The sequence below is a fragment of the Oryctolagus cuniculus genome, chromosome 10 (assembly GCF_964237555.1).
Source record: "Oryctolagus cuniculus chromosome 10, mOryCun1.1, whole genome shotgun sequence".
Classification (NCBI taxonomy): domain Eukaryota; kingdom Metazoa; phylum Chordata; class Mammalia; order Lagomorpha; family Leporidae; genus Oryctolagus; species Oryctolagus cuniculus.
The window spans coordinates 54,273,881-54,559,258 of record NC_091441.1 but is presented as its reverse complement, the minus strand read 5'-3'; the positions used below and the strand labels follow the sequence as shown (position 1 = coordinate 54,559,258).

Here is a 285,378-nt window from a genome sequence, read left to right as displayed (position 1 = left end):
CAGTAAAATCTCCTGGCTTAGGATCAGCACAGCTTCAGCCATTGCGGCTGGTTGAGGAGTGAACCAGCAGATGGAAGACCTCGCTCTCTCTCTGCCTCTCCTTCTCTCTCTGTGTAATTCTGACTTTCAAATAAATAAATAAATCTTAAAAAAAAAAAAAACACTGTTTGGAGCCATTTTAAACAGTCAAATCATGAAACACAAAAATGCACAATACCTGACACAGTGGGTGGAGACCTTGAGGTGGGCAGAGCAGAGTGTGTTCCTCCCCTCAGCAAGAACCCTGGTGCTGGCTGACGCTGACTTCCTGCTGCCCTGAGAGCCGTGGCCCACAGGGCTGTGAGTGCTGGCCCTGCAACACACCTCAGCAGGGCGCAGACCTGCGGGTACAGAGCTGGTGAACGGCGAGCTCCAGCTGTACGGGTTCAGGGGTCCCTGAAGGAGCTTGCCTATGTGGGGTGTTTAGGGAGGAGGCCTGCCTCGTGCTATTGCATCAGTTCCTGCACACACCTGCGCCGAGGGCGGGGGCTCATGGCACCCCTGGTGAGGAAACCAGAAATCGGAAAGTGAAATGCACCCTGCTGCTCCCGGTGCCTTTTCCTTCCTGCTGTGCTGTGCTGGCTGAGACCCACGACAGGACGTGTGCCCCGCATGGCTGACATCATGTTTGCACACCGTCTGCCAAGCCATCTTCTTCCTCATGCTCTCTGTGGGATGTAGCCAGATGAGAGGCCCCGTGACAGCAAGCATTCAGGAGCTAGTGTGCCTGGATTGGAATCCTGGCTTTGCTGCTCTCTAGCTGTGGGACGTGGGGCAATTTATAAATAAAGTCAAACCTTCCTGACCCTCGGTTTCCTTATTTGTGAAATAAAGACGGTAATAACACGAGCACGTGGGGCTGACGCGAGAGTTCAGTGAATGAACTCATGGCTAATGCTGCGCCGGGCGCCCGGCACCCCACGGCAGCTCTGTGTGCTTCCCGGTGATGGTCATTTAGTGTGATGGCCGCTCAGGAAATGCATGCTGAGCCCATCAGCGATGACTCCAAATAAACGAGGGAAATGGTTGTAATTGCACAGCCCAGAGCCAAGAAGGGATTTTGTAATTTTCCAGTCCCTTTGATCCGTTTGGGCTGCCCGGCTCGGGCCCGGGAAAATCTGCTTGGGAGCTTTATTGCTGCAGTTTCGACGGTCAGCAGTCGGCAGATCAGGCAGACCTTTGTCAAGGCCGTGGCGTTTTGATGAGTGGACAGCCAATCAGATGAGCAAGTATCAGTGGGCACCTGCGGGGCTTCATAGTCCCTGCCTTGCACGTGTGGAACTTGGAGAACTACAGATGCAGGCAGGAGGTGTCCCGAAGGCAGTGTGACTCATCACAGCAAGAGCAGAGTCCCGCCCCGCCCCGCCCCGCCGCCCTCCTTGGTAGCTGCTCAACTCTACTTAAAGCTGCTGTTGTCGCTTCCTTCCGCTACCTGATAGGAGGCAGCTGGGTGTGGCCCAAAGTCGGGGGCCTGGAGAGACTGGTTAATCTTTGGGGCAGGTGCTTCACTTAGGAACGAGACAATAGGGCCACAGACTATGAAGGCAAGTTGGGCCGTTCCTGCCGGGGTCCCTCCAAAAGCTTGTGGAAAATGGTATTAAAAGATAACTTGGCTGGCACCGCGGCCAATCCTCCACCTAGCGGTGCCGGCACACCGGGTTCTAGTCCTGCTCGGGGCGCCAGATTCTGTCCCAGTTGCCCCTCTTCCAGGCCAGCTCTCTGCTGTGGCCCGGGAAGGCAGTGGAGGATGGCCCAAGTGCTTGGGCCCTGCACCCCATGGGAGACCAGGAGAAGCACCTGGCTCCTGCCTTCGGATCAGCGTGGTGCACTGGCCGCAGCACGCCAGCCGTGGCGGCTATTGGAGGGTGAACCAACGGAAGGAAGACCTTTCTCTCTGTTCTCTCTGTCTGTCTCTCTATCCACTCTGCCTGTCAACCAAAAAAAAAAAAGTTTACCTGGGTACAAAATCCCACAGCGCCTGCCCCTGGGCTGCTCTTGATACAAGATTTCCATTTTCTTGAGAGCAAAGGGCACCTTTCCCAGGAGCGAGTGTTCTGTGATGTGTTTTAAGGGAACTTTTTGTCATGCATGACTTTTTCTACCACATGCACTTTTTATCAGTGAACAAGCAATTCTTCGGTGTCCCTGTTGATTTCACCCATGGCAGCGACACACTGCTAAATAGATTCGAGTCAGAGGATCCATCCGACTGTGTGAGCTTATAGGCGACATCTGTTTAAATTTGAAAATAAATAACACGCACGCGCAGACCAGAGATTGTTGCTTTGAGCAAGATTCAAATTAGTCTGCTGTTGCAGAGGTTCCTCGTGGGGTTTCTTTTTTATTTCATCTAGAGATAAACATTTAGGTGGAGAAAATGATAAAGGCTGCTTTCTTTCTCTCTCTAAGCGCATCGGCAAGTTACTTAGGTCCCTTTCATAGCATAGGGCTCGGGCATCTCCCTGGAGAATTGTCAAGTGACTTTTATCTGGGGCTGCTTTGAAGGGACCTAGCTAGGATGAAATCAACAGCAGACAAGAACTTCAAAAGTGATGCGTTGCTTTGGAGATCGCTGTATTGGTGGATGATGGGTTAGCAGAGTCTTGAATTTAAACTGGAAGGGACGGAGGCAGAGTTGTCTTCAGCCAGGTCTTCGTGCAGGTCCAGTGCGGAGCTGCGAGGGCTGCCGGGCTGAGCCCTGGGTGAGCCCTGGGTGAAACCCACCTGCCAGCGCCAGCATGTGCTCGGCTGAGGTTCTCACGGTGTGAAGCCCCGGAAGGGGTGGGGGTGGGGTGGTCCTGGTCACATTCCCTAGACCTTTACCTAATGAGGCCCTCCGTGGGGGCATCTGTCCTGTCTGGCCGTCATTCTGAGACTCCCTCTCTGCAGAAAGGCAGGCTTTGGACATACAGACTAAGATGTTGCTTGTGTTGGCTCTGCTCATGATTCCAGCTGCCTGCTAAGGTGGACCCTGGGAGGCAGCAGCGATGGCTCAAGTAGTGGTTTGTCTGCCACCCACCTGGGAGACCTGAATTGGGCTCCTGGCTTTGGAGACCGGGAAGACTTCTCAGAGGAGGTGTTCTAGGCTGCTGGAGGAAAAGCCGCCAGCGCACGAGGAGTGGATGGGAAAGAGTTCCAGGCAATGTGGTGTCAGTGTGTCCTAGGGCTGTATGATGGGAAGGCCCCATTGGGGCTGAGGAGTTTGAGCAGGGGCTGTGGCCACCAGGCTGTCTGTGCCCTGGGAGCTTTTTAAAAGCGTTTGTGTTTTCTCAGAGTGGCAAACGACAAGCAGCAGGTGCTACCAGCCCCTGACTGAGGCTATCCGAGAAAAATTGTGTGTGTCCCGAACACGTACAGACCGTCTTCTGTCCCCACTCCCTAAGCAGTACAGGATGGTGATGACTTCATAAGCGCTTACGTGGCACTGCGTATGATGAGTGATCCCGCCAGGATCTGAAGCGAACAGGAGGACATGTGCAGTTACCTGCAGTGCTGCACTGCTTTGTTCAAGGGACAGGGGGTGGCTCTGGACCCCCATGGAGATCGAGGGACCACTGCTGGGGTCTGAGGCCTGGAGCCGGGGAGCGATGGCGGCAGGCTGGTGGAGGATGCAGCTCTGTTCAGAAATGGACAGGACGATGCTCAGTGCTGGGCTGAGGGTGCCTGTGGGTGTGTGGCGAGAGGAAGGGGTGGCGGTGGTTCAGAAAGAAAAACACTCCGGGGCTTGTGACTTGAGGGGGCTGAGCTGCCCATGGGGATGCCACAGGGAGATCTGGGAAGGCACTTGGGCAGGGCGGAGCCTGAGGCAGGTTGGAGAGACAGGTGTAAGCATCGTCTGTACACAGATGATGTTCGGAGCCGAGGGTGGCGATGAGCTCACCCCGGGAGGCTACAGGGAGATGATGGATCTGCACCTGGAGGGTCTCCTCTATTGAGTGTGTGTCAAGGGGCACCCAGCAGCAAAAGCAGAGATGGGGTGGCCAGGATGTTGGGGTGGGGCCAGGGAAGCTGGGGGGGCACTCTGGGCCTGTGGGAAGGAGTGCTGCTGGGATGGAGCAGGCTTGGCCCAGGGAGTGCATCCCCGGGCTGGTGAGCAGGGCTAGGGCGACACCAGCTCTTGGCTGTGTGGTGGTGAACAAGGAGGTGGGTGGCTTCCCATTCTGACGGGACTATAGGAGGCTTGACGAAGGGAGGGGTCCCTTGTGGAGGAGCGTGCGTGTCTCCCAGCTCCCCTTTGCTAAGTACTCGCCTTCATTCTTATTTGCTTCCTGTAACAAGATTTAATAGCCAGAGCTTGTAGGACTCCCAAAACCTGACACCCCTGGTGCCATGCGCTGGCCAATCACTGGCCCGTGGGAGGTGCAGGAAGGGAGGAGTTTACTGTGCAGGGGCAGAGCAAGGGGCGGGGCAGCTCTGGCTGGGTTCCCAGGCTCCCCCGGGCTGGGCTGGAGGTTCCCTGTTGGGGCTGAGAGGTGTGTGTGCAGGTCCCTGCCTGGTCTGTGACACACGTGCCCTCCCAGTGGTGTTCTGGGACTTTTGATGAAGGCATTGTAGGGGGGGTAGTCACTTCTTGCCTGGGGCCTACCTAGGGTTCCTGGAAAAGAAACCCCTCTAGACAAGGGGACATCAAGATGGTCTTTCCAGGGGGAGATAAGTGACCTGTGAGTCTGGGGTGCAGGGACCCTATGAGGCTAGCTGCACCTCGAGGCCCCCAGTTCAGTGAGCAAATCTTAGTAAGAGGTTGATTTGCAATCGGGGAAGAAAGGCAAAGAAACTTTGAGCTGAGTGTGGGAGGCTGGGGCCCTGGGATCTCATGGCAGGTGGCATCTGCCTGCGGAGCACAGTGTAGGGGCTGAGTTTCCAGTTGAAAAATGTTATCATAAGCAATGTGTGTGACAATCCTATAAGGTCATTCCTGCTATCCCCATCCTGCTGTTGGGGAAACTGAGACCCAGAGAGAGATTCTCGAGTTCATTTGAAATCCCAGGCTGCGCTGGTTCTAGGCCTGTGGTTCCTGACCACTGAGCCGTGCTCCCCATGGTGGTCTCTTGTCACTGTCCTTTGTAAGGAAGTGGAATCCCTTTGGAAACTGGGGATACACCCCCAAAGCCCCTTTCCTCTGGAGTCTCTTAGGGCTCTTTTATCTATGCTTGCCTGGTGTCAGCGACTGCGTTCGCGGTGGAAGGTAGATGGAGTCGGCGTGCTCTGGGGCCTGCAGAGCTGAGCTGTCCCGGGCAGGTGCAGTGTCTGTGGCTGGTGCCGCCTCAGGTCGGTGCAGGCCTGAGCGCTGCACACCTGGCCCAGATGGAGCTCCCCCAGGCACCCTGCCTGGATCCTGGCACAGGGCGGTGCCCAGGCAGTGAGCTGTGTTCTCTGGTGTTTCTTCAGAAGCAGCTGGGCCTGTGTTGCCACTTGGCACCAGCAGGAAGGAGCTTCTCCACCCCTCTACCCCCTACTTTATGCCTAATTAAGGGCCAGGAAAAGAGGCGTTTCTACATTGCCGTGCCTCTGCAAGTCGCACTGAGCTGGGTGCAAACCAGCACCACAGCTCACTTTCTGGGTCATTTTAAAAAAACTTGTGGCAAAATCTATCTACATGTTGCCATCACTTAGCCATTTCAAAGTGTGCTGTTTGGTAGTGTTCCGCACATTCATGTTGTTCAGCCAGTCTCCAGAACATTTCCCTTGCAAACCTGAAACCCTGTGCCCCCTCAGAGCCCCTGACAGTTGCTGTCCAGTTGCTTTCTGTGTCTGCGTGAACGTGGCTCCTCTGCGTGTCTCATACACGTGGACTCATGCAGTCCCTCCTTCTGTGGCTGCTGGGTTCCCCTCACTCGGTGTGATCCGGCCTCTGTGTGCTAGCATGTGTCATCCTGGCTTCCTTACAGAGGCCGGGTGACAGTCCCTTGCACACCTGCACCGTGTCAAGGGACGGACGGACAGATTGCTTCCCCCTTTTCAGCTGTTGTGAATCATGCCGCTGTGAACGTGGGTGGGTGCCACGCTAAAGCTCTTGCTCTTGCCCCATTTGTCTAGAAGCCCTCGCTCAGTCAGTGGCTGGTTCCGGAGGGGAAGGGGAGGCTGCCTTCAGGGCAGTGATTGCTCCAGCACACAGGTTGCCTGAAAAGTCACATTTCAAGAGGAAGCAGCGATTTTGTCTGTTGGGAAGAAGTAATTCTAGGGAAAGGGGTGTGTGTGTGTGTGTGTGTGAGAACAGGTGCATGCAGGCAACTGTAAGAAAGGACTTAATCACAATAGGCCATCTTATCAACCTTTTATTCTATTTTTCACCTTTCTGCCTCTGCTGTTAACAATGTTGCCTACTGATTCCTCAATACCACCCAGAGTACCCTACCAGTGTCTGTGTGCAATGTCTTTGTATAGTATAAATGCGTCATTTTCTTTAAGTGATGTGCTTTTTTCCTCCCATAGCGGAAAAGAATACTTGCTTGAAACATTTAGAAAAAAGTGAAATTCAAGTTACCCATGCACCTGCCACCCAGAGATGGCCGTTGTAGGATGTGTATACGCGCTGGAGGGGCAGGTTCTGTCAGTTATGATGGTGTGCATTCAGCTTTTATCAAATGAAAAAACAAACTGCACGCTGCATTCTGTGAGCTTCCTGTACTCACAGATGCTTCTTCCCTTGTCCTCAGTCGTCTCCTGCGCTGGCTGGGCTGGGCGTGATTTCTCCACTAATGTTGGAACAGAGCAGGAGCAGGTGGCACCTCTCCCATGTCATATTAAACGTCAGGGACCCGAAGCCAGCACTGAAGGACTGAATCAAGACAAGGGGCAGCTCGAATAGGAACCAGCTCTCTCCCTCACTGCCTTGTACTGGACTCACTTGATAAAACTAAGCTTAGATCATTATCAGCGGAAATTATTTCCCCTCATCTCCTGGGAGGATGTTTGAATATTTTCATGTTTGCTTAATGGTTATTCCAACCCTGTGTCTTTTTTTTTTTTAATTAAGACAGATGCTAGCTTCCCAGGCTCCTTTGAGAGCCCCTCTGGATCTGTCCTCCACACAGCAGGACTTTAGCATAGCCCGGGACACGCTGCAGGCACTGGGCCTTGTGCTGTCCACGCCTCCCCACGGGACATGATCGGACTCTGCAGGGGCCAGCGCGCGGCCAGTGCTTTCAAAAGCTGTTTGGAAATGTAGGCTCTGTTTTATTTATCAGATGCCTCTTTCTGCAGTTGGCTGAGCTCATTCCACGTATGCCTCAAGGGGTTCACTGTGCCATCCATATGGAAATCATCGTGGGGGGTTCTGTTGATTACGGTTTGCCCAGTGTTAATTTGGTGCTAACTATTCTGGGGGTGTGGGGGTGGTGAGTGTTTTGTTCAGACATTTGTTGTACACCTTGATATGAGAGTTAGCCCTGGACCTGGGTATTCTAAGTCACTTAGGAGAGCCAGACCAGACAATTCATGACAACAGAGGAGGCAGGGCTGCAGAGAGCGATGCCCAGGGGAACAGGGGGTGGTCTTCCTGTGGGGAGGGGTGAGGTGGGAAGCGACTGTTCCTAACCAGGGCTCCCCCTAGCCCACAGGTATGCCCTTGGGGACCTCAGCAGGCACCTCTGCCTCTCTGAAGAAAGGGCATATGTTTGGGGGCATTGAAAGAGACTGGGGCATACAGGAACTTGTGCCCAACCCCGTGGTACTGGGATGATAGCCCCCAGGGTGACACCAGCAGCTGTGGGGGCAAGGCTAGACTGGGGGGCTCCTGGGACTACCTGTGTCCCTGTCACAGCACAGGCCTCTAAAGGGAACCCCAACCCTGGGGCAGTTGATGGGAATGCAGAGGAAAACAGGCATGGAGTTGGTACCCTCGCGTTCATGGCAGCATCATTCATATAACCAGAAGGTAGACACAGCCTCAGGATCCACCGGGGGTGTTAAGCACAGTGCGCTGTGTCCAACAGTGGACACTGCTCGGCTTTAGAAAGCAAGGGAATGCCGACGCCTGCCGTGCCGGGCCTTGAAAGCGCGCTGGGTGACATAAGCGTCACAGAAGGACAACTGCCTTGTGACTCACTTCCCTGAGGTCCCTGGAGAAGTTGGTGGGGATGGAAAGCGGGGAGCAGTGCCAGGGCCCAGGGGAGGAGAGCCCAGCGTCACAGCTTCATGGGGACGGAGCTTCTGCCTGGATGATGGGAAAGTTCTAGATGAGTAGCGATGGTTGCGCAACGCTGTGAATGAGCCCAGTGCTACTACGCTGTCTACTTTGCAGAATGGTTAAAATGGTAAAATCAGGTGTGTGCTTTATAACCATAAAGAAAAGTTCAATGAAAACCAAAAAGCAGGACCTGCAGCAAAGCTGCATCCCGGGCTGGAGCTGACATGCAGCCTGGGCCAAGACCCCCTCCACTTCCCGTACCAGGAGGTTCCTCGCTGTGCGCCCGAGGGCTCCGCACACGGAATCCTCCAGGCGTCAGCACGGCGTGGTCTCCCTCCACCAGGCCTGGGCAGCTCGAGGCTCACCTACTGGTAAAGCCCCACAAAGTGCCACGTCTGACATGTTCCAGAGAAGCTTCTTGTCTGTCGGGGACCCACGTTACTGCTCGCGGGAGTGGGGCCTGCGGATATTAGACGCACGCACAGCTGGTGCTAGCCTGGCCCAGGTTCCCGAAATCCGTGGCTTTGCAGCACGAGTCCATCCTTGCCAGTTTGGCGGAGCTCTTTATCCCCTTGGTAAAGTGAGGTTTTTCCTGGGAAGACAGACACACTTTGAAGACACCTGAAGCCAAAGAGGCTTCTTTCAAAGGCGCAGAGAGGTCCAGCCTCACTGCTTTTGAACCTGGAGAACTCATCAGAATTTGAAAGGCTGGGGGACAGGTGGCCTGCTGCCTGAGTGAGTCCTCAAGGGTTTGAAGTGACTCGTGACTTGTCCAGGCTCCTCGACTCCTCTGGTCATTCTCCTAATTGGAGCCAGCCACCCTGTGGGGTCACTGGCAAACTTTGGGTAGGTGCCTGGTGCCTGGTGCCTGGCCTTGGTCTTGGGCCCTGGGCTGGCCCAGCATGGGTAGACAGTTGAAGAGCAGCAGGGAGAGGCAGCTGGCCAAGTGGCAGGGTAGCATGGCCCATCAGGCACCTGTCCCTCCAGCTCCCCCTGGAAGAGAGCCCCCTCCCCTGGTCCCTGAGGGACCTGCCAGCTCCAGAGGGAAAAGGGATAGAATGCTCTCCTTTTAGGCGTGGGAGAGCTCAACTTGCTGAGCATGGAAGTCGTTGTCTTCACCTCCTGGCCGAGGCCTTGGGCAGTCACACGGCCCTCCGGAAGCACAGTTTTGCTGTCTGCAAGGTGGAAATCGGAACACAGCCCCATCACGAGAGTGTCATGCAGATTCTCCACCGCTACTCCTGTAAAGCCCTTGGCAACCTGGTGCGAGTGGTTCCCTGGAGGAAGAATAACCCCGTGATGAAGGCCGGCCCGCTTTGGGCCTGTTCCCATGTCCTGATGTGTCCTTTCCGAGAGCCTCTGTGCTGTGGGAAGGGGGTGCTGGCCTCGCACAGAACCAAAGGCCCTTGCCCACGCCTGCTCCTGACCCCTGGAGGTTTGGCGTGCAGGGTTGCTCCTGGGCTCCAAGATCAAGCACCCCAGGGGTCTCCCACAGCCTGCTAGGCGTTGGGTCCATTCGTGCCCTGATCCTGTTGATGGGTTTAACAGCAGGTGCCAGACTGCTGGGCTTTTATGAACCCAGGAAAAAGGGTTCTGGATGGTTATGAGGCCTTCAGTCTGAGCGGGTTTGGCGGGCCCAGGTCTACAGGGTGAACCTTGTATGTGCCCACACTTGACAGCGACCGTCTTAGAGGACATCGTGGAAGTCCAGGAGCAGGACTCCCCTAGCCTGAGCAGGGAGTGAGGACCAGGGAGGGGCTTCTCCACCTGGGAGAGAGCAGGACAAGATTACCTCCTCTGGTGCAGCTGGGCTGCTGACCAGGTGAGGTTTGCCTTTGTCCTGAACACGTGACCTGTACGTCGGGGCTGCGTTTGTGATCTCCAGGGTCTGTGGCGCTGATGTCCAGGAAGCCGCCTCTCACGGGTCCCTCTGTGTCCCCAGCCTGGCCAGGCTGCTGTCTCCTTGCTCCTGTAATACCTGGGACTCATCCATCAGTATACCGTCCAGTTTTATAATTCTCTCTCCGTGTGTCACCACCCTCGCTGTTCATCCTCAGCCACTCAGCACCTGGAGGTTGGTGCTTAATAAGTGATGGCAGGCAGGCCAGCGCTGTAGTGCAGGTTAATCCTCTGCCTGTGGTGCCAGCATCCCATATGGGTGCCGGTTCAAGTCCCGGCTGCTCCTTTTCTGATCTAGCTCTCTGCTATGGCCTGGGAAAGCAGTAGGAGATGGTTCAAGTGCTTGGGCCCCTGCACCTGCATGGGAGACCTGGAAGAAGCTCCTGACTCCTGGCTTTGGATCGGCTGAGCTTCAGCCATTGCGGCCATTTGGGGAGTGAACCAGAGGATGGAAGACCTTTCTGTCTGCTCTCTGTAACTCTCAAATAAATGAGATTTTTTTAAAAAAGTGATGGCAGTGGACAAGGGCACGGACGTATGAATGGTGGGTCATAATTCTGATGGTGCAGGGTGTGCCTTGAACCTTCCCAGGGCAGGCACTTTCCTTACCAACCCTGCGTGGCTTTCTCAGTGCTCGATTTCTTGGTGAAGCTTTACAGGCTGCGTTCTGCTGGCTGCTTTTTTTTTTTTTTTCTTTCTCCTGATCAACCAAAGTTTCTCTTCAAGCTTCTTAGGAATCCACCCATTTTTCAGAGAGGGACTGCATCTCTACTTGGTTTCAGCTTTCAGCTTTTTCCCGGATCCCTGCCACCCACTGAAATCCCAAGCCACCGAGGCCTGGCCTTGGGAGACGGAGCCCAAGGTTCTGGGCGCCCACCTCCTGCACCCTCACCGGAACGCCTATGCCTTGTGAGTTGTCAGTGCTGTGCGCTGGAGCAGTGGCGTCTGATCTCATGGGGCCGTATGCTGTGCTATAGGGAGGAGACGGGATTGGACACGCAGCTGCACATACACACCTTGTGTCTGGTGATGGGAGTTTCACAGAATGCCCGGGAGGTCCAGGCATGTCCTGGAACTACCTTTAGGATCATGTCCTGAAGAATGACAGCGTTACGTGCCCTCAGAAAGCAGATCGTAGGCAAGTGCATTCATTGCTTTCTGAAAATCTTGACAACCATGTACCCCACACTCAGCCTAGCTGTTAAGAGTGCGTTCTCTGTCTTGGTAACCACAAGAAAGTCGCACCAAAGCCTGGGCATCAAGGAGAGAGGCCTCTGTGGAGGAGGCCAGGGCCGGTGGAGTCAGCACTGCATCTGGGTGAATATTCATGCGGCTTCACTCCTGCCGCCAGTCCTCTTCCCTGAGCAGTGAGGTAGTCAGAACTGCGGTTGCTGATTACGTATATGGCGCAGCAGGTGCGCTAATCATGTATCTTCAAAGGGCTCCAAGTGAGCCGTTAAATTAAAGTCCCTCTGCAGACGCTGACGGAAGCACCCGGCATGGCGCATTGTGGGTGATGGAAGGTGATAGCGGGCTTGCCTTCAGAAAGCAATGATTTGCAAGGGTGTCTGAGACCAGAGGGCAGGGAAGATGGGGGTTCCGAGAACGGAAGCTGCAGAGCTCCAGGCGCTGGGACGTGCGCAGGAAGGGTTCCATCTTGCTCTGGATAGGGGACAGGGATCTGGGGGATAGAATGGTGGGCTTGTCAGTTGGTGCTCCGTGATGCAGTGTTTGAGGCAAAGTAGAAGGATTGAGAACCCATGTGGGGGATGCGCTGGCCCTGCCGCTTTGCGGGTTTGCCCACGTCCACTGCCTTCTGTTCCACCGTTGCCTGCCTCTGGGCCCCAGGAGCAGCCACCCATCGGCCCCGTTTATCTCACCTTCGAAAGGAAAGGGAACAGCTCTGAAATGAGCTCATCTGAGCCCTGCTGCTCATCCTCCCACGTCAGCCCTGGCCCAGGCAGGCTCCAGAGCTCCAGTGAGAGGCGGCTGGACCCCCTCGGCTGCCTGCAGCTCTGCAGAGCCCGATGGGGGCCTCGGCGCTTCCGAGAGGGGTTGATTGGATTTTTTTTGGATTGTATTTTTTTTCCAAGATGTATTTTTCTACATGTATAGATTTTAGATAGTGTGTAAATATTTTCACAGCCTTATTGGGATAGAACTCACATACCGTTCATTTAAAGCGTACTGTTCTGTGGTTTTTAGTAGATTCACAGAGTTGTGCAACCATCACCACGACCTAATTTTAGAGCGTTTTCGTCACCCCAGCAAGCAGCCCTGTGGCCATCAGCAGTCGCTCCCCGTTCCTCCCTCTGCCCACAGCAACCACTAATCTCTTTCCTGTCTGCGTGGATGCGCCTGTGCTAGGCGTTTCACGGACGTGGAATCCCAGCCTGGGTGGTCCCCCATGCTCTGTGCCTGGCCTCTGGCTTAGGGTAGCATGTTCAAGGTTTGGGTTATAGCATGCTCAGCTGATGGACACTGTGGTTTGCATGTTCTATATTCAACATCCATGTGTAAGTTTTTGTGTGAATGAGTGTTTGCATTTCTCAGATTATATCTTGGGGTAGAATTGGTTGGAGGGGATAACCATTTATCATTTTAAGCATAATTTGTAGATATGTATGTTTTATTTATACATGTAAAACTTTACATACTGTCTTTAAAACTACAATGAAATAGAAACTCAGTGGTTTTTTAAATTATTTATTTGAAAGGCAGAGTTTCAGAGAGAGAAGGAGGGACAGAGAGAGGTCTTCCATTCACTGGTTCACTCCCCAAATGGCCACAATGACTGGACTGGGCCAGGCTGAAGCCAGGAGCTTCTTCTGGGTCTCCCGTGTGGGTGCAGAGGCCCAAGCACCTGGGCCATCTTTCGCTGCTTTGCCAGGCACACCAACAGGGAGTTGTATCGGAAGTGGAGCAGCTATCCAGATGCTGGCCACTGCAGGCCGTGGCTTTAACCCGCCATGCCACAGCACCAGCCCCTCCGTAGTATTCTACAGCAAGGCTTAACACACTGGTGACCTTTGCATTAATCACCTAATTAACTGTGCATTAATTAACTCATGCTGCCAGAGTAAGTGGAGTTTGTGCAATTAAGCTTCCCCGGCCACATCTATTAAATTGAACTGAGGCCTCCCTGCTGCTCATCTCCGTCCCTTGGGGGTTATGTCCCTGCTCTACAACTAGGGCCAGAAGAAACCAGGTAGATGCCGAGATCGTTCTTGAACCACAGTTTCTGCTTTCAGATTTATCTGTGCGTCACAGCGGCCTCAGGGCAAAGCTTCACGGGCAGCTCTAACACTGAGCAGCGATCGCACACTCACGTTTGTAAAACCTGATTGCGCTCCTCTGGTTTCCGTTTTGAGGTTTGGTGAGAGGTCTGGTGTGGGGGGAGGCATTCTGCTGCATCGCTGTCCTGCAGGGGTCCCGACTTTGGTGTTTGGCCTCATTCCTGATGGGGCCTGGGCTGCTGCTGGCTGGCCAAGGAAGAGAAACGTTAAGCTGCCTCACCAGAGTTTTCACAATGCACTTTGGCCCCCTCTGGGGCTGGCTGTAGCTGAGGAGCTGTTAACGCTTTACTTAAGGATTTATTGAACACCTGCTGTGTACTGGGTGATGGGCTAGTTAAAGAAGGGTAGATGGCCGGCGCCGCTGCTCACTAGGCTAATCCTCCACCTTGCGGCGCCAGCACACTGGGTGCTAGTCCCAGTCGGGGCACCGGATCCTGTCCTGGTTGCCCCTCTTCCAGGCCAGCTCTCTGCTGTGGCCAGGCAGTGCAGTGGAGGATGGCCCAAGTGCTTGGGCCCTGCACCCCATGGGAGACCAGGAGAAGTACCTGGCTCCTGCCTTCAGATCAGCGCGGTGCTCCGGGTGCAGCGCGCCGGCCGCGGCGGCCATTGGAGGGTGAACCAACGGCAAAGGAAGACCTTTCTCTCTATCTCTCTCTCACTCTGCCTGTCAAAAAAAAAAAAAAAAAGGGTAGACAGAGTTACCCATCTTTACAGGCCCTGCAGCCAGGTTGGAGATAAGTACATATAAAACAACAAGAATAAAGCCAACCAGTCTGGGAGTACTTAGATGTGAATATTTGCAAATGTGGTAAAGAGACCGAGTGTTAGGGGAATTCAGACAACGTCAGGGACAGCTTCACAGAGGAGGCAGCACCTGTACCATCTCCTGGGAGGAAGGCAGCATTGGGGTGGATAAAAGGAAGGGAGAAGGAAATACTGAATTTTCTTCTGAACTGAAGTTTTGTCAAGGGACTGGTGTTACGGTCCAGATGGCAACACCCACATTGGAACGCTGGTTCTAGTCCCAGCTGCTCCATTTCTGATCCAGCTCCCTGCTGCTGTGTCCAGGAAAGCAGTGGAGGAGGCCTGGGTGCTTAGTTTCTGCGATTCCTGTTGGAGACCCAGATGGAGTTCCTGGGACCTGGCTGCCGCCTGGCTCACTCCTGGCTGTTGCAAGCATTTGGAGAGTGAACCAGTTGACTGAAGATTCATATTCTCTCTCTCTGTCACTGCTTTTCAGATAAATACTTAGTGAAATGTCCTCACCCTTGGGGCATCCCTCAGCCCCATAACAGTTAGAATGAGGCCAGTGAGGCCAGTGATTCCACTGCACCCAGTCTCCATTCAGCTTTTTTTTTTTTTGACAGGCAGAGTGGACAGTGAGTGAGAGAGACAAAGAGAAAGGTCTTCCTTTGCCATTGGTTCACCCTCCAATGGCCGCCGCGGCCAGCACACTGTGCTGATTGGAAGCCAAGAGCCAGGTGCTTATCCTGGTCTCCCATGGGGTGCAGGGCCCAAGCACTTGGGCCATCCTCCACTGCACTCCCTGGCCACAGCAGAGAGCTGGCCTGGAAGAGGGGCACCGGGACAGAATCCGGCGCCCCGACCGGGACTAGAACCCGGTGTGCCGGCGCCACAAGGCGGAGGATTAGCCTAGTGAGCCACGGCGCCCGCTCCATTCAGCTTTCAATAAAGGGAGTAAACATGGCAACCAAGAAGAAACAGGCATTTTAAAAACACTTCCAGAAAGGCTTCTGAGACCATTCCAGCCCCTTGATAGGAAACCAGAGGGCGGCATCGACGTCTGTCTCCATAAGCTGCTCTGAGCATGAGCCATGGTGAATCTGAAAACCTCCCAGCAAACAAGCATTTATGAAACCTCATCAATCCTGACTTTGCTGTAAATAATTGCATGCTGTTTGCAAGCTGTCGAAATCCATCCTGCTGAGGGCTGTTTAGAACAGAGAAAGGTCAGTTGGAGAAGGAGTGAGGGGCTTGCAGGAGGGTGATGCTGCTGTCCTTACTGGGAGGCAGCCTCGGGAAGGTCCCGTAAATACCCCCAGGGATGTGCGCGGCCGACTCCTGCTGGCTCTAATTAAATGAGCTCCCGACGACATCTTGGCTTGCCAGCCCGTGGGGAAGGCAGAGGGGTTCCTGCCAGGCATGGGGCGGCTTCCTCCTGTACCCCTTGTCTTTGTGCTGCAAACCAAACAGACTTGGGAGTAGTGGGGGGGCGAGTCTTCATTTTGCTTTCCAGGGAAAAATAAATGTGAAGTTGCAGGTCTTTAGCATGGAAAGGCGTTCCCAGGCACAGTCACCGGAGCTCAGGCCCTTGACATGTTGGGGTGTTCAGGAACAGGTTCCATCTTCAGTGGAGAGCAGGATTAGCGTTCCTTGTGGTGCAGCAGTTAGAGTACTGCCTGGGCCGCCTGCATCCCCATATTGGATTGCCTGGTTCCACTCCCACGTTTGCTCCTGATTCCAGCTTTCTGCTCATGTGCGCCCTGGGAGGCAGCAGGTGTTGGCGCAGGTAAGGCTCCCTGCCACCCACATTAAGAGATCTGGATGGAGTTCCAGGCTCCTGGCTTCTGCCCGGCCTTGCTGTGGCCATTGTACACATCTCAGGGTTGAACCAGTGGATGGGAGTTCTCTCTTAAATAAAAATAAAAAATAAATAAAGACAAAAAACTGACTCCCTGAGGCAGCTGCAGATGATTCGGTGCTGGGTTCCCCCAGACGGTGGACTCGGATGTTCAGACCTTCCGAAGTCTGGGGAGTAGGTCCTGCTTAGTCGTGGCTGGGGGAAGTAGCTCGGGGCCAGTGGCTCTGCATTCTTGCTTTCCTGCACAGCCCTGCAGGTGCATGCGGCCAGTTTGTCTGCAGCTCTCCCTGGAGTCAACCTTCCCGGGGTGGGGCTTAGCTTCAGGGACATCTCCTGTGCCCCACACACCTGGTGCTGGGCCCTGGGCCCTGGGCAGGGCTTCATGTAGGAAGCCTGATCCATCTCTTCTCCATCTTCCCTGACGACACCCCTCAGACCTCCTGCCAGGCAGAATCTGGGCTCTCCCTTGAGCTCACGGGTGCTCTCCTCACCTCCTGCTTATATTCCACACCTGCTCTGGTCTGGCCCAGGTGCTGGGTTCCCAGCCAGCCTCCCCACCTGGCTCAGGGAACCCCCTCTGAAAAAAGTGCCTGCATTCAGTTCCTTGAATCCTCATGCACGCTAGAACATCCATGAGCTGACCCCAGAGTCCTTGGGCTTGTGTTAGATCCACAGGGCTCTCCCCTCTCCGGGATGAAGCTGGCCATGTTATTTGGAGTGGGCTTTCCTTGCCAGTGTCCTCGTCCCACCCTGTCCTAACCCAGCCTCTACTTGTCATCACCCCCTCTCGTCCACTCTGGGCATCCAGTGTGTTCTGTAGTAAGATCAGTGCCATCTATCCTGGCCCATCAAACCTTTTTAGGACCCTGATTTTTTTCTGCTCATATCCCTACTCTCAGCTCCAGCTGTTCACATTTGATCACTGTGCACCCTGCGGCTGCAGGGCGGGGGCCCTCCCTCCAGGAAGCAGCCCAAGTGTGAATTAGAATTCAGCACTGGCTGTCGGCCAGTGGCCCTGGGCTGCCCCCTGGATTTTCTGAGACCCCAAGGATGTCCTGGGAGACGGAGACAGGGCCTTCCCGGTGGCTGGGTGTGTTGTGTCGGCTGCTGTTTCCTGATCTCCCCCAGTCCCATTGTCAGAGGAGTTTGAGCTTGTTCCCTGAAGGAGTCGTTGTGGCTTGTCACCTGACGTGATGGGAAGGGAGCTTCATAAGGTTAGCGGGGTGAACTGGGGGCTTTGTGGGCGTGAACGGTGGCTGGTTACTAAGCCTGGCCATCAGTCTGTCTCAACAGCCTTACACACCAAGATGACCTCACAGCTGGGTTTTCCAGGACTTGGCACATCTGGGGAGAACCCTTGAAACAGAAGGAAATTTGGATGAGCCAAGTTTCTTTGTATTCTCTGCAGACATTTAGAGAGTAGGTTTCTTGACCCGCCTATAACAATGTAGAAACAAATCTTATTTGAACAGGCTTGGCAACTCTTGGTGTATTGATTTTAACTTGATTTTTTGAAAACATAGCTGGATTGCATATCACTTTTGTAGCATTTTAAAATATTTTTTTAAGATTTATTTGAGAGGCAGAGTTACAGAGAGGCAGAGGCAGAGAGAGAAGTCTTCCATCTGCTGGTTCACTCCCCAGATGGTTCCAGTGGTTGGAGCTGAGCTGATCCAAAGCCAGGAGCCAGGAGCTTCTTCTGGCTCTCCCATGGGCTGCAGGGACCCAAGGACTTGGGCCATCTTCTACTGCTTTCCCAGGCCACAGCAGAGAGCTGGATCAGAGTGGAGCAGCCAGGACTCAAACCAGTGCCCATGTGGGATGCTGGCACTGCAGGTGGCGTCTTTACCCGCTATGCCACAGTGCCGCCCCTTTCGCATGCTTTTTAAAAGCTAATCTGGTTATCTCTTATTTTCTTAAAGATAATCTTGTTTTTTTGTCAAGTATGAGGGAACCTTTTATCTGCCAAGGGCTATTTGCATTTTTGTAACATCACTGGGGGAGGGGTCGTACAAAATTTTCAACTGAAAAATTAGCCTGCTATTCGATTTATTGAATATCAAGTCCTGCCTGCCATTGCCTTGGCAGGGCCAGACCAAACGCCTGAGGTGGCCGTTGGCCCAGACCCTCCCCGCCCCTGTTGTTAGGAGGAAAAGTCCCCTGGCTCCCTGGGGGAATGGGATTGCTTTGGTCTGTGTTCTCATAGGGCCCAGGCTTTAGGCAGGAAGCTGGGGTGGGGGACGGGGCCCCTTGCAAGAAGCAAGTGGGCTGTGCCCTCTGCTTCTTACCAGGTCTGCCATATGATCCGCAGGCCACGTTGCTTGTGTGTCCCCGTACAGTCAGACTCTTCAGCCCTGCTCCGGGATTTCGCCCACAGCCGGGAAGCAGCTGTTGCCCGGTGAGCGAGGAAGACCTGTGCTCACTCCGTCAGCACCTTCGCTGGGGGACAGAGCTCTCCATGGGGGAAGAAAGCTCAGCGCGCATCTCGGGAGCACCTTCTCACGCTGAGGCCAGGGCCACGCCGCCTGCAGACTCCCGGCTGACACGTCGTCTGGGAGCACCTGCGTGCTGGTGCAGAATGAGTTTGGCTCATTCTGAGCGCACTGGCTTGGCTCATGCTGAAGGGAGCCTCTGGGATCTTGGCTTTCAGGCTTGCCAGCTCGTGCACGGAGTGATCATGATGTATTTGCTGCATATCTAGAGGAAGCTCGGGCTGCAGGGACTCCAACAACTCAACACCCAGCTAACCCAGGGAATAACTGGGATGTTGGAGGTGGTTTTGCTTTAAGAAGTCTAGTAGTTGAGAACCAGTCTTTCCACAAAAGGTGGCGTCGTTGTTGGGTTTGTACCCGGTTCTTCCTTCCCTTTAAATAGTAGGCTTCCCTAGTGAGGCTGCTACAAATGGCAGATGTGTACCCTGCTTTTTAGAATCATTGTGGTTTGGGGCTTTTTTTGTTTGTTGTTTTTATATGAGCTGAACACTATTCCCAGTGCAAAAGAATCTCTGTGTGGGGTAGGGATACAAGGACCAAGGGACAGAGGCTTATAAGATCTTGTGACTTCTTTTTTTAAAAAGATGTATGTATTTTATTTGAAAGGCAGTTATAGAGAGGCAGAGAGAAAGAGAGGTCTTCCATCCGCTGGTTCATTCCCCAGATGGTTGCAATGAGTGGAGCTGAGCTGATCCAAAGCCAGGAGCCAGGATTTTCTTCATGGTCTCCCACGTGGGTACAGGGGCCCAAGGACTTGGACCATCTTCTACTGCTTTCCCAGGCCATAGCAGAGAGCTGGATCGGAAGCAAAGTAGCTGGGACTTGAACCAGTGACTATATGGGATGCCGGCAGCTTTACCCGCTAAGCCACAGAGCTGGTCCCAAGAGATCTTGTGACTTGTTACAAGGAATTTGCCAGCTGCCGAAAAGACCTGGTCTTTCCTTCCTTCCTTCCTTTCTCCTTATTTGAAAGGCAGAATGATAGAGGAGAGCGTACATGCACTGGTTCACTCCCCAAATGACTGTAACAGTCAGGGCTGGTCCAGGCCAAAGCTAGGAGCCTGGAACTCCATTCAGGTCTCCTACATGGGTGGCAAGGACCCAGGTACTTGAGCCACCCTCTGCTGCTTTCCCAAGTGCATTAGCAGAGAGCTGGATAAATAGGAAGTGGAGCAGCTGGGACCTGAACAGGTACAGAGTACAAGATGGTGGCTGCTTAACCTGCTGTACCGCAGTGCCGGCCCTGGCCAGCTCTGCTTCCTAGGGTGTGAGCCACAGCCTTCTCTTGTGGGTGCTGCTCAGGCACCTACGGGTGCTGAAGTCAGCAGAGCAGGCTGGCAAGTGGAGGCTGCCCGAGCGCGTGAAGCTGAAGTGGGACTTCTCGTGACCTTGGGGTGCCGAGGGGTTGGGAAGCGTCTGAGGCCAACCCCGGGACTGTGCTGGCTGTCTGGGAACTCGTATTAACCACATTGTGAGTTCATCCTCAGCCTTGTTCACATCCCCACTGTTGGCTAAGCGTGGTCCGCCCGAGAGCAGTTCAGTCTGTCATGGTTCTGTTGCATTGAGGGAGTGAGGGTTGGTCTGTGGGCCAGAGCACGTCCATGATGAGTGTGTGGGTGTCTTGTGATTATCTTATTTTTATGATTGGAGGTTTTGGTCAGAACAGCTGTCTAAACCGATGTGAAGTCATCATGACCTCAGCTCGGCTGTCCCGTGGGTAACTGTGTTAACGATGCCCTCTCTTCCTGCACGCCTGTGAGTAGGTAACTGCCATTCAGCCGTCCAACTTGCAGCCAAGAAAGGAAATTCTCTTTTGTAAAAAAGGATTTGAAAGGCAGGATGACACAGAGACAGAGATATTCCACCCTTTGGTTCTCTTCCCAAATGCCCACAAGAGCCAGGGCTGGGCTAGGCTGAAGCCCAGAACTCCATCCGGGTCTCCATGACCTAAGCCCTTGAGCCATCACCTGCTGCCTCCCAGGGTGCACATTAGCAGGAAGCTGAGTCGGAAGTGCCGAGTAGCAGGGACTCCAACCAGGTACTCTGATATGGAGCGCAGTCATCCCAGGTGGTGGCTTAACCCATCGTACCACGACACCTGCCCTGGGAAAAGGGTTCCCTACCTGTGGAAACCTAGAGCCGTATACAAGTTACTTTTGGGGAATAGAGAGATGGTTGGCTTTGGTGTCACCCAGGCGCCTCCTTCCTGCTGTCAAAGCTTGTGTTTTGCTCCCGGAGAAAACAGGAGTCATTCTTTGCTCGTCTGGTACTGCACGTAGGTCATGTGTTTCTATTACATACGTTACCCACCTGCTTATACTTGAAACCTTGTCCTTCCCTAGCCTCAGTTCTCCAAATGAGCCCCGCTCCACCCACCCCCAGTTCCTTTGCTTGTTGAACCAAATAAGGTCCTCATGTAAGAGGGGAGGAGATGGCTTCCTATTTGGGGTGGTTTTGATCATTTCCATGCCAGTTTGCTGATGCTGGAGGGAAGTCACTGGGGTGTCAGGAGTAGGGTCTCACCAACTTTAAACCTGGGCGGAGACTTAGCTGTCCTGCTCACTGGAGTCCCCTGGGAACTTCTAAAAACCCCTCCCCTAGCCACTCCCAGACTCTGGAGACGGCCCAGGCTTCAGTGCCCTCACGTTATGCCCAGGAAACAGACTGTGGCCAGGACTTACCTTTCTTTTTTTTTTTTTCTTTTTCTTTTTTTTTTTTTTTAAGATTTATTTATTTGAAAGACAGAATTACAGAGAGAGGTAGAGATAGAGAGAGGTCTTCCATCCGCTGGTTCACTCCCAAGTTGGCCACATCAGCTGGAGCTGGGCCGATCCGAAGCCAGGAGCTTCCTCCAGGTCTCCCACGCGGGTGCAGGGGCCCAAGGACTTGGACCATCTTCTGTTTTCCCAGGCCATAGCAGAGAGCTGGATCAGAAGAGGAACAGCCGGGACTAGAACCAGAACCAGCCACTGCTCCACAGCACCGGCCCCAGGGCTCACCTTTCACACGGCAGGCTCGTCCTGTCTTTTGGTCCAGCGCTGTCCTGTGTGGTGCTCACTGCCTCTTCATCCACCAGTCCAAGCTGCTACTGTTGGTGTCTCCACTGAGGGACTGGCTTTGATTGGCTTGCCCTGCTGGACCCCAGCGTGATCCTGTCCTCCTCATTGGCCAGCAGGGGCAGCAGCAAGCCCCCTGTCCTGCCCCTAGATCAGAACTCGTCTGAAACACCCTACTTACTGGTCTAAGGAGAGGAGGAACTTCCTCCAGGAGAGTCGACCCTGAATATTGGGAATGTTAGCTGGGAGGACTTTCCAGAGGGGCACGCCGGGGAGCCTGCTTCCCCTGGGCCGTTAGTTCCTGCCCTACAAGTGGGGCTGGTGACCTCTTGGTTGCTTAAAAGACACCTGAGAAGTGCTGGTCCCGAGATGGTTTTCCCCTGGTGACCAGCCGCTGGCCCTTACTTGATAGGTGGATAAATTCGTTCTAAGACTGCCCATCTGCGTCCTTGTTGCCATGGATTATGACTGCCTTGCTCAGCCAGTCTTGTCTTCAAAGGATATTATCCCAGAGTGAGTCTGGGTCCTTTGGGGAGACTGGCCTACACGTGGGCATTCCGTGTGAACCACATCAGCTCCAAAATGTGGCCAGTGAGAGGGCCTAGCTCTTCACTGTCAGACGAGGTGGGGGCCCAAGTGCAGGCTGGATCTGCTGGCCAGGCAGAAACAATCGCCTTTGGTGATGTCAGCCCGTAATTCTTTTGTTTTGAGCTCTGCCAGTCTCTTACTGAATGTCTGCTTGGGTAATAAGCTGTTTGGGCCGAGGCTAAGTGTTCTTTGTCATTTAAAACGTGCAAAGACCTCTGCTCCTTTGCTCTGCCCCCACACTGATGAATTTGCTTAGTAACGGGCTTAGTTTATGAGGCAAATTGCAGGGTGGAAGAGCTCGGTTAAGGTTGGCCGCTGTCCCTTAGCCCTGTCCTCCCGTTGCAGAAGGCAAGAGGGAAGATGTCGCTCCCTGGGAGGGTCTAAAAGGCGGTGGTGTGGTCAGAGACGCACACCACTGAGTCGCACAGCAGGTCACATGACTCTTGTCTGGCAGCGACCCGGCCCTGTCTGGTGGGAAAGGCGGCGTGCGCCTGCGTTCTGTGGCCCGCGGGAAGGTCTCCTTACGGTGGCAGTGGCAGTGCTTCCCACGCCCCGCCTGTCCATCTTGGAGAATGCACTGCTTGGTTCCACTCATGAGAGAAGGGAGGCGCACCTGCTGCACCAAGGGAACATGGTGGGAGGAGGAGGGATCTGGCCCAGGGGTTGAGATGCTACCTGGGAAGTCCACATTGCTGAGTTCGAGTCCCAGCTCCACTCCTGACTCCGGCTTCCTGCTAATGCAGACCCTGGGTGGCAGAGGTGATGGCTCAAGTGGTTGGGTTCGTGCCGCCCTTGTGGGAGACCTGGGTTGAGCCTTGACTCTTGCAGGTATTTAGGGAGTGAACCAGAGGATGAGAGCTTATTCTGTCTCTCCAATAAAAATCTAAAGGACATGTGGACATTAGGGTTTTGGATTTTCCTCCTTTTGGAGAATCCTGACCTGTGGTGCCCCTGTGTGTGTGTGTGTGTGTGTGTGTATGTGTGTACGTGTAACTTGGGCTGCTGTAACATTCTCTGTGTGTGTGTGTAACCTGAGCTGCCGTTAACACTTGTCTCTGTGTGTGCAACTCTGTGTGTGTCTGTAACTTGAGCCGCTGTGACACGTGTGCGTGCGTGTGTCTAACTTGGGCTGCTGTGACACCTGTGTCTGTGTGTGTGTCTGTATCTTGGGCTGCTGTAACACATCCCCATAGACTGGGTGGCTTATAAACACTCGAAGCCCGAGATCCAGGCGCCAGCATGGTCAGGGGCTGGCTTTCAGTTCAACTACTGACTCTCTTTGTATCCTTACATGGCTGGAGAGCTTTCTGGACTTTTTTTTGACAGAGTGGACCGTGAGAGAGAGAGAGAGAGAGACACACAGAGAGAAAGGTCTTCCTTTGCAGTTGGTTCACCCTCCAATGGCCATCGCGGCTGGCATGCTGCGGCCGGCGCACCACCCTGATCCGAAGCCAGGAGCCAGGTGCTTCTCCTGGTCTCCCATGTTGGTGCAGGGCCCAAGGACCTGGGCCATCCTCCACTGTACTCCTGGGCAGTAGCAGAGAGCTGGACTGGAAGAGGGGCAACCAGGACAGAATCTGGCGCCCGACCGGGACTAGAACCCGGTGTGCCAGCGCCACAGGCGGAGGATTAGCCTATTAAGCCGCGGCGCCGGCCTTTGGGGTCCTTTTTCTAAGGAGTTGGAGGATCCCTGAGGCCCCACCCTGGTGACCTCATCAGCTGCCGAAGACACCCCTGATACCATCATAGTGTGGGGTGGGGACACATGTGCCCCAGGATAGTGGATCTGCATAGCAGTAGGCAGAGTGGATGTGGCCAGTTACAGGGTTAAAGGGCTTGATTGAGGCTGGTCGCCTGCCCATGGCCATTGAGTCCATGATGTGTGTGACTCTACGTTTGTTCAACTCCAGAGGAGAAAACCCGGTGGGCTGACTTTTAAAAAAGCAAATTCTTATCATCGTATAGAAAGATCTGCCTCTATTTGGGTTTTTTTCTGCATAAGTACCTGTCTTTCCCTGTACGGGAAGAGCTGCATCAGCTTCTCAATGAGGGAGTTGTCAGGTGTGTGCTTTTGTGAATGGTCCCTTTTTTCCCAGGGCAGATACCCTGGCCTGAATGTGGCTGGGGCTGTAGAATCCCGGGCTGCCCGGCGAGGACTCCCATGCCTGCCGTGGGGTGCGGCTGAAGGGCTCTCCACAGAGGGGGTGAGGGCTCCTTGCTGGAATTCCTTGATGTTCCTCATTGTCCCGCTGGAGCCACAGCTGCCTGGGCTTTGTGTTTCCCCAAGACAAGGGGTGGGATGCAGTCCTGCTGGTTGAGCAGGTGGATGTGGGACACGTTGAGGAGATGGACCTGCCTGGGCCTTGCAGGGGCCTCAGGTTGTGTCTGCCTGTGCTGCCCACGGAGCCCTCCATGGCTTCCCTGGGGGCAGCGGCGGGGGGTGGGGTGGGGTGTCCTCAGGTGCTGTGGTCACCTGATTACACATTCAGTAAACCATCACCTGTCTACTTCCTGTTCACCTGAAAATGCTGTTCTACCAAGGAAGGCTCCCAGTGTGAGAATTTGGGGAGGTTGCCAGCATCTGAAACCTAAACATTTATTTCTGCCTGTGGATATGTTATCTCCAATAACATTGTAGTGTGCGTATCTAAAGCGAGCTCATTTTTGATTTGGAAGTTCCGAATGTTACCTGGAAATAAAGAGAGCAGGTATGTTTAAATCATGACTTTCTGGTGGGCAGAGAGGCGTGGCTAATGACAAGGGCAGTGCCGGGAGGCTGGGGGGGCACTAAGGTGACAGGCGGCCAGTGCACCCGTGGGACTTCCTGGGGCGTGCTGATGCAGCCTGGCTTACACAGGCAGAGTGAGTTATTTAGAAGTGGATGTAGGTGCAGAAGGAGGAACAGGTGTCTCAGGTGGGCCGAGGCCCAAGGCATTGGTGTGACCCTGCTGGAGCTGGGACGGTCAGCCTGATCCCAGGCTGTTGGACTGGGACACAGGCCAGGGTGCAGCTCTGGTGGAGGAAGCTGGAGCATCAATCAAAGCTCAGAAGCTGCCACTCTTTACGAACGGCCTGTGCCGAGGACTTTGCATCTGGCCGTTTGTTACTCTCACTTTCCCACTTCATAGATGAGGAAGCGGAGGCTCAAAGGTTGAGGGACTGTGTGAGATCCCAGGGATTGAAATCCAGACCCGGCTAATCCCTGCACCCAGGCCTGCTCCCTTACAGCATCACGCTGCCCCGTGGGTGGGGCCCCTGACGTGGAGAGCCGCGGAGGGTGACCGCGTGGCCAACTGGACACCTACCCCAGTCCCAGCCTGGGACCCCGTGCGCCCAGCTCCTGGAGAGACTGGGCCGGCAGCTCACTCGGGCTGAGTCCTTGGAGTTACAGGGCTGCCCAGGGGAGTCCTGTTGACTGAGGAACTGGCCACAAGGAAAAGGAGGAGTGACTGTACCTCTCTCGGGTCAGTGTCTCCGGCCAGCTCCAGGCAGCACAGCGGAGGTGGAAATGCAGTAGACTCTAGGGAATGGCCAGCACTTCGTGCGCACGGTGGTGGTGGGGGAGGCACTGTGGGTGGCTTGGTGTTGCCTCTGGAAAGTCCAAGAGCACTGGACAGTTTCGTAGACAATGAGAAGGAGATGTGAGAGGTGTTTTTCAAAAGGATTTGAATATCAAAGATTAAGAAAGGCTCTTGGAATAATTGATGGAGCCCTTGAATAGTTTGCAAAAATGAGCCTTCTGATTGTCTTATAGAAGGAAAGCATGGAGCAAAAGATGTCAGGGTAACTGGCCAGGAAGAGTACACACACAGAGAAAAGGACCGTTTTCTTCTTTGTTCTTTAGAACAAATTAGGTCATAGTCATAATTACATGCTCTTAACTGGAATTTTGTCAAATGCAATAGAAAATCGACTTATATTTGTATTTTTAGCCCTATTTTTTTTCTTAAAGTAAAAACCTGTCAAACTTTTTCCATTTGCCCCACCGTGCCAAATCACATACTGTGAAACCACGGTCCTCGTTCAAATGAATTTGTTTGAAGTCCCCGACCCCAGCCTGCTCTCTTGTCTCAGCTGTTCTTAGTTGAGCAGGACCTGTTCCAATTTCAGCAAACGGGAGGGGTCGTAGCTGGTGGCTTGCGACCTTCAGCAGCTGGAAACTGCCACTGTGGGGTGCAATCATGCTGAGTATTATCCCCCAGTCTCTGAGAAATGCTCCCCACGGGGTGATCAGGGTGATTTCTTCTTTTTTTTAAAGGAAGATATATTTATTTGTTTGAAAGGCAGAGTTACCGAGAGACAGGGATCTTCATCCACTGGATCACTCCCCAAATGGCCATAATGGCCAGAGCTCAGTCAGTCCAAAACCAGAACCCTGCAACCCATGCAGGGGCCGAGGGTCTTGGGTCATCTTCTACTGCTCTCCCATCAGCGAGAGCTGGACTGGAAGTGGAGCTGCCGGGATTCCAACCAGTGCCCATATGAGAAGCCAGTGTTGCAGGTGGAGGCTTAACCTGTTGCACCACAACTCGGGCTCCAATTTTTTCTTTACCCCTCGTTGCCTTTGAAGTCCTGGCCTCTTGGAGACTGTGACACGTTTAGTACACCAGTGCTTATGTTCCCTGGTTCAGACCACGGATGTTTGCATGCTGAATGGTATCGTCTGATGCTTCAGAAACCCTCCACACAGGGCCGCCTTCTGCAGGCACCTTGGGGAAATTGCAGCATAAAAGGGTGGGTCCCTCTGTGCATCACAGCAGAGAGGCCCCGGTGGACAGCGGGAAAGCGCAGCCAGGTGGGCGGGCCGGGTGTCTGCCGTGCAGGCAGCATGGGTCTGAGCCGTCCCTTCTCGTGGCACTGGACTGTTGGGAGGCCAGCTGCGGCCTCACGGAACTGATCCCTTGCTGTCCTCTCTCTGCAGCCGTCGCCTCATCTCCCAGCGATCGTCCTTGGAGACCCTGGAGGATATCGAGGAGAACGCCCCTCTCCGGAGGTAACGTGCCCAGGCTTCCTCGTGTGTCTGCAGTGCGCGGTACAAGAGGGGTTCTGCGGGAGAAAGTCTTGGCCCACAGAATGAAACTTTTATCAAGTTTTAAAGATTTATTTATGTTGTATTTGAAAGGCAGATTGACAGGGAGAGACAGAGAGGAGCTGTCCCCATTGATTCACTCCCCGAATGGCCACAACCGTTGGGTTTGGGCCTGGCCAAAGCCAGGAGCCAGGAACTCCATTCTGTACCTCCCACACGGGTGGCAGGGTGCCGCCACCTGCTGCCTCTCAACAGCCTGGGATGAGCCAGGCAGCAGCAGGAAGCTGAAGGTGCAACAGAGGTGCTGGGACTGACTGGCATTCTGCTATGGGCTGCGGGCAGCGCCTGAGCCTGCTGCACCACCGCACCCAGCCAGCGTTCAGTTTCTGAAATGACCGTCTGAGGCCCGGGGACTGTGGAACTCGCCCCTAGTGCAGAATCCCAAGCCCGAAGACCAGGGGAGCTCCACAACGACCGTATCCCACTCGTGCACCAGCACAGCCCGGTTTGCCATTCCATTTGCAAAGCTGCCGCTTAATGGAGACACAACCCAGCCTTTCCCCGCAAAGGCCCTGGGCTTCGTGTTCCCAGGAGGGCCAGTAGGACCCCCTAGGAGCTGACCACAGCCCCGCTGCTGGGTGCTGCTGAGTACCTGCGTCTCCCTCGGGGTCTGTGGTGCGTGTGAGGCGTCTTTTGGGGTGGCAGCAGTTGCTGAGCTGTGCTGTGCCTCTGGCTGGGAGCTCCCACAGACTTGCAGCAGCTTCTCCTTGAACCTGCACCTGTACCCCACATGCTTTGGCTGCTGGCCAGGACTCAGGACTCTGTCTCTTTCCTGCCAGGCCAACTCCCGGAGACTAGAATTCAATCCTAGGCTCCCACATAGATGGCAGGAACCCAAGTACCTGCCTTCCCAGCATGTGCTGCCCCATGTGTCTTTCTGTATATATTTGTATTCACATGTATGTGTGTGTATTAAAAGTAACAGGAACGGAACCAGCACTGTGGCACAGCGGTTAAGCTGCTCCCTGAGGCACCAGCATCCCATATGGGCGCCACTTCAAGTCCCAGCTGCTCCACTTCCCATCCAGCTCTCTGTTATGGCCTGGGAAAAACAGTGGAAGATGGCCCAAGTCCTTGGGCCCCTGCACCCACGTGGGAGACCTGGAAGAACTCCTGGCTCCTGGCCTTGGATCAGCCCAGTTCCAGCCTTTGCAGCCATTTGGGGAGTGAACCAGTGGATGGAAGACCTCTCTGTCTCTCTCGCTTTTACTCTAGGTCTAGCTCTTTCTTCTCCTTTATCTGTACCTCTGCTTTTCAAATAAATAAAAATAAATCTTTATTTTAAAATAGGTGAATGAGGAAGCTGGCACCTAGCCCAGCCACCTGCAGGGTGTGGAGGGCGGGCAGCAGTCCTGCGTCTGAGAGCTGTACGGTCACACTCTGACCAGGGCCCCCTCCCCTGTCACAGACAGCAAAGCTCCAGAGGAGAGCACAAAGCTCCTGGCATTTCAAGAGGCCCCTGGAAGCCACTGTCGGGGCAGCCGGCGACTTGGGGGGTAGGCAAAACAGTGCAGCTCCATCCTCAGGATTCCGGACAAAGGTGTCTTGTGCCCTGATGTGGCCAGGGGGAGCTCCGAGGAGGGACCTGGGTGCTGGGTCCTGGCCAGTGCCTGTCAGCTGCGCTCCCTCTTCTGAGAACCTGCCCCGCCTATACAAATGGCTTCACTGCCTCCCCTGCGACATCATGCTCCCTTTACTTGCAGATTGCACACCCATCTGGGCAAATAGAAGATTTTGAAAAGGAGTCAGAAGTCAAGGGAATCTGGCAGCTTTAGAAGTCTTTATTCCCACAAATGGATGTTAGGTTGCAAAAAGTTCTCTTAGGGCCGGTGCCGCGGCTCACTAGGCTAATCCTCCCCCTGTGGCGCTGGCACCCCGGGTTCTAGTCCCGGTTGGGGCACTGGAATCTGTCCTGGTTGCTCCTCTTCCAGTCCAGCTCTCTGCTGTGACCCGGGAGTGCAGTGGCTTGGGCCCTGCACCCGCATGGGAGACCAGGAGGAAGCACCTGGCTTCTGGCTTTGGATCGGCACAGTGTACCACCTGTGGGGGGTGAACCAACAGAAGGAAGACCTTTCTCTCTGTCTCTCTCTCTCTCACTAACTCTGCCTGTCAAAAAAAAAAAAAAAAAAAAAGTTCTTTTATTTACTCAGACATGTTCTGGCTCCCAGGAAATTCGTGTGTGATGTAGGAGAAGAGACATCCGTTCAGCCCTCGGGGATGTGAGTTCTTGGCCTTGGACGTTGACTCACATCGCTGGGACCTTGGTTTTCCCATCTGTGAAATGGGAGGGATCGCTGAGGTCCTCTTCAGTCTGTGAAACAAAGGCACCTAACGACACTGAAGTGTTTCGGGAACTGTGGGGGCGAAGCTTGTTAGCCCGACATGCTTGGCAGCTCAGCACACGGAAGAAATGGCTCCCAGGCATCCATTAAACCTTTCCCATAATTAAGTGTATCCTGTAATCAGTGCCAACATGAAAGAGCTAATCTTTCATTACATTGGTTTTTAATTTAATTCTATCCTAATTTAATTTTTGCATCACTTACAATATATGTTTTAAATGGGTGTTTACACCTGATGCAGGCAGCTTTGAAATTAATTTGCTGTTTGCTTAACCTGCGCAAACCTGAGTGCCGAGTGCTACAGTCGCCTTGGCAATTGTTGCTAATGCCACACTCTAGCAGTTCTCCTTTCTTAGAGTCCCTGGTGGTTTGCTTGAATGCTTACAAAAGGCAAAATGACAAACAGCTTGCTGAGCGAGGGCCAACGCGGTGAGCGCCGGGTGTGGCTGTAGGACGAAGGCCCTTGGGTGAGCTGTGCACATCAGTTGGCTTTTTGTTCCCTGTATTCTCCCAGAGTGCCAAGTGAGGACTTTGTGCCTGCCTGGAGGGGTGCCTGGAACCCAAGAAAGAAGGATTTCTCCGCTAGCCATGGAGAAATACCTCATTCTGTCTGTGGCGGATGACGTCATCGGCACCTGCTCTGATTTGCCAGACGGGTCTGGGCTGGTGGGTGCTGGGGGCTGCGGCTGTGACAGACGTTCCTGCCACGCCTCCTTCCCCTGCTGCTGTGGGAGCCGTCTGTGGCCTTTCCACAGTCGCTGGAAGGCCAGGGAGTGGGGTGCTGCTCTTCCTGCAGGCACGGGAGGCTCAGGGCCGTCCTCGCTCTGTGCTGGCATTGGAGCCAGCTTCCTGGGGGGCGGGAGAAGGTGCCAGAGTTTGCCGAGGTGGGAGGATCTGTGAGACGCCTGTGCCCACTCGGTGTCTGGCTTGTGGCCTGACTGGCCAGCCCCAGAAGCTCTGCTGTTGCTGGGGGCAGGTATGGTAACCATCTGAGGACACTCTGGAACCCTTGGGCCATCCAGAACCCTCTGGAGATGCACAGAGGTCCTCGTCTCTCCAGTGACCCTATGTTCCTCGAACCGTCTAGGTGAGAGACAGTTGGAAACCTTGGATGGCCTGCAGACCCTGGCAGTAGATGGGAGGCAGTTTGGAGGTCTGAGTCTGCATCCAGAGGGTGACCCCAAGAAGACAGAGTGAGGTTCTGTTCCCCTGAACCAGTGAAGTCTAGGTTTAGAAGCCTGGGGCAGGGACGGGCTTGGAAGGCACCAGCTCTCTCTTTGCCTCTGAAACCCACAGGAAGCATCTGCCCGGGGCCCCGAAGCAGGGCTCTGCAGGTCTCTAAGAGGAGAGTCTTCCTCAGAAGCCAAGAATTCAGGGGCAGGCGTGTGGCCTAGTGGTTAAGCCGCTGGTTAAGACCTCTGGGTTCCACCTCTGTGCCTGACTTCAAGTCCTGCTAAGGCACACTCTGGGAGGCAGCTGGGTTCCTGCTACCCATGTAGGAGACCCGGATCAAGTTCCTGGCTCTTGGCTTTGACCCGCCCTCGCCCCCTCAGATCTCCTCTAGCAGACTGGAGCATGTTCTCTTTCTGCCTCTCAGATAATAAACAAAGCCAAGCGCTCAGGTCCTTTAGTAAGTACTGCAGTTCTAATAACACTAGAGGCGAGTAGTAACAGCATACGCATACTTTGTCCGAAGAGTCTGCTGCTGCAGATGGCACGTGAAACCTGCATTTGTGCGCGTGTGCAGAAGGGCATGCATTTAAACGTGTCACTTGACAGTTCATAAACGCTCACGGCAGCAGCAGGGAAGGCTGGGAAATCTTAGCAATGGCAACAGGTCCAGGTCTGTAGTGAATCTGAGGGTGGAGGCTGGGAGGACGTGGTTTCCATTGGAGCTTCTGGATCCAGTGTATTGGGTAATGGCCAGTGGGGCTATCCTCCACTGCACCCGTGGCCTGTGGAGCCCCCTCTTCCCAGAGAAGGCCCCCAGATGCTTACCTCACACCTGCCTGCCCCTTGGCGACGACTCCTTGCTGGTTCCTCCTGTTGTTCCTTCTCCCGACTCTCAAAGTGCAGAGGAGACGAGTTCCGTGACATCCCAGTGCGGGCCTCGCTGTGGGCTCTGGGAGGAGGCTGGGTGCTGCTGCTCCACCACTGCCCCTCTGAAACACGCCCGCAGCCCAGGGCGGCGAGGCTCAAAGTCAGAAAGGCCTGCTGGTCGTGGAAACCGCAGTCGGAAGCTCACAGCTCCCCTGCCCAAGAAAAGGCCGACCTTGTTGCTTGGGATTCTTGCTTTGCTGGTGGTGCTGCGGTTTTGTGACTTCAAATCTGGCGGCGGCCTTGGAAAATACTGTACACAGACGGGCTCTCTCCCACCTTAGGCTTGCTCTGACAAACCCGTAGTGCAAGCCCAGGCGGTATATTCCAGAAAAAGAATCTCTCAAATCCAAGTCCCTTTAGTTCAACAAAGCCACAATCTGTCTGAAAATAGCAACTAGCTAGGTCTCTGATGCACGCTCTGATTCCATCTGTGACTTCCCAGGCGCACTCCAGTGGAGAGACGGGGCAGCGCTCCGGGGGGCCGAGGCCAAGATCCTGCTCCGCAGGAAGAGTGACTCAGGGTTGTTGGCAAAGTGCGACTCTCCCGTGGTTCCTCCACTCCGCTCTGCAGCCTTTGCATCTACAGTTTCCCCTTGCCTTTCCCTGGGCTGACCCAGGAGGAGCCTTCTCGAGACGACAAGAAAGAATCATGTCGTGGGAATCTGTGTCGGCTGTGTTACTGTGGCTGAGGACAAGAGTTGTCATTGGCTGGCTTTCCACAGACTCCTGTAAAATAGTATTGAGGAAGTTGTCTGTCGGTGTTTTTTAATTTGTTTTTTATTTTTAAAGGTTTATTTTTATTCATTTGAAAGGCAGAGCTGGAGGAGGGGGAGAGACAGAGAGGTCTTGTTTCAGCTGGTTCACTCCCCAAATGGCCACAACAGCCTGGGATGAACCAGGCCAAAGCCAGAAGCCAGGAGCTGCTTCTAGGTCTCCCATGTGGGTGCAGGGGCCCAAGCACTTGGGTCATCCTCCATTGCCTTCTGAGGCACATTAGCAGAGAGCTGGATCAGAATTAGAGCAGCCCAGATTCAACACAGAGCCCATAGGAGATGCTGGTCTCGCAGACTATCCCACCACGCCTGCCCCTGGGGTGTGTGCGTGCTTTAAAGCTTCCTTGCGTCCATCTGCATCGTCTTCATGACCCCAGGTGACTTCTGCCTGCCGTGGGGTGTCGCAAACCATTCGTCCAGTCTTTCCTTCCTGTCTTTCTGTGGAGAAGCCTGCGCTGTCCAGCGAGTGGCTGACCGGGCTTTTGCATCAATTTTTGTTTTTCAGATGTCGAACTCTCTCAGGTTCGCCCAGACCAAAGAATTTTAAGAAGATTCATTTTATCAAGAACATGCGGCAGCACGATACCAGGAATGGCAGGTACCGCACGAACACCACCGTGGCCGTGAGGGCGGGGAAGGGTCAGTGGCCCAGACCTGGCGTGTCTGGACCCATGCTGCTGGGATGAACAGGAGGTCGCAGCACCCCCTCCACACTCCACAGATTCCTGGGCCTGCCACCTCTGGGGGACGTGTTTCCTCCAGCTCCCTGGTGGTTCTTGTAAGCGGTCTGTTGATTAAAAATTGTGGTGTTTAGGAAATGTACATGACCGCGACGTCAAGTCTCTCTTGCCAGTGCAAATAGATTCCTTACTGGCACACGTGTGAAAATGGCCTGCTGGGCACGGAGCTCCAAGGGTGCTGTGCCACCCTCAGGGCCAGCTCCTCCCTGTGGCCTCAGGGCGTGACTCAGAGGCAACTGTCAGAGCGGAGGTGGGTCTTGCTTCAAAGACCACAGTGCTTGAGCTCCTTCTGATTTGTTGGAGACCACAGGGCCTTAGGGACGCTCTGTAATCCACACCAGGACAATTGCCAGGCGCTCAGTTAGACCTTGAGGACCCAGCTTTGCCATAACTTGGTACAAGACGCACTGTGTCACCGGCTCCACAGCACTGACGGGCATGGTTTCCCAAGGCTGCTTTTCTTGAAGCACGTGTCTATGTTTAAAGCCATATGAGGATGAGGAATGCCATTTTATAATGATTCTGGTGGTTTCAGAATAGTAAAATTGAGCTCTCCAAATAAATCTTTGTATGTGAAGTACACACCTTTTAGTTACCATCCACCCAACTGTTAATTATTAAATAGAATACTCTGAATTTTTCTTTTTTGTATTTACTTCCTCTCACTGTCACAATTTTCGTGCCTTTTTCCTCTAACCACTGTTTTTTGTTTTTTTTTTTTTCCTTTTCCTTTGAGGCTTTTACTCACTAAACACAAACCTTACTTTTGCCATTTTTAGTATTGTTATTTGTCATGGTGTACATTGGTGTTTTTGTTACAATCTCTTTGACTGCAGAAGAAATATAGACAGCTTTTAATTTATTTTTTATTTTTATTTTTTGACAGGCAGAGTGGACAGTGAGAGAGAGAAAGGTCTTCCTTTGCCATTGGTTCACCCTCCAATGGCCGGCGCGGCCAGCCGGCGCACCACGCTGATCTGAAGGCAGGAGCCAGGTGCTTATCCTGGTCTCCCAAGGGGTGCAGGGCCCAAGGACTTGGGCCATCCTCCGCTACACTCCCTGGCCACAGCAGAGAGCTGGCCTGGAAGAGGGGCCACCAGGACAGAATCCGGCGCCCCAACCGGGACTAGAACCCGGTGTGCCGGCGCTGCAAGGCGGAGGATTAGCCTATTGAGCCATGGCGCCGGCTGACAGCTTTTAATTTATAAATACTCGTAAAATCCATGGCAAAGTCAAAGGATTGGGCCACATTAGCCGTGTCCCACCCGGCTGTTGCCAAGTGTCCAGGACATGGAGTCCCCAGATCCCGGCCTGGCGTGTGTTGGCCTTGAGAGGGTGTGGTTAGTGAAAGCTTTGGATTACAAAGATTTCTAAGGTGCATTACAAAGCTGCCTTCCCCAGCACCCCCTTGAGCCAGGAGGAACTTAAAGAGTAGGGCAAGGGGTTTTGTGGGGGTGGGGATGGGGTAGCCTTCAGGGGAGCCAGGGATGCTTATCTTCTCTGGGGGGTCTGAGAAGTAGCATCAGGGGTAGGAAAGAGCCATGACGACCACCGTGAGAACAGGGGACTACTGGCGAAGACGCTGGCGAGGTGGGAGCTGCTTTTCCTGTGCATACAGAAGGTGGGAGGACTGGGGGTGGGGGGTGCACCTTCCTCCTTCAGGCTCATTAGCAAGGGTAGGGGGTCCTCAGCCAGATGAAGGAGCGAACCCTGGGGGAAGCCTGGACTGGAATCTGATTTCCGAGGTGGCAGAAGGCCACTGCGGTGGAGCTGATGCATGAGGGGGTGACTCAGCCTTTCCGTGGAGGCAGGCAACAGAGTGGGGTCTCCCCGGGGTGGGGGTGGGGGGCTCAGCGTTGGGATGAGCTCTGTCGCCGGCAGCAGTGGGTAGGAGAGGTCCTGGCCATACTCTCGGAGGAGCAGTGCCACGGCTGGGGTCTCTGATCACCCACCTTGGGCGCACGGGGACGCATTCAGTAGTGAGCCATGGAGCCACGAGCCTCCAGCTTGCCTGCCTGTGTGGGGGGCAGCCCAGCTCTGAGCAGAAGGCTGGAGGTGTTCAGTAAAGAACTTGAAGGTTGGATGGGAAAGTGGAGTCCCCAAGGACAGGGGATGAGCTGCCTCTCCTTGCAGAGACTGAACAGGAGCCTGGGACGCAGCGTGTGGCACTTCTGTTAAGTACTAAGGCCCAGGCTGTCTCGGTCACTGCTCCAGCCCCGGCTTCTGCCCAGCTCCCGAGCCTCCCTATGGCCTCCAACCAGCCCAGCCCAGCCCAGCCCAGCCCAGCCTTTACACCTACAGGCTGAACCTTTGCTCTTTCTGGCCCTGAAGACGCTGGTACGGAGGTTCCTCTGTCCCCAGGCATACTGGCCATGTGATAGAGGCCCTCGTGTGCAGGAGGGGCAGGGCCCCCTGTCTCAGCCAGAGCGCAGCTCATGAAACAAGCAGTGAGTCTCTCACCAAGCTCAGCATCTGATCTAACCAAGAGTTTCAAGTGTGGTTTTTAATTAGATGGAGGAGATGAGATACATTGAGAACCAGAGACAATAAAGTCTGGTGGAGAGAAAGGCTAAGTTGACCTCATGATCGTTAATATTGGGGCAGCTGCTTCGAAATACCTCACCTGTAAGGAATTGCTTCCCTCCCCAGCATTAGGCGAATCCTTACCTAACGGGTGTGCACGATGGAAACCAGCCCCCACCCCCAGCAGCTCTTGTGGTGTGATAGGGATGAATGTTCAGCAGAACCGTGCCCGCGCAGATCTCAGACCAGGGCCAATGGCGATGGGCGCCTCAGCCCCACTGTTAGAACTGGAGCCCTGCTGGTGTCTGGTCTGCACACAGGTGCGGGGCACTGTGAGGGCAGTTGCCAGGGGGTGCTGCCTAGACAGAGCCTGCAGGACACCTGGGGCTCCAGGGGACCTTTGGAGAGATGTCAGATTGGACGTTGTAGTTGGAGGAGGAAGCAGTGTTTCCCTGAACTTCAGAACAAGATCTCAGGAAGCTCAGACCCAGGACTGGGTTCTTGTGGCTGGGCCCTATTACCAAAAGAGAGGGCAACATTATGGGATGATCATGGAAGATGTTTGTTGAGCCCTTACTGGGTGCCAGGCTCAAGGTACTTAATGCTTTGTTTCATTAACTCAAAACTCAATAGGTGTTTGTTTATAAGTGGGTTTGCCTTCAAGGGTGGAACAGATTTAGAAATACAGATAATCCTTGGAGCAACTTATGAGGAAGATGTTACTGTCTTGTGATAGGTGGGAAAGTAGTCCCCAGAGATGTCCCCGCAGCTGACACAGTGAGGCGATCGAGGTTGTTGATGAGCTGACCTGGAAACGGGAGGATGATCCCGGGTTAGGGACTGGAGTGGCCTGGCCATTGCTGGCTGTGAGGATGAGGAATGGGGCCACAAGCCAGAGACTGCAGGCAACCCCTGGAAGTGGGAGGCACCAGGAAGCCACTTGGTCCCCAGAGCCTCCGTCAGGAACCAGCTCTGCTGACATCCCGTGTTTTGCTCCATTTCAAAGTCCTGACCTCCAGAATTACAAGTGTGTGCTATTTTAAGCCGCCAACTCTGGTTATTTGTTACCCGGATCATAGCATATGAAAATAGTCATTATCCTCATTTACAGGGAGGAAACTGGAGCTCGTAGCCAGAAAGAGGGAGGTGGAGTCCCAGTCCTGGTGTCCCACGGGAGCGGTGGGAGATGAGAATCCACCCACTGTCAGGAAATTCTCCGCTGCAATTTTTAAATTTTGATTTTTAAAAATCTTTAGCTAAAGGCCAGGACTAATTAAATAATAAGGACTAAATAAAGTGGTTTGGGAAGACCTGTAAGAGGCTGAAATCTGGAGTGAACGAAAGACACTTGCAACAGTGGGAGCCTGTGTCGTTTCCTGCCAGCTCTCACGGAACACGGGCAGAGCCTTAAAAAGTAAAGCACAAGATGACCCAGCGACCCAGCAATTCATTGCTAGGTTTACACTGGACAGATTGAAAAAGCAGCGTCCAAACAGATGTGCGTGCGCCCACACAGCGTCACTCACAGTAGCCAAGAGATAGGAACAACCAAGTGTCCACCAGCAGATGAATGGATAAATAGCATTCAGTCTTGGAAGGGAGTGGAGGTCATGAGCCTGGAAAACATGCCGAGTGAAATAAGCCAGACACAAAAGGTCAAATCTTGTCTGACTTTATTCATTATAAAACAATCAGATTAGGTAAAGATGTAAAGACAGAAAGCAGATTCGAGGTCACTGGGGGTTAGGAGGGGAGGGAGTTATTGCTTAATGGGTATAGAGTTTCTGTTTGGAGTAATGGAAGATTTTTGGAAGTAGATGGTGATGATGGTTGCACAACAGAGTGTGTGTCCTTAGTGACACTGAAGTTGTATACTTACAAACTCCTCCGTGGCACATTTTACATTAGATGTGTTTCACTAAAATAATGGATCAGATGCCAGTGATAGCTGTGGAGTGTATTTCTTTTTAAAGATTTTTATTTATTTATTTGACAGAGTTACAGACAGTGAGAGAGAGAGACAGAGAAAGGAAAGGTCTTCCTTCCATTGGTTCACTCCCCAAATGGCCACAACGGCCAGAGCTACGCCGATCAGAAGCCAGCAGCCAGGTGCTTCCTCCTGGTCTCCCATGCGGGTGCAGGGCCCAAGCACTTGGGCCATCCTCCACTGCACTCCCGGGCCACAGCAGAGAGCTGGACTGGAAGAGGAGCAACCAGGACTAGAACCCGGTGCCCATATGGTATGCCGGTGCCGCATGCGGAGGATTAACCAAGTGCACCACGGCACTGGCCCCAGCTATGGAGCTTTTAAAACCAGATCCAGAAGAGGGAGGGGAAGGGCGGTGGCCTTGCTGGGGCTGGTGGTTCCGGGGGAGCAGACTTCAGCTGCTGGCTGTGTGGCCTTCCCCGAGTGGGACTGTGCAGTGTGGAGTCTCCAGCAGGGCAGTGGCGCAGCAGGTGCTCAGTGCGTGTGTGCTCAGTACTTTTCAGTGGGTTTTAGTCTTTAGGGCTAGGTCCCAGAGAATGCGGGGGTTCTAGAAATGCAAAGCTAGGTTTGAGTTCCCAGGGAGAGTGAAGGAAGTTTTGAGTAGTGCCCGGCAGATGTTGCCGTGAGGAAGTGGGGTCTGCACTGGGAAGAGAGGGTCGATTCCACTCGGGATAGACGGGCAGACCCACGGCTGATGGCTGGCAGAGTTCTGGAGCAGAGGGCTCAGCGCTTTAGAAAACCGTGCCAGGTTGTTTGCAGTGAACGCGAGTTCACGGGGGAAGAGGCATGCTAGACTAACTTCATTTCCTTGTAATGGAATAACTAGGTTAGGACATTAGGGGACAGCTGGAGCTGTTACCTTTCTTGATTTCTGCATAATATGGGGCTTCCCCTCATCCCAGCGTGTCCCAGTGGATAGGACGGTGGGCAGAGGTGTGGGGGGAGTTGGAGGGGTCAGCTGGTGGCTGAAATTCCTTAGGCGCCATCTGCAGCCTGAGCGGGGTTTGGGTAGAGCATGGTGCCTCTGCTGCGTGGACCCTCCCAGCCTTGTCGTCAGTGGCATGTAAGACCAAAAGCATGCAGTTCCTCCATCAGCTGGAGGTGGGAGGCCCAGCTCCCCAACGTCAAACTTAGTGGGAACAGCGCAACCCGGGTGTGTGAGCCGTGACAGTGTAAGGTGGACTTCAGAAGTTCGTGGGAAAACTGCCTTGGCGCTTACACGGCAGGGTCGCACCTAGGCCACCAACATGAGGTGACGACAGAGCGAGCTCCTTTACCTTGCCTGAGAGGTCACCGGCAGAAGCCTATCGCTCCCACCCAGAGTGGGTCTGGATTTCTGTTGGGCCGCCCCATGGCTGTGCACCTTCCAGCAGGGATGGGGTGCATCCAGCCAGAAGGTGCCCGATAAAGCAGTCCCTTAACTGCTGCCACCAGGCCTGTGTCCAGCCCTTCAGTGCCTGCTCCTCCCACCTGCTCCGCATGGGGCTGTTGGGCTGCGTCGGTGGAAAAGTGGCCACAGGTTGCAGGTCCTGCTTCAAGGAGCTTGGGACTGGATGGGGAAGTGGCTGATAAGCTGGCTAACAAGTAAGGAAACAGGAGAAGTGCTGTGGAGACAGACTGAGCAGCTGAGGGGTGAGGGGCCACAGGAAGGGCTCTAGGGGCTGGCAGAAGGCAGGAGGACCGGCAGCAGTGGAGGCCTCGGCACTGAGGCTGAGACAGACAGGTGCATTTGAGGCACCGTGGGAAAGCCCGCGAGGAGGAGCCAGTGAGCCCTGAGACTTGGGGCCGCCGGGTCTTTGGGAGCAAGGTGGGAGCCACAGAGGGTGCTGGGCAGAGAGTGGGACGATCTGCTTGCCAGGCAGGAGTAAGAGCAAGCAGCGGTGGGGTTTTGGGTAATTTTGTTCCTGTGGATAGAAGGTGAGTGTGTATCATCTCCTAAAAGTGAATTTGTTTTGTTGTGAGGTTGGGAAACCCGTCAAGGCTTTTGAGAAACTGTTGCAGTGTGGGAGTGAGCATTTTGTGCAGGAAGGGAGGTGGCCGGCAGCCCCTCGCCCAGGCACTGGCACGGGGCCCTAGAGCGGCCTGTGCTAGGGGCAGCTGGCAAGCGGGAGCTGCTGCTTACCGGATAGGATCCAGTCATCATTGGCTGTCCTGTGCGTCTTCGCTGAGAGCCCCGCTATGTGCTGGGCACAGGAGCACACACCAAAGTGAAGAGCAGCTCAGTCCCTGGGCAAGAGAAAGCCCTGGAAAACGCTAGATGATGTTTGCAGGCCCTCCCAGGAGCCAGACCAGCTGCTGCCACCCGAGGGCTCCTGGTGGATGGAGACAGTGGGACCATCACGGTGCAAGGTAGGACTTGTGAGCCTGAGACTGACGATGGCAGGTGCCTCCATGAGCTTTGCATCCAGTGACCATGGTGGTTCTGTCGGGGAAAGGACCTTGCCCATGGAGCTTGCAGTTGTGAGACCCAGAAGTACCTGTCTTTGGGAGGGACAGGAGGCAAGAGCCCTGGGTCACGTGGTCTTGGGATGCCTGCCTTGGGCCCTGTGAGCAGGTGGAGAAGTGTCCTTGGCCGTGAGCAGACTGAGGTGTCCAGTCCCCAGGGGAGAACTTGTCAGCAAGATTGAAAAGGATCTGAGGTGGGCGTGGACCAAGACCTGAGCCTGGAGACCTCTCTCAGTCGAGAACCCAACTGGGCAGGAAGACCTAACAGACGCGGAGGACTGAGGCTTTTCAAGGGAGATGATAGAAGAGTTGCAACGAAATCAAGCTGTAGCCTTGCCTTTGTGAGCCAGACATCTTTGGAGGGAAAGGGAGGACCTTGTTTGTGGTCTCATCAGCTTTGGGAGGGCCAGTCTGAAGGGTGAGCAGCTGGAGGAAGAGACACGTTCCAGAATATACGGCAGCTAGTGACCGGCGCCCAGCCAGCCTTCTGTTCTCCCTCCATGCGACAAGCGTGTCCAGTCCAATGGAGGTCAAGGGTCTTCCCAGGGGAACCGTGAACGTCAGCCCCTTCCCAAGCCAGCCTTCCCCCTCTCAGAGCTTCCGTTTGTCCGTGAAAAGCGCGGAGCCCGCTTCCTCCCACGCGCAGCAGGGGCCTCTGTAGCCATTGTCTCCGTCACCAGTGTTTAGCACCGATTTTCAGGAAGGTGTCCATCCTGGGGGCGGAAGCCCCCCCATCTGATGCTGCAGTGATCCTCAGAGCTGCCCACAAGTGTGCTGACTCATCGCCTGTGCTGAATACGAGAGGGGCTGGGTGCTGAGAGCACAGGTGCCCGCGGGGTCCTGGCCGGCCATGGCAGGGTGCTGGGTCAGGATCGAGTTACTCACCTCTGAGAAGCCCCCTTCAGGATGGGTTAGCTCTTCTTGCTCTGGGCTCAGTAGCACCCTCTGCTTCCCCTCAGAGAACCTACACCCCTGTGTAACCTTATCTCCCACCCAACCCTAAGCGGGGTGAGGACAGAGTCTGACTTGTGTCTCTCCCCAAGCCCTCATGCGCTGTCTGCCATGAAGCGAGGGCTCAAAAGTACTCGCAAGAGGGAGAGAGGGAGCCGGAGGCGCAGACCACACAGGCACAGCTCCTTAGCTGCCAGAGAGAGCCTGGCCTGTAGGAATGACAGTGGTTGAGCGGCCGTGGAGGTGGTGGTGGCAGTCATGGTAAGAAGAAGACACCCCCATGATGGTAACGTCGGCAAACCTCTCGGCATAGTGGCTTGGATGCGTCACCCGACCTGGTCTGTGCCAGCCCTGAACCCCCCAGCCCCTGGCTTCTGTGCCCTTGCAGTGGCACACAGCTCTGCGTTGGCCCATGCTTCCTTCTTGGACTTGCACTGCTTCTCCAGGGCTCGACCCACTTACCAGGCGCTGGTCCCAGCCTGCTGTAGCCCCTCCTCGGGCCCCCTGTTCCAGCACCGCCTTCGTCCTCCCAGCTCCCTGCACTGGCGACTTCTTCAGTGCTGTCTCTGTCCCACCCCGGGCCAGCAGGGAGCAGATTGCTCTGGGAAGAATGTCCTTGGAAGCCCCCCAGCTTGCTTTGCCCTTATCCCCAGATGAGGCACACCCCGCAGTGAGGAAACGCATGCCCCCAGCGGCTCGGCAGGCTTTCAGAAGACTTCCCAGAACGTCTTGTTGTTGCCACTGTAGTTTGCATTCAGCTCTCATTATGTGACTGCCAGCCCTTCTGAGGGCGGGGCGGGGGGAGGGAGCAAGTCCCCATTCTTCCACTGTAAAGAAGGCCCTTGACTGGGGAAGGCGAGGAGCTGGGAAGAGGACGGGTTTCCCAGATCTTGCCACGTTCGTCTGTTTCCTGACATTGCCTTCACCGTCCCGTGCACTGTATGTGTTGTGTGGGCATATGGAGCACCTGCTGAGCAGGTGATGGGTGGCACAGAGCCAGCCGTCTGCATTTCCCAGGGCTGCCATAGAGTGTACTACAAATCGGGTGTTAAAACAGCCCAGAGGGGCTCTCCCTTCAGCTCTGGAAGGCCGCGGAGCGGCGCTGTGTGCCCTCGGGAAGCTCTCAAGACCGTCTCCGGCCTCTCCTGGTCTCGGTGGTCCGTCGGCCACCTGAGGCTGCATCGCCCCAGTCTGCTGCCACATGGCCTTCTCCCCCTCCTGGTCATGTGGGTGTCTCCAGATCTCTCTTTAGGAGGACACTGGTCACAGGATGGAGGACTGCCCTAACTCAGCCTGCCCTCAACCTAACTCAGTTACGTCTGCAAAGGCCATGCTCTCAAATTAAGTCCACCTTCACAGGTACTGGGGCTTAGTGCTTCAGCTTGTCTTCTGGGGGGACACAGCAGCTTTTGGAAGTGTGCTCTTCTTGGAAACGCACGGGATGAGCTACAGATTTGGGGAAATATACTTCTGTGCCTGTGCCTGGAGCCTGCCATGAACCCCTGGGCTGTGGGGCCCCTGGGTGGGCTTCACACATCACTGTACTCGCCCCTCCCCCATTGCTGTGGGTGTGGCTTTCTTTCCTTTGCCTTCTGCAGTTGGCTGCTGTTTTCACAGCATCCTTAGGAGACAGTTTCCGCTATAAGGGGATAATGCACCTGGAAGAGATTGGACCTTATAGCCAACAGAGGCTCCCCGGGGGGTCTGAAAAAACACAGGAGCTTGTGGCAAAAGAGGAAATATTTGAGGACCCTGGATGGTGCAAGTTGTCGCCAAGGCCGGGCGGGAAGGGGGCGAAGGCAGATCCCAGAAAGGTCCTTGGCAAGCTGTCAGCCATGAGGGTCCTTGCGTCCCCTGACTCTTCAGAACCTTCTAGCACTTCCCCAGCAAAGCATCGCTGTGTGGTCTGGAGCCTCATGAGCCCTCCTACCAGAAGCACCTTCCTGAGAGCACCGAGCCAAAGCCACAGAGAATAAAGCGAGGCCAGCCCCCAGTGTGCCTGGTGCCTCCTGGACCCTATGGAAAAGGTGATGTCTCCGGAGGCGGCCTTGCCCGTGTGGGCGGCAGCCCCCTACCCCCACCCCCTGCATATGTGTGTCGGCAGTGTGGCCTTTAGCTCCTCAAAGGCCCCGGGCCCCACGGCGAATTCCTCATTTGAAGTCCTGATCTTTTCTGTGACGCTTTCTGGCCATCTCAACTCGGAGCCGTATGTTACGTGTCACGGATGGGGAAACCTATGTGGGCTCTAGGCGTGCCGTTTGGACAGAAAGGAAGGCGGCTGCAGCGGCTGGATGCGAAGATGTGGAAGCAGCCAGTTTCCAAAGCCTGCTGGAAATGCAGTTTGCCTGTCTGACGTCAATCTTGACGCCAGCAGCGTCTGATTGAATTCTCGCACGAGTACCAGAGGCATGCGAAGGTGGCAGCCAGCTCTGAATCTCTTCTTGGGCATCTCCAGTTGAATGCGTGTTTCTCCGCTGCTGAGCAAAGCTGCAGATTCACGGGACTCTTGCCCGCTGTGGTCACGGAGGACCTGTTGGAATCACGCTGCTGCAGTAGGAAGCCCCGGGGAGAGAGTGCGCACCACCCGTTCACGCCTGCTGCCCGGCTCAGCACTGCCCTTCCTCCAGGTGCTAGAACTCCTGCGGGAGGCACGTAGGACGTGTTCTTAGGAGCCCTGTTGGCAAACCTGCCGTGGATCTGCCGTGCAGGCCTCTGCCGTGGATGCCCCCTGAGTGTCCATGAAGGCGCTGGAATCCAGCAGCCGGAGCCACAGGCCCGGAGACTGGCCTTCCTCTCTGCTTCTGTTTGAGACCGGCCCGGCTGGCATTGTTGGCAGTGAGTCCGTGTCCAGAGCCGCCAGCCCTGACCCAAGCGACAGAGTAACTCTTTTCTGAATGAGAGGTGTGTTGTCAGCCTCTCGCGGACTTCACGGGGAGGGCCACCCAGAGTGGGCACTCGTTGAATAGAACAGTGCAGCCCTTTTGCTAACGGTCGTCTTGTGGTCGAATGATTGGAAAGAAGACCTGGGTCGTGTGTGGGCACTGAATCTCTCTTATTTTCTTGTGCTATTAAAAACGCCCAGACACACTCGGCGTGTGGGTAGAAGGACCTACGGGCAGAAAGGAATGAAGAGAATGCAGTAGCACTCAGCCTGTTGGGTTTGTTGACAGCACTTGTGCCTCCATCGCAGGAGTCGCCGGCGGTGGCTGCCAGGAGGAAAGGGGAGTTCCAGGCTTCCCCCAGCAGGCGGCAGGGAGTGGCAGTGGCATGGGCACAGCCTCCCTGCGGTAGCTAAGGCAGCTTGACGTCAGCCCTGCTGTGACCCAGCACCCTGGGGCCTCTCCTGGTGTCGGGCTGCAGGCCAGGCTGGAGAGCCACCTGGAGCAGCCAGGGGCAGGCAGACATGTTGGTGTCTGAGAAGCCCACGGGAGCAGGCCTTTCTAGCAAGTCTTCGAGAAGAGCCCTTGAGTTTAGAGCCCCGATCTGCCACACCTGCTGGTGCCTTGCTCTGGGCACTGATGGGCTCGGGCTTCGTCAGAACGTCTGGCTCCTGCCTGATCCGTAGGACGTGGTAGCCGTCATTCTGCCTGCTTGAGTAGGTTGCTGTGAGCATCACGCTGTTACAAGCTCTCTTGTGGGCAGCATGTGTGAGAGACCAAGGGGGCCGGCCGGGACTAGTGGGCTGTGGTCAGGACACACCTAACCATTAGCCTTGATGGCCCACTCTGAACAAGACACCCCTGTGATTGCTGCAGAGACCAGGGTTGAGGTCTGTGGCATCTGCCTCTGCCTGTTGCATCGCAGAGCCAGGCCAGGCATGTGCTGTGGGCCTTCCACTGTCCCGGCAGTTCAGCCTTTCATGTCTTAGCAGGCCTGGGTATTTAGCACAAAGGCCTGGAGAGGTCAAGTTCAAGGTCCTTGCTGGCCAAACTTAACCCACAAAGCTGGCCTGCAATAAAGACAGGTCGTAATGTTTATTGCCTGTGTTATTTCTAGGCTCTGTTCCAAGGGTTTTCCCAATGTGAATCATTGATTCTCACGATATTCCAGTAAGATCAATACTAATTGCATCCCATTTTTTTTAGTTGGGGGACACTGAGGCTCGAGAGAGTTGCTAAGCTGTCTGAGGTCAGAGTTGGTGTTGCTTCCATCCCATCCCGCTCACCATTGTGGAATTAGCCAGCTGCAGCCTTCCCCTCCCCATGGCTTGCACTCAAGGGCCTCCTGGTGGCCCAGACCGCATGACCCTGACATCTAATGGGCATTTTTGAAGGGGCTGTATGTGCTAAGCCCTAGAAAAGGAGGCAGGCAGAGGGCTAGCAGCACTGATCACGTCAGTGCACTCCTGGGATGGGGGGCTGCACCAGCCAGGGAACCCATAGCTCAGTGAAGGGAGAGCTAAGTTTTGAAGAAGAACTAGGAGTCACCAGTGCTCCGAGGTGAGGCATAGCAGGCAGAGAAGAAATAGCATGCAGAGAACACAGGTCTGAAGAAGCAGGAGTTTTATCAGAAGTGAGGGTCAGCATTTTGCATGGATGAATGATAGGCTACAGGAGGAAATCATGTGGTGGGCCTGTTGAGACTGCAGAGACAAAGGGCTGGGATCACAGGGCCGGCTTTGCTGAGCCAGAGAGCCAGACTGTCCCAGGGCTGCAGGTGGGTTACTCTGGGGATCCTAAGACAAGGCCAAAACCCCCAAGCCTTGGCACATCTGGGAGCATGCTTTTCTCTGGCTTCATTGCAACAATTGTTAAGGGAAAGATCACAAAAGTAAGTAAATTCTGTACATGCTCTGTGCCGACCAAGAGCTAAAGAGAATGCTTTCTTTTTTTCTTTTTTTATTTGAAAGACAGAGAGTGAGGGAGCAACAAATCTTCCATCCACTGTTTCACTCCCTCAGTGGTTGCAACAGCCAGGGCTGGGTCATGTGGAAGCCAGGAACCAGGAGCTTTTTCAAGGTTTGCCATGTGGGTACAGGGCCCCAAGGACCTGGGCCATCTTCTGATTTCCCAGGCCATAGCAGAGAGCTGGATCAGAAGTGGAGTAGCCGGGACTGGAACCAGTGCCCATATGGGATGCCGGCACTGCAGGCTGCAGCTTTACCCACTATACCACAGCGCTGGCCCCAGAGAGAATGCTTTCTAATCTCTTTATTCATTTTCCCAATTTCTCATCAGTAGTTGCCTTTGACAAAAGTAATTTTCACATGCCAGAATAAGTACTTTTGAAGGATTTTTAGTTTTGTTTTTCATGTTTTTAAGGTGGCTTTGATTGCATAAGAGCATCATGTAGACTCATCTCCAGTTGTATCTTTGTAGCAGTGGGGGGGGGGGCGATTACGTAATTGTTCCCTTCCTCTATTCTCAGAACCTAACGTGTTGCCAGTGCATAGAAAACCTAATGATCACAACAGCACTGGGGGGCGGGGGGTGGAGTGCAGGGGCTCACGGTTTCTGGCACTGGGGCTGTGGAGTTTACTGCGGAACAGACGTGAGCAGCTCCCACGTAGCATGGCTGTGAGCGGCTCCCACGTAGCATGGCTGTCCGCCCAGCTCCAGCCACCCCAGACTCGGCACCCTCTGCTCCGTCTTGCAGGTGCAGCCGGCAGCCAGCAGCTCTCACCCAAGCAAGGAGCCTGCGTGCTCCTCACAGCCCCTCGCTGAGTCTCCCGCGGTGGTGTCTGGGTGAGGGCAGGCAGCAGCCTTCTGTGCCGAGGCTGCTGCTTGCAAGGAGCGCAGGGTACCATCTGTTAGGGGAGGAGGCGGGAGTGCGCGCCTAGGAACTGCTCTGAATTCCCTGAGTGCTTATTGCTTCAGAGTTGTTGTTGTTGTTTTTTTAATTTGAGTCTGTATTTAGTCTGTTTGTTGTTTGTTCTTTATTTTGTAGAATAGTCCTTATCAGTGGCAGAAGATCCTTGTGTAGTATATTTTCCGTGCTGCCGTATCGCGACAGTACCCAGGTCGGGTATGTATCTGCATGCTTTGGAGTTCTCTGGGTGAGAAGTTCATGTGCAGTGTGGCTTCCCTCGCCATCGTCAAGAACGTGCCTTGCTTTGACGCTGCAAGCTCAGTTCCTGTGAATTTGAAAGAAAAGATGTTCCTTTCTCTTTGCAGCCAGAAAGCTTCCTTGTGACTGTGTGTGTGAGAGGTGTGCCTGTGTACCCACCACATTGCCTGTCCTCCCTCTCTAAATGCACATTTGTCACCTTGTCCCGTGCTGTGAAGCCAGAGCCGCATGGGGCCAGGCCAAGAAAGGTAGGCCAGGAAAGAAATGAGACCGAAACTTGGGGCTGTGCTGCCGCCTGGTGTGGGGTCAGACACTGGCCAGCTAGCGGAGGCTGTGCCATAGGACAGTCCTCCAAGCACAGTGGGACACAGAACAGGCCTATGCAATTAGCACAGGCCAGAGGAGCCCTCCTCTGGTTCAACAAGCCCTGCCCCTCCTCCTCCAAAATAAAGTAACTGAGGGTCCGTCCTTGCAAAGCCTGTCCTTCTCTTCATCATCCCTCAATCCTGCTTTCCTGTCCTCCATCGCGTCTGGACGCTGGTGCCCTCTTCCCTGTTCCTTTGCATCCAGTGTCTGTGTGCAGGGTGCCACTGGGGTCGGGGATGGGCAGTCCACCATACAGGATGTGGGAGCATCGCTGGCGCTGCCTCTGATCTCGCTCGCTGTAAGCTGGCACTACCGTCTGGTCATTGCGACAACCTAAGACTATGCACACGTGACTGCTGCGTGTGGCCTGTCACTGATGCATCTGTCACCAGCCGTCTCCATGGGCCTGACCCAGCTGCTGCCGACCCTGACCCTGACCTTCCCATTCCCCCCGTCTATGTGTCCGACTTCGGGCCTGTTGAGTTCGCTGTGGCCCTCAGTTGCATGCTGCATGGTCAGCTGCACGGGACCCCAGGCCACATGCCTGACTCAGTATTGATCAGCTGTGTGCTGGCCAGGGTGAGAACGTGCCTCCTGTGTGCTGAACACACGCTTGGTGCTCCTCCTGTCCCGTACCTGCATCCTTACGACCACCTTGCAGAGTAGGTACTCTCGGAAAAAACAAACAAAACCCCTGCAGACAAACGGCAGGTCCTGTAGCTGGAGGCTCAGGGACCGCTGGAAGGTGGTCAGCGGGCTGCCGGGGAGGATGTCATGGGGACGCCTTCTCTGCGTGCAGGCTCATCCCAAGGGAGCCAGCTTGTAGCTCACAGATCCCGGGTGGGGACCCTGGAGAGCCACTGCATGCATCGAAGTGCACACGGTGGCCCCAGGGCCCAGGGTGTGTGAGTGTAGGTAGCCTGTGTGCATGCTCCAGGGGCCCTGCGGCCGCAGAAGGCCCCTCCCGGCACATCCTCCCCCAGGCCAGCGTGGCTGGGCACCGCAGCCGCACCCTCACTTTGTTGAGCTTCCTTGTCCACCCTCCCTGGTGGTTGCATTCTTTCCTTGGTTGTGCCCCTGGCCCCGTTCATTCCTTTATCAAGGGCTTACCCGGGGGCCAGGTATCAGAAGCACAGGCAGCAAGGGATGAGCCTGGCTCCTCTCCCTCTGAACTTAGCGCTTGGCAGGGGAGACACATTAAAATGATACTCGTGGCTATTACAGCCGGTGGTGGATACTCAGGGGAGTCCCACAGCCTGGTCTCGCTGGCCAAAGACTTGTTCTGTTTTTTTAAAACGATTCGGCTTCTTCTCGCCTGTCTTCCAAGTGTTTTTGACAGTTTCTTCCCCAAAGGATGAGGTTATTTCCAAATTCAGGGGTCTCCTCCTGGGGTCCCTAATTGTGCTATCCCGGGTTATGGATAAAATCGCCATTACTCAGGAGTTGAGGTGTCAGACACTAGCTTGGAGACGGGAGCTGGAACCCCTGCCTGTCTAGCCGGGGCGGGGGGGGGGGGGTCTACCGCTCTGGTAGACCAGCAGGACAAGCATGGTGTGAAGGGGCCTTTATGACACCTGCCTCCCGGGAGTGAGTGGGCGGAGCTGGGTGGGCCCAGCGAGCAAGGACAGCAAGCGAGAGGGGTCAGTGCCGAGAATTTCAGGGGTTAGAGTGTCGGACCTGAGCAAATCGCTCACCTCTGTGCGCCCCCTTGGCTCCTCTGTAGCACGGGGCAGACAGGTTACCACCCAGAGTTGTTCATCTGAAGGCTGTGGTGGTTTCTGCAAAGCCAGTGGAAGCGCCTTTTAACTACCCAGCAAGAGGCCGCCTGAGCCACCTCCGCTGGACTTCCTCACCAGCTGGCGCCAGGAACCTGCACCTGTCTGTGCCCGGTCTCCTTCCTGTTGCTGGGAAGGCCTCTCGTGATGCCGGAAGGGCTGCGTCCTAGAACCACAGTAGGTCCGGCTGTTTTGCCTGGTGGCCTGGAGGGAGCAGTGAAATGAGTGTTCGGGACCACAGGACGTCACCTGTCTTAGTCATGAACCGTCAGACCAGCACCCCTCCTATCTTTACAGAAACCGCAATGCAGGAAAGTTCCTGCGGTGGGGCAAAAAGCATAATGGATCCTTTGTTGGAGCTCGGAAGGGAAGGCGTGAGCCCGTTTCTGCAGCAAACTCCTGAAATGCAGGAGAAGCCAGGAGTACGACTCAAATCATTGTCATCTACAGCAGGACTGAGAAAGCCGTCTTTTTTTTTTTTCCAAAGATTTTATTTATTTATTTTGAAAGTCAGAGTTACACAGAAAGGAGAGAGGTAGAGAGAGAGAGAGGTCTTCTATCCGCTGGTTCACTCCCCAGTAGGGTTCAATGGCCTCAGATGTGCTGATCCAAAGCTAGGAGCCAGGAGCTTCTTCCAGATCTCCCATGTGGGTGCAGGGGCCTAAGGACTTGGACCATCTACTGCTTTCCCAGGCCATGGCAGAGAGCTGGATCGGAAGTGGAGCAGCTGGGACTCGAACCTGCGCCCGTATGGGATGCCGGCACTGCAGGCTGCATCTTTACCCACTACGCCACAGCACCAGCCCTAGCCCTCTGCTTTCTTTTTTTAATTGATGTATTTTTATTTGAAAGAGAATTAGAGAGGTAGAGACAGAGAGAGAGGTCTTCCATCTGCTGGGTCACTCCCCAGATGGCTGCAACAGCTGGAGCTGCGCCGATCCGAAGCCAGGAGCCAGGAGCTTGGAGCTTCTTCCAGGTCTCCCACACAGGTGCAGGGGCCCAAGGACTTGGGCCATCTTCTACTGCTTTCCCAGGCCACAGCAGAGAGCTGGATTGGAAGAGGAGCAGCTGGGACTAGAACGGGCACCCATACGGGATGCTGGCGCTTCAGGCCAGGGTGTTGACCCACTGCGCCACAGCGCAGGCCCCCCTTTGCTTTCTTAGCTTGCTACTGAGTACAATCCATTTTATAAGTAATAGCATGTTGACCATAATTATGATTTTTAAGATTTTTTTTACTAATTATTGGGAAGCAAATGTATTCAGATGATAAAAATATTCATGCTAGCAAAAATATGGTAGGAAATGTACCCATAAATCCTGTACATGCATACCTATTTTAAACTACTTAATTCATGCACATGTTGGCTAATAAATTTGCACTGTGGAAAATTCCTTCAGTTTTACACTGAAAGTCTCTTGCCCCTAGTACCTAAGTCGTAGCATGCTGGGGCCTTGTGGTTCAGCCTCTGCAGTGGAGGCACAGGTGCGTGCCACTCCCCCACAGCCCGCCAGCAAGGCTGGCAGCACTAGAACACAGGACTCTGGTTTCAAGCTCCTGTGTTTCTGTTGCACCTGTGCCCAAGGACCCAGCTACATGGGCCTGAGTAATTTTTTTAAGATATATTTTTATTTATTTGAAAGAGTTACAAAGAGAGATCTTCCATCTGCTGGTGTATTCCCCACATGGCTGCAATGACCAGGGCTGAGTCAGGCTAGAAACCAAAACCAGGAGCTTCATCCATGTTTCCCATGTGGATGATGAGGGCCCGAGCGCTTGGACCATCTGCTGCTTTTCCTAGGCCATTAGCAGGGAGCTGGATGGGAAGTGGAACAGTCGGGACTTGAACCAGCACCCATATGAGTTGCAGGCATCACACACGGCAGCTTTACCTGCTACGCCACAATGCCAGGCACATGGGCCTGCTAATTACAGACGAGCACAACCTCCCCACACCAACGAAGGGATCACTTACAGTTCCAGCTTCATCACAATGAACTGCAACAACAGGAAACTCCCAAGTTCACCGGTGATGTCCCCGACATGGGCGGCGTCTATCAGTTGGCCTTATCTGTCTGGGCTTGTTTCCTGGCCCCAGAGCTGCCTGGCAGCCTCCCAGCTCCGCCTCCTGCATTGCCCAACAGGAATTTATGGACGAGACATGCGCTCACACTCCCACCCATCAGCCTCACACCTGCAGCATTCTTCATCCTGCCCGGGCTCCCCCGACCTGGCTGGCAGGCAGCTCTTGGAGAGTAGAGCCTCTTTCCTTGGCGCTCACTGATGGCCGAGTAACATGGTAATGATGCAAGCTGAGGCCCCGTTCGAGCATCCTCTGTGTGTGTGTGTACTCGATAAACCTTCCCAACAGGCTTGTAGGGGAGGTGCCTGTGTAGTCATGTTATTGAGCTGGCTGGGGCCGAGAGAGGCTTAGCGACCTCCCAGGTGGCAGGAGGTGAGGCGAGTGGGCTGTAGACACGGCCACTACGTGGTCGGGCTCATGGTGGGGGCAGCCCAGCTGCAGAGGTAGTTTCAGAAGCGCTGGTGCTCCCTTGAGAGCCTGGTTGGTTTCCCTTCGTGGTCACCCCTTGGAGGCTGCCCAGTGTGCATCAGGGTGATGGTGCGGCTTAGGAATCTGCACCGGCATGGGTCTTGTATGTCCCAGTGCCACGCAAGGGCCACCTCCTGGAAGCCCCAGTGGCCGAGCTATGGGGTGGTGGCTTTCAGAAGCAGCTTTGCAAGTTGCTGGTTTACCCTGCAGCTGTGACTGCTCCGAGGGCAAACCCCAGACATCTCCGGCTGGAATCTGGAGTGAGAACTAATCTGGGTATGAAGGCACTTCGAAAAGTTTATAGAAAAGTGGAATTAAAAGAGATTTGTTTTGGTGCAAAAGCAATTTTTGAAAACACTTTTGTAACACATTTTCCATGATCTCTCTGAAGACCTTTGACATGTGTGGATTTCATGTTTTCAAAGATTTTTTATTTGAAAGAGTCACAGAGAAGGAGAGGCAGAGAGAAAGAGATCTTCCATCTGCTGATTCACTCCCCAAATGGCTGCAATGGTCAGGACTGGGCAGATCTGAAGCCAGGAGCCCGGAGCTGCTTCTGGGTCTCCCATGTGGGTGCAGGGGAGACCTGCAGGGGTCCAAAGCCTTGGGCCATCTTCTGCTTTCCCAGGCTTATTAGCAGGGAACTGATCAGAAATGGAGCAGCCGGGATTCAAACTGGCATCCATATGGGAGGCCAGTGCAGCAGGCGGCAGCTTTACTTGCTACACCACAGTACCAGCCCCATGTGCGCGGATTTCAGCCTATGCACCAAAGTAAACTTACCTTTCAATTCTGTTTTTCTATACACATGTAGAAGCCAGGTCATGTTTGCCATCTGTAGGAGTATGTGGAGGGGATGAAATTCTTCAGTGTCCATGCAGGGTGGACTGGCTGGCTGTCCACAGAGACGGGAGTGTCCCCAGGTCACCATGCCAGTAGGCTGCCTGCTCCTGTCTCCCTTCTCCCTGCTGCACCCAGGTCACTCCCCACCCCACCCCCCGAGCACAGAGGGACTCGGGAGGGTCTGTCTCGTGTCCCTATAGCATGTGTGAAAGGTGCTGTGCACAGTGCCAGGCTATGGCCATGGAGCAGAAGGCCACAGCAGGCCTCAGCAGCATGCAACTGTCTTACCTGCTCACAGATTGTTGTTCCACGTAGAGGCAGCTGGCGCCCAGCACTTCGCAGAGTCCTCCCCTGGGTCTCTGCTTCCCTCTGTCCTTGGGCCTGCAGCCTGCTCCCTCGGGCTCTGAGGACAGGGTGCGTATGCACTCCCCGCATCCTGAGCTGCCGGCAACAGGACCCTCTAGTGGATGGGGTGGGGCAGTGGCTCGTAGATACGCCACAGTCTCCAGGCAGAGAAAGCAGTGTAGACCCCCAGGAGCTGCACAGGGGCAGGTAATGAGCCAAGGCCGGTGTACAGTGCTCCCAGGGGCTCCCCCATCCCCAGGAAACTGTCCGTGCCCTGGGCCTGCCAGGGGGCCTGACCACTCCCAAGTGATACTTGCACCTGCAGGTTTCACAGGAGCTCTTCACTTGGCCACTCTTGGGAGCAGGAAAGGTGGGTGGTTCCTCCCATTCCTGGGCACTGTGAGCCAGTCTGCGGGCTCTGCCGCCGGGGCCGCTGAGCAGTGCACCTGTGCCCCAGTTGAACTTGGGGAGGCCACTGAAGAGCTCCACCTCCAGGAGTACGCAAGCCCTTGACCCGGCATTGGCTCCAGCAGTGGAGCCTCCCCTCCCCCACACGTTTTCCTTAAGGACAGGACGGTTTCTGATGTTGCTCTATAGGTGTCCAGGCGGATTGCTAAGCCCAGAGAACTCTTGAGTCCCACCAGCCTGCTGAGCTCAGCAACAAGCAGCACCCCTGGGCTGGGCTGGAGCTGGCCCCACCTGCCCTCCTTCAGAACTGAGGCCAGCCCCTCCCAGCTCAGAGCTGTGCTTCCTCTCCTGCTCCCTTTCAAAAATGGGACTGAAACCAGACACTCGGGAGCCCTGTGGCTCCTGAACTCGTCAGAGCCTCCTTGTCCCCCCGGGCTCTTATACTGGGGGCAAAGTTTGGAGGACAGTTCCCTCGCCCAGACCCCAAGTCCTGACCCCAATCCCTGTGTCTCCTGCCCGGAATCTGACCTCTCCCACAGGCAGCTCCATCAGCCCCTTCCCTCCGTTGGTGTCTCTACAGCCCTGGCTTAGCCCTGTCCTCGCCCATACAACTCGTATTTCAGCTGCTTTTCAACCTGGGGGTGTGGGTTGTGTCTTGGTCCCGAGGCAGCTCCGGCCTGTGCACAGGGAGCGCAGTGTTTGCGTGAAAATGATGCTGCTGAGAAAGTGAGTGTCGTTTTCCCCACAAAGGAGGGCTGGGTGGTCAGGTCTGCTCTGGCAAGAGCAGGTGCTGGCTCTCAGGGACCCTCACCCTGGGCTTCTGGTCCTTGTGGCCAACTGCGAAGGAGTGGTGGAGCTGATAGACCGTGGAAGGAAGGCGCTAGCAGGGACGGGCCTTGGGCCCTGCTTCTCCCTGACTGGTTCCATCACAGCCACCAGGAAAGCTGCCAGGCCTACAGTGGCAAAAAGGGTGCAGCCTGCTGCAGGTGCTCAGCCCAGCGAAGTCCCCGTCCTGCGCTGGCCTCCCACTCCGCACGCCTCTCTCAGCTTCACCAGCCCCAGCCCCACACGCTGTGCACCCTCAGAGCTGCTTGCAGCCGCTTCTGCACCCTCAGTGTTGAACCTGAGACCGCCAAGGGCCTCTGGCCCAGGTCACCCCCACACACTCGTACCGTCTTTGCTGGAGGCCCATTGGCGTCCCCTGGTGTCCAGCCCGTTTGCTTACCCAGGCCTCGAGGTTACCTGCTTTGTCTGAACGCCTCTGAATACAAATAACACACGGCCCTATTTTGGCAGATCAGGGGCTTCTCCTTTTGTGTGTTCTGCTTTTGCTTGAAGCGGGGAGCGGGGGGGAGGGGGCGTCTGGATGGAATCCACACAGTCAGAGGAGAGCAGGGCGCTTGGGCCTGTCGCTGGAGCCCCTCTCCCTGTCTGTGTGACCTTACACACACCCAGTATAATCCTTGCTGGCTCTATCTCTAGTCACATGCGTATGTTTGGGATATGTCGGGACTTCTGGGCACGCTTGGATTGAAGACTGGCTGTGGATCGTGCCCACCCCTTTCGCACCACACAGCCGTTGAGTCTGGAGTCCCATAACCATTACCCGGGATGGATTGCATTTTACAGCGCCAACCTACAGACTGAGCTTAAAGAGCACAAGACAGCTCTGAGGACGTGGAAGCCGTTGGCGGGCTCCAGGATGCTGCTGCTCCTGCTTCACGGTGTCCTGAGCTCACTCACTGAGGGATGACTGAAACGCAGGGCACGCCAGGCGATGCGGCTCAAAGGAGCTCCAGGGTCGGGAGCGCTCCTTGGCTTAGACGGCAGACGTCGCCAGGAGGAGCCTGGAGTCTGCCTGGGCCCGTACGCTTCCCTCTGCCGAAGGGCTGCGCGAGGCGTTCTTCGGACACGACTCTACGTGGGACTCCAGCAGATAACATGGCCAACCACAGCCCTGTTCCGGACAGTCGCAGATGGGGACAAGAAACCCATTGCCCCCTCCATCGGCCTTCACGGCCCCATAGGGAAGACTGCAGCCCCTCCCCTTCCTCGCCCATGGGGCCGGCGCTGTCACTGTGCAGGGTAGGAGGTGGGCATCAGGCAGGATCCGCGGTCCTGGCAGGTTCACCGGCCCTGGCTTGCTCGTCTGTGAAACTGGCTCTGATGTCACCCTTGAGGGGGGTGTCAAGCAGAACGTGAGCTGTGACGTGAGAAAGCTCCCTGCACTGCCGGCTGCCGTCGCTCCTCACCACGTGTTAGCTCCAGCTCCGTTTCTGTCCAGACCCAGAGCACTGTGCTACTCTTTCCAGATCTCTCCCATGGCCACTCCCAGTCTGGCTCACGGTGACTGAGCCAGCAGTGTGGTTCCACGGACACAGCAGGCTCATCTTCAGACCTGCTTTTTGGGGGCTTTAATTTGGTTTTCTCAAGGGTACATGCTTATTAAAAGAAATGAAGAAAATATGTAAAAAAAAAAAAAAATGAAAACAACTAAGTAGTCCCCGCCCCAGACAAAACCCCCGTTAGCGTGTTGGCCTGTTTGCTCCCAGTCTGTTTCTGTCTCGGTGCACAGACTTGTGGGTAGCCTGAAGAGGTGCTTGTCCTATGCGATCTTTCTCGCCACATCCCACCTCTCCCAGCGCGCTGGCGGAAGCCGCTTCGGTGGAGAGGAACAGATGTCGCCCATCTCCTTCACCGTGGCTGCAACATCAGACTCTCCTGTGGCTGTAAGCACTGCTCGGGTGAGCCCTGGAAATTATACCGTTTCTGGGAAGAGTCCCGGCCTTAAAGCAGTTCCTCTCCCCCCAAACTGAGCGTTGCCAAGGCCGGCCTGAATCTCTTTTTGCCTTTTATCCACATTACTCACTGCCTTGTCTTCTCCAGTGTGGATTTGTGGTTTGGCTTGGGACCCTTCACACACAGAATGAGTTGCAAGCAACTTTCTCCACTCTCCTAAATAGGCAGACCGCCACCCCAGCCTCAGTAAAGAGCTCACCCAGCAGCTCCAGTGGGGAACACCGCCCCACCCCTTCCTCCTCCACTGCCACCAATGGGGGAGGGGCCGGAGGGGAAACTCTGGGAGCTACAAAGTCATGTGTGGATTTACTTGGAGAAAGAAGACATCGTGCAAAACGGGAACAGCTTAGGGGAAAGGAGCCTGGAGCCCTGAGAAAGAAAAATTGAGAGAGGAAGGTTGAATCATGTGAACTTGACCTTTAAAATGTTGCTGAGAGGGGCCACTGTCAGAAAGTCAAGCCGTCTGCAATGCCAGTATCCCACAGTGGGTGCCAGTTTGAGTCCCGGCTGCTCCACTTGCAGATCCAGCTCCCTGCTGGGAGAGCAGTGGAAGATGGCCCAAGTACTTAGGCCCCTGCCACCCACATGGGAGACCCAGATGGAACTCCTGACTTAAGCCTGGCCCAGTCCTGACTGCTGCAGCCATTTTGGGAGTGAACCAGTGGATGGAAGATGTGTCGCTCCCTCTCTGTCTTTATCTCTGCCTTCAAATAAATAAATCTTTAAAAAGAAAAAGGAGTTACTGAGGGTCAGCCCCAGAACAGCAAACCAAGCCAGGAACTCGACTTCTGTTTCTTGACCCTCTACACTCAGCCCTTATGCTCCTGGGGCCTGGGCTCGCGCTCGTGCCTTGGGGCTGGTTAGGTTACCGGATGGGCTCCACGGGTGCTATGGGAGCTCATCTCTTCATGCACTGTCTAATGGGTAAGAGCCTGCAGGCTAAGCCCTGCGTTGTACCTGTGCACCAGGAAGCTGGCGCCAGCACTCACGTGCCCTTGATTTCCTGAAACCTCCGGCCGTGGGAGGGAGGTCTGTCGGCACGGAGCCCAGGAGAACGTGGAGTAACTGAGCTGGAAGATTCACACGGAGTCGGTTTCTGTGACGCGTGTGGGTGAAGCCCTTTCAGGTGACCTTGGGTGATCAAATGGTGGTCCCCGGGTCAACTCACCACAAGTGAGCAAGAAAATGGCTCCCCTGCAGGACACAAGGTGTCTCTGGGAGTGTGTGTTTACGTTGTCAGCAGCTCCCACGTGGTGTTTGTGTCCTTAGCTTTTGGCATTGAGATGAGGTCATCGCCTGGGTCCACTTCCTGAGTGTCGATCATTTTGTGACACAGAGAACAGCGTCTTCTATTCTTAGCCACGCGGCCCAAGCGCTCCCTGCCTGGCTCCAGGCCCTTCTCGCCTTCCTCCCCACCCACTCTCTCCAGAAGCATCCCTCTTGGTTGTGGAAAATTACACATTCACAAGCAGCGTGCCTTTCCTCACACCAAGCATATTCCCACACGGAGCCCGAGTCGGGATGATCTCATGCCTGACTCATGCCATTATCTGGCTGTTTGGGGAGCTGCTTTTGGACAGAGCTCGTGGTATAAGCTGTGTGTGCCAGGGGTCTGTGGGGGTCGGCTTCTCTGTGACGTGCTGAGTGGAGGGGACAGGACTTGGAGACCACACGCTGCGGTCGACGCCACTTCCCTCCGTTGGCTGCAGACCTTGTGTTGAGCGGGAACTCTGGGTCCGTTGCGCTCCCCTCTGATCCAAGCAAGCAGGCCTGAGGGCGGCCGCCCTGGACCTGTAGGCACAACTGGGGCGTCTGAAGCCAAGAACAATCCTTGTGTCTTTGAGTTCGTGGATCTGTAATCTCTTAATGAAGAGTGGGTCACAGGTGGCATTTCCTTTCTTCATCCAGCCTTTAAGCTTTGTTTTCTGTGCAGTCTCTCTCTCTCTCTCTCCCCGCCTTTTAGAAGGGCCTAGAAATTCTGTTAATATTTAATGGCTTTTGAATTATTTACACATCAAAGTGTTCAGGCTTTTGTTTTCCTTTAAAGAGCTAGTGCCCAGTGAACTCCTGGCTGGCATTCCAACGTCTTCAGCTTCTGGCACACAAGAGAAATGACCGTGGCCGCAAGTCAGGATAGCCCCATCTTGAAATTAGAAAGCCCTGGAAACTAGTTAATTGGATCACACGGTTTTTCCATCGTCTTCCCAGGTGTTAAGTCTTTAAATGTTGTGTCTGGTTCGTGAACCATGCTCCCCCAGGAGAAGGCCGTGGCTTGAACTTGTTATCTAATAGGGAATCTTGTCTTCCCCATCAAGATCAATTCCGTGCATTATGGCTCCGCGAGCCGCTGGCTGGGCCTCTGCCAGCGAGCCACGGAAAGGGAAACCGTAAGTGCCGTTGCCTTTCCAAAGGATGCAGGCAGGAGGAGGCCAGCCCCTGAGGAATAGTGACCCAGGGGATCCCTTTGGGGCGCTAAGATGTCAGGACTAGCCATCTGCTTTGATCAGAAGATTCTATAAGTGCGAAATCACATGCATTTGTGGAAGCCGAAGTCAGACAGGGGTCCAAGAGTTTCCGAGCCTGCAGCCACTGGGTGTTCCGGGAAAGCTGTGTGAATTGTAGCAGTACGCCCTGTGAAGGATGAGTCACAGCCCAAAACAAACGCACCTGGTTTTCTGCACCTGCCTTGAGGGCGTACCTGCTGCCCGGCTCTCTCCCTAAGGGCCCTTTCATCTCTCCTTTGAATCCCTCCCCCACCTCTCCCCAGCCCCTGCCTGATTCCTCTCCATCCACTCCCCCATCCCTGTGGGCCAGCTTCAAACATCCATCTTTGTTTTCAAGGAAAAAAAAAAGCTCTGTGTGCTGGATTTTCAAAATGTACTTGTTGCATGTGGCCTCTGCAGACAGCAGCAAACCCACGTAGAATGAGAAGCGAGCTTTTATGGGTAAAGGAGTGCCCTCTGTGCATTACCCAGAGCAGCGTGAGAGAAGGAGTCAGACCCCATGTGCCGTGTGGTCCACAGTCCGTGCCAGTGGCCCAGACGCAGGGTGTCTGAAAATGAGAGCTTTTCTCACCCAGCGGGCCCGTTCATCTCATGGGACAAGCCGTGGTGCTTCAACTTTAATACACACGACTTAGACCATATCCATTGAAGGTATTTGAATTTGCTTCTCCTCCAGTTTTTCAAGGAGGTGGAATATAAATGAATATTTGAACCCTAGGTAAAAATAATCAGGCATTTTCGTAGAATTGAAAAGTCCAACTTGATGGCACTTTTCATTCCCCTGCTCTGCGGTCCCAGGCTCTCCGGCTCTGTCTCCCTGAGCTGCAGGTGAATGGTTGCCCTGGAGCCCAACAGATGCTTCTGTTTCCATACACCTATTTAATGAGAATCCAGTGATCTTGGGAAGAAAACATTGAGATCATGATTACACTGGGACTTCTGCATAGCTCTTTTTCTCTGCATTTTTTTTGTTTGATTGATTGATCTTGAGAGCCAGAGATAGAGTTCTCATCTGCTGGTTCACTCCCTAGATTCCCACAGTACCTTAAACTAGCTTACACTAGAGCAGTCCAATTGATAGATTTTGAGAGCCAATGCTGGTTTGTTCTACAGTTTCCCACAATAGCTTAAGCTAGAGCATTCCGGAGCCAGGAGCTCAATCCAGGTCAACCACATTGGTGGCAGAGACCCAACTACTTGAGCCATCACCTGCAGTATCCCAATGTCGACCTTATTAGGAGACCAGAATAAGGAGCAGAGCCGGGACTCAAACCCAGGTACGCAGATCTGGGATGTAGGTGTCACAACCACTAAGCAAATGCCCACCCCTGGAGGTTTGGAACTGGATGAGTCTACCACTCAGAATTCCTTTCTAGGGTTGACTCCAACTCTCTAGGCTTCTGAAAGATTGGGACAGGAAAGACCCCAGGTCTCTGGCTAGCGGCTGTGCACTCAGTGTGAGGCCCAAGGACCCGGTTATGTGTAACGTTAGGTGGCACAGTGTGAAGTGGCTGTTCGTGTGGGTCAGACATGTCCACAGAGGAAGTTTCCTGTGGTTCACGTTACTATCAGGAAGTTTTGATGATGCAAATCAGAATGTGGCACTGAGAAAAATCAACCCAGAGAACTATGTCCTGCGCTAGGTAAAAGATGCTTCATTTTTCAGATCCCGAGAGTCTTAGCTACACAGATGGAAAAGACAGGGAAAGAAGCTGACGTTAGAGACGGCCTAAACGAGAGCCGCGGTCCCTTCTGTGGCCCTGTGACCGGGCAGCGTCTGTGTGCATGCTCTGCTCGCTCTCTTTTTTTTTTTTTTTTTTTTAAGATTTATGTATTTGAAAGGCAGAGTTACAGAGAGGGAGAGAAAGATCTTGCATCTGCTGGTTCTCTCCCCAAATGGCCATGTGTCTCCCACGGGTGGCAGGAGCCCAAGCACTTGGGCCATCTTCCACTGCCTCTTCCACTGCCTTCTCAGGAGCATTAGCAGGGAGCTGGAAGGGAAGTGGAGCAGCTGGGGCTTGAACTGGTGCCCGTATGGGATGTCGGCATCCTAAAAGGTGCCACAGTGCCAGCCCCACCGCATGGCAGCTGTGAGCTGGAGAAGGCGTCTTCCAGAAGCTGGGCGAGAAGAGGCGTGGAGAAGTGTGTCCTGCACCACCATGGAGCAGTCGTGTTTCCAAGCAGCTGTGATATTTGTTACCGCCTAGTGAAGGTTTTAGGGTAGGAATGAAGCGGCTCTGAGTGCACCAGCTGTGGTATGCAGAGGAGCGCTTTTCTTCTTTCTCCCAGTCTGAATATGACCCGTTCGTGCCCGCTGCACATGTGAAGGGACAGTCAGAGTCATCCCTCCAGGCCTCACCCGCCTCCCCAGCACCCAGCAGAGGAAGGGCCTGCAGGCTCCCCTGCTGCCCTTTGCTCACCTGCGTGCTCGGGCCCCGCCCACACCATGTCAGCCCCTCCGGGCAGAAAGGCCTGCCACTCTGTGAGTTGTGAAATTTTGTGGCATCTCAGGGCCCAGTTTGCAAAGTGCTGAGTGTGGACCCCAAGGCCATCACTTCCCTCCCCACAGAGAGAGGAACCCCACTGTGCTGGCTCCCTCTGCAGGGTCCTGCCTCCCCCACCCCCTCTCCTTACCACACCTCCTGTGGTCTGTGCCATGAGCTGAGCCTTCTCTGTAAGCGTCCCCAGGACCACAGGCGGGAAACGGCCAGGCCGTGGGAAGAAAACTGGGAGGCCAAATCCAAGTCATTAGATGCATGACCCATGACCGTGGAAAGTTATGAATGAATGATAGCCAACATCCTGACAAGCAGGCCGGCTCAGCCTAGCTATCGTAGCTGTTTACGTTTATGGTCAAAGAAATGAGATAAAATTAGAAATTGAGTTTCTCAGTCATTGGGGCACATGTCGGAGGCTCAGTTGCCACGTGTGCGTCCAGTGGCCCCAGATGGGACAGCACGCATGGAGAACGTGCCCACCAGCAACGGTCCTGGGCGCACTGGGCAGCAGTGGGCTGTGTTCCAGGAGCACTCGAGGGTGCACCTGCCACTCTTCTTTTCAACTGTCCTTTTTAAAATGTTTTTACTTATTTGAAAGACAGAGTGACAGATTTTCCACCCACTGGTTCACTGCTGAATTGACTCAGACAGTCAGGACTGAGCCAAGCTGAAGCCAGCAGCCAGGAACTCCAGTCAGTTCCCCCATGTGGGGATCAGGGGCCCGAGTACTTGAGCCATCTCCTCCTGTCTCCCAGGCACATTAGCAGGAAGCTGGATCGGAAGCACAGTAGCTGAGACTCGGGCCAGCACTCTGATATGGGATGCCCGTGTCCTAAGCAGCAGCTTAGTCTGCCGCACCACAACTCCCACTCGTTTCTTTTTTTGCTCGGCTCGGCCTTAGGTAGCTGGAAAGGAGAACGCTGTGCGTGGGCAGCAGTGGCTGCAGTGAGTCACGTTTAACCCTCCAGAGAGTGGTTCCTGCAGGGAAGGTGCGGTGGAGCCTTGCCCAGCCCTCTTTTTCTGTCCGGTAGTCCCAGGCAGCCCTGGGGCACTTGGAAGATCCACTGGGTCTAGGAATCTATTATTTGCTTGCTTGCTTTCACTTGAGACACAGAAATAGAGCTCCCATTTGCTAGTTCACTCCCCAGCCGGAAGCCAGCAGCTCAGTCCAAGTCTCCTCCTTGGGCAGGGGTGCAGCCACACAGGAGCCATCCCTGCTGCCTTCCGGTGCCACATCAGAAGGAAACTGGAGTCGGGAGGCTGGAGGCATGCGTCGAACCCTGGCACGCCAATGAGGGGTGCCAGTGGCTTACAGGCTAGTCTCCCCATTTCTTAAAATAGAGTTTATATGAACTCACAGAGTACTTTTTAAATTTTTTTTGCTCTGGGTCCATTTTCCATGGGGGAGGTCCCTAGAAGGGAGGCTGTATGGAAAGAGGCCTGGCTGGTTTGGTGCTGTCCACTGAGAGGTGCCCATTCAGCAGCAGGCAGACAGCTGGAAGGGGCCGTGGGAAGCACGTGTATCACCTGCCACCCTTACAGACCTGCACTGGTGATGCAGCCAGGGGCCAGGCTCCCTCTGCTCATGACCACTTCCTTCTGCGCCCTTACATCTTGGACGTGGTACAGACAGGACACGGAGATGGATTGGGACTGTCCCTGCCTGCAGCAGTGCTGGGTCTAGGAGCACTATTTAAAAAGTCTGACTTAAGTCAGAATTAAAGGAAGAGACAGAGCAGAAGAGATTTTTCCATCCACTGGCTCACTCCCCAAATGGCCACGATGGCCAGGGTTGGGCCGGACCACTCTGAAACCAGGAGCCAGGAATTCCATCTGGGTCTCCTACATGGGTGACAGGGGCCCAAGGGCTTGGACCATCTTCTGCTGCCTTCCCAGGTGCATGAGCAAGGAGCTGGATTGGAAGTAGAGCAGCCAGGGTGCGAACCGGTGCCCATGTGGGATGCCAGTGTTGCAGGCATCCGCTTAGCCCATTGCACCACAGCGCCAGCCCTGGGAGCACTCTTAGTGCAGGCTCCCCTTGCTACTCCTTACTTGCCTTGGCCATGTCACCCTGTGAAGGTGTTCCCTGCTGATCCGTTGATTTCAGCCCTAAACAGTGCACTCGGTCACTCTGTCTGGCAAAGTGGAAACGAGGAGGAAATTGTCTGGGAGTTGGGGATCTGAGAACGTGGGCGCTGGCTTGGCTCTGGGAAAGCAGGGAGTCTGTGGAGCTTCAGCGACACTGGAGGTCACCCCAGCTCAGCTTCCACCACCCCCCACCCCCCCTGCTGTGGTCACTGTCCTTGCTTTCTACCTGCCACGGGTATCTTTGTCTCCTTGCCCTGTGCAAGCTTTGCTTTGAAGGAATTTCGCCTTCAGAGTGCCCTGATGCGTCCATCATCTCCATCCTTAATTGCTTCAGGAAGTCTTCTGAGCGTCGCCCTGGGTTGCTCCTGCAGCAGACTGAGTGGCAGAGCACTCGAGCAGGTGGCCTTGTGGCTCTCAACAGTGCCACAGCGCTCAGTGACCTCCCTGAGCCCTGCCCTGCTCTGGTCTGCTGGGTCTCTGCAGCAGCTGGCCTGAGGTCAGCCCTGGGTGTGTAAACTGATGTGATGACTTCAATAGCCTGGACCTCGCAGCCCTCAGGGAGCGTGGTCCCGGTCAGGCACCTGTCCGCGTCCCTCCGTTGCTCAGCTTGTTTTTGGTGCCCTCGTTTGGGTGGCATGCAGCTTCTAGCTGCGTATTTACAATCCTCTGACTTACTGGTCTTGTGCTGTCCTTCGGGGTGAGTGGGATCTGCAGTTACCTTGAGTCATTTGCAGCCTAATCACTGAATAGGGTGGGGGTAGCAGGTGAGAGAAGCACTCATTAAAGTAATCCTGTTGGGGCCGGTGCTGTGGTGTAGCAGGTAAAGCCACCGCCTGCAGTGCCAGCATCCTACATGGGCACCGGTTTGAGTCCCGGCTGCTCCACTTCCGATCTAGCTCTCTGCTATGGCCTGGGAAAACAGCAGAGGATGTCTAAGTCCTTGGGCCCCTGCACCCACGTGGGAGACCCGAAAGAAGCTCCTGGCTTCGGATTGGCCCAATTCTGGCCATTGCAACCGTTTGGAGAGTGAATCAGTGGATGGAAGACCTCTCTCTCTCCCACTCACTCTGCCTCTGCCTCTCTGTAACTCTGTTTGAAGCAGATAAATCTTTTTTTTTTTTTTTTTTTTTTTGGACAGGCAGAATGGACAGTCAGAGAGACAGAGAGAAAGGTCTTCCTTTGCCATTGGTTCACCCTCCAATGGCCGCCGCGGCCGACGCATCGTGCTGATCCGAAGGCAGGAGCCAGGTGCTTCTCCTGGTCTCCCATGGGGTGCAGGGCCCAAGGACTCGGGCCATCCTCCACTGCACTCCCTGGCCACAGCAGAGAGCTGGCCTGGAAGAGGGGCAACCGGGACAGAATCCGGCGCCCCGACCGGGACTAGAACCCGGTGTGCCAGTACCGCAAGGCGGAGGATTAGCCTATTGAGCCGCAGCGCTGGCCATAAATAAATCTTTTAAAAAATAGCAGGATTACTTTACATTATTGAGAGTCAAAGAACCAAAAACCCACCTCTAACTTCCAGCTTGGAAGCCAGGAGGGTTGACGGCTTGCTGTGCCTCTGCGAGACTTTGCTGGCTCTAAAAGGGACTCCAGAGACGTTCTGAGGCTGGCAGCGCAGCAGCCACCCTAGGAGGTGACTTGAAAAAGGCCGCACTTCGTAGTACAGAGGTCCTGGGTATGTGTTTTAAAAATGGTCACTCATCAGCCTGGGATCAGGGAGCCAGTTCCTCCAAGGAAGGCCCAGAGACTGGGACCCTGCTCAGCACACAAAGTCGGGGAGCCCCGGGCCCTCCTCTGTGGTTAGGGGCGGCCTCCTCCTCTCTCTCCCCTCCACTCAGCTCACTCCCTTCTTTTCATCCAATCACTTTGCCTTTAGATTTGATCTGTTCTTGCACCGGCTGTTGGAGAGGACCCTCGATGCAGGCTGCCCAGCAAGGATGCTGTGGGCTGAGGGGATCTACTGAGAAGCACTGTGTCCAGCGCAGAGACGGGAGCTGAACACGGCCTCTCCCCCAGAGTAGCTGCGAGCCCAGATCCCATGATTCCAAAAATCCCATGTCTGGGATCCAATGTCTGGGGCGGGGAGCTGGGCTGCAGTTTGGCCCCCATCCTCCCCTACCTCTGGTGATTGGGATAGGCAGCCGCGTCAGGGAACTCCTGCAAGGGAGGGGAGCTGCGGGCATGCTATGGCACCCGGCTCCTCCGAGGCAGTGTGATGTGCCCGCAGGAAGCCTGGCTACGTAAAGCACAGCAGCCCGCACCCCACGTGACTGTGGCGAGCTGGGCCTCGGGCTCCTCTGCCAAGCAGAGCGACCACGGTAGCACCGGTCCCAGGGGTCAGCCAGGCAGCTTTAAGAACCCAGCAGCTGGAGCTCCAGGGTCGTTTCTGAGAGCTCAGGACCTCGCTGGGCAGGAAGGGATGCCTGACACCCCCTGGCTTCTGAGCCTGGCCTTCTGTCCGCTTGGGTTTCATGTAAGTGTCCGGGGGTGAAACAGGAAGTGCCCAGAGCATCACTGGCAAGGTCAAAGGGCCGCCCCGTCCGCCGGGGCCACCTGCTCGTTGTGTCGGTCCGCGTGTCCTCACTGCAGTACTGCCAAGGAGCTTCTTGGGAAGGTGATGTTTGCTTCTGCTCACGGTTCAGGGTCTCAGTTCAGGGTCTGGCACGTTGTGGTGGGTGCAGAGGAGCAAGCACGTGGCGATCCAGCGAGCAGAGAAAGAGCTTAGGCTGAACTTGAGAACTCAAGCAATAATCAACTTACACATCAACCACCCTCCAAGGACACGCACACCCCCAGTGACCTAAGCACCTCCCACCAGACGCATCTCTCAGATGCCACACTTGGCTCAAGTGTTCACTCTTAATCCATCAGCCATGAACATTAAGGCATCAGAGTTTAAACATCTGTGAGTTTTGGGGAGACACGTCCTGCCGTGCCCATGACAGCCATCTCCATCAGTGTGACTGCGGTGTCTCGCGCTGTGAACATCGTGGCTCCTTGGGGTACACACAAAAGCATTTTTCCTTTGGCCTGTCCTCCCCAGGGACTTGAAGCTGGATGGAGGGAAGCCATCAGCAGGTGCCATGAGCTTGAAAGAGATCATTGGTCTTGAAGGTGTGGAGCTGGGTGCTGATGGGAAGGTAAGGCTGCCTGGCTTCCGGCCCCCAGCCCCCGGCTCTGTGCCGATACCATGTGAGGGGGCCAAGTCTGGAGCAGGTTCCTGGGTGAGGGCTGATGCCTGCCCCAGCTTCCCCCATGTGTGCACGGAAATCCACCAGGCTAGGGATTCCAGAGCAGCAAGGGGGGCGTTCCCAGGGTCTGACGGGTATTTCCGTGCCAGCTGATTGAGCAACACTTGGAAGTCTGGCACCCAGGCCTGCACCGGTGTTGCAGGAGCGGGTGGTGGGGTTGAGCGTCCATTTACCGACGCTATCAGAGAGCAGCTGTCTGGCTGCTGGAAGGTGCTTTGGCTTCCCGTGGTCCGGAAAAGCCGAGAGTCCCTCAGCCCGATGCGTGACCACCAAGCAACAGGGCTGTCACCTTCCTCTCATCACCCATGCAGTGAGCCACTAGGCTGACATCTGAGGTAGGGCAAGGTTGAAAGATGAACTTGACTTTTCTTAGTGCTGGGCCAGGAAGTCCTCATACACCCTCTCCAGGCCTGTTCTGGCAATGATAGAAGCATTTCCTGGTGCACTTGGCTTGCGAATGAGGCTGCTGGGGTGACAGATGACTCTCTTCGCCGCCGCCCCCAGAGCAGCCAGCCAGTCACCCCAGGGTCTAAGCGACGCCATCTCTGATATAGGTGGAGGTCGGAGGTGGGGAAGGCGTTGGAGGCCCCTCCCCCATGCAGGTGTAAGGGAATGCACTGTTCAGTCTTCATTCCCAAGGGCTAAGTATCCTAGGCCCGAGGGGTTGGAGTTGAGCGTTCCCTTGCAGCCTCTGCCAGAGGCCCCACCCTTATCAGAGACTCCGTGGCGTGGCCTGGTGTGTTCAGGAATTCTGCGCTTGGCAGATGATAAAAAGCAGTTCCACGGTGCCTCGCGTGCTGCCCAGCACCCCGGCAGGCTCGATGTAGCACCGCGTCTCAAGCACGTGGTATTTCTGCCACGTCACAGGGAGAGTTGCGTCAAGAGGGACCAATGAAAACAACGCACAGCCTCAGATTAGTTCAGGTTAGCACAGAGAAGAAAAGTAGCTTCATTTTTCAGATCGTGTAGATTTAGAATGGAGAAAGCAGACCTGTCCTTGGGGTGGCGAGCAGGGCTTAGAGTGCCAACCAGCCGTTGCCTGGCAGTAATCCCCATCCTGTTTTTATCTCCGCCTTTTAGACTGTTTCTTATACCCAATTTCTGTTACCCACAAATGCCTTCGGGGCCCGGAGAAATACCATAGACTCCGCCTCCTCCTTCTCCCAGTTCCGTAACCTGAGCCACCGCAGCCTCTCCCTAGGCCGGGCAAGCAGCACCCAGGGGAGCCTCGACACAGGTAACCTCTGCCCTGCTGGTCTGGGTAGCTTGTGGCGGGAAAGTGCCCCGGTTTGCAGCGTGGACTGGGGCTCCCTGTGTGCAGACTGGGGGACAGACAGGTGCACACAGAGAGTGAGCTCCTCCGGCAGGTGACACAGCTTTGAGGGAAGCCCTGATCCTGGGCTGGGCGGGCCCTGCCAGGCCACGGGCGACCGTCTCCCTGGTCAGAGGCCTCAGCGGCCCAGGCCCTGGGTCTCTGCCTGGAGAAGCACCAAGGCCCTGTGCACCATGCAGAGACAGTGGCTGCTCTTCCACTTTCCTCAGCCACTCCTGCTCCTCTCCGTGTTCCCTCAGTGCTATCCCACATTTGCAGAATGCATTCTTGGTTTGTTTGGTTTTTTTAATCATTGGTCCCTGAAGTGAGGAATCAGCTGTGAGACCTTCCTTGGAAAGTCCTATGGAAGTGGGGGAGCCAAGCCAGCTGCTGAAGGAAGACTTGGGCACCTCCAGCAGTGCCACTGCAAGCCTTTGTACAAATTGGCACAAGGGAGAAAGCCGTGGTGCAAAGCCGTGTCTCCTCTCGGGGAAGTCCCCCTGGGGGCTGTAGCAAGCCCTGTCCCCGTGTTCAGCCACCTCTGGTCAGGGACAGCCCCGTGCCTTGTGGCCGCCCTGGTTTGTGCTCACGCAGACCCAAGATCCTGCCCAGAAACCTTTGCACCAAGTAGCGCTTCTCAGATGGCCGGGATGGAGGCTGGAGGCTCATTGATGTGCAAGTTCAACAAAGGAGCGTTTGCAGGCCGCGTTCTGTGTCTGCAAAGTGCTGGCTGCGCGCAGGGTCTCCTGGGTCAGGGAAATGAACTCATCGTTTTCTAAAATGGAAAATATGTCAGAACGGTAAGAATGTGGTGAGCGCTCTTGCGGGGGGACACACCTCAGTGGCACGCAGAGCGCCACTGGTCAGAGCCAGCCACCTGATGTTAGGCTGAGCGCCTCTCCTCATTCTCACCGTGCCTCTCCCAGCCGCCTCTCTTTGGAGGGCCCCGGCCCCTAATTATCGTTTTGCGTATGATCTTCAGGTAGTGACCTGGGAGACTTTATGGACTATGACCCAAATCTCTTGGATGACCCCCAGTGGCCTTGTGGCAAGCACAAGCGAGTTCTGATCTTTCCTTCGTACATGGTGAGTAGCGGCGGGCGGGTGCTGGGTTTGCTTGCGCCTGGGCCACCCTGGAGTAGCTTGGAGCGGGCTTGCTTGTGTCAGTAGGCGGGGGCTGGGGCTGCTTTGGAGACTGGGGGACTTCCTGGCGGAGCTCCCCAGTGTGACTGCTCATGGAAACATGGTTGCCTGCCCTGTGTCCAAAGGCCGGGTAGCCAGTGTTGGTGAAGCCCACTGACTCGGGTCCGGGGACCCTCCCCTGAAGGGCAGTGATGAGCTTATACATCCACAGACCCCGCTGGGGGACCACCAGGCCCATCCCTGGGAGCCCCGAGTTCAAGTCCAGCTCTATCTGGAGCTGGTCACAGGCCTCCACGTGTGCTCCGAGCAAACGTTTGGCACCGGACTTGGGGATGACAGAATTATCTCTTGGGAAAGTAAAAGTAGGACACCGTGGGTGTCCACTGCAGAGCCTTTCCTCGCTGTTTTTATTTCGCGGACTCCTCATGTTTTTCCCTTTGTGTCATTTTGGGCTCCGCTGCTAGCTGACCACCATTCCCCAGCACCGAGGGCTGCCATTTCAGCTGACCACAGAGAGCCCTGTGGACGCTCGGGAGGGGAGCATGGTAGGGGGAACATGGTGGGGGAGGGAGACAGGCAGCGCCACACTTCCTGCCCGGTTGCCCCCATCTGCCCAGCCTGTGCTGTTCTCGGGAGCCCTCCCCTCCCCGGTGGCCGGGTGTGCCAGCCCCTTGTCCTTTCCTCTGCTCTTGTGTCTGCAGACGCCGGACTAGGAACCCACCCGAAGGGCACCCAGGTCCTTTCTTGCAGCTCCCGGCTGCTTGTCAGGGGAACACCAGGCAGGACTCCCCCTTGCTGGTTACTCTCTGCATAGGTCCCCTGGGGATTGGTTCAGAGGTCAGAGGTCAGCCTCACAGGCCACATGGCAGCAGAAGGAATTGCCAGGGGGCAGTGGGGTCCTCCTTCACCACACGTGTCCCCCAGCTCGTAACAGAGCAAAACCACCAGTGTTAATGGGTGCTTTGCCCACTCTGATCTGTTCATTTAGCACATAGTAGGTGTTCAGTAAATGGCCAGGCTCCTTGCTCCTCATGCTGATGTTAAAGAAAGAATAATGGAAAGGTTGTCACTAAGCATTTTTTAAAGATTTATTTTTTGTTTGTTTGAAAGGCAGAGTTAGAGAGGGAGGGGGAGACGAGAGAGAAATCTCTCTGCTGGTTCACTCCCCAGATGGCTATACTGGCTGCAGCTGGTCCAGACCAAAGTCAGGAGCCAGGAGTTTCCTCCAGGTTGGGCAGGGCCCAAGCACGTGGGCCATTCTCTGCTGCTGTCCCATTTGCATTAGCAGAGAGCTAGATTGAAACTGGAGCAGCTGGGAATCGAACTGGCACCCATATGAGATGCCAGTACTGCAGGCAGTGGCTTTACCCACTATGCCACAGCGCCGGCCCTACCACAAATCGATTTTTATGCTTTATTTACTAAGGAACTGAGGAAGGTTTTCATGGTTAACAGGAAATGAGGCCTGAGGCTAGACCTCCTGGCTCAAGGCTCCTTTTGTCTAGCCTGGTCATCTCTGAATCCCACACCCCTCAGAAGTCAGCAGAACTGCTGACCTGGGGGCGGGGCATAAAAATGGTGAATAGATTTCTGGGGAACCGGGGGAACCAGAAGGTGTGTGCTGTTACTTGTGATTGACATGGGTGTGGCTCTTCTGTGGGCGTGCTGTGTGTGGTCATGACATTGTCCTGCCCTTGGACGGGCGTGGTGTCAGATCCAAGTTTCTGTCCCTTGAAGTGAACGCAGGCACCGTGAGCTTTGACTTTTTGGGCCGCAGTGCCTGTGCGTGTGCAGCTGCGCCTGCTTGGACAGCGCGCGCTGTAGCACACTTGCCCAGTCAGCACACGCATCCTGCCCACCTCCTTCCCTGCTCCCAAGGGGATCGCGTCTCCTGTGGCCACCCTAGTCCCCCAGCCCTGCAGCCAGTGTTTCCTGTGGTAGTCTGTTCTAGAGAATGACATGGCTCATGAACCCCATTTCCCCGGCAGCCCTGCGTCTCCTGTTCTGGCCACAGAACGCCGTACTTTGATACAATGTGGGAAATCCACTTTTTCCTGTTAGTGGGTGGTTGACCGTGCACTGCGTGTTGCAGAGAGCCTCAGCCTGCTTCCTGGAGGCCTCCCTCCTGGAAGCAGGTGTGGCTCACAGGGCATTTCTTGCATATTTGCCTTGAAACTTGTGGTCTCGAGGGCCAGGCTTTTCATTTTTGCTCACTTGCTTCATTTTCCTGTGTTGGGTAACAGGTACAGAATTTGTACATTCAGCAAGGCTTGGTTGCAGCCCTACTGTGTGCCGGGCTGGGTGCTTCCTTATTAGGTGGAGAACTAAGCAATCACATTCTCCACTCCCCTTGTCCTTAGAGTAAGGGGGAGGTCAGGCAACAAACAGGGAGCCCTTTAAATCACTGTGGTCCTGGGAAAGTGGCAGGAGGTGTGGGGGGGCGGAGGGGGGTTCTGGGGGAAGGGGGGTTCTAATGGCCGGAGGAACTGGCATTGAAGGTGAGGTTATGGAGTGAGAAGTGGCTCTCTGGAGTGTGAGAGAGGCTGAGTTATGTGTAAAACTGCCTTTCACTCGACACAGGCACACAACAGGCAGGGACAGGGATGGCTCGGGGAGTGGTGACCCTGACAAACCCAGCCCCGGGGTACACGAGCTGCACCGGTAGTTGGTAGTCAGCCTCCAAGAGCTACAGGTTTATTCGAGCCAAGTTGTCAAAGGCCTTCTTTAAAAGGCCCCGGGCACCTATGACCCCCGGGAGGGCGTGGGGAGCTGCACCTGGGACAGAGCCAGCTTGGGTCAGCACATTCCCCGGCCGTTGCTGGCAGGGCGCCAAGCCCCATCCCTGTGAAGCCAGGCTACGTGCCTCGGGAGCAGTCCTGCAGGTCACAGCCTGGCTCTGTTCGCAACCCCAGCCGCTGAGGCCCACTTCCTGGGGTCCTGCTGTCGCCTCCTGTCTGCCTCAAGCCCCCCAGGCAGTCCAGGTTAGGCCCAGCTGGGCCACAGGGCTGACATCGTGGGAGCTGGTGTGCAGTGTGTTGGGGGCGGGGTGGATTGCAGGTTTGAGGTGTCTCGGAGGCCTCTGCTAAGCCACGTAGCCCTGAGAGCGCCGAGCGAATCCTTCCACCCTTCAGATCCCGCTGCAGCCCGGGGACGTGGGATTGCTGCCACCCGTGCACCTGTTAACAATTCCCCGTGTGATGCAGGTGGTACACGTCAGTCCCCTGGGCAAGCTTCCTCTGGCAGTGGCCCAGCTGTTCCGGCTTCTGTCCGGGAACCTCCTGTAAATGGCATCCATGGGCGGGGATTCTTGGTTTTTCTTTGCCCCACTGCTGCTTTTGCACAGTGAGCCTCTGTGAGAGCGGCCAGCAGCCGTATCTGTGAGCCGCTGGGTGTTTGCTGGGTGCTGTTGGATGTCCCCGGTTTATTTCTCTGGTCGGGGCTGGCCCAGGGTGGGGACATTGCAGGTCCTGCTGCCCTGAGTGTTCTCGCCGTTGCTTTGTGGGCATGTGTTTTCCTTTTTCGGGGTAAATTCCTAGAAGTGAGACTTCTAGGTCCTAGAGCCAGAGGTATTAACCAGCCAGACCAGCATCCATGTTTGTTCCAAGTGCAGTGTGAAAAGGCCACTCACTGCTGCCATTCGGACCTGCCGGCCAGCTGGAAACTTCCAGAAGGGCTCCCTTTTAAAACTGACTTCGTTTCCTACTCACCTTTGGCGGTTTTAAGCTGCAGGCCGCACCCACTCCTGACCCATGTGAGATGCTGAACTCAGACAAAATTCCCAGGGTGGGCTCACAAACCACATCACCTCTGCCCCACAAGGCTTGGTCTCCAGGTGTCTAAAAGGTGGCCCTGGAGCCTGGCAGGCAGGAGGCCCCGAGTTGGAGCTGCCACCGCGGCTCCTGATGCGTGCGAGCACCGCTCCGCTGCAGGCTGCTGATGTATCGTCCGAGCCAGGCTACACTCTCCCGCGGCCGTGTTCTCTTCTTTCTTGCTTTCCCCTTTATGGGTGTGGGGAGCAGTTAGGAGAAAATAAGCGAGAGAGCTGAGATAGTGCCAACAGAATCAACGTAACCTGAACGGATTCCTGGGCCAGGAGGAAACTCTCACTGCCAGCATCCTCCATGGCGTCCGCTGCATCCTCCATCCTCGGGAGATCATCTCAGGGACTGATCTGCATGATAAAGCACCTGCTCTTTCATTTGCTTTAATATCAAAAGCTAAGTCCTCAGAGAGAAAGGCCACCTCCCACCCGTGCTTCGCCCCAGAGTCCTGGGACTGTGGCTTAGAACTGAATTTCCAGGACGCTGTGAGATGCTGGCAGCGGGAAGTAGATGACTCACCATAGGGAGGGGACTGAGCTGTGCCCGCAGTGGGTTAGACAGGTGGATCTTAGACTAACATACGTACCTCTGTCTTAGAACATGCGTGTGTATATACACACATGTCTGAAAGGCTTGGGCACTCACCTGCCCACAGGGTGGGTTTGTCACCACAGCTTGCACCCCTGGCTTCTCCCCTGCAGGACCCCTCCCAGGGCCCTGAGGTTTGCAGGTGGCTGGAGTGCATTCGGTTCTCTTTGAGTAATGCCGAGTTAACCACACAATTGCTAGGCCTTCCCTGAACTGGAAGGATGCACCTGCAGGTGGACAGGCCTACAGCTTTAGGTGTAAGTGTGAGTGTTCAAATAAAAGGCCTTAGAGTGTTGGGTTTGTTTTTTTTTTTTTTCCTTTTGGTAACAGCATTATTAGCTATAATTCACCTGCCATACAACTCACCTCTTTAAGGTTTGAGTGATTTTTAGTATTTTCCCAAAGCTAGGCTGCCAATACCACACCAACTCAGAACATTTTCATCACGCTCAGAAGGTCCCTGCCCTCCGGCTACCCCCTTCGCCCCTCACCACCTCACCCTGGCGACTCGCTGGCTTTCTCTCTGGGTTTGCTTCTCCTGGATGCTCTTTATCAATGAAGTCAGACCATAGGTGGGCTTTGGGTCTGGCTGCTTCTGGGTAGCATGATCCATTCACGGCTTATCCCTGTAATAACGTGTTAGTATTGAGCGTGGCGTTCTACCCAAGAAGGCACAGCCTCTGCTGCCCTCCCTGTGCCAGAGTTTGGGCAGTCACTTCGTGATTTCTGAACATGGCATTCTGGGCCCCACTCTTAGTTCGTGCTCAGTGGCTGCTGTTTAAGAAGCGTTTGTTTAAAAATACCCCCGATACTCTGCGGCTGTGTGTGGACCCGGGGCCCACTCACCCAGTGCCCCATCAAGGGGGTGGTGACGCTTCTCCAGCAGGTCCGTGGCACCCAGGAAATATTCGACAGGTACCTTTGCACACCCAGTAAATCCATGTGGTGCCGTGAACCTGAGGCTATGAACACCTTTCCTTTGTTGCTCTCCATTTGCAAACCTTTGCATTTCAGCGAGGGAAATTGAAGAGCCACTCCCCTAAAAGGGGAAGAGACAGTCCAGGATTAGGGATCTGGAATTCCACGGGTAGTAACGGCAGCAAACGCAGCTCCCGGCTACATAGGCCCCTGCTCGTTCTCACTGTGTGCTTGTGATTGACTGGCCTCTAGGGGGAGGGGTGAAACACGTGCCACAGCTGCAGTGCCCAGCTGTTGCTGCTTAGACAGATTTAGTGCAAGGCCAAGCTCTGCGAAGTCCCTGAGCAGGCAGAGCGTCTGCTTCCCCAGTGCCCAGCTGAGCCAGCAACGCCGATGCACGCCGCACGAGTGCAGCCACGCAGCCTGGCACTGCTGCAGCCGTGGCTGCTGGCGCTGGGAGGAGCTGCCCAGACCCAGCCTTGCACCTTCTTCCCTTTCACAAGCGTGCCGTGGAAACCAAGGCGTGGGGAGGCTACGCACCCACCTCAGGTCTCCAGCCAGCTCCAGGGACAGGAGTAGCCCCAGGCTGGCCCTGGCTCCCTAGGAAAGCATCTGCCTGTGGGGGTGCAGGATGGGGGAGAGCTCCTAGGCCCAGAGAACAGCTGCAGCAGCTGCAGTGAGCTCACAGCATTCCGAGCTGCCAGTAAGCGATCCTGGCCAGGGGAGTGGGGGGCGGAGGAGGCCCGAGCTCTGCGCCTCTCTGCCATTGGCTCCGTGAGGATCAGAGCAGCACAGCCTGTGGCCTCTGAGCCCCCCTCCCCGTGCTGTGCACTAGGAGCGCTGTTGGGGTGCATGTACCCCGCCCTCTCCTGTTGTCCCCCATTCCTGAGAGGCCTCCACGGCACCCTAGCTGCTGCCATGGGCTGGGCTGGGCCCCAAACTCAATTCCACAGAAGCCCCGTTTCTCCACTGGGTCAGGCCATATTTGTATATAAAGCAGGGGTGTCCGGGTGTCGCCTCTGCCCCACACTTGGGTAGGCTGTTCCAGCCAGGCAGCGAAGCTGTGGTCAGGTCATCTCCTCCTCCCATCTCAGACGAGATCGGGCGCGTTCAGGTTGGTATGGCCGTATCTCCTCCCATCTCAGAAGGGACTCGTGGGCACCCGCTCCCCAGCCTTCCCAACTCTAATTCCTATCTCAGCTCGGCAGGCTCCTCTCTCACCCGTGTCCCTCTGCACAGGCTGTGTCTGGACAGGCCCCTCCTCCCTGCTGTCCTGCCATCCTGCCCCCTGTGCAGCTGGACAGAGAGCCTGGTGCCAGTCACCTCTCACCCCAGCAGCGTCCAGGCCGTGGGTGTCACCCGTCCGGGAGCCCAGCCCTGCCGCGGGCCGTGAGGGGCCCTTCAGCTGGTGAATTGCACGGCCTGGAATCAGAAGGCATTGAATGCCACAGTCGCTCAGACTGTCCCAGACCAGCAAGCGGCCCACCACCTGTTTAATCAGCACTTGTGCTTATGGTAACGTGCGCTGACAAAACCCGGGCGTGGCGTTTCTGTAACTCACTGGGTTCGATGAGCAGCTGGGCTCAGACAAGCACAGGTGCCACGTCAAGTTCATTCTCAGACCAGAAAGAACACGTGCCTGGGGCCCGCTGTCTCGGTCTCCCAGTACCGCCCCCTCCACCCACAGCCACCACAGTAGAGGACACTGGCTTTTCAGTGTGGCTGAGAGGCCCAGCCGCTGAGGGTCCTCACGTGGCGCCCCCACCCCCAGACAGAGCTGTGCCGAGGAATCATGGCCCACTGTTCTCCAGAGGGACAGTGAGGCCTGGCGTCCGCTCTGGCACCTGCTGGAGGGGTGGCCCTGGGCTCGGGGGTCTGTCCACTACTGAGTCGGGCCTGTGCTAGGCAGCGTGTGCACACGGCCCCACACGGGAGCCAGCTGTAGCTCCGAGTGCTGCCCACACCTGACTGTCCCGACTGCAGCTCTCCTGCCCCTCCGCCGTCAGCACAAAGCAGACGATGGGCAGCGAATGCTTTTACAGTTTGCACGGAGCTGCTCAAACACGGTGTGGCCAAGCCAGGATTTAAACCCAGGGGTCTGGCTCCTCCCCTCTGAGCCCCAGCTCAGAGACGCAGACTGGAGCAAGGCGGGCGAGCCGAGCGAGCTGCTGCTGCCAGGGGAGGAAGAAATGCGGAAAGTCCTCCCACAGCCCCGGGCTGCTGCTGTGTGCAGGGCAGGGTGGGACCTGCCTGGGAGGTGGTGAGGGCCTTGAGGTCCAGGGGCTCTGCATCCAGCCTCGGGGCACAGAGCCGGCGGCACCATGGGGAGCAAGCCGCTGCGATGGGCAGGTCTGCGTCCCCAGAACACAGCAAAGTTCTGATCCCTGCCAGGGCGGCAGGCCGAGCTGAGCCGTCGGCACGCCGGGTCATTCGAGGCTTGGGGCATCGGCCACTCTTCCCTCCCCTCCTCTCCAAGTGAGGGTGCAGGATGGTAGCGGCAAGTGAGGTGGGCGAAAGTCAGGTGTTTGTGCATCCCTTAGTGCTGGCTCCTGTGAGATAAAAGGATTTGTTGCAGGGTAGGTCCTGATTGCTTGGTGAATTATCAAGGAGACTGGCTCGCGGCTCACACTTGAGATTTCAGGAGAGAGCCTCAAGCCACGCTGCTGAGCCCGGCCTCTCCCGGCCCAGGCTCTGCCTCCTGCGGCTGCGGCTCCCACCAGCTTCAGGACACCACAGCGGGGACCTGCCGCTGCTCCTGCTGTGGTCCCCACCTCAAAGTGGACACCCTGAGGCTGGTGACTGGATCACAAGACTCTGGCCCTGTGCCAGCCTGGCTGCTCGTGGCAGAGGAAGAGCAGAATTGTATTTGAATCGCAGCTGCAACGGAGTGTGGAATAGGAGCCGTGAGATTCCCACCTCTGTATGGCTCGGGGCCCCAGGAGGAGGATGGATGCCCGAATCATAGAGTTTAAGGAGGGCACGTCAAGGCAGAGCCCCCTGGCGGCCATGGGGCTTAGGGGACAGTTCTGTGGAAGTGGCCTGTGAGCCCAGCGGGGGGGCCCATGGTAGCCAGGCATGGAGACTGTGATTGGCACACTCAGCCTGGTCAGAGGTTCAGTGACTGGCCGTGCTGCCCACCTTGCTGGGGCCACCAGCCCAGCTCTTTGCATGGCCAGCTGCTGGCCCAGACTCCTTTGCGAGAGCCGCTGCCTAAGGAGCCGTGTTCCACTGCCCCGTCAGTCTGAAAGCAGGGAGGCAGTGAGTGGGGTGGGCTGGAAGCAGCCAGCACGGGACACTAGGATCTCAGAGCTGGCTCTGCCTGCAGCCTGCCCAGGTCCCGGGCAAGCTCCTCACCTCCCTGAGCCCTGTGTCCTCGTCCGTAAGATGGGGTGGCTGGGATGCATTTGAAGACTCCTTCCTTGGCGATGGGAGGCTTCTTTGTCGAGAGGTTGCTTGTACAGGCATCTGTAAGTCAGTCAGACCGAGCAGAGCTGTCGTGGTGATGGCAGGCAGGCACCCAGGCTCTACTCCTGGGCCCTCGGACAGATAGGTCTCCATCTGAAAGTCCCAGCAGCCATGAAGCAGCAGGATCTGCTTCCCTGGGACTCATGGGGCCCAGCCTAGGCAGGCAGTGTCTTGCTTGGGCCTGTTCTCGGCTTTGGTCTGCAGAGGAACAGCAGCAGGTGGGCTGGAAAGGGGGCGGGGAGTGTGGGGTGTTCAAGGAAACAGGCACTGGCTGGTGGGCCCCGCTGGAGGCAGAGTGGAGCGTGGCAGCCATGGTCCCTGTCCTACTGCCTCTTTTCTAAATAAAAAAATCCAGCTCCCTGGCCAACCCAGAGGAGATGTTTGTTAGAGATGTGACTGGAATGGGAGACAGGCGTTTGACACCTGTGTCTCTTATCAGAGCAGACCTGGGTTTGAGTCCCAGCTCCTCCTCTGATTCTAGCTTCCAGCCAATGTACCCCGGGGCGCAGCAGTGACAGCTCAAGTAACTGGGTCCCAAGCAGAAAGAGATGCCAGCCCGTCCTGGTGGGTAGCCACAGGATGTCACTTTCCCAGTCCTTGGCAGTGAGAGTGGCCACCAAGCACACGCCCACTCCCTGCCCTGAAGAGCCAAGCGCCCCACACGCATGGGCTCACGTGCACGTGTCCACACGGCTGTGTCACCACCTCCCTGCCTCTCCCAAGGCACATCACTGGTGGGCACCAGAACAGGTGTGTCCCAGACCAGGTCAGGGAGCCCCATCCTGATGAGGCCAGAAAGACCACAGAGCAAAGATATGTGTTGCACCTGCTGAGGCCTCTTCCACCCCAGTGTTAGAAACACTGAACAAGTTGAGTGGAATTGTCTGACATCATACAGTGGAGGTTTGGCTGTATTCATCAGGGAAGCAAAGGGGGTGCCGTTAAATATTCATCAGTTTGAACCAGGATGCGCTTTTTTTAAAAGATTCATTTGAGAGGCAGAATACAGACAGAAGGAGAGATAGAGACAGAGAAATCTTCCATCCATTGGTTCATTCCCCAAATGGCCGCAATGGCCAGAACTGGACCAATCCAAAGCCAGGAGCTAGAAGCTTCTTCCAGAACTCCCACGTGGGTGCCAGGGGCCCAAGCACTTGGGGCATCCTCCACGGCTTTCCCAGGCCAGTAGCAGGGAGCTGGATCAGAAGTGGAGCAGCCAGGATTCAGGATGCCAGTGCCACAGGCTGAGGCTTAACCTACTACACCACAGCGCCAGCCCCATGCGTCTATTCCTTGCTGTCAGCTGATACCCCAGGGAGCCCATGTGCCTGCCCTAAAATCAGGACATCAAGTATGTGACGCACAGGCATTCAGAGAAAGCCATTGAGCTTCCGAGCCTCGAGGACAACGTTGGCGGGGAGCCTTCCATGGGGAGCAGTCTTCACAGCAGAAGCCGGGCTGTCTCCTCCCTGGCCTTGCCTGCAGTCATCCAGGGAGACCCCCAGCACTTGGCAGGTGTGCTCGCGAGGAGGGTGAGACCAGCCTTGTGCAGGGAAGAGGAGGAGGGAGGCCACCATGTTCAGGAAGGGCTCAGGGGAGCCAGTCTTGAACGCTGCACAGAATTTAGAACAAGGGAGAAGAGGAGGAAACTCAAGTTTCAGGAACTGTTAACTGTAGCTACCATTAGAGGGGTTTACACACGGTGGAATGTCACTCGGCCTTAGAAAGGGACTTCTGGCCCACGCTGCCAGGTGGATGAAGCGTGAGGATGTGTGCCCAGGGAACACACACTGATCCCACCGCGGTACCCGGAGCGGTCAGGTTCACGGGAGCAGGGAGAGGGGTGATGGTTGCCAGGGACTGGCGAGAAGCAATGGGGAGTTCTCTAACGCGTCCTGAGTGTCTGGTTTACAAGACAGAGAGTTCCAGAGGCCGCTGGTGGTGATGGTGGCCCTGAGTGTGGACAAACTCAGTGCCACGGAACTGTGCACCGTGAAGTTTATGTGAGATTTATTTTACCGCAGTCCTAAGATATTTTTCAAAATCATGGCTAGCGTTTATTGAGTGCTTACTGTATGCCAAGCACTCTGCAGACCGTGTCTCAGGTTGTTCTCAGAACAGCTGGGTGGCGTGGGTGCTATCACGGCTTTGGTTTTCCGGATGTGGACCGCGAGATTTGGGGCCACGTGACTGGCCACCCATGCTGGGCAGCTTGAATGCAGATCTGCGTGGGTCCAAATCCTGCGTCTTTAAGCACTACAACATCCAAAGGCAGGCAGAAACACAGTGTGAGGTGGATCCCCGGGCTCTGCCTGCCACTTTTTCTCTGGGACCCCCTTGCTGACAGTGGCAGTTGGTTTCCATTGACCTCCAAGAGGCCACGACCCGCTGGGGCTCCAAGCTTTCCCCTTGGTGGCTGGTTTTATAAGCTGCCCACCCATTGCACGTCATCATGACCTAGGATCCTTATTTAAAAATGCCCCGTGTTGCCCGCTGTGTTTCAGACCACAGTCATCGACTACGTGAAGCCCTCAGATCTTAAAAAGGACATGAACGAGACCTTCAAGGAGAAGTTTCCGCACATTAAGCTGACGCTCAGCAAGATAAGGAGGTATGGGAGGCTCCACAGGCCCCTGCCATTTCCCTGAAGGCTCGCCCCACATGCATTTGGCTCCTACTGTGTACCGTGGCTCTGGGGACGTGAATCCCAGTCATGTCCAGCAGAAAGAGACCCTCCTGGGGCTGGTTGGCTCATGCCCAGATGTGGAGGGAGAGGGAGCACCCCGGGGAACAGGACAGAAGCCAGGCCCCTGCTGCCCAGTTGACATGGGTCTGGGGACAGTGCTCCAGTGAGAGAATCACTTGGTGCCTTCCGCAGCTCACCAGTTCAGTAAGATCTGTGTTACAGAAACCTTGGGGAGAACAGGTGACATTCAGGTCTCTGTTTTCTCAAATGTGGGCAATGCAGAAAAGCAGGGGTGGCATTTGGCACAACAAATGGTCACTGCCTGGGATGCCACATATTAGAGTCCCAGCCCCTCCACTTCCAATCCAGCTTCCTGCTAATGCAGCCCAGGAGGCAGCAGATGATGGCTCAAGGGCTTGAGTCCCTGCCTCCCACATGGGAGCCCCAAGTTGAGTTCCAGGCTCCTGGCTTCGGCCTGTCCTAGCCCCGACTGTTGGGGACATTTGGGGAGTGAACCAGCAGATGGAAAACCTCTCCCTCCCTCCCTCCTAAATAAAATGAAAAAAAAAAATTAAGCAGAAGAGAACTAGAGTCGGGGCGTGAGATAATTTTACCCACAATCATCTTCCCAGAGGTGGCAGCCAAGCCTCATGTTTGAGCAGCCAGAGTCACCAAAGCAGAGTCGGGGCCATGTTTCCTCTGCAGCCAATTAGATCCACTTTGTGGGAACCCACAGCTGTCCCCACCAAGCCAGAAGGAAGCCAACTTGTGTTGTGATGGTGCGCAGTGAATGATGGCAAAATGTGTGTGTGCACAAGCCACACTAGTATGTGCCATGTCCACCAGTGTGTATCCTAGCACTGATTTGATTACTGCTCTTCCAAGACAGAATAAAAAAAATTTTGAGGAAAAATTAAGTATTCACACTTTGTCCATTTGCTGGGCAGCTTTCCTAAGGACATTGGTTGCTATGCTCTCAGCCAAACTCCTTGTCTACTCTGCTTAATGAGCATAATTGATAATTGGCAGAGCTTATACCAAATGCCTAATTAATTTTTTAAAGATCTGAAAGAATTGAAGAGAGGAGGCGGGACAGAAATCCTCAATGGCAAGGGCTGAGCCAGGAGCTTCCTCCAGGTCTCCCACTTGGGTACAGGGGCCCAGGGACCTGGTGAACCTTCCCAGGCATACCAGCAGGGAGCTGGATCGGATGTGGAGCAGCTGGGACCCGAACCAGTGCCCACATGGGATGCAGGTGCCATAGGTGGTGCTAAACACAGTCACAGCATCGGCCCCCTAATGCATTTTTTAAAGATTTATTTATTTGAAAGTCAGAGTTACACAGAGAAAGAAGGAGAGGCAGAGAGAGAGGTCTTTCATCCACTGGTTCACTCCCCAATTGGCCTCAATGGCTGGAGCTGCCCCGATCTGAAGCCAGGAGCTTCTTCTGGGTCTCCCACGTGGGTGCAGGGGCCCAAGGACTTGGGCCATCTTCCACTGCTTTCCCAGGCCATAGCAGAGGGCTAGGTCAGAAGTAGAACAGCCGGGTCTCGTGCACGTATAGGATGCTGGCACTACAGACGGCAGCTTTACCTGCTACGCCACAGTGCCCTAACTGATTTTTAAAAGCATCTTTCTGGAGTGATTGGGAGTAGAGCTATCTCACGTAGAAGAGGGGCACAGTTTCATGGTTGAGGTTCCTTTCTACTTTATTACAGCTGTTATTGGAGAGAGAGAGCCCATCTAGTGGTTCACTCCCTAAATGCCTACAATAGGCAGGGCTGGGTCAGGCTTGAGGCCAGGATCCTGAGACTCAATCCCAAGTACTTGCGCCGTCACCGTCTGCCTCCCAGACATCCACCTGCATTGACTGGGGTCCTTGAGTGTCCCATGTCCTATTCGCTGGGGCCCTGGCTGGGCACCCTCCTGCCTGGAGGGGGTGATGGTGGCAGCACAGTCTGGGGTGAGAAAAAAAGCAAACAGGCTCTGTACAGCTCTACCGACATGTGACGTACCACACTCCCAGGGAGTCCACCCCCTTCCGCGTCGCCCTCTGGGAAGGAGAAGGGGAGCGGATATTCGCGGGGTGGAGGAGTCCTTTTCCCCGAGTTCCCGGATGACAACTGCTTCCTTGTTGTGTCTCCCCAGTCTGAAGCGCGAGATGCGGAAGCTTGCCCAGGAGGACTGCGGCTTCGAGGAGCCCACAGTGGCCATGGCCTTTGTCTACTTTGAGAAGCTCGCCCTCAGGGGGAAGTTGAACAAGCAAAACCGGAAGCTGTGCGCAGGAGCCTGTGTGCTGTTAGCCGCCAAGATTGGGAGTGACCTCAAAAAACACGAAGTCAAGCATTTGATTGACGTGAGTGGCCTAGGTCCCGACGGCTGGGACAGCTCATGCCAGCCAGGGTCCTGCTCTCTGGAGGATCCTGGTTGGTGAGCCCACCCGGCAGGGTTCTGACCCACCCTGGGGAATGGCGATGAGCGCTGTGTGTCGTAACTTCCTGCAGCAGGTGTCAGATGCCCTGTCTCGGGCTGTCTTAGAACACGGCACTGATCCAGTCTGGAAAGACCAGGCCATACATGTCTGTTTTCAGATATGGCGAGGGGTGGAGTCATTCTCAAATCATAGAAGCTGCTTTAACGCAAGAAGCCCATGGGCAGTGCGACCCAGGGGCAGTCTGCTGCCTTGGTTGCCTCCTCTTTGGAGAAGGGCCTGGGTTTGATGGGGGTGACACCTGCCTTGCATTTAAAGAAGAGCCCCATCAAGGCAAGGAAACCCTGGCTCCCTTGGCAGAAAGAGGAAAAACCATTTTATAAGACAGTGTAAACACTGGTTTGCTTAAGGGGACTTCATACAATCAGGAGACAGATGCCATTGAGAAGGTAGTTTGTTACGCTCCCAAGAGAAGGAGCATCTAACCTCGTGCTGCTCCAACAGAATCCAGCTTAACCTGCAGAAAATCCTTTCTTGGTGCTGCAGGCCAGGAAGAACCAGGTCAAGGTACCAGGCACTTCGCTTGCCAGTAGGTGCTGGCCTCCCTGCCTGCAGATGTCATCTTGCTGTATCCTGAATCATGAGAGAGACAGAGGCCAAGTTCTTGAGTCTCTGCTCTACCACCAGGGCTCCACGCTCATGACCTCCTCCAAGCCTAACCGTTTCCAAGGCTTTACCTCTTAATACCCAGGGCTTAGGGCATCCGCACAGGGATTTTGATGGGACCCAGTCAATCCACCTGAACGGGAGTGCTGGGCCATGCAGCCACACGGCAGCTCTGATCAGGAGACAGAAGGGGAGGCTGGGTGTGGGCAGCAGCCCTTTTTTGGGTTCTACAGGAAGGAGCAGGTGACGCAGGTTTCAGAGTGGCTGGTCTGATTCTTTTTAGCAGGCTCTGGGGCACAGGGGCTGTCGCTCGTGGTCTGGGCCCTGGTCCTGCAGGGATTAGGGCAAGTCAAGAATGGCCTGAAGTCTGAGAGCCCGAGGGGAAGGTGGTTTTGGGCTGCGGAGTGGCTGGTTTGCATTTGTTCACTGTGGAGGAATTGGCTAACCCCAGGGGGGCCCATCACACCAGATCATCAAGGCCCCAAGATGTCAAAGCATCAGAAAGACGTGGTTAGTATGCTAGCTCCTGCACCTCACTACAGAAGGGAGTGGAGCATCCTCAGATGTTGGCATCCATGGAGGATCCTGGAGCCAATCTCCCATGATACCAAGGGGCAACTGTGGTAAAACTTGTGATATTAAGCCCAGTTAACCACAGGTGTGTAAGTCCCACACAGCAAAAGCAGATAGTATTAGTGCCGAATGGCACAGTGACGGTGTGACCAGCCAATTTTCAGTAGCAGTGAGCCTGACGGAAGATCCCAGCCCAGCTGTCATCTGAAAGCAGGGCGTGCCCTTGCAAAACCAAGGCCTTCTCTGCCCTCCCCTCCCCCTGCTGTCCTGTTTCTAGCCCCACACAGCTGCAGACAGGAGTGAGCCGCGGGGCACTCAGCCCCACTGAGATGCATGCTAACTGAGACCCTCTCCAGGACTCGGGCCCTGTGCCTAAGATGAAAGCACCGAACTGCGTGTGATCCACTCTCCCCACTCAGAGCTGCCGCGCCGCTGTCCCTGGGGCCGGTCGGTGACCGGCTGCGTTTTCCGTCTTACCTCTGAGCCCACACAGCTCGGCTGCAGCGCCCAGCTGGAGTTGCAGTGAGGTTTACGTCTCGGCACTGCCGATTCCTGCCTGTGTGACAGTTTGATCTCTAGGAGATCTAGGTTTTTCCACCATAAAATGGAGATCATTGTTGACATCAGCCTTGTGAGATAATCGAGATGATTCAATGTGAGGTGGGGCCCTTAAGAGCTCGCTGTCGTGGCACGAGGCGAGTTACCTCAGGATCACGGTGTTGCCAAGTGGGACCCCCTGATGTCCCGAGACCCTCACAAGACACGGCTGCCTGATCTGGGACTGCCCGGCCTCCAGAGCCGCTCTTCTCTGTCAGTGCCCGAGCCTCGCTGTCCTGGTCCAGCAACAGAAACCAGACTAAGACTGTGGGTTTCTCCACCAGCGCTCGCTGGCGGAGGGAGGGAGGGAGAACTTGCACTTGGAGGGAGCCTCTGATTTGTTCATGGCCAGACTAACCTGGTTTTTGGTTTTCTTTGATTTGGTTGCAGAAACTGGAAGAGAAATTCCGGCTGAATAGGCGGGAGTTGATTGCCTTTGAATTCCCGGTGTTAGTGGCCTTGGAATTTGCACTTCACTTGCCAGAGCACGAGGTCATGCCACACTACAGACGCTTGATCCAGAGCCCCTAGCACAGGCCCAGGGAGGGCCGGGGACAGTTGCCCCTGAGCTCCGTGGAGCTGCCCTTACTACTGGAAATGCAAAAAAAAATGGAACCCACAGTACCAACCTGCTTCCTCTCGACACGTTTGCACAGAGAAGCAGAACTGGAAACTGTCCAGGGAGACTGCCGTCTGGCTGGCCCAGAGGAGCCGCGCACTGCTCACTACCCAGAGCAGAGGAAGAGGAGGTCTGTGCTGGGGACAGCAGAGGCCCAGCCAGGTGTTCCCTGGGCAGGCACACGTACACACACGCATCTTGAGAGTGTGGTCAGGGGCCTTCTCTCCAGACTGTTCCAACATGGAGTGGATCGGGAAGAATTTGCAGGACTGGGGAAGCTTTGAAAAAGAGACCCTCCCTGAGTAAAAAGAGGGTGCCAAGCTATTTTTGTATCAGCCATCGGAAGCGCACTTTCCACAGGGCGTGTGGAGTCCGAGAGAAGCTGCAACAGGCCACGTGCTCAAAGCCAGCCCCGCCCTTCATACGCCAGGCTGACCCTTAGCAGCCATTGCTAGACGATTTCTGGAGAATCGGCACTCGGTACCAGATTTTCCACATCCTCGGCCCTCAGAAAATGACACCGTTTACTGCTCCTCCCACCAATGGGACAGACACCTGCTGGTGTGGGGCATGGCGCCCGCAAGCTTTCTGCCGTGCTCCGTGGGGTGGGGTGGGTTCCTGTGCTCTATGTTAGAGTGCATAAGAAGCACATTTCTTGTGCTACCTATCTGCATATATAAATAGAGAAGAGTGTTTTATAAAAGTCACATGCATGACGGGGGCTCTGAGGCTCTTGCCAGCGGGGACAAACACTTTGAACTGAGGTTGGGTTGACGACGAAGGCAGCGACTCTGGTCATTCCCACGCATGCAGGGCTGTGCTTTCTCTTGAACCGACACTTTCTGGGATGACCCGTCCTGAGGCCCGGCACTGCGTCAGCACCTAGTAGGCACAACACAGAGGTGCCAGCTGGGGTTGCCTTTCTGAAGAAAGCCTGTGGCTATGTAAAAAGAGAATTAAAACCTTTCCTTGTTTTCTATGTGTGGGTGTGTGGGCAGTGCCTCTCATCCATCACCTTGGCCTTCCCTTGCTAATTCCTCTGCCTCCGCCCTCCCCAGATTCCACGCATAGTTTCCAAGGGGGCCACAGATTCCAAGGTGCTTTCCTTAGTGGAGCCAGGAGTCCACCAGGCCCAGGGCATGGAGAATTCAGCAGCAGCTGGGGAGGGGGCAGGCAGGGGGCTTGGCTGCTCCAGAGGCTTAGATTTAACCGAGTTGAGTCCAAGTATTTTGGTAGTGAATTTGCTTGGCTGGAATCATTTGTAAAATGATTTTGATGGTGGCAGTAAGATTAATGCAGTATCTATGGCTGATCAAAAGCTAGATCAGGGGCAAGTGTTTTAGCACAGCGGGTTAAAGCCCTGGCCTGTAGCACTGGCATCCCATATGGGCGCTAGTTCAAGTCCTGGCTGCTCCACTTCTGATCCAGCTCTCTGCTATGGTCTGGGAAAGCAGTGGAAGATGACCCAAGTCCTCGGGCCCCTGCACCCACTTGGGAGACCAGGAAGAAGCTCCTGGCTTCCAGTCAGCTCAGTTCTGGCCGTTTGAAGCCACCTCTGGAGTGAACCAGTGGGTGGAAGACCTCTAACTCTGCCTTTCAAATAAAACAAATCTAAAAAAAAAAAAAAAGCTAGATCAGTTAATATTTAAGAGACACTGTCGACAAAGTGAATGTTTTACAGATTTATTATGTATTTGAGTGACAAAGAGAGCAAGCTTCCATCTGCTGCTATAGCCAGGAACGCCATCCTGCTCTCCCATATGGGTGGCAGTGGCTCAAATACTTCGCCCATCATCCATTTCTCTCCCAAAGTTAAATTGGAAGCAGAGTAGCCGGAACTTGATCGGTGCTCCGATGTGGGATGCCAACGTTGCAGGCAGCAACTCAACCCACTGTACCACAATGCCAGTCCCGTAAATCAAAATTTAAGTCTCCATCTCCTGAACTACAAAAGCTCTTCACCTCCCTCTCGGTGCACAGCCCCTGCACCTGGCACTCAGCCCGCCCAGCTCCCTGGGCAGTGCTGCAGGTGAAGCACCTTGCCGAGCTGTGGCCCAGTGGTGTCTAGAAATGGCCTAGTAAGCTCCCCCCACCACCCCTTGCCTCCAGCCTCCTGCCAGGTTCCGGGCTTCCGGTGGAGGCCCACACAGGCAGCCAACACAGACTTGGAAGGGAAGCCCGAGCCCTGCCCATGTCTTAAAATCAGGCTAATATTCTTGGATTTGGGGTGATGGTTTTTTTAGCATTTATGAGATGGATTCAAGAAGGTTGTTGGCCCATTGCTTTTCAAAGCCTCATTTTAGTTATGAGCTGTTTTGGCCTGTGGATATGCTGGGCGAGGAGTCTTGTTGGTTTGGACTTAGTTGGGGTGGGTGGAGGCTGGGAGGACGGCATGTGGTCAGGAGGTCACCTGCGTGTCCATCCCATGAGCTCTTTCTGGAGGCAAAGGGAGAGGAGAAGGAGGATGAAGGGCTTAGGGTGAGGGGGTGCAAGTCACTCCCAGCACCGCCCTGGTGACACAGAACATTCCAGACACTTACCCAGCCTTAGGCTTTGGCAAGGCATCAAGGAGGAAGCCCAAGCCTGTGCGGCCAGAAGGCTACTCAGCAAACTGGTTCTAGAAGATTCTGAGGCTTTGCTCTCTGGCCTCCACCCCTTTTCCAGCCCTGCGCCTTCTTAGCACGGCCATTCTCCTCATGCAAAAAATATTGCCCAACCGCTGCTCTCGGGACCACACAAGCCGGTTATGCCTGACCCCATCTCCTCAGAGCTGGCCTGGAGGCCTGGGGCCCCCTCCCTCGTCCTCCCCATCACTGGAGAGCCGCAGCCCAACAAGCAGGAAACTTGGTGCCTCCATGTGGGGGAGGAAGTGGGGGGCCTGGCGCAGAGCCCAGCTGTACACCCTGCAGGGATGGCTCCGCCCTCTCTGTACCTGCTGCCCTGGGGGCTGAGCCCTGGCCAGTGCAGCCGCACCAAGAAGTCACCCCTCTCCCTTCCTCGCCCCAGTGATAAACCTGTGTGAGAACAGGAAACCCACACCAAACGCATGCGCACTTCGTTTTCCTGAGCTTTCTGCTCTGACCCTGAACGGGACAGCCGCTGACTCCACAAATCCCTCTGCACCACACAGGCCTGCCCCGGCGACTGGCGCGGCGGAGGCTGAGGTTCCTTCCTGTCCCCTCTTCCCCCAACAGCAAACCGAACTGCAGCGCGCCGGCTCCTGGCTCTCTTATCTCTCCCTCTGGCGCTTCCGGTCCAGGGCTTCCGGCTCAGGGCTAACCGGCAGGTCCTCGCGCTCCACCAGCCCTGGCTGCCTCAGATAACTCATGAGAACCTGAACCCGAAGCCCTCTTTGCCCTCTTGCAGGCTGCAGATGGGTGGGGGGAGGGAGAGGCTGGAGCCCGAAGCCACTAGGAGCCAGGTTACTTCGGTTCACAGGACAACTGGGCTGTGAGCTGACCACGGTGGAGCTAAGTCCCTCGGGGAGAAGGGCTTGCGGGAGCAGGGGCAGCCTGAGGTCGCCCCTGGGTTAAGGACCAATGCTGGCTGGCCGGTGGGGAAGTGCTGAGAGCCAGAGAAAAGGGAGTCAGCGCCCAGAGTCATATTTCAGCCCCAACTCATACAGAAAAAATGGCTTCTGGGAATACAGCACAGGCCGAACCAGGTAAAACATTATTAAAAATAAATAAGACAGGTGAAGGGAATGGTCCATCACCTACACACACACAGGGGTTAGGGATGCAATTCAGAATAGGAGGGAAGCTACCCAAGTGGCCACCACCCTATGAACCACCAGGCAGAATCCTAGAAGCTCCACAGGGTCTGCAGGCACAGGCCTGGCCCCCAACTCTGCCATCTTGCTCCTCGGCGGGGGAGGGTGGCGGGTGGGAGCCGCTTCTTGCAAGGGCAGGATCTGCATCAAGTTGGAGGGGCATAGGACAAAAAGGCATCTTTAAAAAGGTACCACTTGTGGTCGGGGCTGTGGCATAGCGGGTAAACCCACTGCCTGCAGTGCCGCCATCCCATATGGGCACCAGTCAGAGTCCCGGCTGCTCTACTTCTGACCCAGCTCTCTGTCTCTCCTTCTCTGTCACTCTGCCTTTCAAGTAAATAATTAAATTCTTAGAGAAAAAAAAAAAAAAAGCCTGCCCCTCGCTGTGGAGTCATCTTGGTGTCTATTGACCCAGCTGCTCCCATCTAACATTCTCGGGATGCACAGGCCTGCAAAGATTTGTGTGGGACTAAGCGGGGGCTAATCTGCAGGTGCCACGCCGCCCCAAGCACGGAGCTGGGTGACCTCAGCAAGTGCTCGTTCAGGCTGCTGCTCAGATGCCACCTGTATCCCAGACCCTCTGAGGCCCAGGGTCAGAATCCCAATGGGGGAGTCAGGGCCACTGAGGGTGCTGGGGCAGGACTCCCCCGTGCTGGGGCAGGAGCTGCCCAGCCATAGCCTTGGGGTCATCACGGAGGAGCAGACATCTGGTTTGCCTGCACTGATGGTGAGGGCCACCTAGCATTTATTAAATAAATGCGTCTTACACTGGGGTCTGTGGGTTTCCAAGTGTTGGAGAGAGACCAGTGGGGTTGAGGGAAGGTGCCATCTCCAGTGCTCGGTAGGAAAATGGATAGGAGCGAAATCTAGCACTTTTACTAGGGCTCCTGGATGGGTTGGGAGAAGCCAGAGACGTGAACTTTGACGGGGAGATAAGCCCTTGTTCAACAAGGGGTTACAGCTTGAGAGGTCATCAAGTTCACCCTGCAGGCACCCCTGTGTTGGGTTCGGAAGCGCGCACTCCTATTTAACCTGCAAGCTCTAAGGTTAGGATTCCGTGCCCATTCCATGGAAACTGAGGCTCCGAAACATCGTTACATTCCCAATATACACAGTTTCTAAGCCACTGAGACTCAAACCCAGTTCCATGTGACTGAACCAGTTGTCCTGCCTCTAGCTTGGATCAGAACATCAGAACAGAGGCATTAAGAAGGTGGAAGGGAGGGGAGAAGCCCCAGGCATGTGTTCCGTAGCCCAGGCTCCAGCCCCAACCAAGCAACCCCGTTACCCCCGGGGGTCTCACCACCCACCGCTTCTGAAACAATCCAACCACTGAGCCCCCTTCGCTCATGTCCACCTTACACACCATCAAGTACCCACCACGACCCTGCCCTGCACACCCAGTTGGCAGAGTAGTAGGAAATTGTCTTGTCAAGCATGGACCATATAGGGTTGTCTGCTCTTCCAAAAATGTCCTTGGAAGCTAGGGGAAGTGTTCCCCAAAACATCAAACACTACACAGGAAAGTTCTGGAAGTTACAAGCCTCTCCCCACCCCCACCCCCCAAAAGGCAGCTTAGCCACAGTGAACCTGACCCTGAAGCAGCCCACGAGGGTGCTGGTGGTATCCAGCTACAGTTGCTCTCCTGGGGGTGCTCTCAGAACCTTGGGGGTTCTTAGGAGAAGCCTCAGAGCTGGAGCTGGAGCTGATCATTAAAAAGGACTAGAGGGAAAGCCCAGGTTCCAATGGGGAGGGTGGAGGGCAGGTTATGCCAGAGTTACCAATGATAAATTAGTTTGTAATTTTGTTGTTTAGAGTTTGTAAAGTTTGTTGGCAGCTGCTCCAAGGGAGCTCCAAGGCAGTGACCCCAGGAGAGGCAGGCACAGGAGGGACAGAAAAGGGTCCAGAGCCCAGCGGCTTGTAGGGTCTAAAGCAAGCCCTGCCTGCTGTGGGGTCATAAGAACTCCCATCAGAGGAGTCCCAGGAGATGGAATGAGACCTTCCTTGCAATGAACCCCTGGACTAGGGCCTGGCATACAGTAGGTGCTCAATAAGTAGAAACTATTATGATTACATGTTGAGTATCCTTTAATCAAAAAACATGGGGAGGCTGGCACTGTGGCATAGTGGGTAAAGCCACTGCCTGAAGTGCTGGCATCCCATATGGATGCCGGGTCAAGTAATGGCTGCTCCACTTTTGATTCAGCTCCCTGATAATGTGCCAGGGAAATCAGTGGAAGATGGCCCAAGTCTTTGGGCCCCTGTACCCATGTGGGAGACCCAGAAGAAGCTCCTGGCTCCTAGCTTCAAATCAGCTCAGCTCTAGCTGTTATAGCCATTTAGGGAGTGAGCCAGCAGATGGAAGACTGACTCTCTCTTCCTCCTTCTTTCTCTCCCCCCCACCACCGTAACTCTTTCAAATAAATGAATCTTAAAAGCAATGCACAGGACCAGAACTGTTTTTAAAAAGATTCTTTTCAGATTTCAGAATACTTGCAAGTATATCACAAGATATCTTGGAGATGGACCCAAGTCTAAATAAGGAATCTATTCATGTTCCACATACACCTTTACACACAGCCTGAAGGAAATTCTACACAATATTTTTTGTGTACTTGTACTTTTACATTTTTACTATTTTATTTAAAAGGCTGAGAGGAAGACAGTGACAGAGATCTCCCATCTACTTGTACAATCTCCAAATGTCCACAGAAGGAGCCAGGGTTGGATTGAAGATGGCAGAATAGGGAGGGAGCTTACTGCTTTAGTCTAAGGGAAGATAATTTTTAAAAAGTGGAGAGAATGTAGTCTCAGGGAAGAGTTAGGGAGAAGACAGCAGAGGAAACTTCTTGCAAATTTGGGGGACACTGTGGACCTACATGGAAAGTATGGATACACACAACTCAGGACCCCAGCAGCCAAGAGCCTCAGCACCAACTTTGGAGTGACCAGAGTGCAGCAGGCCAAGTCACTGGTGATAAAACTACAGAAGAGCCTGGTGTGGGCTTGTCTTGGAGCCTTGTAGTGGACAATGTACCTGACAAACTAGAGGAGAAAAAAAGGGGGCACATTTCTCTTTCCCCAGCCACCCTGCACCAGTATCCTGTAATAAGGCAAGAGAGGGCAGAGGCCATTTTGGACCTATGTAATAACTGTGCCAGCTCATATATGTGTACCCAACAACCAGTGGGCAGAGATGCCCTAGTCTAGCTGGGAGAACTGACAGAGGGCTGAGTGCTCATGACTGTGGGAGGCTTGTGTGCTAGGACAGTGAAAACACTTAGGCTGCAGGACTGGGAGGACTCAGAGTGTAGCTGGAACTTTGGGCAGTCACTGAGGGTGGCACAACATGCTCGGGAGCTCCCGATTCCCTGGTGAGGGTCAGTGCTGTGGGATCCGTGCTTACACCAAAAGGCTACACAGATCCTGTGTGTTTCTTATGGCAGTGCAATGAATATTGTAAACACTGGGGTTAGTACCCACACATTGGTCTCCTAGGAGGAGAGGATGAGACTACGCCAACAGAGCAGAACAAACCTCCCCTCTGATAAAAAAAAAAAAATATTTACCATGCCTATATGGGTGTCACCTTGGACACTCCCTTCACCCTGGAGCACAGCACAGAATTCCCTTGCCACAACCATCACATGCCTCTAGGTAGTCACTGAAAAAGTAGACACTCCACTAAAGGCACAGAGGCATAGTCCAAAGATAAAAGGCATCATGGGGGGGAGAAAAAAAGAAACTAACAAGAATCTCTACAAATACCAAATAATAAATGCAGCAATTCAAGAAACAAGAACGAGAAAGAAAACGTGACGCCCCAAAAGAACAATTCAATACTAGAATGCAAAGATGAAGAGATTGAAGAAATGCCAGAAATGGAATTCAAAAATTGATCATAGTATTACTTAGAAATAATCAAAAGCAAACTAATGAAATCTGTACATGACATGAAAGAAAACTTTGCCCATGAAATTGAAATCTTAAAGAAATAAAAATTAAATCCTGGAAATGAAGAATTCAATAGAACAAATTAAAAATGTAGTGGAAAGCCTTAACAACAGACTCAGTGAAGCAGAACAAAGAATATCCAACTTAGAAGACAAAGCACAGGAAATTATAGCGTCAGACCAAACAAACAAAGAAATTATAAAATTAAAAAACAGTTTTGGAGATCTAAGGGATACTATCAAGTGACCCAACATACAGGTCCTCAGAGTTCCTGAAGGCATGGAAAGAGAATGGATTAGAAGGCCTTTTTAATGAATTACAGAAAACTTAACTAATTTGGGGAAAGAAACGGATGTTCAAGTACAGGAAGCACATAGAACTCCAAATAGACATGACCAGAAAAGATCTTCACCATGAAACATTGTGGTCAAAATCTCCATGTCAAACATAAACAAAAGATTCTAAAATGTGCAACAGAGAAATGCCTGATTACTTTGAGAGGCTTTCAGACTCACAGCTGACTTCTCCATCAGAAACCCTACAGGCTAGGAGAGAATGGCAAGATATATTCCAAATATTAACAGAAAAAACTGTCAACCCAGAATACTGTACCCTGCAAAGCTCTTATTTAGAAATGAAGGTGAAATAAAGACTTTCCATAACAAAGAGAAATTGAAAGAATTTGACACTACTCATCCAACCTACGAAAGATGCTTAAGGAAGTGAAAAACGCTTAAGGATGACCAGAAACATGGTTATCACTATGAAAGATGGTGAAGGCAGAAAATCCCCCCAGGAAAAGTAAGAATGAAATCCAAAATAAACAATAGGAATATTTTTGAAAAAATGGCAGGGCAAAGTCGTTACTTATCAATCATCACCTTGAATGTAAATGACCTCAACTCTCCAGTTAAAAGACACAGACTGGCTGAATGGATTAAAAACAAAACCCATCAATTTGCTGCCTACAATAAACACACCTCTGTATCTACATGCAGACTAAAAGCAAAAGGATGGAAAAAGATTGCATGCTACCAGAAACGAAAAAAGATCTTGTGTAGCCATCCTAATTTCATAAAAAATAGAATTTAACATAAAAACTGTTAAGAGACAAAGAAGGATACCATGTAATGATTAAGAGATGAATTCAACAGGAAGATGTAACTATTATAAACATATGTACCTAATTGCAGGACACCTGGCTATTTAAAAGAAATGTTAAGGGATCTAAAGGGAGAAATAGATTTTAATACAATACTAATGGGGGGAGACAAGGAAGATGGTGGTATAGCAGTGGGAGGTTCCAAGTTGTGCAGGGAATGGATAGTTAGCAGAGGGGATACAATCCAGTGGCAGAATCAGGGGAAGTTTGCACAGAGTGGCTCAGGAGTCCACCAGAGACTGCTCAGGTCCATGTTGGGGGAGAAAAGAGGAGGGAGAGGTGGTGAATATGCAACGAAGGTTAAAGCTATGGCCTAAAGTGCCGGCATCCCATTTGGGCGCCAGTTCTAGTCCTGGCTTCTCCTCTTTTGCTCTTCTGATCCAGCTCTCTGCTGTGGCCAAGGAAAGCAGTAGAGGAGGCCCAAGTCCTTGGGCCCCTCACCCACGTGGGAGACCTGGAAGAAGCTCCTGGCTCCTGGCTTCAGATTGGCACAGCTCCGGCCCTTGTGGCCATCTGGGGAGTGAACCAGCAGATGGAAGATCTCTCTCTACCTCTCTCTGTAGCTTTCAAATACATAAAATAAATCTTTAAAAAAAAGTCCATTCTTCCGAAAGCAATATACAGATTCAATGTGATACCAATCAAAATAACAGACATACTTCTAAGATCTAGAAATATGGAGCCAGAAGAGACTTCGAATAACTAAAGCAATCTTATATAACAAAAACAAAGCTGTAGCCATCACAATACGAGATTTCAAGACATACTACAGGGCAGTTATAATTAAAACAGCCTGGTACTCATACAAAAACAGATGGATAGACCAGTGGAACAGAATAGAAACACTAGAAGTCAATCCAAACATCTACAACCAACTTACATTTGACCAAGGAGCTAAAACCAATCCGTGGAGCAAGGACAATCTGTTCAACAAATGATGCTGGTGGGGCTGGCACTGTGGCACGGTGGGTTAAAGCCCTGGGTGCCAGTTCTAGTCCTGGCTGCTCCACTTCCAATCCAGCTCTCTGCTATGACCTGGGATAGCAGTAGAAGATGGCCCAAGGCCTTGGGCCCCTGTACCTATGTGGGAGACCAGAAGAAGCTCCTGGCTCCTGGCTTCAGATCAGCACAGTTCTGGCCATTGCTGCCATCTGGGGAGTGAACCAGCAGATACAAGACCTCCCTCTCTGTCTCTACCTCTCTCTGTAACTCTTTCAAATAAATAAAAAAAATCTTAAAAAAAAATGATGCTGGGAAACCTGGATCTCCACATGCAGAAGTATGAAGCAAGACCCCTACCTTACACCTTACTCAAAAATAAATACAACATGGATTAAAGACCTAGATCTATGACCCAACACTATCAAATTAATTGAGAACATTGGGGAAACTCTGCAAGACATTGGCACAGGCAAAGACTTTTTGGAATAGATCCCAGAGGCACAGGCAGTCAAAGCTGTAATAACAAATGGGATTACTTCAAATTGAGAAGCTTCTGTACAGTAAAAGAAACAGGGAAGTGAAGAGACAACTGACAGAATGGGAGAAATTATTTAATTATTTACAAACTATGCAACTGATAAAGGATTAATAACCAAAATCTACAAAGAGATTAAGAATCTCCACAACAACAAAATAAAAAAAAACAGTTAAGACATGGGCAAAGGACTTACACAGGCATTTTTTAAAAAGAGGAAATCCAAATGGCCAACAGACACATGAAAAAATGTTCAGGATCACTAGCTGTCAGGGAAATCCAGATCAAAACCACAATGAGGTTTCACCTCACCCCAGTTAGAGTGATTTTCATATGGAAATCAACAAACAACAAATTCTGGCAAGAATGTGGGGAAAAAGGTATGAAATCTACTGTTGATGGGAATGTAAACTAGTATAGCCACTATGGAAGACAGTATGGAGGTACTTCAAAAATCTGAGTATAGACCTACCCTATAACCCAGCCATCCCACGCCTGGGAATTTACCCAAGGAAATGAAATCAGTAAACAAAAGAGCTTTCTGCACTTCAATTCACAATAGCTAAAACATGGAATCATCCTAAATGCCCATCAACTGAAGACTGGATAAAGAAACTATGGGATATGTACACCATGGAATAATACACAGCAGCAAAAAAAAAAAAATAATGAAATCTGGACATTTGCAGCAAAATGGACCAATCTGGAAAACTTCAGACTTAGTGAAATAAGCCAGTCCCAAAAGGACAAATACTACATGTTCTCCCTGATCTGTGAGAACTAATAGCGCACCGAAAACGAAAGCTGTAGAAGTAAAATTGACACTTTGAGAAACGATGACGTAAACAGCCCTTGTCTTGATGTTAAGGAAGTTTTTTATTTATTAAAAACAAAAATTACTGTGCACTTTCTCCCCATGTAGGACCTCTGTCCTTAATGAGTTGTACTATGAGAATTAACTGCAGAACTTTTTCTTAAACAGTACTTTTTTTTTATTTTTTATTTTTTTAACAGGCAGAGTAGAAAGTGAGAGAGACAGACAGAGAGAAAGGTCTTCCTTTGCCATTGGTTCACCCTCCAATGGCCGCCGCAGCCAGCCGGCACACCACGCTGATCCGAAGCCAGGAGCCAGGTACTTATCCTGGTCTCCCATGGGGTGCAGGGCCCAAGCACCTGGGCCATCCTCCACTGCACTCCCTGGCCACAGCAGAGAGCTGGCCTGGAAGAGGGGCAACCGAGACAGAATCCGGCGCCCCGACCGGGACTAGAACCCGGTGTGGCGGCACCGAAAGGCAGAGGATTAGCCTAGTGAGCCGCGGCGCCGGCCGTCAAACAGTACTTTTTACGTTGTATGTGTGTGTGCACACTGTTACAATCTTTACTTAGTACAGAGTTTGTCTTCTGTATATAAAGTTAATTAAAAATAAATCTTAATGAAGAATGGGATGGGAGAGGTAGTAGTTGGTGGGACAGGAGTAGGGGTGGGAGAGTGTGTATGGGGGAAAAAACCACTATATTCCTAAAGTTGTACCTATGAAATTGTATTCATTAAATAAAAACTTTAAAATAAAAAAAGTAATGGGGGACTCCAACACCCCACTTTCAGTAATAGACAGATCAACGAAACAGAAAATCAGCAATGAAACAAAGTTAAATCGATATTATAGTCCAAATGGACCTAACGGATATCTACAAAACTTTCCACCCTACAGTTGCAGAATACACATTCTTCTCACCAGTGCATGGAACTTTCTATAGGACTGACCATATGCTAGGCCATAAAGCAAGTCTCAGCAAATTCAAAAAAATCAAAATTGTACAATGCATCTTCTCTTACCACAATGGAATTAAGCTGGAAATCAACTCAGGAATCCCTAGAACATAGCAAACTCATGGAGACTGATCAACATTCTCTTGAGTGAACAGTGGGTCATAGAAGAAATCAAAAGAGAAATTAAAAATTTTCTGGAAATGAGTTAAAGTGACAATACAGCATATCAAAACTTATGGAATGGCCGGTGCCGCGGTTCACTAGGCTAATCCTCCGCCTGCGGTGCTGGCACACCGGCTTCTAGTCCCGGTCAGAGCGCCAGATTCTGTCTTGGTTGCCCCTCTTCCAGGCCAGCTCTCTGCTGTGGCCAGGGAGTGCAGTGGAGGATGGCCCAAGTCCTTGGGCCCTGCACCAGCATGGGAGACAAGGAGAAGCACCTGGCTCCTGGCTTCGGATTAGCGCGGTGTGCTGGCCGCAGTGCGCTGGCCGCAGCGGCCATTGGAGGGTGAACCAATGGCAAAGGAAGACCTTTCTCTCTCTCTCTCTCTCACTGTCCACTCTGCCTGTCAAAAAAAAAAAAAAAAACTTATGGAATACAGCAAAAGCAGTGTTAAGAGGAAAATTTATAGCATCCGGTGCCTAGGTCAAGAAATTGGAAAGGCACCAAATGAGTGAGCAATCAATGCATCTCAAGGACCTAGAAAACAGCAAACCAAACCCAAAACTAGTCAAAGAAAAGAAATTAAAATTAGAGAAGAAATCAACAAAATTGAAACAAAAAAATACAAAAGATTAGTAAAACAAAGAGCTGGTTTTCTTAAAAAATTTTACCAAATTGACACACCATTGGCCCAACTAAGGAAAAACAAAGAAGACCCAAATCAATAAAATTAGAGATGAAAAAATGAAATGCAGTTTTTGGTTCCAAGATGGCAGAATAGCCACAGGGTGGTCTTTTACACAGGCGAAATTAACAGTAAAAAGGTGGAGAAAGTACATTCTAGAGTAAAGTTGAATGGGAAACTGCAGTGGGACATCCAGTGAAAGCAGTAGGAGCGGCCAGAATCTGGGCAGAAGCTGAAGACACACAATGGGGTACAGCAAGACAACATAGCACCCAAGAACTTGGATCCAGGAAGGGGGGTGCCTGCCAGGTGAGATCAGACTCCAGGGCCCATGCCCATGCCTGAGAGGCAAAACCTGGTGAACTGCACCCCTTCAAGCCCACCTGGGATCCCTTGGAACAGCGGGGCAACCACATATCCAAAGGTAGGAGGAAAGGAAAAAGGATGGAGTTTCTCTCTCCTCCCTTCTCCCTCCTGCAGCAGTGACCTGCAGCCAGCGGTGGGAGGGCCCGTGCCATTTTTGGACTTGGGCATGTAGCAGCCACCCCAGATTGTGTGTGCACACCCAGCAATTCTTGGGGTCACCATCCACCCAGTCAGTGGGGGCACCCACAGCAGTACAGGAGCAACAGATGAAGTGGCCTCCATCACACTAAGCTGTACTCACTCAGCAATGGGAGGGGAGGAGAAGCGTAGCCCGTTGTACTTTCCTAAATGACCAGTACAATTGTGAAGTGAGCAGGACTGTGGCTGGTGGGTACAGTGTGTGCCTGTGACTCAGGGATCTTGCTAGAGAGAAAAACCCATGTACCCTACTGGCATCAAATCTGGTTGGGAGGATAGGACTCCATCCAGGGAGCTGGAAACCACATGGACAGCTGCCCTGGGAGTGCCGAGGCCCCCCTGCTGTCAAGAGGGCTAACAGGGAATTGTGGCTCCACCTGTATTCCCAGACCCCAAGAGCCCTGATTATTGAGACTGAGAAAACTCTGTGATCACGTGAAAGGAGATAGGCTATGGCTGGGTTCTGGGCAATCAGATGCTGCAGTGTGTTCTAAGCTCCTCAGGGGCTTAGAGCAGCTTATAGGTGAGGGAACAGTGCTCATGGGAGGGGCTGGGAAGGTCATGTGCGCATCAGTGTGCATGAGTGTTTAACACACTGGGGGCTAACACCTGGGTACTCCACAGCCAGGAGGACAAAGATTGCACCAACAGAGGTGATCATTCCTCTTCATCCAGTTAACCAGAGGAAAGTTATTACAACCAACCTGGGTGTTACCCCAGATACTTGATGCATCCTTCAGCACTGACCGGAGCTCTCTGGCCATACCCACCACACACCTCTTGGTATTCACTGAAAGCATTGACATTCCACCAAACCATAGAGGCACAGTTCAAAGATAAAAAGCCATCAGAGGAAAAAAAATTTACAGATGTCTGAAAATAAATAAAAACTCAAGAAACAAGAATAAGGAAGATATTATGACCTCTGCAAAGAAGTGAACAACATTTCAATATTAGAATGAGATGATAAAGAGATTGAGGAAATGCCCGAAATGGAATTCAAAAAATTAATCATAGGATTACTCCAAAGTAATCACAAGCAAATCCAATAAAAACAAACATAATATGAAAGAAAATTTCTCACATAAAATTGAGATTTTAAAGATAAATAAAAATGAATACTAGAAATGGAAAACACGGTAGATCAAATAAAAATGCAGTGGAAAGCCTCAAAAACAGAGTTACTGAGGCAGAAAAAAGAATATCTGACCTAGAAAACAAACCTCTGGAAATTTTAGAGTCAGACCAAAAATAAGAGGAAGAAATTAGAAAACTTAAAAACAATGTTAGAGATATATGGGGCACTATCAAACAGTCCAACATATAGTTCTTAGGAGAGCCTGAGGAGAAACAAAAGAAGAGAATAGAGGCCTACTTAAAGAAATAATTACAGAAAACTTCCCTAACCTGAACGGAAGGTCCAAGTACAGGAAGCACATAGAGCTCCTAACAGATATGACCAGAAAAGATCTTCACCACAACACATTGAAATCAAACTTTCCACAGTAAGGCATAAAGAAAAGATTCTAAAATATGCACAAGAGCAACACTAGATTACCTTGAGATGATGTCCCATTAGACTAACAGTGGACTTATCAGAAACCTTACAGGCTAGAAGACAATGGCAAAATATAGTCGAAATCTTAAGAGAAAAAAATTGTTAACCCAGAATACTGTAACCCTGAAAAGCTCTCATTTATGAGTGAAGGTGAAATAAAGACCTTCCAAAACAAACATAAATTGAAAGGATTTATTACCACACGTCCAACCTTACAAAAGATGCTAAAGGATGTGCTACATATAAAAATGGAAAGAAACCCACCATCATGAAAGAATGCAAAGACAGAAAGTTCTCCAGTAGAAGTACAAAAGAAACCCAAAGTAAATGATATGAATATTCATGAAAAATGGCAGGTCCAAGTGATTACTTATCAATACTTACCTTGAATGTAAATGGCCTCAACTCTCCAGTTAAAACTCTCTGAATAGATAAAAAAAAATCCCATTTATCAGCTGCCTACAAGAAACACATGTCGCCAACAAAGATACACATAGACTGAAAGGATGGAAAAAGATATTCCATGTGAATGGGAAAAGGGGGGGGGCAGGTGTAGCCACTCTAATATCAGACAAAACAGACTTTGTCTCATTTAACAATTTTTGAGTTAAAGAAGGACATTTTGAGGCTGGTGCTCTGATGTAGCAGGTAAAGCTACCACCCGCAGTGCTGGCATCCCATATGGGCACCCATTTGAGTCCTGGCTGCTCCACTTCCTATCCAGCTCTCTGCTATGGCCTGGAAAAGCAGTAGAATATGGCCCAAGTCCTTGGGTCCCTATACCCCCAAGGGAGACTCAGAAGAAACTCCTGGCTTTGGATTGGCACAGCTCCAGACGTTGAGGCCATCTGGAGGGTAAACCAGTGGATGAAAGACCTCTCTCTCTCTCTGCCTCTCCTTCTAACTCTTTCAAATAAATAAAATCTTTTTTTTTTTTAAAAAAAAAGGACATTATGTAAGCTTAATGGATCAAGATGTGACTATAATAAATGTACATGCACCCAATTATAGGGCACCTGGCTACTTAAAGGATCTCTTAACAGATCTAAAGGGAGACATAGACTCCAATACAACAGTAATGGGGGACTTCAACACCCCACTTTCATCAATGGATAGATCAACCAGACAGAAAATAAACAAAGAGACAACAGAGCTAATTGACAATATGGACCCAATGGACCTAACTGATATCTACAGAACTTTTTACACCATCCCACACCCACCACACCCCCCCACCTACCCCACCCCACCCCCACACCCCCACCCACCCCACCCCACCCCCACCCCACCCCCACCCCACCCCCCGTTGCAGAATACACATTCTTCTCAGCAGTACATGGAACTTTCTCCAGGATAGACCATATACTAGGCCATAAAGTAAGTCTCAGCAAATTCAAAAAAATAAAATTACACCATGCACCTTCTCTAATCACACGGATTGAGGCTTGAAACCTACAACTCAAGAATCTCAAGAACATATGCAAACACATGGAGACTAAATACCAGGCTCCTAAATGAACAGTGGGTTTTAAAAGAGAAATTTTAAAGATTTCTGGGAATGAATGAAGATGACAATACAATATATTAAAACTTAGGGGATACAGAAAAAAGCAGTATTAAGAGGGAAGTTTATAGCAATTAGTGCCTACATCAAGAAATTGGAAAGTCACCATATAAATGAGCTGTCAATGCATCAAGGACCTCAAAAAAAAAAAAAAAAGACCACAAATTAGTAGGAGGAAATAAATAAAATTAAGGAAGAAATAAACAAAATTGAAACCAAAAACAAATACAAAAGAGCAATGAAATGAAGAGCTGGTGTTTTGAAAAAATAAACAGAATTGACACACCATTGGCCCAACCAAAAAAACTAAAAACAGGGAGAAGACCCAAATCAACAAAATCAGAGATGAAAAAGGAAACTTAACGACAAAAAAAATCATCAGGAATTACTACAAAGAGCTGTATGTCAACAAATCAGGAAACCTAGAAGAAATGGATGGATTCCTGGACACATACAACCTACCTAAATTGAGTCATGAAGACATAGAACACCTAAACAGACCAATAATCAAAACAGATATTCAATTGGTAATAAAGACCCAACAAAGAAAACCCCAGGTACCAATTGCTTTAAGGTTGAATTCTACCCAAACTTTAAAGAAGAACTAATTCCAATTCTCCCGCTATTCAAAACAACTGAAATGGAGGGAATTCTCCCAAACTCCTTCTATGTAGACAATATCACCATAATTTCCAAGTCAGAAAAAGATATGACAGAGAAAGAGAACTATAAAGAAATATCCCTCATGAATACAGACATAAAAATCCTCAACAAAATACTAGCCAATCAAATCCAACAACACATCAGAATGATCACTCAGGCAGACCAAGTGGGATTTATCCCTGGTATGCAGGGATGGTTCAACATTCAAAAATCAATGAATGTGATCAACCACATTAACAAGCAGAAGACCAAAGACATTATCTTAATAGCTGCAGAGAAAGCATTTGACAAAATTCACTGTTTTATGATGAAAACCTTAAGCAAACTGGGTATGGAAGGAACATTCATAAACATAATCAAAGCAATCTGTAAGAAATCCAGAGCCAGCATCCTGAATGGGGAAAAACTGGAGGCATTCCTATTAAGATCTAGAACCAGACAAGGATGACCACTCTCACCATTGCTATTTTAATATAGACTTGGAAGTTTTAGCCAGAGTCATCAGGCAAGAAAAAGAAATCAAAGGGATACAAATAGGGAAAGAAGAAATCAAACTATCTTTATTTGCTGTTGTCATGATTCTATATGTAGGAAACCCAAAAGACTCCACAAAGAGACCACTGGAATTCATAAAAGAGCTTGCTAAAGTAGTAGGATGTAAAATCAACACACAAAAATCAATGGCCTTTGTAGACACAGACAATGCCATAGTTCAGAATGAATTTCCAAGATCAATTCCATTCACAATAGCTATAGAATTTTAAAAATCTTGGAATAAATTTAACCAAAAACATCAAAGATCTCTGATGAAAATTCCAAGACATTAAAGAAATAGAAGAAGCCATTTAAAAATGGAAAAATCTTCCATGTTCATGGATTGGAAGAATCAATATCTTCAAAATGTCCATACTACCAAAAGCAATTTATAGATTCAATGCAATACCAATCAAAATACCAACAACGTTCTTTGTAGATCTAGAAAAAAATTATGCTAAAATTCACATGGAAACACAAGAGACCCTGAATAGCCAAAGCAGTCTTATACAACAAAAACAAAGCTGGAGAGGCCAGCACTGTTGCATAGCATATAAAGCCGCTGCCTACAGTGCTGGCATCCCATACAGGCACTGGTTCAAGACCCGGATGCTCTACTTCTGATCCAGCTCTCTGCTAAACAGTGGAAGATGGCCCAAGTGCTTGAGTTCCTACATCCATGAGGGAGACCTGGAAGAAGCTCCTGGCTCCCAGCTTCAGATCAGGGCAGCTACAGGTTTTGTGGCCACTTGGGGAGCGAGCCAGAAGGTGGAAGACTTCCCTCTCTCTGCCTCTGCCTCTCTGCAACTCTGCCTTTCAAACAAATATTCAAAAAAAAAAAAAAAAAGCTGGAGGCATCACAATACCAGACCTACAGGGCAGTTATAATCAAAACAGCATAATACTGGCACAAACACAGACGTGTAGACCATTGCAGCAGAATAGAAACCCCAGAAATAAATCCATGTATCTACAATCAACTTCTCTTTGACAAAGGAGCAAAAATCAATTCCTCGAGCCAAGACAGTCTCTTCAACAAATGATGTTGAGAAAACTGGGTCTCTACATGCAAAAGTATGAAACAAGACCCCTACCTCACACCTTACACAAAAATCTACTCAAAATGGATCAGAGACCTAAATCTATGACATGAAACCATCAAATTACTAGAGAATATTGGGGAAACCCTACAAGACACTGGCACAGGGAAGGACTTCTGGGAAAAGACCCCAGAAGCACAGGCAATCAAAGCCAAAATTAACAAGTGGGATTACATAAAACTGAGAAGCTTTTACACCGCAAAAGAAACATTCAGCAAAGTGAAGAGGCAATCAACAGAGAAATTATTTGTAAATTATGCAACTGATAGAGGATTAATAACCAGAATATATAGAGATCAAGAAACTCCAGAACAAAACAAACAACCCAGTGAAGAGATGGGCAAAGGACTTAACAGGCATTTTTCAAAAAAAGAAATCCAACTGCCCAGACACATAAAAAAACACTCAGGATCACCAGCCATCAGGAAAATGCAAATCAAAACCACAATGAGGTTTCACCTCTCCCCAGTTATAATGGCTTTCATATAGAATTCAACAATCAACAAATGCTGGTGAGGATATGGGGGGCGGGGGGAAGTACTCTAATCTACTGTTGATGGGAATGTAAACTGGTAAAGCCACTGTGGAAAACAGTATGGAGATACCTCAGAAAGCCGAATATGGACCTACCATATGACCCAGCCATCCAACTCCTGGGAATTTACCCAAAGGAAATGAAATCAGCATATGAAAGAATGATCTGTACTCCCATGTTCATTTTAGCTTAATTCACAATAGCTAAGATATGGAATCAACCCAAGTATCCATCAACTGAAGACTGGATAAGGAAATGATGAGATCTATACACCATGGAATACTATACAGCAGTGATAAATGAAATCCGGTCGTTTACAACAAAATGCATGAAACTGGACAACATCACAGATAGTGGAATAAGCCAGCCCTGAAAGGACAAATACCGTATGTTCTCCTTGACCTGTGATAACTAATAGAATACCTACAAGCTAATCTATGGAAGTGAAATTGACACTTTGAGAAGCAATGACTTTGAACAGCCCTTGTCTTGACTGTTGAGAAAGTTTTTTTTCCATATTGTTGAACTCAACACAGATTTAATCTTATGTGTATAAAGTTAATTGAAAGTAGAGCTTAGTGAAAAATAAGAATGGGAATAGGAGAGGGAGGAGGAAGAGGGATGGGAGAGTGAGTCGGAGGGTGGGTATTGTGGGAAGAATCACCATGTTCCTAAAGTCGTAATTATGAGTGTATGAAGTCTATATTCCTTAGATAAAAAGTTTCTGGGGAAATAAATAAAAGGTGGAAGGGAGGGGAGCAGCACCAGACTCCACCCTCAACCAGTGACCCTGCTACCCCAGGGTCTCACCACATACCCTTTTTTTTTTTTAATATTTATTTGAAAGGCAGAGTTATAGAGAGGCAGAGAGAGAGAGGAAGGAGGAAGGGGGTGGTCTTCCATCCGCTGGTTCACTCCCCAGATGGCCACAATGCCAGAGCTGTGCCAATCTGAAGCTGGGAGCCAGGAGCTTCTTCTGGGTCTCCCATGCAGGTGCAGGAGCCCAGGAACTTGGACCATCCTCTACTGCTTTTCCAGGCCATAGCAGAGAGTGGGATCAAAGAGCACCTGGGATGCTGGCATTGCAGTCTGAGGCTTTACCTGCTACACCACAGCAACGGCCCTACCCACCCCTTATTAAACAATCCAACCACTGAGCTCCAGCTTTGTGTCACGGCCGAAACCGAGAGCCAGGAACTCAAACCGAGTCTCACAAGTGGGTGGCAGGAACCAACTACTTGAGCCATCACCTACTGCCTCCCAAGGTTGGTGACTTGTATTTTGATGGTGACCCATCACATGAAGTCAGGTGTGGAACTGCCCACTCGGGGCATCGTGTCAGCACTCAGAACGTTTCCGAGTTGGGAGCATTTTGGGTTTTGAATGTTCAGATTAGGGATGCTCATCTTATACCTCCACCAAACTTAGCTGAGTTAGCAGCAGCAGCAGCAGCAATCCTTCCTCATCGAGGAAGACTTTGTAGCACAGACCGGGCATGCAGGACCACGGGGGAAGGATGAGCTATCTCATTAGGATTCCGGTCTTTTCTTGTCCCCACTGTTCAGACAGAGGCACTGGCAGCATCTCAGGGGACACAGAACTAAGATAACCCTGAAGAGGCATCACGACCCTTCAGTTAGGTAACTCCCACACCTGTTGGCCAGCCGGATGCTTTGCGGCTGCCTTTAACCCAGATTTCCCCCAGGTGCTGACCCAAAGTGCTCGATGGAGCTATTATGAGGCTCCCGTGGCATCAAAGCTTCCCCCTCGATGATGAGGTCAGAGGTCAGCTGCTGCCGTGAAGTCAGAGTTCCAGGGCCCCACCCAGCCCACCTGGATCCCGTTCCATGTCCATGACTCTTGGACAATCTACGCAGTGTGCACCTGCCAGGTGGTGCCCCTGCGGGCTTCTCTCCCACTCGGCTCCTCCTAAGACATGCTTCCCATGCAGAGGGCATAGAGGTGACTCCTGGCTGCCTGGCTCGCTACCTGCAAACCTGGGCCTCCTTCAGGGCAGAGCATCAGACACACAGCCCAGAGAGGAGGAGACACGCTGGTGATGGGCAGGACACAGGGTGTGCAGCACAGGGCCTGGCAGGAAAAGGTGCTTGGAACGCCTCTGTAAGACCGCTACCGCAGAGCCCCGGCTGAACCTACCGCCAGCCAGCCCGCAGCATGGAAGGGAGAAGCCGGGCCTGCCTTGGGAAAGATGCGGCCCCCTCCCCGACACCCCACCTCGTGATTGGCTAGACTACCACATGGTTGGCAGGTGGGGAGAAGTGGCCCCGCCTCCCCTACCCCTGCTGTGCAGAGAACATGCGGCCTCAGGACACGACCTAGGTCGCAGGTGAACTTCAGCATTCGGTCAAGGTCCCTCACAAATCCACACTGGGAAACTGAAAAAGGCCCTTCTGATGGGACGCTTCCTGTGGCCTTCCACAGGCACCTATTCCAGCCCCCGGTTTCCTAGACCTGAGTGGTCCTGTGTTCCCTCCTCGTCAGCCCACTTCCGGCCTCCAGTCTTCCACTCTCAGAAAGAGCAGGCTGAGTGGGCATTGGTGCAGCGGTTAGGGCTCCACTTGGGACGCCCCCGGCTCTGCCTCTGATTCAGCTTCCTGCTAATGCTCACTCTAGGGAGCAGCAGGTGATGGCTCCGTACTTGGGAGACTGGGATTGGGTTCCAGGCTCCTGGTTTCAGCCTGGCCCAGCTTTGCTTGTTGTGGGCATTTGGGGGGTGAGCTGGAGGATGAGTCTTTCTCTCTGCCTTTTAACTAAGATGAAAATAAATATTTTTAAGAAACAGGAATGTCACTGAAGGCCTTAATGAGCACTAATTTGGGGAGTATCTGAGGTCAGACTGGAGGCTCAGGACTGAGTAGGAGGTACAAGCACGGATGTGGCAAGCAGAGGAAGCCTTTTTTTTTTTTTTTTTTTTTTTTTTTAAATCTTGCTTGTGAACAGGAGGCTAGAGTCTGGAAAGAAGTTAGAAGCTAAGAACCAAGCCGTCTGCCCTCACACTCAGCCTGGACACAGAGAGGTGAAACCACTCCTTTCCACCCTGTTAACTTGACGATGCTGTTCCACTGTCTTCATTTGCATTTCCAGACTCTTCTTTCCAAGCAAACTTGGGAGACACCTCCCCAAGGTCCCCTCCAGTCTTCAGTGGACAGAATCCACAGTCCTAGCTAATGCATCCTGACTGTTACCCAGTCATAAATCCCCACAGTGGCAGGCCCACCTGAAACCAAGCTTCCAGTACCTTCTGAACTTGGTTCCCCAACGCCGAGACACGGCCCAAGCTCTGTTGTCCTCCCCTACAGGTACATGGCAGTAAACTCAACTTTGTCCTAGCAGCAGGTAGGCTGGTAACACTCCTAGAAAGAGGAGGAGATACCTGAGTGTGGGCAGGTGCGTAGCGATGGCAGCAGGAGGGTCACAGTGTTCTCACCTGACAGTTTGGGTTTTCCCTTCAAACAACAGGTAAGGCCCATCCAAACGGGATAAGGGAAAGAGGCACTTAGCCTAGTGGTTAAGATACCACATTCATTATGATTTCATTCACAGCTTTGCTCTTCGACTCCAGTTTCCTGCTAATGCAGACCCTGGGAGGCAGCGACAAAGGCTGCCTCTGGGTTCTTGCCACTCTCGTGGGTGACCTAGATTACATTCCAAGCCCCTGGCTCCAGCCCTGGCCCAGCCCAGGCCATTGCAGGCATTTGGAGAGTGAACCAGCTGATGGGAGCTCTGCCTCTCAACTCGGTGAAAACCTGTGAAGGGAATAATTTGCCTTTCCCACTTCGAAGCTGGAGCGGGTAGGGACTGGGGCTCAGCAGGTTCCTCGCCTCCAGCCCAGAACAACCACACGTGCTGGCTGCTGCAGGCCCCTGGGTTCAACTCTGGAGGAGAAGGAGGGAGACAATGCTTGAGAGGGGAGATTCAGGGTTGCTCCGCCAACACCCGCCACACCTTGGGACGGGGTGGAATTCATAGTGTAACTTGAGCCTCCCACCAGCCTGAAAGTCCCCAGGCATCCCATCACATCAAGCCTGGTACCCCCGGGGTACTCACAGCCCCTGAGGCCTTCTGAGGAGGCCTTCCCTGGGCCAGGGCAGCCCTTGCCACTGGGCCCTGGTGCTGTGCCAAGGGGCCAGAGCAGTATCATACTCTCAAAAAGTAGTGTCTCGTCTAAATCCCACCCCCTTCCTGAGCATAGGCCCGCAGGGCTCTCCTGGCATGGAGCAGCCCTCTCTCGTCTCAGGCCTGGGCCTTGAGGCAGGGGCGCAGGTGCACCCGTGTGAGCGCACACACAGGGCACAGGGAGGGGCCACTCAGTGGCTTTCCACATGTGCCCCATCCCACTGCCTGTAGAACCCACCTCGTCCAGAGTTCCCCGGTAGCACAGACCTGGTTGGATTCCAGCTGCCCTCAGTCCAAGCCTCTGCTGTTGGGGTAATAATTCTCTGTCGCGGGTAGGTCACCATGAGGCTACTAGGGTTGGTGAGACAAGCCCGGGGTGACCAGGGGATCCGCCATGCTGCCCCATCACGCCACGGGAAGGTGAAGGCACTCGGTGAGAACTGGCCCCTCCCAGGCGTGCTCACCTGGGACAGCTTTATTTTGTTTTGTCTGAGGATTTGATGAGGGAGGAGGGGGCACCTACATCTAAGGCCAAGGTCATGCAGCCCAGCTCTTGCAGTTAGTCAAAAGAAGCAGGAAAGGGATTATTGAAGAAAGCTCAGCTCACAGATCACTGTTTTTCAGGTGTTTAAAAACATCACACAAGGCCAGTGTTGGTCTTAGTGGATAAAAGCCGCTACCTACAATGCCAGCATCCCATATGGGAGCTGGTTTGAGTCCCAGCTGCTCCACTTCTGATCCAGCTCCCTGCTAATGTGCCTGGGAAAGCATCAGAAGATGGTCCAAGTGCTTGGGCCAACATAGGAAACCCAGAAGAAGCTCCTGGCTCCTGGCTTCAGAACACCCCAGCCCTGGCCATTTCAGCCATTTTTGGAGTGAATCAGCTGATGGAAGATCTCTCTCTTTCTCTCTCTAACTCTGCCTTTCAAATAAAAATCTTTTTAAAAAAGTTTGCTAAGAATAAAGGGCTGAGAGAGACAAAAGAACAAGTGCTGAGTGAGGCACTGATAAGAGTACTTAGAGGCCAGCTCTGTGGCTCACTAGGCTAATCCTCCGCCTGCAGTGCCAGCACCCCGGGTTCTAGTCCCGGTCGGGGCTCTGGATTCTGTCCCGGTTGCTCCTCTTCCAGTCCAGCTCTCTTCTATGGCCCGGGGGTGCAGTTGAGGATGGCCCAAGTGCTTGGGCCCTGCACCCGTGTGGGAGACCAGAAGGAAGCACCTGGCTCCTGGCTTCAGATTGGCGTAGCACGCTGGCTGCAACACACCAGCCCTAGCGGCCACTTGGGGGGTAAACCAATGGGAAAGGAAGACCTTTCTCTCTCTCTCTCTCTAACTCTGCCTGGAAAAAAATAAAAAGTACTTAGAATAGGTAAATCCATGGACACAATGAGGAACAGTGGGGGCTGGCTGGCACTGTGGTGTGTTGGGTAAGACCACCACCTGCAACCCACCTGAAACACAGGCATCCCATATGGGCAGCGGTTTGAGCCCTGACTCTTCCACTTCTGATCCAGCTCCCTGCTAACATGCCTAGGAAAGCAGTGGAGGATGGTCCACATACTTAGGCCCCTGTATCCACGTGGGAGACCCAGAGTAAGTCTTGGCTCCTGGTTTCAGCCTGGCCCAGCTCTGGCTGTTGTGGCCCTCTGGGGAGTGAACCAGCAGATGGAAGATCTCTCTCTCTCTCTCTCTCTCTCTCTGTCGCTCCCCGTCTTCGTGGAGGAACAACACAGGACCCTGAGCTGTTCTTTCGTCTGCTCAGCCCTCCCCGGGTTTGCTGCTGGTTCTTCCCGGGTTGGCTACCGACCCTTCCACCTCCGTGGAAGGGTGGTTCCCCCTGCCACATTCCCCACTTCCGCGGGGGAGCAGCACACCGCCGGCCGGCTCTCTCGGGGGCTGCACAGGTGTTCCTCTTAGATGTTCCTGGTGCATGTTGTCTCTCTCCTCCTTTATAGTCCTCTTCCACCAATCCCAACTCGGCTGCCCACACGCCGAGTACGCTGCTCTCCTCCAATCAGGAGCAGGTCCCACAGTTTATTGGTTGAACTGGAGGCAGCTGTGTAGAAGCTGGTTCCCTTCTCAGCGCCATATTGTGGGAGAGCAGATGCATAGAATAAGTCTTAATTCCAGTAACTTAGTCTAGTCCGGGTTGCTCCCCACACTCTCTCTCTGAATTTCAAAATAAATAAATCTTTAAAAAATGAGTAAAAGTGGCTCCCAGGCACTAGGGAAGGAAGAAATAAAGGGAGCTATTATTTAATGGGTACGGTTCCTCTTTGTTGTGCAGAGAAAGTTCTGGAAGGGATGGTGGTAATGGTTGCACACATTGTGAATGTCCTGAACATCACTGAAAAACAGGTGGATTTCATGTTGTGTGTATTTTACCACAATTAAGAAAACAAAAGCTAAAGGGCTGAGCAGGCCAGAGAAGCTGTGTGGGGGAACGAGAGGCCCGGGACAGGGTGGGGCCCAGCTGGGGCCAGGGCCTCCAGCACGCAAGGCTGTGGTGCGGGCGCCTCCTGGTTCTTCCATAGCTGTGCATAGCTCAGCCCTACATGTGCTCCCCTGATGACATTTGGAATAGAGGGCCGCGTGGTTGCCCAGCTGGCACGTCCCACTGAGTCCACCCCAGCACCAGCCAGTTCCTTCCTGCCCAGTGTGCATCCTCCCTTGTCTCCTGGTGGCTGCCTGGTGACTGAGGGAGGGACCCACGCAGTCAGCTGCCTCCCCTCTCGCGAGTGGCAGCCAAGAAGACAAGGCTGCCCCTGACTAGTGCTGTGGCAACCATAAGGTATGAACTCTGCAAGATCCACAGCGTATTTTTTCATTTTTATTTACTTATTCCAAAGGGAGGGAGAGGGGGAGGGGGGAGGGGGAAGGAGGGGGGGAGAGGGAGAGGGAGAGGGAGAATATCTCCCATCTGCTGGCTTACTCCCCAGATGACTGCACTAGCAGGGGCTGAGCCAAGCTGAAGCCAGGTCCCAGGACCTCCATCTGGATCTCCCACACGGGCGGCAGAGATCTAAGTGTTGGGGCCACCACCTGCTGCCTCCCAGGGTGCACATTAAAGGGAAGCTGGAATCGGAAGCGGAGCCAGAACTCAAACACAGGCACTTGGTATGGGATGCAGGCTTCCCAGGCGCTGTCGTCACTACTGCTCCGAAAGCCTGCCCCAGGCAGGAGCATCTCCCAGAAGTCCCTCTGCTCTGCTTCTCTTACCTCGTTCTCTGTGTCTGACATCTGCCGCCACAAGATGCTGTAGTCCAAACCACCCCCAAGTCTTAGGCTTGCAAACTAACAGCTGTTCATTATTTCTCATGACTCTAGGGGTTGGCTGGGCGGCTCCGCAGACCCGAGTCAAGCTCAGCTGACCTCTACCATGCTCACTTAGGTGTCCACAGTCAGCTGAGGGCCGGTCGGTCTAGGCTGGCCTCAGCTGGAATGACTTAGCTCTGCTCCACATGGGCTCTATCCTTTAGCAGGCTGGAGCGGGCTTGTTCTCACAGTGATGGCTGTCAAAGAGAAGCTGCCCTGGAAAGAGTTAAACAGGCAAGGAAAACCTTATTCAAGACTATGGCCCTGGGGCTGGGGCCAGTGTTGTGGCTCAGCAGGTTAAGCCGCTGTCTGCAGGGCCAACATCCCATAGGGGCTCCAGTTTGAGTCCTGGCTGCTCCATTTACGATCCAACTCCCTGCTAATGTGCCTGGGAAAGCAGTGGAGGATGACCTAAGTCCTTGGGCCCCTGCACCATGTAGAAGATCTATAAGAAGCTCCTGCCTCCTGGCTTCAGTCTGGCCCAACCCTGGCCGTTGCAGCCATCTGGGGAGTGAACCAGCAGATGGAAGATATCTCTCTCTCTCTCAATCTGTTATTCTGACTTCCAAATAAATAAAATAAATCGTTTTTTAAAAAGAGACTATTGCTGGCCGGCACCGCGGCTCACTAGGCTAATCCTCCGCCTTGCGGCGCCGGCACACCGGGTTCTAGTCCCAGTTGGGGCGCCGGATTCTGTCCTGGTTGCCTCTCTTCCAGGCCAGCTCTCTGCTGTGGCCTGGGAGTGCAGTGGAGGATGGCCCAGGTGCTTGGGCCCTGCACCCCATGGGAGACCAGGAAAAGCACCTGGCTCCTGCCATCGGATCAGCGCGGTGCGCCGGCTGCAGCGCGCCGGCCACGGCGGCCATTGGAGGGTGAACCAACGGCAAAGGAAGACCTTTCTCTCTGTCTCTCTCTCTCACTGTCCACTCTGCCTGTCAAAAAAAAAAAAAAAGAGACTATTACAACAGTGGAAAGAGATGGAGCTCAATTCTTGCCACGACAGAAGCAGCTGGGAATTCATAGCTAATGAGCAGGTGAAGGAGTTGGTCAGTGGATGGAAACTCAGAAGAGAAACTTGGCTAGGCATTGAGGTCAGGGGGTTTTTGCTAAGCTGGCTTGGCAGAATTTTTGCTGAACTGGGCTTTGCAGGCCAAGGACAGGACATGAGCAAGAAGAGGGTGCGCAGAAGTCTGTCTAAAGTGGGGTTCGGGGAGGCGTTTGATACAGCAGTGGAGACGCTGCATCCCATATCAGAGTGCCTGGGTTTGAGTCCTGCCTCAAACCTGTTTCTAATTCCAGCTTCCTTCTTCTTTTTTTTTTGGATAGGCAGAGTGGACAGTGAGAGAGAGAGAGACAGAGAGAAAGGTCTTCCTTTGCCGTTGGTTCACCCTCCAATGGCCGCTGCAGCCGGCACACCGCGCTGATCCGAAGCCAGGAGCCAGGTACTTATCCTGGTCTCCCACGGGGTGCAGGGTCCAAGTACTTGGGTCATCCTCCACTGCACTCCTGGGCCACAGCAGAGAGCTGGCCTGGAAGAGGGGCAACCGGGACAGAATCCGGCGCCCTGACAGGGACTAGAACCCGGTGTGCCGGCGCCGCAAGGCGGAGGATTAGCCTAGTGAGCCGCGGCACCTGCCCAGCTTCCTTCTAAAGGCAGGTAATGGCTCAAGTAGTGGGGTCCCTGCCACCCACAAAGGAGACCTGGATTGAATTCCATTTCCTGGCTTCAGTCTGGCCCTGCCTCAGCTGTTGTGGGTACTTGAGGGAGCAAGCCCATAGATGGAAGACCTCTGTCTCTCTACTTTTCAAATAAAGTGAAAGAAACAAGTAAATAAAATAATGCTGTAGTCAATCCCTGTTGAAGCAGAAGTCCAAGAGAACCAGTGGAATGAACAAAGATTCTGAGGGCCTAGACTCAAAACTGGCAGCATGGCTCTCACCGCATCTATTGGCCAAGCGAGTCACAAGGCCAGCCCACTCCAAGCGTGGGAAAATGGCTCCCTCACTCTGCAGATGGCGTAGCCACAGGGAAGGGTGGAAACTCCCTCTTTCCAGTTACTGTCCTACTTTCTGCACCGGAAGACACCCCCCACCACTTGAGGCCCTCGGGTAGAACCTAAAGCCCCCGCACTCCCTGTATGCAGACTCACGTGTTAAGTGGCCGTGCGTGGAGGGTGTACCTGCGCTGGAAGGGGCCAGGATTGAAACCCAGGCAAGCTGTTAGTCCCTCCTGCAGTGGGCCACTCCACCAGTGTTTGGTGAACGAGGAAAGCAGGATAGATACGAATGGAGAACTGAAATCATTTGCCGCGCCAGCGCGAGAGCCTGGGCTGGAACCCAGGCGGCCCGGTGAGAACCCCGGTCACTCCACTTCTACTGGGCAAGCACATCCACCGGCCCAGGGCCAGCGGGGCCTGGATGGGGCCTCCTGGCTGCCAAGGGCTTCCACTGCTCTTCCGGAGGCGCCGTCAGAGTGCTGGCTGTGGGGACAAAGGCCTCGCCTTTGCCGGGCCTTTCACATCCCAGTGGGGAATAAATGGCCCAAGTGTTCCTCTTGGCTCTGGCAATGAGATTTTGCCCTCAGCTGCCAGGGGAGGGGGTTGGGCAGTGCTTTCAGACCCCTCGCTGGTGGCTCCCGGCGGGCCTGTGTGCAGTGTGGGTTTGACCAAGGGCCAGCCCCCCCAGCCAGGCCACCACAAATGCAGCTCCCAGAAGGAGCAAAGAATACCCCGTTCATGGGGCCGAGCCCGTGCCCGGCTCTGAAGTGCTTCCAGACACAGAAGGCCTTGTGCAAGTCCCAGAGGCTCGGCTTTCCCGGTGCTTTGCTGCTCTGCTCTGGGGGCCCCCGAGTCCTCCGGTGGGCAGCCAGTGCCCCGAGTGGGCAGCTGAGCGGGGCTGTCTCTGGGGGTCATGGCTCCTTGTGTCTGTTCAGAACTCAGTGACCTGGCAAGGGGGCGGGGGTAAGGGGACCACCCAGCCCCTGGGAGGGCACCAGGGCGGACTGGTTTGGAAAACAACTTTGGAAGCTTGGCTCTGTAGGGGGGGGGGGGGTCTGGGGGAGGGTTTTGTGCTGGCAGGGACTCAGAGGTCTGTATCTCTAAAAAAATATTTATTTTCATTTTATTTGAAAGGCAGGCACACACAGACACAGAGATCTCCCATCCACTGGTTCACCCCAAATGCCTACAACAGCCAGGGCTGGGCCAGGCTGAAGCCAGGAGCCAGGAGCTGACTCCATCCAGGCTCTCCGATGTGGGTAGCAGGAACCCAAGCAGCTGGGCCATCTTCCCTGCCTTCCTGAGTGCATTAGCAGGGAGCTGGATCTGAAGTGGAGGAGCCGGGACTCAAACCAGGCACTCAGATATAGGATGCTGGAGTCCCGAGCCGTGACTGTTGGCCTAAGTGAGTGCTGACAGAGGAGCGCCACTCTGATAAACTTTGGAGTTCTGTATTGCTGGGGGGGGGGGGGGGGAGTGGCGCAAGAGCAGGCTCATACCCTAAGGAAGTCTCAACCCCGAAGCCCAGAGCAACAGGGTTTATAAAGGCAAAAACCACAAGGAGGGGGGCAGGGTGACCTCAGGCCTATGTGAAACTAGTATCAATCACAATGTCGACAACACCAATTACAACCTTAACCTACAGCATATGGGAAACTAATATCAATTACAATCTTGACATCACCCATTACAATCTTAACAATTCCAATTACAGTCTTGACATAGATCCAGGTAGCAGCTTGAATCATATGTGCCCTCTCTCTTTCTCTCTCACTGTCTAACTCTACCTGTTAAAAAAAAGGGGGGGGGGGGCGGCGCCGCAGCTCACTTGGCTAATCCTCCCCCTGCAGCGCTAGCACCCTAGGTTCTAGTCCCGGTCGGGGCGTCGGATTCTGTCCCAGTTGCTCCTCTTCCAGTCCAGCTCTCTGCTGTAGCCCAGGAAGGCAGTGGAAGATGGCCCAAGTGCTTGGGCCCTGCCCCGCATGGGAGACCAGGAGGAAGCACCTGGCTCCTGACTTCGGATCGGCACAGCACGCCGGCCATAGTGGCCATTTTGGGGGTGAACCAACAGAAGGAAGACCTTTCTCTCTGTTTCTCTCTCTCTCACTAACTCTACCTGTCAAAAAAAAAAAAAATAGGCAAATTACAATTGTAACATTAATCCAGGTGCAGCCTGCCAGTTTTTAAGCTCAGGTGATCATGCTAGTTTCTATGTTCTGCCAAGAGGGATGCAGTGTCCTGTTACTGTCTGAGTTTTGCACCACAGGTACTTTCAGACCATAGTCTCAAGGCACGGGGTGCTCTCTTGAGATGGAGTCTTGGGTGCTCTAAAATGGAGTCCCTACTGTCAAGGTGCCACTTCAACTTGACCAGGTGTGCTACAATACCGCCCCTCCCCAACTCCAGGGCTCACCTCCAAGGCATCCACTAGGAGTCTTGCATGAAGAATGGAAACCATGACACAGGGGAAGCACCTGCACTATGCCTGGTGCATGCTGGGAGCTCACACATGGTACTTCCCGTCCCTACACTCAGATCACACCCCTGCCAGTCTCCTCCCCCGGGCACGACCTGACCTGCAAAGGGCAGACCACCGAGGGAGACCAGGGGTGGGGAGCGCATGATGGGAGGGCCCCCTTCATTCTTCTAAGTAGCCAAGGATCTCGGGGAGGCTCCTCCCCTCCTCTGTGTCTGTCCCTTTCTGACGCTAACGACAACTCCTCCATTGGAGACTCCTTGTGAGGATCAAGTGCAATGGCTGCATAAGCCAAGCACAGGGAGCAGCAGTGTGCTCTGCGGCTCAGTGCAGGCCACCAGCTGTCGGCCCATCTCCCTGCCCGCACTGCCTCGGGCACCCTTCCCATGCCTCACACCCTGAGCCCAGCCACAAGGCACACTGGGTCTGCGTGCACATCATGAGTCTCAGGCCTACGTGGCAGCCTGTGGCCCACACGTGGTGGGTTTATCACAAGACTGGCCCAGCCTCCTCCCTGAACTAATGAGGAGAGAGGGCAGCACATTCCAGTGTGGGGACCCACAACATCACGCTGTGTCCTCCAAAGCAGTTCTCACTCAGCCGTTCTTCACCTGGACTCCGTAACTCTTAGAGATCCGACAGACAGACTTCCTGGAGGGCAAACCCCTGCAAGCGGTATGCATGCGTGTGCGTGTGCATGTGGGTGCGTGTGCGTGTGTGTGTAGAAATTCCTTACCTTCCATCGGATCCTCAGAAGCACCTATTGTCCTCCCCTTTCTTTGCTCCGCAGAAGCATCCACGTGGCTCTGACGTGTTATTTTCTTGTTCAGTGTCCGTCTCCACCACTTGAAAGGAAGCTCCAGGGCTTGTCTGGTTCGTGATCCTAACACAGGGCTGGGGGCACAGATTCTCAGTATCTTGTGAATGAATGAATGAGTCAACGAGGGCCTCTGACCTCACGGCCAAGGACTGCGGTTCTGCCCTGCATGTGGGTCTGGGCCAGCCCTGCACAGTCTGCAGGGTCCTCCTCCCAGGGACGCTCCTGGGCTGAGGTCAGTGGAGCAGAGCTGGGGCTCCTGGAGTGAAGAGCCCAGCCTGGACCTGCCGAGAAGAGCGGCGTTCAGGGGCCTCAGAGCACAGCGCATTCACCCCAGCACCTTCCAGTGAAGGCAGGAGGGCTGGGGTCCCTGCTGGTTCCCACCGCTGGGTAACATCTGGCCTTTTTCCGTACCTCATGCTGTCAGTCATGACCTTCATTACTCAGCTGAGGGATGTTTCTTCCCCACGTGGCAGTGCCAGGGGTCACCTGATGGTGTTTGGCTGGCAGGGGGCTGGTCCAGAGGGCTGGTCTGAGCTCAGTGGGCTCCTCCGGCACCTGGGCTCTACAATATGGCAGTGCAGGGCTCCCGGAGGCTGCCCCAGGAGAATGAGACCCGGCCTTGAAAGTCCACAGCAACCAACTCACAGAGCCAGCCCGTATCCAAAAGGATGAACCAGGAAATGCGCACGGGCAGGAAGGCCACCGGGGTGGCAGTGGGCGTGGGGTCATCTTTGGATACAAGCCACCACGGCCTCCTTCTGGCTGGGCTCAAAGACAAGGTTTAAAGCCAGGGAGGCTGGCCGGGGTGGGTAGAAGACCAAGGAGCCTCACCCCTTTGACCGGCTTTCCCTGGAACAAGACTCCAAGGACCATCAAGTGAATCCACAGGCGGCCTGCCCACTTGAGCGTCCAGTAGATTCCATGTTCTATTTTGCTACTTTGTCCAGGGCGGCCGTTCAGTAGAGACGCCATGACCCAGGCACCACTGAGGACGTGTGCTGTTCAGTGCCTGCAGTTTCATCAGATCTGGGACCGTCTTCCTGCTTTGGGACCCACAGACTGGTGGAGAGGGTGGCCCCTCCTGGCACGGCCCCCAGGCTCCCTGGGCTGCCGCTGTCCCTTCAACCTTCAAACCACTCAGCACCTGAGCAAGTCAGTCCCTGGGAATCAGCGCCTGAGAACTCACAACAGTGGCTGGTGGTTCTGGAACACCTGGAACGATGGTGAAGGTGAGAGCGGTCTCATTCTCACGGGCTCCTGGCTGCTGCAGCCCCACCCAGGGAGGGTTTCCCACACAACCTCGGGGAGGCCACTGGGAGGAAGCGGGACACTCTGGGAAGGCAGCCGGGATGCAGGCAAAGGGCGCGAAGTGTCCTTCCAGAAGACAGTCACACGGGGCCTCAGGGAAGTCAGGAATCCACATCTCAGCATCTCCCGGAGAACGGACAACCCTTGTAATACACAGGAAGTTCCAAGTCTCCCACGGCACTCTCAAGTGAAAGAATGGGCTCTGGAAGATCCGGGGTGGAGACCCAGCTGGGCGGCCTTGCAAAAGTTATTCCATCTCCCGGAATGTCCTTGGTGACATGGAGGGAAGGTCACCTGTACTTCCGTGGACGTGGAGCATGGCGAGTGCCTGGCACCACGCTCGGCAGCCATTTGGCATCAGTCACCAACAGCCTCAGATATTCTGCCGGGTTGGTGACTCCAGCGGCTGCTGCTCCACTCCTGTCCCTGGCTGCCTCCCTGCACCAAGCAAGGGGCCTATGATGTCTGAAATTACTTCTGTGCAGTAAACCACACGGAAAAGGTAGAGTAACAGGAGAACCTGATTTTGATAAGATATATTAACTTTATAGATAATAGATATTTAAAATGTTATCATTGAGGGGCAGTCATTTGACCTAGTGGTTAGGACATCGGTTAAGACACGTGCATCCCACATGGGAGTGCCTGGACTCGAGTCCCAGCTCTGGCTTCTGATTCCAGCTTCCTGCTAAAGCAGTGATGGCTCAAGTAATTGGGTTTCTGCCACCCAAGTGGGAGCACAGATTGAGTTCTTGGCTCTTGACTTCAGCCTGACCCAGCAGTCTTGGCCACACATCTATCTGGGGAGTGAACTAGCAGATGGGAGTCCTCTGTCTGCATCTCTCTCTCAAGTAAAAGAAAGTATCGTTTCCACACGTAATCAATACAGAATCCGTTACGAGACATTTTACAGTCTGTCTTTCTTTCGGAAAGGCAGAGAGAGAGAGATCTTGCATCCACTGGTTTACTCCCCAAATGCCCACAACGGCCAGAGCTGACCCAGGCCGAAGCCAGGAGTCTGGAACTCCACCTGGGTCTCCCATAAAGGTGGCAGAAGCCCAAGCACTGGAGTCATCATTTGCTGCCTTCCTGTATGCCTTAGTAGAGAGCTGGATCACATACAGGACGCAGGCGTCTCAAGTGGCTGCTTCGCCCTTTGTGACACATTTCAGTGTTCAAGTTGCTGTGGCTCATGGGAATGTGACTGACAGCCCAGGTCAAGCAGGGGCTTGCAGTCAAGTGGCCTGGGGCCAGTAAGAGGAGCCTGGACCTTGTTCAAGCAAGACACAAGAACTCCCTCCCCAGGATCCCAACAACCTTTGCTGCAAAACTCCCCTGCCAGGGCTGGAGAAAAGAAAAAGCAAGACAAAGTACCAAGAAAATAAATGGTTTATTTTTCTTTACACCCATAGCACATTAGTAATAATACACAGTCATACAGAAACTTGCCCCAAATTGACAGAAGGCATATTATTTATTTGTGCAAACGAAGAAACTGAAACATTCCAGCTTTGACCTGGGGTCCACAGGACATGAGCGTGGAAGGAGGGTGGGGCTACCTGGAGAATCCCTGCTGGGGGAGCTGAGACAGGAGAGGTTCGGACAGTGAGAGACCGGGGTACCCTGTGCTGTGCCCGTCTGCAGCCCCCTGGCTCGCCCTGCATTCAGGGCTGAGTGTGTGCGCTTGAGCATAAGAGGTGGAGGTTGGAGCTTGCCGGGAAAGGCACAGAAACAGAAGGAGAAGGAAGAAAACCATCTCTCCTCTCAAAGAAAAGCCCGTGACTTCAACAACGGGGCCTGCAATGCTGGGAGAAACCCAAGCGACGACAAAAACGCCCTTGCTGGAGATTTTTTGGGAGAAGATCTAAAACAGCACAGCAGAGCTTTTTGAGGTCAGTGCTGCTGGAAACAGGAGCAGGGCTTCACAAGTCCTGATGGTCACATGACAAACAGGGACCTGGACGGATGCCACTTTCTGGAGTGGAAACTGGTCCTGCTGTGCGGGTCAGGGGGCAGCTAAAGAATAAGTAAACTTCTGAAGCCAGATTTTCTACTTAATCGTCAGTCTATGAAAAGTTAGGCAACCCGATGAAGCAAGTTGCAAACTATACAAAAGTGGACTTCAAAAAGATGGTGGAGGCCGGCGCCATGGCTCACTAGGCTAATCCTCTGCCTGTGGCGCCAGTACTCTGGGTTCTAGTCCCGGCTGGGGCACCGGATTCTGTCCCGGTTGCCCTTCTTCCAGTCCAGCTCTCTGCTGTGGCCCGGGAGGGCAGTGGAGGATGGCCCAAGTGCTTGGGCCCTGCACCCGCATGGGAAACCAGGAAAAAGCACCTGGCTCCTGGCTTTGGATAGGTGCAGTGCGCCAGCCGTAGCAGCCATTTGGGGGGTGAACCAATGGAAGGAAGACCTTTCTATCTCTCTCTCTTACTCTGCCTGTCAAAAAAAAAAAAAAAAAAAAAAGATTGTGGAAAAAGGAAATGAAACTTCAGTGCAAAAAAGTTTTGAAATCCATGCATGGCTCTGTTTTTTTCATAATGTGCATTGTCCGTGAACTTTGTGAAGACCCCACCTATGTGTAGAGCTCACTCTGAGTATCTTTACCTTGACTGATAAGCAGACACTACGGAATCACAATGAAATGAAACTAAGGTACTCAAATATAACAATCCATTCCTGCTTGTTTCCTTTGTGTTTTTCAACAAGTTGGGGAAAACCTGCAGCAAAAGGGCCCCTGCCTGAGCTGACTTCCTTCTTCCCAGGGCGTGGTGCTGGATGCTGAAGGGGAGCCAGGCCAAAGCCAGGAGCCGGGAACTCCATCCAGGTCTCCCACATGGGTGGCAGGGGCCCAAGTGCTTGGGCCATCTTGCGCTGCTTTCCCAGGCCATTAGCAGGAAGCTGGATCAGAAGCAGAGCAGCTGGGACTCGAACCGGCACTCCAATGTGGGATGCCGGCACATCTAGAGGTGGTTTAACCTGCTGCATCATAACACCAGCCCCCATCCAATTTTTAATCTGGCCTGAAATATATACTTCATTGTTCAATGATTTGAAACCTCCTCTCAGAGATCAGAGAATTAAATGATTAAATGTTTTAAGGAATATAAATATAAATGCGCATGTGTGTGCCTGTGTATGCACATAGAAGTTAAATATTGTTTTTGTGACCTGTCCATGGAGGACACTCATCAATGCGTATAAGCCTGTTCCCTCTGGTGATCATTTAGTACTAGCTTAACCAGGTGGGTGAAAAAGAGTATGTGGAATGCAAGACAACACACAAGTTTACAGAAACAAAGAGAAGTCTGGAAGCAGGAAATAAACAGCAACATCAACCAAAAAGACTGTCACTCACTCCAGAGTCTACAGCATCCTTGCCGGCTTCTTCCTTGGCCCACAGTTCCCCCTGCCCAGCCTCCATGTGTGCCCAGGTTTGTCAAAGGGCAGCCCTCATGTGCCGTTTGCTCTATGCTCATGCATGAGTAGGTGTGGGATCCAGGCAAGCCAGGGCTAGAGCAAGCAAAGGACGGCCCCAGACACAAAAAAAAATGAAACAAAAAACACAAGAGAACACCCTGGGAGCAGTGGAGGGCGGTGAGTAGGCAGAGGCCCGCGGGTCAGTTGGGGCGAGTGGAGCCATCACAGTGAAATCCTCACTGTCCAGTTTTTGCAGAACTGTGTGCTCCAACACGAGACCCCGGAAGTTCTCCTTGCATGACCGATCATCGCACTCAGCTCTGGCAGGGCACGCGGAGGTCACGGGCTCTCCTGGCCTGGTCTCACTGTCCCTGTGTTCTTTCCGCCACCCGCAGCAGGGGCTCCAGGACCCAGGCGTGCTGTCCGGCGTCTCTAGGAGCCCTTCCGCTCGGAGAAAACCAGCAGGGCCTCTCCAAGCGCGGCGAGCAGGAGGCTGCAAAGCACAGAAGAGGTCAGCCTGTGCACCCCACGCACCCCTGCACCGCCTGCCTCCTGCTGGGGTGCGGCCCTTCCTCACCCCGAGCCCGTCACCTAGGGCAGACCCCAGCGACAGCAAGGGAGCTGAGTGGGCTTGGGGGGGGTGAGCGCTGAGACTTCCCCCAGCAAAGCAGGTGGCATGTCCGCTCATCCTGGCCAGGTGGGGAAGACCGTTCTCTAGGGGACATACGATGGGGCTCCCCAAAGCTTGTGGAAGATGGAATTAAAAGATAGAGTGCACTTTCCATGGACTGTTTTACTTTTTAATTATTTGAGAGGTAAAGAGACAGAGACACAGAGAGATTTCATCTGCTGGCTCACTCCTCAAATGCACCATGGCCAGGGCGGGGCAGGCCAAAGCTGGGAGCAGGGAACTCCATGCAGGTCTCCCATGTGGGTGGCAGGGACCCAAGTGCTTGGGCCATCACCACTGCCTCCCACGGTGGGCATCGTGTCGGGCTGGCGCCGCGGCTCACTAGGCTAATCCTCCGCCTTGCGGCGCCGGCACACCGGGTTCTAGTGCCGGTCGGGGCACCGGATTCTGTCCCGGTTGCCCCTCTTCCAGGCCAGCTCTCTGCTGTGGCCCGGGAGTGCAGTGGAGGATGGCCCAAGTGCTTGGGCCCTGCACTCCATGGGAGACCAGGATAAGTACCTGGCTCCAGCCATCAGATCAGCGCGGTGCGCCGACCGCAGCACGCCAGACGCGGCAGCCATTGGAGGGTGAACCAACGGCAAAGGAAGACCTTTCTCTCTGTCTATCTCTCTCACTGTCCACTCTGTCAAAAAAAAAAAAAAAAAAAGAAAGAAAGAAAGAAAGAAAGTCGGTGTCGTGAGTGGAAGTGGGACTGGAACCCAGCTACCTGGATGTGGGACATAGACATCGTAACCACTAGGCCCAGTGCCCGGCCCTCCATGAACGGTTTCAGGCCTCTGGCACCGGGGAAAGGCTTCCCCCAGAGTCCTCTGCTGCCTTTGCTGAAGAGGTTGACGGATGTGAAATCACCCAGGGATCCAGCATCTCAGCATTACTAAGGTGACGGTCTCTGGATCTTTTTACTTCATTTAGACGAACAGAACGTTTAACGGTAAAAACACAACGGGAGAATCCTGAATTCCCACCAGCATGGAAAGAAATGTGGTCAGGGATTTGAAAGTGAAAAAGTCGTGGGAGAACTGGAGACAGTGAGAAAAGGGAGAACTGAATGTCTTAACATGCCTAAAATGGAACACGGCCAAAGGTCTCTCCAGGCTCCGTTTGCAGCTCAGTAGTGTGTGGTGTCTGGACCCCATCTTCCTTCTGGGGACCAGGCTGGGCCATCCCAAGGAGATGACGATGATGGTGATTGGAGAGAGAACTGGTGTTCCACAGGGCCCGCCTGTTAGACACTTCCCTTCCCTTCTTCCCACCCACGCACCACCCCATCACCTACACAGTCACACGTGGCACCTCTGTACTTCAAACACGTTTGGGTGCTGGATGGCTGCTCCTGCTATATTCCCAGTGAAAAGTATCACCAAGGTGGGTGACTCTATTAGGGATAACTTGTACCCCTTTCTACTTTCAGTATAACATATCAATCGTGTGTGAGAATATCAAAACAGTGTTCAGAATCAGGCAGACCCGAGTTCAATTTCAGGCTCAAGTGTTCATTGTGTGTTATGCAGCCTTCGTCTCCCTCTCTGTGCCACAGAGATGATCACGTTGAGCAGTATCTGGGAGGCTTAGCGACACTTGTCCCTGAAGCAACCCACCCTGTGCTTGGCCAGTAATGGACAACCAATAAAATCTGATGATTTCCTAGCCAACTGCTCCTCTCCTGGGTGGCCCTAGGGGCTGGCCGGCTACCCACATGTGGCGTGAAGGCGTCTGGCAAGGGGCAGGCTGTCCTGCTGTGCAAAGCCAGCCACCTGTCCACAGATGAGCAGCTTTGTCACCGCAGTCAGCAAGGCTCTCTGGGCACCCGATAGTGTGGAAGGCAGCAGTGGAGTTGGCCCTGGGGATGGACCGAGATGTGATCTCACACCCACACACAGCCTCACACTGACGCAACAGCTGCTTCTTGTAACCCCATTTGCAAGTCCAAGTCCTGCTCTCTGGACCGAGAGAGAACAGAGCCTGGGACAATTCCCCAGTCAGGCTCTGGGCAAGACAAGGGTGATACTGGTCCAGGGGCCAGTCGCTGGGGGGAGGGGATGTCCCACCAACCAGCTAGCAACTGCAATGGAGGGCCAAGCGAGATGCCCACTGAGTATCGTAAGCTCCAACTGAGAATGCACTTGCCCTTTCCTACCGAATTACATTACGAATCACAATAAATCAAGTGTTTCTATTTAACTCACAGTCATGTATCTGGCATTAGTGTCTTCACTATGACCCAAAGACATTTCTAAGGACTCTCCTGGGTCTGTAATTAGCACATGGAGCCTAGCTTCTGGGAGAAACAGTGTTCCACGTTCAGAAGGGCCACATTGCACAGCATGGCCCCTGTGTGAGGCTGGGACGAGGGCCTGCGTCTTGCTCGTCCGTCTCACAACCCAGACGCTGGAGGCTCCGTGGCCTCCACTCTTTGGAGAAGAGAGGACTGTGAAGGGGAAGCCACTCTTCTCGCTGATGGCTCGCCTCTACAGATCGGGCTCTTCCTTTTAAGCAGAATGCTGTTCCCCGCAGTGTCCCCAACACAGTGGCCGGCTGCTCACGACCATGGGCAGGTGCAGTCACGGCTGTGGGGCGGGCGGGCAGCTTGGAGCTCTGGGTTTCAGAGGCGTTGTGTCTGGGAGTGGAACAGGGGCTCAGCCATTTCACACACTTGCCACTAATCCTCCTTAATCACCAGCAGGAAAGCCAGGGGAGGGGCTGGCCCTGGGCCACTTCTACTCCCACAGCCTTAGTTAGAACAATGCTGGAGTGAATAACCTTGCGCTTCATCTCTTTGGCTGAGCGATTTTACTAAACACCAAAGCAGCTTAGTGAATGCCAAAATGAAAACAAACCTTGGTTCAGTTTACGGTTAAGAGCGCCAGGGAGGGGAGCTTTGATGGTGTTTTTAAACAGCAGGAGAGAAGCTGACACAGGGTCTGGGACTCCTAATGGCATTACAACCATTTAAGCCAGGGCTTGACTGAACTGTTGGCAAATCTTGTAATCGCCGTCATTCCCAAAATGAACAAATTTCATGTAACAAAGGCATAAACAGACTGCAGAGTGCGCACGTCCAGAGACATCCATCACTCACTTCTCCTCTCTGGCTTTATTTTCAGTGTCTCTCCAGCCCTTCCTTTTCCTTGGGGGGTGGGGGGTGGCAAAGGCCCTGGCTACATTTTATACTTGTTATTCTGGCTGTTCAGTGAATTCCTAGTGAACCCACAAGACCGAGGAGGGAGACCGGGTCCTTGTCCTGGCTGCAGGCCCGACACCGGGGCGGCACCCAGCAACCGTTTGTTCAGTGAATGATGGAATCGTCGCCCTTGTCTCCCCTTGCCCTGTCTTTGCTTTTTCTTTTTCTTTTCTTCTTCACCACAGCATTTTGCCCAGTATCCTTGTCCCCTGGAGCCTTGCGGATCGACAGCGCCTAATTTGATAGATTATGATAAAATTTGAAAGGTAATGAACAGGCATTGGGAAGGCACTTCATGCATGGCATTTTGACGAAGAGGTTTCAAAATGTCTAATTCAAGTGCAGCACTGATCAGTATTAAACACCACGACCCTACAAGCATTTTGGAGGTTCTTTCTGCACCCCTACATTTATTCTTCCTAAACACGGGCTTGGCCAGTCTCCATAAAGTCCCCTAAAATCAGATAAGACTATCAAGGATGATAAACGATCATTTTCTCAAGCCCTTGGCGCTGGTGAAGTTTGTCCTAGGGACATCAGTCAATCTCACGTTTGACGACCTGTGCTCAATACAGGCTCAAGGGATGACAGGCAGAGGGATAACGCTGACCCCGAATCCTCAGCGCCTTTCTCTCCTGGCACCGACAGACTCTCCTAGTCCGTAAGAGGGGATTCTCAGGGGAGGCACCACGATGAATTCTGATACAGGGGCCCCGCTCACAGGTCAGAGCTCACTCTTCTGTGTTGAATCTCCTTTGGTGAAATTTTTAAGTCCAGGGAATTATTATCAGGATGCACCATAAAACTCAGTGAATTCAAGAATGAGTAATTAAAGATTAACCCAGATGTTTAAATTCCTGGGCCTGAAACAGATTGTTTTAAAATGAAAAACCAGATTATTGACTGGATAAGAGCAGTTGCTTTTCACTAAAGACTAAAAAATTGACAACACCGGGTACTTGGGTCTCTAATTGTTCCTGGCTGCAGTACTGAGGAGGTTGGCCACTTGCTGTTTCATCAACAAGCGCTCAGGGTAGACCTAGAGACATCAAAGGGAAGGGATGGAAATGGGGTTCCCTCCTGGAGCTGCTCACAGCCTGGTGGGCAACAGAGACTCAACGTGGCAGGTGCTCACGGAGGGACACAGGGCCCGCGGGAGGGCACGCTGAGCACTTGATGTTTTCTGGTCTGATCTAAATCTCTAACTGGGAGGTGAGCAAATGCCTTAGGATTTTGCTGACATTTCACACTGCATTTTCTCCACTCAGCCCCATGGGCCACGAGAGCAGTGATTCCCAGTCGGGGTCGGTTCGCCTCCCAGGGGACATCTGGCCAGGTCTGGAGATGTTTTTGTGTTGTGCCAGGGGCATCAGTTTGCAGTTAGACAGCCTACAAGACAAAAGACAACCCCCCAGAGCTAAGAAGAACCTGGACCCCAGTACCAACAGCACTACCCCGTGCAACTAAGCCGTGCCCCACCCCAGCAGTAGATAATTATGCATAGTGGACACTGAGCCCCACACGGTGACTTCACTGCGGTCAGCGGCTGGATCTACCTTGCCCCCATAGCCTCAGAGCCCAGCCCCGCAACCTCGCAGAATGAATGAATGAATGCACAAACGAATGAATGAGAGGACATCGGCTGGAGCAGTCCTCCTGTCTGAGGCAGTCTCGGGGTAGATCGTGCTGGGTTGGGGGCACCTGCCCACATGAAAGGGCAGCTTCCATCCGTTCTAGCAACTGTCTCCACATGCGAGTGCAGGCCCAACATTAACAGCTGCTCCACATTTTCAAAAGAATCTGGAAATCTGGACTGGTACAAGGAAATCGTCCAGTTGCAAAATGTTGATGACTAATTTAGAATTTGAAAAGCAAAACACAAGGAGCAATAACTGCACAGGCAAACACAGTGGGTCCAAACAAAACAGGCCTGCGCCCCCACCCTTTGAGCCGCTGCTCAGTCCACACTGCCAGGCCACCGAGGCTGGCCTGTTCCTGTCCAGGACCTGGCCACGTGGGGACACACCCAGTGCACAGAAGACCAGCTCTGTACGGGAGAGAACATGTGAAGGACAGCCTGACACCCGTCTTCAGCTGGCTCACTTGGTGGCTGGAAAATTCTTTGGGGCTGAAAACACACCATCCTTAACCTCAAGAGTTCTAAAAAAAATCAGGAAATTCCAAAGTCAAGGTTCCTTTTGCAATAATCACACATGCTGTTTCCTTGATTTGGGTACACACAGCCTTTCTTTCCATTTTGTCCAGTGTATACCATCAAGTTAACAGGATGTGAAACAGCCCGGAGACACGGCCCCTCGCGGCCGGCCGCCTCGCCGACACTCTGACTTCTCATTCCCTTGCCAATGGACAACTGCCTTGTTCTTTTTTCTCACGCCCATTTCAACAACTGGGTTTCTCTGGTTCATTTTGAAATTCTGGTTGATGAAGCCTTGTTTATAAGAAAGAAAAATACTGTCAAGAATTTAGACTAATGCTGTGAAGGTTAAGGACTCAGACTTAGGGGAAAAGTCTCAAGAATATGAGGCTGCTTCAAAAAGTTCATGGAAAATGGAATCAAAAGGTCACTTTTGGTACAAAATGATTTTTGAAATCCATGCATATTTTTTATAATATGCACTTCTCATGAACTTTTTGAAGACCCCTGATATGCATGGAGTTCAGATACTTTTGTTAAACAACAAATTTATATTTTAATTCTATTTTTTAGGAATTTTTTTTTTAATTTATTTTTAACTTTTCATTTTATGTGAGGGACAGAGACAGACAAGAGAGTGATCTTTCCTGTGGTGGTTCACTTCCAAATGTCCACAACAGCCAGTGCTGGACCAGGCCAAAGCTAGGAGTCCAACATTCAATCCAGGTCTCCCATGTGGTAGCAGAAACCCAAGTCCTTGGGCCATTACTCTGCTGCCCCCCGAGACTGTGCATTATTAGAAAGCTAGAATAGGAAGCAAAGCCAGGACTGGGATCCAGATACTCTTAACATGGGATGTGGGTGCCCCCAACAGCATCCTAACTGCCCAGCCGAACACCTGCCCCAGGAACTCCTTCAAGTGCCTTCATATACTGACAGCTGCTCCCTCTCTTGGCCGGGTGTTTTTCAGACATAGCTATGCCCATTATCTGTGATATCCCTGTCCAGGCCAGATGCACAAGAAGGAAGCAAAGGGTTAGCACCTTGTCCCCACTGCCCAACTCTAACTACAAATCACTAGGGCTCACCCTTGGCACTTCTGGCCTCTGTCCTGTTGCTGGGCGACAGAGGTCAAGTATTCTTCCATCCCTCAGCCTTGACAAGCCTCTCCCTTCTGCATAAGGCCCAGGTCCACACCAGGTGCAAGGCCCTACTTCCTCCCACCTTCTCTTCCTGTTCAGTCTTCACATTCACTGGGCATTCAGAGCGCTCCTACCCTGCCCATCCCACACATTCCTTTAAATCTTTCCTTTCCCCTCAACACTCCTCAAAGGTTGAATGATGTCTTACACTTATGATTATCTCTTGCACATTTTGCATACGGCAGTCATTTGATAAATATTTTAAATGATTAATAGAATTACAGCAATAGTGCTAAAAATCTAAGGAGAGATTTATATTTTCCTAAAAATCTTCCACTGGATAGTCTTAGCGCATGAAATCAGCCCCTGAACAAAAATAACAAAAATTAAAACTGTCTTGTCCCAGGTAATGTTGCTATCTGTCGAATCATCTAGATACTTTTTTATAGACGGACATTCTGGTGGAAAGAACATTTAGGCCCATTTCCCTTATACCCCATGAGCTTTTACCTGTACACGGGCTATACCACAGGTAAGTTCTTAGCATACGCCAAATTGATCCTGGTAGGTTGTGGGGATTCAGAGCAACAGAGACTTTGGTTTGAATCCTAATACTTAGAGAATCTTGGGAAAATCACTTAAATGTCAGTATCTTCATCTGTGAAATGTGGGATAAAGGGGCCGGCACTGCGGTGCAGTGAGTTAAAGCCCTAGCCTGCAGCACTGGTGTCCCATATGGGTGCTGATTTGAGTCCTGGCTGCATCGCTTCTGATCCAGCTCTCGGCTAATGCGCCTGGGAAAGCAGCAGAGGGTGGCCCAAGTGCTTGGGCCCCTGTACCTGTGTGGGAGACCAGGAAGCAGCTCCTGGCTCTCGGGTTCAGATTGGTTCAGCTCCGGACATTGTGGCCATTTGGTGAGTGAACCAGTGGATGGAAGACCTCTCTCTCTCTCTCTCTCTCCCACCCTCCCTTTGTAACTCTTTCAAATAGACCTTTTAAAAAAAATGTGAGATAACTTGGAGGGTTATTGTAAAAGTGAATGAGACATTTACATAAAAATGTCTGAAGCTTAGCAGCTGCTCAATAAATGATTAACGCTGTGGCTTAGCCGGTAGGGCCACTGCCTGCAGTGCTGGCATCCCATAGGGGCACCAGTTTGAGTCCTGGCTGCCCCACTTCTGATCCAGCTCTCTGTTTTGGCCTGGGAAAGCTGTAGAAGATGGCCCAAGTGCTTGGGCCCCTGCACCCAAGTGGGAGACCCAGAAAAAGCTCCTGGCTCCTGGCTTCATATCAGCACAGCTCCAGCTACTGAGGACATTTGGGGGATGAATCAGTGGATGGAAGATCTCTGTGTTTCTTTCTTTCTCTCTCTCTCTCTTTCTCTCTCTCTTTTTCAAATAAATAAATCTTTAGGGGAAAAAAAAGAAAATACTTATTTTCTAGAATCAGGAGCAAAGCTAAGCAACAATATGCCTTTTCCTTCCCCATAATACTAGAAAGAAGTGTGAAAAGTTCTCCCAGCCCTTGTCTGCACTTCACTGTAGTCATGGGGCTCGAAGCCCAACGGCAGGCTGAACCCAGCATGGAAACAAGCATCGTCTCGCAGTGGCCCTGGGCTTGCTCTTCTCCTCAGAAGAAAGGAGAACAGCAAACAGCAACAACAAACATGCACTATTCTGCACGTGCCGCCGGGCAGTGCCCGCGTTCACAGGGGAGGAGAGCCACGTGGCGCCAGCCCACAGCCTGGAGGCCAGATGAAGACTCACCAAGCACTAAGCTATTCACGAGGGATAAAAAGTGCACCTTGCTTGGCACGCACCACTGAGTGTGGCTTCATCTGAAAGACCCTGCCATGGCTGGGACCCCCAAATCCAATCCCTCCCTAGAACAGAGTTCACCTTGCTTGCAACACACCTCCCTGATCAAACATTGCACTGTTCTCATGGATCAGCTAAGCTGGGGCAGCTGCTGCCAAGAGGTGACTGATGGAACAGAGGCCGAGAGTCCTGTACTTCCTTCCTGCTGTGTTTCTGTGTTGTTTTATGCCTCATACCAATAGCATGTACTCCTATTACTCTATTTAAAAATACCTAACCATATAGATGCTGAGCTAAAGCACACCCACCGATGAGAGCAGCCACAAGCCGAGCAGTTTTACCAGGTTACTCTCCATGACCTCCACCTCCCCTGCAGACAACAATCAAAACCCCTGGTGACCGTCACATCCTTGGTCTGAAGGTCACTAATCTGGAATATAGATTTGTCACTTGGTCAGCTCTCCAACGGGCAGGGCCTTGTGCAGTGTTTGGAGGTAACACCCACGTGATGGCTTCATTTCATTCCTAGTGTAAATACATACAGGGTGTAGATATATATGTGTGCAGTTATGAGTACAGCTGGCCTGTACATATATATATACACACACACACACACATACACACACATGCACACCACATATATATGAGTACAGCTGGTCATACACATATAAAGGTAGATTTCACCTCCATGGATTCAACTATGTGCCGATTGACAAAAATCCAGAAAAAATACAACTGCACCTGCACCGAACACATACAGTTTCTTTTTTCTTGTCATCATTCCCTAAACAACACAGTACAGCACCCACTTACATAGTGTTACATCGCATTAGATATTGTCAGTAATCCAGAGATGGTTTACAGCATGCAGGAGGACGGGCATTTGCAAATACTGCACTTCTTATACAAGAGGTTTGAGCACCCTCAGATTTTGGTATCTGCAGGGAGCCCTGGAATCACTCCCCTTTGGATACCAAAAGATAGACAGACACGACAGTTCAGGGAAGGGGGGAGGCATCAGCAACAACGGAAAGGTGCCCTGAGACGTTTCTTGGTCTGGTTACGGTGTGCATGGAAGGTTCCATGGGTGACAAATCACCAAGTTGTATGCTGATGACATATGCACTCTTCAGAATGCAGATTTACATGTCAACAAGAGAGTTTCTTAAATAAAGATGGCTTCACTAACATGGAATTTGGTTCCGGGTGGAGACAGCACCCTACACAAACCCTTTCCTCACTGTTTGAGCGCAAAGCTAGTATTCTGATGACACCCAAACACAGATTTGCTTCTCTTCCCTCTGTGCAAAAGACTTACCACCCCACAGTCGCCCTGGTCAGCTTCATGTCAAACAGCAAGAGGGACAGAGCAGCTGTGACCACCTGCAGAGAGAATGGCAACAGGTCATCAGGGCAGCAGGACTCGCGACCTCCTGCGTCATTTCTCCCTGGCTCGGATCCGACAGCAGCATCTCCCTGCGCGCTGTCCTTTTCCCCACGTTACAGTCCCCTGTATTTAGTGCTGTCTGTGAACAAAGCCTTTGGTGTGGAAAATGCTACTGTCTCGTCTGTTTTGAAGGCAGCACTCGTCAAAGAATCATTTCACTTCCAAACTCATCAAAAGGCAAGGCGCACAGCCAACAGCTCCTTCATCTCTCTCCAGGGAACAGGTATATTAAGAACACTCATTTCCATCTTAACTCCGCAGGGCAGAACTCATCTCCAAGGTCAGGGTGCTCATTAACCTATCCCCGGTGCCTCCAGACACTTCTTAAGCACCTCTCCTAATGCCCTCATCTTTCTAGGCCACAACATACATCCTCAGACACCACATGCTTCCTGGGCAAGGGAGCAGTTAAATCATGAGTTACTTATTTGAATACCTAGAAGCCAAAAGAGAGAGAAGAGGTTACCCCTACATGAGTTGGATATTCCAGAAGTCTCTCATGAATGGCTGCCACAGGACTCTGACTTGACAGGTGCATGTGAGCAGCTGGCACTAAGCATGTGTGTGGACCAATGGCCCAATTTTGTCCACACTGGACACACCTGCTCCAGATGTGGGCCAGGTATCTGGCAGAGTCTTTAGATGCTTACAATGCCAGCATCCCACATGGGAGTGCCTCAGTTGGAGTCCCTGTTCTACTCTGGATTCTAGCTTCCTGCTAATGTGCATGCTGGGAGGCAGGGGTGATGGCTCAAGTACTTGGGTCTCTGCCACCCACATGAGAGACCTGGATTGAGTTCTCAGCTCCTGGCTTAACCTGGCCAAGTTCCAGCTGTTGTAAGTGTTTGGGGGAGTGAACCAGCAGGTGGAAAATCTCTGTCTCTGTGTCTGTCTTATCCTTCTCTGGCTGTCTTTCAAATAAATAATAGAGAAGATGTTCCGTGTTTCCAGAGTTCTGCATCCCGCAGGTCAAAGCAGCCCCTACAAGGAAGGTGACCCGAAGGCCGTGCTTCCTCGCACTCTGGAGATGATAGCGACTCCAGCTGTGGGTCCTCAAACATCAGCTGACAGCTCACCTAAGGGCCCTGCCTGGGGGACCTCATCGCGCCTCCTGGCTGGGCACAGAGCAGCAAGCCAGTGTCAGGAGGACAGTGTGCGTGATGTCCTCACTCATTTGCCATCCTTCATCTCATGTCAAGAGAGGAGTCTGGAACCATCAACCCAGAACCTTCAGCGTCTAAACCTTGTGAGATTTGGGGGCCTTTGTAATTTGTCCACTTGGGGTCCCTTTCTGATTCCCCTGCTTCACTGACCTGCAGCAAAAGCCTTGATTACAAAACAAACAAACAAACAAACAAAAAACCCATGGTCTTCAGAGGCAAGAATGATGGAGAAACCAGAGAGATGAAAAGAAACTTCTCAAAGGGACCAACGGTGAGTTTTTCCTTAAAGACCATGATGAATGATAGCTGTCTGTCTCTCCCTTTTCTAACTGAACATTTAATTTAGCACTCCTACATCTATGATCACAAATGAAGTGGACCTCAAATCTAATCCCCTTGCACCGCAGGTGTCTGGTTTTGGAAGCAGTGAGTCAGTTCATCAGCTTCCCCATTGTTTTTCTGTAAAGCACAAAGCCAACCCTGACTGCAGAAGTTAACCCTGACTTGAAGGCCCCTGGACCCGGAGCTTCTAGCTGGGGGTGGTCTTTAACTCTCATTGTCCTCATCCAATTTCTGGCTCCTGGCTTTGTCCTGTCCAGGCCCTGGCTGTTGTGGCCTTTTGAAGAGTGAACCTGCATATGAGCGATCTGTCTCTGTCTCTCCCTCTAACTCTGCCTTTCAAATGAATTTTTAAAAGTCTTTCAAAAAAGGAGGATAAAGTAAGAAAAGAAAGGTCACTTGTGATTCTGTTATATCTTGGAGATGTATGTGTAGAAGCACAACTTTTAAAAGAACTGGGGCAGACACTGTGGTATAGTAGGTTAAGCCTCCACCTTCATTTAATAAGCAGTGGTGTTGGGAATGCCTTGAGGGTGACACTTGTTGACACCAGGGACTTCCTGATGGTGAGACCTAGGACACAGAGCCCTCAGTACTGGCACCGAGGTTGGCACCATGGGAGCAGCCTTGGCCCCTTGACTTCCTTCTCACTGCACCCGATCACCCCAAGCCACCCAGCCCACAGAACAGGACCTTGGTTTGGCTCTGACTCTTCAGCTGCACTGGTCTCCCTCTCAGTGTTCCACACTTGGCCATGACGGCCAACCTGGGGGAGGGGACTATGGCCAGTCCTTGGCCTCATGACTGGAGCCTTGACCCTGGTCCCAGAGTGCTAGGACTGCTCTTCCAGAAAGTCACTCTATTTGAGTACCAACCACAACCTTGATTTCTGACCCCGCATCCCACCTGCCACTTTCACAGCTGACATTAGCGACAGATAGTTTCTGACACAGTGGTTCAACTTCAAATTTTCCGACTTACGATGGTGCAAAAGTAACACATATTCCATAGAAAGCATACTCAGAATTTTGAATTTTGCTTTTTTCCTGGGCTTGCGATAGGTGGTCTGATGCTTTCTTGTGATGTTGGCCAGCGGCAGCTCCCATTCAGAAACTAATGACCCTGTCGCTGTAGCAACTCAAGCATCCAGTGGTTAATTCTAGTTCAATGCTCCAAACATGCTCTAGGCCCAGTGCACTGCCAGCTGTGTATGTTAACCGTGGCTACCTACATAAGCATTATTTCTTACTTTCAGTCCTGTATTTAACAAATTACATGAGCTATTCAGCACTTTATTAGAAAATAGGCTTGTGTGAGATGATTTTGCCCAACTGCAGGCTACTGTAAGTGTTATGAGCATGTTTAAGGTAGGTGAGGCTAAGCTAGGCTGTTCAGTAGGTCAGGAGTATTACATGCATTTTCAAATCGCGATACTTCTGATAGGTTTATCAGGCCAGAGCCCCAGTGTAGGTCAAGGAACATCTGGAGTATGCCTTGATACAGCAGAAGTGGCCATCCAGCTATACCTCCACGGCCTCTGAGAACAGACACACCTGGTGGGAGAGGCTCCCAGACCCTAGCCCTCTCCCCTCTCCTGGCCCTGGGCTTCTGAAAGAGCGCCAAGGACCTCACACTCCACGGCTTCCAGGGTGATGCCACTTGCCCCACTGTTGACTGATCAGTGGATGGGTCTCCTGCTTCCCCAGCAATGCCTCCATCTGAGCAGTGGGAATCAACCCAGTGCTTCTCACTCCAAGCTCCAAGCATTCCAGGCTTGAGTCAGGTCCCAGGCATAAAGGCCCCTACTGCAAATAGCTTCCAAGGGCCACTAAGTGCTCCAGTTCCTTCCACGTCTCCAGCCACCTTTGCTGCAGTAACATTGCCCCAGGCACCAAAGTCTCTCAAAGAAAGTACATTTTACCCTACAAAAGGTCAATAAAGATACAAACATTGGGGAAGAATCTCTAAAATAGCTCAAATCTGCCCATGAAAAAGACTTCATGTTACTCTTGGAATCTGCCACGCAAGAAAACATAAGTAATAGCTATCACTGCCCATTGTTGTTCTTGCTTTCACAAAGCATTTTAAAAACACGGATTTTCTTTTCCCAAAGAAGAAAGGGTCCTGTCATCTGAGGAATGTCTCCTTCCACACAGACCCGAATAACAAACCCCAGGCCCTGCTGCAGGCCCAGGGATGCCAACAACAGCAGACCTCAATGCAGTGTGCAGGCCGCAGGGCTTTTGAACTCCCTGGCTTTGTCAACAGATGTCGTAACCTCTGTGTTATTTAAACAGATTTTGGTATTTAAAGCAGAACAGGTTTGTTTTTTAAACACTCATTTCAATCCAAAGACAAATTTTCTGTTCAAGGGAGGGCTGTTAGTGGGAACTTGCCAGATAGGCAGCTATTTGGGGGAGAATCAGAGATCCAGGCTTATTGTTTTGTTGTTTTTTTCAACGCACGTGACTCTTAAGAAAAAAGTGATGTCCTCAAGGCCCTCTGTCTCCTGCTCCTTCAGTCCCAGTTACAGCCATGCACCTCCGTCTTCAAAAATAATAATAATAATAATAATAATTTATTTATTTATTTGAAAGGAAGAGGTACAAAGAAAGAGGGAGAGACAGAGAGGCAAATATCTTCCATCCTCTGGTGTACTCCCCAGATGGCTGCACGGCCAGAGTGGAGACAGGAATTCCATCCGGGGTCTCCCACATGGGTGGCAGGGGCCCAAGTACTTGGGGGCCATTTTCTGCTGTTTTCCCAGGCAGTGTGGCAGGAGCTGGATCAGAAGTGGAGCAGCCAGGACTCAAACCGACGCCCAGATAGGATGCTGGTGTCATAGCACCGCCCCACACCTCGTTCTTAAACTGGTCATGGTTCTTCATTCACAGTTCCAGACCATCCTCCTGCCTTTGCTCAGAAAGTTCTCTTTGCCTGAAATGATTCCTCAGGCCTGCCCATACAATCTCTACTCAGCATTCCAAAATCCATCTCCAGAAAACTTTTCCTGAACCTGACTCCACCCATCCCTGATTAGAGCAGGCACTAATCTTGGGGCTTCCACAACCCCTTGCCCCTGCACAAGACTCAACTGGATTGTGATGTGTGCTGTCAGCTCTGTATGTTCAGGGCTAACTAGCAACACGTGTGATAAGTGCCCGGTACATTTTTCCATAACTGCGCCAGATTATGGGAGCTGGTGATAGAAAACCCCTAAGCTCACAAGACTATGTTTTAAAATCCCTTTTTATATATGAGTGACAACTGGAACCAAGGACTTGAGAGCCATTGGGACACTCTCTCTGCCTCGTGCCATGGACCAATCACCTCTCTGGGGGCCTAGAAGGAACTCCACACAGAAAGGAGGAAACACTGGGTCTCTCTGGTTCGCGAGCCAAGGATGCCAGGGAAGGTTCTGACTGGCTCCTGGGCCAAATGACCGTGGCCTGGGAGGCAGAGCAACACAGGAACACGGAAGCTCACTTTTGAACATCACGGGTGGAATACAGGAAGGAGCATTTCCCTGAAGGAAGGTGTGGAAAGGGCTGGGAGACTGGACAACAGACAGGCAAGGCATGGTCACAGTCGAGAGCATCAGCATCGCCAGAGGGCTTGCAGGAAGCACAGGCTCTCGAGCCCCAGTCCAGGCTCCCAAACAGTATGTGCACGGGAACAAGCCCCAGGTGGCACGCATGACTACGAAAACGTGGGGACTCAGGACGGGCACTGTGGCACAGTGGGGTAAGCCACCACCCCAGCTGCTCCACTTCCAATCCAACTCCCTGTTAATGTACCTGGGAGAGCAGTATAAGATGAACCAAGTGCTTGGGCCGCTGCCACCCACGTGGGAGACCCCGACAAAGCTTCTGGCTCCTGGCTTCTGGCTGGCCCAGCCTCAGCCATTGCAGCTATTCAGCAAGTAAACCAGCAGATGGAAGATGTGTGTGTGTGTGTGTGTGTTTCCCTCTCTCACTCAGGAACTTCCAAATAAATTTATTTTAAAAAATGTGGTTCCTCTGTTCTGCACCCTCCAACTCCAGCAACAAGGCTCAAGGCATCCTTTCTCTAGCCGGCATGGGAGGTTCTGCACTGTGACATCTCCAGGAATGGCCGGGCCCCAGCCCACTCACACAGGCCACAGAACCAGGGGTGCAGGGTGTGCATCAGCCGGTCTTGGGTCTATCTGTGTTGCAGATTTACATGGGAATGCTTGTAACTTGGCCTTCTTTCTAAGCTAAAGAATAAGTTAACATAAAAATTAAAATCTGAGAGAAGGCTCTCGTTTTCTCTTAGGCCCCAAGGAACTAGTCAGTTCGCCAGATAGAAACCACAGGGAAGGCTGAGAACTTGCTTGGCATTTTGAAAAAACTCCACCTTAATATCCATCCTATGATTTATTACCATGATCATAGTAATTATTAATGAGAAACAACTCATGCTAACCTCCAGACATGGTTATTAATAGTATTTGGTCTCACCTCATTAAAATATATGAACCATTAATTTTGCCAGGTATCAGAAGAACATTTGTTAGGAGCACAATGGGACTGAAAACACAGATTTGTTGGGGGGGGGAGGGAGTTGATTTATGTGAAGGAAGAATAAATTTTAAACCAAGAGAAACCTTAGGTGACTTTTCACAAACGCCTACATTTCACAGAAGAAGAAATAAAAGAGAACAAAATTAGAACAAAAATATGTAGCTCATGGAAACTAATTGAAGCATGTAACCAAAACGTAACAGGGCCACAGCATGTCCCCAGCATCGGCTCTGCCTTGTCACATAAGCGATCTCCCGTGGTCCCCACAACATTCCTGCACAGGACAGTGCTCAGCCCCACTTTATGTATGTATTTTACTTGAAAAGCAAAGAGACTGAGACAAAGACAGAAACAGACAGAGGTCTTCCATCTGCTGATTCAGTCCTCAAATGCCCTCAGCAGCTGGGGACAGGGCCAGGCTGAAGCGAGGAGCCTGGAAGTCCACCTGGGTCTCCCTCGTGGGTGGCAGGGACCCGAGCAGTTGAAGCATCACTGCTGTCTCCCCAGGGTGCGCATCAGCAGGACACGCTCCGATATGGCATGTGGGCCTCAAGCAGAATCTTAAGTGCTGTACCAGATGCCTTCCTGCAGTCCCACTTTACAGATGAAGAAACTGAGGCTCACAGAGAACAAGCATCGTGCTCAGAGCACACAGTTACAGGGAAGGGTCAGAACTGAAACCCAGGTCTCATGACTCCTGTGCCAAGCTTCCTTTTCCGATACTTAGCTGACCCTCAGCAGCAGCCTTGCTTAACCCTCGAGATGTCAACTTGATTCAGTAGCTCTCAACCCTGGCTGCACAACCAAAGTCTTGTGAGAAGTTAAAAACAACTCTAGTATTCTGTTCCATTTCCATCAAACTGGAATTTCTTAGGATCAAGTCAAGGTATTAGCATTTTAAAAAAAATCTTCTAATTCTAATCTAAAGGTTGAACCCCTAATTACTGATATATTACCAGTTTGAATAAAAGTATCATAGAAATGCCAAACTACCCAGAACCACTTCATAACATTGATAAAATAGGCCGATCCTGGTAAAACAAGACATCACTCTGTCCCCATCATCATGGTGAGTATCATTTACTGCACTGTTTTACATCCCCTTCTCATTCTTGTCATTATCTTTTAAATTATAGCAATTCTGGGATGTATGAAATAGTGCCTTGGGGCTGGCACTGTGGCACAGTGGGTTAACGCCCTGGCCTGAAGTGCCGGCATCCCATATGCGCGCCAGTTAGAGACCCAGATGCTCTACTTCCAACACAGCTCTCTGCTGTGCCCTGGGAAAGAAGCTGAAGATGGCCCAAGTCCTTGGGCCCCTGCACCCGTGTGGGAGACCCAGAAGAAGCTCCTGGCTCCTGGCTTTGGATCGGCACAACTCCGGCCGTTGCAGCCAATTGGGGAGTGAACCACTGAATGGAAGACCTCTCTGTCTCTCTCTCTCTCTCTGCATCTCCTCTCTCTCTGTGTAACTCTGACTTTCAAATAAATAAATAAATCTTAAAAAAAAAAAAAAAAAAAAGAAATAGTGCCTCATTGTGGTTTGGGCTTGCATTTCCCTGATGACTAATGATGTTGAGCATCTTTTCATGGGATTATTGGCCATTTTTTCATCTTCTTCATTTTTTAAATTTACTTTATTTGAACGGCAGTGTTAGAGAGAGAGAGAGAATCTTCCAACTGCTGGTTCACTCCCCAGATGATGGCAATGGCCGGAGCTGGGCCAGACCAAAGCCAGGAGCCTGGAGCTTCTTCTAGGTCTCCCACTTGGGTGCTGGAACTCAAGCACTTGGGCCTTCCTCTGCTGCTTTCCCAGGCCCATTAGCAGGGAGCTGGATCGGAATGCAGGCATGGCAGACAGCAGCTTAGTCCACTATGCCACAGCACCAACCCGTTTATCTTACCTTTTTCTAGCCACTGAACCCACCTCCCCTTTATGTAGTCTCTCAGAAGTGACCCTCCTAGACTTGTATTTAACAGCTCTGTGGTCCCTGTATCCTCAAAGCAGGAGGGGCCAGCATCATAGCATACGGGGAAAAACTGCCGCTTGCAGTGCCAACAGTGCCGGCTAGTGTCCCGGCTGCTCCACTTCCAGTCCAGCTCCCTGCTGACGGCCTGGGAAAAGCAGTGTAAGATGGCCTAAGTGCTTGGGCACCTGCTACCCACATGGGAGACCTGAAGGAAGCTCCTGACTCCTGATTTTGGCCTGACCCAGCCCTGGCTGGTGTGGCCATCTGGGGAATAAACCAGTGGATGGAAGATCTCTCTTCTGTCTCCCCTCTCTAACTCTAACTTTCAAATAAATAAATGAATCTTAAAAACAAACAAACCAGAACCAACCCAACCCTAGGTTCTATGGCCACCTCTAGGAGGCACGGCTTCCTTTCTATTCTCCTCTCTCAACCTCAACACATGGAGACAGAGAGGCACAGAGCCTGACACTTCCTCGCAATGTCTGACGGTAGGAAACGTGGGGCTCCTTTGATGAAAACCTCTTTGTGGCTTCTGACTGCTCTATCCTGCAGCCCGATAGTGCCCAAAGGAGCATCCGCTGGAAGCAAGGAGCCCTACACACGCCACCAGGGGCTGGGCCCTTGGACAGAGTCTCATCACACTCCAGTTTATGTGGCCACAGAGTGACGGCTCTGTGGAAATGCACAAAGCTCACACAAGAGTCAACCTGCTGGCCCCTTGAGTGCTGGCCACACACCACAAAGACCTTCCAGTTCTCACCACAGACCCCTCAGCTGTCACTGCACCATGTCAATGGGCCACCTGGGAACTCATCTGCTATGGACTGAGTTGTGTCCTCCCCAGAGCCACACATTGAAGCCCTGGCCCCCAGGGTGCTGATGTGGCAGAGGCCTCTGTCTTTTAGTTACATTTGTTTCTAAGTGACATGATCAAGGCTGTGGCAGAGGCCTGCCCAAGGCCAGAAGAAGAAAAGGGAGGAACCCATCCTGGGAATGAAATGCAGTTGCTATCTGCTTGGGTTCCTGCTTGTTAGCACAGAGGGAAGCTGGTAACCCGTGCTAGACAGAACACAGCTCAGTACGTGTGTGGGGAAAAAAATCACCAATAACTATGTACCCATGTGCAGTATTGCATCAATTCCCGTGGCCACCATGTAACACTGGAATATCCAATCAAATGTATGTATGTAGCTATAGGAGGGCAACAAAGAAGCTAAAACCATATATGAGAAGATACCCCTATTCCTGGTTCAGGCTTCTGGAAATAAAAAAAAAAATCCCACCTTTGCCTTATGCCAGCATAAATTATAAAAGACTACTTCCTGTTAAAAGGCCTTGGTGTCTTGTCTGTACACAAATCCGCTACAATGGTATTTGGAGGTGGACTCCCTTGGATGGGGGGTAGCTAGCATTAAACAAGTAGCAAGGGTGGGGCCATCATGATGGGATTTGGGGCCACATGAGAAGGTAGCAGAGCTCCTCCCCATCCTGCCCCCACATGCACAGAGACTAGGTCATGTCTGCGCCCTCAGTGGGAAGGCAGCCACCCACAATCCAAGGAGAAAGAACTCACAAGCTACCGGCCCTGCTGGCGCCATGGCCTTGGACAGCCCAGTCTCCAGAACTGTTAGGGAATACACTTCTGTCACCGACACCTCCCAGTCTATGGTATTTGTCCATGGCACTCGTGCTAAGACACCCTTCTTTGCTCTTTCAAGAGTTTAAAACACGAAATTTAACAGAAAAAAAAAAAAAAAAAGACCAGAGATTTCAGAAGACACCGTCGCTGCCATTAGATGTGAAAAAGGGAATGGGCTTTGCATTTAGCTAGGATGAAGCTGGGGCCCAACTCCATCCACTGAGCACACCCTGGGTTGGCCAACTCTGGTGTTCCGAAGTAGATCTTCTCCACATCCCGCAGTAAGGGCTAAGTTATGGGCACGCTGTTGTCGTCATGGGTACAAGCCCCACACAGAAGTGATTGACGCCTGTCCTGAGTCTGAAGGACAAGTGAGAACTACCAGGTGAGGAAAGCGGGAAGGGCATCTGAGAAGGAAGCATCAGCATGACCAAGCTGAGCAACACCTGTGCCACTGGGCCTTAACTGAAACGCCAAGCATGCCGCAGAGTGACGACCGGCAGAGCCGAAGGAAAGCTGAAGAGGGTGAAAAAGCCTATAGCTAGGAACCCCCTTTTTCCTACCAAGGGATTTGTTTTCAAGATCTATTTTATTTATTTGAAAGGCAGAGTGACACAGAGAGACAGGGAGATCTTCCACCCACTGGTTCACTCCCCAAATAACTGTAACAGCCAGGGTTGGGCCAGGCTGAAGTCAGGAGCCAGGAACTCCATTGGGTCTCCCAGGTGAGTGGCAGGGGCCCAAGTACGTAGATCATCTGCTGCCTTAGGAGCATTCACAGGGAGCTGGATTGGAAGAGGTGTAGCCAGGACTCAAACGGGGATGCCAGCTTGGCAAACCCCAGCTGAACCTGCTGGGCCATGACATGGGTTCCCCTAATACTATATTCTTTAAATCCCGTGGCGAATTTCATTCACGTTAAGAAGACAGGTAGCGGGTTCCGGACAACTGAGAATGTAGTTCTATCAGCACACCAGTGGTAATCCTGCACTGAACTGCACAAGTTTCTCCCCATCTCCTGCACTGAGCCAGCAGCCAGCCCAGAGGCCTGGCACCCCCTGCTGGGAAACAACTTTGTGGAGTGATCATCAGCAGGCCAATCTCCCTCTCGATTTTAGGTCCCCCCTCTATAAAACAAAGGGGCGGGGTGGGTGTTTGATGGGACACTCACATCCCATTTCAAAGCGCCTCAGTTTGCATCCCAGCCCTTCTCTCAAACCCAGCTTCCTAAGGCAGCAGGTGTTGGCTCAAGTACTTGGGTTTCTGCCACTCACATGTGAAACGCCAATCAAGCCCTTGTAAGAAGATGTCTGATGGTCCATGTTCAACACAGAATGGAAAGTCACTGTTGGCTGACTTGTAGATGTAGCAAAACTCCCTAGGCAACAGAATGTTAGGGAGTAGCCAAAACACAAGAGGAAATTACAGAGAAAGGTAACTATGTAACTTAGGCAATTTCTAGGAAGACCGTACCCCCAAAGTACTCAGCCAATGAGGAACTGGGGTAGAGACCTGCATGCTAGGGTCTAAACTGCCTGCTGTAATTGCTCATCAGACATCTGATCTTGCAAGACTGATAATGAAGTGTGGCTTTCACTACACTTCCTGAGTCTGAGACCATCTCTTGAGTAGACAGGTGAGGATATTTCCCACATTTCTGGACTCTTGGTATTGACCTAGCCCAACCCTGACTGTTGTGGGCATTTGGGGAGTGAACCGGCAGATGGAAGACTGTGTCTGCCTTTCAAATATAAATAAACAAAAATAAACATTTGCTGGTTGCCTTATGGTGTTAGCACATCTGGATGGCCCTACTGCAGTCCAGGTGGTCGCTGACCGAGCACTTCTCAGCACACAGCAGCAGTCCCAGCTCTGCTGGATGTGAGGACCCGGGTACATGTAGCCTCATGGCTGAGGAGCTCTCACTCAAAGGGTGCTTGTGACACGTTGGACAGACCAGAGGGTGCACGGCAGGTTCCAAACTAAGCCATCGGCAGGGAGCGGCTTCCTTTCCTGGTGGTCTCAGGGGTCACCCCTTCAACTCAGGAGGCCACTGCAGTGGGACACCTGGCTGTCCCCCCTGCATCTTTCTCTCAGATTCAGGTTTCCAGGGACTGGTTAACTTTTTCTAGTTCAAAACTGTCCTATCCAGGCTTAAGTTCTGGATAGACAAAAGTACAACCATTTTTGTGACATTTTGGTGTGACATGCTACAGTCTATTTTATTTTTAAATAGGCAATGCAACCATGATTCTAAGACCAAAAATTGTGAAAATATGCACAGTGAAGTGTCCTTCCTCCCCCTGGCCCCATCTGCTCAGCTCTCACTTTGTGCTTAAGCTGCACTTATGTTTCCTTATATGGAAGTTCTTTAGGCACATGTAGGTGACTGTGAATGCAGACTCTAGGGTTCTTTCTTTTTTTTCCACAAAAACTAGAATATGACACATGTGGTTGGCTTTTTAAAAAATATTTATTTATTTGAAAGGCAGAATTACAGAGAGGCACAGGCACAGGCACAGGCACAGGCAGAGAGAGAGAGAGAGAGAGAGAGAGAAAGGTCTTCCATCCGCTGGTTCACTCCCCAGGTGGCTGCAACAGCCAGAGCTGCGCCAATCCAAAGCCAGGAGCCAGGAGCTTCTTCCAGGTCTCCCACACTGGTGCAGGAGCCCAAGGACTTGGGGCAATTTTGATTGTTTTCCCAGGCTATAGCAGAGAGCTGGATCGGAAGTGAAGCAGCCAGGTCTCAAACCGGTGCCCATTTGGGATGCCAGCACTGCAGACAGCGGCTTTACCCACTATACCACAGTGCTGGCCCCAACACGTGTGGTTTTACTCCTTATATTTTCCACTTATATGTTAGAATCTCTCCCTGGCAGTACATAGACTGTTTTGCAATTTTTTTAAAAAAACAGTATTCCATTCATTGGATAAACCACAGTCTTCTATTGGCAGACAATGAAAATGCTTCCAGTCTGATCCAGTGCAAGCTGTTGTGGCCATATGGAGAGTGAACCAAAGGATAGAAGACTTCTATCTCTGTTCTTCTCTGTGTGTCACTCTGGCTTTCAAATAAATAAATAAATAATTTTTTTAAAAAAGGCCCTGCACATATTTGCCATCTTATGCTTGTGGAGACATAGCTACACGACTGGTTCCTACAAGTGGAAATACAGTAGCCCCCACCCCATGGTTTTACTTTCTAAAGTTTCAGTTACCTGCTACAGTTCAAAAATATGATAAGAAATTCCAGAAATAAATAATTTTTAGGTTTTAAACTGTGCATTGTTCTGAGTATTGTGGTGAAATATTGGACATGTGCCATCCCTTTGTCCAGTGTATCCGTGTTACCTATGCTACCTCCCTGCTCGTCCCTTAACAGCTGTCTTGGTTGTCAGCTCTACTATCATAGTATTGCAAGGTTCGCTCATAGGGTTTGGTTCTATCCATGGTTTCCGGCATCCATTGGTGGTCCTGGAATGTATCCCCTGCAGACATGGGGGACTACTGTAGTGTCTCAAAGAATACACGTATTTGTATTTAACTGCAGAAGGTCACTTAGACGCTTCCCAGAGAGAAGACATCATTGCAAAAGCCCAAGGGTTCACTCAGTGTCTTGGTCGAGAGCTCCCCATCAGCTCTGTGCAGAACCACTGTCCACCCATCAGCCACCACCTCCACCTGCCCAGGCTTCCTGGGATGGTGTGGCAAGTTCAGGAAGTCACACACACTCCCCGCTGCCTCTGGGCTGTAACTGCTACAAATCTAGCTGCAGGAGGGGGACGCAGCCTTCTCTGCAAACTTCACACTGCAGGCTTCCGAGTTCCCCAAGTCAGCAGCTGCGTGAAGCTTAGTGGGGCTGGCAGGGAAAGCACTGCAGCTGCTGAAGACAACAGCTGGGCAGCCGCGGGCACAGACGGGAGAGGGGCCAGAGGCCCGGTTTCTGTCATTGCTCTCCTCTCAGGGGCCTATGGCGTATCAGACACGCTGTGGAACGCCCACAGCCACCGAGAAGTTGGGTTTCCTGAAGCCATAAGCCTTGGGCTGCCAGCTGCCTGCCCAGACCTCAGAAAGGCCAGGAAAGCTCTGGACTGGACAGCTACCCGGGGCCTGGCCAGTCACTCACCTCTCTGGGCCAGCATTTCCTCATCACCCCAGGAAGGAGAAGACACTCCTAATACTGTCCACAATGGCTAACAGGTAGAGATTGACCCCATCTTGGTAGAAACAGAGAGAAACTCAGTCGTGTGTGCATAGGGAGAAGTCCCAGAGGATACACAGCTGCTCCTCGACTTAGGATAACTCTACCGGAAGCTGGAAGTATCCTTAAGACCTACACATGGCGGGCCTAAGGGAGCTGTGGCTGCTGTTGTCCAGCGTCACAAGAGAGGATGGGACCTGCCAGGCTGAGCTGCAGGTTGAGTTCCTGGCTCCAGGGCCAACCTTCTTCCCTCACCTTCCTTGGCTCCCCATTAGTCCGCATCAGCCTTTCGGTAGCCTGAGGGCATTTTCCATGCTGTGCTGATGCCCATCAGGAAGACACCAGAGACTACCTAGTGCTGAGTGCACCTGTGACACAGCGCCCCCTGGAGACAGTGCTCGGGACAATCCGCCCAGCCTCAGTCTCCCATACCTCAGAGAAGAACCAACACCAAGTCTTTCTAGAGGCTCATCAGAAGGAGCACAGGCTTTGGAGTTCAGAGCTGGGTTCAAGTCCAAGCTCCCTCACTGTCTTATAGTCACATCAGAGGAGCTGTTTCTCTCAAAGGAGGAGAGAAGCACAGAGTTTGACCCACCCGAGGCTGTGATGTGAATTAAATACAGGTGTGTCAAAGGACCCGCCACCCTGCGTAGCACAGAGTGCACACACAGCTGGCGCCAGCTGTGGTCATGCTGCATCCTTTCATGATATTGGGTGCTCAGTGAGTGCCGAAAGCCCGACTGTGAGTGAACGCCTACCCAGGGAGTAAAAGCCATATTGTGCTTTGCCAATAGCACAAGGAGGAAGGTCTGGGACTTATGTTTCCTTAGATACATGAGAAAGACGCCCCCACACTGCACTGCAGACAGAAGCTGAGCAGCTCTGAGCCCCCGACTGCGGCAGGAGGGGACAGCTGGTGGGACGCCCCTGAACGATGGTGCGTGAGACGTTTTTCAGGCCTGCCAAGCCCTTAGCCTTCCCTCTGTCACTCTGCCTTTCAAGAAAATAAAATATATTTTTTTAAAGCCGGGAGGCCAACACTGTGGTGTAATGGGTACAGCGGGTGCCTGCATTGCCAGCATCCCATACGGATGCCAGTTCAAGTCCCGGCTGCTCCACTTCTGATCCAGCTCTTTGCTATGGCCTGGGAAAGCAGTAGAAGATGGCCCAAGTCCTTGGGCCCCTGCACCAGTGTGGGAGACCCAGAAGAAGCTCCTGGCTCCTGACTTCAGATCGGTGCAGTTTCTGCCATTGTGGCCAATTAGGCAATGAATCAGTGGATGGAAAATCTCTCTCTCCCTCTTTTTTTTTTTTTTTCTCTCTCTCTCTCTCTGCCTCTTTTTCTCTCTGTGTGTAACTCTTTCAAATAAATAAATACTTAAAAATAAATAAATAAATAAAAAAGCCAGGAACCCAGAACTCCTTCCAAGTCTCCCAAGTAGGTAGCAGGGACCCAAGTACTTGAGCCGTCACCTGTTGCCTCCCAGGGTGTGCATTAGCGGGAAGCTGGAATTGGGAGCAGGGCTGGGGCTTGAACCTAAGTACTGAGATAGAGGATGCCTGCGTCAGTGTCTTAACTGTTGCACCAAACGCTTTTCCAAGAGAGCAGGTTTAAAAGGTGTCCGACTGCCATCTCCAAAGTCATGAAGCCAAGGAGAAAAAGGTGTGAGGAGGGTGAAGCAACACCAGCCTCCTGACGGCACCCCCAGCCCTGGCCCAGCAGGAGCTCCCAATGAGAAGCAGAGCCCTAGAACCAGGGTGTTCACCAGCTAAGCCACGTGCCTGAGAGCACGGCAGGTGTGCCATTTCCTTCATTAGTGACAGGCCCTGCAGGAAGAATGCCCCTGGCTGAGCCCGGCCCCAGGCAGTGGAGCATAAGGGAACACAGGAAGGTCTGGGTTTCCTCTTCATACCTCGGCCGTCAGCTGGGTATGTGGTGGAAACTCCAACCACGAAATGCAGGAGGAACAGTAGTCTGAACTGTGAGGAGCCCGGCCTGTCCTGTCTTCCTTTCCCAGGCACAACCAGAACAAGTACACAGGGATGCGCTTAGGAAGCTGCTGGGCTAACACCCATTTGCCTCCCCAGCCACTGGCCCTCAGCGTGTTGAGCTGTTGCTTCCTTAGCATGGCACAACACATTTTTAATTGAAACAACATAAATATCATGAAGTACCTGAATCTCAAGTGAACCCATCACTGGACGTTTCATTCATATCACTACCACCTGGATGGAGACAGAGAACCTTCCAGCATCGTACAAGCCCCAATCCAGCCACTGCACCCTGAAGCGCCCGGGTGGCCGGCGGCCCCCTCTCACTGCACTGCACTACTCTCCCGTGGGGATGATGACAGTTGTTCCCCTCACTGATGCGCGGGGTAGTTCCTTCAGCTTTGGAGGTTTGTGGATACGGCCTGCTGTGGCTACTCTTGAAGCTACCTTTTTAAAAAACAGTTTTACTGAGATACAATCTACACGCAGAAACTTCATCCCAGCAAAGGGCTCAATTCCAGCATGCTCACGGAGCTGTGCAACCACGGCCACTACCTGACCCCATGACGCTGACCATGTCTTCTTATGGACACACGTCTGCACTTCTCTCAGGCACACTCGCAGGAGCGGCACTGCTTGGTTACAATGCACGTGCTGTTTAGCTTTAGTGCTCCTTAAACCAGGTATGTGATGCCTCATCCTCCCCGACCGTAGCCACTCTGGAAAGTGTGTGATTCCACAAGATTTAAACCAGTGTGTTTCTTGGGGCCAAAGCAGTGCCAGCATCCTATATGGGCGCCAGTTCAAGTCCTGGCTGCTCCATTTCCAATCCAGCTCTCTGCTATGGCCTGGGATAGCAGTAAAAGATGGCCCAAGTCCTTGGGCCCCTGCACCCACGTGGGAGACCCGGAAGAAGCTCCTGGCTCCTGGCTCCAGATTGGCGCAGCTCCGGCCGTTGCAGCCAACTGGGGAATGAACCAGTGGATGGAAGACCTTTCTCTCTCTCTGTCTGTCTCTCTGTCTCTCTCTCCTTTTCCTTCTCTCTCTGTGTAACTCTTTCAAATATATAAATAAATCTTAAAAAAAAAAAAGTGTGTCTCAATTCTCCATCAGTTCAGTACAGTCTCCCTACCAAGGATTTGCCCAACAGGGCTGAGACTTCCAAAATGGTAGAGATAAAATAATAAATCAGGTTCCTTGTACTAATTTTTAAGATATTTGAAAACCCATGTGGTGCCACTTGAGTCTGGTCATCTGAACTCTCCCTTGACGTCAGGATGGCAAAGTGGAACAAGGAGGAGGCAAAGGCTCTCCGCCGATGCCGGTCAGCAGCTCCGGGACTGCAGCTGAAGCCTGCGGCACAGGGCACCGCTGGCTCCCTCCACACAGCAGACACTCACCCTCTCCGAGAGACAGCCGCTTGCACCCGCTGCTGAGCGTGCAGCCTGCGACGGAATTCTGCCAACACTTCTGGGAACTTTTGATAATTTGGATTATTGGTTAGAGAGAGAGAGAGAGAGAGAGAGAGAGAGAGAGAGATCTTCTGTTCACTGTTTCACTCAGCCAAGGCCTAGACCAGGACAAAGCCAGAGCCCAGAACTCCATCCAGGTCTCTCCCATGGGTGGCAGTGACCCGAGTACTTGAGCTATCACCTGCTGCCTCCCAGGGTACGCACTAATAGGAAACTGGAATTGAGAGCAGAGCTGGGCTCGAATGCGACCACTCTAATTCAGGATGCCAGTGACCCAAGCAGCATCTCAACCTCTACGCCAAATGCCCACCAGATTAGTCCTCTCCTACAGGTGAGAAAACTCATCCAGAGAGGTCGAGTGATCTTCCCAAGACCACACTGCCACAGGGCGGAGGGGCTGCCAGGAAGTTCAGCACCTGACCATCACTGTGCTCTTTCTAACTGGCCTGACATGAAGAAAGGAGAAGTGATGGACATTTCACTCATCAAATCCTGACCAATCACCTACTATATCGAGGCCAAACATAACCACACACCCCGAGAACTGTGCAGAGGACACCCAAAGCCCCAGATAGGGAGTGATGGCCTGCGGTGGGGCAGGAAGGACGCCGGGTCAGGTTCTTCTTGGACACAGATGCAAAGGTGGGTCTGCTCCTGTGCAACAGGCCCCAGCCGCACCCTAGGAGTCACACAAGGGGACAGGTGGCGAGACGTAGCCAAGGAGCCGATCTTCCCCTTGGCTACCTGCACCTCACTAGGTGCCTAGCAACATTCCAAGGAAATGACAAACTCAGTCTAACAGCTCGCTGTGTCTCCACGGTACCGAGGCAAGCAGTTGCTGAATTAGAAAACTCCAAGCCACACACTTCACTGTCTGTTTTGGAGCCAAATAAACACAACCTGCTTGTACTTAACTGTCCAGCCTTGAAGTCAGACCCAGTCTCCTTATGTATAAACAAAATCATTTACATACATGAGATTATAATAAAACATCAAAAATATATTCAAAATGACATATAAAAACACCAAAAATCTAACTTTAAGGAGCAACCATGTATGTGCAGGGTGCCAGTACAGTCAAGAAGGGGGAAACGCAGCCTTCTGCTAAAAAGGAAAGAAATTTTCAATAGGAAAAAATAAATTCCACTTTCAGGGATAAAACAGAAAATAAGTATGAAAAGACAACAGCGTGCGAGGCCACCAAGATGTCCCCAAAGCACAATGTGACAGGAGTGCTATTTTCCCATAACTATACCACCTAAATACGTACAAAAGTCTTTTGAAACCTGCATGTCATCCTTTTCTATCACTCATATGTCAGAACTTAGTTTTCCCATCATAAAACTCTGCTTGTTCAGATTTCCCAGGAACTATTTCATTTTATGAGCTCCAACCACAGTACATCCCCCGACACCCACAGCCTGGGTGGGCTCGTATGGATAGCAGGATGTGCTCTGCTAACTACCTTTCGGTCTGCCACACCTTGGGAGACTGAGTTTCAGGGACACAGACAGAGGGACTTTATGAAGACAAGGGGACCTGACCAATGAAAAGCTCAAGTAAGGGAACACAATTGCTATTTGACCTCAGGATAGGGTCTGTCCCGATAAGCCCAGGGGGACTAACATATCGCCCATGGAAAATGCACTGAATACACCTGATCTGCCGCTCACGCCAGCTCAGCAGCGCAGCCCACGGTAAAGCACCTGTTGTCTCCCTGGGGGCTGTGGGGCCCACCAGGACCTGCACTGGGGACCTTGGCCCTGCATCCGAGGGAGGAGGGTACCACATGTGGCTGGCTCAGGAAACAGCCACGGTCACAATGGGAAGTAAAGTTTCTACTGAATGTGGACTGCTTTTGCACCACCGTCAAGTCAAGAAACTGTAAGGGGAGCCATCCCAGGTCAAGGACTCTGCAAGTGTACCACAAGAGCACAGGGCTATGGAAATTAATTCACGAGACCCAGGTAAAATCCTCTTTCTCCGCTTCTCACGTGAGTGCACAAACTTGCAAAGGGGTGTAGAACCAGGTCAGCTTCTCCGAGCTCACACTCCACGGTCATTTATTCCATTCTCCCCTACAGCGGACCATGTTCACGTGAATTCACCCTTCAGGGGCAGTCTTGCAAACTTTCCTAATTGACTGGCTTTTATGTTGCAAAATTAAAATTATCTTGGGGACCAACAACACCCATAAAAATCTTATAGTCAGGAAAACAGTAGGAATTCAGTGTATCTCCTCGGTAAATGAACTAAAAAGCACATTCATTCAGGTCAAAAGTTGTGAAAGCCAGGATTGCTAGCATACTTTTGCAGCACAGAACATTGTGATTATCAGCGGCACTAAAAATAGCCCAGAAAAAATTAACATCACATAACTGGAAACAAGCAAAACAACAAGCTTATCCAAAACAGCACAAGGTCCACTCACATCACTCACTTCTATGAATTACTTTGACAAAATGTTTTCTTGCATCCAAAACTGTCTTTCCCCTTTTATGTGTCTTCTGGGAAAATCTTGTTCATAAACAAATAACTCCCAGATAACTAACTTCTTTGCTATTTCCACACAGCCCCACACTAACCGCGGCGCCCTCACTTGTCACTTGGTGTTCCTGTCGCCTCATCAGTGATGTCACGGAAAGACATCGACATGCACTTATTACTGCCAAGCCAGAGACTGCAAAGGAAATTATGCTGCCGCCTCTAGGTTTTGATTTTTCCATGAAGAATTATTCTCATTGCTGGAGCTGCTTCGACAGCGAACAGGAAAAAATGATATTAGGAAACAGCCATAATTAGATTTATAAGGCACATTCTTGTATCACAGCACAGCTTCATTCAGGTAACAATGCGCTTTGATGAGGCTATTCCAGAACACATAAAGGTGTTGAATCACAACCAAAGGAGGACAAGACAAGGAACAGTGCGCTGCGAACCGCGAGTTACAGCCTCAGGTGAGCTCTGCGATGTGATGGGAAGGAGGTGAGGACGCTGATGAGCTCAGAGGTGGAGAGACCTGTCAGCGGGGACTGGGGGCAGTAGCCTTTGTGAGATCATCTTCTGTCATCCAGGAAGCGTAAAAAGACAGCCACAGGTTCCCCACGCGGAAGATAGTGACAATGATGATAGAGAACGATGAGGACAGGAACAGGAAATATCAGCAGGAGCAGAATCCAGGGTACAGAGCGGAAGGAGAAAACCAAGTGTTCGGCACAAACTTGACCTAGCGGGGGCAAAAGGTGCTGGGCGCCGCAACCATACTTCCAGGAGTTCCTCTTAGGGGTGTGTGCATGCCCACACAAAGGTGCCAAAACCGCTGAACCTAAGGACTCCGATTACAGATCCAGGAAGATTTGTTTACGTGTCCTGTGCTTGGAGTTCAGTGGATAGTTGAGTGTTAAGCGCTGGAACTTCCTTACAAATGTTATCTCAGAACATTACGAGGGAGTGGGCGGTTGGCTCAATGGGGAAGATGCTTGCATCCCACATAAGAATGATGTGGGAAAGCTTAGATAACTTTAAGTTCATGAGCTGGAAGCCACACCTCCTTCACGCTGTGCTGCCATGTTCATCTACCTCTCAATCAAGGGACCCCTCCCCAGGAAGTCCCTCCTCTTACCCGGGATGTGGGGGTGGCACCATGTAAACACTTCCGCTTCTCTAAAGCTCATAAAAAGCTAGGAAGAGCAGAAGCTCTCTCTCTCCTCCTTGTGGACTCAGGACAAGCAGAGCAGGGTATGATAATTCCCTTTATTTGACCCAGTCTCCCTTAATAAAGCCCTAATGGGCCTGTGTATTTTTTTCACTTTGTAAATAAAATTTATCATACTGCATGCTGTGTTGGAGCCTACATTTAGAATTCTCCTTTAAGTAAAAGGCAAGAACCTGGAAAATTAATTTAGGTCCAACCTAGCCCATAACAAGAATGCCCGGGTCTGATTCTGGCCCCGCTCCTCATCCCAGCTTCCTGCTTCTGTGTATCCCGGGAGGCAGTGGTGACAGAGCAAGTGGAGGAGTTCCTGCCCCAGACCCCAGCTTCTGCCCGGCCCAGACCTGGCTTGAGCAGGCACTGGGAAGTGAGCCAACAGCTGGGAGCACTATCTCAAACAAACAAACAATTCAAAAAATACACGGAGAGTAAAAAAAAAATGTTATTTAGAAGTCAGGAAATATTTGATTCTGCATTAGAAAAACACATAGCTTCTTCAAAAAAAACTCCACCAGGAATAGTAACAATTTCGCCAATGGTCTTGAGACATTTTAAAAGTCCAAGTGTCAAATCCTAATAGCATCTGCTGATAAGGCTTCTACAAGTCCATGTTATATTTTTTTTCTTTTTTAAAGATGTATTTAGTTATTTGAAAGGCAGTTACACACAGAGAAAGAGCTCCCAAATGGTAGCAACGGCCAGGGCTGAGCCAGGCCAAAGCCAGGAGCCAGGAACTCTTTCTGAGTCTCCCACATGCGTCACAGGGGCCCAAGCACTTGGACCACCTTCTACTTCTTTCCCAGGCGCATTAGCAGAGCTGGGTCAGAAATGGAGCAGCCAGGGCTGGAACCGGCGCCCATAGGGATGCTGTTGTTGCAAGCAAAGCTTAACTGGTGACACCACAGCCCGGGCCCCATCATGTGGGTTCTTAGTGTGATGAGTCTTGGCTGCTGCAGGCATTGCAGCTGTCTGTCACGTTACATTTAAAACAAGCTTAACTTTCTCTAATAAACTGACATAGCCAAGACTCCTTAGGCCAGTATCTTGGCGATAGGTCAAGAGCCAAGTCAACATGTTGTTGAAACAAAGACACAAGGCTCTGCTGAGACTTTCACCCAAGCTCCTGAGACCCGGCAAAAGAGCCTGAGAGATAAGCAGTTGAAAATCAGAAGAGTTCCTTCTCAGTGAAGAACTCCTCATATGGGTAAATCAGAAGTTGAAATTCGCCAGTTAGATCCTCTCAAGTTTTAAGGGAAACTCCTGCCTGGGAAACACCATCCAGGATGGTGTTGCTGAGGAGACGGCTTGGCAGGCTCCCTGCCTGTTCCAGCGCATAATTAGGGCCAGGAAGAGATCACAGGACCACCAGCAGGGTCATCTCCATGGAAACCACCAAACACAGCAACTGTTCTGAATCAATGACTCTTTGTATCGATTCAAAACCATTGTGAATGGGGCTTCTAGGGCTCCTCCATTAGAAGGTAACTGATTAAATAAGCTAGGGGAGACCTTGTTCTCATGCAAGCTGAATTCTGGGCAGGATCTGGAGTAGGCTCGCCACCTTAGAACTAGCGAATACAAATGGTAAGCTCAGACCCAGGAAAAAACTGGTTAATTCTGTGATGAATTCAACAGGTACTTTGACAGAACCAAGGAGGACCTCATCTGGGGCTGTCTATTATTTAATCCTCCCAGCAAGGTAAACATTTTTAGTATTACACTTGTTACAGATAAGAAACTGACTCACACACTTAGAAAATCGGAGACCCGGGACCCAAAATTAGGTCAAAATTAAGTACTGAGGTATCTGTTTGGCCTACCAGTTAAAAACCCACATCCCCGGGGCCGGCACTGCGGTGCAGCAGGTTAACGCCCTGGCCTAAAGTGCCGGCATCCCACATGGGCGTTGGTTCTAGTCCTGGCTGCTCCTCTTCCAACCCAGCTCTCTGCTATGGTCTGGGAAAGCAGTAGAAGATGGCCCAAGTCCTTGGGCCCCTGCACCCATGTGGGAGACCCAGAAGAAGCTCCTGGCTCCTGGCTTCACATCAGCACAGCTCCAGGTGTTGCGGCCAACTGGGGAGTGAACCATCAGACAGAAGACCTTTCTCTGTCTCTCCTTTCTCTAACTCTGACTTTCAAATAAATAAATAAATCTTAAAAAACAAGCAAACAAAACCGCATCCCCTACTGGAGTGTCTTAAGTTCAATTCTAGGCTCTGGCCCCGGTTCCAGCTTTCTGCCTACCTGAACCCCAGGAGGGGGCAGGTGATGGCTCAAGTAATAGAGTTGTTGCCCCAACGTGGGAGACCCAAATGGAGTGCTAGGCTCCCGGCTCCAGCGCAGTATTGTCCACACTGTTGTGAGCATCCAGCAGATGGGAACTCTGTCTCTGCCTCCCAAACAATGCACACAGAAAACTAAGCCTGGGTGTGAGTCTGTATGTCCATAGAACGCCACCCGTCCTCAGCTGTAACAGCTCACTCAGCTGCTTCCGAACAATCAGGAACCCAGTTCTAGCATTTTCCAATTGGGCATTATTTTCCCCCTGGTCCCTGATTCCATGCCTCACTTCTGCACCCACAACAAGTTTGAACACAGATTTGAAGATCATCTGAGAGAATTTTAAAAATTCATTTAATTAAGAGGCTGGTTCAGTCCTCAAATGTCTCCAATGGCTGGGACCAGTCTGAGCTGAAACCAGGGACAGGGAACACAATCCAGGTCTCCCGTGTATGTGACAGGGACCCAATTACTTGAGCCATCACTGCTACTTTCCAAGGCTGGCATTAGCAGGAATCTGGAATCAGGAACCATAGCTGGGAATCGAACCCATGCATTCCAATATGGGACATGTGGTTCTATCTTGCTTCTTAACCAGCAGGCTAAGTGCCTGCCTCATCACACAGGAGTTTTGACTGTCCAAACCCAGAGAAAAGTGGAAAAAACATATCAGTTAACCTGTTGTGGCATTTACATCACAATCTTCCAGAAGAGAGAGTAGCAGTTGGTGACAAAAAATTGGAAGGTCGGATTGCTGAGTGGTTTCCTACTTTCCTCCGATCAGTCTAGTAAAGAGTTTTTAAATCTTGCAAATGCTTCATTAAGTAGACCCCAATAATTGATGCTACAGTTCCTAGCAGATTATTAAATAATTATTTTAGAATGCTACAACTGAACACCAGACAGTCAGACTGTCAGAGCACATTGCAATCCCAGCACTTCTCATCCACCCTTAGATCCCTGCCTGTCCACACTTTATCCGTCTGGGCTACTAGGACAAATGCCACAGCCAAGGTGGCTCACACAGTAGGAGCTTGTTCCTCTGAGTTCTGGAGGCTGGGGCGTTCCCGACGGGAATGGGGGCTGACTTCTCACTGTGAGCTCGCAGTGGAAGGAGCAAGGCAGCTCTCTGGGACCCCCCTGCAGGGCCACCAACCCCCTTCATGAGGGCTCTGCCCTCCCGGCCTCATCACCGCCCGAAGGCCCATTCTCTTACTACCATCACCCAGAGGGGATTGAAGCACACAGATTTTAGGGGACACAAGCATTCAGATCATAACAGGGGGTGGGGTCAGAGAACAGTGATCAAGGTGGACCACTGAGTACTTCTTCTCTACCTTTTTGTCCCTAGTCCCTCCATCAAGCACTTCGTGGAGAAGCCAAGCATCTCGTGTGTGCCTCCTCCTATTCTGAACTGAGGCTCAAGTGCAGGACAAGGCTTTCCATTTTGTCTAAAGCCCGTCGCCCTACACCTTCAGAGCCCTACTGAAACTTGTCCCGCCTCCCAATTCCCCTTTGCAGCTCTCTGCACGGATTTTCTTTGTTCCTAGTTTCAGACAGGCCCAAGTCCCCTTTTCCTAGGAAAGACATTGCCTGCACGAGGTCTGGCTATCTCCTTGCCCACCGCCAATCTTGGTCTCTCACTCCTTTCTTCATTAAGGAGTTCTGACCCACCTTTGCCCACGAGCGCCTTTGGCCTGTATAAGACTCTTGGTGAAAACAGTTTCCTGAAAGGCTGGCGGCGTCCTTGTCCTGGCAGCTTCTCCAGCTGGACCGCTTTGCTTGGCGGCATTTCGACAAGACTCCTTAACCCCTTCCTCAGACATCCGCCTGCCTCTTGGTGTGGCTTCCTTCTCCTGCCCAGCACTGATCAGCGGCACGGCCATAACTCCCAAGCGAAGTCCTCAAGCACTCTTCCCCACAGCCCTTCACGCTCTTAGTGAGCCAGCTGTTGACTCATTTCCCTGAATTCTGCAGGCAAAGCCCAAATGGACAGGCAAAGACCTAAGTTCTCACCTACATCTCACCCCACGCTTCCAACACTAAACACTTCCATTCTGTTATTTTCTCACCACTCGCATTTGACTAAAACACATCTCACCTGCTTCATTCATCGGGTTCCCTCACCAGCACCCACATCCCTGTTGTGCCACGGCTCTCCTATTTGTAGCTCTCCACGGCTACAAACCTCAGGCCATTTACAGTCTTCCCATGATTCTCTGTGCTCAAGCTATCCTTCCCCACCCCCACAAGCTCCAACATGACCTCAGCCTTTGTCACCTAATTTTTCCATTGTGCCACAGTTACATGACAAATGATTAAAACTGATGTTCCTTCAACTGTCAGTCTAGTTTGACCTTTCATCTCCATTCTCGCTGCCTTGATTTACCTCCCTTCTAAATGAACAGAGTTTGTTTCCAATCAATTTGAGGCACTGATGCCATATTAACCTGCTGACACCCGACTGGGCCTTGCTCAGCTCATTCTGAGAAACACAGGGGTTTCATGGACTAGCTTGTGGGGCCTCAGATGGCCTGACTCTGCTGGGCCCCACTTCACCCTACACAGGCACACTCTCCTCCTCCTCTGGTCAAATTTACATATCAAGATTCCCCATCGTTCATCTCCACTCAGGGGCCCTGCCACCTGTCCTGGGAGGCTCCGTTCCATCATCCTGCCTTTCCCTGGCAACCCTGACTCCGAGGGCCAGCTCCTGCCAGTCCCTGCCTCAGCCTCGCATAGAGCTCAGCCCAACTCCTCAAGTCAGAACCATGAAGCTCAGCATCAGCCTCTAACAGTCTCATCTTTACAGTCTTCTAGACTGTAACATGCCTTCAGCAGTACTACACCTAACTACTGCATTCTTCCTCTACACGACAGCCAGATAAGCATTCCAAAATTCTCTCTAAAGAGACGTGGGGCCTGGCGCTGTGGCGCAATAGGTTAATCCTCCACCTGTGGTGCTGGCATCCCATATGGTCGCCGGTTCTAGTCCCGGCTGCTCCACTTCCAATCTAGCTCTCTGCTGTGGCCTGGGAAAGCAGAAGATGGCCCAGGTGCTTTGGTCCCTGCACCAACATGTAAGCTCCTGGCTTCTCAGCCCAGTTCCGGCCATTGCAGCCAACAGAGGAGTAAACCAGCAGATGGAAGACCTTTCTCTGTGTGTCTCCCTCGCACTGTAACTCTGCCTCTCAAATAAATAATAAAACATTTTAAAAATGAATAAATAAATAGAGATGTGATTAAGACACCAGTTAGTGCGGCTGGTGCTGTGGCGCAGCACCGTGCTTCTGCCTGCTGTGCCAGCATCCCACATGGGCTCCAATTCAAGTCCCAGCTGCTCTACTTTCGATACAGCTCCTTGCTATGGCCTGGGAAAGCAGTAGAAGATGGCCCAAGTCCTTGGGCCCCTGCACCCACGTGGGAGACCCAGAAGAAGCTCTTGGCTCCTGACTTCGGATCGGCCCAGCCCCGGCCATTGCAGCCATTTGGGGAGTGAACCAGCAGATGGAAGACCATTTTCTCTCACTCTTTCTCTCTGCCTCCCCTCTCTCTGACTTTTAAGTAAATAAATAAATCTTAAAACAAAAAATGACACCAGTTAGGATGCCCAAGACCCACATCAGAGAACCTGGGGTTAATTCCTAGCTCCCAATTTCAGTTTTCTGCTAATGCAAACCTTAGGAAACAGTGGTGATGAATCAAGTAACTGGGTCCCTGTCACATGTGAGAGACCTGGACTGAGTTCCCAGCTCCCAGCATTGGTCTGGCTCAACTTGACCATGGTGGGCACTTGGTGAGTGAACCAATGGGTGGGAGCTTGCTCTCCCTCTCCCTTTATTTCTCTCTCTCTCTCTCTCTCTCTCTTTTCTCTCTGTCTCAAAGTTTAACAGTTTTTTTTTTTAAAGTTGACTGTATGGTAGAATCATATCCCAAAAGAGGGTCATTCAAAGAGAGACCATATGCTACAATATAAGATGCTTCTAATACCACCAGAGTTGTAGAGACTGAGTGTAACTTGAACCTCATGGAATTGCCAGCTGTTTGAGGCCCAAAGGAAATTATTACATGGTTTTAGGAAGGGGGTAAGAGGCAGGCAAGCGAGGCAGGTAAATCACAGCACTGACAGAGGGGCCCGTTACCTCTCAGGTGCCAGCCCATTCCTACTCTTGGCCCTGTGCACATGGAAGAGGAAACTAGAAAACAATCAAAAATGAACAAAACCCAAACAAGTGACTTATGCTAGCAAGCTAAAGAACAATCATTTTCCCAAGGCCATAAAAAGAATGGACTTGGGGCCAGCACTGTGGCATAGCAGGTAAAGCCGCCATCTGCAGTGCCGGCATCCCACATAGGTGCAAGTTCGAGTACTGGCTACTCAACTTCTGATCCAGCTCTCTGCTGTGGCCTGGGACAGCAGTAGAAGATGGCCCAAGGCCTTGGGCCCCTACACCCGCATGGGAGACCCAGAAGAAGCTCCTGGCTTCAGATCAGCATAGCTCCAGCTGTTGCAGCCAACTGGGGAGTCAACCAATGCATGGAAGACTGACCTCTCTTTCTTTCTGCCTCTGCCTCTCCTTCTCTCTCTGTGTAACTCTGACTTTCAAATAAATAAATAAAAAGAATGGACTAAGACTTGGTGTTTTTGGGCAGTCACTGTCTTCAGGACATGAAATGATGGAAGACTTATGGCATCAGCTTAAAGGGGAGAAAATGTTCTTATGGAGACAGCTTGGGAAGCAGGGACAAATGCTGGAGCCTCCAGGCCTGCATCTGGGAACGCCTCTCCTCCCCCCGCTCGTTCTCAACATAAACTCACTCCTGCCTTGTTGCTTCTTCCAATGACTGCTGCTGGTCTGAGGTTAGTAAGGATGAGACAAGCACCACTTGACCCAGGAAGAATTCCCATGTGGCCTGAAATCTGCTGGATAAACCCACTAGAAGAAAACTATGACCCATGCCGCATCCCCCTCACGTATCTGCACATTCTACTGCCTTCCTCTTTAGTTCACTCACTCTTTCCTGCACTGGTACCTTATATAGTCCAAATGAGAAAGGATCCCAAGGTTTGGTAAAGGTGCAGTTAGATCTCATAAGCCCAAAGTCACCAAAAGGAAGAGAATAATCTTTTTAAATAGTAAGAGGGGGCTGTTAAATAGTCTAATATTTTTAGCTTTTGAGACTTTTTTTCAAGAAAGAAAAACAATAATAATGGTGATAGCAACATAAAATGCCATAGAAGCTCATCCCTCCCACCCCCTAGGCTAAGCAGTAACAAACCAAGGGAGATACTGAGAAAGGTGAGGATGGGGGTAACACAGAGGTCTCTCAGAAACTGCAGGTTAGCAGCTGATGTGACAACTTCTAGGGAAACGGCTAAGAATGGACTCCTCTGGAGCAGGGAGGAGGGCACCCTCAGCCCCTGCACGACCTCTCGCCCATGAATGTGCGAGTCTTTCACAGGATCCAAAGTCTCCTCCGCACCAACGGAACGCCCTTCTGAGTCCCTTCTGAATACCCCGGCACCCAGCAGCGCCCCAGCACCAGCAAAGGGAAATGCCGAATTACTATGTACAATTGTGTTGCATTTCTTGATGTGTAGGTGGTCCAAAGAATGGATGACTATTCTGCCACTGAGGATCACAAGGGTTTATTTTCCAATACAAAACAGAGAGGGAAAGGGAGGTGGGGGGAGAAGGTAATGCTGAGTCTGGAAGAGCCCTTAATGACCCATCTAACCCATCCTCCACGTTTGAGAAGGATTAAGCCACAGCAGCCCATGAAAAATCCTCCCTCTTCTGACTTAACTATTGAGAAAGAAATTAGAAACATTTCTCAGGGTCTAAAAAGAAATGAAAAAAATAAAACAAATAAAAGCAGACTCATGAAACTAGTGGTCAAATGGGCAAGGTCACTTACAAAGGCAAAATGCCTTCTAAGTCTTAAAGTTCAAGCATCAAGCATGACTTTGAGCATTACCACTGCACATCAGATTTCTGGAATGATTTGCATGCTGAAAAAGTGCAGAATGCAGCAATTTTAATGACAAGTTTAATAATTTAATTTAAATGATGGTGCAATCCTCACCACATTCCAGTTTCAGTCCATTTGCATTATCCAAAATAAATTCCTTTGAGCCTCTTGGCAGTCAATTTATTATTTATTTGTTTATTTATTTAAAAGGCAGAGAGAGCCAGACAGATGCACAAATAGAGAGTGCTCTCATCCATGGTTCCCCCATCAAATGTTTTCAACTGATAGAACTGGGGGCTGAGAATTCAATCCAAGTCTCCCCTGTGGGTGGCAGGCACCCATTTACTTGAGCCATCACTGCTGCCTCCTGGGGTCTGCATTAGCAGGAAGCCAGAGTCAGGAGTAGGAAACCAGAGCTGGGTATCAAGCCCATGCACTTTGATGTGGGACACAGGCATCTTAGCCAGAGTTTTAAATGCAAGGCTAACTGCCTGACCCTAATGTTAATTAAGACATAAAATCATTTTAGTTTCTACAGAATCAATAGTGATATCTCTTTTTTAATTTCCAATTTTGACAACTGTACATTCTCCCAAATTTTCTTGTTCAGTATAGATAGAGGTTTCTTGGTTGTGTTGATATCTTTAAAGAAACAATACCGATGCTACATATTGTTTTTCCATTTTCTGGTTCATTAATTCCACTCTAACTTTATTATATCCTTCTTTCTGCTTACTTTGAGTTTGCCTCCTCTTCTTTTTCTAGTTTCTTGAGATGGAAGCATACATTGCTGAGTTGAGACCTTCCTTCTTTCCTGACATGGGTGCTTAAAACAGTTTCCCTCTAAGCATTACGTTAGCTTCATCCATCAATTTTGGTACATTGTGTTTTTGTTTACCCTTGGCTCAAAATATTTTTAACAACCTTTGTGATTTCTTCTTTGATCTGTGAACTATTTAAAAGTATATTTAATTTCCATATAAATAGGGTCTTCTTAGTTTTTTCCTATTTTGAATTTCAAATTTAACCCTGCTATGGTCAGAGAACATACTTTATATTATTTCACTCTTTTAAAATTCACTGTGACTTGCTTTGTGACCCAGTGTATCATCTATCATGGAGAATATTCCATGTGTACATGAGAATGTGTACCTGGAAGTAAGTTGGTAGCGTGACAAATAATGTCAGTTATATGTCGAGTAGGCTGACACATTCAAGTCTTCTTCACCTGTCTTTGTCCTTTTACATCTTGCTTTAAAATCTAGTTCTAGGGGCCGTAGTTGTGGCATAGCAGGTGAAGCCACCACCTGCGATGCCAGCATCCCATACAGGTGCCAGTTGTGAGCGCAGCTGCTCCACTTCCAATATAGCTCCCTGCTGATCCTAGGAAAGCAGCAGCAGATGGCTCAAGTACTGCTGCCCACGTGGGAGACTCAGGAAAAGCTCCGATGTCCTGGCTTCTGGCTTCAGCCTGGCCCAGCTCCAGCTGTTGCAGTTATCTAAGGAGCAGATCAGCAGAGGAAATATCTCTGTCTCTTCCTCTCTAACTCTGCCTTTCAAACAAATAACTGAATCTTTAAAAAATTCTAGTTCTATCACCTGTTCAGAGTACAGTATTAAAACCTCCAAATATTACTGTTGAATAGGCTCTCTTCTCTATTACTTTTTGTTTCACATATTTTGGGGTATTGTTGTTACATATGCATACATTTAGAATTGGTATGCATTCCTGGTGTAGTAACACTTCTATCATTATTAAATTTCCTATTTTTCTTTAGCAATATTTCCTGTTACAAAGTCTATTATCTTGCTGATTTCAAGGATATAAAACCAATTCCTGGAGCAAGGACAGTCTATTCAATAAATGGTGCTGGGAAAACTGGATTTCCACGTGCAGAAGCATGAAGCAAGACCCCTACCTTACACCTTACACAAAAATCTACTCAACGTGGATTAAAGACCTAAATCTACGACCCAACACCATCAAATTATTAGAGAACATTGGAGAAACCCTGTAAGATATTGGCACCGGCAAAGACTTCCTAGAAAAGAGCCTGGAGGCGCAGGCAGTCAAAGCCAAAATTAACTATTGGGATTGCATCAAATTGAGAAGTTTCTGTACTGCAAAAGAAACAGTCAGGAGAGTGAAGAGACAACCGACAGAATGGGAAAAAATATTCACAAACTATGCAACAGATAAAGGATTAATAACCAGAATCTACAAAGAGATCAAGAAACTCCACAACAACAAAACAAACAACCCACTTAAGAGATGGGCCAAGGACCTCAATAGACATTTTTCAAAAGAGGAATTCCAAATGGTCAACAGACACATGAAAAAATGTTCAAGATCACTAGCAATCAGGGAAATGCAAATCAAAACCACAAAGAGGTTCCACCTCACCCCAGTGAGAATGGCTTACATTCAGAAATCTACCAACAACAGATGCTGGAGAGGATGTGGGGAAAAAGCGACACTAACCCACTGTTGGTGGGAATGCAAACTGGTAAAGCCACTAGGGAAGTCAGTCTGGAGATTCCTCAGAAGCCTGAACATAACCCTACCATTCAACCCAGCCATCCTACTCCTTGGAATTTACTCAAAGGAAATTAAATTGGGAAACAAAAGAGCTGTCTGCACCTTAATGTTTATTGCAGCTCAATTCACAATAGCTAAGATCTGGAATCAACCTAAATGCCCATCAACAGTAGACTGGATAAAGAAATTATGGGATATGTACTCTGTAGAATACTATATAGCAGTAAAAAACAATGAAATCTGGTCATTTGCAACAAAATGGAGGAATCTGGAAAACATTATGCTGAGTGAAATAAGCCAGTCCCAAAAGGACAAATATCATATGTTCTCCCTGATCGGTGACAACTAACTGAGCACCAAAAAGGAAACCTGTTAAAGTGAAATGAACACTATGAGAAATGGTGACTTGATCAGCCCTTGCCCTGACTGTTGATGAACAACTTAATACGTTATCCCTCTTAGTATTTTGTTTGTTTGTTCTAATTAATACTATTGGTTGAATTCTGTAATTAATACAAAGTTATTCTTAAGTGTTGAAACTTAACTGAAAAGTGATCGCTGTTAAATATTAAGAATGGAAATAAGAGAGGGAAGAGATGTACAATTTGGGACATGCTCAAGCTGACTTGCCCCAAACGGTAGAGTTAGAAACACACCAGGGGATTCCAATTCAATGCCATCTCACTAGTCCAAGTGATCGATTTCAGTTCAGAATTGATCATAATGAAAGGACTAAGAGTCAAAGGGATCACATAAACAAGACTAGTGTCTGCAAATACTAGCTGATAGAATAATAAATGGAGAGAACGATCCAACATGGGAAGCGAGATACACAGCAGACTCATAGAATGGTGGATGTCCTAAACAGCACTCTGGCCTCAGAATCAGCCCTTAAGGCATGCGGATCTGGCTGAAAAGCCCATGAGAGTATTTCAGGCATGGAAAGCCAAGACACTCTGGCAAAAAAATGAAATGACCTAAATGAAAGTTCTCCGCAAGTGAGATCCCAGTGGAAAGAACGGGTCATCAAAGAAGGAGGTACCTTTCTCTGAAGGGAGGAGAGAACTTCTACTTTGACTATGACCTTGTCTAAATATGATCAGAGTCGGTGAACTCAAAAGGCTTTCATAGCCTTGGCAACTCCTGACAAGAGCCTGGGGTGATTACTGATGCCATAAACAAGAGTGTCGAATTGTTAAGTCAACAACAGGAGTCACTGTGCACTTACTCCTCATGTAGGATCTCTGTCCTTAATGTATGGTACATTGTGATTTAATGCTATAACTAGTACTCAAACAGTATTTTTCACTTTGTGTTTCTATGTGGGCGCAAACTGTTGAAATCTTTACTTAATATATGCTAAACTGATCTTCTGTATATAAAGAGAATTGAAAATGAATCTTGATGTGAATGGAAGGGGAGAGGGAGAGGGAAAGGGGAGGGTTGTGGGTGGGAGGGAAGTTATGGGGGGGGGAGACATTGTAATCCGTAAGCTGTACTTTGGAAATTTATATTCATTAAATAAAAGTTTACAAAAATAAAAAAATAAAAAAAAAGATAGAAACAATAGGAGATTTGGGGTTTGGGGTATATGGAAACACTCTGTACAACTCTATAATTTTTGTTTTGTGAATTTAAACCTGATCTAAAATAAAATGCTAGGAAAAGAAAAAAAAGATTTTTTCTTTTTTTCTTTGCTTTTCAATATTTTCTCTTTGTCCTTCAATAATTCAATCATATGTCAATTACAAATTTCTTTTTGTTCATCCTACTTGGGACTCACCAAACTTGTTGGCTCTGTAAGTTGGCACTTTTTCAAATGTGGGAAGTTCTCAGCCATTGTTTTCAAATGTTTTTACTGTCTTTCTCTCTTTTTTGGATTTTTCTTGCACATATACTGACATGCTTGATGTCCCACAGGCCACTGAAGCTCTGTTCATATATTTTTCAATCTTTAAAAAGTCTTTACCACGGTGTGGATGCTATGGCATGGTGGGCTGAGCCTCTGCCTGTGGTGCCAGCATCCCATATGGGTGCTGGTTCTGGTCCCAGCTGCTCTTCTTTTGATCCAGCTCTCTGCTATGGTATAGGGAAACAGTAGAAGATGGCCCAAGTGCTTGGGTCCCTGTACCTGTGAGGGAGACCCGGAGAAAGCTTCTGGCTCCTGGCTTCAGATCAAGCCAGCTCTGGCTGTTGTGACCATTTGGGGAGTAGACCAGCGATGGAAGATTCTCTTTCTCTTTCTCTTTCTCTTTCTCTTTCTCTTTCTCTTTCTCTTTCTCTTTCTCTTTCTCTTTCTTTCTCTTTCTCTTTCTCTTTCTCTTTCTCTTCTCTCTCTCTCTCTCTCTCTCTCTCTCTCTCTCTTTCTCTCTGTAGTTCTACCTCTCAAATAAATAAATAAAATCTTTTTTAAAAAATCTTGGGGCTGATGCTGTGGCATAGGAGGTAAAGCCACCACCTGCAGTGCCAGCATCCCATATGGGCACCAGTTTGAGTCCCAGCTGCTCCACTTCCAATCCAGCTCTCTGCTATGGCCTGGGATAGCAGTAGAAGATGGCCCAAGTCCTTGGGCTCCTGCACCCACATGGGAGACCTGGAATAAGCTCCTGGCTCCCGGCTTTGCATAGGCCCAGCTGCAGCCATTGTGAACATTTGGGGAATGAACCAACAGATGGAAGATTCTCTCTCTCTCTCCCCCTCTCCCTCTACCATTCAAATAAATAAAATTGTTTAAAAAATTCTTTACTCTTCAGATTGAATGTTTTCCTTTCCTCTGTCTTCCAGTTTACTTATTCTTTCTTCTGACTTCTAAAATATAGTGTTGAGTCCCTCTAGAGAATTTTCATTTCTGTTACTGTACTTTTCAAACCCAGAGCTTCCATTTAATAATAATGTCTTGACTGAGATTTTATATTCATTCAGTCTTTCCTTTAGTTCTATAACCATGGCTTCTTTCTCACCTCTGAAAATATTTAACTAGCTTCTTTGCTGTCTTTTTCAACTAAATTTTACATCTAAAGATACTCAGAAATTGTCTACTTTTTTTCTGCACATAAGTCACATTTTGTTTCTCTAAATGTCTCTAATTTTTTGTTGAATTCTGGGCATTTTAGACAATATATGGTAGCAACTCTAGATTCTGACTTTTCTCCAAGAGTAGGAATTATTGTTTTGCTGACTTAGTAATTTTCCCAAACTAAGCCTGTGAAACCTGTCTCCTATATAGGGTACAGTTGCTGATGTCATTACTCAATTTTTTTTCTGGTTTTTATTTTTAGGTCTGGTTTCTAGGGAACATCCCTCTATCTGCATAGCTTAGTGTTCTGGAAAAGGCTAATCTGAGGTTTCTCTCAAACACCTTGGGCCAGAAAAGCTGCTTCTCTCTGCTTCTAATTCTGTGTGGGGGCTAAGCAGCACATTCAAACCTCAGGCTGTTTTCATGTCTGCCCCAGCTTTTGCTTTCTGCTGGCTCTCTCACATCTCTTCTGCTTCTGTGTGTACACACAGGCTCCACTGGCCCAGAATGTGTGGGGGTCTTGGACTTGCTCCCTCTGCTACTCAGGCACGCGGACTAAGTTCAGTCTGGGACATACAGAGAGTTATTACACCTTGATGGCACCTCCCAGAACTAGCTATTAAGTCCCCAGCTAGACCATTACACCATTGCTTGCTCCAAGAGGACCATAAACTTGAGCTAGTAGAGCTCCTGATCTCTCCTATTCACTTATCACCCAGCTGGCCAATTTAACAGACAATGCTCCAAATACAGTGAATCCCTTCCAGAAGCAGCAACAGGCAACTGGTTTTCACAGCCTTCCCTGCCCTGGTTTAACTATAACACTGACAGAGTTGGGGAGCAGGGATTGGGAGCAATGATAGACAAGAACACCAAAAATCCAACCTGTTCCTACCAAAAGTTTAGTAATTTTCATGAACAAATGTTTTTTCAACTTGTTGTATACATTTGGTCAATTCTAAGAGAGTAAAATAAATGTTTCTGATAATCTTTTTCCAGTATTTAAAACATTTTCTATTTATTTGTTTGAAAGGTAGAGTGATATGGGGGGGGGGGGTGAGAGAGGGAGTGAGGGAGGGAGAGGGAGGGGGAGGGGGAGGGGAGAGGGAGAAGGAGAGAGAATGCTCCAAATGCTCACAACAGTCAGGTTGGGCCATGCTGAAGCCAGAAGCCTAGCACTCCATCCAGGCAAGAACCCAAGTACGAGAGCCATTGCCTGCTGCTTCTCAGGTGCGTCAGCAGGAAGCTGGATTAGAAGTGGCTGCAGGATTCAATCCAAGGTACTCCCATGTAGGACGTAGGCATCCCAAGTGGCAGCTTAACCTGCTGTGCCTGCACTTTTATCCAGTCTTATCCAAACTTTCTGCTAAGACAGTCTGTCAGCCCCCTCACTATGTCAACCACTCTCTACATTCTAGAATTCCAGTTACTAACACTGTTAAAAAGTAGACCATGTGACTGAAGATATCACTGTGAAATCTTATTTTCAAACAAATACATCTGTTCCTCACCCTGGGGGAAAAAAAATCAACCAAAGATGACATAAAGAAGACTAAAGGCACAAGTTTAAATAATTATTTGATGAAATTAAATTGTTTAAGAAATTCCACTCCTCAGAAGCAGCCTGAGTCCTCCACAGGCTTTAGGGAAATGAAATGCAGCAAGAGGAAGTCAGCCCCAGAGCAGTGCAGTTAAGACTGTGCACCCACAACTATGCTTCTGCTCCTGTTTCCTTGTAGTTTTCCCTTTTTGCTTCAATCATGGCCATCCAGAGACACAACAGCCATCCTTCCAGTGGTCCCTGGCCATTTGTCTGTTTTCCTTCACCACCTTGGACAGGCCGAGTCCTTTGGGACAAGTCGCTTCAACTCTGGACACCCCCACCGCCCCCGCAAGGAAAACTGGAACTGTCTTGTGCATCTAGGAGCCCAGTCTCTTGGAGCTGGAAAAGCTTAGAGATTTTTTTAGCACACCTCTCATTTTCAGATGGGTGAACTAAGGCTCAGGGAAGTGAAGAGATCTGCTCATGGTCATTCCAGAAAAATGATAATGCTGGTAACACAGAGGGAAGGCCTCAGAAACTGCGACCTACATGAACGAAGGATCAGGCAGAGGGCCAGTGACTAGAGGATCCGACTTGCCACTGCCCAGGCTCTGAGAACACCGGATACAAGGCCCTCAGCTCCACCCTCTCTCTTACCTTAGCAAAGAATATCCAGGCTGCACACTGTCCTGGGGCCAGAAGGCTTCTTAGCTTCACCGTACTTAACATGAGAAAGAATCCTAAAACTCCACTGGAAGGAGAAAACATTCTTCTGTTAGTGAGGCTTGCCTTCCTTCCACCAGCAGCTAACTAGTCCCTGCTCCTCTTCCCAGGCCTTGTCCAATGACTACACAAACTCTGCCTCCTCTGTGTTTTCTAGTGATATCTAGAAATTAAAGAGACAATGTTAAGGAGCTAGGATGGGAGCATTTGGTTGGAGGAAGGGAAGAGATGTGGAAATCTGGGAGATCTCTGACCAAATCATGAAAAAAAAAAAATGCAGAGAACACCACCTCCTGCTGCTTCCCTATCACATCTGGAGCTCGATGCTGGCCAAGGTTGAGATTCCAGTAGTTTTTTTCAAGCAAAACAAACTAGTGGGGAAAGACTTGCAAAGGGAGACTGTCCAGATGAGCAGAGGGGGTCTGGACTGGCCGGGGGCTCAGGGGGGAATCTTAAGGGGAAACCCAGCTCCAGGAACTTAGGCTGAGGCCTGCTGCCTTCCACAGATGCTCTGCTTGGGAAAAGATGCCTCCACACGGGAGCCTAGGGATGGGGCAGATCTTGGGGCTATTCGGGGGCCTGGACCAGCAAGACCTTGGGCACAGCAGTGGGTGGGGTAACCATTTCTCAGTGTCACCAAGAGGTGAGGGCCAGAGACATGGGAGCTCCCAACTCTTCCTGGCATTTGGAAGCAGGACAGGTGGAGAGGAGGTGAGGCAGAGAAACACAGATATGGGGCTAACTTTAATACGTGCAGGTGGTGCCTTGAGAATGACTTAACTGAAAACAGAAAAGATATATGGCTGGGGCTGTCCTCCAAGCCCGAGGGGCGGGTCACGCGGGCTGTGCTTCATCGGTACCTACAGGGCCTCCAGTGCCACAATGCAATCTGACCCCTACTACAGGCACTGCTGCATGGCCTGTCCCGGGCTGCTCTTCGCATTGTCCTCAACTGAGCCGAACACGAGGCCTCAGTCATGGTAGGTATTGCACCAGCGTCAGGCTGAATCAAATCAAGCACACAGAAGGCCAAATGTGGCAGAAATGTGTACCTCCACATCGTTAGATGAGATTAGCTGATGGCCACATTCTTGGAGCAGGACCAGGGACAGGCATTAGGTTTCCCCTGTGTCTATTTCAGCTGGCTTGGCCCCAATGGCCTGCAAAGTTCATTCAGATTTTCATCTGCAGTTAGGGGAGACCAGATGGCCATGGATTAAGACGTCAAGTCTCACAGTTGGGGAAGCAGCAGACTAAGCCGGCCAGGCCATGTGACCTGAAGTGCTATTCTTAGCTACACTCGCTGAGCCGTGTAAACCTGACCAAATCCCCCTTGTCCCTTTCTCCTGCCTCGGGTTCTGTTTCTTAAACTAGGAATATGCACGGCACACCTCACCCTGTCCTATGGCAACCAAAGACATTCAGGACAGTACGGCTGCCCACCCCATGCCTCACTTTAATGAACAAGGAAACCGAGGCACAGGTGAGATCAGAATCCACAGCTCCTCGCCATGGAAATGTGTTCTTGGCCAGCTGCATGACGGGTGAACGCTCAGGGTGCCTGAGGCTGGGAGGCTGGAGTGAAGAGTGAGGCAGCCAGAGCTCTGGGCTTCTGTTGGTGGTTTGCACCCCTTACAGCCAAGGAGGCAGCAACATCACAGGTGCCTGCCCCACACCTCCTCCCTGCTCTGGTGTCTCCTCTCCTCTCTGCCAGCAGAGCAGGGCGTGGACCAGCGCCTTCAGTGCAGGCTCCAGGCGAGGGTGAGCTGCTCCCTGACTATGCCCAACGTGGTTCTGGAAACACCCAGAACTTCCCCATGTCTCAGAGCCATTGCTCAATTACTTCCGGGTCCCTTCCTTATCTTTCTGCTTCTACCTTCAGCTCCTCTGCCCCTCGCTGTGGAGACGGATCTGAGAAGCAGGGGGAGACCCAGAAGTGAGGGGCCTGTCAACAGGGTCTCCAGGTCACAGCTACCACTGCCAGCCCAGGTCCCCATAGCCGCTTCTGAACTCCCCCCAGGAGCTCCTTAAAGTGTCACCTCTCAGCCTGAGACGTGGGACAGAGGTTAAGCTTTGTGCTGGAGCCAGGGGCTAAACTTTAACAGGGAGTTAATTCAATTCAAGTACAGATTTCCAGATCTTTAAGAACCCTGACTTGTCCTGTAGGCTGCTGAGAAAGTTGCAGATTTAAAGGGACAGAGCCAACGCCAGCGTGGCAGCCTGTGGGCTGACTGTGCTGCTCTGCTCCAGATAACCAAGTGATTGTTGGCCTCCCTCTGCACCCTGCTCGCCCCTGCTGCCAAACAGCCACCTCCACGGGAACAGGCGCACGGGCCTCTGACGGAGCAGCATGAAGCCTCCCGCCGTGGAACCCAGCCGCCAGGTCTCACGAATTTGGCACGGACTGGGAAGACGAATCCTGCCAGCGTTTTCCTGAAGCCTTGCTGAGCGTGATAAAACGCGGAAACAGGCTCTGCCATGTCCTTGCCTTTCTTCACCCTCACACACCTGAGGGGCGTGACGGGCCCCCATCAGAAACAGTACTCGGCTGTCTTCCAGCCTTGCAACTCTGAAAAGAATCACTGCTTCCCAAGGCGTCATTTTACACGTGTGGGAACAAGCAGTCTCTCACGTAGCAATCGCTCATGGTTTGACAGTTCTTGTGCAGTGAACCCGAGCAGGTTTGAACAATGGGTGCCACTGCTTCGAATGTTACGGATTTTACTTATGCACACAATAGCCCCATGTTGGTATCACTTTTCTGTTTTACAAATGAGAAAGGCTTGTGAGAACTTGAATAGCCAGCCCAAAGACCGCACAACGAGCAGCCAGCAATCCTGAGAGTCTATTCTGGTCTGTTTTTCCCGCCACACCAGAAAACAAGCTTTGACACTGCCCCCGAATGCCTTTCCGCTGCTCAGCATAATGAAACCACCCCAAGGGTAGACCATGGCTGAGAGGGACAGGGAGCCCACTGACATGTGACACAGCCGTCTCACTGGTCTACATCCTGGTCCTTCCCGGCCACCTTGTCTTTTAGACATCCTGGGTCGCTGGTTTCCACAATCTGCTTCTCACAGTTTTGGGGTTCAGTTTGGAGGCTGCCTTTGGGAGCTAGTGGAAGGCCAAAGAGGAAGCTGAGAGGCTGAGATTCTGGGCTCAGGTCTTCCCTGAACTGAATCAGGTTCACCTGTTCAATAAAGGTCTGTGTAAGATTTGCCTGTGGAGGGAAAAAAGGAAGGGAAGCCTAGGTCTTGAGCAAGTCTGAAAACCACTGTCGGGGCCGGGGCACTTCTGTGGCTTTGTGGTCCTCACCGGTGCCAGGCCTGCCCCGAATGCCTGTGGGTGCTCTGGCACAACCTCCTGGGGACCGAGCCCACCGGGCCGCACCTACCACCACTCCCTTCTGCCCCACATTCTGATCACGGGCAGTGACCTTGCACTCCACAGACATGAAGACACGCACACACCAGTGAGGTCAAGCTTACCTGGCACAGCAGCTGCCATGGAATTGGTAGAAATACAGGTATGGGAAGTCCAGGACGCTGGAGAGATCACCTGAGGGGTACAGTAGAGAAAACAATGGCCTCCTGCCCCCAGCTGCCCTGGGAGAAGCAGGTGAGGGTCATTAACATTAAGCGTTAAGCGGTCTAGCATTGAATTCACGCTGGTGTTCCTGTACTTGGCATTTCCCTATACTATGGTATATGACCATATTGTATCAGTGCGCCTTGTGCAGGGCCCTACACTAAAAACCTTACTTATTATCTCTTTCAGTCTGTGAGTTTCTATTATCTGCATTAAAAAACAAAATGTTGGGGCCGGAGCTGTGGTGTAAGTGGGTAAAGCCACTGTTTGCAGTGCTGGCATCCTGTATGGGTGCTGGTTCGAGTCCTGGCTACTCTACTTCTGATCCAGCTCTCTGCTATGGTCTGGGAAAGCAGTGGAGGATGGCCCAAGTCCTTGGGCCCCTGCACCCCCATGGGACACCTGGAAGAAACTCCTGGCTCCTGGCTTCAGATCAGTGCAGCTCCTGCTGTTGCAGTCATCTGGGGAGTGAACCAGTGGATGGAAAACCTCTCTCTCTCTCTCTTTCTCTCTCTCTTGCTCTCTGCCTCTCTGTAACTCTACCTTTCAAATAAATAAATAAATAAATCTTTGAAAGAAAGAAAAAGAAAAAACAAAAATTTTAGGGGTGTGCATCCCACACTGGAGTCCTGGGGTTCAAATCCCAGTTTATTCCTACTAATGTGCGCCCAAGGAGGAAGCAGGTGATGGCTCAAGTAGTTGGATCCCTGCCACCCATGTGCAAGACCTGGATTGAGTTCCTGATTCTTTTCCATTTTTTTTTAAAGATTTATTTATTTACTTGATAGGCAGAGTTACAGAGAGAGAGGGTGAGACAGACAGAGAGGTTCACTCCCCAATTGGCTGCAACAGCCAGAGCTGGGCCGATCTGAAGCCAGAAGCCAGGAGTTTCTTCCAGGTCTCCCACATGGGTGCAGGGGCCCAAGTACTTGGGCCATCTTTTGCTGCTTTCCCAGGCCATATCAGAGAGCTGGACTGGAAGTGGAGCAGCCAAGACTCCAACTGGCATCCATAAGGGATACTGGTGTGTCAAAAGGACAGTCAGCCTACTACACCACAGTGCTAGCCCCTGGTTCCTTTGACTTGACCCAGCCCTGGCTGTTGTGAGCATGTGGGGATGGAACCAATGGATGAAAGACTCTCTCTCTGTCTCTCCCTTTCAAATAGATAAATAATTTAAAAGATTGTAAAAATTTATTTATCTAAGTGGGAGGGAGGGAGGGCTCTAGAGAGAGAGAGGGTGAGAGAGGGAGATAGAGGGAGAGAGGCTAGCTTCCATCTGCTAATTCACTCCTCAAAAGCTCAAAATGGCTGGGACTGGGCCGGGCTTAAGCCAGGAGCCAGAATCTCAATCAGGATTTCCCACAGGGGTGGCAGGAGGCCACTTAACTGTAAGTCACAGAAGGTAAGAGACATTTTTAAGATCACAGCACATCAAGAATGTGGCGCCAGCATGTCTTCTGCTTTGCCAGACCGCCTTCTCTGCACAAGGGGGAGTGTAGGGGAAAAAAAATCTCTTTAAAGAGTCTTCTCTTTTTTTCTGCTTTTCATCTAAAAAAAGATTATTTATTCACTCCCTGACATCTTGCTTCATTTCCATGTCTGATGGCTGCAGCCGCCGTGCGGTGGCCAGCCCAACTGTGCACACTCATTTTAGGTCAAGGTCCAAAGGGTACATTTCTTTCTCGTGAAGCAAGTTCATTCTTTTAGTTCCACTTGGCACAACAGAAAATAATCACACATATTGGCCACTTCCCTCTCTGGAATTTGAACTTGGTCACAAACAAGAAGTCAGGAGATTAAAAAAGCAGACAGCCTTCCAAAAATGTCCCAAGGAAAGGAATTAAGCATTTCCACAGCAGATAGCTTAATCCTTCCGAATCTGGAATCTCTCCGACTCTGGCGGGCTCAGGGCTGTTCCTCTGTTCTGAGTGGAGGGGGAAGCCAGCCGACCCTAAATACCGGCAGCGTGTTAGGTGGGCAGCGTACCAGGTGGGCAGCGCGTCCTTTACCACCACAGCCGTCAATCGGCCGTTCCAGCACAGCAGGCACAATGGGCCTCCCTGCTTCCTCAGAGACCTAAAGGATCTCAAGTGAGTCACGCATCCGTTGGGAGGGCAAGTTCTCAATTCCATTTCTCGGGAGTATTGCTTCTCATTGTGACTCCATTTATGTTTGGCTGGGGTTATTTTCCGAGCATGGGTTAGGGGTGGGGGAGAAATAAGTTCATGTATTTAACAAAAGGGAGAGAGTTTCTTGGGATTTGGTTTCCATGCAGCCCAGCAAGAGGTTAAGAGTTCTTGTTCTCAGGGCAGCCATTTGGTGTAGCAGTTAAAGACACCACTGGGGTCGCTTGCATTCCATCCTAGACTGCCTGGGGTCGAGTCCCATCTCAACTCCTGACTCCAGCTTCCTGTTACTGCCCACCCTCAAAGGCAGCAGGTGATGGCTCTAGTGGTTGGGTCCCTGCCACTCATATGGGAGACCCAGATTAAGTTCCCAGACTCTGGCTTTTGGTTGGCCCAGCCCTGGCTGTTGAAGGCATTTGGGGAGTGAACTAGCGGATGGGAGTAGATGTCTCTTTGTCTCTATGCCTTTCAAATAGATAAATAATTTTTTTATCTTAAAGTTCCTGTCTTTCTGCCCCGATTCCACTGAACAGCTCTACTGTCCCCTGGGGATGTTTGTGGGTGACAGGGACTTGCAAACCACAGCAGCAGGCTCAGACTTGTGGAGCACGAGAAGCCTGGATGTGCCCTGAAGTCCCTTTCCCTGAAGACGTGACAGCCGAGGTAATCCTGGGGACCCTGGACCTCGGGAACAGCCCAAGTCCCTTGCCCAGGCCAGTGGAGGGGACGTCCAGCAGCCTTTTTTCTGTTGCTTGGCAGCTGTTGGTTCTTGGCCCCTGTCAAATTTCCTTCCCAGTACAGTCAGTGTGAGAATGAGGAAAGACAGAGAGGCGATCAACTGACCCCAGGACCTCAGAGCCCTGGGTTAGCCGTCTCAGCACCCGCCGTGCATCTGCAACACTCCCGGGGTGGACTAGATCCGTGGGTCACCAGCTACTTTTACAGCTCGGCCCAGGCTTCAGAGAGGGTCTAAGGTATAGAGGAATGCTCAGAGGTAGACCAGGAAGGAAGAAAATAAAGGGAAAAGTCACAGGCCTAGGGAACTTGCCAGCTAGAAAACAGGCACTCAGTCCCAAACCTGATCTCTTGAGACAGAGAATGGAGACAAAAATGGCGTATCCCATCCTCGAGCCATTTCTACAATCTTCACACATTTCTCCTACAGCACTTAGTGGACTTCATGCCTGTCCCTCCTTCTAGAATAATCCAATCCCTGGGAGTGGGGGCTCTCTCTTACTCATCCCTGTGTCCATCCCCGACATAGAGCAAGCACCACTAAAATGAGAGTCTTGGAAAGACCTAAACATTTCTCTCTTTCCCTGGGCAGAATGTTCCAAATAGGGCTGCAGGGTCTTCGATTTCAGGTTGACTCAAAGTGCTCTGACGCCTTCCACTTTTCTTCTCTTTCATTCAGAGAGGGTGCACAGCAACCTTGAACTTAGCAAAGCACGTGACGAACACCCCAAAGGAAGTATAATGAGCAGTCGGCCAGGTCTAACTCAAGAGAATTCAACTAAGAAGCCAAAAAAAGCCAGCACTTATGTACCATCCTAGTGCAGAAAAGCACAATTTAGGCCCAAACTGAGCGGCTAAGGACTAGTAAACGTGCTTTGTGGCAGTAGCATGAAGCTTATACAACGAAGCCTGAGTTGAGCCTTCACTGCTCTTCCACTGTTAAAATTCTGCTGCTGTGAGTAAGAGAGAAAATCTCACTTCTCTGCCAATTACAGAGCATGAAATTGCCACAATGAGAGTGTGGCACGAAATTACCACACTTGAGACTAATTGAGATTTGAACATGAAGGAAATGTCCTCTTGCCCTACTTTAGCACTCAGAACTGGCAGAGAAATGGGAGGTCAGTTCCAAGTTGTCCTCGGTGCTGTGAGCTCGCACAGGTGCAACAGACACACCAGGTAACAAGGTCATTTCGGAGTCAGATTCCTGTGGATCCCCCTGCTCCTCTGGTTCCTTAAAATACTCTCCTCCTCCCCTACCTCCAAGTCTTGTGTATCACAGCACAGGAGCCCCCGTACAGATACGGAGATTTCTCCTCTCCTCTGCTGCTTGCAGCAGTCCAAGGGGAAAGGCAGGGCTCTTCTCAAGCCAGGTCCCATGGTTCTTGGAGCCTCTATGTGAATCATGAGATCGAAAGGCTGGAGAGGAAGGAAGGTGGATTCCACCTACCAAGAAGCAAGCCCAGCAGCAGGGCCTGTACTGGGACATGGGGACCTGACTCCCTCGTCCCTACCACCACTGCCCAGCATACCCCAACGGTGCATCTACAAGAAAGCCCAACCTCTGGTCACTCACGGTGCATGAGGAGGGAAATCCCAGTGAGAACTCCTATCTAGAGACCCTGACTCACCCACTAGACCATCTCAGCTAAGACTCACAATATCACATGTCGGTAAGCATGGGGAACAACCAGAATTCTCACACAATGCTGGGCACAAGTGTACAGAGGTACAAACACTTGGGAGCACTGGTACTCTCTTAGGGAGATAGATATATATCTACTCTAAAACCCAGACCTCCTACTCCTAGGTGTTCATCCAAGAACATGAACATGTAAGTCCACAGAGAGCCTTGAATAAGAATACTCAAGGCAGCTTTGGTCGCTGGTAACAGCTACAGACAGGGAGCAGACCAGATGAAAGCAACAGGTGGCTGCATAAACAAAAAGTAGCTCATTCAACCGAACATCAGTCACCAACAAAAGGGAGCAAACCTGTGATACACACAATATGTTTAATCTCTAAAGGAAGAGCCAGACATAAAACAGTGTTTACTGTAGACTCCACTTACATGAGGCTATAGAAGAGACAGAACTAATCTCTGGTAACAGAAATGAAGTCAGTGACAGCAAGTATGCTAAGGGAGAGAAAATGACTGAGAAGCGGCAGGAGCAAACTCTCTGTAGGGACAGAAATGTTTCATATTTCAACAGGGGTGTGAGTTACTTAAGTGTGTTACTTGCCAAAATGCATCAAGCTGTACATTTAAGATATGTGATTTTCATATATAAAAATGAATTTCAATTTTAAAATGTTTTTAAAGTAATACCAAATAATTAGACAAAGTAGCAATAGAAGGGATAAGAAGAAACCAAAAGGAACCAAGACTTGCTTTAAAATGTCAGAAAATATTCACCAATCCGTCCCCAAAAAGCCTATATCTATGAATCCTGACTCTCACTGTGTCTTCACTAAAGCAGGAGAGAATCAGGAAAATGGAACTCAGGCTCCACAGCGGAGATTCCAGATGTAAAGTGTAGAAAGCAAACTAGAAAGAACCATTGGGCCCAACCAGAAGGCAAGCAAACTGGCAGGAACAGAAACACCCAATAAGACTAGGCTTTCAATAGTTCTGGAAGAGAGAGATCTTTCTCACTGTTCTGCTTGCTGAGCCTTTGTAATCAACTGAAAACTACTAGGAGCAAACAGCTGCAGGACCCATCAGAGTGGGGCAATCAACCAACAGGTCTTCTAGATTTTGCACTTCCATTGCCTTGAATACCAAATTCTGATTTAACATCTACTGCCTTTGTTATCTGCTCTAACAAACAGATAAAAGCACTTGACTATTCCTGAGTGCTCTCTGAAGCTTACAGATGCTGGGGGCAGGGTACTGTTTCCATGGACCATGACTGTACACGCAGGCCCTGAGGTGACCTCAGCTGGCAGTGACAGGTGATCAAAACCTGCACCAGGAGGCCGGAGTAGTGGTGCAATGAGTCAGCCACAGCCTGCAACTCTGGATCCCGTATGAACACCAGTCCAAGACCCAGGTAGTCTATTTCTGATCCAGTTCCCTGTTTATGTGCCTGGGAAAGCAGTGGAAGATGGTCCAAGTGCTGTGTCCCTGCCACCCACGTGGGAGACGTAGAAGAAATGTCAAGCTGGCCGGCACCTCGGCTTACTAGGATAATCCTCCGCCTGCGGTGCCGGCACCCCGGGTTCTAGTCCCAGTTGGGGCGCTGGATTCTGTACCGGTTGCTCCTCTTCCAGTCCAGCTCTCTGCTGTGGCCCGGGAAGGCAGTGGAGGATGGCCCAAGTCCTTGGGCCTTGCACCTGCATGGGAGACCAGGAGGAAGCACCTGGCTCCTGGCTTCAGATCGGCACAGTGTGCCGGCTGTGGCAGCCATTTAGGGGGTAAACCAACGGAAGGAAGACCTTTCTCTCTTTCTCTTTCTCTCTGTCTTTCTCTTTCTCACTGTCTAACTCTTCCTGTCATAAAAGAAAAGAAAAGAAAAGAAAAGAAAAGAAAAGAAAAGAAAAGAAAAGAAAAGAAAAGAAAAGAAAAGAAAAGAAAAGAAAAAAGAAAAAAGTCAAGCTGGCCCATCCCCAGCCCCTGTGGCCATTTGGGGAGTGAACCAGAAGATGGAAGCTCTCTCGCTCGCTTGCTCTCTTTCTCTCTCTCTCCCTCTCTTTCTGTAACTCTGCCTTTCAAGTAAATAAATAAGCCTTTAGGGGGAAAAACACCCACACAGGCTCTTCTGGCTACCAAAGCTTTAAGTCCATGGCATTCCAGTGATAGGAATTGAAAGGAGAAGTTTCCCCCCACACACACACATCTCTAAGGCACCTTGATGCACAGTTTCTGAAAGTTCCAAGAAAGCAATAAACATGGTCCAGTTTATCACACACAGAACTCCTTTGTAAGCAGAGCATGCCTTTACATAACTTCATACACATGGAAGAAGGGCGTGGTTCTAGGGTGTCTCCATGTGTTCCCACAAGCTGGCTGATGGACTTTGCACTGGTGTGCATGAAAGGATTGGAGGCTGCCTCCAATCTGTACATAACCCCATTCCCATCTTCCCCAGGGCCTTTACAGGAGTGCTGTTGCAATGGCTACCAAGGCCTGCTGGACTTCCAAGCCCTAGAGCTTTGGGGCATCTTTTCACTGGGGAACTTCAGCTACTTACAATAAGGGAGGCCAAAGCCAAAGCCACCTGTGCTACTGATATGAGAGGCAAGGCCAGTGTCACTGGCCCAGAAAAAGTCCTCAGAGGCCCACCTTTCTATCCCTGGCCTCTTCAGTGACACCACCTCAGCTGGCAGGAAATTGCAACAGATCAAAGTTGCAGAGAGGATTCCTTCCAGAGAAGTGCACCAAGGCGCTCTCTGATGAATCTGCAGGCTCTGCAGCTCCCTGGGCTGCCCAGCACCGACCCATCCTTCTTGACCATTTATCCTGCAATGGCACGGAAGCCTGCAGGTGAAGGAAGGAGGAGGGGTTGGGGGAGCATCTGATGGCAATTCTTTTTATTATTATTATTTTATTTGAGAGACAGAGAAACACAAGGCAAGAGCTCTCATCCACTGGTTCATTCCCCAAATGTTCTGCAATGGCCAAGGCTGTGCCAGGCCAAAAGCCAGGAGCCAGGAATCAATCCAAGTCTTCCACATAGGTGGCAGGGACCCAATTACTTGAGCCATCACCACTGCCTCCTAGGGTCTGTGTTAGTAGGAAGCTGGAACTGGGAGCTGTAGCTGGGACTTGAGCCCATGCATTTCAATAGGGAACATGAACATCTTAACCAGTGTCTTAACTGCCAGGCCAAATGCCTACCCTTTTCAAGATATAATTTGAAGGGAAATTAATCCTGGCAAGTATCCTGTTCCGGCATAAGTAAGCTCCAAACAGGTTCTCATATCAGAGCCATTTCTTTTCTTTTTCCTCCCCAAATATTTTCTTACTGAGATAAAAATCTGCATACTATAAAATTCACCCATTTTAAGTGTACACTTCAGTGGTTTTTAACATATTCACAGAACTATGCAATGAGCACCACTATCTAATTCTAGAACACTTTCATTATCTCAAAAAGAAACAGAAGCCTATTTTAAATCACCCTTTTGCCCAGGCCATTGTACAGTCTTGGGCTGCTGACCACTTTGTGTTATCAGAGAGTATACTTAGTGCCCAAGATATTTTTGCATTGACCCAAAAGTTTAGCAACAACTCCAAGTAAAATGCTGGCCACTGGCCAAAATGTATATACTACCAATAGCCACCATGCCTCAGAAATCAGTAAAAATAAAACATCTCTGAGCCCAAGAAAAGCTCCAGAAAGAAACCCAGAATTGCCACACACAAGTATTCACTTGCTCAGAAGATTTTATTATATGGTGTAGGATAACTGAAAAAGGATAACTGCAGGGTCAGACAGCTGAACTTCAGTCTCTGCCTGTTTCCCACCTGCTCTGTCCTCTGACACACAGCAGTAGACACCTCTGGCCTTGAACTTCCTCACTCATAGAATTCAGTGGCACCCAGGATGAGTGTAACAGACAGACAGAAAAACCTCTTAGCTGAAAGACCAAGAGATTTCTTTAGGTGGAAAGTCCCCTGTGAACAATGCAGGAAGTAAATAAATACATAAACCAAGGAGAACCAGCGGACAGAACATTCCAAAGGCCTTTGACAAAAGTGCATTTCAGAGTGGGATGGCAATTACAGGCTCTTAAATACCTGCGTGGTGACAAGCACCAGGCTACGTGCAGGAGTGACAAGAGGCATGACCTGGCAGCAGGACAGAAGCAACACGGCAAGCGGAAGTGTCTGGGGCCAACAGCTTGGCTTTGCAGCCGTTCTTCTACTCCAAAGGACAGGTTTTCAACAATGGCGTGGACTGGCTCTTGACCTCATAGAAGACTTTAACTCCAAAGTCCCAGGTTGTTGGCACTGAGAGGTGGAAACTTACTTATGTGGTGGATGTCCTGAGGTCACTGAGGGTGTACCCTTGGGGAGTTCTCACCAGAGGCTCGTATGAAAGCCTGGGTTAGACATGGCCTCACCACGTGTGATCCTCTGTAGGGCTCCACCTTTGCCATCCACCACCCTGTTGGAGGCCAAACCAACTGGGCCACCTGATCTTGGACTCAAAATGGTGAGTCAAAATGAACGTTTTTCCTTATGAAATCAGGCTGCCCCAGGTATTCTGTTATAGTGACAAAACACTGACCAATCCAGACAGTGGAGAAGACATTCATTAGTCAATCTTAGAGTTTTCAGATGTCACCAGGCTATGGGATTGGGCAGGCAATAGTTAGTGGGCTTCAGTGTGGGCAAGTAGAGAGCAATGCATTAACAAAAAGTGACTGAGATCAGTGTGTGGTTAAGCCACGGCTTGCAACACTGGCACCCCATATTAGAGTGCTGGTTCAAGTCCTGACTGCTCAGCTTCCAATCCTGCTTCCTGCTAATGCCCCTGAGAAGGCAGCAAAAGACGGTCTGAGTGCTTCAGTCCCTGCCACCCATGTGGGAGACTATGATGGAATTCCTGGTCTCTGATCTCAACACAGCCCAGCTCTGACTATTGAGGACATTTGAGAAGAGAACCAGCAGATAGACGATCTCTCTCTCTCTCTCTCTCTCTCTCCCCCCCCCTCTCTTTCTGCCTTTCAAATAAATAAATAAAATCCTAATAACAACCAAAAAATAATGATTCAAATTATGAGACATGAGTTCAGATATGCCATATAGAAGAGAAAGCATTATTCCCTGGTCACTACCAACAGTTTCTAAGGATATCTGCTCAAATAATCTGAAGTGACCAAAAACACCAAGAGAAAGATGTCATTGTTTGCAGCACAGGATGAGAGCTGGAAGGTGCTTCAGAAAGAACCCAGCTCACCTTCCTCATTTTGTAGATGACAAAACTGAGACCCTGAAGGTTTGGGCATGCTTGGTGCCTAACAAGTAGTCAGAAGATGTTAGTCCTTTAAGAATGCTATTATTTTTTTAAAAAAGATTTTATTTATTTGAGAGGTAGAGTTACAGACAGTGAGAGGGAGAGACAGAGAGAAAGGTCCTCCCTCCGTTGGTTCACTCCCCAAATGGCTGCAACAGCTGGAGCTGCGCTGATCTGAAGCCAGGAACCAGATGCCCTACCCCGAGTCTCCCTCGCGGGTGCAGGGGCCCAAGGACTTGAGCCATCCTCCACTGCCTTCCCAGGCCACAGCAGAGAGCTGGATGGGAAGAGGAACAGCCAGGACTAGAACTGGCGCCCATATGGGATGACGGCGCTGCAGGTGGAGGATTAACCTACTGCACCACGGCACTGGCCCCCAAGAATGTCATTCTTAAAAGTCTTAAGGTCACTGGGTAAGGGAGCCAAGGAGCTCCAGTCCTCTGAGTCAGTGATCTCCCACTGCATTCAGCACACCACAAGGAGCATGACCACTGAAATGTGCCTTTTCAGCCATGCCATAGTCAGGTACTATTGCTTCATCCCTGACTTCTGCGATGGTTTGAGTGTAGTTGATCCCCACCAAAACCCTATGTTCAAACCCAATCCTCACTGTGTGGTATGAAGATGGTGGAAATTGAACCCGACTATGATATTTATAAGTGGGGTCTCAGGGAGGTGATTAGGTGATTAGACAAGGTCACTGAATCCTGGTAGTTTTGTACAAAGAGGGAAAGAGACCAGAACAGGCACAAAAGACATGTGGGTTCCCTGTCTCTTGCCATGTGACACCTTGGGCCACCTGAGGACTCTGCCCATGCGAAAGCCATCATTAGATGCAGCCCCTCAACCTTGGATCAGACCCATAAGCAAAGATAAGCCTCCTTTTTAAAAACTTATCCAGTCTGTGATATTGGGTTACTAACAACAAAGAACTAATACAACCTTAAAGCCTTTCAAAGCGAAAAGGCATGATGGAAGACAGTCTCGTGGGTAATTTTGAATCTGAAAAGCAACTACAGAGTGAGGGCGGCAACAAGGGGAGGGTAAGTGTTCTTTTTTAAAAATAACATTTATTTATTTATTTATTTGTAATTATTTGAAAGGCAGAGAAATAGAGACAGACACAGAGAGAAAGCTCCCACCCCCTGGTTCACTCCCCCAGTGAATGCCGCAATCACTGGGGTGGGCCAGGACAAAGCTGGAAGTCTGGAACCCATTCCAGATCTCCTACTGGGTGGCAGGGACCAAAGTACCTGCGCCATCACCTGCTGCCTCTCACAGTGTACATTAGCTAGAAACTGGAATCAGAAGAGAGCTGGTAGACAAACCTGGCACTCCACGATGGGATGTGGGCATCCCAAGCAGTGGATTTTTGTAAAGACTAAAGGCTTGGCCAAATGCCTGCTCAAGTTTTAAAAGTTGGTTTCTTTAATCTGCAATTATGAAAGTTAGATGGTGGCATACGATAATAATTTATAAAATGATGTCAGCAAGAAGTAGGGTAAATTTAAACTTTGCCACCAAATCTTTTAGCACTACAACTGAAGAACGATTCTGGATGCTTGGAGAAGGAATTTTAGAAGAGGCAAAACAAGCACTAATCTACTCAGCAGGGCACAGCCCTGAGTGTCAGAGGCCATAGAGATGAGCAAGCAGATGACCAAATTCAAGAGGGGATAAGAAGAAACTCCTGGCAATAAATCTGTTGTGGGTCATTAAGAGCAGGATCAAATATGTAGGCTATTCCTTTCTTCTCAGTTTGCCATTTAGGAAAGCAATTCTGATGAACTGTCTCTCAGAGAGATAGCCAGGGACAGTGCACTGGGCTGAACAGGCAATACGAAACACACAGAATGACTGCTCAGGCAGACTTACCTGTTGGGGGAGACGCAAATGCCAACAGCACCACACTGAAAAAAAAAAACACAGCACAGGAGTTAAGAAAGCTTCTGTGTCACCAAAAAATAACCGAAACTGCTACCCATTCTCCTTGGAAACAGCTGAATGAACCTAAAACCAAATTGTCTACACTGATGGGTCCCATTCTGCTGAAATCCAACAACTCTGAGACTCTCAGAGTTTCCAAGATGTTTGCCAAGATGATCAAATCCACTCTTGGGACAGTCAGAATCCTTGGTCCACTACAGGGCTGGCTGGGTCACTTTTCTTGGCCTTGGCTTACCCTAATTCTACTCATTCTCACGTAATTTCCCAAGATTATTTGTAAGTTAAATAAAGCAAACTCCAGGTCACAAGTAGGCTGCAATGTAAAAGTGGGCTGCTTCATGGGAGCTAAGAATATTATTTCACAAAATTAATTGTGGAGGAGAGAGTTACATTCCCAACAGTCTAGCCCACAAATCGAGTATCTACCTACCACGTGGCTGACCATCACCTGGGCTACTTGGGCTACTTCTCAGCAAGTGCCAAAGTGGCGGGGGGGGGGGGGGTAGAGGGAGAAGGAGGTTCCTTTGATGAAAGTGGCATTCCACCCTGGCACCCTCCCCTCTCCCTTTCTGGAAACCTCTCTCATCTCCCAGTGCCCCTCTACCATGCATACGGGCTACCCAAAGCTCACTGTGAAAGGCCACCCCCTCCCCACCCCACCCGCTGCTTTCTGTACCCTTTTCTATCATAGCTCCATGCCATCCAGAAGGCTGATCTAGCCAGAGCTCAGGAATAAGATTTGCTACTTAAATATAGAGAGGTTTCGCTTTTTTTTTTTTTTTTTTTTTTTTTTTTAAGTGCTGAGGACCTACAACGGAATAGCCCAGCACAGTGACATGAATCAGAATCTCCGAGGGTAGGGTGCAGACAGTTGTTCTGTGTGGAAATTTCATGTGTGAGAACACAACATAGACTCTTCAATAGGTGGTGGCATTGGGTAGCATGAAGACAGTCCTGAGCAGGGAAGTCACTGTCCACTCAGCACCGCCCTGCTCCTGGGGTTACCTCCCTGGCCCACAGCTACTTTTCTCAGGTTCTTCCTTTGCCTCGCTCCCAAGGCACAAGGTCTCCAACAGCCCTCGGAGGGGTGTAGACAGAGGTCGGGAGGAGGGCCAGGAGAAAGGCGATAGAGAAGAGCCCCATGTCCAGCACTCAGAAGCTGTAGGGTTTACATGCAGCTCGAAAATAAAATACACACACTCACATGAGACTGAAGATTTTGCAGTGACTACTCCTTGGCACAGGCTTTAAGTCTTTGCTTGCTATCTTGTCTCTCTTTGGAAAGCACATGCCTTGTACAGATTCCATTACTTTATCTCCCTGGATTTCCCTTTTGGTTATAACTTCAGAAGCAAAAGTTATTCTCCCTACATCAGGATATGAGGGGGTGTCTTTCTATCCCAAAATATCTCCCAGGGCCTGTCATCATATCCCAAATTCCATCATCAGAATCACTCCAAACAGTGACCCCAAAGTAAAATATTAGGGGGTAGAAATCAGAAGAAATAATTAAAGAACTGGCTCTCTAGTCCCTGTCTGAATCTCACAAACAGCCATGTGTTGCTTAATGACAGGATACGGTCTGAGAAAACTGCTGTTAAAAATTTGTGCAGACATTGCAGAGTGTAATATACGAACTGAGATAGTCATGGCATCATGAGAGGATAGGAGACACTCCTATGGGCCCACTGTCATAGAGGCAGTCCACTGTGGATGAAAGCACTGCTACACACCACAGGACTGTGTAGCTTTAAACCTCTCCCCCTAATTCCTACGCTGTGGCCTCCTTGGAGACAAGAATCAGATGGTATTTTTATCTGGATTCCAAGTACCCAGCAGTGGCAGACATACACCTCTTGGGGTATCTGTGATGGGACCATGTTTGAAGAAAAATACACCTTAAAGCACCCCATAGTTGTCAGATTATAATCTACAGGTAAACTCTGTTGAGGAAAGTATACTAATATAAGCATATTTTTTTAAAGTTTATGGAAACTGAATTTAAGAAAAAACTTATTTGGTGCAAAATCATTGAAATCTACACATAGTTTTTTCATAATACGCATTTTTCCAGGGATTTTTCGAAGAACCCTATTATGAACAGATTTTGGATATTCTGCATCAAAATAAACTTAATTTCTTTTTAAAAAAAATAACTTTCTATTAGAGAGAGAAAGCAAGGGAGAAGCAGACAGGCAGGCAGAGAAACCTCCCATCTGCTGGGAACCAGAAACCCAATCCAGTTCTTTCATTTGAGTAGTACAGACCCAACCACCTGGGCCATCAACACCCATTGCCATCAGGGTGCTCATCAGTAAGAAGCTGGACAGAGAGTGCAGCTGGGACTCAAACTCATGCACTCCAACATGGAGTGCCTATTTCCCTTGACACACACACAGTCTCGTCTGCCAACTGAGTGGGTGCAGCATGAACAGGTAACGAACGTCATGGTGACATTCTAGTTAACAGACTGGGAGAGACTAGAGTTTGCCTGAGAATAAAGACAGATGGCTCTATAACTACATCCCAATAGCTACTCCTTATAGGTCACCTAATTCCCAAAGTGCAGATCAAAGCCATACCTGTGTTTAGAAATTCCACTTATTCTCAGCCCCATATATGATCTTCTCCTTTCCTCTTAACCTTCATCCCTTCCCCCTACCTTGTACCCTACACCTTAATCTATATTAGAAACATTTAAAAATCTGGGTTTGGGGGTGGCATAATGGTATATGGGGTTGGGCCACTGCTTGGGATGCCTGCACCCCATGTCAGAGTGCCAATAAGAATATGGCTGCTCTGCTTCTGATCCAGCTCCCTACTGGTTCCTCTGGGAAGCAGCAGGTGATAGCCCAAGTACTTGAGTTCCTACCACCCACATAGAAGACTTGGATGGAGTATGGAGTATGGAGTTCCTGGCTCCAGGCTTCAGCCTGGCCCAGGCCTAGCTATTAAAGCTATTTGGGAAGTGAACCAGCTAATGAAGGGTCCCTATCTCTCTCTCTCTCTCTCTCTCTCTCTCTCTCTCTCTCTCTCTTTATCTATCTCCCCTATCTCTTTCTCTCCCCCTTCCTGCCTTTCAAATAAATTAATCTTTCTTTAAAAAGGGTCAGGAAGCAAATACACCCTCACTGGAACAGGGTATACCCGAGGTAAAGAATCCAACTATTTTCCTCTCACATAATATTCAGAGTTTAAACCAATTCGTTGCTCTGGCTGGCTGTGCTCCAGGCTGGCACACACAGGGACAACCCAGAAATCATGTGAATTACAGGACCCTGGAGGCTAACTCTCTCTGCAACCAGTCAGTGCCAATGGGAGCTCAGATGGTGGCCCTCATTCTGATTCAAACATTTCATCACTTGCATTGGAAGAAATTACCTGGAAACAGGGTTGTGGCATTACCAAGATGTGCCTGGCCTCTACTGGGAGGCTGGAGCACCAGGTTTACAGGCAATAAATGTCCCCACATCACCTGGGAAGCTGGGCTGGAGGGGAGAGGGCAGAACTCCCTGGGGGAAACAGTGGGGAGCATGTTCTCGTATTTCTAACGTGGTTCAGTGTCATGGAGACATTTTAAATACCAAGAGACTTCCACATTTCCAGAAGAGTATCTTGAAAGGTAACTGGTGCTTGTGGGCAGAGTGGAACTAATGCCTGCTTTCAGCTGAGTACAGGAGTGGCCCACAGCCATGCTTGGGGTGGATCTTGCTTTCCAAAAGGCACTTTAGGCAATATTAAGATATTTATGAGCTTCATCTGCATATAGAGAATTCAGCTCACACTGAACATTCATGCCAAGTAACTTCCTCCAGAGGTCAGCAAGACCAAGCCTCGGGGGAAGCTCATCTCTGCCCTCGGGCACCAGGCCAACCTGGGCTCCCAGCACCAAGCCTCACTTTGCTTCCCAATCAGGTCCCTGTGGTACACAGCAGGAAACTCCTAAAATCCAACAAGCCCCAGGCTGTGCTCCACTTGGGTCAAGGGTACAAAGCAAAGTCCATTCACCTTATTTAAAAGTTATAAACAAAGCCTCAAATGTGGTCCTTAAAAATATACTTTCAAAACAAACTTGAAATCCAGAATCCTTGCAGTCCCCAGAGCTTCATGTCAGAAATTGGCAGCACAGGGCAGCCTCCAGCTCCAAGGCGCCCACTTTGCTTTCCATCCAGGCTCCTTCTGTGCCCCGAGAGCTTCACACACATGTGTGGGGACACCTCAGCCTGCAAGGTCACCTACACTCTGTCCCCTACGAGTCTCTTTGGACTCCCCTTGGCCCTAGGATCGAATTTGGAGAGCAGAGCTAGAGAGACTGGGAATGATGCTCATGGCCTCTTGGATTGGGTTTCTAGGGTACAGTCTAGAAGCGAGGGTGAGGGTGTGGGCCCTGGGAGGAACTTCCCCTTAGCTCCCAGATGCTATGTCCCTGGTGGGAGAAGTGGGACCCTCTGGAATTCAGGGCTGCACAGAGGCCCCTCTTTGTCTGATCTAAGGGCGAGACTACCATTTAGTTTCCTCAATGCTGGCCATCTCATAAATTATTCAACTTGGTTTGATACCTGATAGGTATATTGGCACAGAATTCCTTAATCAAACCATTATTGAAACATAAAAATCCATTAGCTCTAGAAGGATATGAATTATTTCTTGAAAATCATATTTTTATTAAATCATGTATTAAATTATAATTTTACCTGAATATATAGTTTAAATACTGCTGGTCAATGTCACTAAGGAATAAGAGAGGAAAAAAAAAAGAGAAAACGTGAAATAACGGAAGTATTTTACATACATAAAATTGTCACTATTCTCTATCAATAAATTCTATCTCCATATCATTCACTACTATTGTGAATTATCGATAAACAGAGGAAGAGCACTTTATACCCCAAATCTGGACCAACTGTGTTTTTTAGAAAGCTTTTATTTAATAAATATGAATTTCATAGGTACAATTTTTGGATTATAGCAGTTCTTCCCCCCATAACCGTCCCACCTCCTACTCCCTCTCCCATCCCATTTTTCATTGATTCACTTTCAATTATTTTATATATAGAAGATCAACTCTATACTAAGTAAAGATTTCAACAGTTAGCACCCACACAGACACACAAAGTATAAAGTACTGTTTGAAGATTAATTTTACCATTAATTCTCATAGTACAACTCATTAAGGACAGAGGTCCTACATGGGGAACAAGTGCACAGTGACTCTTGTTGATTTAACTTATTTACGATGTCAGTAATCACCCAAGGCTCTTGACATGAGCTGCCAAGACTATGGAATCCTCGAGCCCACAAACTCTGACATTTAGACAAGGCCCTAGTCAAAGTGGAAGTTCTCAGGCCACTGGACTGGCTTCTTGGGCGGCCATTTATATCAACTGAAAACACAGGGCGCTCCTACAGCATCTCTGGCTGGAGGAAAACTCTCCTAACGCGGCCCTCCCTCTAACCAAACAAACCCCCCAGACAAGACGCGTTTACCTTAGGGCGCTGGACTTCCGGGTCTGCCGCACCATTTGATAGGCCCCTGAAAAGGAAGTGACGTAGTCACTAGGCTGGCTGGCTGCTAAGGAGCTTCCTGCGCGTCCAGGGAAGCCCAACACCCGCATGGGGAAGGGCCTCTTTCCACCAGCGGGCAGGAGTGGGCGGAGACTCGGGGAGCTCGTCGGTCATTCGGGTGGCCGTGGAGCTGGGCGGGGAAGGCTCCGTGGCCACTACAGGCCCGGCTGACAGGAAAGTTGCCTTTCCCTCACACGACATCCGTCAGAAAGAAACGCCTGGATTTCCAACACTGTCCACCGTGTACACACAGCGGGCCACTGCTTCCTCCCGCAAAGACTGACAAGAAACACCGAACGTGGGATTGAAGTACAATCAGATGGCCCTTCCATTTCACCAGTTCGTGTGTGTGTGTGTGTGTGTGTGTGTGTGAGATGCTACTGAACGGGCTTTTGATAGGAACTTCTGGCTGGCCTGCCCCCATTTTTAGGGGAGAGGACCCAAAACAACCGGCATTCAAGCAGCAGACCGCAGCAAGCAAAACTTGAACCAGAGTCAGTTCGTGTTTGTCACAGAAAAAAAGGAAACCAGATTGGTAATAAAAACAGTTGAGAAAACCCATGTTTAAAAAAACCCTGCAAATGCCCGTTAAATTTGAACCTTGACACCTTGGATTTAATTTTCCCTATTTGTCCTGGGTCACTAAAAAGTGAATATACAATAAGGTCTAAATAATACAGAGTGAAGCAAACATTGTTTTAACACTTACCGACGCAGAGTAAATGAATTACAGCCCAGAAATATCCATCCGGATCAAACTGTAAGACAGGATTTAAAAGAGAAAACAATGGCTCTCTGTACAGACGACAGAACTCTCAGTCATCACCACACTGTGCTAAGCGAGGGCTCCCCTGCCGGCCGCCTGGCCTCTCGCCCAGCGGCCCACATCTCCCCACGGAGCCTGTCGGCCTCCAGCACCTCACTCCCCACGCACCGTCAGACTGGGTTCAGTTCCCAGCTCAGGACACCCAAGGACCTCTCCGACAAGCCCCTCTCCCAGCCCCTCCCACTGCATCACAGCTCCCACCCCTGGAGAACAGGGATGACTTACCTTTCCCAAGCACGAGTGCCCCCCCCCACAGCTCAGCCGAGGGACCCCTCCTCTGCCTCCCTTCCTTGTCATTCTCCACGCGACTCACCAGCGCCTGGCACACACCAGTTTCTTCACTCTCTGATCATCTGTCTCTATCTCCACCCTCCCTCCACGGTGAGCTCTGGCGGGCAGGGATTAGATCAGGGGTAGGCACAGAGGAGGTGCTCACTAACACTGAACCCTGCAGTACTAGTACTCCAGGGCTTTGTTCGCTCTGTCTGCTTTCTTCTCCTGGCTAACTCCTCCCCTTTCCTCCACATTTAGGTGCCGTGCGGTAAGCAGAGCCTTGCTCCAGCATCAGAAGGATCTGGGTTGAATTCCCAAATCCCCACTCATTTGTTAGCTGGTGCTCTTTCGGGCCCCATTATTTTCTAGCTATGAAATGGAGATAAATAACAATCCCGACCCTTACAGAAGTGCCTTGAGATTTTCAATGAAACACGACACAGAACACAGCAGCACAGAGCCCGGCCCACCGCAGGCTCCCAATACCCGTCAGCTGCTCCTACTTGTGGACTCTCCAACTCTTCCGAGGGGCCCTGGCCCCTGAGCCAAAGACTCTGTTGACTTCTGTTCTCCTCCCCCTCGCTCCGCCCAGACTCTGACTTCTGCCTAGACAAAGACGGATCTTTGTGTCCCCAGAGCCTGGCTTAGTGCCTGACACTTAGAGGGGACTTAATAATGCTGGGGAGGAAAAATAGGGAGTGGGTGCCAGCACTGTGGCATAGTGGATAAAGCCGCGCCCTGAGATGTCAGCATCCCAAATGGGCACCGGCTCAAGTCTTGGCTGCTCCACTTGGATCCAGCTCCCTGCTAATGTGCCTAGGAAAGGAGTAGAAGATGGCCCAAGTACTTGAACCCCTGCCCCTACATGAGAGACCCGGATGAGGCTCCTGGCTCCTGGCTTCAGATTGGCCCAGCTGTGCCCATTGTGGTCATTTGGGGAGTGAACCAGCAGATGGAACATCTCTCTTTCTCTCTCTCTCCCTCTCCCTTCTCCCTGTAACTCTGCCTTTCAAAATAAATCTTAAAAAACAAAGGAGGAGGGGAGTGAAAAAGAAAGGAAAGAAACCTAGCAACGAGATGACTCCTCCAGGGGTGGGGTCCTCAGAGCCTCATAAGGAGAACCCAGGAGCAACTATTTGGCACAGCAGTTAAGATGCCCACGTTCCAGGACAGAGCAGCCAGGGTTCAAGTCTCAGCTCCACTCCGGATACCAATTTCCTGCTAATGCTCACCCTGCGAGGCAGCAGGTGGTGGTGGTTCAAGGAGTTGGGTCCCTGCCACCTGCTTGGGACAACTGGATTGAGTTCCAGGTTAGTGATTTCAGCCTGGCCCATCCCTAAATATTGTGGGCATTTCGAGAGTGAACCAGCAGACAGGAGATCTACACCTCTACTCCCACTATTAAATAAATAAATAAACAAACAAACAAATAAATAAGTTAAAAATAAAAGGAATCCCAGCTTCAGCAGAGGATAACGAAGTGAAAACCCCTCCGCAGAAGAGGAGGCCATTGGGAGGAGAGGAAACATCAGCTTTGTCTCCATGTCCAAGGCTGGAGTTGCTGTGGGACCGGTTTGCATGTCAGCAGTCATGCACCAAGGGATGCCTGTGTGAACTGAGGGTGCCCTGCAGCACATGCAGAGGGCAGGGCTCACAGGCCACGACGCTGCAGCCTTGGGCAGAAGGCGAAGATCTGGGACAAAGAAGTTGGGCAGGCCGAAAGGCGCCAGCCTGAATGCTTCGGAATGACTGCAGAGACCAGGCTGTCCTGATTCTAAAAGGAAGGGCGAGGAAATTCTGCCTGTACCTGCAGAGTGAAAGACACTTTGGAGGCAAAATGAGCTCACCTAGACCTACCTGGGCATCATTGAAGGGAAGGCATCCCGCGGCAGCCAGGAGGAAGAGGGCACTGTGGAGAGGGAGATAAAACACGGCGGCTTTACCGTTCAGCATCAAATCATTTCCCAGAGCGTGTGGAGGCTGAAGTGCAAAGACCTCACGAGACCAACCCAGTTCCTCCGTTCATCCTCTTGAGAACCCCACTCCCTGCATGCTTTTCATCATGTGTGCATCGCTGACAACCAGACATTTCCCAGTCAGGGATCACGTGAGAAGCACGATTGGCTCACCTGAGATCCACAGTCTATGAGACATCTAGTAAAATCAGACTGTTTTCATTTCAACCCCTGATCCCCAAAAATGCACGAGTGGAAAACAGGTCATCAGACCACTAGGATGCCAGTTACAAAAATGATGCCCTGGAATGTGCACTAAACCCTTTGTACACCTCCTGAGCCCCACCTTCAAGCTTCCTATCTCCAGTCATGGGACAGAACGAATCATGTGCCTCCTGCTATGGTGCACTCCGAAGGACACAATGCCACTCACTCGTGTGCTCCTCCTGCCAACATGTGGAACCTGAATTGAATCATGAGAGAATGCTGAGACACAACCAAATTTAGGGACAGCCCATAAAACTATGCACCTCTGCCCTCCACAAATGTGAATGCAGTGAAAGAAATGAAAGACCAAAGAACTCTTCTAGATGAAAGGCTAATGAAGAAACATGGACACTTTAGAAGGAAAAGCGGGGCAGTGTTAGGGTAACTGGCAAAACTTGACCAGGGGCTCAATGTTTGATAAAAGTATTATATCAGATGTTAATCTTCTAAATGTAATCATTGCACTGTGTTTCTATACAAGATTGTTTTTAGGAAACAGACTTGGAAGCATTCAGGGGTAGGGTCAAGATCTGCAATTTATTCTAAAATGATACATAAAGAATAAGAGTAAGACTAATAATAAATATGAGCCTTCCCTCCATTACTACAGGGCAATGGATCTGAGACCCCTCACAGATACCAAAATCCACAGATGCTCAAGTCCCTTATATAAAGAAAATGGTGTAGTAGTTGCGCATAACCTACACACATTCTCCTTACACTTTAAATTATCTCTAGATACCCAATACAAGGCAACTGCTATGTAAAAAGTTATTAAATTATTTAAGAGATAAAATGAAAAAAATAAGTCAGTTTAAAAGGCAGTTCAGTACAGACGCAATTTTTTCCTCAAATATTTTTGATCCTCAGTTCATTGAATCTGTGGGTGGAGAACCCAGGGATATGGAAGACCAACTGGCTTTTCTTATGTATGTTGTATGCTATTTATGTATGTTTATACATATACACACATATGGAGTGAACAAGAAAGCCAATGCAGAAATGTTATCAGGGGGTGGATCTAGTCAACAGTATAGCAGCCATTGTAATTTTAATTCTTAAAATTTTTCTATAGGTACAAATTTTTTCTCAGATTTAAAAAAAGTATAATTAGCATCATCTTTTTTTTTTTTTTATTTGACAGGTAGAGTTATAGACAGTGAGAGAGAGACAGACAGAAAGGTCTTCCTTCCATTGGTTCACTCTCCTAATGGCCACTATGGCCAGCACTGAGCCAATCCGAAGCCAGGAGCTGGGTGCTTCCTCCCCGTCTCCCATGCAGGTGCAGGGCCCAAGCACTTGGGCCATCCTCCACTGCCCTCCCGGGCCACAGCAGAGAGCTGGACTGGAAGAGGAGCCACCGGGACTAGTATCCAGTGCCCCAACCAGGACTAGAACCCGGGATGCCGGCGCCATAGGTGGAGGATTAGCCTCGTGAGCCACGGCGCCGGCCAGCATCATCTCTTCTACATACTGAAATTTCTACAGAGGAGATGGGATGGTGCCTGAGCCTTGCTTTCAAACAACACTGGAATATGGGAGATGGGGCTTCATTACATTCTTCCATCTACTTTTCTGTTTATTTTGAGATTTCCACCAAAAAAAACACATTTAACCTGTTGGAGTGAGGTGGACACTATGGGAAACGGTGGCTTGATCAGCATAGCCCTGACTGTTAATGAACAACTTAATACATTATCCCTCTTAGTAGTTTTTTTGTCTGTTCTACTTAATATGACTGGTTTAGTTCTGTAATTGATGCACAGTTATTCTTAAGTGTTGAAAATTAACTGAAATGTGATCCCTGTTGAACATGGGAGTGGGAATGGGAGAGGGAAGAGATGTATAATTTGGGACATGCTCAGGCTGACTTGCCCCAAGTGGTGGAGTTGGAAGCATACCAGGGGATTCCAATTCAATCCCATCGAGGTGGCATGTACCAATGCCATCTCACTGTTCCAGGTGATCAATTTCAGTTCACAGTTGGTCATGGTGGAGGGACTGGGAGTCAAAGGGAGCACATAGACAAGTCTAGTACCTGCTAACGCTAACCGATGGAGTAAATAAAGGGGAGAGTGATCCAACATGGGAAGTGAGATACTCAGCAGACTCATAGAATGGCAGATGTCCTAAATAGCACTCTGGCCTCAGAATCAGCCCTAAAGGCATTCAGATCTGGCTGAAAAGCCCATGAGAGTATTTCAGGCATGGAAAGCCAAGACACTCTGGCAAAAGATCTCTGCGAGTGAGATCCCAGTGGAAAGAACAGGTCATCAAAGAAGGAGGTACCTTTCTCTGAAGGAAAGAGAGAACCTCCACTTTGAATATGACCTTGTCTAAACAAGATAAGAGTCGGAGAACTCAGAGGGCTTCCACAGCCTTGGAAACTCATGACTGGAGCATAGGGAGACTACTGATGCCATAGACAGGAGTGTCAATTGGTAAAGTCAACAACAGGAGTCACTGTGCACTTACTCCTCATGTAGGATCTCTATCCTTAATGTGCTGTGCATTGAGATTTAATGCTATAACGAGTACTCAAACAATATATTTCACTTTGTGTTTCTATGGGGGTGCAAACTGTTGAAATCCTTACTTAATGCATACTAAACTGATCCTCTGTAAAAAAAAAAAAAGAAATTATCAATTCCCAACTTGACTCTCACTGGGATTAAACATGACAATAGGTCTGATCTGATTTCATCATCATTTAAAAAATCATCTATTATTTTTCACTTTATGTTTCTGTGTGGGAGCAAACTGTTGAAATCTTTACTTAATGTATGTTAAACTGATCTTCTGTATATAAAGAGAATCGAAAATGAATCCTCATGTGAATGGAAGGGGAGAGGGAGTGGGAAAGGGGAGGGATGCGGGTGGGAGAGACGATATGGGGGGGGAAGCCATTGTAATCCATAAGCCGTACTTTGGAAATTTATATTCATTAAATAAAAGTTTAAAAAAAAAAAAGTCTTGCAAAACCAAATTAACATTGCCAATCACAGGTAGTTTCAGAAAGCGATCTACATTAATCAGTAAATTGACTTGGAGCTGGTTCAGTAATCACTGCTTTTTAGTTCCTCTCTTGCATTTCCTATTCCAAAAGACCTTGTCTCTAGATTTCCTCAATCATTCTCTCCTCCTAAATGAAGGCACCAGAAAACCCAAACTGTCTCTTAGTCTTTTCTCTCTCTCCATTTTACAAATACAACAAAACATACGAAGGTACTTCAAAAAATCTGCAGAAAAATGGAACTACATGTTTATTTCAGTGCAAAAAGGTCTGAAGCCCATGCAGAGTTTTTCATAACACACCTTTCCCGTGAACTTTGTGAAGATCCTCACTACTGCCTGGTCCATCAGGCAGCAGAGGACAGACGGTCAGAGGCATGGACAAAAGCACTGAGTAGGGCATTTCCACTGTTAGGGGCCTGGGTCACATGGCCTCTCACATCACTACGTATTCCCCCCACATACAGAATTCTTCATTCTGTGTCTTTATGTACCTACACAGACATACTACACATATGTGACATACACAAACCTGCCACATGTAGTCACGCTGACAACAGTAGTGCTACTCCGGAGTCTTCACTGCTACGACCACATGGAGTTCAAGACGGTACCCAGATCAGCACAGCCACTGGGCCACAGGCAGGAGAGCTGGCACAAGGAACCCTGGGAGGCGGACGCCCGCCTTGGGACAGTCAGAGCTCAGGCAGCTTCTCCTCGCCCGCTGTCGAGGCACACACACAAATGGCCTTGAGAAGAACCCAAGGCCAATATCAGTGTGTGTGGAGGGGAGATGGTCAGGGGTCTTCCTGGTATTACACAGAAGAGGGGAAGAGCAGAGGACGCTACTGGGTTTGGTGTCTTCTTGTAGTGGGAAGGGGGTGCTCCCCCATGCATAGAGAGTGAGCCCCAGAGATCCCCTGAAACAGACGGCCCCTCAGGGACGCAGGAGACTGCGACAGTGAAACAGCTGCCTTGCTTCCTGCCACACTCGGCTGTAAGCAATACCCAACTCCATCAGGTGTTAGTGAGCTACTACGCCTCTCTAGAACACCTGCTAAATTGCCTTTTAAACAAGAGGACAGGGCAGGTGCTGTGGCATAGCGGGTAAAGTCACCACCTGCGACGCCTAGCCTCCCATCCAGCTCCCTGCTAATGGCCTGGGAAAGCAGCAAAGGATGGCCCAAGTACCTGGGCCCCTGCCACCCAAGTGGGAGACCAGATGAAGCTTCTGCCTCCTGGTTTCAACAAGCCCTGACTGTTGCAGCCATCTGAGGAGTAAACCAGCAAATGGAAGATCTCTCTCTTTCAAATAAGTAAATTAATTAAACAATAAAATAAAATAAACAAGAGGATGAGTCCTGTGTTTTTGTTTTATGTGCTCTTCTTGCAAGCTGCAGCCTGCAATAAAGACAAAATAAAGGGGGGGGGGGGAGTGAAGAGGATTGGCTGAAAGCCCAGAAATCTCTGAAGCGAAAATCCGAAATCCATGCATCAGAGTGTCTCTGCTGGCTGTCTGTCTACGGGACTGAGCTTCTTAACTACTGCAGAGCAAGAAGGAGGCTGTTACAGAACAAGGCGACCAGGGAGAATTAGGGCTGAGGAGGATGGACCTGCGAGGAAACTGAGGCACAAAGGGTATGAGACCTGCCCTGTGGTCATCCTGCTGTAGTCCAGGACTATCACTCGGATACCAGAACTTCCGGGCTAGTGCTTTTTCCACATGGAAAATCTCAAAGTGCCAATGAACTATGAGCGTTATATTACAAATTTTAAGTCACTCCCATGTTGGTTATTTTCACTCTCCATCAGAATTGCACAATTATTAGCGAAGATTTGGGCATCAAACAGCTGAAATCTAGCCCGGGTTGGTGCAGAAAAAAAGTGCAGAAAAAAAGGAGAGATAGTAAATTTTAAACAAGACACAAAATAGGATTTTAAGTGTTTATAATACAAACATAAATTCTTCTTTGGCAACCAGAGTATGACTTATCAACAAATGGTTTAGCAATATCCAATTAAATCTCGCATTTTACAAGTTTTTTTTAACTTACCTGCAGATCTTTAGAGGAGGTATTTTCTGTGTGAAAGCAGAGACACATAATTAGTCTTCAAAAACTCTTTTTTTCCCCCTTTAAAAAATTTTTAGTTTAAAGGCAACTGAATGACAAGCATGTTTATTGGGGGCTTAACAGCTTGGTGCAATTTCATATTTATTGAGGCTTTTTCAGCTTGGAACACATGAAGGCTGGCTCAGTCCCAGAGCTGAGTCACTTCGGCAAAGCACTTTTACCATTAGAGCTGCATTTACTCGTCACAAAAACAAACGACACTGGGCCAAGTGTTCAAGCCCTTTACACACCAAGCAAACGGGAGAAAGAAACTGATGTGACCTACACAAGGAAAGAAATTAAGCTCTTGTTCAACTTCTATTCTAGATGTGTCTCTTTAAATATTCCTTTAATTCATTCAGCTCCAAATCTGAGCAGTCCTATGAATTACCTAGTATGATGCAAAAATTAAGAAAGAGAAAAAACTGCACTGGCATTGTAGCAAGCGGGTAAGGCTGCCACCTGCCTGGTTTGAGCCTGAGGTGCTCCACTTCCAAATCCAGCTACCTGCTAATGTGCCTGAGAAGGCAGCTGAGCCTGGGACCCTGACACATGAGGAGACTCAGATGGACTTCCCAGATCTTGGCATCAGCCTGGACCAGCCCCAGCCATTGTGTTCCTTTGGAGAGTGAACCAGGGGGTGGAGGATCTCTGTTTCTATCTGTCTGTCATTCTGTCAAATAAAGTAAATCTTAAAAAGAAGATGACAACGGAGGAGGAAGACAAAGATGAAGAAGGAAGAAGAAGAAAGAAAAAAAGAAAAAGGAAGGGAGGAAGGGAGGTATAGTGGAATGAGAAGGCCATGCCAAGATAGCTGCTAGCAACAGAAACTGCCTGGCAACAGGCTGTGATTGGTTAGGGCATAGACCGCCCCTTGACCGTATTGGCTGCCTTGGCTATATAAGCTGCTGTACCAACTGAAATGAATAAGTCTGCAGGCTGCTCGCCTCTGGCCGGGTTTCACCCAACTCCCAGGGTCTGTGTGGTGACTCTGCACCTCTTGCCCCCACCATGCTCCTCCTCTCAGAACGAATCCACCTCAACAGGGAGGAAGGAAGGAAGAAAGGCTATTGGACATGTTTCACTACTCCTAGCAAAAAGGAAGAAGGAAGCTTGGAAGGGGAGTATGAAGCTGGCGTGCCCTGGAATGAGACACTGATTTGAGCCATACCCTATCCCCTCCATCCCATCAGTTTCAGGGACTCAGTCCTCTACATGGAGGAAGAAAGTTCTGGCGGGAGTAGCACAGCTTTTTCTATATTTGATATAGGAAGTGGACAGGCAGGGTGACTGAAGAATTCTGAACATTTCAGAAGGATTATTTTGCTAGTCGAAGACAAAGTGCAAGATTTGATATACCCAGTTTAGATAAGATATGACATATACACATTCTATTGAAAAGCAAAGAGTTGACAAGAGAAACAATGTGGTTTGCTATCAAGGTGATCTTAAGTTTCATCTGCTAGGGGTTAGCACTGTGGTATAGTGGGTTAAGCCTCTGCCTATGGCACCACCATCCCATATGGGCTCCAGTTCAAGCCCTGGCTGTTCCACTTTTGGTCTAGCTCCCTGCTAATGGCCTGGGAAAGCAGTAGAAGATGGCCCAAGTCCCTGGGCCCCTGCCACCCACGTGGGAAACCCAGAAGAAGCTCCTGGCTCCAGAGCTTCAGATCAGCCCAGCTTTGGCCATTGCAGCCATGTGGGAAGTGAATCAGCAGATGGAAGATATCTCTCTCTCTCTCTCTCTCTCTCTCTCTCCCTCCCTCCCTCCTTCTGTCTGTAACTCTGCCTCTCAAATAAATCAATAAATTTTTTAAAAACGTTTTCAGCTGTTACTAAATAACCAACTGACCACTGTTTCCATAAACAGGATCTATTTGTGAAGCACCCTGCTTTGAAGATGTGCCTATTGCTTATCTTTCATCTCTAGTCTCTTCCAGCACTCTGCACCACCATGACTGCACCACCCCCTGGTGGACAGTCAGCTCTTAGTACAGAGCGGAGAGGAAGCCAGCGGCAAATGCTGCTCCATAAGCCAGGATCACAGGCTAGTTAACAGCCAGGGGTTCTACATCACAGACAAGGGCATTCCAGGCACTGAGGTCACATGGTTTGGCTTCAGGTGTGCTGGACCCAAACTAGACCTTTCTCTGCCACAGCCCACCTGCCTGTCCTGCAGTGACCTCTATCTGCCCCGGGCCTCCGTAAGCCACTGACCGTCACTTGCTGCTTCCTCTGCCTGCCTGGAGTGCCCTTGCTCCTCAACCAGCTGGAAACTCTCCTCCCAGCCTGTGTGACTCAGCTCACATGCAGCCCCTGGGACGCCGTCCCTGCCCCTTCCCGGCAGACTTGCTAGCGGGCACTCCTGCTCCACCCACACCTCTGCTCCGGCTCCCTTGATGTTCTACCGGAATCACAGCCTGACCCCAGCTCCTCTGTTCGACTCTGGTTACACAGAGTACTGAGTCCTCTACGTCTCTGCAGCTGTGAGCCGAGCAAAACACTTGGCATGTGGGACATAATCACAACTGTTCACAGACAAATGAACCAATGAAGAGCAGCGTTTTTAAATTCAGCTGTGATCAACAGATCCACAAGGCAATAAAATTAACTCTATGAGCCTCAGATTACCTTGCAGACAAACTGCATGCATGTGGGAATGCATACACAAAGAACTAGCTGTAGATGGTGACAATGAATTGCAGGCTTCAGACAGAGCTTATTTTCATAACCTAGGAAGGAAGTCAACTTTCCAAAACAGATTCTAGAGGCAGGCATTAGGTGCCATGGTTAAGCCTGGAATTCCAAATCCCATAGCTGAGTGCCCGACTCCGAGCTCCACTCCTGATTCCACCTTCCTGACCTGTGCGCTTTGGGAGGCAACAGACGATGGCTCAAGCGATTGGGTTTCTGCAACCCACAGGGAGACCCAGATTGGGTACCTGGCTCCGGCTTCAGCAGGACCCTACCCTGGCTGTGGCAAGCATTTAAGGTGTCTTTTTGCCTTTTAAGTAAAAAAAAAAAAAAAAAAAAGCCTCATAAATAAAAGTTGATTCTAGTAAAGTGTACACATAGTGGACAAAATAGGCCTCATGCAGCACTGGACAGTGGGTAAGGTGGTGAGCTCCTGTGTTCCTTAGGGGGGTGCGGTCAGCTCAGCAAGACTCCTGGCTGGACGAGAGGAAGCTCACATGCATCAGGACCACATCAAGGGGCCGGTGCTGTGGCGCAGCAGGTGAAGCGGCCATCTGCAATGCCAGCATCCCATATCTCTCTCTCTAATTCTGCCTTTCAGATAAATAAATAAAGCTTAAAAAGAATCATAGTATTAAAAAAAAAAAAAAAAAAAAAGAGCACATCCAAGCCATTGCCACCACAGAGCAGATGTTGCCACTAAAATGCTGGAAGCCATGTAACACCTCTGAGTAGGCACTGACCGTCACACTCTGCTTCATCCAATGTGAAACAATGGCACGAATAAGGACTCCGACAGTGTTCATGAGAACAGGGTGCATTTCACCATTCGTGTAAATACATCTGTCTGCATGCCCAGAAATAAAATCAGGAAGGACACAGCAGTTTCCCGGGGAAGGAGGAGCACACCATTTCCAGGCTTTTCCCCTGCACTTCACATCTTCTTACATTCATAAAGCAGAGAAAGCAGTCTTTTTAGTTTACTTATCTTTTTTTAAGAATTACACACGGAGAGATGGAGAGCCAGAGGGAGAGAGATCTTCCATCCACTGTTTCACTCTCCAAATGGCCACAACAGCCAGGGTTGTGCCAGGCTGAAGCCAGGAGCTTCTTCTAGGTCTCCCACGTGGGTGCAGGGGCCCAAGGACTTGAGCCGTCTTCCGCAGCTTGCCCAGGTGCATTAGCAGGGAGGGGACTGGAAGTACAGCAGCTGTGATTCCAGAGCCTTTACGTGATGCCAGCAGCACAGGCAGCGGCTTAATCCACTGCAGCACAATGCCAGCCCCCAAAGGGCTGATTAAAAACTACACTTCCCACTCAATAGCTTCCTAATTTGCCCTGACAAGAAATAACGTTGTTTCATGTTAGCGAAGTGGGAGGTTGGTTCAGGTTCACACGAGGACAGCGAGAAGTGTGACCTCCCGAGGGTCTGGTGTAGCACTGGCCTGGAGCCGAGTCCCACTCACGTCCACCAGCATCCCCATTTACACAATGTCAAAACTGCACCCCTGGGAATGAGTGATGACTGCCAGGCAGCCTTGGGCCAAAGCCAGTGGCAGGAAAAGGCAGACTCTAGGTCGGGCCATCAAAAGAAGGCGGCTTCTCTGAAGACGTAAAACAAGCGAAGGGAAAGCAAGGTTGCACATGACCGTTACCTCTTTCCAGAAACACGTCTGGCAGCCCCAGACGATCGCTGCAGCTGCATTATGCAAAATGAGAAACACAGCAATGGCCTGCAAGAAAACAGAAGAGTGAGCTGAACATACTTCCTCCCACTCATCACCCCATGGCTCTTGATTTATGCTTAAACATAAGAATGGGTGGGCCGGTGCTGTGGCGTAGTGGGTAAAGCCGCCGCCCACAGTGCCAGCATCCCATAGGGGCGCCAGTTCGAGTCCCAGCTGCTCCACTTCCAATCCAGCTCTCTGCTATGGCCTGGGAAAGCAGTGGAAGATGGCCCAAGTCCTTGGGCCCCTGTACTCATGTGGGAAGACCTGGAGGAAGCTCCTGGCTTCAGATTGGCACAGCTCCAGCAGTTGTGTCCAACTGGGGAGTGAACCAGCAGATGGAAGACCTCTCTCTCTCTCTCTCTCTGCCTCTCCTTCTCTCTGTGTGTAACTCTGACTTTCTAATAAATAAATAAATCTTTTTAAAAAACTAAGAATGGGTGGGAACCTCTGGTGTTCACAGGCGACCCCTCTCCTGCAGACTTCTGCAGGGATCCGTACCGTTACGGGGCAGTTCTTGGAGAGTGGCTGCAGAGGCTCCCTTCCTACAGGATTCTCAGCAAAAAACATTTATTCAGCAAGGCTGGCATGTCAGGCACTGTCCCAGATGCTGGGGACACCTCCCATGGACAGGATGGACACGTGCTAATGAGCAACGTGCGTCCATCAGGTGAGGGCTCAGACGGAGTTCACAGGAGGATGAACCCAACCCAGCATGGGGCCAGCACATCCTGGAGGGAATGAAGACCAGGTCCAGAAAAGAAGGCGAAAAGCAGCAGGAGCCAAACAGAAGGAGAGGGTGGGGAGTGCTCCGGCAGAGGAGAGAGCAAACCTGGCGCCTTTGGTAGGAAGTTGAGTGTGGGTGCAACAGAATAAGGCAGAGAAAAGTAGGGAGGGGGAGAAGGGGGAGAAGCGATTTGGGCCACATCAGGGAATCAGAACAGTCCTGGGGGCACAGCTGACCAAGACATGAATGGATCTGTTTAAAGGAACCTGATGGATGGGGTAGGGGGGAATGTTTGGCAGGCCATTAAGCTATCATTTAGGATACCTGCATGTCATACCAGAAAGCCTGGGTTCAAGTCCTGTCTCCTCTGCCTTTGATCCAGCTTCCTGCTAATAATGCACACCCTGGGAGGCAGCAGTGGCTCAGGGACTTGGGTCCCTGCCACCCACATGGGAATCTGGATAGAGTCCTAGGCTCCTGGCTTTGGCCTGGCTCAGCTCTGGCTGTTCTAGTCATTTGGGTAATGAACCAATGGATGGAAAATAACACTCTCTCTGCCTGTTAAATAAATAAGAAAATAAATAAATACAAATATACAACAACATAGCAGCCTCAGGAAATTAGCATAAGGAGTGACAAGATGGTAGCCTGAACTTAGTAATAACATGAAAACAGAGAAATATTAAGGAAATATTTAGGAAATATTTAAATAATGGGGATGAACTTTGCACACATGAAACTAAATGAGAGAAGAGAGAGATATGTAATTGCCAGTGGGTTACTGGGGTACCAGGAGCCAGTGCACTTGGCTGGTCTGCTGGTTGCCGAGAAGATCAGCCTCTCCTAACCTGCTAGGTGGTCCTGCTGTTGATGAGGAAATGATGTTCCCTGGAGGGCGGAACAAGACAAAGAAGAAGAGCTGGGCTTTGGGCACTAGAGTGGGCCATGGGTCCCAGCTCCTGCATCTGCTAGTGCAGCAAGACACACATCCAGCTGCAGCCTCTTCCCCAGTAGCTACGGGGATAATAAGACCTACATACGTGCTGCAGCTGCCGAGAGGAATGGCTGGAATCCCACAGGGGAAGGACGTGGAGAGTGGCCCAGGATCACAGCACCTGAACAGAAGCCCCAGGTCACAGTGCTAACGTCACCCACCAAGGAGCAACCTGGGGGACATGCTCCAAGGTTGTGCTGCTCACTTACTTTCCTTTTTTAAAAGATTTCATTTATTTATTTGAGAGGTAGAGTTATAGACAAAGAGGGAGAGAGACAGAAAGAAAGGTCTTCCATCCACTAGTTCACTCCCCAGATGGCCACATCAGCCAGAGCTAGGCCAATCCAAAGCCAGGAGCCAGGAGCTACCTCTGGGTCTCCCATGTGGGTGCAGGGGCCCAAGCACTTGGGTCATCCTCCATTGCTTTCACAGGCGTATTAACAGGAAGTTGGATGAGAAGAGGAGCAGCCAGGACTGGAACCAGCACCCATATGGGATGCCAGCGCTGCAGGTAGAGGCTTAGCCCACTATGCCACAGTGCTGGCCCCGGGCTCACTTACTTTCAGATAGGTTTGATCTTTATCATTATGGAGGATATATGTGTACTGTGGCTTTTTAAAAAAAAATAAACTTATCTTTTCCCACTTTTCCAAGAACTTTTCCTTTTAATTTTAATTTGGGTACTTGAGGAGAGAGAGTGTGCTCCCATCCTCTGATTCACTCCCCAGATGCCTGCAAAGGCGGGGCTGGGCAGCCAGGCAGTCCATCCATGTCTCCCCTGTGGTGGGTGGTAGAGACCCAAGTATTTATTTTTTTTTATTTTATTTTATTTTATTTTATTTTATTTTATTTTATTTTTTATTTTTTGACAGGCAGAGTGGACAGTGAGAGAGAGAGACAGAGAGGAAGGTCTTCCTTTGCCGTTGGTTCACCCTCCAATGGCCGCCGTGGCCGGCGCGCTGCGGCCGGCGCACCGCGCTGATCCGATGGCAGGAGCCAGGAGCCAAGTGCTTTTCCTGGTCTCCCATGGGGTGCAGGGCCCAAGCACCTGGGCCATCCCCCACTGCACTCCCTGGCCACAGCAGAGGGCTGGCCTGGAAGAGGGGCAACCGGGACAGAATCCGGCGCCCCGACCGGGACTAGAACCCGGTGTGCCGGCGCCGCTAGGCGGAGGATTAGCCTATTGAGCCGCGGCGCCGGCCCGAGACCCAAGTATTTAAACTATCACTGCTGCCTCCCATGAATTAGCAGGAACTAGTAGGAAGCTGGAGTCAGGAACTGGGGGCGGGAATCAAACTCAGGCACTGCGAAGTGGGATGCAGGTATCCTGGTATCTTCACCGCTAGGCCTAGCACTCACCTCCGCCTTGTTTTGAAGCCTTCTATAATTTTACAGCTTTGTCCTGTTTTAGTTTTCTGTTCTAATTGTCACTGTTTTGTTTTACTTTGAGTACTTGCCTTACTTTTTTGGAAAGCTTTTATTTAATAAATAAAAATGTAATAGGTACAGCTTTAGGAATATAGTGGTTCTTTCCCCCATACCCACCCTCCACCCCCAAACCGTCCCACCTCCTACTCCCTCTCCCATGCTATTCTTCATTAAGATTCATTTTTAATTAGCTTGATATACAGAAGACCAACTCTATACTAAGTAGAGATTTCAACTGTTTTCACCCACACAGACACACAAAGTATAAAGTACTGTTTGAAGACTAGTTTTACCATTAATTCTCATAGTATAACACATTAAAGACAGAGTTCCTACATGGGGAGCAAGTGCACAGTGACTCTTGTTGTAGATTTAACAACTGACACTCTTATTTATGATGTCAGTAATCACCCGAGGCTCTTGTCATGAGCTGCCAAGGCTATGGAAGCCTCTTGAGTTCACCAACTCCGATCTTATTTAGACAAGGCCCTAGTCAAAGTGGAAGTTCTCTCCTTCCTTCAAAGAAAGGTACCTCCTTCTTTGATGGCCCCTTCTTTCCACTGGGGTCTCACTCACAGAGATCCTTCATGTAGATCACTTTTTGCCACAGTGTCTTGGCTTCCCATGCCTGATATGCTCTCATAGGATTTTCAGTCAAATCCGAATGCCATAAGGGCTGATTCTGAGGCCAGAGTGCTGTTTAGGGTGTTTGTCATTCTATGAGTATGCTGTGTGACTTGCTTCCCATGTTGGATCATTCTCTCCTTTTTAATTCTATCTTTTGTTATTACCAGACACTTGGTCTTATTTATGTGATCCTTTGACACTTATTCCTATCTATATGATCAGTTACACACTTTAAATGATCACTTTAACATGTAAGATTTGCCTTACATTTTTTAACTTTTTTTAACATGTCTACTTTATCTTTCATTAAATGTGCAACTCACAACTTTTTTCCTTTTAAGATCAGACCTTACTCTTTTCTATGTTTTCATTTATCTTTCGTGCTTCTTTTAGTTGTCTTAAATAGGCTATCTTCTACATGTTTTAAAATTATTGAAGGATTTTTGTTCAAGGTGGCTTTATATAATAGGCCCATGTTTGGCCAATCTGGGCCCTGGCCTTCTAGTTCTTGGCTCGATAAAATAACAGATATCATCTCAGACAGGTTAATCGCATGGCACATGGAAGTGAATACAAAAGGATGACCTGGAGCTTTTCAAACAAAGACCTTATTTAAAGTGGCTTTTTCTTCTCTGGCTATAAAATCAGTGATGAGATCATACTTAGGACTGAGATTCTGGACTCTGGACCCTAACTCTAGACTTTAAGCAGACTGAATTTTCTCAGTTTTGTGAACTGCAGCCAGTTTTCTCAATCCTCCTAAGCCCTACTCTGATCAGATTCTAGATAAAGATCTATCTATGCATGCAGAATTAATTTTAAAGTATGCTAATAATAGCTCCACATACTATATTAAGCACAGTGCTAATTATTTAATTTGCATCTTGTATTTAAACTTCTCCCAAAAACTCTGTTAGTAAGTGCTAGTTCTCTGATTTTATGGACAAAGAAACCAAGCCTTAGAGGGTCCAAGTGCTCACAGTCAGTTCAGGGGCCGATCTGCACATCCAGCACAGGCATGCCCCACTGAAAGCCCACCCTTGCCTGGCCTCACTGTTAGAGGACACTCGAATCATATGAGGCCCCAAGTGAAAATTTCCTGGACTGGTAGCTGCCCAAAACTCAATATGACTGGGGTGTTCCAAATGCTGGCACTCTGCTGACTCCTATAATGAACTGCTACGCTCTAAAGTGGATAAGCTCAGAGTAAAATCTAGGCTATTCTTTTTTTTTTTTTTTTTTTTTTGACAGGCAGAGTGGACAGTGAGAGAGAGAGAGAGAGAGAAAGGTCTTCCTTTGCTGTTGGTTCACCCTCCAATGGCCGCCACGGCCGGCGCGCTGATCTGATGGCAGGAGCCAGGTGCTTCTCCTGGTCTCCCATGGGGTGCAGGGCCCAAGCACTTGGGCCATCCTCCACTGCACTCCCTGGCCACAGCAGAGAGCTGGCCTGGAAGAGGGGCAACCGGGACAGAATCCGGCGCCCCGACCGGAACTAGAACCCGGTGTGCCGGCGCCGCAAGGAGGAGGATTACTAGGCTATTCTTAAAAGCACCATTGTCTACTTCTGCTTAACACATTTTGTACCTGAATTTCTCAAGCTAGCTTTTTTTTCCCCCAGAAATCTTTTATTTAAGGAATACAAGCTTCATACATTTCGTAACTACAACTTTGGGAACATGGTGATTCTTCCCACAGTACCTGCCCTCCCACCCTTCTTTCTACTGAGAAGCTAGCCGGCTTTAGCAACAGTTATCCTACAAATGACCAGTTACACTCTTATCAAACTCGTACAGAGATCAATCAAAAACACCATCAAAAACAACTTACAATTTAATTCTTGATTTAATGACAGATTTCTCTCTTTGACCTCTAACCCTGCACAAATCACAGTAGAACTACGCTACACTGGTTGAGGAGACTCCCTGCTGACTGATTCTTGAAGAAAACCTGCCTTTGCCTTGCTGAACAGAAGCCTGCGTCCCACACTGGCATGCCTGGGTTCAGTTTCTGGCTCCCCCTCTGACTCCAGCTTCCTCTCAGTGCACACCTGGGAGGCAGCTCTGATGGCCCACATAACTGGGTCTCTGCCATCCATATGGAGACCTAGACTGAGTGCCCAGCTCCTGGCTTTCGTCCGGATCAGTCCCAGTTGTCACAGGCATCTTTCTCTCTGTCTCTTTGTTGAAAGAGAGGGAGGGAAGAAGGCATTTGGAAGTGAACCAGCGGATGGTAGATCTGCTGTCTCCCTGCCTTTCAAATAAACAAAATAAATAATAAAATGTTAAAGAATACCAGCTGAGCTACACAAGCTATAGTTACTACAAGTATATGCCAGACACCGTTGTACCTGCCTTCATGTTTTTTGAAACAAAAGATTCATTTATTTATTTGAAAGGTAATTAGAGAGACAGAGAGAGAGAGAGACAGAGATAGAGACAGGGAGAGACAGACAGAGAGAGATCTTCCATCCACTGGTTCACTCTCCAAATTGCCACAACAGCCAGGCTGAGCCAGGCTGAAGCCAAGAGCCTGGAACTCCATCGGGGTCTCCCATGTGGATGAAGAGGCCCAAGCACTTAGGCCATGTTCTGCTGCCTTTTCAGGTGCATAAGCAGGGAGCTAGGTCAGAAGTGGAGCAGCCAGGACGTTATTCAGCACCAATAAGGGCTGTTGGTACTGCAGGCAGCTGCTTAACCCTTTGTGCCAGCAAGCCAGCCCTTTGCTTTCACATATTTAAACTCCATAGTAACTTTGTAAAATAGACACTGTTTGCATCCCCATTACACAGATGAGAAAACTAAGGGTTCTCTCTAAACCTCGTTTAGATGATCTGGATATTTGCTTGCTGCTAAAGAGAACAGAAAGGTAAGTGTGTTCTTCCTCACTGTCAACACTCCAGGAACAGCCTCTACAACAAGTCTACCTTCCACCAGGAAAAATGGAGCAACAGGAACCCTAACGCCCGAACCATTCTTTTTTTTTTTTTTTCTTTTGATAGGCAGAGTGGACAGTGAGAGAGAGAGAGACAGAGAGAAAGGTCTTCCTTTGCCATTGGTTCACCTTCCAATGGCCGCTGTGGTCGGCGCATCGCGCTGATCTGATGGCAGGAGCCAGGTGCTTCTCCTGGTCTCCCATGGGGTGCAGGGCCCAAGCACCTGGGCCATCCTCCACTGCCTTTCTGGGCCACAGCAGAGAGCTGGACTGGAAGAGGGGCAACCGGGACAGAATCCAGCGCCCTGACTGGGACTAGAACCCGGTGTGCCGGCGCGGCAGGCGGAGGATTAGCCTATTGAGCCGTGGCACCGGCCCCGAATCATACTTTCAACACAAGTCTGCCAAAACGTAATTGATCAAATTTAACTATACAACAAGGCAAATCATTTAATTTCTTAGGAAGGAGCACATTTACAAAAATAAAAATTAGCTTAAAGCTCAACATCTCATCCATGTATTTTTCCATTGGCTAAGAAGAGAAATTGGCAACTGTTACTTAGAAATACTTCGGTATCCCCATGCTTCCCAGAGTGGAATTATGAAGCCTTGCTTACTATTTGTTCAGTTGCTGGAACTGACTTAGAATGGTTTTCTATGGAAAACCTGGACCCGCCCACCGGCACACCTTGAGTCACTCTGCAGAGATATAAATGACGCTTTATTCAAGCTCAAGTCCTGGGTCAGCTTCTTACCTTTTATAACAGAATTTGAGTGAGTTAAATATATAGCTGCATCCTTAACCTACAATATAGAATAACTGTACCCCAGGCTCTTGCCAAAGAGAGCAACCCTGGACACTGCCAGCTGTCTAATTGTTAGGTAGGAAGTCAGAAATGAGCTTATGTGTGTGTGACAAAGGCCTAAGGAGCTGACATCTAGGTCCAGCATCCTCATCTCGAAGTCATCCCGATGACCTTCCAGGTGCAGCCCAGTCTCTGCATTTAAACGCCCTGCCCCTTCAACCCGATAACCATCCTTCCTCTAAGGCTCCTCTAAGGTGGAGCAACGCCAGCCAGGCTTCCCCCTGTCTGATAACTTCAGGGGGAAAACTCAGATAGGAATTTTTCATATTTACATCCAAAAAGCCCTTTGTTCCATGAGGAGCAGAGGTGGGCAGGCAAGATCGATACCCTTAAAAAACCCCCAGCCTCCACCAGACTGCACGCTCAGCCCTCTGCCTCTCTGCTGAGCCACCCACCTGGCCTGCCCAGGTGTACTCTCTCCACTCAACCATGTAACCTCGCTCTCCCCCAGTCTGAGCGACTGGGCACTCTCTCTCAGGCTCTGTCTGGAGAGGTGCCCATCCGTTCTTACGGATGTCCCTACTTGTCGCTCCCCCTCTTCGCGGAGGAACGACACAAGACCCTGCACTGTTCTTTTGTCTGCTCGGCCCTCCCCGGGTTTGCTGCTGGTTCTTCCCGGGTTGGCTGCCTTCCCTCCACCTCCGTGGAGGGGCGGGCCCCCCGCCACTTTCCCCACTTCCGCGGGGGAGCGGCACACCGCCGGCCGGCTCTCTCGGGGGCTGCTCAGATGTTCCTCAGGTATTCCTGGTGCATGTTGTCTCTCTCCTCCTTTATAGTCCTCTTCCACCAATCCCAACTCTGCTACCCACATGCTGAGTACTCTGCTCTCCTCCAATCAGGAGCAGGATCAGCTCCTGCAGGTCATCACTCAAGTTGGTGAGAGGCAGCTGCATAGAAGTTGTTTACTCCTCTCCCAGCGCCATATTGTGGGAGAGCAGATGCATAGAATAAGTCTTAATTCCAGTAACTTAGTCTAGTCTGAGTTGTTCCCCACACCTACTCTAATAAACCTTGCTATTTTGCTTTCCACTACTCTCTGTCTCATGCCTGAATTCTTTCTTGCATGAAGACAAGAACCTTGCCTTCTCTGGTAACATAATAGCCATCGAAAGTGCACACGCATGAGGATTGTTTAAGGGTAGCCTGCCAAGCCCTGGATGGAGCCAGACGGTGAGTAAGTGGTGGATCTTACCCCCAGAGAATGCTCCTACTGACCTGTTCTCTGTCATGGTGCCTCCTCAGAATCCGAGACCCCAGACAAGTGACTGCTGTGTTTGCTCCAGGGGCCTGCCCCATGGGGTAGCCCAGCCTCCCCTTCCTGAGGACTCAGGAAAACTTCCCCCCAGACCTGAGAACCAGTGGAAGCTTTGCTTTCTTCAGACACGGTTCCACCCTTAACAAGCACTGAGAATCTCCTAAGCGGTCCATGTGGCTGCAGAAAGCTGAGAGTTGAATCACAGACTGCCTGCATTTATGTTGGGAGACGTTTACGGAATAACCCTCTCAATGGTCTCACCTCCCGCTAGCACTACTAGTCTCTACCTAGATCTTGTCTAAAATTCTCTTACTTTAATTGTTATTATGTTATGCACTGTGAGTACTGAGCGTTCTTTTTGAAAGATGGCAAAGTATTTGAATATGCATCTGTGTACATGTAAGTGAATATCCATAAAGTGATTTGCATGAAATGAATTCAAGTGTTTGTTTACATTAATCTGACTATTCTGCAGAGAGATGGCAAACTCCTTGAGGGCAGATGACCAGCCTCTACTTGCCAGTGTGTCTCAGCAGAGCCTAGAGGTCTTCTGTCTTCATTTCTGCATCACAAGTAGCTGAGTGTGGCCTAGGGGTCTTGTTGGCTGAATAACAGACACTGTAAAATACCAAGAGCTCCTCCAGTTTGGCAAAATGCTAATCCTAAGAGACAGGCATGGGAATAAAGGCCTAAAGAGGTGTCATGCTCCAACTTGGCACAAGCACCCTGGGCAGGAGCAAGGGGCAGACTTCCTGCTCTCAGGAAACTGCTAACTTTCTTGCATTTTTACCTAAGTGCATATAACTGAATCCAGTGAAACCAAATACGTGCAGCTCACTGAGCCTGAAAGGAGTTCTGAGTGAGACGCGTAGGAACACACCGTCATCCTTCTCACATAACCCTCAAGAAAACTTGTACTGGAATCCAGCTTCTAAAAGAATGTAGTAAAATACACACTACGCAATGTTTAGTCAGTTTAGACAGTTGGGTGGTGTTAGGTACATTCCTGATGCTGGGCACCCACCACCACGACTCATCTTCAGAACTCCTCTTGTCTTGCAAACCTTAGATTCTCTGTCCATGAAACACTCAGCCCATATTCCCTCCTCCCCACAGCCCCTGGCAAGCATCATTCTGATTTCCTGCCTCTATAAATTTGATGACTTTAAGTACTCCATGTAAGGGGAATCTTATGGGACTGGTGGTATATTAAATTTTAATTGATCTTTATTTTATTTGAAAGGCAGAGAGGGAGAAAGAGACATGACAGAGAGAAAGAAAGAGAGAAAGAGAGAAAGAGAGAAAGAGAGAAAGAGAGAGAGAGAGAGAGAAAGAAAGAAAGAAAGAGAGAGAGAGAGAGAAAGGGAGAGAGAGAGAGAAAGTAGAAGGAGCTTGAACCAGGCATGTCAATCTGAGGTATGGGCATCCCAAGTGGTGACTGAACCACAGGGCCAAGTGCCCCCCACCCCAGGGTTTGTTTTTCCATGACAGACGTATTCTAACGTCCTCAAGGCTGATGTCCTCACGTTGCAGTACGTGACAGCTCCACTGTGCATAAGGACCACATTTTATCTGCTCATCTGTTGATGGACTCTTGGGCTGCTTCCACCTTTTAGCTACTATGAATAGTCACCAAATGAACCTGGACACACAAATAGCTCTTCATCTCCCTATGCTCGTCCCTTTGGGTCTACAGCCAGAAGGGGGATTGCTGGATCCCACGGTAATTCTCTGGCTAACATTTTGAGGAACCACCATATCATTTTCCACAGTAGCTGCACCATTTCACATTCCCAACAGTAGAGTGAAGGGTTCTGATGTCTCCAAATCCTAATAAACACTTGTTACCTTGTTTTGCTGCTATTTTTTTTTTAAGATTTATTTATTTACTTGAAAGTCAGAGTTACACAGAGAGCGAAGGAGAGGCAGAGATAGAGAGGTCTTCCATCTGCTGGTTCACTCCCCTGTTGGCCATAACGGCTGGAGCTGCACCAATCTGAAGCCAGGAGCCAGGAGCTTCTTCTGGGTCTCCCACACAGGTGCAGGGGCCCAAGGACTTGGGCCATCTTCCACTGCTTTCCCAGGCCATAGCAGAGCGCTGGATCGGAAGTAGAGCAGCTGGGACTAGAACCAGCGCCCATATGGGATGCAAGCATTGCAGGTGGTGACTTTACCCTCTATGCCACAGCTTACCGGGTAAAGAAAGAGCTCGCTCGCTCGCTCTCTCTCTCTCCCTCTCTCCCTCTCTTCCTCCCTCCCTCCCTCTATGTAACTCTGCCTTTCAAATAAATAAATAAATCTTAGAAAAAAAACTTCTCTACATGGTCTCTAATATTAATTATTTATCAAATAAGTAATCTGCAAACATTTTCTCTCATTCTATATGTTGTCTTTCTAGAAGAGAATTTATTAGAGAGGCAGAGAGAGAGAGAGAGAGAGAGCGAGCGAGCTCCCAACCACTGGTTCACTCCCCAGATGCCCATAACATCCAAAGGGGCAAATCTGGGAGCAGGGAACTCAGTCCAGGTCTCCCACATAGGTGGCAGGGACCCAATTATGAGAACCATTACTGCTGCCCCCTGGGGTCTGCATTAACAGGAAGCTGGAGTTAGGAGCCAGACCTGAGATCAAACACGGGCACTGACACAGACATCCAAGCAGGCAGCTTAAGGGTTAGGCCAACTGCCCACCCCTGGGCTGCCACTTCACTTTGTTGATACTGTTTTTTCATGCATCCAAGCTTTTCATTTGGATGAAATTCAATTAGTCTCTCTTTTTCCTTTTGTTGTTTGTACCTTTGGTGTCACATCCAAGAAATCATTGCCAAATCCAGTGTCATGAAGCTTTCCCCCCAGGGTTCCAGTTTTAATAAGTGATTTTGTAAGAATTATGGGAAACAGGTTTTGGTTTTTTTTTTTTTTTTTTTGGAATCAGTTTTAGCTGGAGCGAGAACGAGAATCTCGGGAGGGGTTCACTGTATTGCCACCAAGCCCACAGTTTCAAAAGCCATCCTTACAGCTGACTCTGATCAGCTGGGAGAAGAAAACAACAGGAAAGAGAAGACTGCAACGGGGAGCCCAGGGGGCAGCCTCGCCACTCTCCACCAACACTTATACCCTTCCCCCGGGGACCCGAGTCCCTGTATCTGACACTGGAGCCACAGCGGGCGCGGGCCCACAGATCCCGCTTCCCTAACTCCAATGGGTTTGTTTCCTCGTGTGCACTTCCCCACCAACACCCCATCCCCCATTGTACTTACTGAATTGAATGTTGTGCTCATGGAAGACAGGAACCATGACAGCAGCCAGGAAGGGATGTGATCAAAGAGCTTGGTATGGAAACCAGTCCCAGCCCTGCCTTAGCCTACACTTGCTGTTTCCTACACAGGACAACAGCACGGCTGGAGCAGCCAAGCCACCAGCACCAGGATGGTTACCTTGAGCAAGCTTGCTGAGGTTTCAGCGTGCACAACCGGCCTCAGCGCTAGCTTAGGAGGCCTCAGGCTAGGAAAGGATAGCAAGACAAATAGCAGCCCATCCAGGTTGTACTGTCCCTTCCAAGATGACACCAGTGCCATCAGAGTCCCATGGGGACTGCCTTCAGGGGAGGAAGGCTGCACATGCAGGACTGAATCAGCCCCCGTAACGGGAATCCAACTTCACATGCTGTCAGGCCTGGCATTAGGAAGCGCCCGCGCACACTTGACACGGAAGGGTCACGTCAGCCCGGCTGCCCCTTCCCCAAGGTCAGGAGCCAGGCCCTATTTGTCTGTAAGCTGCCAGCACACGATAGGTCCTGGATAAACATTTGCAGAGGGGCTGGCATTGTAGCACAGTAAGTAAAGCTGCTGCCTGCAATGCTGGTATCCATTGTGGGCACTGGTTCAAGTCCCGGCTGCTCCACTTCCGATTTAACACCCTGCTAATGCACCTAGGAAGGTAGTGGAAGATGGCCCAAGTGCTTGTGTCCCTGCAGCCACGTGGGAGGGCCAGAAGAAGCTCCTGGCTCCTCCTGACTTCAACCTGGGCCAGCCCTCGCCATTACGACCATCTGGGGAATGAACCAGTGGATGGAAGATCTTTTTCCTTTTCTCTCTCTAATTCTGACATTCAAATAAACAAAGAAATCTCAAAAAAGAAAATTGGAAGAAGGGATAGCTACCAGAATAATCTCCTTTCCCTTAATCTCATGTATCATCTGGTTTTGAGTCTGAGGTAGAAAAACCAACAAAAAATCCTTCCCCACAGCACCTTACAGTTACCTCGGCTTCCTCCAGGAGTAGCGTGCAACTCAGAATAGCACTTCAAGGCCTTGTCAGATATTTTCTTTATTATTATTTGACAGAAAGAGTTAGACAGTGAGGGAGAGAGATAGAGAGAAAGGTCTTCCTTCCTTCCGTTGGTTCACCCCCCAAATGGCTGCTACGGCTGGAGCCACGCCGATCCAAAGCCAGGAGCCAGGTACTTCCTCCTGGTCTCCCACACGAGTGCAGGGCCCAAGCACTTGGGCCATCCTCCACTGCCTTCCTGAGCCACAGCAGAGAGCTGGACTGGAAGAGGAGCAACCAGGACTAGAACCTGGCGCCCATATGGGATGCCAGTGCCACAGGCAGAGAATTAACCAAGTGAGCCACGGTACAGGCTGCAAGGCCTTGTCAGATAAAGCAGGACTTTATGGAAGAGCTGCCTGCACAGCAGTTTGCATAACAATACACCCATGGATTTTTTTATTTTTTTATTTTTTTGACAGTGAGAGAGACAGAGAGAAAGGTCTTCCTTTGCGGTTGGATCACCCTCCAATGGCTGCCGCGGCCGGCGCGCTGCAACCGGCGCACCGCACTGATCCGATGGCTGGAGCCAGGTACTTATCCTGGTCTCCCATGGGGTGCAGGGCCCAAGCACTTGGGCCATCCTCCACTGCACTCCTGGGCCACAGCAGAGAGCTGGACTGGAAGAGGGGCAACCGGGAAATCCGGCGCCCCGACCGGGACTAGAACCCAGTGTGCCGGCGCCGCAAGGCGGAGGATTAGCCTAGTGAGCCGGGGCGCCGGCACACCCATGGATTTTAACCAAGTCCTTAAGAATTCATTACAGGACAGCCTGGCCCCAGCACACTGATGCCTGCTTTCTATCCAACAAGACCTGTACAGGACCTCCTGTTTACCCACCCTCTGAATTTCAAAGCAACTGTGTAAAAACAAAGAATTCAGGACACAAAGAAAAGATGCTGGTTGAGTCCCCCCCCCCCCAAAAAAAACAAACCAGTACTCTGTCTCCTCTCCACCCTGCTCCCGCTCTGCCTGGGTGGATTTGGGGCTTGGTGGTCTCCCTCTTTCCAAGGGTCTGAATTGCAGCAGCTTCTCTTCGCCTATTACAGAAGGCTGTACCGTGGGTCAGGGCCGCTCCAAGTGCTGCTACGTGAAAGGTAGGGAGTTGGCACCAGAATGTCGCTCAGTGTGTTGTTTCCTTCTTCAAAGAGCTCCGTTTAAAAAAACAAACTCAACTAAAGAGCATGTCCAGTGGTGACGCTGGTGGACGTGCTGCACAGCGTCCTGGTGGCCAGGTCAGCAAGAGCTCAGAGGCAGGCACACCTGCGGTGGGAAGCCCTGTTCCGGGTTACAGTCCTCCCCACCTGCTGGGAACATGCCAGAATGGCACTTACGGTGGACTTCGGAGGGAGTTTGGCCACCTAGTGTCCCCCTCCCCTTTTTACTAAAGCACATCAATACTGAGCATCCCCCACACCCTTTTCTCAGTCTCCAGGGTCCAGGCAGGGACTCCGTATGACCAGGGCTGGCCAGTCAGTGCTCCGAGCTTCTCCACCCACAGGTTACCCAGTTATCGTCTTAGGCTGGCCAATCAACATCATTCCATCCTCCTGGCTGGGATGGGTAGTGGTCCTGGCTGCTCTAATCAGAGTAAACCCAGGGGCTCAAGCAGCAGCTCCCAGGAAGACTGGCTTTGTCCATGAAAGTTGTGCAGATCAGGACTGGTGCTGTGGCAAAGCGGGTAAAGCTGCTGCCTACAGTGCCAGCATCCTATATGGGCGCCGGTTCTAGTCCTGGCTACTCCACTTCTGATCCAGTTCTCTGCTATGGCCTGGGAAAGCGGTGAAGGATGGCCCAAGTGCTTGGGCTCCTGCACCCATGTGGGAGACTCCTGGCTCCTGGCTTCGGATCAGTGCAGTTCCAGCCGTTGTGGCCATCTGGGGAGTGAACCAGCTGATGGAAGACCTCTCTTTCTCTCTCTCTCTGCCTCTGCCTCTGCCTCTACCTCTGCCTCTCTGTAACTCTGCCTTTCAAATAAATAAATTAATTTTAAAGAGAGAAAGAAAGTTGTGTAGATGTGGGCCTGGTGTTAACAATACCCATGAGGGGAGGGCCTGGCTATGAAATGGAGCAAGGACAGAGAGCTAAACTGAAAGACAAAAAGAAAAGCTGGATTCTGAGTTTGTCATTGGAACCTCTGGATCAAGCCATGCCTGAAGGAGTATTCTATCCTACAAACTTTTACTTATATGAACCAGTAAATTTTCCTTTTGCTTAGACTCATTCGTGAGCTTTATAACACCTAACTGCAACCAAAACTGAAGCACAAATATTACATCTGGTGCTCATCCTAAAATCTATATGCCTTGGTCCTAAAGAGACAAATCTGAAGCAGCAATAGTTGGGGAGTCGCTGTCGCTCTGCAGAGAGAATCTCCACACCTATGCCTGTTCCTGTCAGGTGAGTAATCCCAGGAAAAGACACCAAGAAAATCACTGTGGAAACCTATGAGAAAGCACCATACAGAGAGTAGTATTAGCATAAGCACAATGCCTTCCTGACTCGAGCCTCAAAATCCTGGCATCACGGAGCATGTGTTCGGCCCACTGGTCAAGATGCCACTTGGCGCTAGGCCGTTGGGACACGAAGGGTGAACCCCACCCCTGGGAAAGTGAGGCACAGAGGACACGCCCCTGAGGATACCTGGGCCTCACTCTGACTTTCACAGCTCCCTGCCAGGGACATCCTAGGCTGATAAGACCAAACGGCGTACACTGGTGATGCAGATAAACACCCGTGGGCGAGCCTTGTCTCTTGTGCCCGTCCAGGCCCACTTCATGGCAGTGGGTGGGGTCTCTACGTGAATACACGGTCCCTTCCCAGGCAAGGCACATAAAAGGACAACTCCCCGCCACGGGCCTCCTTTCAGACCCCCACTTGCCGCCCAGTGTTCCCCTCACCTCCCTCCCATGCTGTCCGTCTACTGCAAAAGCCTTTTTGCCCTGGCAGACCGTCCCAGTGCCTGGTTTCAGACTTGAAAACCCACCCCCCAACACTACGGGTGCTGTGCCCGCATCCCAAAGCAGAGGGCCTGGGTTTCACTCCCCACTTCGCTCCTGAGTCCAGTGTCCTGCTGATGTGTATCCTGGGAGGCACCAGACAATGGCTCAAGTCCCTGGGTCCCCATCACCCACATGGGACACGCAGACTGAGTCCCTAGCCCCTAGCTTCAGCCTGGCTGTTACGAGCAGTTGGGGAGTGAAGCAGCAGATGGGCAGTCTCTCTCTCTCTCTTTCTCTCATGCTCACTGCTATTCAAATAATAAAATAAAGTATTTTTTTTAAATCCTGGAATCCGTAAGTATCTATAAACTAGAAAAAAAATGCGGAAAGCCTTGGAGCAGCACATCGCTTGACCTAAGTCCTACGCCCTGTGCTGTAGCAGAGGAAGCACCCGTGCCAGGCCGTGGGTGCGAGGGGAGACCGCGCGTTCGCAGCAGCGTGATGCGGCCAAGAGGAGGCAGCAGAGAGCCAGCGGCGGCTTCAGGTTCTGGGTGAACACCAACCTGCCCACCCGGGAAGTGTGTCTCCCGTTGTACAAGGAGGTCTTCAACAAGTCCATGGAAAACATACCTATTATGAAAAAACAACCTTGCATGGATTTCAAAAAACTTCCACGCGATTGGCCAGTGCCGCGGCTCACTAGGTTAATCCTCCGCCTGCGGCGCCAGCACACCGGGTTCTAGTCCCAGTTGGGGCGCCGGGTTCCAGTCCTGGTTGCTCCTCTTCCAGTCCAGCTCTCTGCTGTGGCCTGGGGGTGCAGTGGAGGATGGCCCAGGTCCTTGGGCCCTGCATCCCATGGGAGACCAGGAGAAGCACCTGGCTCTGGGCTTCGGATCAGCGCGGTGCGCCGGCCACAGTGGCCATTGGGGGATGAACCAACGGAAAAGGAAGACCTTCCTCTCTGTCTCTCTCTCTCTCTCACTGTCCACTCTGCCTGTAAAAAACAAGCAAACAAACAAACAAAAAAACACTTCCGCGCCAAATAAGTTTATGTTTTATTTCCATTTTCCATAAACTCTCTGAAGTCCCTTTGTATATATATCATCCCTTCTACTCAAGCTTATGAATCACAAACAAAAAGGATTTAATTTCGCAATTGCACTCTCAACCACTGATTTGCAACTCTGGCAGTCTCCTAACAATAACACTGCTAGCCAGTTAGGTAGGTTTCGTATATTTGTTTTCATGGTTTTTATATCTGAGACTGAAGGGACCAACCTAACAGCAAACTTTATTTATTTTTTTTTAAAAAAGAGTAAGCTCTTTTGCTAATTCTGTATTTTTCCAAAAGTCAGAGCATACTACAGTTTCTGATAAATAGAAACAGCACTCAGAGTGCAAGTGAGAAGGAAGCAGGAATGGGCTTTCTGGTTTTTAAGCCACCTTCTGCTAATGGTGCTTTTAATGGATTCTCTTTCAGCAGCAAAAATAAGTTTCTGGAGCTCTAAATCACAGCTCTGGAAGCGGCTTTGCTCTTCGCAGTCCCAACATTTGCAAAGCTCGGTCCCCGGGAGGAGGGGAGGGAAGACAGAACAGATAACTTATTTTATTCCCACCACCATGTCCCGGGCGCCGACTGTGTGGAGGCATCGGCATTCACAGTGGAGCCCAGCGCCCACCAGGCCATGTGGCCGTGGGCAGGGCCGTGACAGCTCTGCAGAAGCAAGCTGCAGCTTTGGGCTCTCCTGCCTCGCTCCCACGACCGCCCGCGTTCGGGGGACTGCGGTGCTGGCCTGCATGGGGAGATCGCCCAAGCAGCGCTCCGCAAATGCCACTCTGTCTTCTGCTTCTCTACCTGGTGAGGCAGGATGGCCCTTCCCTGTGATGTGGTCACTTTCACTTTCAAAGCGGGGCAAAGCAAGGCATGGGCCTTGGCACTCGTCCTCCAATCTGGACTGGCCAGGATTAAAGCCCACGCCTTGCCCGTGAGGGGCCCCGGGGGGGGCAGCTGGTTTAGAGGCAAGGGGGAAGGAGAGCAGGGGGCTGTCCTCGTGCCAACTGCTCACTCACCAGTCTGGACAGGGCTCTGGAGCCAGCATAGATTATACCCACAAACAGCAGCGAAGCAGGAAGCCATGTCAAAACGTGAGCCCTGGAAAGAGAAAGAAGCCGATATCGCTGTCACCGTACATGACCTAGCTGCAAGGACCAGTGTCCAGCTGCACCAACCACAGCACTAGAGGCTTCCCCAGTGCCCCTGTCCAAGCTGCTCAGGGAGATGTGAGGGACAGAGGCTGGCAAAGCCATCTTCCCTACAGCCCTGCTCTGCCAACGACCTGGTGAGGCCGACCCCAGTGTGGGAAACGGGAAAGGCCTGGCTGTGCAGGCTGGGACAGGAAAAGACCTCATGTATTTTCAAGAGCAGTAAGCATTTGGGTTTGGATTTTTTTTTTTTTTTTTTTTTTTTTTTTTTTTTTTTTTTGAGAGGCAGAGAGTTCTCATCTACTGATTCACTCCCCAAATGCTCTTAGGAGCTGGTGCTGGGCCAAAGCTGGAGCCAGAAGTTAGGAATTCAATCCAGGTCTCCCATATGGATATCAAGAACCAAGTACTTGAGCCATCACCACTGCCTTCCAGGGCCAGCACTGACAGGAAGCTGGAGTCAGGAACTGAATCCAAGTACTCCACCATGGGATATGGGTGTTGAGTTCATACAAAATTATCAAAAAAAAATTTTTTTAAAGACTATTTACTTAGGCAGTCTACTAAACAACAAGCAGAACCACAGAGGGGACTGGCGCCATGGTGCAGAGGGTAAAGCCATCGCTTTCCATGCCAGCATCCCATGCGGGTGCACGTTTGACTCCCAGATGCCACACTTCCGATCCAGCTTCCTGCTGATGGCCTGGGAAAGCAGCAGAGGATGGTCCAAGTGCTTGGGCCCCTGCTATCCAAGTGGGTGACCTAGACAAAGCTCCTGGCTCCTGGCTTCACTCTGTCTCAACCCCAGCCATTGCAACCATTTGAGGGGTGGGCCAGCGGATGGAAGATGTCTCTCCCTCTCTCTTTGTAACTCCTTCAGATAAATAGCTAAATCTTGGAAGGAAGGAAGGAAGGAAGGAAGGAAGGAAGGAAGGAAGGAAGGAAGGAAGGAAGGGAGGGAGGGAGGGAGGGAGGGAGGGAGGGAGGAAGAAGAAACCATAGAATTGCAGAACAGAATTTTTTAAAAAAAGAATCCTAGAACTTCAACTAGGTGGCCACACGGTGGTTTCAACCATTCACCTGGCGCTGCTGGAATTTCAGTGCAGGGAATCTTCAAAGACTTCTGAAGGGCACAAAGCCTTGATTCAATTGTGGCCACACAGGTTATTACAGTTTATAATCTTGCTCTCCTCAAGAAAATCTAAATCTCAGTTTTCATATACCATGCATATCAATGTGCTTCTCTCATTGGTTAGAAAGGCATCGAGTTCATTAACTCGGGTTGCCAGGGTTATCCCAACATAATGAACAAAAGAGAGTGAACCTCGCATCCCAGCAGGATATATAACATAATAATCCCAAATAACTCAATGAGCTGCTCTCCTGGAACAGTATACCTGCTCAAAAAATGTTCTTTGTGCATTTTAATAGCATGAGCAAGCTCTCCATCCAAAATCAGTCCTGATCTGGACAAGTTCCCAGAAAACCTCATTTTTAAATATTTCCAATCTCCAGTAAAGACTTCAAACCTTGCCTGCTACATAAATTCATTCAGCAAATACTTACAGCCACTTGCGAGGGTCAGACTGTATTTAGCTCTGGAGACAAATCAGGCACCATGCTAAATGTTTTACATGCTGTATCCTTTTAAAAAATGTGCAACAATCTTATGAGGATGATGGTTTTGACTTAAAATTTTTCAGCTTTATGATGGTCTGAAAGCACTTTCATTAGCCATTCTGTTTTTCACTTTCAGTAGAACTTTCAATAAATTACACGTGGTAGCTTCCACGCCTCAGAAAACAGGGTTTGTTATTTAGGAGTTATTATAAAACAGTAACACCAGCCACCTGCCATTCTCCCAGGGAAAGGCCTTCCCATCACACACAGCCCAGAGGAGAGGGACACGGGCTAAGCTTCGGAGGGCAGTCCCCAGCACACACCACAGGCAGACAGCAGCGGTGTGGAAGCAGGGGATGCTGCCCCGGGGAAAGCAGCAGCTGGCTGGGCGGCAGCAGGCCCGGGACTCTGGACTGTGAGGTCAGTGAGGCCCTTGACATTTGTACTTCCCCTCCCTCATAAAATAAACAAAGAAAACTCCTGCTGTATTATAAATTCCAAAGGAAACATCAGAGTGTCTCAGTGGCCATGGTTGTGAGAAGAAAACATCTTGCCTTTCAACCCATCTACCTTAAAATATAAAGAGATAACTAACCCAAGGCAGGGGTTGGGGGCAGGAAAGCACACATGGGTCTAGTTGGACCATGAGACTTCTGGGAAATGCTCCAGGGCCACCATATAAACAGTTGGCTCCAAACATGGGACTACGACCCAGGCACAGGACACTGGTGCTTGTGTAGTCCACAGTCATCTCTCTCAGGGCCAAGAGGGCCAGTGCGACATGCACTAAGGATGGAACCTCAACCACCTCCAGGCCTGGGCGGGCATGTGGAGCAGCAGTGAGGATGCCAGCCGGGACCCCCACAACCCACATCACGGTGCCCACATTCAACACATGGCTCCAGCTCCTAATTTCAGTTTCCTGCTAATGCACACCCTGGGAGGCAGTAGGTGATATCTCAAGTAGTAGGGTCCCTGCCGTCTATGTGGGAGACCCAGATGGAGTTCTCAGCTACTGGCTTGGGCTTAGTCTAGCCACAGCCACTGGGGGCATTTAAGGAGTAGACTAGCAGATGGAAGCTCTCTCTCTCTCAAATTTTAAATAAAAAATTGTAGACACCTGCAGAAGAAGTGGCTGAAAAGCCCTTTCATGGTGCCCCTGAATGCTCATCAGCCGTGCGGCTGCCTTCCTGCCCCGCACACCCATGTCTCAACACAGCTGCTGTCAGGGAGAATGAATGCCAGCGTCAATTTTGCTGAGAAAACTGCTTCCAAAATGGGTGTGGGTGAGGTAAGATTGAACAGACAGGGGCCTGGTGCTGTGGCGTAGTGGGCTAAGCCTCCACCTGCAGCGCCGGCATCCCATATGGGTGCAGGTTTGTGTCCCAGCTGCTCCACTTCCAATCCAGCTCTCTGCCATGGCCTGGGAAAGCAGTGGAAGATGGCCCAAGTGCTTGGGCCCCTGCACCCATGTGGGAGACCCGGAAGAAGCTCCTGGCTTCAGGTCGGTGCAGCTCTGGCTGTTGCAGCCATCTGGGGAGCAAATCAGTGGATGAAAGACCTTTCTCTGTCTCTCCCTCTCCCTCTCTCTCACTCTACCTCTCAAATAAATAAAATCTTTAAAAAAAGAGAGAAAATATAGGGCAAGGAGGAAAAAGAATTCAAACTCAAGATTGTACATGCATACGGTTTCAGCTGCCTTTCCACTTTCGAGATTGTACAACCACAGTCTATGCTAGCTTAGGCAAATCTGTAGTGTATAGTACTTTATACAAGAAAAGAACTGAGGGCCTAGCAGGCAACAATTCCCATGAAGGCATGGCCTTACCAAATGAATACATACATATCCATCTTCAAGGAAAATCAGCAGACTGCATCATCAAAAGATAAGTCCCTGATATACCTGACTTTCAATGAACCCCTAACTCCCCCTCTGAGAGCGTCAGGGAGGGAGCACCTGCTTCTCCCCACCCCGAGGTCACTGTAAGTGTTGTAAGGGTGCGGACTGTGTATTTTGCTCATATAAAATAAATCGAAAATAGTACACCAAGAAATGGTACAAAGCAATCAAAAAGGTTAGGTCGACCCTAAGGACATCTGACCTGGTTAGTGGGGATGGGAAATCTTCCTCCAAGAGGCGCTGCTCTAGATGAGGTCCCAAATTCAACTAGGTACAGGGGTAGAGCTGTGCCAGGGACATAGCATTCCAGACACAAAAGCAACATGGGCAAAGGCCCAGGGGCCAGAGGAAGCAGGAGGACTGAGTAAATGGAGGGCTGTCCCCAGGGTAGGGCAGGGACTAATCTGATCTAATTTGCATTCTGAAGTCCGGAGACTGGACTCGGGGTGGAGGATGCTCTAAAGACAGGGAAAACGGGAATAGTTCTGATTGGGGAAAAACCATAAATTCCATCTTGAAAATTATGAACATGAGGTGCCCTAAGGACATCCACACTGAGGCATCGAATAGGAAACCGGACATAAGGATCCAGGGACCCTCCCTGCGCCCTGCTGAGTGAGAATGCAGTTAAACAGTTTTACCTTTGATGCTTATATAGTCCCTGATCCCTCTGGCTGGAAGACAAAACTCAAATATATTTTCCACAACATGGCTTCTCCATTTCGCTCACTATGAACAGCAACGACAACTTTGTGGTTTAGTAGTCACAAGCTCACTCTCCTTGCTATGGTTAGAATGTTGTGTGCCCTCACAATTCGTACTTGAATGTTGAAAACCCAGCCCTCAAGGTGACAGATTCAGGAGGTATTTGGGACATGGTTCGGCCCTAAGGATGGAGCCATCAGGAAAGGGATTAGTGCCCTTACCAGCGAGCCACCCTGCCCCTCCTACCCCATGATGACACAGCTGTGAGCCAGAAAGCAGCTGTCCCTAGACACCCAATCTGCTGGGGCCTTGCTCTGGGTCTTCTCAGCCTCCAGAATTGGGACAAAGAAACACCTGTTTTCTGTAAGTGCCTCTGTCTATGTATTTTTGTTACAGCAGCCCAAATGGACTCAAATGTTCATTAATGTGATTAATGTGATGCAAATCACATTGATTCTGAGCACTCGCAAATATAATCTTAGATTTATGGGGGGGGGGGGTGCGCCTGGCACTGTGGCATAGTGGGATAGGCCTCCGCCTGCAGAGCCGCCATCCTATATAGGCGCTGGTTCAAGTCCCAGCTACTCCTCTTCCAATCCAGCTCTGCTAATGGTCTGGGAAAGCAGTAGAAGATGGCCCAAGTCATTGGGACCCTGAACCCACATGGGAGACCTGGAAGAAGCTCCTGGCTCCTGGCTTCAGATAGGAAAAGCTTCAACCATTGTGGCCATTTGGGGAGTGAACTAGCAGATGGAAGACCTTTCTCTCTGTCTCTCCCTCTCTCTCTCTGTAACTCTGCCTCTCAAATAAATAAATAAAATCTTAAAAAAAATTGATGTGGGGACCCAAATGTTTTGAAATTATAATTAGTTTTCTTGCTCCCAAGGAATGAGCCAGCAATTGGCTGCCTAACTTTAACCAATAGCTCTAAGAGGTGGACAAACTTCACATGCACCAGGTCATCCAGGGGTGGGGGCAGGAAGGAGGGACAAGCATTGCACCGAGCAGGGGTTTTACACAGTGGAGAGAGGATGTGGCCTTTGTGGTATTAAAGCAAATAAGAAGGAGGCCATTAGCCCGAGGTTGTCTCTGTACCCAGAGCTCTTACGTAAGCTGATTCAAACTGAACTTGGAGGTACTTGGTGTAACTGACTGAAAAATAAAAAACAAAAAGATCTGAGCCTCAGCCAGTCATGGATGGCAGACCATCCGATTGATTATATAACTATGGCCTGCCCGTTGAACTATTACCCACCTCCCACCCCCCCCCCCCCAAAAAAAGGCAGATGCTTAGCTGTAGCCAAATAGTCTTTACTTCTGCATTGGTCTAGAAAAGTTCACTGGCCCAGGCCACTACCGAGGACCTCTCCGAACCTCCTCCTCTGATTCAAAGTGTTGCCCAATTCATGAATTGTCCTTTGCTTAAATAAATTTAAATTTATTTCTTCTAGGGCTAGGTATTTGGTCTAGCAGATGACACAAATCGGGATACTCACACTCCACATCAAAATGCCTAATCTGATACCTGTTTCCAACTCCTGACTCCAGCTTCCTGCCAATGCAGACCCTGGGAAGCAGCAATGATGGCTCAAGAGTTTGGTTTTCTACCACCCACAGGGGAGACCTGAACTAGTTACTGGCTCCCAGCTTGGGCCCTGGCCCAGCCCTGAATGTTACAAGAATTTGGGATCTCTCTCTCTCTCTCTCAATCTGTGTGTGTGTGTGTGTGTGTGTGCATGTGTGTCTGCCTCTCAAAATAAAAATTAAAAAGTATTTGGTCTAAAATTTTGCTTTTAACAGTGATTGGATAAACCTGGATCCATATTCCAACTCTACAGCTAGGTTGCTAGAACTCACTTTCTCCATTTCAGAACTCAGCAGGCTACTGAGTAGCTCAGAGAAGGCAGCAAATACACAGAGCCTAGGGGCAAGGCCTGGCACAGTTACAACTGCACCACTCAATAACTGTCCCCCTCTGGCTCTCTCACACACAACTCCAATGACAGGAGTCAAGATGGAAGACCAACAGATCCTCCACAGAATGCGCCGGCCAAAACCACCATAAAGAAAATCGATAGATAATTAACAAATTAGGAAAAACTATTGGCAACATAAAGAGGCTGGAGTTCAGTATCTTTAATGTATAATGAATCTTTCAAATCACTATAAAAAATTAACTTTCCAAAAGAAAAACAGTAAGTAGACAAAAATGTAATTCTCTCTCTCACACACGCACACAAGAAATACAAATGGCCAAGAAACATATAAAAAATTATTCAACCACACTAATAACAAGAGAATTTAAATGAAAGATGTATGAGGTTTTGCCCAAGAATCCACCGACAATTTAAAGTCACTGTATAATATCAGAGGTCATCAGATCAATGCCTTCATATGCTGCTGTGAGATAATAAACTGGTATCTTTCTAGAAGGTGTTACATACAACGTGGCTACACTTATCAAAAGCCTTCAAAACCATGCATTCCCTTCGACTTGAAAAATTTATTTCTACAACTGTATCCTTGGAAACCATCTTGGGAGTGGGCAGAGGTGTCCACAATACAATTTGCATTTACAAGTGGAAACAAAATTGCATTCTGGTCTCACGGCATTCTGGTTCTGCACTTGAGGGCTGGCTACTGTGTCCTCTGCCAGGAGCCCTCTCCTCCCAGATACAGGCAGGGCCCACCTGCCCTAGGAGCAACAGCCCCACTCGGAAATGTCTTGTTCATGACTCCCTCTTACAGTTTCCTTTTAGTCAAGGTTTCTGTTCCCTGTGGCAACTGCACTTTGAAAATATTTAATGGAAAACTGCAGAACGATCTTCAGAGTAGCTCTGGCACTGTCCCTCCCACCCCAGGGACCTGCCAGTGCTCTGTCCAGTGTGTTCATGCTGTATGCACTTGGTGTCCATGCTGTAGACACTTAGTAGACACTCAGTCCTCTCAGTAGTCATTCAGCAGCCGTCTCCACCATCAGATGCACTGTTGTGGTACCACAGTGCTGTGTTCAAGTCCCCCTTAAGTCATAGCCTAAAGAGACACCTCCACACCTACGTCACCCACGCCAATAATCTCACATCATCACAATTATTAGTGACTGCTGGCAATCTTGTACTGTGCCTGACAAATTCTTTCACATCAGGAGATAGGTAGATAGGTAGGTAGGTAAATAGATAGCTGGCGCCGCGGCTCACTAGGCTAATCCTCCGCCTGCGGTGCTGGTACTCTGGGTTCTAGTCCCAGTTGGGGCGCCGGTTCTGTCCCGGTTGCTCCTCTTCCAGTCCAGCTCTCTGCTGTGGCCTGGGAAGGCATTGGAGGATGGCCCAAGTGCTTGGGCCCTGCACCCGCATGGGAGACCAGGAGGAAGCACCCGGCTCCTGGCTTCGGATCAGTGCAGTGCACTGGCTGTAGCGGCCATTGGAGGGTGAACCAACGGAAGGAAGACCTTTCTCTCTCTCTCTCTCTCTCTGTCTAACTCTGCCTGTCAAAAAAAAATTAAAAAAAAGACGAAATGTATCATATATCTAGGGTTTGATAACTATCTGCAATTTCAGGCATTCACTGTGGGTCTTAGAACACATCCCCCATGGAGAAAGAGGTACAAATGTATAAAATAACAACTTCCTGTAACCTACTGGGGCATGCACACACACACACACACACACACATGCACACACTCCTTTCATGGCTATATTCTTCTCTACACTTGCCACCATCAGATACCTCACACATTTTCCTTTGCTCACTGCCTACCTACTTCACAGAACACCAGTTCAGGGAGGGTTTCTGGCTGTTTTTTTGTTCGCTGTACACCCCCAACAGGAGAACAATGTCTGGCATAGAGCAGATGCTCAAATATTTGCTGAATGAATCACTGTGTATTACTTTTGTGACTTAAAAAAAAAATTCCCCTTCTCACTCTAGATTGATAGGAGGGGAAAACAGTAGCAAGAAAATCCAGTTATGACCGTAATTGACATCCTCTGCTTTTCTCAAGGAAAGAGACTTTGTTCCGAATAGAACTGCTGGTACGGACAGTTACCTGGATTTGTAGGGCAGGAATGAAGTCAAAAACACCCACATCTTACTGCCTGTCTCTTTTAAATGGCCCAAGTAGGGAATTTTAACAATTTCAAATTCAGTGAACATTTATTAGCAATCATCTTGTAACCTATAATTTGACAACAAAAAACTAACTGTAGGGCCAGGCATTTAGCCCAGCAGCTCAGATGCCTGTGTCCCATATCACAGAACCTGGGTTCCACACTGAGCTCTGGCCCCTGATGCCAGCTTCCTGCTTACGCAGAGCCTGGAAGGCCACAGGGATAGCTTAAGTACTTGGGGCCCCTGACACCCATGTGGGAGACCCAGATGGAGTTCCTGGTTCCTGGTTTTAGCCTCGCCTAGACCTGGCTGTTGCAAACCAGCAGACAGAAGATCTCTCTCTCTCTCTCTCTCTCTCTCTCTTTCTCTCTCTCTCTCTCTGTCACTCTGCCTTTCAAATAAACTAAATATATCTCTAAAAAAAAAAAAAAAAAAAACAACCTTGTAACTGGTTCCAGCATCACTTTCCAGAGCGGTCACACTGACCCGCCCTCCTTTACAGACCTAACCATGGCCGAATCTAAGGTGGCCACGGGCCAGTGCATCAGGCACAAGCTAGAGACCTGTCTCCTCTCTATTCACCCATCAGTGCCACCTGGGCCTCCTGCGCTGGCCTTCCCTTGCCCTGTTTGCCCACAAAGGAGGCAGGACGGAATTAAACCCAGAGGTGGTCCTGGCAGGATCTCAGGCCCTTGAGGGGCGGGGGGGACCTCTGGGGAACTGCTGAGCCAGTTGGGGTGGGGATGGGGGATAGAGCAAGAGAGACAGAAGGAGGCAGACAGTGAGAGAAAGAAGGAAGGGGGGTCAGCCAGCAGCCCCTAACTATGTAGCAGACCCTACCACGTTCAAGCACTACGTGCCACAGGGTCTGGTTTGAAAATTGGGATAATACATAATTTTTCTTAACTGATTTATAAGCACAATCATTGTGTCTTGTTTGAATCCTGGGCTTGTTTTGTTTCCATGCACATTCTACCACTCCCCAAGCTCCCCCATGAAAAAAAAAAGCATTTTACAAGAAGCTAACAAAAGTCTGTTGGCACAAGTGAGGGAACTGTTGTTACTGAGAGGAAGGCTAATTAAATCCAATCACTTGTTTTTTAAATAGAGCATGCATTATTGAGAGCACATCTGCTCCCTGCAAACATTCCCTGCGGTGTAATCTTTTCCTGGGTGCCGGAAGGAAGGGCTCCTCCAGCGGAGTCATTGCAAATTCTGTGTTCTACTGACACCTAGTGGACCCAAAACGTGTCCACACAGAAAACCAACAGGACAGCGAGACACCCAGGTTCATGGGTGGAGGGCTGGCATTGCCCAACCCCTTAGATCAGCAAGGCCACTGTTTGCTTTGCTGCAGAAGAGGTTCACTCAGAATCCCAGAGGAGCGCTGGATTTTGCCATGGTGCTGGTGACCATGTCCCTTAGTGTCTTCTCCTCCTGTCCTGCCTTCTTCTCGTTTTCCTCAGATCCAAAGAGGGATATATCCTGTGACAAAGTCCAGTCCTCATCGCACTTGAACCCAAGAGCTCTGTATGTTTCCTACAGGGCACAATTTAGAGCCAGAGCAGGCAATCTATGGCCAGTGGGCCAAATCGCACCTGCTGCCTGTTTCTGAAAGGCATGTCCCTGGCACGCAGTCACTCCATCTGATAACAGGTGAATACAGCCACAGCTGCTTCTGCACGTCGCCGGCGCAGCTGAGTAACTGCCACAGAGGGCCCACAATGGCTTGCTGACCCGACTGAAGATAAAGCAGCTGCAGGCCCAATCCCCGGCACGCACCAGCTGCAGGCCCGCAGGCTTCACACCCAAGGCAGGGCCCTGGCTAGTCACAAAGGACCAGGCTCACAAAGCTCCACTCTCCAGGGCAGCTGCCTAACAGTTCTCCCCACTTCTGCAAACGTGCACAGTCATTTCTGCCTACCTACTGTTCCATTCACTGGTTGAAGGTTCTCAACACATAATCCCAGTTCATGGGAATGTTGCCCTCTTCAGGAACAACTCCTGGAGGTTAACAAGGGCCTCCAGGCAGCCAGCTGAGGCCCCAACACCGCCACGTTGGGAAAGACCACCGCTCCCTCCCTGCTCCTGTGTCTGGGGCTGCCTTCAATCCTGACAGCACAGCTGTCCCCTCCACAGCCACACTGTGTACCACACCTTGCCTGGGAGGACCAGGGCTGGACATGTAGCTCAATGAGCCTCAGGAGACGGACTGCAGGTGCAACATGAAAGACACAGTAGCCGTGTAGTAGTAGTAGTAGTACTAAGGAACATGATCAACAAAGAAACTGAAGCTTAAAAGGAAATATAGGTCTTGCTGGCCCCTAAATGGTAAGTGTGCCTGTCTGCTTCCTAATGAATATGAGAAGAAGGGGCCAGCACTGTGGTGCAGCAGGTCAAGCTGGTGCTTAGGACTCTGGCACCCTATCTCAGAGGGCAAGATTGATTACTGGCTGCTTTGCTTCTGCCCCAGGTTCCTGTTAATGTACCTGTTAATGTACTTGGGCCCCTGCCATCTACATGGGAGGCCTAGATGGAGTTATAGGTTCAAGGTTTCAGCCTAGTCCAGCCCCAGCTACTATGGCCATTTGGGGAATGAATCAGTCGATGGAAGATCTCTTTCTCTCTGTTCCATGCCCCCTCCCCCAACTCCGCCTTTCAAATAAAGAAATCCATGTGGAGGCCAATTCAAGTCCCAGCTGCTCTACTTCCAATCCAGCTCTCTGCTGTGGCCTGGGAAAACAGAAGATGGCCCAAGTGCTTGGGCCCTGCACCTGCACGGGAGACCTAGAAGAAGCTCCTGGCTTCTGGCTTTGGAATGGCACAGCTCCAGCCGTTGCAGCCAACTGCAGAGTGAACCAGCAGATGAAAGACCTCTCTCTCTCTCTTTCTCCCTCTCCCTCTCCCTCTCATTCTCTCTCTGTGTAACTCTGACTTTCAAATAAATAAATAAATATTTACTGTTGACGATGGACAATAAAACAGCAAGTAGGTTACAGATTCCTTTGGGGGTGTTTTTATTTAAGCACGTAGTCCAGCAGTAGAGGAGCTGTGGAACTGCATCCGAAGTCTCCAGGGAAATCACGCCCGGGTCTGTCCTCAGCAATGGCTCAGGGAGCCTGTGGGGTCACGATGCTGCCAGGTGTCTGGCAGATGAAACAGCTCACTGTGTTCTTACAGGATCCCTTTGTAGAGAACACGGGGAGACTCCCGCCAAGACTCCAACATCTGCTGGGAAAGTGACTTCCCCACTCTGCATTGGCTTGGCGACAGCAGAGGCAGCCAGCCCACGACAGCCTTGCGGCCGAAAGGCGGGCTGCCTGCCCCAAGACAGGTGTCAAGGGCACCATCCAAGACCAGGAAGCAATGACGGGTCGCCCGACCAGCACTGTGGGGAGAGAATGATTCAGGAAGGCCACTCTGTACAGCCAATACATGGCACAGCCAGAGACTGAGGGATGCAGCAGACAAAAGAAATGCTTGCCAGGTCTGAGGCTCATTTGAGAGGGAGAATGGAATGTTCTAGATCATAAGGGCTTTCTCAGTACCGTTTTTCCAAGGGCCACCCCTCTGCCCTCTCTGCACAGGTACTCAAGTCACCTGGGCACTCTGAGCTTGGGTTCTTTCCTTACATAATGAAAACGCCAAGCCCAGAAGGAAACAGCAGCTACAGCAGACCCAACCCAGCGCGGGAACATGGAACAGAACACGGGTGCCAGGCCCTCCTGGTAGCCAGCTGGTAACAACCCCCTGGCCAAGGAAAACCTGAGCTGTGTCAGCATAAAATACAGCAAAAACCCAGCCTCTAGGATCCTTGACGAGAAGTCTGACTGAGCTGACGTCACGCGTGGCTGTGAAACCCCTAGGACGTCCAGGAGGGAGAGAGAAACAGCCTCTCAGAAGCTTGGCTGGGGCACGCGATCCGGCCGCCCTGAGACAGGCAGGATCTAGCACCATGTCAAGTACACGGAGCCACAGTGCCTGATGAACTCCAGGCCTCCGCAGCCAGAGGATCACCTCTCCCAGGCAAAAACTCGTGGTCTTGAGACGAGTTTACTTCACCCAGTTCTACCAGCCGTTTCTTCTCTACGCCACCCTAAACAGTAATAAAAGTATGACTAACGCTATCCATAAATGACGGAGAAGCAAAGTTCAATACAAATGAGTCTCACTCAGCCTTAAACAGGAATGGAATTCTGATGCATGGACTGGACCTTGAAAATGTTATGCTAAGTGAACTAAGTGAGACACAAAAGAACAAAACAGCAGGCACCTGGAAGATGCAAATCACACACACAGAAAGTACAACATCGGTGACCAGGGGCTGGGGGGAGGGGAGGAAGGGGTGTTACTGTGTAGTGGGTGTACCGCTGCTGCTTGGGATGATGGAAAGGTTGTGGAGATGGGAGATGGTCATGATGGTGATGACTGCACACCATTGTGAGTGTCCTTAAAAACCACTGAACTATACACTGAAAGCTGGTTCAAGTGGTAAGTTTCTGGTATGTGTGTGTGTGTGTGTGTGTGTGTATTTGAGAGACTGAGAGATCTCCTAATCACTGGTTCACTCTCCAAATACCCACAACAGTCAGAGCTAGGCCAGAGCTGGAGCCAGGAGCTGGCATCTCAGTCCAGGTCTCTCACATGGGAACCAGAGACCCAACTACTCCAGCCATCCCTGCTGCCTGAGCTGGAAACTCGAGTTAGGAGTCAGAAGCAAGCATCAAACCCAGACAGTCCAATGTGGAATGCAGGTGTCTAGCCAGCCCCAAGTGATGCATATTTTAACACAAATGTTTTCAACATGCAGGATGGCATTGTTTTTAAGGAAACATGAGTAAGGTAATTTTAAAAAGACAATGATTAGGCAACACTTAACGTAAGAAACTGAAAGACAACAGTCAACAGGAACTTTCTATGGGTAGCAGACCCAAGCTGATCAACACCAGTGGGCTCATGGCAAGAGCGTTCATTCTCATCGAACCTTCTGCTTCTGCGCAGGAACAAAGTTAACCATTTGGAGCCACGGTGCCTCATTATTTGACAACATATTGGAACTATTACAGGCCTTGTGAATTCAGGATTAGACCATTAAACCTATTGGTTTAAATGGAGCTCCAGTTCTTATTGAACTATGAACTGTGACAATGAAGCATTTAAGTAAGGCTTGTGCTTAATATAACACATAATATCCCAAAAGTATCTTTAATCCATCCAGCTGAGGGCCCTATACCATGAAAATGCAAAGATATGACCTAACTATTCCTTTGTATTAAGCATCATGTGTGGCACATTCTTTCAGAAAATAGATCATGGCATAATCGGTTCAAGTAAATGAATGAACACCTGTAGTCCCACAATCTCTCCTCTATGAAACTTCTTATACTAGTTTTTGCTCTCTAAATATTATATTTTTAGGAGAAGCCAAATTATTCATATTTATATTGGATATGCTTTAAAATCTTTCTCAGAATACCAAAAAAATGAGTGGCTGAGCAATCAAGCAGTTAACCTGATTAATGGACAAGTTGGGCAGAAAATTTGGATTATAAAGCAAGTGACTTGGCCTGATCACCCAGCTGGGACGTTTATTTTATCCAAATAAGCCTTGATTTAGTTTTCCTTTCATTTTGTGCATCATTTCAGGCTAAGCTGGATGACTTCAAAGAATCAGGAGGATTTATCTAGGTAAGGCAGGAGCAGACAACTAATTCGGGTTAAAGTTCTGGCCATAAAAATGACGTGGGCCTTCGAGGTTTCTTTTAAACTTACCTGAAAGGTTGTGTTTTATAGGATAGGAGATAACATAAAGTATGAGCTAAATTGGACCTTGGACCCAGGATATTATTGGGAAAATACAGTCTGTAGATGAGGTAAGAGTGTGGTCAATGTTAATGCCGTGGTTTTTATAGCCATATTGTAGTCATAGAAGAGAACAGCCTTGCTCTTAGGAAATACTACTGAATTTAGGAAATTCTACTGAATTTAGAAATCAAAAGAAGAAGCAATGTTTTACTAAATTAGAAACTTACTCTTAAATAATTCAGAAAAAAGTATATATATATATAAATTTACATATATGTAAAAAATGAAATAGAGAGGTGTGGTATAATAACTACTGGGAATCTGAGTGATGGGTGTGAGAGTTCTATAATATTCTAACTTGTCTGTAGGTAGGGAACAATTTTAAAACCAATTCACACACAAAAAATTTAAAGCTGCATTCACAGTGATCCTATGATCTAAAACCAAGCCGTGTGACTACGGTATTGTAACTTGTATGTTATGTTAGTGGCATTACTAACCAGGACAACAACACTATTTGTGTTTCATCAGATCATAAAATCATTAAGTCTCAGGGTCAGAAGGAAACTAGAAGTCCAAACAACTGGAAGCAACATCCATGTTCCCAGGGCAACGCCATAAGCAATGAGTGATACTGCGAGTAAGCAGGTGCGACCCAGGAATGAAGTGCAGGGAGGACGCTATACCTGGAGCTGCTGTTGATCTCTACCCAGCCCAGCTTCCACGACACGTGAAGCAGGAGTCCGCCAACGAACGTCTGCCACCTGCAAAGGACAAGCGCGAGTGTCAGCGCAATGGTCTGAGCGCAGCACAGCCCGGCGGACCTGTCCTCCACACCCACACGGCCAGCCCTTCTCCCACGTGGGTACAGAGGCCCAAGGACCTGGGCCATCTTCTACTGCTTTCCCAGGCCATAGAAGAGAGTTGGATTGGAAATGGAGCAGCCGGGACTAGAACCGGCGCCCATATGAGATGCCAGTGCCACAGGCAGAGGATTAACCTACCGCGCCACGGTGCCAGCCTCTCCCTCTCTAATATTTTTTTTTTTTTAAATTGGTTCTTCCCAGTGACACAGGCAGCCAACCCTCAGCCCCTTTGCTGCCACAACAGACCCCAAGCCCCCTGAGAGCCCTGCTCTTGGCGTGCAGTGTTTGGGGCAGCACAGGTAATAACGCCCCTCCCTCCCCCCCAGCAGAAAGTCTACCAAACTGCCAAACGAGTGAGAGGCAGCTGTTGACATAACTTTATTCTATCTCACTCTCGTTGCTTTTTATTCTAGGTGAATCATCCATAAACCTGAAAACTCCCTAGTTAGTCATGAATGACTGGAGACACGTCACCTCAGTCACCTCAAGGTGACTGCAACACACCAGGTGTGGCCACCCTACAACGGAGAACCCCTGGCCTGCAGGACAAAGTCACTCACGTCAACACCCAGTCCCTGGGCAGATCAGCCCTGTCTGGCGCTGTGGGCAGCTGTGTTTCAGTCACTCAGAAGGGCTCACAGCCTGTTCAAAGCTGCCACGTGCTGTCTTCAGCCCTCCCATCTCCTGTGTGCTGGGCCGACAAGGCCCAGTGTGCGCTCCTCCCTGGTGGAGCTTCACTAGCCCAGGTGAGCAGAGAAGACCAACACAGGCCCAGCCATGCCCTCCAACAGCCTGGCCTGCAACACGGTTTCTCAACCAGGCCATTTCTCCCGCAAGGGACAGTTGGCAAGTGCCTGGGCATATTTGTCATGCTGGGGGAGGAGGAGGAAGTGGAGGAGGAAGGGTCGGGAGAGACTACTGGCATCTACTGAGTAGGAGTGAGGGATAATGCTAAATATCCTACAGTGTGCAGGGCAGCCCCCACAGCAAAAAAAAAAAAAAAAAAAACTCAAAATTCAGATTCCAGAATATCACTATGAGACTGAGAATCTCTGGTCTAGAGGAAAATAAGGTAATTAACACTAGTTAGTAAGAGATGCTAATAGGAAGAGTGCCAGTTACCACAGGTCACCCAGGTGAGGGCAACTCAGCCGGCCTGGTGAGCTGGGTAAGTCTGGAGGAAGCAATGAGAGCTCATGCAGGAAGTGTGTTCAAAGCAGAAGACCCAGAAGAGACGAATGGCCAGCGGTGAGACACACAATGGCTCGTTCAAAGCTTCTCGGGAAGTTCAGCTGCTCTAGACCTTGGCAGTTGAGCATCGGAGGACAGGGAGATGGCAAGAGCGGACCCTGGAGAGAACGGGCTGGTCTTGGGGGCCATGTCAGTCATGGAAAGGAGCTGAGACTTCGAACTGTGGACACATTGCAGGGTCTCAGGCATGGAACAATACTGCCACATTTACACGTGGGAAAGCGCCCTCTCTTTACAAGCGAGAAGATTGTCTTAAAGATGTATTAATGTATTTGAAAGGCAGAGTTACAGAGAGAAAGGGGGCAGGGGGAGATCTTCCATCTGCTAGTTCACGCCCCAAACGGCCACAGTGACTGGGACTGGGCCAGGCCAAAACAGAAGAGGCACTTCCTGCCTGTGTGGACGGGACACTCCCAGGGAGGCGCAGCCCATCTCACTCGCCCACGCCCAGGAAGGCAAAGGCAGTCCAGTTGTGCATACCAGCCTTCCTCCTGGGAGTTCCCCAAGTCTCTCCAGCTGGAGACAAAGGAAAGGACAATCAGGACAGAAAATGCTCGCTTGTCACAAGAGAAGGCGGTCAGGCTGCAGCTGCAGGGTTAGGCACAGTGGTTAAGTCACTGCTGGGAATGCCCACATCCCATATTGGAGTGCCTAGTTCAAGTCCTGGCTACTCTGCTTCTGATCCAGCTTCCTGCTAATGCACACTCTGGGAGGTAACAGGTGATGGCTCAAGTATTTGGGTCCCTGCCATCCATGCGGAAGATCCAGATGGAGTTCCTGGCTCCTGGCTTCAGCCTGGCACAGCCCTGGTGGTTGTGGGCATTTGGGGAGTGATACAGCAGATGGAAGCTCCATCTCTCTGTTTCTGACTCTCTGCCTTTCAAATACAAATGAAGATAAATAAATAGATACATTATTAAAACAATTCCACACTAGGCCCCTTCCATAAAAACTGACGGATAAGTGCCCATAAGGACTCTACAAAAATAATGTTATCCAAGTACATGATATTAAAAACTCAAAGGCCAAAGGAAGGAGTACATAATCAATGGGGCTGGTATAAATTAGCTAGTTACTGTGGGACGGATGATGTCTTCACATTGCCCTATATGCTAAAACAAACTGATTATGATTAAAAATAGAATAAGGCTTCAGTGAAATACAAATAAACATCTACAAGATCTTGTGATGGATGGGCCGGCACCGTGGCTCACTTGGTTAATCCTCCTCCTCTGGCACCGGCATCCCATATAGGCACCGGGTTCTAGTCCCGGTTGCTCCTCTTCTAGTCCAGCTCTCTGCTGTGGCCCGGGAAGGCAGTGGAGGATGGCCCAAGTGCTTGGACCCTGCACCTGCATGGGAGACCAGGAGGAAGCACCTGGTTTCTAGCTTCAGATCAGCACAGCACGCCAGCCGTAGCAGCCATTTGGGGGGTGAACCAATGGAAGGAAGACCTTCCTCTCTGTCTTTCTCTCACTGTCTATAACTCTACCTGTCAAAAAAATCTTTTTAAATAATAAAGGTAATTATAAATAAACTTAAAGGCAAAGGACAAATTAAAAATTTTTCCAATAAATCTGATGGACAAATGGTAGACATCCTTAAAATAAAAAGCCCTCATCACATAAATAAGACCAAGCATCTGCTAATAATAATAGAATTAAAAGGAAAAAACAATCCAACATGGAAAGTAGGCCACACAGCCGACTCATAGAATGACAAATGCCCTAAACAGCACTCTGGCCTAAGAATCAGCCGTTAAGGCATTTGGATCTGTCTGAAAAGCCCAAGGGTATTTCAGGCATGGAAAGCCAAGACACTGTGGCAAAAAAAAAATTGTCCTACATGAAAAATCTCTGTAAGTGAGATCCTGGTGGAAAAAAAGGGCCATCAAAGAAGGAGGTAACTTTCTCTGAAGCGAGGAGAGAACTTCCACTTTGATTATGGCCCTGTCTAAATAATGTCAGTTTGTGGACTCAAGAGGCTTCCATAGCCTTGGCAGCTCATAACAAGAGCCTCAGGTGATCACTGATGTCATAAATAAGAGTATTAATTGTTAAATCAACAAAAAGGAATCATTGTGCACTTGTTCCCCATGTAGGACCTCTGTCCTTAATGAGTTGTACTATGAGAATTAACGGTAAAACTAGTCTTCAAACAGTTCTATACTTTTTGTGTCTGTGTGGGTACAAACTGTTGAAATCTTTACTTAGTATAGAGTTGATCTTCTGTATATGATGATAATTAAAAATGAATCTTAATGAAGCATGGGATGGGAGAGGGAGGAGGAGTTGGGATGGTTTGGGGGTGGGAGGGCCAGTATGAGGGGAAGAACCGCTATAATCCAAAAGTTGTACCTATGAAATTTATATTTATTAAATAAAAGCTTTCTATAAAAAAGTAAATAAATAAATAAAAAGCCCTCAATAAATTCTTAAGAAAAATACATGGGGCCCAGCACTGCAGCATAGCAGGTAAAGCTGCAGCCTTCAGTGCCAGCATCCCATATTGGTACCAGTTCAAGTTGCGAGTGCTCCACTTCCAATCCAGCTCTCTGCTATGGCCTGGGAAAGCAGTGGAGGATAGCCCACGTCCTTGAGCCCCTGCACCCATGTGGGAGACCTGGAGGAAGCTCCAGGCTTCTGGCTTCGGATCAGCTCAGATTAGCCATTGCAGTCATTCGGGGAGTGAATCAGCAGATGGAGGACCTTTCTTTCTCTCTCTCTCTCTCTCTGCCTCTGTAACTCTGCCTTTCAAATAAATAAATAAATCTTCACAAAAAAAAAAAAAAGAAAAGAAAAATACTAAAACTTCACAGAAAATAAATGGGCAAAAGGCACAAAAAGACAATACACAGAACATAGGGTATGAGTGGATAATAAGCCTAAGGAAACTGTCCAACTTCATTAATGAAGTAAGAAATTATCAGACAAAACAATATACAGGTCAAGTATCACTTCTCTAAAATGCCTGGGACTAGAAGTGCTTTGGATTTCAGATATTGGAATATTTGCATACAAATAATAAGATATCAAGGGGATGAGACCCAAATCCCAACACAAAATTCATTTATGCTTCATATACACCTTATACACAAAGCCTGAAGCCATATACATTTTATGCAAAATGTTTAGTGTGCCTGAATTTTGACTTCAGTCCAACATATGAGGTGATGTATAGAATTTTCTACTTCTGGCGTGATATCAGGGCTCAAAAAGTTTTGGATCTTGAGGAATTTTGGATTTGGGATTTTGATTACTGATGCTCAACCTGTACAATTTTTCGCTCATGAAATCAGCAGAGAAAAAAATGAACCATGATTTCAGTAAAATATTATAAAATTTTCATATAGAGACTATGTGGCAATGTAAACTGGTAAAATAACTTTTGGAAAATATACTTGCTAATACTTGAAAAGAATACTAGAAAACTTCACATTCTTTAATTCAAATTTCTTATGTAGGCATCTATCCCCAAGAATTACTTGGAAACTTGGCAAATCTTAACACAAAAATATCTGACAACACTGTTGCTTTTATGCTTCTAAAACTGAACACAAGAAGCAGGTGCTTGGCCCAGAGGTTAAGACATCAATGAAGATGCTCACGTCCAGTACTGGAGTGCCTAGTCAACTTCCAGCTCCGGCTCCCAATTCCACCCACATGAAAGACCCAGTTTGAGTTCTGGGCTCCTAGCTTTGGCTCGGCTCAGTCCCAGACACTGAGGGCATTTTGGAAGTAAATTAGCAGATAAGATTTCTATTTCTCTCTTGGACTCTCAGATGATAATAATAATAATAATTTTTAATAAAATACAACCTATATGCTCATTCATTGAATAGTCAAATTACAGGATGTCTATGCATTTATTCAGTGTATTCTTAATAACATTTAATGATGTTGGTTGGACATTTCTGTATAAAGAACATAAACAATACTCACCCTTGGAATAACGTAGGGTAGGTAAATTTCAAGACAGACAGGACATACTGGAAAACAAAGAGCAAATTAATGGACATTTCAAATGAGAGAGAACTGGGAGACCATCCAAAAACAAATTCAAGTTTCAAAAAAGACCTTTATTCCCCACTGAAATCACACAGTTGACACACAGATGGCCTGCGAAGTCATCCTAAAGAGTGGGCTTGCTTCTCCTTGGGGCCACTGGAAGCCAGACCACCTCTCAGCAGGAGGATGGTGCCGGTATCGTCAGCAAATGGGAAGCCCACAGCAGGGACAGATGGTGCCACCCGGGAACATGCCACGCCGTCACAGCAGCAACTCTGGAGAAAACTGCTCAGCTGCCTGCACAGGGTCCGTTTGCCTACTGTCCAGTTTACCTAAAACTCCAACCCCTTCTCCATGTCTTTAAATGTCTTTGTTTTCCTTCAGTCTTTAGGATTTTGCATGGCTTTGCATTAAACAATATTTTTAAAACAAATCTGCATAGGTGTCATAAATGTTGCTGTATTTAAGAATTTTAAGGATTCTTTTTTAAACCCACTCAACTCAGCTCGATTTGTATTTCTAGTACCTCTTTTTATGGAATTTACAGCACTGAATAGAGAAACTCTGTTTCATCCTTTGAGGGATCTTTTTCTGTCTTTTTTTCAATGATTGAACACGGAAGAATATTTTTGAAAATCTGAAACCATTCCATGGCTTTAAGCAAGGATTCCACTGATTCTTTCCATGATCTAAAAACTAGTGATGGGCATATTTATGTATCAATTTTCTCCCAGGAATCAGCCACACAGAATTCTCCATGTGAGCTCTGTCTCTCTCTTTTTTTTTTTTTTTTTTTTTTTTTTTTTTTTTTTTTGACAGGCAGAGTGGACAGTGAGAAAGAGACAGAGCAGAGAGAAAGGTCTTCCTTTTTGCCATTGGTTCACCCTCCAATGGCCGCTGCGGCCGGTGCGCAGGTACTTATCCTGGCCTCCCATGCGGGTGCAGGGCCCAAGGACCTGGACCATCCTCCACTGCACTCCCTGGCCACAGCAGAGAGCTGGACTGGAATAGGAGCAACCGGGACAGAATCCGGTGCCCCGACCAGGACTAGAACCTGGTGTGCCAGCGCCACAGGCAGAGGATTAGCCTATTGAGCTGCGGCACCGGCCCCCATGTGAGCTCTTAAACACCCCAAATATGGCTGCCTAAGATGGCTGCCTACACTCCAATCCTCAGTTATTCTTCCAGGAAGTCAGTTTATTAACATAATCCATATGCTGCTTCCTCATTTTTCCTGATATTTCTAGTCTAAAATGGAAAAGAGAAAGGACTAAGGGAGCATTGGGGTCACGTGTTGGATGGCATCTTTGACCTTCTTTCTGATACCAAATATTCACTGAGTTTATTGTGTGTTTAGCCCTGGCCTAGATATTGGGGAAGCTCATAGCTTCCTAAGCTCTCACCTCACCTGGCTAAAGAGTGGTGAAAAAAGGAATCTGTGAGAAACAGAAACTAAGTGCTAAAAATGCCTCCTTCCAGGAATTCCTTCACATCCCTGGGAAGCGATGCTCGCAGCAGACCACTGCACGGCCGAAAGCAAACCCTCACAGCAAGGTTCTCACGGGAAGAGAAAGAGCCATCTGGGAGCCTCTGAAGGAAGCCCGGAAGTGGGCTGGGCTCCAGGCAGAAGGCTCCACAGCTGTGACAGGACAGGCAGGGAGCTTGGGCCTCCCACAGAACACAAGACTGCACAGCTCAGGCCAGGCCAGAATCCCAAGCCACCCTGGCTAGAACCCAGCAGTGCTGGGCCATCTCGACTCCACCTAGAGTAGCTTCCTCTGATACACACTTGGTGCTTCAAAGCCCCATCAAAAACCAACCATTTTGTAAAAACATTTATTTTATTTATTTGAAAGGCAGAGTGACAGAGAAAGATGGCAAGAGAAAGAGAAAGAGAGATCTTCCATCTGTCGGTTCATTCCCTAAATGACTGTTACAGTCAGGGCTGGGCCAGGCAGAAGCCAGGAGCCGGGAACACCATCCAGGCCTCTCACGTGGATGGCAGAGGCCCAAGGACTTGGGCCATCTTCCCCTGCTTTCCCAGGAGCATTAGCAGGGAGCTAGATTGAAAATGGAGTAGCCAGGACTTGACCCGGCATCACAGGCAGAGGCTATACCCACTGCGCCACAACATGGCCCCCAAAACCAGCCATTTTTTAAAACAGTGGAAGGTGTATAAGATTTAATTTTTAAAAATTCTTTCTAAAATAAAGAAGGGGAACAGTTGAAGGAGAAAACTACACAGAGAAACCTGGAAATAACTTAGTATGAAAAAACTGGAAGAGAGCATTGTTACTGTAGACACAGAAAATCTTCACAAATTCAAAAGAAAATTCATTTGGCAGAGAGGCGAGATGCAGGACATGCTCACTGCGCAGCTCTCTTTTCCCGTTCAGCCTCTGTAGCAGCCCCCACCCCACCACCGCCTCGGCCTGCAGGGGATATGCTGCAAGACCTTCCCAGGGACAATACCGAATCCTGCACACACGGTCTCTTCCTATGTAGACACACCTACGATAAGTTAGGCACACTGAGAGATTAGCAGCAATAACTAATGAGAAAGTAGAATTATTCTAACAACATACCATATATTATGACAATCAGAATCATTATAACAATACAACATAGCATTTAAAACTTATAGGGCCAGGCATTTGGTGCAGGCATTTGAAACACCACTTGGAACACCAGAATCTCATATCAAGAATGCTTAGGTTTAAGTACTGCACCCACTTTCTTTTTCTTTTTCTTAAAGATTTATTTATTTATTTGAGGGCAGACTTACAGAAAGAGAGAGAGAGGTCTTCCATCCGCTGGTTCACTCCCCAGGCGGCCGCATTGGCCAGAGCCGAGCCGATCTGAAGCCAGGAGCCGGAAGCTTCTTCGGGGTCTCCCACACAGGTGCAGGGGCCCAAGGACTTGGGCCATCCTCCACTGCTTTCTCAGGCCATAGCAGCGAGCTGGATTGGAAGTGGAGCAGCTGGACTCAAACTGGCACCCATATGGGATGATGGCACTGCAGGCAGTGGCTTTACCCGCTATGCCACAGCACTGGCCCCCAGACCCACTTGCAATTCCAGTTTCCTGCTAATGCATACTCTGGGAGGAAGAAGGGTAATGGCTCAAGTAGGTGAGACCCTGAAACCCACATAGGAGACCTGGATTGAGTTCCTGGTTTCCTCCCAGCCCAGCCTCAGCTGTTGCAGGTTAAGGCACCAACTGTAATGCCTATATCCCAAAAGAGAGTGCCAGTTCAAGTCCCAGCTGTTCCACTCTAGCTCCCTGTTAATGCACCTGGGAAAGCAGCATAAGATGGCCTGAGTATTTGGGCCCCTGCTACATAGGAGACCCAGATGGAGTTCCCAGCTCCCGGCCTTGGCCCAGTCCAGTACTGAGCATTGCAGCACTCTGAGAGTGAACCAGCCGATGGATGACCTATTTCTCGTCTCTTCCTCTCTGTCACTCAGCCTTTCAAATAGATAAATAAATACAGGTTTTTTCAAAAGTGATTTTGCCTACTCAGTGCCACGGTCTGTGGGCTTTGAGGAAAGACATGCTATTCTGCCCTTCTGATGATGGTAAGGAAATAAAAGAAAGGTCATCCTGGTTTAAAGTAAAACATCACCAATGTATTTTCCAGGTTAAGTAGGCCAATTGGAAATAGTGAGTTGAAAAGGTCAAGATATCACAAATTCACATATTCTGAGTAGGTGCTACAGAAAACCAAAACTTCTTAGGCTACCTGTCTTACAAGCAAACAAATCTGTCAGAAGCTAATAATTACTGAGTTGCACCGTAAGCAAAACATTGTCCTTCCTGTCTCCCTTTCCTTTTTTTTTAAAAGATTTATTTATTTATTTATTTATTTGAAATACAGAGTTACAGAGAGAGGTAGACACAGAGAGAGAGGTCTTCCATGCGCTGGTTCACTCCCCAGATGGCCGCAATGGCCAGAGCTGCGCCAATCCGAAGCCAGGAGCCAGGAGCTTCTTCTGGGTCTCCCACGCGGGTGCAGGGGCCCAAGAACTTGGGCCATCTTCCGCTGCTTTCCCAGGGCACAGCAGAGAGCTGGATTGGAAGTGGAACAGCTGGGACTCGAACCGGTGCCCTTATGGGATGCTGGCACTGCAGGCAGCGGCTTTACCCGCTATGCCACAGCGCCGGCCCCTCCCTTTCCTTCTTCTAGAGTCACTGCTACTGACCCTGTGCAACTTCCCCCACGATGACAGGCAGAAGGCCAACCACTCCACAACAACATCAGCTCATTCTCGCCACCCTGTGAAGAGGACTTTTTATTCCATCTTAAAACAAAAACAAAAACAAAACACAAAAAATAAAAATCTAAAAGAGTTTAAGGTTGGGGCAGGCGTTTTGGTGCAACAGGTGGAGCTGCCATTTGGGATGCCCAAATCTCGAATCAGAGTGCCAATCTGAATCCCAACTACTCTGCTAATGTGGGTGATGGCCCAGCTTGGATCCCTGCCACCCATTGAGAGAACAGGATGGAGTTCAGGGCTCCTGGTTTCCACCTGGCCTAGTCCTGGGCTCTTGGGGGCATTTGGGAAGTGAACCAGTATATGAAAGATTTCTCTCTCTCTCAACACTCTGCCTTTCATATAAATAAACCTTTGGGGACAAAAAGATAGAGTGAGATTAAGGCATCCATGGCTAAGTTTATGCAGCCAGGATGCCTCCCAATAGGTCTACAGTCGTGGCTCTTCCAAGGGCCACAACCACAACTAAACATGATCTGCGGAGGGAAACGGGCATGGGCGGCGTCCTCCTCTGACGGCGTCCACTGAAGGCAGCCACTTACTGTGAGTGATGCTCAAATGCTGCTTCCAGACGGTTCTGCGCAGAGAGCCGGGGTCGAGAGGAGGGGAAGAAGTGGAAAGAGGGCAGAACACACTCCACAGCCCAGTACAGCAGTCCTGGGCCTCACATCACCACTGTGGCAGCAGCCCAGAGACCAGCCCAGCAGGTAATGCCCTACCCGTGCTCATGGGTCCAACATTTCACTGACGGCACCAAACCCATGGCCAACTTACTCCTCCTACCAAAACGAAACCCCAAACAGAGGACTACATGGTAGTTGACGTAAAGTTACATTTTAGTTCTAGTTTTAAAAATAATTGTAAGGGGCCGGCACTGTGGCTTAGCAGGTAAAGCCACCGCCTGCAGTGCCGACATCCCATATGGGCACTGGTTCGAGTCCCGGTTGCTCCACTTCTGATCCGGCTCTCTGCTATGGCCTGGGAAAGCAGTGGAGGATGGCCCAAGTCCTTGGGCCCCCACACTGCGTGGGAGACCTGGAAGAAGCTCCTGGTTCCTGGCTTCAGATCAGCGCAGCTCCGACTGTTGCAGCCATCTGGGGAGTGAACCAGAGGATGTGAGACCTCATTCATATTCTCTCTCTCTCTCTCTCCCTCTCTCCCTCCCTCCCTTGCCTCAGCCTCTCTGTAACTCTGCCTTTCAAATAAAATAAATAAATATTTTAAAAAATAATAATTGCACAAAAAATAATTCCAGGAAGAAGCCTAGAATATACCTAAAGTGCTTGGGATGGAGACATCCAACACAGGTGTGGGAATGAGGGGAGCTGGAGGAGGTGGAACAGCCCCCTCCCCCATTTAAGTCTTCTGGAATCTTGCAGGGTGGGCTTTGGGGGCAGGGGAGTGTTCAGAAAACAGGAGGAGCATCTGCTGGCTTCCCGACTCTTTCCTTCCGAGGGAACCAGCAGCCAATTTGCTTTTCGGCTTTTTGGGTTTTACTTTGTTTTTCCCTTTAAAGTGGTCCTCGCTGGCCGGTCTTAAGCCCTCAGACCGCGGCCGGTCAAAATAATGCAGTTTCTCAGCAGACGTGCAGAGCAGGAATCGCAGAACTACGGTCCAGCAAATCCTATCCTAAAAGCGCATCCCACAGAGTCAGTTTCTTCTTTATCCCCATCCACAATGTATTAAAGATGAAAAGCTGGAGCCCGAATCTCCCACGTGCCATCACCGCCTTCCCCGCCTGTCCCCTCACCTTGTTCGTGACGTAAGACGCCAGGTAGCAGGTACAATAGGTGAAGCCAACCAGGGACCGCCCCAGGCACATCTGTCAACTTGCTCCCCTGCCCGGGGAGAAGCGATGCCCGGCCGCCCGAGCCCCCCAGGCTCCCGGGGCCGCCTGGCTCTGGCAGGAACCAACTCCCCGGGACCGCCACGTGTCTCCCGGCGCAGCCAATCAGCGCGGGGACCGCCCCCTGGCCTGCCGGCTTAAAGGGGCCGCGGCGCCGACGAAAGCCAGGCAGTCTTGCGGGGCCCTGGGTGGCCCCAGGCCTGGAGGAGGGCTGCAGTGGAGCTGCGACCACCAGTGGAGAAAGATCTGGGATAGTTCTGGGGAAAAAAAGGGTCGAAAGTGGTAGAAGAGAAAGCAAGCAGAATGCAAACCAGCTCACAAGGCACATTCCCGTGTACATGAAAACATTCCTAGCTATCTGGGAGAGCCGAAAGATCTCACTTTCCTCAGCTGTCCCGGTTTTCCACATTGGGTCCGTGTTACTTTGGCAAGACACAGACAAGCTAACAAAAGTCAATGCTTTAAAAAAAAAAAAAAAGAAGAAGGGAGGGAACTCCAGTACAAGTGTGTGTGTGTGTGTGTCTGTCTGTGTGTTTCCACTGCAGTGAAACTTGTGTAAGGTAAACCTTTCCCAAAGCAGAGGTTCAAGCCCAGCTCCTTTTCCTAGTCTTGGGATAGAAAGCTGACTTCCTTAGGCTTCTGGCAAAGGTAGAGAGCGGGCTTGAAAACACACAGATAGGCTTGGTGGGTAAGGAGATGCCGTTGGTCTCCATAGGTAGAAACTAACAGGTGTTTGCATGCCGGGAAACCATCACTCTTAGGCCACAGCCCGGGGTTCACATTATGGCCCTCAGTCCTGGGGCAGCGGCTGGGAACAGCATGCCAACTAATAGGTGGTCTTTATGTTTTCCACAGGTAAGCCGTGTTTCTCTCCATCTTCCAGCAGGAGAGAGGACTCACCCTGGCTTGTCCCCTGGAAGCCATACCTGAGCCCCACTTTCCCATCACAGGCCTGCACCTCTGCACCCTGGGGACCAGCAGGGAAGAGAGGTGGGACTGTCACTCCCTACCCTACCAGACCTGACCCTAAGTCTCCTTCTAACTGAGCTTGGTGTAACGGATCACTGGGAGCTTGGTCTTCAGTGTGGTGAGGGAGGTGCAGGAACCTGTAAGAGGTGGAGCCTAGTTAGGCCATGAGGGTTGCTGCCCTAGGAAGGGCTTAACACAGTTCTCAATGGGACTCCAATTCACGCTTGCAAGACTGCACTGTTAGGAAAGCATGAGCCTGCCCCTCCTGGCTCACCAGGGAATCTCTCCCTGTCCCATGAGCTCCACCATGACGCCCTCCTGCCATGGTGTGACACAGGCAGGGGAGCCCTTATCTGAACCAGCATCAAGCTGCTTGACTTTCAGCCTACACATCTGTGAGCTAGCAAACCTCTTTTTTTTACGCATTGCCCAGTATTTTGTAATAGTAACAGAAAATAGACCAATACAGTCTCCCTCTCCAAAACACCAAACTTTAATGACAAGAAAAAGATCACTGTGGGAACAGTGCTGTAGTGCAGTGGGCTAAAGGCCCTGGCCTGCAGTGTGGGCATCCCATATGGGCGCCGGTTCAAATCCTGGTGCTCCACTTCCAATTCAGCTCCTTGCTAATGTGCCTGGGAAAGCAGCAGAAGTAGGCCCAAGTCTTTGGGCCCCAGCACCCAGGGGAGACCCAGAAGAAGCTCCTGGCTCCCAGTTCCTGGCTCTGGATCGTCTCAGCTCCAGCTATTGCAGCCATTTATTTTGGAAGTAAACCAGCAACAGAAGACCTCTCCCTTTGTGTCTCTACCTCTCTCTGTAACTCTTTCAAATTAAAAAAAAAAAAAATCTTAAAAAAATCACTGTAACAGGATCAATAAGACAGATATATTAGAGAAAAACTAATCATCTCTCCACATTTCTCCAGTCCACACTAAACTTTCCCAACAAATCCACCCCACTAACCACCACTACTCAAATACTACCAAGTTGGTTTATTGTTCTACACCTTTCTCTATATCCATAGACCAGCATCTACACATTCATAAGTTGTTCCATTAGAAAAATGATTCCAACTGTACACATTGCATAGCCACCCTATTTTTTTTAACAATTGCAGATCAGCTCATACAGATTTTTTTTAAAAGATTTTATTTATTTGAGAGGTAAAGTTACAGACAGTGAGAGGGAGAGACAGAGAGAAAGCTCTTCCTTCCATTGGTTCACTCCCCAAATGGCCGCAACAGCCGGAGCTGCACCAATCCAAAGCCAGGAGCCAGGAGCTTCTTCCCAGTCTCCCATGCAGATGCAGGGGCCCAAGGACTTGGGCCATCTTCCACTGCTTTCCCAGGCCACAGCAGAGAGCTGGATAGGAAGAGGAGCAGCCAGGACTAGAACTGGCGCCCATATGGGATGCCGGCGCCGCAGGCAGAGGATTAACCTACTGCACCATGGTGCAGGCCCCAGCTCATAGAAATTTAACTACATCTTTTTTTAAAAGCCCCCAGATACTCCTTAGTTTGAATATATCACAAGTTTTCAACCATTCTGTGTCTTTGGCACAAGGCCGCACAAACATCTTTGCACATATGTCTTTACCTACAGCTGGTTTAAATTTTGCAGAATAGAACCCCAACACAGGGATTGGGAATCACACTGTATGTGTATTTTTATTTCTTCTATTTTTTTTCAAGATTTATTCTATTTATTTTAAAGACAGAGTTATAGAGAGAGGGAGAGACAGACAGAGAGGTCTTTCATCTGCTGGTCCACTGCCCAAATGATTGTAACGGTTGGGATTGGGCCAGGCCAAAGCAAGGAACCAGGAGCTTCAACCAGATCTCCTACATGGGTGCAGGGACCCAAGGACTTGGGCCATCCTCCACTGCTTTCCCAGGTGCATTAGCAGGGAGCTGGATCAATACTGGAGCAGCCAGGACTTGAACCAGCGCTCATAGGATGCTGCATTTCAGGTGGTGGCTTAACCCATTACACTACAATGCCAGCCTCTGATTTTGAAAATCATTACTTTCCACTTCCCTTTAATATGTGAATCCTACAGTGTTATTTATAAATACATTTCATGGAAGATTATTGTTGTTTCCAGACATGTCCAGAAATCCTGATGCCTTCATAACAAAGAAGAACTTGGAAGGAAATTGAAAGACTATATTAGGGTATTTTATATTGCAAGTAACAAACAGCTAACATATACAGTCTTAAATAATCAGAATTACATTGAGCCAGTGCTGTGGGGCGGTGGGTTAACGCTCTGACCTGAAGCGCCGGCATCCCATATGGGCGCTGCTTGAGTCCCGGCTGCTCTACTTCCAATCCAGCTCTCTGCTATGGCCTGGGAAAGCAGTAGAAGATGGCCCAAGTGCTTGGGCCTCTGCACCCACGTGGGAGACCCAGAAGAAGCTCCTGGCTCCTGGCTTTGGATCGGCACAGCTCCGGCCGTTGCAGACAATTGGGGAGTGAACCATTGAATGGAAGACCTCTTTCTCTCTGCCTCTCCTCTCTCTGTAACTATTTCAAATAAATAAATAAATCTTTTTAAAAAAAGAATACATTGGTTTGTAGAACTGAAAAGATCTGGGGTAGAACAGACCTCGGATATAGGCTGGTACAAGGACTGGGGGGTCACTGAGAATTAGGGTGACAATGGATCCTGTTTTGCCTCAAACAGCTCTGACTGATGTTTTTGTCCTAGCAGAAATATTAACAATACCTTTTCACTCCTACAAGTGTCCTAGTTTGGATACTAAGTTGTATAGTCACCAACCAAATTCCTTCTCTCTGCTCTGTTTTCCAGGACTCCTGGGTCCCGGTGTTGTATCTTCCAGCAGCAATAACCAGGGCTACGTGTGTCCTCAGTCAGCTTCAGAATAAGGGAGAATTTCCATTCCTCCAGTCAGCAAATAGCAATCCTGTGCTATTTTTTTTTTTTTTTTTTGACAGGCAGAGTGGACAGTGAGAGAGAGAGAGAGAGAGAAAGGTCTTCCTTTTGCCATTGGTTCACCCTCCAATGGCCGCCGTGGCTGGCACGGTGCGGCCAGCGCATCGCACTGATCCGAAGCCAGGAGCCAGGTGCTTCCTCCTGGTCTCTCATGCGGGTACAGGGCCCAAGGACTTGGGCCATCCTCCACTGCACTCCCTGGCCACAGCAGAGAGCTGGCCTGGAAGAGGGGCAACCGGGACAGAATCCGGCGCCCCGACCGGGACTAGAACCTGGTGTGCCGGCGCTGCAAGGCGGAGGATTAGCCTAGTGAGCCACGGCACTGGCCTAACAATCCTGTGCTTCTTTAACCCTGGGCCATCTCAGGGCACCTGCCATTCTGTAACAATCAATGAGTCTAAGAGAACCTGATGCACTTATAAGTTCTATGATTTACAATTTACTAAATAACTGGAGAATATATAGCCAGCAGATCAGAGGCTAATTATGTGTATTCCCTAAGTAAAATTTATCAAACTATATTATCTGAGCAAATTCTGGATGTATAGTGTACACCAAAGATAAAGGGACTAAAAAGTTATTGTTCCTTGAAGTTATTTTAGAAAACCTATTTCAGAGATAAACAGACCTTACAAAGAGCATTTTTGTCTAATAGAATTTGATTAAAATCAATGGTGGTATTTACCTGACTGTTTTCTGAGCTCTTTCAGGAGATGAAAAAATTCAATTCCGGCTTTTTATTCATAAGAATTGTTCACCTTATTTTCTTTGACAGAATTTCTTTAACAAGCAGGGACAATCAGAACAGTAAGGAATCATGAAAGTAGAAATTGCCATTAGAAGCAAACATGCTGGTAGATCTTACCAGGATATTGATTTTTCCAAAGCTGCATTCTTCTGGTCCACAAAACAAACCAAACTAAGACCAAATAAAAACAAAATCAACAGATCTTTCGTTTACAAACAATAAGCCATTATATGTGAGATTGAGGTAGACCTTCTATACACATGAAAATATTTGACTATTGTATTATTAACTGAGCTCTTTCAGACAAAAGGGCCATAATTAATAATTTATTTTTCCAGGGCCAGCACTGTGATGTAGCACATAAAGCCGCTGCCTGCAGTGCTGGAATCCTATGTGGGCCCTGGTTCAAGTCCCAGCTGCTCCACTTCCAATCTAGCTCTCTTTTATGGCCTGGGAAAGCAGTGGCCTATGGCCCAAATCCTTGGGCCCCTGCACCCGTGTGGGAGACTGGGAAGAAGCTCCTGGCTCCTGGCTTCAGAGTGGCCCAGCTCTGGCCATTGTGGCCATCTGGGAAGTGATCAGTGGGTGGAAGACCTCTCTCAGCCTCTGCCTCTGCCTCTCTGTAACTCTGCCTTTCAAATAAATTTTAAAAAATCTTTTAAAAATTTTAAAATAATAATGTATTTTCCATAATTCAACCATAACTGTTAAAGAACTACTTGCTAAATGCAGAGGAGAGCGTGAATGAAACAATGCCTTGTACGTTTTCATCTCCACAAATCTCTTTTAATATTAAATTTGTATTACAGCACACAATGCAGAATTCATGAAAGATGGCAGAAACAGCAACATAGTTTTTTGAAACTGCATAATCTCCCTTAGGAAACAGAGCACCAGGAATGGGTATTTAGCCTGGTAATTAAGAGGTCTGAGTGGTACATAGAGTTTTGAGTGCCACCTGGGTTTGACTCTCGGTTCTGGCTCCTGATTCCAGCTTCTTGTCACTGTAGACACTGGGTTTTTACCTCATGGTAAAAACACTCAGAAATCTAGGCATACAAGGAAACTTCCTTAATATGTTAGTGGGTAGCTAGGGAAAAACTGACAGCTAACATCACCAATAAAGTGGAAGATAGTGCTTTCCTCCTTATGAACAAGAACAAGAGAAGAATGTACACTCTGTCATTTCTATTCAACATCGGATTGGATTCATTAGCCAAGACAGCAAAACACAAAATGAAAAGGCATCCATATTTCAAAAGAAGCAAAACAGCTCTATTACAGAAGACAAGATTTTGTAGCTAGAAAATCATGAAGAATGCACAAAATTCTATTAGAATGAATAAATACTTGCAGAATTCAAGATCAATATTAAAATCAATTATATGAGGATCAGTACTGTGGTGCAGTAAGTTAATCCTCTGTCTGCAGCACCGGCACTCTCCATGGGCAGTGGTTCTAGTCCTGGCTCCTCCTCTTCTGATCCAGCTCTCTGCTTTGGTCTGGGAAAGCAGTGGAAGATGGTCCAAGCACTTGGGCCCCTGTACCTGTGTGGGAGACCCAGAAGAAGCTCGAGGCTCCTGGCTTCAGATCAGCCCAACTCTGGCCGTTGCAGCCATTTGGGGAGTGAACCAGCGGTTGGAAGACCTTTCTGCCTCTCCCTCTCACTGTCTGTAACTCTATCTCTCAAGTAAATAAATAAAATCTTAAAAAAATATGTAAGATCTCTAGATAAGGGCATACATTTGGTGCAGTGGTCGAGACACCACTTGGGATGCCTGAATTCCCATACCGGAGTGCCTGGGTCCGAGTCCTGGCCCTGTTCCTGATTCCCGCTTCCCGCTAGTGTGAACCATGAAGGCAGCAGGGGACATTCAAGTAGTTGGGTCCTTACCACTTGTATGGGAGTTCCTGGCTCTCTGCTGTGGCTCAGCCAAGGCCAGGCAGTTGTGGGCATTGGGGAGTGAATCAGGACATGGGGGTTTTCTCTATATATCTCTTTCTACTTTTCAAATAAATAAATAATTCTTAAGATTTATTTTTTATTTGAAAGGCATAATTACAGAGAAGCAGAGGAAAAGAAAGAGAGAGCGAGAGCGAGAGAGAGAGAGAGAGAGAGAAATCTTCCATCCACTGGTTCACTCCCCAAATGGCTGCAACAGCAAGAGCTGTGCTGATCTGAAGCCAGAAGCCAGGACCCAGGAATTCAATCCAGGTCTCCCCTATGGGTATCAGTGATCCAAGTACTTGAGGCCTCCCAGGGTGTACATTAGCAGGAAGCTGGAATCAAGGGCAAAGGCAGAACTTGAACCCAGGCACTCTGATGTAGAATGTTGGGATCCTACATAAGTGTGTTAACCGCTAGGCCAAAAACCTGCCCCCTGCTTACATCTATTTTCACAATGTAAACCCTTTTTATAACCCGTTGGATACTAATAAGGAACAATTTCTGGGTACATTCACATACATGGGTAACATTTGCCAAGAGTAGGTCTGTATCCTATTACACAGCTTAAGACGTGCCTTAAATTAGTTGTGAAGTCTGGAGGATTCAGAACATGTTCTGACCTGGAATGAGAAGAAGGCAAGAATTAATGTGCTAAGGAGATCATGAAGTTCTGAATCCCAGCTCACCCAAGCATGGGCAGTTAGAGATCCTAACACAGAACTGAGATTTAGGGAAAACTGTTATTCAGTACATGCATATAGAATGTTTGAAAGTCAGCATACAGATCTTGTAGAGCCGATCCCAGAACCTAGACTGCCTGGCTTCACCACTCCAGCTTTGTCACATGCCTGCTCTTTGTGTGACCAAGAGCAGGTTACCTTACCTCTCTGTGCCTCAGTTTTAGTATCAGTAAACTTGAGAGAATGGTATTTAACCCTCAGAGTTGTTTAGAGGGCTACAGAGTTCAAGTACTTCGAACAGGGAGGGTATAGATACAGTGACATGTAATGCTTATTTTTCATATGGTCACTTTATAAGAATTTCCCTCCAGACACAGAATCAAAGTTTTTATTATGCAGTCCTAGTTTTGCTCAATGTTACGCAATACATTGATCAAATGTTCCCATTCCATGCCCTGCCCCCAAACAACTGCAATAACAAAATCACGACAGCTTTCTTGAGTCCCTTTCTCCTTTCCAAACGTTATTTTCTGGCTCCCAAACCATCCAGGTTTAGAATTACGCCAGGAAATGAATGAACAGAGAGCCTGGTTCGTTTATTTATAGTCCACGCAGTCTAATCTACGTTGAACAGTCTCTGCTTGCCAGGAAGCGAGAAAGGGGAAGATGACCGGAGGACAGGGCAGAGCCTGGGCTACAGGAAGCCACACCTGACCCTGTCCCGACACCGGCCACAGTGACCACAAGCCAAGAAGCAGCTGGACCTCGGAGACCCCCGGCGGAGCGCATAGCAGCCGGAAATCTGTCCCGTCCGGGGGCGGGGCAAAAGTGGCTTAAGACGGAACCAAGAGCAGGCAGCCAATAGGAAGCGAGTATCCCCGCGATAAGGGCGGAAGAGAAGATATCTAGTTCCGGACGCGGCGGCTACCGCCGCCATCTGTCACCTTAGCTCAGATACCGGCAGCAGGCCGTCCCTGCCCCACCTCTCTTCTCAGAAGAGCCTGCTTCCCAACCTGCCACCGTTCTGCTGAGTTCTTGTCGCTGCCTTCTTCAATGGATCCGGTCGGAGTAGCATCGCCTGAGCCAGGGCCAGCAGCGGCCTGGGGATCCAGCAAAGTGAGTGGTGGTCGCCGCTGGCGTACCTGCCTTGATTACCTGGACAGGCTCGCCTCAGAAGGCTGGCAGAGGGCCGCTCCTTGGGCGATTCTTAAAGGTTTGGGTCGGGACTCGGCAAGGGAGGACCTGCCGCTGGGCTAACAAGGTGGGTGGGGGTCGGGGGCTGGGAAGAGGCGGCGGAGGGCAACTGGGACTCCCAAAGGCCTCCCTGGTGGCTTGGGGGTCTCTCCCTGCTTCACCTTGCTTTCTGAATTTCCGCTCGTATGTCTTACGTAAGCCTTGTTTTACAACTGTTGTCATCGAGGGAAACAAACACGGACTTGTTTTTCATGAGTCAAATGAGTCAGCCATTGCACAGAAAGTTGGTTTAGGAAGCGACTTCCTTGATGTGACAAGTGTGGTTGCCCCAGTTCCATAATTTCCTGTTTGTGAAGGAGTAAAAGATGAAACCGAGGTGCAGCTCGAGCGCTCAAGTATACAGCCCGGGCTGTAAAAGGGCCTTGCGTTTTCCTTGTCGTATCGGCCTGCAGCCCAATTGCAATTTTCCTAGAAGAGCAAACAAAGCATTTATTTCACATTGAATTCCTGGCTTTCGGGCTGCTGCTCTTTTTCATGCTACTTTGATTAGAAGGATGAAAAACTCTTCTGTCGCTTTCTTGAGGGTTTATATGAGGGCGAGACTGTCTCTGTTGGGGTTTTGTATTCCTCCAATTAAGGCTGTGAAGGAATCCAGCTTTTTTAGCTTGCTAATTGTTCTTTGCATGCTGACACAGAACACTTGTTCCATGTAAAAGGTTACCTTTTAGTCTTATTGGAGCTTCAGGACTGGTGGTAACAGAAAAGGAAGAAAATAATTAGCTATGAAGTAAAGTAAAAATGGTTTTGTAAAACTCAAACAGTTGTGGGTAGAACCTAAGATATTCAATTGGCAAATGTGTCTGCAGTTTTGTTTCTGTTTTTTTTTTTTTTGGTGTGTGTGTGTGTGTGTGTGTGTGTGTATGCTGAGGCTTTATTTATAAAGTCAAGATCAGGAGACCTTAAAGGAAAAAAATCAGTAGACAGAGACTAATAAATATTTACATATTAAATTCCTCCAGTTAAGTGTGCACCATGGCTGGTAAAAAATGTCAAAGGAGACAAACTTTGCTCAGAATCCCATTCTAACCTCAAAGCATATTTCACTCACAAAACTAACCCTATTATAAAATACCTTGTGTGAGTCATTCTGAAGTGTACTTCAGCAGAGGTGTGAAGTAGGCACAAGTGTCTCTCCTCTCCTTCTCAGACCTCCTGGGGGGGGAGGTGGAGATTGAAGGGGATTTTGAAAAAATAGGAAGAATGTTAAAGACTAGTCATTATCAGGACGTCTTTACTCTTAACAATCACCGAGGACTCTAAGGAACTTCAGCTTTTCTTTGGTTGTATCTTTTGATATTTATCGTATTAGAAACTAAAACTGAAAACTTGAACCCTGTCATTTTTTTTCTTTTTTTTTTCTTTTTTTCTTTTTATTTTTTTTGACAGGCAGAGTGGACAGTGAGAGAGACAGACAGACAGAAAGGTCTTCCTTTTGCCGTTGGTTCACCCTCCAATGGCCCCCGCGGTTGGCACGCTGCGGCCGGCGCACCGCACTGATCCGATGGCAGGAGCCAGGTGCTTCTCCTGGTCTCCCATGGGGTGCAGGGCCCAAGCACCTGGGCCATCCTCCACTGCACTCCCTGGCCACAGCAGAGAGCTGGCCTGGAAGAGGGGCAACCGGGACAGAATCCGGCGCCCCAACCGGGACTAGAACCCGGTGTGCGGCGCTGCAAGGCGGAGGATTAGCCTAGTGAGCTGCGGCGCCGGCTGAACCCTGTCATTTAAAAATTAATTATATTAATATAGATTACATTTTTATATTAAAATGTTTTTCCAAAGCAAAAAAATTACTGAATATTATTGTGTTACATTTTTGCAAATCTCTTGTGTGTGGGGCTTAACAGAAGATAGCTAGATTCTTCCATCTCCTGTTTCCATTCAGTCTGCTGTATTACACTTGAAATAGACATAGAAAGTACATCCTTATAGATATGTAGATTATAGCAGGTATAATGAAGTACTGAGAACAAGCTCTAAAATGTACATTTATAGGGGAGGTGTTTGGGGCAATGGTTAAAGAGGCTGCTTGGGGCTCCTGCGTCCCTTATTTGAGTGTCGGGGCTTGAGTTCTGGCTCTTTCTGATTCCAGATTCTCACTAATGTGTACCGGGAGGCAGCAGGTCGTGATTCAAATAGTTAGATTCCTGCCACTCTGCCACAGACTCAGTTTGAATTCTAGATTCCTTCCTTTGGCCTGACCCAGCCCTGGCTGTTGTGGGAATCTGAGGATTGAGCCAGCAGATGGTGGATCTCTTTTTGTCTCTCTCTTGTCACTTTGCTTTTCAAGTGAATTGAAAAAAGATGAATTTTTAGAAACAAGTAAAAGACCTTTTTAAAAATATGCATTTATGGAGCTAGCGCTGTGGCTTAGGGTAAAGCCCCCTCACCTGCAGTGCTGGTATCCCATATGGGCACCAGTTTGAGACCCGCTGCTCCACTTCTGATCCAGCTCTCTGCTATGGCCTGGGAGGGCGGTAGAGGATGGCCCAACTCACCCCCACCCACGTGGGGGACCCGGAGGAGGCTCCTGGCTCCTGGCTTCAGATTGGTGCAGCTCTGGCCATTGCAGCCAATTGGGGAGTGAACCAGCAGATGGAAGACTTATCTTTCTTTCTCTCTCTCTCTCTCTCTCTCTCTCTCTCTGCCTCTCCTCTCTCTGTGTAGCTCTTTCAAATAAGTAAATAAATCTTTTAAAAATAAATGCATTTATTTTCTAAATTTAGAGCTTTAGAAAACACAAGAATACACAAGGCACACGTTCCATTCCTCCTGAGGGTAGTGATGTCATCCACTGAAAGCACCATACTTTTGAGAGAATGAGAGTTAAAAAAAAGAAAATGTCTTGGTACAAATTATGAACATTTTGAGCACGTGGACTCCTCTCCCAGTGTCCCAGATTGCCAGTTACACAATGCTGAACTGCTATTATGGAAAAATAATTTGGGAAGATATTCCAAAAAGGGAGGAGTGGCAAAGTGTAGGTAAAAGTGAAGAAACAACCTAAAACATGGATAAACGGTACTCCTCAAAATGGTCAAGGTTATTGGAAACAAAGTCTGAGAAACTCACAGCCAAGAGGAATTTTTTTTAAAAATTGAGAAGGAGAGAGGGAGATAGATATCCCATCCACTGGTTTACTCCCCAGATGCCACAATGATTGGGGCTGAGTCAGGCCAAAGCCCAGAGCCGGGAACTCAATCCAGCTCTCCCACATGGGTGACAGGAACCTGATTACTTGATCCATCACCACGGCCTCCCAGCGAATGCATCAACAGAAAGCTGAAGTCAGGAGCAGAGCTGAGCATGGAGCCTACACACTTCAGTATGAGAGCAGGAGTCCTCACTGCCAGGCCACACTCATCCCCAAGAGAAGTTTAAGGAGATATGGCAGTGAATGTAACACGGTGTCCTGGTCGGAATTCTGAATAGAAAAGGACACTAGGGGAAAACTCAGGAAATCAGGATAACATATGGGCTTTGGTTAATAGTAGTAATGTAGGTTTGTTACTTGTGACAGGTATACGGTATTAATGCAAGATATTAATAGTAGGGGAAGTGGTATGGGATATTTTGAGATTTTTCAATTTTTCTGTAAATAGAAAATATTCTAATTTTTAATAGGTTGTCTGGACATGTAAAATGACTCAAATATTACATCTAGATTTTATCTTCTAGCTTCATGATTAGAAAAGGGACCTTTCTGTAGGTTGGTTCTTTGGACTTTGAAGAGAAGATTGCATTTTGGCTATTATGTACCTCTTTTATATTTGCTATTTCTTATTTTACTTGATTCTTTCCCTATAATGGTTTTCAGTAAAACCTTTTTTCTGTTTTCTTATTTTTAAGTTTATTTGAAAGGTAAAAGTGACAAGAGACAGAGAATCAGATGGGGTAAGGGTAGAGAGAAGTTCCATCTGCTGGTTCATTCCCCAGACACCTACAACAGCCAGGGCTGGGCCAGGCTGAAGCTGGGAGCCTGGAACTCCACCCAGGTCTCCCATGTCGGTGGCAGGTACTCAAGTATTTAGGCCTCATCTGCTGCCTGCTAGGTGCATTAGCAGGGAGCTGGATCCGAAGTGGAGGTGGGACTCGATCCCATTCACCATGGTGTGGGATGTGGGTGCCAGCTTAACCTGATGTGCCACATTGCTTGTGCCTAAAACTTTTTATAAAAAGTGGGACAGGCAGTTAGGGGCACATCTTTAGGAACTGTATGGAAAGGGGGTTAAGTTCCTGTTGTAGCCAGCTAGGTGTGGGAGAATGTGTTAGCAAAGAAGAACCCCAAGAATACAGTTTACCAGTGACAGTTTCCCAGAGGAGAGGGAAATGGACTTTCTTTAAGGTTCTTTAGCAACAGGAAAAAAGAATCAGAAAACTTGTTATGGGTGTGATGGATATCCTTTGAAGTCAGACTAAATAACTGGAAGGAATTGTGTGGCGTTTCCCAGCGGGTCTTGATGCTCTGGGAGGGTTATATTTCTGAGACTATCAGGAAGGGACTTTGTGTACTTAGAATAGAAAGATTATGGAGTTCTCCCTTCCCACTGCCCCATCACCTTAGATTTATTATTATTATTTTAGCATTTTAAAAAAAGATTTATTGTGTTTACTTGAAAGGCAGAGTTTCAGAGAGAGAAGTGGGGAGACCGAGGGAGAGATCTTCCATCTGCTGGTTCACTCCCCAAATGGCCACAACAGCTGGAGCGGGGCCAGGCTGAAGCCAGGAGCCCGGAGCTTTTTCCAGGTCTCCTACATTGGTGCAAGGTCCCAAGCACTTGGACCATTGCCTACTGCTTTCCCAGGCACATTAGCAGAGAGCTGGATCAAAAGTGGAGCAGCTGGGACTCAAACTATCGCCCATATGGGATGCCAGCATTGCAGGCAGTGGCTTTATCCGTTCTACCACAATACCGGCTCCTATTGTAGCATTTAATAAAGTGTTTAATTTACCAAGAAGTAACAAGATGACAGAGGATTCCACTACATACACTCACTGGTACCTGAGAGTGCAGCCATAGAGTCCTGTTACCTTGCTCAAGTTCATCAACAGTGTAATCTTGGGTTAAAAACAAAATCTTTCCGTGTCTGTTTCTAAATGTAAAAATGGGGATGATATTGTACCTACCTTATTATTGTATGATTTAAATAATCTATGGAAGTTATGTAGATTTAGTCAAGTGATACAAATATATTGAATGTTTAAATGTTGTCTGTTACACTATTAGTCATTGCCATATATAGTTAAGAATTCTTAGAGAAGAGTCATCTGCCTTTTGGAACCTGATCTTTGAAACTGATCAGACAAGTCTTTGTAGGCTCTGCCACAGCCATTATCTTGTACTGGTGGATACAGAAGGAAGTTGCATGGCCAGAGATTAGCTCTGCTGTCTGGATTACAGAGAGCATCAAGATGCCAGGCCTAAAAATCCTCAGCAGTAGAGTGTTCAGTGGCTCGTTAGCTCTGAGTGAATGGAGGTTACTTCAGACCTTCAGGAAGCCTTCCTGTTTTCTCTGAGTCTGGCCTTTCATAAGGCTGGAACGGTTCTGCCCTAGGCTGTTGTAGGTAGGTGCATGTTTTTACTCCAAGTGAGACTAGGAAAAACCTGACTCTAATTCACCCAGGCATAAATGTAGTTATAGTTTAGCCCTTAGATACCCCACCCTTACAGCCAGTGCCAAGTAAATTCCCAGGCCTAAATGACATGGAACTAAACAAGGGTCAGTTGCCCAGTTGTCTCCAAGAATTACACCAATAGGCCCTTAGAGCAGCTAGATGGCCTAGGCCAACTACACTCAGGTTTGTGGCTAATATAGATCCCATGCTGTGCTGCAGTCTGTTTCAGATACTCAATAGTAGTAGAGTAAGGAATGAGTTTGGGTTTTATCTAAAGGCAGTGGGGGGTTGGTGTTGGGTGCTGGTTTGAGTCCCTGCTAATTGTGCCTGGGAGAGGTTAGTCCAAGTGCTTGGGCCCCTGCATCCACCTGGATGAAGCTCCAGGCTCCTGGCTTTGGTCTGGCCCAGCCCTGGCCATGTGGCCATCTGGGAAGTGAACCAGTGGATAGATCACTGTCTCTCCCTCTTTCTCTGTGTCTTTCAAGTAAATAAAAGAAATCTTAAAAAAAAAGGGAGGGGGGGCAGTAGGACAATTAACTATATGGAGCTGGCATTGTGACACAGTGGGTTAAGCCTGCACCTGTGACACCAGCATCCCATGTGAAATCTGGCTAGAGTCCAGGCTGTTCTGCTTCCGATCCAGCTCCCTGCTAATGTGCCTGGGAAAGCACTAGAAGATGCCCCCAGTGCTAGGGCCTTGCCACCCACCTGGGAGACCTGGATTGAGTCTCAGGCTCCTGGCTTTGGCCTGGACCAACGCTAGCTGTTGTAGTCATCTGGAAAGTGAGCCAGCAGATGAAACATCATTCTCTTTCTGTTTTTCCCTGTCATTCTGCCTTTCAAATAAACAAATCTTTTTCAAAAAGAAAAAGTCAGGGGCTGACACTGTGACATGTTAAGCCTCCACCTGCGATGCCAGCATCCTTTACGGGTGCCAATTAGAGTCCCAGCTGCTCCACTTTCAATCCAGCTCCCTACTAATGCACCTGGGAAAACAATGCAAGATGGCCCAAGTGCTTGGGTCTCTGCGCCCATGTGGGAGACCCAGGGGAAGCTCCATGCTCCTGGCTTTGGCCTGGCCCAGCCCTGGCCATTGTGGCCATCTGGGGTGTGAACCAGCAGATGGCTGATGTCTCTTTCTTTTTCTTTCTGCTTCTCCCTCTCTGTGACTCTGCTTTTCAAATAAATGAAAAGGGGATCTTTAATAAATAAAGGAAAAGAAAAAATCACTTGACATTTCTAAAAGAAAAAATAAAAGATTTAAATAAGGAAACTAAGCCTATCAAATTTGCATTTAAGAAAAGCTATTGTGTTTTACAGAGAACTGAAACAAGCAAGATTGCAAGCAGAAAGGTTAGTTAGGAATCAGGAAAATTGTGAGGTAAATCTGGAGTTTAATTTCAAGAAGGCTGAGGCAGTGTTGTTACTGAGGAAGACCAACTAGATGGCCGACTGCTCAAGAGGACCCTTACAGGATATTACTTTTCCATATGTACTGTTTCAAGAGGCTGTTTCTCAGCTTCTAGAGTTCAAAAATATAATTTTGTTTTCTTGTTTTTGCCTTTCCATATACCATGATGTCTTGAGAGAGACTGACACTGTTATGCTTAAAAGACTAAATATTTAAATTAAAGTGAGGCATAACTTGTAAGTGGGTTTTGGATTGTGCTGTTTAGTACAGTCTGTTGTAAGAAAATCTACTGAGGAAGCCACATTATAAGCAGAAGGTTGCTAGGTGAGCAAGAAGTTGGAACAAAGGGAGTTATTTAAACTTACTGGCTAGTGGGGTGATACACTGGTACTTGACCTCAGCTGTAAGGACTTACCTACCAAGCAAGTTAGAAATCACTTTTATTGATTTGAAAGGGAGAGACAGAGAGAGAGAGAGACAGAGAGAGAGAGAGCTTCCATCTGCTGGTTTACTCCCCAAAAGGCCACAACAGGGCTGGGCTTGGCTGAAGCCAGGTGCCAGAATCTTCATCTGGGTCTCCCACATGGATACAGGGGCCCAAGTATTTGGGCCGTTGTCCGTGCTTTCCAGGTACATTATTAGGGACCCAGATCAGAAGTGGAGAAGCCAGGAGTTGAATCGGTACCATGTGGGATACTGGCATTGCAGGCAGCGCCTTAACCTGCTACGCCACAGGGCCAACTCCAGAAAGCACTTTTGGCTGTTGTGGTTGTACTTATCCCAATTAGATTTGAGCTGGGAGATATTTACATGTCTAAGGTAATTTCTGCAAGTAGCTTATCATTCACTTGGGGCTGATTTAACTAGTTTCTTTCTCAAAAATAACCTTATTTCCAAGTTGTTTCATTATTATCAATTTAGCTAGCTCTTTTTCTTTTTTTAATAGTGTCCATGGGCCACTCCTCAAAATACAATGTCCTGTTCTTTGGCTGATGTCATGAGTGAACAGTTGGCTAAAGAATTGCAGTTAGAAGAAGAAGCTGCTGCTTTTCCTGAAGTGGCGTAAGTAAAATTTACATCCTTCCACCTAGCAGCTTATTACAAAGTTTTAGGACTTGATTCATGATTATCATGACAGATGATTAGGAAATACATTAGAAAAGCAGTGCAGTAGAAGGAATACCATAGTGGGAGTGCACTGATACCTGAATTTGGGTCCTCTGTGCCTAGTTTTCAGTATTATCATGGACAAACCACTGTTTCTCTTTTGAGTTTTGTTATTTCATGTTAATGCAGCATTGAACTAGATGAGGTATAGTTTTAATCAAGTGTTTGTAATTTGTCATTTTCATAAATATTTGTCTCTTCTTGAGTAGAACACAGAACAAATACATTTGGGGTCGCAATTGGGTTTTAGGGTAGGCTCTAGCTCTCTTAATGCTACTTGGTGCTCTTAAAGGGACATGCTTTTGGCGTGAGGCTGGCTAGGCAAGTGTAGGCAAATAGTTTGTAGACTTCCTTCCCGTTGTTCAGTACAGATTTGACACTTAAATGCATATCCTACTCTGATTTGATGGGTTCTGTCTGCACAGACACATTATATCGGTTTATATCACCTTATTTTGAATAGTGTTGTTGACGGACCATTTATATCTGGAGAAAACATTGACACTTCCAGTGACCTAATGCTGGCGCAGATGCTACAGATGGAATTTGACAGAGAATATGATGCACAGCTGAGGCGTGAAGAAAAAAAATTCAATGGAGATAGCAAAGGTACTCTTAGCTTATTGTGACAACGACTTCGGGTGGTAGAAAGTGCTTGTTCTGTGCTCCTAAATAAAGCTTCAACTATTTTTGCCTTTAAGTTTCTATTTCTTTTGAAAATTATCGAAAAGTGCATCCCTTTGAAGACAGTGATAGCTCTGAAGATGAGGTTGACTGGCAGGACACTCGTGATGATCCCTACATACCAGGTATCAGTGCCGCTGTTTTCCGGGAGCAAGACAGGGGACTAAACATGGGAATTTTTCCAGGGAACCCTTTTCATTTTCTAGTTATCTTTGAATCATACCTGGTCATTTACTCTTATTAGATCCATATGTCTTTTCAGACAATGTTGAATGCTACAATTTAACTTTTGCTATTTTTATATGCTTAGTTTGTTTTATTTACCTTTAGCAAAACCTGTTCCTACCCCCAAAAAGGGTTTTATTGGAAAAGGAAAAGACATCACCACCAAACATGATGAAGTAGTGTGTGGGAGAAAGAACACAGCAAGAATGGAAAATGTAAGTTATGGAAAGATCTGCCTCTGAATTGAGACTTTTGTTTGAATAAGTTTTAATAGTAATCTAAATATAGTATCTTAAATTTCTAAAATTATCTGTCTTCCTTTTAAAAAATATTTTACAGGACCATATAGCAATGCCCTGAAAACCCAGCCACTAATAACACTATTAAGTATCCCAAAATAATACAATATTAAAAGAAAAAAAGACTAGTTTGGCTTACATTGATTATAAAATTTAGAAATAGTTCTCATGCAACATTTGTTCTTAAAAAAAAAAAAAAACTTTTTTAAAGATTTTTTTTTATTTGTTTGAAATACAGAGAGAGAGGGATAGAGATCTTCTATCTGCTGGCCCACTTCCCAGATGGCTACAGTAGCCAGGGATGGGTCCAGTTGAAGCCAGGAGCTTTATCTAGGTCTCCCACATGGGTGACAGGATCCCAAGTACTTGGACCATCTTCTGCTGTTTTTGCCAGGCCATTAGCAGAAAGCTGGATCAGAAGATCAGAAGTGGATCAGCCAAGACTTGATCCAGTGCCCATATAGGATGCTGGTGTTGCAGGTGGTGACCTTAACCTGCTATGACACAGTGCCTACCTCTGTTCTTACTTTTTGAATTTTTTTTAATCTTGTGTCTGAACTGCGCAAAATCAGAAATGAAATATAACTTTAAAAACTAACATTCTAGGAACAGGCATTTGGCCTAGCAGTTAAGACATGGGTTAGGTTTCCTGCATATCACATTCGAGTACCTGGGTTTGTTCCTAGCTCTGGCTTCTGACTGCAGCTTCCTGCTAAGTGGGTCCTTGGGAGGCAGCTGTTGCCACCCACGGGAGAGAACTGGATTGGATTCCTAGCTCCCAGCTTTAGCCCAGCCCAGTCCCAGCTATTCTGAGCATTTGGAGGATGAATCAGCTGATGGGCACACACTCTCTCTCTACCTGTCACATAAATAAAATACAAATAAATACATATATAACTAGGTATGTATTTAAAGTAGCATTTTAACTTTTATAAATATTATAGCTAATATAGAACATTTTGGCTTTGGAGTACAAATTCTTTTTATATAAATATTAAGTTATATCATTTCTAGAAATATGCCGAATCTGTCTCTAGAGCAGTGCTTTCAGTAGAATCTGCTGTGATAATGGAAATATTCTTTATCTGTGCTTTCCAGTATGGCAGCCACATTTGTTACTGAGTACCTGAAATTTGGTTGTACAACTGAGAAAGTGAATATTAAATTTAATTTTGATGTTAATTAACTTAAATCTGGAGACATATGGCTAGTAGCTGCCTTATTGGATTGTTGAGCTGTAAAACATAATTGTCATAGATGCGATGGGCATAGTTTACTATAGTAACCCATTCCCCAAAATTATTAACCCATTCCCCAAAAATAATTTTGAAACTGTATTTCTTTAGTAACTTTTGTTGTAGGCTTCACAATATAATGATATGGTCTTTGGCTGATGTAGAAGAGAAGTACAAAGTGTATGCTGAAAGACCTTAGTTTTAGGTGTAATTGAATGTTTCCTGTGCATAAAGAAAACACTTTCCTTTGGGCTGTAATTTCTTAAACAGTGTTACTCCTCTTTCCATTCGAGAGTTACTTTTCTCTGTAGTCCCGGTGGATTCTGTTTTGATAGTATGTCAGCCAAGTGAAAACTAGTCTTCTCATTGTTGCTGTTTGTTAAAACTGTCCCTACCTTAGAGTATTCAGGTTCTAATTCTTCTTCCTTTGGCAGTTTGCACCTGGGTTTCAGGTTGGAGATGGAATTGGAATGGATTTAAAACTATCAAACCATGTTTTTAATGCTTTGAAACAACATGCCTACTCAGAGGAGCGCCGAAGCGCCCGTCTCCATGAGAAGAAGGAGCATTCTACTGCAGTAAGGACACTTGGTTTTTTTTCTTTAATGGAAATAGTCATCTTAGAAAACTTCATGCTTGGGGGTGGTGGGGAGCAACAAAACTTCATGTTTTATATTTCTTATGAGCTTAGCTTTTCAAGTCTCAGATACGTAAATACATCTCAAGCAACTTTGCTATTTGACTCTTCAGATTTAATAGAATGGTTTTTAACCACTTATTGAAAACTCACATTTTAGTGACCTTAACTAAATCAGACTATGGTTTCCATTGCAGCTGACTGTTGCTGGATGCTTTAAAAAAAATTATTCCTTGGTCTAGCACTGTGGCATAACAGGTTAAGCCGCAATGCTGGCATCCCATATGAGTGCTAGTTAGAGTCCTGGCTGCCCCACTTCCAATCCAGCTCCCTGCTACTGTGCCTGGGAAAAACAGAGGAAATGGCCCAGTGCTTGGACCCTTGCACCACATGGGAGACCTGAGTGAAGCTCCTGACTCCTGGTTTCAGTCTGGCCCAGACCCAGCCATTTGGGGAGTGAACCAGCTAATGGAAAGTCTCTTTTTCTATCCCTCTCTCCCCCACCCGCCCAACTTTCTCAAATAAATAAATCTTTTTAAAAAACTATTTCCTTTTATACAAGGACACTTCAAAAAGTTCATGGAAAATGGAATTAAGGACAAGTATTTTGGTGTAAAAAAATTTGAAATCCTTGCATAAGTTTTGCATTTTTCGTGAACTTTTCAATTTGAAGACTCCTGTATTATTGACATTTGACCTAACAGTCTCTAATTAATGAAGATAGTGTTTCATATTTTGAGACTAAACTAATTTAATAAACCTTTCCATAAAGTAATAAAGAATTTTTTGAATGTTAGAATTATTTAAGTGATAAATAAGATTTTTAAAAAAATTATTTGTTTTAAAAGGCAGTGAGAAAGAGAGATATTCCATCTACTGGTTCACCTCCCAGGATTGCTCTAGAGCTGGGTACGGGCCAGGCCAAAGCCAGGAGCCCAGTACTCAGTCTGGGCCTCCAACCTGGGTGACAGGTGCTCAACTACTAAGCCATCACTGCTGTCTTCCATCGTGCACATTAGTAGGAAACTGGATTTGGAAGCAGAGCTGGGACTCAGACCTAGGCACTCCAGTATGGGATATGGGCATCTCAAGTAACCTCTTCACTGCTGTGTCAAATGCCTGCCCTAGAGTAAGATTCTAAGTTAGTATCTGTTTATTTTTTTTTAAATCTACAGTCTGTTTTTTTAGACTAACAGCAGAGTCTAAAAGTTCTAGGCAAAGCACCTGAAAAGGCTGAGGGCAGGGCTGGGTGGGAACCACATAGAGGTGAGCAGAACAAGCTCACCCTAACCCTAACCCTTTGGAGTTGGGTCCCAGCTCACGGCTGGCAGGAAACAGTGTGGTCTTCAGTCTCCAAGAGTATCTGTGTATTGCAGAGGTCCTGTCTTTTTTTTTTTTTTTTTTTTTAAGATTTATTTATTTACTTAAAAGTCAGAGTTACACAGAGAGAAGGAGAGGCAGAGAGAGAGTGGTCTTCTATCCATTGGTTCACTCCCCAGTTGGCCACAACAACCGGAGCTGCGCCGATCCGAAGCCAGGAGCCAGGAGCTTCTTCTGGGTCTCCCGCATGGGTGCAGGAGCCCAAGCACTTGGGCCATCTTCTACTGCTTTCCCAGGCCATAGCAGAGAGTTAGATCGGAAGTGTAGCAGCCAGGACTTGAACCAGCACCCAAGTGCAGGCGGCAGCTTTACCCGCTATGCCACAGCGCCGGCCCCAATAGAGGTGCTGTCTTTATAGAAGACAAAAGAAGGGCCAGGGAAGTCACAGATAGGTGCCGGGGATGCCTAACCTGGTGAGGAAGGGGTCTGGTCTGAAGCTGGAAGTGGTCAGGGGTTAAGGAGTAGGAGGTTCTCTTGTTTTAGCATTGTATGGAGAGTCACAGCGTCTGTACATGTCTCTGTGGCACCCGAAGTGTTCCTTTGTCCACTCCCCGCCTCCCTAGGGTGTCTACTTGTGAACCTGGATTCAGTCCAGACCACAATCCTGGGAGAGAGATGGAGAGACATGCTTATTGCTGTAATTGGGATCGGGGGCAGCTAGTAATATTAACCCCTTACCTTTCAGTCCCCTCATGTTGCCCTGGAGAATAGCAGGGGAGCTGCCTCCCGCAGTTGTATTGGTTCTCTCTAGGGGAGCAAAGGGAAAGGGCACTAGGGCTTAGGGAAAGGTGCCAGAGGTCAGAGAATCGTGAGCACTGCTCTTAGGGCCCCCAAGTTTGGTCCCAGACATTACCAGAGCCACAAGACTACCTGGGACCGTGGGCTGCCCCTGTGCTTGGTCCACTTCAGCGTCCCACTCAGAGGGCAGCTGTGGATGTATGGTACACTTCCAGCTATGGGAAGAGGCCTCTCTTGGCGGGGCCTAAGGCTCCCTGCTCCCAGTCCCTACCACTTGTCTCTGCATTTAGGGAGGGGACTAAGCTAGGACGCCACACCAAGAGCTATGAGGACAGGGCTGCTCCTGCTGATCTCTCCCCCAGCTTGGACTTCTGGGGGGTTTTCTCCTTCTGCGTCTTGCAGCACAGCAGGAGAGCAGACACTGGCTTCTCTCCAAGGGTGAGGTGGAGGCGCAGCTGACGGACACCTTCATCCTTAGACACTCCAGTGCAGGCTGTGGGTGGGTCTGGCTGCGTGGGAAACTGCGCCTGAGTTGTTTTTGCCCAGTTTGTGCCACATCAACACCCAGAAACTCCAGGCTGCCCCCCAGGCAGTGTCCTTCAGTGGCTCTCCTGCCCTTTGGTCATTGGTCAAGTGCCTTTGCCTTAGCCGGGGTGGGGCAACATCTGACCCATGGGCCATGTCCAGCTGGCCCTGCCAAGGCAACTGCAGGTGAAACTCGAAATTCAGTAAACTTTTAGCAGGCTGATTTTTAAGTTGATGATTTTGTGTGGCCTGTGAGTTATGTTATGAATATCCAAATGGCTCTTGGTAGAAAAAAAGGTTCCCCACCCTACCTCAAGCCCTTGGGCCCACCCCTCAAGAAATCCTAATTCCTATGACCCAAACTTGGAATCATCAGCAGACCCTGCTCCTAGCCTTCTGTCTCTGAGCTAACCCTCGGGTCCCCAGGTCCTGAGGCCCCGTGCTTCATCTCATGTCACTCTTCAGGTGTCTGAGTGGTAATGTTCTTTTAGATACTCACTTTCAAAGATATCAGAGTTACATTTATGGAAATTAATTTCATCTTGTTAACACTCTTCTAGGAACCTGTTATGTATATGTAGGTAAATTAAGTAATAAAAAGTAAATGTTTATTTTGAATATTAGAGATTAGAAATGGCTCAGAAAACATTTTATGATTAACTATTATTTTCACTTATAGCACTTTATCTTTTACAGGAAAAAGCAGTCGATCCTAAGACACGTTTACTTATGTACAAAATGATCAACTCTGGAATGTTGGAGACAATCACTGGCTGTATTAGTACAGGAAAGGAATCTGTTGTCTTCCATGCGTATGGAGGGAGGTAAATGAACACAATACAATACCGTCATAAGAACTAAAGCTTAGTTCTTCTTCCCAAGCTTGATGGCTTGGGAAGAAGACACAGTTAATACTACATGGCAAGCAGAGTAATTTAAAGAGTGTTATTGTGAAAAGTCTGGACAATTAGGAATGTAGGAAGAAAGACATGATCACCCTCATTCTACCACCTGAAAGTAGCCATTAAGGATTTTGTGTAGACTCCTTCAGTCTTTTTGTATTTGTTACATTCTAGTAATCATACTACATCTATAAGTGCAATGGAATCTGAACCTGAGTTTTACAGTGGTCTTTCAAACCATGGCTTCAGGGAGATGTGTTTAGATCAGTAACTGATTCCTCCCTTTTAAGTCTGATCCTTATTTTAAGAAATTGTACCTTCAAATAATGCTTACATTATTTAAGGAAATGTCTTTTAAAGATCGTAAGCCATTTTAGATCTTACCCACCTGACTTTTGTCACAGGACTTAGGTGAGTGAAGAATGGCATAGGGAACAGAGAAGTGAGGCCTTTTCAGAGAAAAGAAATTTTTGTGCATATGTTGTTTACTTGGCTCATGCAAAAAGAGATTACACTCTATATTGGGAATCTTAGTTTTCTCAGTTCATCTAATTTAGACCTTTCTAGATTGCTGGTTTGTACCACTCTGTTTTTAAATAGAAGTACATTCCAAAAGGGAATATACAGGAATATCCCTCTACATAAATATTGCTGTACTTTGGCAAATATATCCTTTTTCCTAACAATGAAATTACTGGGCCAAAGACCTTATGCATTTCTCCCCATTGTTAAATAGTGGAAGACCTCATTGAATAGGGAATATCTGATTTTGTACACAGTTCAGGCCCCTGAGCCTGAGTACTGTAGCAAGCGAAATTTCTTGATTTTTTTTTTTTTTTATATATATATTAAAAGTTTATCTAGGCCAGCGCCGCTGCTCACTAGGCTAATCCTCCGCCTTGCGGCGCCGGCACACCGGGTTCTAGTCCTGGTCGGGACGCCGGATTCTGTCCCGGTTGCCCCTCTTCCAGGCCAGCTCTCTGCTGTGGCCAGGGAGTGCAGTGGAGGATGGCCCAAGTGCTTGGGCCCTGCACCCCATGGGAGACCAAGAGAAGCACCTGGCTCCTGCCATCGGATCAGCGCGGTGCACCGGCTGCAGCGCGCCGGCTGCGGCGGCCATTGGAGGGTGAACCAACGGCAAAAGGAAGACCTTTCTGTCTGTCTGTCTCTCTTGCTGTCCACTCTGCCTGTCAAAAAAAAAAAGAAAAAAAAGTTTATCTAAAAATTTTTTTTTTTAATGTTTGAAGGTCACAACAAAGACCTTCAAAAATCTTGAATTTGAGTTTCTCTTTTAACAATAGGGCAGATGCAATTTTTCCTGTGAGCTTGTCAAATCTGCAGGTTGTACACATGCTGAGTGTCAGTAGGCATTGCCGGGTTTCCCATTGAGGAGCTTAACTGTTCCCTCATCCTCATCAGTGCTGGGTATTATCATAGTTAATCTTTCACTTTTCACACTAATATTAACATCTGTATTTTGGGGTGCACTTATTTAATTGATTAACATTGCGCATTTTTTCAAGTGCTTTATTGGCTTTTTTTTTTTTTTTTTGTCAACTGCCTGTGTTCATTTTCCATTATACTTAATGCTGCCTTGCTATAAGGAGTAAGTTCTCTTTCCTTCTGGTAGAATTGACATAGTTATTGATACTTTGGCATTTGTAGGTTAACAAAACTGAAGAGTTATACATAGCTGAAAGTACACGCTCTAAAGTTTGTTGGTTTTCTGTGCTGTGTGACAAATTACCAAAATTTAGCATCTTGAAGGAATACCATATTTTATCATAGTCAAGCCGGAAGTCCAGGCCTGGTTAGCTGTGTTCTCTGCTCAGGATCTCACCAGACGGCATTGGCTGGGTCACATTCCTTTCTGCAGCTCTATGTCCTCTTCCCTTGGCACCAAACAGTTACTTGCAACTGTAGGACTGAGGTTCCCACTTTCTTGTTGGCTGTCAACTGGAGGCTGCTGTCATTTCTGGCCCCTACAGTTCCTTGCCATGTGGCTTTTTCACAGGCCCTTTCACACAGCGGCTTGGCTCACTTGGAAGCCAGGGGAGGAGCCTCTTCTTGCAATCTGGGAAGACTGAATCTCACAAACACTGTTGCCACAACGTAACCTAATCCGACAGTGGCTATCCTATCCACACTCAGAGGGAGAGGATTATGCAGGGGATTTGGGTTCTTGGGGGTGAGCTTAGAATTCAATTTTGTCTCTCACAAAGCTCTTCTGGTTTCTCACTCTTGTGTTGGCCAGGTGATCAACAGTTACTTGAACAGTAATTTGTGCTAGGTTTTGCAGGGAATACAATACAAGCTGTGCTTACTCTAAGAGTTTATGCTGTAGTCGAGAGGAGAACATTACAGCTAGAACCATTATAGCCAATAATTACTCCATTACATAATAGTGTGTTACACAAGTGAGGCCCTGGATAAGATAGGGACAGAGAATGAAACAAAGCATTGCCAGACGCATTCAGGGAGAACATCAGGATGAAGTTAGGTCTTAACCTGGATTTTAGAAATAGGCATTGGAGGGAGAAATAGAGATTGGAGGGTGAACCAACGGCAAAGGAAGACCTTTCTGTCTGTCTGTCTCTCTTGCTGTCCACTCTGCCTGTAAAAAAAAAGAAGAAGAAGAAGTAAAATACAGCTGTAGAAGCACAGTGGAAATTGGTGTGGAGAACCTTAAAAACTTGGCCAAGGCATATGTACTTTGCTAAGAAACAGGAAAATTTTTCTTAGTAGGAAAATGACCAAGGTCAGTCTTATAAATTGGACTATATCATATCAATCTTCCAAAAGAGGAATTTTCCCAGTTGTAATTTGGACAATGTCTTATCCACTGCATTAAACTGTTCTAATGAGAGGGAGCTTATCATAGCAAAATCCAGCCTGTTCAATTTATACTGTCTTTAGATTATTAGAACTTGCTTCCTTGTATAAAGTCTGTAATCTGTCTCTGTGAAAGCTAATTCATCCACTCACCAAATATTTGAGCAGCTACCATGGACCAGGTCCTCTTCTGGGTATGGAGGATATACAGTGAAGGGCACAGGAAGGCCCCGGCTTTAATAGAGTATGCTTCCCCCTCCCGCACCCCAAGATAACAGTAAGTTACTGGATAACGTGCTGTGCCAGTAGTTAACACAGGGCAGTGTTGTAGTGAATGGTGATAGTTCTGATGAGTAAAATGAGGAAGTCTTCTCTGAAGTGGCATTCGGGTGACACATCCAGGATGTGTCAAAGATAGGTAGAAGAGCATTCTGCCCTAGAGAACAGTTAATGCTGATGCCTTGAGACAGCTACAAGGTGAAGTGTGTTTTACTTCAAAAATAAAACCAAAATGTAAGGTTTTGTTAAGATCCAAAACTTGAAGGAATAAAATAATAAAACAAGACTTGACACTTTGAGAGAAGGTAGTGTTATTGATTTGTTTTGGAATTGTTTTACCTGTCAGCTGGCAACTTGCACTGACTTGATTTTCTTTTCTTATTTAGCATGGAGGATGAAAAGGAAGATAGTAAAGCTATTCCTACAGAATGTGCCATCAAGGTATTTAAAACAACCCTTAATGAGTTTAAGAATCGTGACAAATATATTAAAGATGATTTCAGGTTTAAAGATCGCTTCAGTAAACTAAATCCACGTAAGATCATCCGCATGTGGGCAGAAAAAGAAATGCACAATCTCACAAGGTAAACAAAATCATTGTGCTGGAACAATCTTGGTAGTTACCTTATTGTATTTTTGCCTACTAGCCAGGCAAAAACCAATCTATGCTTTCCTTTAAATTCTTTTATTGAAATAATGAAAGGCCTTAAAATGTTAGCATTTAATGAGGCTTTTCATAAGGAAACATTTCCATATATATTATCTGAGTTATACTTTTAAGATGAAAAAGCCATTTTCTTTTTCTTTTCCTCAGTGAAGTTTGAGGGAAAACAAGGTGTTTTCTGTTTAAGACATTTTATTGTATGCCTCAGTATTCTCTTTTAAATTGTCTTTCTCTAGAAATAAAGTTTCTGGCTGCCAGTTAGCCTTAATATAATGATTTCCCTTTTTCTAAAAATATAGTTTATGACATCTAACTTCTTAGTTTGGTGGGGGTAGCATCTTACCAATCAAATTATTTTTATTTAATTTATTGGACCTGTTTCACAATTCTCTAAGCAGTTTATTTTCTTATTAAGGAATTTGTTTTATCAACCAAGAAAATAAGAAATAGCCCTTTTCCTTAATAACTGTTCCCATAATCTTAATCTTTTGAAAGCTTAATTTGTTCTTTTGTAAAGATGTTTGCTTTCAAAAGTAATTATCCATATTTATTAGTTGCAAAATAATTCTGCTTAGAACTTCCAAGTAGAATCATTTTCTAGTGAATCTTGCTGTTCTAGTGAATCATCTCTGTTTTGTTACTGAGATCTCATCCTTTGCCTTTTTAAAACTCTTCAACAACTTTCTATAGTCTTTAGTTTAAATTCAAAGCTCGTTTGTGACATGAAGCTTGCCTGTCTCTGTAACCTCAACCTATATTACGCTTCCTGCCATTTGCACACCTAGCTTTGTGGGTTAATCTGAATTCCCCAGACTGTGCTTTTGAATGTCTCCATGTATTTCCTGGCACTCTCTTAATCTGGCTAAGTCCTGTTCCCCATCTCTCCTTCTAATAAGACTTCTTGAGTGCTCTGTGATTCCATAACTCCTACTCATACCTCTGCAGCAGGAGACGTGCATCGGCACTGTACCTATCTCCTCATGGATGGTCATTTCTACCCAGCCCGTGGGTTGCTTCAGGGCAGAGGCTGTGTCTTACTGTCTTTGTATCCCCACATTGCCAGGTAGATTAGAGTGCCAGTTCCTTACAGCCCTGGTTAAATATTTGTTGAATAAATGCTGTATTTTCTTCACCTGATCTTTACATTCTCATTTCTTTCTATATAGAATGCAGAAAGCTGGAATTCCTTGTCCAACAGTTGTACTGCTCAAGAAACACATTTTAGTTATGTCTTTTATTGGTCATGACCAAGTTCCAGCCCCTAAATTAAAAGAAGTAAAGCTCAGTAGTGAAGAAATGAAAGAAGCTTACTACCAAACTCTTCATGTAAGTGTGCCTTTGAAAGCATTCACGTGCCAACTTCTAAAAAGTTCCTATAAACTTTTAAAAAATTTATTTCTTTATTATTTGTTTATTTGAAAGGCAGAGAAACAGAGAGCATGAGTTCTTTCCTTTGCTGGTTCACTTCTAAAATGCCCACAACAGCCAGGGCTGGGCCAGGCCACGCCATAGCCAGGAGCCTGGATCTCAATCAGAGCCTTCCACATTGGTGGCAGGAACCAAAGTACTTGGACCATCACCTGCTGCCTCATGTGTATACTTTAGCAGGAAGCTGGAATGGAGAGCAAATGTGGGACTTGAATCTTGGCACTCCAGTATGGAATGTGGGTGTCCCAAGCAGTGGCTTAACTGCTGGGCCAAATGCCTGCCCCTCTTGTAAACTTAAAAAAAAAAAAAAAAAAACTTCTTAGATAGTACTATTTCAAAATGATGTAGTAAGAACAGACTGAAGTTTGTGAGGGAATGCTAACACTGAAGAGTTGTCTTTTTCTATCAATATTTGTGTGTCTTTAGAGTAGCTTTGAAAAACTTAACAGACTTATGGACAAGAGAATGCAATAGGTCGTAAAGCTACAGATCTCAACTTCATTAAATAGAATCACTGTTACTACATTTAGCAGGGATAGTGCCTTCTTAGTTTGTTTGCATGGATCTCAGTGAAGGAAATATGAGAGAGCATCAAAAAGTTCATGGGAAACAGAATAAAATGTTTTTTTTGGTACAAAAAAATTGAAATCTGTGCAAGTTTTTCAAAATATGCATTTTACAAGAACTTTTGAAGACCTCTCATATCTATTGTGATATCAGATATCAATATATGAGATATTGCTGGCGCTGTGGTGTAGCAGGTAAAGCTGCCGCCTACAGTGCTGGCATCCCATATGGGTGCTGGTTCGAGTCCCGGCTGCTCCACTTCCGATCCAGCTCTCTGCTGTGGCCTTGGAAAGCAGTAGAAGATGGTCCAAGTCCTTGGGCCCCTTTACCCGCGTGGGAGACCTGTAAGAAGCTCCTGGCTTCGGATTGGTGCAGCTCTGGCAGTTGCGGCCATTTTGGAAGTGAACCAGTGGGTGGAAGACTTCTCTCTCTCTGCCTTTGTCTCTGCCTCTCTGTAACTCTTCCTTTCAAATAAATAAATAAATCTTTAAATGTATATATATAAGATATTGTAAATGTATATATATAAGATGTTGAGATGAAAATTACAGTGAAGCAGATTCAGATTTGGTCTCAGTGTATATAAGAAAATGGTGATGAGAATTGAAAATAGTTCAGGTGTTGAAGACAGGAATCTTAAGGAAGCTAGTCATGCTTGGAACAGCAGTTGCATCCAATCTAAGGACTTTTTAGCTTAAGAAAATGCTCCTGGGACTGGCATTGTGGTGCAGCAGGTTAAGCCCCAGCTTGTGACTCTAGCATCCCATATTGGAACTCCGAATCGAGTCCTGGATGCACGACTTCCGATCCAGCTCCCTCCTAATGCACCTGGGAAAGCAGTGGGGACAAGCCAAGTGCTTGGGCCCCTGCAACCCACATGGAAGACTTGGATGGAGTTTTGTGTTCCTGGCTTCGGTCTCAGTCAACCCCAGCCATTGTGGCCATTTGGGGAGTAAACCAAAGGGTGATGGAAGATCTTCTCTCGCTTTCCTTTCTCTTTCTCTCTCTCTCTTTCACTGTTGCTCTGCCTTTTAAATAAATAGATACATCTTGAAAAGGAAAGGAATTGTTCCTAAGACAGTCATCATTTCTCTGTGTGGCTTTAATTGAACATTGTTGTCACGATTGGTTTGTTAAGCTATAACCAGAGAACTGATCTTTCTGTACGTCCAATAGGAAAACACTGAAAGGAAAATCAAATCCATTTTTCTTGCTGCTTTGGGAAGCATGGTGGCCAGGGAAGAGATGCAGTAGTGATGAACCTTTCCTAGTTAATTCTGTAAGGCTGGCAGCAAATGCATTAATGTTGATTTCTACTACAAGACTAGTAGTCACCATCAATAACGAATACACAATGCCACTTGATTTAAAAGAATTGGCTCCTTTGTACCATATCTGGCAGGAAGTACTTTTCACCTGGGAGGTGTATGAGGGGTCTTCAAAAAGTTAATGGGAAAGGCATATCATGAAAAAGCTACATGGATTTCAAAATCCCTTTGCACCCAATTTTTTTTTTTTTTTTTTTTTTTTTGACAGAGTGGACAGTGAGAGATAGACAGAGAGAAAGGTCTTCCTTTTCTGTTGGCTCACCCCTCAGTGGCTGCTGTGGCCGGCGCACCTCGCTGATCTGAAGCCTGGAGCCAGGTGCCTTCCCTGGTCTCCCATGTGGGTTTGCACCCAAATTTAACTTGTAATTCCACTTTCCAGTTTTTTGAAGTACCCTTGTATAAACCCCCTAGAGATCTAAATAGGACATTTGTCCTTTCGTAAAAGGAAGTCTTACCAAGGGTCCTCTAGTTAGTGACCACAGACCCAGTGTGGGAATCCAGGACTGACCATTGACCTCCTGACTTTGCTGTCCTATGGGTAAGGGTCATGCGCTGATCTCCATTGTCTCACTGTTCCCACATTCCACTTAAAACACCAACAACAGTAAAAGCCCTGTCCTGTTTTTAAACCTTGTTTTTTCTTTTTGGAAACCACTGATGCAGTTAAACATTTTAGTTTTGTAGGTAAATTAGGATTGTTCCTTAATTTCCTAAATCTTTGCCTTTCCCCCTCACAGTTGATGCAGCAGTTGTATAATGAATGTACTCTTGTACACGCTGACCTCAGTGAGTACAACATGCTGTGGCATGCCGGGAAGGTGAGGAGCACATTTTGTTAATGTTCGGATTAAATTTCTCCATGTAAATTGTTGATTGCAAATATATTGGTGTATGTTCCCTATTTAAATAGGTCTGGTTGATCGACGTCAGTCAGTCCGTAGAACCAACCCACCCTCATGGCTTGGAGTTCTTATTCCGTGACTGCAGGAATGTCTCCCAGGTAGGCATGCAAATCGGTACTTTTTTTTGGTGAGATGTAACAGGCCCAAAATATTTCTCTCACCCTTATGGTAAGTATGAAGACATGCTCTTAGACACTGAAGGAAGGGATACTGGCTATTTTTAGGATAAGGAAGTAAAGATTAGTGTTCATTTTCAGCAAGAATTTGATTCTGTGTCTGACATTTTGGGCAAACTTTCCAAGGGAGTTTTGCCTTTGACACCTAATACTAAAGCAACTTGAACAGTGCTTTTAACAAGCTAATACAGGGTGAGCATTCCTAATCCAAAAATCTGAAATCCAAAGTGCTTACATCTGAAACTCATCGAGTGCTGACATAATAGCATAAGTGGAAACCTCCACACCTGACCTCATGTATCAGGTTGCAGTCAAAAATTAGATGAACCAAATTATTGTATAAAATTACCCTCAGGCTTTGTGTATAAATTATATACAAAGTATAAATGAATTTCCTGTTTAGACTTTTGTCCCATCCCCAAGATACATATGCACGCAAATACCAAAGACTGAAAACAACCCAAAACACTTCTGGTTCCAGGTTCTGGATAAGGGATGCTCAGCCTGTACACAGTAAGCCTGTATGCTTAATGCCATTGTCATCACCACTGAGAAAAGGACAGTCTCCTTAGTGGGATGGTGTCTGCTCACCGCCACTATGAGAGAGTAAAGAGAAGGTAAAACTCAGTAAGCACAGAGTTGGGTCACATTTGTTTGCCGTTTCTAAGCAAATGGATGGTTAGCAACAGATTGAGGTAGTAAGGATTTTTCTAAAGCATACAATAACCACATATTGGAAATAACCCCTAAACCCACTTGAAAATTTTAGTTCTTGGCAGGTCTTCAAAGAAGGAGGTACCTTTCTCTGAAGGGAGGAGAGAACCTCCACTTTGACTATGACCGTGTCTAAACAAGATAAGAGTCGGAGAACTCAAGGGGCTTCCATAGCCTTGGAAACTCATGACTGGTGCATAGGGAGATTACTGATGCCATAAACAGGAGTGTCAATTTGTAAAGTCAACAACAGGAGTCACTGTGCACTTACTCCTCATGTGGGATCTCTGTCCTTAATGTGCTATACTTTGAGATTTAATACTATAACGAGTACTCAAACAGTATATTTCACTTTGTGTTTCTATGGGGGTGCAAACTGTTGAAATCTTTACTTAATGTATACTAAACTGATCTTCTGTAAAAAAAAAAAAAAATTACCAATTCCCAACTTGACTCTCACTGGGATTAAACATGACAATAGGTCTGATCTGATTTCATCATCATTTAAAAAATCATCTATTATTTTTCACTTTATGTTTCTGTGTGGGAGCAAACTGTTGAAATCTTTACTTAATGTATGCTAAACTGATCTTCTGTATATAAAGAGAATAGGAAATGAATCTTGATGTGAATGGAAGGGGAGAGGGAGTGGGAAAGGGGAGGGTTGCGGGTGGGAGGGACGTTATGGGGGGGAAGCCATTGTAATCCATAAGCCATACTTTGGAAATTTATATTCATTAAATAAAAGTTAAAAAAAAAATTTTAGTTCTTGGGAGTTAGTGTATTGCATCTGCACATTTCAAAGCAGTGCCAAATAATTTTATACAGTAGTCCTCCTTTATCCTTTCGGTTGCCTACAGTCAATTTAAGTCCAAAGATATGAAGTGGAAAATTCTAGAAGTAAACAATTCATGAGTTTTAAATTGTACACGCTTCTGAATAGTCTGGTGAAATCTCACCCTGTCCTGCCTAGGACACCAATCACTCCTTTGTCCAGCTTCCCCCCGTTAGTCATCGAATAGCTGCCTGTTACCAGGTTGACTGTTGCAGTGTGGAAGTGCTCATGTTCAGGTAACCTTTACGGAGTGGCCTAGTGCTGCGTTACAAGGCCTGTGTCGTTCACCTCACGTCATCGCATCATGTAGGCATGTGTCACCTCACATTATCACAAGAAGAAGGGTGAGTACAAGACAGGAAGATTTTGAGAGGCCACATTCACATAACATTTATTACAGTCTATTGTTAAAATTGTTCTTTTTTATTATTAAATAGTTGTTAATCTCTTTCCTGTGCCTAATTTTTAAATTAAACTTCACCATATGAAAAATTGTGAAAGAATTTAGTATATACAAAGCGTAATACTGTCCACGGTCTTCGGCATATCTCACACAGATAAGTGGGAACTACTGTATATGCCACTCATTTCTATAGTCATAAACGTTAAGTGTGGTGAACTAAATCCAGAAGGTAGGAGAGATGTGTCAAATAGAATGATAAGCAAACTGAAGCTAGCATAGTTAGTTGACGTGGAAAAATCAAGTGCTGAAAAATGGTGGAAGGAGAATACACGCGTATTCCCTGTGTTTAGTTTATAAGAGAATCTTCCCAACACCTCCTGCTGACTTCCTCCCATTTCTGTACCAGTTTTTCCAGAAAGGAGGAGTGAAGGAAGCACTTAGTGAACGAGAACTGTTCAATGCTGTTTCGGGCTTAAACATCTCAGCAGATAATGAGGCGGATTTCCTAGCGGAGGTAAGTGATGCACAGCTGTTTTCCCCTTGCTGGTGAAGGGCTTCACATAGAGGAGATATCTGACACCCAGAGCGGTCTCTCTTCCCCCAAAAACAGAACGAGAGTTGTCTTCTCTTGAGATGTTTTTGCTGATGTTTTCCTCACCAGGCCTACAACTTAGGATAAACACATGGCAAAACACTTTGTTAAGGGATTCTCTGGTTTAGTTAAGATGAACAGGTGACACATTTCTTATTTCCTCTATTTTATGACCAAGTGGATTGAAGAATTCTCTGGGTGCAAAAAAAAAAAAAAAAGCAATAATACATGATCCCTGCCCTTAACTGAACATAGAAAGTTAGACGTAATCATAGAGATACTCAGTTATTACAGTATCCAAACAGAACCATAAAAAAAATCTTCCTCCAAAGAAGACCTCTTAAAATTGAACAGAAACTAAAAAGAAAAGTAGCAGCTAATTATTTCCAACATGCTACCAAAGCAGAGAACAGTTACAGAGTCTGTTCTCAAACTCCTAAATAGGACTTGAGGTTGGCCAAGCTGTGCTGGCAACTAAAGCCAGAGGAGAAAGGAGAAACATGGTAATAGAAAGCTGTGCAGTTCAGCCTCTAGCACAAGACAGCTGCCCAGGAAGCAGGTGTTACTGTTGCTGAGTGAATGCTGGAATCTCCTGTCCTTGTTCCTGGAAAGCTTTGTTGAGTCCACATTAAGACATACGTGATTCTGATTGCTAGCTTGAAAGGGATCCTAAACTGACCCACCTAATGTAATCAAGTCAACAACGGGCATGAGTGTATGAACATACATGTACACACACATACACACAGGAATTCTAATTCAAAGCCAGCATCAATAAGTGACCTTGTTTTAAGAGAATAAAAGTACCGCCTCCATCTAAAGTATGGTTTCTTTGAATTTGACAAGTGGATCAATGTGTTCATTCTGTAGATAGAAGCTTTGGAGAAGATGAATGAAGACCACGTTCAGAAGAACGGAAGGAAAGCGGCTTCATTTCTGAAAGATGACGGGGGCCCTCCAGTACTGTATGATGAATAGCAGCAGTCCCCACTGCTTTCGGCGGTAACGCGGCGGTCACTGGCGCCTGCCAAGAGCCAGCGGAGTCATGGGTGACTGACATGCCAAGACACGAGGAGGCGTGTACACTGGTGCTTCTCTGCTTCCCCCTGTCACTCACGTGCCGGATGTGTGGAATGTTTAGCTCAACATCGAGAGAATAAAATGTCACTACCTCTCACCTGAACAGGATAATAGAGTTCTTTAACAGCTCTAGGTTGTCTAGCTGAAGTGGATCTAATTTTACAGGACTCATGGCATAAAATGTTTTGATGAGAATTGTAAAAACTTAGCCAGCTCTTCCAGATACAGGGGACAGGACAGATGTGTTTACCCAGGGGAGCTTAATGACAGCCTACTTGGTTTTTTCACCTCCTGGTTTTGTGTTGCGTCTTTCCTCAAATATTTTATTGGCCTAAATTAGCCCTTCTCAATTCTTTTTCCAAACTGCAAATACGATTCTGTAGGAAAATTTCTTCTCCTTAGTGGATATTATTAATGGAAATTTGTTTTCAGAATGACTGCGGGAAACATACAAACAATGTACTTTTTATTGATACATCATGAAAATGGACTGAATTCTATTTTTTCCATGTTCATATCAAAGAAATGGCATCATAGAGATAAGTATAAGAGAACTTCATTACCCACAGTTTTAAATTTCACTTTTTTAGCTTTTCTACATTTAGGTAAAGGGTTAGGATGTAGCTCACTGTGTGGCTGTTCTACATTTATAATGAAATATGCATTATCTGGAATGACGGACTTAACCATGTCTGACGTATTTTAATGAAGTCAATGAGACATATTTTAGTTTACATCTCACTAAAACTGTATTTATTGATTTTGAGAGAAACATAGCTAACCAATGAGAAGTATTAAATAATCAAAGGATGAAAATATATATGAAAACAATTCAGATACCAAATCAACCCACTAATTGGAACCATCCAGCCTCACTGTTAGTAGTTGTTAGTACCGGCAGGACAGCACTTTGAGAAAGCAAGCAGTGCCCTGGAAAAGGACCTGGCTTTGTTGGGACTGCAGGGTCGTCATTCCTCCTACCACTACAGATCCAGCTTCCGGTCTGGTCATAGGAAGTAAGTCTGGACATCATTTACATTTGAAGACTTCCCTTTTAACAGTACTCTAAAAGGCCAGATACGTTGTTTCTAGAAAAATATTTATTTTTGTTTCTGTGTTACAGCTTTTAACTGCATTTCAGAGAAGTGTGGTTTTGGGTGGATACTCATTATATTTCTGAAATGTTTACTACTCTGAAACAAAGATGTAAATGGTGATTACTGGCTTTACAGAAATTTCAGAGAACTAATTTTTATTATCATTAACCATTTAAAACTTTTTTGTTTTGTTTTCTGACATACTCTGTTTGACACAAAGCAGCAAACCATTGATGCGTGGCATTCTTGGAGTGTGCTGTGAACGTACTTTTTAAGAAATTAAAAGTGCAGAGATCATTTTAGAATTGGTCCTTTGTGTGATTTCTTCCTGTCCCTTGATTACCTTATATCCTGAAACCAAGTTACCCTTTTTGTATAAAATGAAACGGTATTTTCTAAGCAGATAATCATATTTAGATTTCACTTTCAGCTGGTATATTTCTCGTTACAAAATGGTTTTCCCCTCTTAGAGATCAGAGACTAAATTTTTCACAGATTGGAAAAAGAAGGTGGGAAATGTTGGTTTGCTAAATAAACCAAATGAAAAAAAATTATGGAAACAGGGATATTTTGCCTCATTTTACTGGAAGTAGCTATCAATAGCTATACAATAAGGAAGGTTGTAGCAAATTTTTCTTTCAGCAAAATAATTTGTTGTCAGCTTCCTTAATGTAAAACAAAAATCAGGTTTTTTTCCTGTTTGCAAAACTAAAACATGCTCATTTGAATTTAGATAGTACCAAAGTTTAGAATGTTAAGAGACCCGTGGAGTTCCTGGCAGGGGTGGGGAACTTCTGGCCCACGGGCCGGATAAGCAT

General features: G+C 49.6%; 3 protein-coding genes and 1 long non-coding RNA gene across 11 annotated transcripts in view; 2 read left to right on the top strand and 2 right to left on the bottom strand.

Annotated features, from left to right (window-relative positions):
• CABLES1 (Cdk5 and Abl enzyme substrate 1) overlaps positions 1 to 86,286 on the top strand; it is a 108,453-nt gene extending 22,167 nt beyond the window's left edge. The window contains exons 2-10 of one of the 2 annotated variants that reach the window (XM_051851354.2): positions 27,022 to 27,093; positions 32,910 to 33,002; positions 46,937 to 47,014; positions 66,281 to 66,377; positions 67,569 to 67,725; positions 68,783 to 68,886; positions 80,240 to 80,346; positions 82,570 to 82,777; positions 85,079 to 86,286. In XM_051851354.2, the coding sequence (XP_051707314.1) occupies positions 27,022 to 27,093; positions 32,910 to 33,002; positions 46,937 to 47,014; positions 66,281 to 66,377; positions 67,569 to 67,725; positions 68,783 to 68,886; positions 80,240 to 80,346; positions 82,570 to 82,777; positions 85,079 to 85,219 (1,057 nt within the window). In that variant the 3' untranslated portion in view covers positions 85,220 to 86,286. The remainder of the gene's footprint in view (positions 1 to 27,021; positions 27,094 to 32,909; positions 33,003 to 46,936; positions 47,015 to 66,280; positions 66,378 to 67,568; positions 67,726 to 68,782; positions 68,887 to 80,239; positions 80,347 to 82,569; positions 82,778 to 85,078) is intronic. The other variant, XM_051851355.2, reaches the window with a different exon arrangement.
• Positions 86,287 to 120,229: 33,943 nt separating this feature from the next.
• On the bottom strand, positions 120,230 to 248,771 carry TMEM241 (transmembrane protein 241). 7 transcript variants are annotated; one of them, XM_051851343.2, is made up of 15 exons: positions 248,196 to 248,384; positions 242,106 to 242,152; positions 236,734 to 236,811; positions 221,779 to 221,860; positions 203,540 to 203,617; positions 199,134 to 199,159; positions 193,703 to 193,754; positions 191,456 to 191,504; positions 190,669 to 190,714; positions 189,876 to 189,911; positions 185,110 to 185,144; positions 173,306 to 173,375; positions 169,752 to 169,845; positions 132,580 to 132,644; positions 120,230 to 122,768 (listed from the first exon to the last, which is right to left on the bottom strand). In XM_051851343.2, exons 1-15 carry the CDS (start codon positions 248,265 to 248,267, stop codon positions 122,708 to 122,710), a joined length of 891 nt encoding a protein of 296 aa, XP_051707303.2. In that variant the 5' UTR covers positions 248,268 to 248,384; the 3' UTR covers positions 120,230 to 122,707. The 7 variants fall into 7 exon arrangements, with proteins under 7 accessions (XP_051707303.2, XP_069906492.1, XP_069906494.1 ...); XM_070050391.1 differs by lacking the exon at positions 221,779 to 221,860 and having other exon boundaries at positions 248,196 to 248,771; XM_070050393.1 differs by lacking the exon at positions 203,540 to 203,617.
• Positions 248,772 to 253,728: 4,957 nt separating this feature from the next.
• Positions 253,729 to 256,408, bottom strand: LOC127492301 (uncharacterized). The gene is made up of 3 exons (XR_007921505.2): positions 256,303 to 256,408; positions 255,432 to 255,532; positions 253,729 to 254,511 (listed from the first exon to the last, which is right to left on the bottom strand). It is a non-coding gene; the product is annotated as an uncharacterized lncRNA (long non-coding RNA).
• Positions 256,226 to 284,862, top strand: RIOK3 (RIO kinase 3). The gene is made up of 13 exons (XM_002713456.5): positions 256,226 to 256,708; positions 264,818 to 264,933; positions 265,502 to 265,647; positions 265,740 to 265,847; positions 266,053 to 266,162; positions 267,916 to 268,059; positions 271,458 to 271,585; positions 275,161 to 275,358; positions 276,605 to 276,764; positions 279,499 to 279,579; positions 279,672 to 279,761; positions 282,198 to 282,305; positions 283,254 to 284,862. Exons 1-13 carry the CDS (start codon positions 256,646 to 256,648, stop codon positions 283,359 to 283,361), a joined length of 1,560 nt encoding a protein of 519 aa, XP_002713502.2. The 5' UTR covers positions 256,226 to 256,645; the 3' UTR covers positions 283,362 to 284,862.
• The last annotated feature ends 516 nt before the right edge of the window (positions 284,863 to 285,378 follow it).

Bases quoted from the DNA above. Each gene is read 5' to 3' on its own strand.
- TMEM241 (XM_070050391.1), bottom strand. From the start codon at position 248,700: ATGTGGAAAACCGGGACAGCTGAGGAAAGTGAGATCTTTCGGCTCTCC. The intron at 193,755-199,133 runs GTAAGTTAAAAA...CCCTCTCCACAG, and splicing joins CCTCCTCTAAAGATCTGCAG to TGCCCTCTTCCTCCTGGCTG. The intron at 132,645-169,751 runs GTAAGAGAGAGG...TTCTCTCTGCAG, and splicing joins CCTGGATATTCTTTGCTAAG to GTGGTCACAGCTGCTCTGTC.
- RIOK3 (XM_002713456.5), top strand. From the start codon at position 256,646: ATGGATCCGGTCGGAGTAGCATCGCCTGAGCCAGGGCCAGCAGCGGCC. The intron at 276,765-279,498 runs GTAAGTGTGCCT...TCCCCCTCACAG, and splicing joins CTTACTACCAAACTCTTCAT to TTGATGCAGCAGTTGTATAA. The intron at 282,306-283,253 runs GTAAGTGATGCA...TTCATTCTGTAG, and splicing joins AGGCGGATTTCCTAGCGGAG to ATAGAAGCTTTGGAGAAGAT.